General features: G+C 41.5%; 7 protein-coding genes across 18 annotated transcripts; 5 read left to right on the plus strand and 2 right to left on the minus strand.

Moving 5' to 3' along the window:
• Positions 1–23,486: 23,486 nt before the first annotated feature.
• On the plus strand, positions 23,487–24,293 carry cmlc1 (cardiac myosin light chain-1). Its single transcript, XM_055920569.1, has one exon. It carries the CDS (start codon positions 23,563–23,565, stop codon positions 24,157–24,159), a length of 597 nt encoding a protein of 198 aa, XP_055776544.1. The 5' UTR covers positions 23,487–23,562; the 3' UTR covers positions 24,160–24,293.
• A 19,722-nt stretch (positions 24,294–44,015) lies between these two features.
• Positions 44,016–104,007, plus strand: qsox2 (quiescin Q6 sulfhydryl oxidase 2). Its single transcript, XM_055920563.1, has 12 exons — positions 44,016–44,518; positions 63,840–63,940; positions 64,027–64,075; positions 89,209–89,314; positions 89,538–89,628; positions 89,784–89,929; positions 90,234–90,383; positions 90,695–90,824; positions 90,937–91,059; positions 99,019–99,169; positions 99,388–99,576; positions 99,818–104,007. Exons 1-12 carry the CDS (start codon positions 44,245–44,247, stop codon positions 100,321–100,323), a joined length of 2,016 nt encoding a protein of 671 aa, XP_055776538.1. The 5' UTR covers positions 44,016–44,244; the 3' UTR covers positions 100,324–104,007.
• A 6,885-nt stretch (positions 104,008–110,892) lies between these two features.
• Positions 110,893–126,211, plus strand: LOC129853981 (nucleus accumbens-associated protein 2). 2 transcript variants are annotated; one of them, XM_055920565.1, is made up of 6 exons: positions 110,893–111,017; positions 111,386–111,936; positions 112,347–112,520; positions 115,700–115,805; positions 115,996–116,093; positions 116,220–126,211. In XM_055920565.1, the coding sequence occupies exons 2-6, from the start codon at positions 111,432–111,434 to the stop codon at positions 116,783–116,785; spliced, it is 1,449 nt and encodes a 482-aa protein (XP_055776540.1). In that variant the 5' UTR covers positions 110,893–111,017; positions 111,386–111,431; the 3' UTR covers positions 116,786–126,211. The 2 variants fall into 2 exon arrangements, with proteins under 2 accessions (XP_055776540.1, XP_055776539.1); XM_055920564.1 differs by having other exon boundaries at positions 110,894–111,017; positions 111,386–112,227.
• LOC129853983 (uncharacterized) lies at positions 121,909–187,536 on the minus strand. 2 transcript variants are annotated; one of them, XM_055920568.1, is made up of 3 exons: positions 187,156–187,536; positions 145,846–146,055; positions 121,909–126,916 (listed from the first exon to the last, which is right to left on the minus strand). In XM_055920568.1, exons 1-3 carry the CDS (start codon positions 187,469–187,471, stop codon positions 126,735–126,737), a joined length of 708 nt encoding a protein of 235 aa, XP_055776543.1. In that variant the 5' UTR covers positions 187,472–187,536; the 3' UTR covers positions 121,909–126,734. The 2 variants fall into 2 exon arrangements, 1 of the variants encoding a protein (XP_055776543.1); XR_008759211.1 differs by lacking the exon at positions 145,846–146,055.
• Positions 187,537–187,680: 144 nt separating this feature from the next.
• LOC129853985 (endothelial differentiation-related factor 1 homolog) lies at positions 187,681–191,730 on the plus strand. 2 transcript variants are annotated; one of them, XM_055920571.1, is made up of 6 exons: positions 187,681–187,769; positions 188,566–188,657; positions 189,114–189,165; positions 190,138–190,298; positions 190,469–190,562; positions 190,781–191,730. In XM_055920571.1, the coding sequence occupies exons 2-6, from the start codon at positions 188,580–188,582 to the stop codon at positions 190,840–190,842; spliced, it is 447 nt and encodes a 148-aa protein (XP_055776546.1). In that variant the 5' UTR covers positions 187,681–187,769; positions 188,566–188,579; the 3' UTR covers positions 190,843–191,730. The 2 variants fall into 2 exon arrangements, with proteins under 2 accessions (XP_055776546.1, XP_055776545.1); XM_055920570.1 differs by lacking the exon at positions 187,681–187,769 and adding an exon at positions 188,152–188,446.
• Positions 191,731–191,833: 103 nt separating this feature from the next.
• On the plus strand, positions 191,834–194,165 carry LOC129853986 (putative uncharacterized protein BRD3OS). The gene has a single exon (XM_055920572.1). The coding sequence runs from the start codon at positions 193,475–193,477 to the stop codon at positions 193,733–193,735; it is 261 nt and encodes an 86-aa protein (XP_055776547.1). The 5' UTR covers positions 191,834–193,474; the 3' UTR covers positions 193,736–194,165.
• A 5,472-nt stretch (positions 194,166–199,637) lies between these two features.
• Positions 199,638–239,441, minus strand: LOC129853978 (bromodomain-containing protein 3-like). 9 transcript variants are annotated; one of them, XM_055920556.1, is made up of 13 exons: positions 239,288–239,440; positions 236,640–236,966; positions 233,211–233,348; positions 232,723–232,870; positions 232,424–232,614; positions 226,608–226,979; positions 226,219–226,347; positions 225,939–226,136; positions 225,491–225,559; positions 221,705–221,916; positions 221,121–221,410; positions 220,532–220,614; positions 199,638–200,578 (listed from the first exon to the last, which is right to left on the minus strand). In XM_055920556.1, the coding sequence occupies exons 2-13, from the start codon at positions 236,829–236,831 to the stop codon at positions 200,537–200,539; spliced, it is 2,064 nt and encodes a 687-aa protein (XP_055776531.1). In that variant the 5' UTR covers positions 236,832–236,966; positions 239,288–239,440; the 3' UTR covers positions 199,638–200,536. The 9 variants fall into 9 exon arrangements, with proteins under 9 accessions (XP_055776531.1, XP_055776530.1, XP_055776528.1 ...); XM_055920555.1 differs by having other exon boundaries at positions 239,239–239,440; XM_055920553.1 differs by having other exon boundaries at positions 239,231–239,440.
• Positions 239,442–260,805: the final 21,364 nt, after the last annotated feature.

Below are 260,805 nucleotides of genomic sequence, written 5' to 3' on the forward strand. Positions count from 1 at the left end.
CCTCCAATATGTCCCATAAACATCACAAATGGTCCTTTTGTTCGATTAATTCCGTCCATATATATCCAAATTGTCCATTTATTTGGTGCCGTTGTACCAGAAAAAAACAGCGTCCAATTTGCACAGTCACGACAAAATATCTAAAAAAACTTTGCCAAAACATTTCAAAGTACATTTTTAATACAACTTAAGGTATTTGTAAACGTTAATAATCGATCAAATTGAAGACGGGTCAATCTGTTTTCAATATAGGAGATAAACAAACTCACGGTACTTTTCAAGTCTTGTGCAACAATCAAACAAAAACACCAGACGTCACTCTACTTCCTGGTGTTTTTCCTTCTCATTCTTCAAATGAAAAACCTTAACCTTTTTCCATACACTGGCGACATCCAGTGGAAGCAGTAGGAACTGCGAGTAAAGTGATCAGAATTCTGGCCTGCCTATAATAACTCATTGAACACACAGTGACTTTAAAAAAAAGTTAGTCCTCAGGGTTTTGAGTGCTACATAAGTTCTGTTATACTTACAGATATGATTCAAACAGTTTTAGAAACTTCAGAGTGTTTTCTATCCATATCTACCAATAATATGCATATCTTATATTCTGGGGATGAGTAGAACGAAGTTGAAATTGGGCACGCTATTTTTCCATAAGTGAAAACTCCGCACCCTATCCTAAAGAGCTTGTCCTGCGTTACATATAATCAATGCGCTGCTTGTTAATTTATCGTCGAATCACAGCCTACTTCAACTTTGCCAAACAGGTGATGATTTAACCAAAGCGCATTCACAAAAAAAGCACATTCGTCGCACAAATGTACCTAACCATAAACATCAGTGCCTTTCTTAAAATCAATACACAGAAGTATATATTTTTTAAACCTGCATATTTAGTTAAAAGAAATGCATTGTAGCAGGCAATATTAACTAGGGAAATTGTGTCACTTCTCTTGCGTTTACTGCAAGCAGAGTCAGGGTATATGCAACAGTTTGGGCCGCCTGGCTCGTTGAGAACTAATTTGCCAGAATTTTACATAATTATGACATAACATTGCAGGTTATGCAATGTAACAGCAATATTTAGACTTAGGATTGCCACCCGTTCGACAAAGTACGGAATTGTTCCTTATTTCACTTAAAGAATAAACGTTTTGATTTCTAAATGATAGTTTCCGTATTTGACCATATGACCAAAGGCTCGTATTTCTGTGTGTTTATTATAATTAAGTCTATGATTTGATATTTGATAGAGCAGTCTGACTGAGCGGTGGTAGGCAGCAGCAGGCTCGTAAGCATTCATTCAAACAGCGCTTTACTGCGTTTGCGAGCAGCTCTTAGCAATGCTTGAAGCACAGCGCTGTTTATGACTTCAAGCCTATCAACTCCCGAGATTAGGCTGGCAATACTAAAGTGCCTATAAGAACACCCAATAGTCAAAAGGTATATGAAATACAAATGGTATAGAGACAAATAGGCAACGTGTCATAATTCTTATAATAACTACAACCTAAAACTTCTTAACTGTAAATATTGAAAAACTGTGAATATTGAACCACCAGCTTTCATATGCTCTCATGTTCTGAGCAAGGAACTTAAACGTTAGCTTTTTTACATAGCACATATTGCACTTTTGCTTTCTTCTCCAACACTGGATTATTTAAACCAAACCAAATTGGATATGTCCAACATGTCCAACCAAATTGGACATGTTTCATTATTTATTTGAGACTAAATAGATGTTATTTATGCCTAGCTAAATTAATTGTTTACCTAGCTAGCTAGTTACATGTCTTAAGCTAAAAAGTGTACAACACCCATTGAATATGGCTGGTGTCAGGAAATGTCGACAAAAGCGTATTGAAATTGTTGCCAGCAGAGCTGGTTAGGCTGTTTTCATGTAATCCAAAGGTAAACAAATCATTGGCCAAAGCGTCAAGTGTGCGTTCTGAACGCTCCGTGAGCTAAACCGAGATGGGTGGGGCTAAAGCTTAATAAGACGGTGTGAACGATGCTGAATGGGTGTAGACAAAGAGCTTTTAACTAGATACCAAAACATTCAAAGGCCATTTTCTCAAAAGTGAGTTGACAAGTTGATCAACTTTCAAAGCAGAATTACTTTCCCATTGTTCCTCAAAAATGCAGTGTATGATATACCATTTTGTAGCTCGGAGTCTCTACTTTTATCCAATGTAAATAACATGTAAAATGTAGCTATATAAGACCAAATCCAGGTGGTGAGTCACTTAAAAAAAAAAAAAAAAAGTAAATTATTTTTTTACTTATTGTGTACATAATGTTGCTGCTACTGTCTTATGACCGAAAATAACATCTGGACATCAGAAAATTGATTACTCGCCGCGGACTGGAATAAACTTTTTCCTTTAACGAGTCCGACGAGAAGGATATCCTGCTTTCACTGGAATAGGCCCAAATCCACACCTTTCGCGTGAAGAAAAGATGCCGGAAAAGGGGACGCAGATCAGGGATACTTCTGAGAATCTGGAGACGAGTGTGTAAACTCCCAATGCCTTCAATTCCTCTTGCTAACGTGCAATCATTGGAAAATAAAATTGATGACCTACTATTAAGATTATCCTACCAACGGGACAGTAAAAACGAACATCTTATGTTTCATTGAGACTTGGCTGAACGAAGATAAGGACAATAGAGCTAGCAGGATTCTCCATCCACCGGCAGAACAGAGACGCTACCTCTGGTAAGACGAGGGGTGGGGGTGTGTGTCTTTGTCAATAACAGCTGGTGTGCGATGTCTATTATTAAAGAATTCTCGAGGTATTGCTCGACTGAGGTAGAGTACCTTATGATAAGCTGCAGACCACATTATCTACCAAGAGAGTGCTCATCTGTATTATTCGTAGCCGTCTATTTACCACCACGAAGCTGGCACTAAGATCGCTCTCAACCAACTCTATAAGGCCATAAGCAAAGAAGAAAATGCTCACCCAGGGGCTCCGGTCATAGTGCCCGGGGACTTTAATGCAGGCAAACTTAAATCAATTTTACCAAATTTTTACCAGCATGTCACATGTGCAAAAAAATAAAAGAAATCCTAGACCACCTTTACTCCACACGCAGAGACGTATACAAAGTAGTGGTCGACCGATTATGATTTTAACGCCGATACCGATTATTGGAGGACCAAAAAAGCCAAAAAAATCATGATTAAATCGGCCGATTTAAAAAAAAAAAAAGAGAAAAAAAAGAAAAATGTATTTGTAATGATGACAATTACAACAATACTGAATGAACACTTATTTTAACTTAATATAATACATCAATAAAATCAATTTAGCCTCAAATAAAAAATGAAACGTGTTGAATTTGGTTTAAATAATGCAAAAACAAAGTGTTGGAGACGTAAAAGTGCAATATGTTTCATGTAAGAAAGCTAACGTTGCTCAGAACATGAGAACATATGAAAGCTGGTGGTTCCTTTTAACATGAGTCTTCAATATTCCCAGGTAAGAGGTTTTAGGTTGTAGTTATTATAGGACTATTTCTCTCTATACTATTTGTAGTTCATATACCTTTGACTACTGGATGTTCTTATAGGCACTTTAGTATTGCCAGTAACAGTATAGCTTCCGTCCCTCTCCTCGCCGCTACCTTGGCTCGAACCAGGAACACATCGACAACAGCCACCCTCGAAGCAGCGTTGCCCATGCAGAGCAAGGGGAACAACTACTCCAAGTCTCAGAGCGAGTGACGTTTGAAATGCTATTAGTGCATCAATTATATGCAACGCAGGACACGCTAGATAAACTAGTAATATCATCAACCATGTGGAGTTATAACTAGTGACTATGATTGATTGATTGTTTTTTATAAGATAAGTTTAATGCTAGCTAGCAACTTACCTTGGCTTCTTACTGCATTCGAATAATGGTGTCGGTATTGAAAAATCATAATCGGTCGACCTCTAGTACTACACCGGCTCTGCCGCTCGTCAGATGTGACAGGGCTTGCAAAGCATTACAGGCTACAAAGGGAATCAAAGCCGAGAGCTGCCCAGTGACGCGAGCCTACCGGACGAGTTAAACTACTTCTATGCTCACGTCGAGGCAAATAACACTGAAACATGCATGAGAGCACCAGCTGTACCGGAAGACTGATCACGCTCTCCGCAGCCGATGTAAGTAAGATCTTTAGACTGGTCAATATTCACAAGGCCGCAGGGCCGGACCGTTTACCAGGACGTGCACTGCGAGCATGCGCTGACCAACTAGCAAGTGTCTTCAGTGACATTTTCAACCTCTCAGAGTCTGTAATACCAACATGTTTTAAGCAGACCACCATATTGCCTGTGCCCAAGAACACTAAGGTAACCTGCCAAAATGACTACCGACCCGTGGCACTCATGTCTGTAGCCATGAAGTGCTTTGAAAGGCTGGTCATGGCTCACATCAACACCATCATCCCAGAAACTCTAGGCCCCCATCCAATTTGCATACCGCCCTACAAGATCCACAGATGATGCAATTTCTATTGCACTCCACACTGCCCTTTCCCACCTAGACAAAAGGAACACCTATGTTCACCTACACCTATGCGGAAATGGAGGAAAACTCGCCTCCCTGCGGACCTGGCATCCTTTCACTCCCTCCTCTCTACATTCTCCTCTTCTGTCTCTGCTGCTAAAGCCAATTTCTACCACTCTAAATTCCAAGCATCTGCCTCTAACCCTAGGAAGCTCTTTGCCACCTTCTCCTCCCTCCTGAATCCTCCTCCCCCTCCTCCCCCCTCCTCCCTCTCTGCTGATGACTTCGTCAACCATTTTGAAAAGAAGGTCGACAACATCCGATCCTCGTTTGCTAAGTCAAACGACACCGCTGGTTCTGCTCACACTGCCCTACCCTGTGCTTTGACCTTTCTCCCCTCTCTCTCCAGATGAAATCTCGCGTCTTGTGACGGCCGGCCGCCCAACAACCTGCCCGCTTGACCCTATCCCCTCCTCTCTTCTCCAGACCATTTCCGGAGACCTTCTCCCTTACCTCATCTCGCTCATCAACTCATCCTTGACCGCTGGCTACGTCCCTTCCGTCTTCAAGAGAGCGAGAGTTGCACCCCTTCTGAAAAAACCTACACTCGATCCCTCCGATGTCAACAACTACAGACCAGTATCCCTTCTTTCTTTTCTCTCCAAAACTCTTGAACGTGCCGTCCTTGGCCAGCTCTCCTGCTATCTCTCTCAGAATGACCTTCTTGATCCAAATCAGTCAGGTTTCAAGACTAGTCATTCAACTGAGACTGCTCTTCTCTGTGTCACGGAGGCGCTCCGCACTGCTAAAGCTAACTCTCTCTCCTCTGCTCTCATCCTTCTAGACCTATCGGCTGCCTTTGATACTGTGAACCATCAGATCCTCCTCTCCACCCTCTCCGAGCTGGGCATCTCCGGCGCGGCCCACGCTTGGATTGCGTCCTACCTGACAGGTCGCTCCTACCAGGTGGCGTGGCGAGAATCTGTCTCCGCACCACGTGCTCTCACCACTGGTGTCCCCCAGGGCTCTGTTCTAGGCCCTCTCCTATTCTCGCTATACACCAAGTCACTTGGCTCTGTCATATCCTCACATGGTCTCTCCTATCATTGCTATGCAGACGACACACAATTAATCTTCTCCTTTCCCCCCTCTGATAACCAGGTGGTGAATCGCATCTCTGCATGTCTGGCAGACATATCAGTGTGGATGACGGATCACCACCTCAAGCTGAACCTCGGCAAGACGGAGCTGCTCTTCCTCCCGGGGAAGGACTGCCCGTTCCATGATCTCGCCATCACGGTTGACAACTCCATTGTGTCCTCCTCCCAGAGTGCTAAGAACCTTGGCGTGATCCTGGACAACACCCTGTCGTTCTCAACTAACATCAAGGCGGTGACCCGTTCCTGTAGGTTCATGCTCTACAACATTCGCAGAGTACGACCCTGCCTCACGCAGGAAGCGGCGCAGGTCCTAATCCAGGCACTTGTCATCTCCCGTCTGGATTACTGCAACTCGCTGTTGGCTGGGCTCCCTGCCTGTGCCATTAAACCCCTACAACTCATTCAGAACGCCGCAGCCCGTCTGGTGTTCAACTTTCCCAAGTTCTCTCACGTCACCCCGCTCCTCCGCTCTCTCCACTGGCTTCCAGTTGAAGCTCGCATCCGCTACAAGACCATGGTGCTTGCCTACGGAGCTGTGAGGGGAACGGCACCTCCGTACCTTCAGGCTCTGATCAGGCCCCACACCCAAACAAGGGCACTGCGTTCATCCACCTCTGGCCTGCTCGCCTCCCTACCTCTGAGGAAGTACAGTTCCCGCTCAGCCCAGTCAAAACTGTTCGCTGCTCTGGCACCCCAATGGTGGAACAAACTTCCTCACGACGCCAGGTCAGCGGAGTCAATCACCACCTTCCGGAGACACCTGAAACCCCACCTCTTTAAGGAATACCTAGGATAGGATAAAGTAATCCTTCTAACCCCCCCCCCCCCCCCCTTAAAAGAGTTAGATACACTATTGTAAAGTGGTTGTTCCACTGGATATCATAAGGTGAATGCACCAATTTGTAAGTCGCTCTGGATAAGAGCGTCTGCTAAATGACTTAAATGTAAAATGTAAATGTATGTTAGAATGCTATTCATTGACTACAGCTCAACATTCCAACACCATAGTGCCCTCAAAGCTCATCAATAAGATAAGGACCCTGGGACTAATCACCTCCCTCTGCAACTGGATTCTGGACTTCCTGACGGGCCGGTCCCCAGGTGGTAAGGGTAGGTAACAACCCATCTGCCATGGTGACCCTCAACACAGGGGCCCGTCAGGGGTGCATGCTCAGCTCCCTCCTGTACACCCTGTTCACTCATGACTGCACGGCAAGCACGACTCCAACACTATCATTAAGATGGCCGATGACAGTGGTAGGTCTGATTTGAGACAACAATGAGACAGCCTATAGGGAGCCTAAACTTGGCCGCGTGATGCCAGGACAACAACCTCTCAATGTGAGCAAGACAAAGTAGCTGATCGTGGACTACAGGAAAAAGAGGGCCGAGCATGCCCCCATACTCATCGACGAGGCTGCAGTGGAGCTGGTTGAGAGCTTCAAGTTCCTTGGTGTCCACATCACCAACTAACATGGTCCAAGCACACCACAACAGTTGTGAAGTGGGCACGACAAAACCTATTCCCCTTCAGGAGACTGAAAAGATTTGGCATGGGTCCTCAGATCCTCAAAAGGTTCTACAGCTGCACCATCGAGGGCATCCTGACTGGTTGAAGCACTGCCTGGTATTTATTTTTCTTTATCTGTTATTTTACCAGGTAAGTTGACTGAGAACACTTTCTCATTTACAGCAACAACCTGGGGAATAGTTACGGGGGAGGAGGGGGATGAATGAGCCAATTGTAAACTGGGGATTATTAGGTGACCGTGATGGTTTGCGGGCCAGATTGGGAATTTAGCCAGGACACCGGGGTTGACACCCCTACGGTAAGTGCCATGGGATCTTTAATGACCTCAGAGAGTCAGGACACCCGTTTAACTTCCCATCCGAAAGACGGCACCCTACACAGGGCAGTGTCCCCAATCACAGCCCTGGGGCATTGGGATATTTTTAAGACCAGAGGAAAGAGTGCCTCCTACTGGCCCTCCAACACCAATTCCAGCAGCATCTGGTCTCCCATCCAGGGACTGACCAGGACCAACCCTGCAGTGGTATGCAGGGTGGTATGCTGCTGGCATGGCAACTGCTCGGCCTCTGACGGCAAGGCATTACAGAAGGTAGTGCGTATGGCCCAATACATCACTGGGGTCAAGCTTCCTGCCATCAGGACCCCTATACCAGGCGGTGTCAAAGGAAGGCCCTAAAAATTGGCAGACTCCAGCCACCCTAATAATAGACTGTTCTCTCTGCTACCGCACGACAAGCGGTACCAGAGCGCCAAGTCTAGGTCCAAGAGGCTTCTAAACAGCTTCTACTCCCAAGCCACAACACACCTGAACATCTGTTCTCATCTATGCTGTCGTGACGTTGTATTAGTTAATGTGGCGATTGTTGCTCATCGAATGATTACAAGTTTCTAATTACGTGATTAACTGAATCAAGCAATTATTAACTCATTAACCTGGGGCACCATGGGAAAACTAGTTTTTATTGAGTTTCTATTTCCCAAATTAACTCAAAGAATATCAGAATATCGATTTTACCACAGCCGCTAATTAACCAGTTGCCTCTAACAGTCTCGTTCTGAACGTCGTATAGCCCGGGATTCTGCACGGACCCGGGTCTCACTAATGAATTCGCACCACACCAATCTTAGTTGAATGTTTATTTACTAAAAAGCTAAAATTATTATAAAAGATACACATACACAAAAACACATTCTAGGCTATTGATTAGAACTTAGTATAACGGGCCAACACACTAGGGCGCGTGTTACCCAAAATGGGGATTTAAAAGAGAGAGAAAGAGAGAGAGTACACAAGAGGAATATACATTTGGGTGAAATTGTCAGCTATGCTCATTCTAACCCTAGCCTTGCCCCAAACTGCCGCTGTTATGAGTCAGAATATAATGATGTAATTACTTGTGGAAGGTCTCCGTGGATTTTCCCGCGTGGACCGTTCAAGCTGCTCAATGACGCACTTCTCCTGCGCACCTCTAGGTGTCCTCACGATGTCCGTGTCCTTTGGCTTACTGGCCTGTTCACTTGTCCTTGCTCTGGAAGGGGTCTTCGGAGGACAGATAGCTCTGTAGCTCAGAGCTCACAGCGTAAAGATGAAAGAGTGTAGATACCACGATTCGATGGGGAGTGGAGGCTAGGTGGTTCGGCTTGAATTCACCCGCTTAGACACCGCTACTAATCCGTTGCTTGGGTAGAAAAATATTTCTTTGTCTTCAAACTTGTTGCGTTTTGGGTTCGTTGACCTTTTAGACCTTTGGCTGCAGCTCGGATCACTTAGTCTCCTCTGTTAATTCTGCACTCACAGGTTTTATACCCTCGGGTCAGAAGTGGGCGTAACCGCCTTCAGGGCAATTCTCTGGGCGTACCAAGTTTAAGGGGCAAGGTATAGATTTTACTGGAATCCAATTGTAGACAGCTAACTTCACATTTCATCTTTACCGAAACATTCTCTTTGATTTGGACATTTTCCACACAACGCACAATGTATAAACATCAAGCATATACGAAGAAAACTCTTAACGTTACAATGTTTTCATAATACCGTCATCTATTAACCTTTAATAACAAAACAAAAATGACATACATTTTCATATTCCATCTATCGTCATGACCACCATTGTAGTTGACGGAAACCATTGTTCCAAAGTCCCTTTATTGCATGTTTACAGTTCTGAGGCTGGTTCTCCATAGTGAGAGGGAAGGGACAAAGGAATGTTGTCCGTGGTCTCAGAATTACCATGGGTGTGAGGGGTCATAAAACCCCCACATCTTCAGACCCCTAGATCTCTCCTCCTCTGTTGGGGTTGAGAGATAATCTGTAGGGTTGTGGTCTCCTGTAACCTGACCTGATCAGGACAGTCATGACAATGCATAGTCACTTTAATAACTTTACCTACATACTACCTCAGCTAACCGGTGCCCCCACACATTGACTCTGTACCGGCACCCTCCTGTGTGTGTATATACAGTGGGGCAAAAAGTATTTAGTCAGCCACCAAAAGTTCTCCCACTTAAAAAGATGAGAGACGCCTGTAAATTTCATCATAGGTACACTATGATAGACAAAATGAGGGGGAAAAAATCCAGAAAATCACATTGTAGGATTTTTTATGAATTTATTTGCAAATTATAGTGGAAAATAAGTATTTGGTCACCTACAAACAAGCAAGATTTCTGGCTCTCACAGGCCTGTAACTTCTTCTTTAAGAGGTTCCTCTGTCCTCCACTCGTTACCTGTATTAATGGCACCTGTTTGAACTTGTTATCAGTATAAAAGACACCTGTCCACAACCTCACACTCCAAACTCCACTATGGCCAAGAACAAAGAGCTGTCAAAGGACACCAGAAACAAAATTGTAGACCTGCATCAGGCTGGGAAGACTGAATCTGCAATAGGTAAGCAGCTTGGTAAGAAGAAATCAACTGTGGGAGCAATTATTAGGAAATGGAAGACATACAAGACCACTGATAATCTCCCTCGATCTGGGGCTCCACGCAAGATCTCACCCCGTGGGGTCAAAATTATCACAAGAACGGTGAGCAAAAATCCCAGAACCACACGGGGGGACCTAGTGAATGACCTGCAGAGAGCTGGGACCAAAGTAACAAAGCCTACCATCAGTAACACACTACGCCGCCAGGGACTCAAATCCTGCAGTGCCAGACGTGTCCCACTGCTTAAGCCAGTACATGTCCAGGCCCATCTGAAGTTTGCTAGAGAGCATTTGGATGATCCAGAAGAAGATTGGGAGAATGTCATATGGTCAGATGAAACCAAAATAGAACTTTTTGGTAAAAACTCAACTCGTCGTGTTTGGAGGACAAAGAATGCTGAGTTGCATCCAAAGAACACCATACCTACTGTGAAGCAGCTTTGGGGCTGTTTTTCTGCAAAGGGATCAGGATGACTGATCTGTGTAAAGGAAAGAATGAATGGGGCCATGTATCGTGAGATTTTGAGTGAAAACCTCCTTCCATCAGCAAGGGCATTGAAGATGAAACGTGGCTGGGTCTTTCAGCATGACAAGGATCCCAAACACACCGCCCGGGCAACGAAGGAGTGGCTTCGTAAGAAGCATTTCAAGGTCCTGGAGTGGCCTAGCCAGTCTCCAGATCTCAACCCCATAGAAAATCTTTGGAGGGAGTTGAAAGTCCGTGTTGCCCAGCAACAGCCCCAAAACATCACTGCTCTAGAGGAGATCTGCATGGAGGAATGGGCCAAAATACCAGCAACAGTGTGTGAAAACCTTGTGAAGACTTACAGAAAACGTTTGACCTCTGTCATTGCCAACAAAGGGTATATAACAAAGTATTAAGAAACTTTTGTTATTGACCATATACTTATTTTCCACCATAATTTGCAAATAAATTCATAAAAAATCCTACAATGTGATTTTCTGGATTTTTTTTCTCATTTTGTCTGTCATAGTTGAAGGCCTCTCATCTTTTTAAGTGGGAGAACTTGCACAATTGGTGGCTGACTAAATACTTTTTTGCCCCACTTTTTTTTTTACTGCTGCTTTAATTACTTGTTACTTTTCTCTTATTCTTATCCGTATTTTTTTAACTGCACTGTCTTTTAGGGCCTCGTAAGTAAGCATTTCACTAGGTCTACACCAGTTGTATTCGGTGCATGTGACTAATAAAATTTGATAGAGGGAGGCAGGATGGACAGCTGATCGTCTTCGCAGTGGCAGACCACGTGTAACAACACCTGCACAGGATTGGTACAGCTGAACATCACACCTGTAGGACAGGTACAGGATGGCAACAACAACTGCTCGAGTTACACCAGGAACGCACAATCCCTCCATCAGTGCTCAGACTCCGCAATAGGCTGAGAGAGGCTGGACTGAGGGCTTGTAGGTCTGTTGTAAGGCAGGTCCTCACCAGACATCACCGGCAAACAACGTCATCTACGGGCACAAACCCACCGTCGCTGGACCAGACAGGAATGGCAAAAAGTGCTCTTCACTGACAAGTTGCGGTTTTGTCTCACCAGGGGTAATGGTCGGATTCGCGTTTATCGTCGACGGAATGAGCATTACACCGAGGCCTGTACTCTTGAGCGGGATCGATTTGGAGGTGAAGGGTCCGCCATGGTCTGGGGCGGTGTGTCACAGCGTCATCGGACTGAGCTTGTTGTCATTGCAGGCAATCTCAACGCTGTGCGTTACAGGGAAGACATCCTCCTCCCTCATGTGGTACACTTCCTGCAGGCTCATCCTGACATGACCCTCCAGCATGACAATGCCACCAGCCATACGCTTGTTCTGTGTGTAATTTCCTGCAAGACAGGAATGTCAGTGTTCTGCCATGGCCAGCGAAGAGCCCGGATCTCAATCCCATTGAGCACGTCTGGGATCTGCTGGACCGGAGGGTGAGGGCTAGGGCCATTCCCCCCAGAAATGTCCGGGAACTTGCAGGTGCTTTGGTGGAAGAGAGAGGTAACATTTCACAGCAAGAACTGGCAAATCTGGTGCAGTCCATGAGGAGGAGATGCACTGCAGTACTTAATGCAGCTGGTGGCCACACTGTTACTTTTGCCCTCCCCTTTGTTCAGGGACACATTATTCCATTTCTGTCAGTCACATGTCTGTGAAACCTGTTCAGTTTGTGTCTCAGTTGCTGAATATTATGTTCAAACAAATATTTACACGTTAAGTTGCTGAAAATAAACTCAGTAGACAGTGAGAGGACGTTTATTTTTTTGCTGAGTTTATTAGGCCTAACCTATTGAAATCTGACGGGATCCTCCTCTTTTTAATAGAGGCCATCACTTGGTTTTCTACCGAATTTGCATAGCCTATAGAAATGTTGCGCAACATGAGCTCATGGGCTCTCATGAAGTGTTTGATTAGATTTTAGATTACATTTGCATTGATGAGTGATTAGAGGGACAATAGAGTGCTGAATACCAGGCAATTAGCAAGTTTGGTAGGCTACTAATGACCATCAGCAGCATCAGAGCTTGGAGAAGCGTAATTCCTGTGACTAAATGGTCATTTTGAATTTGATTGCCTTCATGACCGCCGGTGTAGCTGTAATACGGTCACCGTAACAGCCCTATTTCCAATTCCTCCCAAATGTGTTTGATGGGGTTCAGGTCAGGGCTCTGTGCAGGCCAGTCAAGTTCTTCCACACCGATCTCTACAAACCATTTCTGTATGAACCTCGCTTTGTGCACGGGGGCATTTCCATGCTGAAACAAGAAAGGGCCTTCTCCAAACTGTTGCCACAAAGTTGGAAGCACAGAATCATCTTGAATGTAATTGTATGCTGTAGTGTTAAGATTTCCCATTCACTGGAACTAAGGGGCCTATTCTGGACCATAAAAAACAGCCCCAGACCATTATTCCTCCTCCACCAAACTTTACAGTTGTCTCTATGCATTGGGGCATGTAGCGTTCTCCTGGCATCCGCCAAACCCAGATTCGTCCGTCGGACTGCCAGATGGTGAAGCGTGATTAATCACTCCAGAGAACACGTTTCCACTGCTCCAGAGTCCAATGGAGGAGAGCTTTACACCACTCCAGCTGACACTTGGCATTGCACATGGTGATCTTAGGCTTTTGTGCGGCTGCTCAGCCATGGAAACCCATTTTGGGTTCCAGAGTGGTGCAGCTGTCTAAGTGCTAGAGCATCTCAGTGCTAGAGGCATCACTACAGACCCTGGTTTGATCCCGGGCTGTATCACAACCGGCCGTGATCAGGAGACCCATAGGGCCCAGTGTCATCCGGGTTAGAGGGAGGATTTGGCCAGGGTAGGCAGTCATTGTAAAATAAGAATCGGTTATTAACTGACTTGCCTAGTTAAATAAAGGTAAAAAAATAAATAACGCTCCTGACGAACAGTTCTTGTGCTGACATTGCTTCCTGAGGCCGTTTGGAATTGGTAGTGAGTGTTGCAACCCAGGACAGATGATTTCGCACTTGGTTATCCCGTTCTGTGAGCTTGTGTGGCCTTCCACTTCGGAGCTGAGCTGTTGTTGCTCCTTGACGTTTCCACTTCACAATAACAGCACTTACAGTTGACCGGGGCAGCTCTAACAAACAAACGTTTAAAGATGTAATTAAACAAAGCAAACAGTGACCAACAGATGAGGCAGGACTTGGAAATCCTAAAGGGGAAAAAAAGGGAACATTCAGGCTAATGTCAGCCAACCAATGATGGGTTACAGCAGCCTTTTTTATAGTTTATAGCTTGGCTAATGCACAGATCTGTGATACAGGTCGGATAAACATTCTTTCCTATGCAATATTCAAAACACAAACAATCAAGATGGATTTAGGGCCTGCCTAATAACACATGTAATAACACATGTAAACCGTGAGCCTTTGGTCTGTATGGGTCGATCAGTAACATAGTCAGTAATGTCCAAGCACAACAGCACTACTTGTGTGCCAAACAGGTATTTTCCATGAACAGCCCTGCATGGTTATTACCTGTATCGTAGGTTTAGTATGAATGGGTCTGACATGGGTTAAACTTCAAATATGCTGGGTAAAACCATAGTTTTTAGTGTCAAGGGGTATAAGTATTTGCATGGGGCGAGGCTCCCAGCACCCTTTCTGATCAATTCATTGTTGCAGCACTTCTGAAATATGAACGGAAGCTAACTTTCAAAAGGTTCTACCTACAAGCTAGCACTTTGCAGTGTCAATATTACAGACTCGTCACATAAACAATATCAAAGAGCCAACAGAGGCTGGTGCTTTGGTCGGGTCAGATATTTAATTTTCTCCCCAAAGATTTTTATTGTTGTTTCTACTGGAACCATGAATGATGAATCAAGCAATACTTACCATCTATGGCAGGTATATAATAATCTACAGCAACCACAGTTGGTTCCTGTACCTCTTGCTTAGGGGTAATGGGATCATCCTCTGCTGATGAGGCCATCTTCTTGCTTTATAAGTCCTTTTAGTGACATTCTATGGATGAACAAAGTACACATTTTCAGAGTAAAGCAAAATACTGTTGAAAAGTGTCATGCACTCCAAAAGGAATTCATTATAAAATGTGGGACATACAAACAGTTTTCAGACCTACTAAGGGTCTAGTGAGCTCTCACATAAAAAGTAAATTTTTATTCATTCTAACTATGGTTATTACAAGTGCAACACTGCATAATACTTCTAAGGTCAATTATATTAATACAGCAGGTATTACTGTAGGAATGCATACATAAGTACAGATATATTATCAAATAGGAACTATTACTGTATGTCTACATTGTATATTGTTGTATTCAGAAATTGCTGTGGAAATTGATATATCACTTAACTAACTAACAGTGCATCGTTGTTAACTTCTAATGAGCTAGCTAGAGCATACAACTACCTAACAAGCTAAAGCAGCCAACTTACTGTCTAGCTAACAGTAACTACCAGCAAATGGTTTGGCTGAGCTAACCTTAGCTAGCACCACACAGTAGACTAGCCTAGCTAGTAACATTAACCTTAGTTTGCTTTTTAACTAAAGTTGCTAGCTAGCTAACTAGGCTAATGTACAGGCTAGTTACTTTACATGTATGATGGACATCTAAATTCGATCTGGACTATTTCAATGGGCTTCTATCCGGGTATACATAGCCAAGCTAAACATGGTAAATGGCTACACATGACCAAGCTATAGCCAGGCTCCTAGCTAATGCTATTATAATGTAAATAGCTAGTTACCTACTGTAATTAGCTAGCAATCAAATAGTTAGCTTACAGTTGGGTAACTAATAAACTGGCTAGCCTAACAACCACTGTCAGCAAACTGGTTTGTGCTGCTATGGCGACGATTAACAAGCTTTTTGTTCAGTTACATTGTTAGCTAGATAATATACCAACTTAATATTCGCAAAACACAACAAGCTAGATAGAGCTAAATTCCAGATGTGTCACTTAGTTAACGTTAGCTAGCTAACGTTGGTTACATAGCTATGTTGCTAAAGGCAGGCTGGGACCGAGAAAAATATGGTCCCAACAAAATCCTCCGATTATCAAGACAAATTAAATTCAACATTTTAACTACATGTATCTTACTATTTATTTACCTTGGTTGTCCTTGGTAATCGTTGACCGTCACTGCGGAGTTATCATCGATGTCGTTTAACAACATGTGAACAAGTTAACTATAAACATTTTTGGCTGAGTAACAGTTGCTACAATTTCCTGCACGTGGGTATTTCACGACAATTTCTACAATTTCCAGATGAATACATAAAGTGCGTACTCAAATCATATACTGTTTTTACCTACCCCAAGGATTTTTTATTGAACATGGCTCATGTGCTAAGTGATATTGTGTAACGGCTTTCTTCGGTGGAAGAAGGAGAGGACCAAAGCGCAGCGTGGTTAGTGTTCATCTTATTTTAATAAATCCAAAAAACAGAACACTACAAATACAAAAACAACAAACGTGAAAACCAAAACAGTTCTATCTGGTGCAGACACACAAAGACTGAAGACAACCACCCACAAAACACAATAGAACACAGGCTACCTAAATATGGTTCCCAATCAGAGACAATGACTAACACCTGCCTCTGATTGAGAACCATATCAGGCCAAACGAGAAACCCCACATAGAAACAGAAAACATAGATCATACCCACCCAACTCACGCCCTGACCACACTAAAACAAAGAAAATACAAAAAGAACTATGGTCAGAATGTGACATATTGTCTGCAAAAAAAACTAAAAAGAATGTTACAAACACCTCCAGAGGAAAGGCCTGCTCAAGAAATCAGTGAGGTGTCCTATCTGTGGCCACAAGCAGAAACTGATCCTGCATAATGGTACAACTGGCATAGAGAACTTTGGAAAAGTTTGAAATGGGGAGTACTGTAAGAAATGTACAGTGAATCAAACTTTCATCTTGAGATGCTATGTAGTCGGAGCTGCTCTTCCTCCCGGGGAAGGACTGCCCGTTCCATGATCTCGCCATCACGGTTGACAACTCCATTGTGTCCTCCTCCCAGAGCGCTAAGAACCTTGGTGTGATCCTAGACAAAACCCTGTCGTTCTCAACTAACATCAAGGCGGTGGCCCGTTCCTGTAGGTCCATGCTCTACAACATCCGCAGAGTACGACCCTGCCTCACACAGGAAGCGGCGCAGGTCCTAATCCAGGCACTTGTCATCTCCCGTCTGGATTACTGCAACTCGCTGTTGGCTGGGCTCCCTGCCTGTGCCATTAAACCCCTACAACTCATCCAGAACGCCGCAGCCCGTCTGGTGTTCAACCTTCCCAAGTTCTCTCACGTCACCCCGCTCCTCCGCTCTCTCCACTGGCTTCCAGTTGAAGCTCGCATCCGCTACAAGACCATGGTGCTTGCCTACGGAGCTGTGAGGGGAACGGCACCTCAGTACCTTCAGGCTCTGATCAGGCCCTACACCCAAACAAGGGCACTGCGTTCATCCACCTCTGGCCTGCTCGCCTCCCTACCACTGAGGAAGTACAGTTCCCGCTCAGCCCAGTCAAAACTGTTCGCTGCTCTGGCACCCCAATGGTGGAACAAACTCCCTCACGACGCCAGGACAGCGGAGTCAATCACCACCTTCCGGAGACACCTGTAACCCTACCTCTTTAAGGAATACCTAGGATAGGATAAAGTAATCCTTCTGCCCCCCCCCCTTAAAAGATGTAGATGCACTATTGTAAAGTGGCTGTTCCACTGGATATCTTAAGGTGAATGCACCAATTTGTAAGTCGCTCTGGATAAGAGCGTCTGCTAAATTACTTAAATGTAAATGTAAATGTAGTCATTAGCTCGTGTCATAGGTTCTAGGCCTGTACACAGCCAGGCCAGGCTGACATTGACCAGTGGAGACTGGTGGGAGGAGCTATAGGAGGGGCTCATTGTAATGGCTGGAATGGAATTAACCACAAACATGTGGTTTCTATATGTTTGATATCGTTCCATTAATTCCATTCAAGACATTACAATGAGCCCATCCTCCTATTGCTCACCCCACCAGCCTCCTCTGACATTGGCCCATATATTATTTCACCAGCAGGAACACATTTAAAATAAAAAAAGTTGCTATGAACATGCATTGAAGACAATCTAAGCTTTCCAGTGGCCAGTGTCCTTCATAATTGTGTATGTCCTGCTCGGGAAATTTGATTACCAGTCTTTCTGCAAGGGCTCACGCTCCTCTGTGTCCAGACTGCATTCCAACTCTGGACACTGAACTGCAAGGGAAGAGCGATTGAAGAGCTTAGGAGATGCACACCCTACCTTTGGTCTGCAGCTTACCACTCAAGATATTTCATCTGGAAAGCTTTTGTTCTCTGTCTGTCTGGAAAGCTTTTGTTCTCCTATTTACAACAATGTGGATGTATTTCTACCTCTACTGAAAAGGTAATTGATAATCATAGTGAATTACTATGATTATCAATTAACTTTTCAGTAACAATAGAACGTAGTAGAATTACTTAGTCTACGTTCCATTTCAATTATCCCTTAGTGTTGGTCTCTTAGTGTACCGCCCCAATAGATCCACAGATGCAATCGCTATTGCACTGCACGCTGCCCTATCCCATCTGGACAAGAGGAATACCAATGTAAGAATGCTATAGCTCAGTCTTCAACACCATAGTACCCTCCAAGTTCATCATTAAACTCGGCGCCCTGGGTCTGAACCCCGCCCTGTGCAACTGGGTCCTGGACTTCCTGACGAGCCGCCCCCAGGTGGTGAAGGTAGGAAACAAACCTCCACACAGGGGCCCCACAAGGGTGCGTGCTCAGCCCCATCCTGTACACCCATGACTGCGTGGGCAAGCACTCCTCCAACTCAATCATCAAATTTGCCGACAACACAACAGTAGTAGACCTGATTACTAACAATGACGAGACAGTCTACAGGGAGGTGGTGAGGGGACTGGTGGAGTGGTTCTAGGAAAATAACCTCTCCCTCAACATCAACAGAACGAAGGAGCTGATCATGGACTTCAGGACACAGAGAGAGCACACCCCTATTCACATCGTTGGGACCGCAGTGGAGAAGGTGAAAAGCTTCAAGTTCCTCAGAGTACACATCACTGACAATCTGAAATGGTCCACCCACACAGACAGTGTGGTGAAGTCGGTGCAACAGCGCCTCTTCACCCTCAGGAGGCTGAAGAAATTTGGCTTGGCCCCTAAGACCCTCAAACTTTTACAGAAGTACAATTGAGAACAATATGTCTGGCTGTATCACCACCTGGTACAGAAACTGCACTGCCCGCAACCTCAGGGCTCTCCAGATGGTGGTGCGGTCTGCCCAACACATCACCGGGGGCACAATGCCTGCCCTCCAGGACACCTTTAGCCCCTGATGTCACAGGAAGGCAAACAATATTATCAAGGACAACAACCACCCAAGCCATGGCCTATTCACCCCACTATCATCCAGAAGGCGAGGTCAGTACAGGTACCTCAAAACTGGGCCGGAGAGTCTGAAAAACAGCTTATATCTCAAGGCCATCAAACTGTTACATAGCCATCACTAGCCAGCTACCACCCATTTGCTTAACCCAGCACCTTAGAGGCTTCTGCCCTATGTACATAGACATGGAATCACTGGTCACTTTATTAATAATGTTTATTTACTGATTAACTCATTTCATATGAATATACTGTATTCTACTGTATTTAGTCAATGCCACACAGACATTGCTCGTCCTAATATTTATATATTTCTTAATTCCATTATTTAACTAATTTCATATGAATATACTGTATTCTACTGTATTTAGTCAATGCCACACAGACATTGCTCATCCTAATATTTATATATTTCTTAATTCCATTATTTTACTTTTAGATTGGTGTATATTGTTGTGAATAGTTAAATACTACTGCACTTTTGGAGCTAGGAACAGAAGCATAAACATTGCTAAATATGTGTATGTGAACAATAACATTTGAAATGGAAAAAAAATAGAAGTCTTACCCATTTCGTGTACAGAATTATTTGATAAACACATCTCAGTGATGTTGTTTCCTAGGATCATGTTTCGGGTCTTTCAACATTATACAATTTCAGCAATCAGCTTGTGTCATAAGTGATATTATGCTAGTTCCCATGGATTTACTGATCCCCCTGCCATTTAAAAGCGTGACTAACCACTGGCCAATTCCATTTCACAAAATAACGATATGCACTTGTTCCTATCTTTCAGTACAATCGTGGAAGGATGGGGCCAATGTGGATAAGACAGGGATGGGTGTTTGGGATGATGGAGGTCAAACATAACTGACGGCGCGCCGTGATTCAAATGGTGGAAACCGTTTATCCCCATCATCAGACGACATGTGCAAAGAGGTTCCGAAGAGGTTCCACCATTCTGAGTGACTGCTGGGGAGCGTATGCCAGGTCTCTGAATAGGCTAGGTTACAATCACCAGACAGTCAACCACATAAACAACTTTGTGGATCCTCACAGAGGACGTCACACACACAACACATTAAAAGAGCGTGGCAGACAATAAAGGGACAGGTCTGGAGGCTTAGGGGCAAACAGACAAAAAAAAGTTTAAAGAAGCATCTCCATTTTATTGAGTGGATGTACTGGTTGTGTAAAGAAAATAAGGAGTACTCTCTCAATGCTTCAAAGACATGCAATTAGTTGTGGAAAATCTCTTCAAGATTAGTAGCGTTTGTCACAAAGTAAGTGGGATAATGTCACCAAAATCACCCTAGAATGAGAGTTCTTTCGAACAGAACAGTACCTGTGTGTTTGTTTCTCCATCCTGGTCCACCCAGGCCGCAGGCAAGGTTAAGGATAGCAGGGTTCGGTACACGAATTGGGTTCTCGGTAGGTCCAGGTCCAAATGCCAACAGGTAAGTCCAAACAGTCCAGCTCATACACTGTAAATCCAGCCGATATATCAATGTTTTAAATTATGTTTTCAATATAGACAAGAAAAATACAGAAATTTGTGTTTAATTAGTTTAAGCAGACTGTTTGTCTGTTGTTTGGACTTAGATGAAGATCGGATAAGATTTTATGACCAATTTATGTAGAAATCCACATAATTCCAAATGGTTCACATACTTTTTCTTGCCACTGTAACTGAAGCTATAGCCCTCAACCACCAATGCAGTTTTAAAAATAAATAACAAATAATTAAGGAGCAACAATAAAATAACAGTAGCGAGGCTATATACAGGGGTTTCTGGTACAGAGTAAACGTGCGAGGCACCAGTTAGTCGAGGTAATTGAGGTAATATGTACAGGTAGGTAGAGGTAAAGTGACTATGCATGGATAATAAACAGAGAGTAGCAGCAGCGTAAAAATGGGGGGTGGGGTGGGGACAATGTAAATAGTCCGGGAAGCCATTTGATTAACTGTTCAAGAGAATTATGACTTGAGGATGGATGCTGTTAAGAAGACTTTTTGACCTAGACTTGGTGCTCCGGTACTGCTTGCCATGCGGAAGCAGGGTGAACAGTCTATGAATAGGGTGGCTAGAGTCCTTGGCAATTCTTTGGGCCTTCCTCTGACACTGTCTGGTATAGAGATCCTGGATGGCAGGAAGCTTGGCCCCAGTTATGTACTGGGCTGTACGCACTACCCTCTGTAGTGCCTTGCGGTTGGAGGCCGAGCAGTTGCCATACCAGGCGGTGATGCAACCAGTCATGATGCTCTCGAGGGTGCAGCTGTACAACTTTGAGGATCTGAGGACCCATGCCAAATCCTTTCAGTCTTCTGAGGGGGAATAGGCGTTGACGTGCCCTCTTCACGACTGTCTTGGTGTGTTTGGACCATGATAATTTGTTGGAGTTTTTGCATTTCTATGTTGGCCTGGTATGGTTCCCAATCAGAGGCAGCTGTCTATTGTTGTCTCTGATTGGGGATCATATTTAGGCAGCCTTTTCCCACCTGTTGTTTGTGGGATCTTGTTTTTGTGTAATGCCTGTGAGCACTGCATTTGCTTCACTCTTTATTGTTTTTGAGTTTCATCTAATAAACATGTGGAACTCTACGCACGCTGCGCCTTGGTCCATTTATTCCAACGATCGTGACAATTTTAGCAACCAGGAAATAGCAGAACGATTTCTGCATTTTGCACCTTTATTAAGTAACCATACCAAATGTAACATATATTTTGAGTGTCCCGGATCTACATTTACTATGTTACATCTAGTCTATGAGACCAGGCTGCCTACACACAGCAACGCAGTGCAGCAGAAACACTGATATTTTGGCGCCATCCTGTCACGCAATCAAACCTTTTTGCAACTTTTATGTACAGACAAAAAACTAAAACTGAGGGGGCATAAGTTTGAACTGAGATGTCTAAGCCCCCTTCGTGGCCCCGAGCCCATGACATCACAGGGGACACAGGACTGTGTGATGTGTGGACATACAGTTCCGGCACATATAGTACAGAGAGAGTTGACAACCAATTTGGTCCAGATGTGATCGTGATGCTGATTTCCACACCATATTATTCACAAGGTCATAATGATAAAAGATATAGAAGGGGGCCCCCAGGGGCCATATACTGTGATACACATCTTTCTTTCCATACCTGTTATTAGGGAGACTCACATTTGATTGAGATGGGCTTTCAAGTGTTTAGAAAAGGGAATTGATCGAGGCTGACAATATGGGGATCGTCTGGAATGTGGATGGTTCCTATCAGTCCTTTACAAGCTGAGCTCATATCACTGAAATACCAGCTCCATCAAAAGAGATGTATGCCAGAACACCCAGTAGGCCTCTCTCTCTCGCTTTCTCTCTCTCTCTTGCTCTCTCTCTCTCTCTTGCTCTCTCTCTCTTGCTCTCTCTCTCTCTCTTGCTCTCTCTCTCTCTCTCAACAGCTCAAAGCCACTCTTGCCCCTGGGATATCGCCTGCCTCATTCCTGCCCTATCTTCTCACTTCTCAGCCTGAAACCAATTGAGTTTTGGTGGACAAGTGCTTATGCACAAGATATATTTTCTTTTTTTGTGTTCACAGTAAGCAAATGATACATTATGAAGCCATCATAAGCCCTTCATAAGGCCTGAAGCATTTACAAGCAGATGTTGAACTATATAAAAGGGTAATTTAAGGCTTATGCCACATATGACAAAGCAAAAGACGTGAGGCATTAGCTTCTAAATAATTTGTGAAGCATTATTGGTGGCCTTAAAAGAGCTTATAGGGGCTTTATTAAGCGTTATTGGATATACCTTGTTTAAAGTGTGACCCTTAATTTTTATGTGTAATTAGTGTAAATTAATGTTAACCTTGGGAAAAAAATTGCACTAGCAGGTTTGAAGGACCATGAAGGAAATACTTTTAGTATGAAATGTTTTATGAAAATGTTTATGAGATTACATTTAAATGCACTGTACCTTTGAAAATGAAGTCAATGTTGAGTGAGCAGTTGGAAATTAAGGTAGAGCCAACCTCCAAAATCTTAATTGAACCCCAATGTGTAGGATTGTCGAAGGCTTGACAGGCTCTCCAACCTAATGTGTGTGTGTGTGTGTGTGTGTGTGTGTGTGTGTGTGTGTGTGTGTGTGTGTGTGTGTGTGTGTGTGTGTGTGTGTGTGTGTGTGTGTGTGTGTGTGTGTGTGTGTGTGTGTGTGTGTGTGTGTGTGTGTGTATATCAGTGGGTTGGATAAAAAGCAGAAGAAAATTTTCCGTCTCGTGTGGACTAATAAATCTCTCTATCTTGACAGCTGCTGGAAAAGTTCCATTGTGAAGTGAACAGTAAGTGGTTCTATTTAAAGTTTATTCCTTTTATAGGCGTCAGTGTACTGGTTTAGATAACCCTTATCTCATATGCACTAAGAACAGTATAAAAGCTCTAGAGGCTTGCACAGTGTGCCCTGTATCACTCGCTCGCTCTCTTCTCACATCCGCACACATTGACGTGGCAGTAGGTATACTGGCAACATGGCCCCGAAAAAAGTGGAACCCAAGAAAGTAGAGCCTAAGAAACCAGAGCCCAAAGCAGAGGCCAAGGCAGAGCCAGCAAAGGCCCCTGAACCTGAGCCTCCCAAGGAGCCTGAGGTGGACCTCAAGAGTATCGTTCTAGATTTCACGCTGGACCAGATTGAGGAGTTCAAGGAGGCGTTCACCTTGTTCGATGAAACACCGACGGGCGAGATGAAGATCAGGTACGCCCAGTGCGGAGACCTAATGCGGGCCTTGGGTCATAACCCCACCAACACTGATGTGCTGAAGCTGCTGGGCAAGCCCAAGGCTGAGGAGATGAACTCCAAGCTGGTGGACTTTGAGACTTTCCTGCCCATGCTGCAGCATATCTCCCGAACCAAGGAGACAGGGACCTTTGAGGACTTTGTGGAGGGTCTGAGAGTCTTCGACAAAGAGGGCAATGGCACGGTGATGGGGGCCGAGCTCAGGCACGTTTTGGCTACCCTTGGGGAGAAGCTGATGGAGAGCGAAGTGGACCAACTCATGATCGGACAAGAGGACTCAAGTGGCCACATCAATTATACCGAATTTGTCAAACACATCCTCTCTACATGAGCTGCTCTTTCTTGAGTCACATTACAAATTCTACTTTAACATTGCCTGGCTCAAAGGACTGAATGGAACATATATTGCTCTTTCTGTCTGTATGCTGAACAATGTTGATTACTAAATAAATGCCCATCATTCTAGGTGTGTTCAGTCATTTTATGAGAAATACTGTTTAAAAAGCAACAGCAGCAGTAGATACAAGCCTCCAAAGTTGGCTATATTTGGTGATATACGGTCATTGCTGAGAAATACTGTCAGAATGTATCTCCGGTAAAGACAAGCTGTTGAAACCCATTTAGTGTCTGATTCAAAACAAAATAAGACACAAAACTGACATTGTATAAATACAGTACATGACATCAATTAGTAAGTGTGAGAGTTGGGTTTGTGAATAAATCACAGGCTTCCTACAGGGACAGATCACACACCAGCTGCTTTCCAGAGCTCCAGACTGATTGACACCCCACATGTCACAACAAGGTCTAGGATTTGCTATATTTTTGAAGAGGTCACAATAGATCATAGGCCAGGATTCAATCTGAGGCATGTTGTAGGGCGCTGTCGACAATGTGCCTTCTGAAGCCAAGGTCCCCAAGTTCGCTGAGATTGCATTCATGACCTTTTCATGTCAAGCGCTGTACAGCGCGTGTCAGATTGAAATTCATTGAATCCCAGGCACAGTTTCTGAATATACAGTGCCTTCAGAAAGTATTCACACCCCTTGACTTTTTCCACATGTTCTTGATTTAGAGCCTGAATATAACATTTATCACGTTTAGATTTTTTTTTGTCACGGTCCTAAACACAAAACCCCATAATGTCAAAGTGGAATTGTGTTTTTTTTAATTTCTTGAGTCAAGAAGAATACAACCCCTTTGTTATGGCAAGCCTAAATAAGTTCAGGAGTAAAGTTTGCTTAAAATATCCCATAATAAGTTGCATGGACTCTGTGTGCAATAATAGTGTTTATTAACTGACATCTCTGTACCCCACACATACAGTTATCTGTAAGGTCCCTCAGTCGAGCAATACATTTCAACCACAGATTCAACCACAAAGACCAGGGAGGTTTAACAATGCCTCGCAAAGAAGGGCACCTATTGTTAGAAGGAAGCCTGTACAGAATAAAAATATTCCTAAACATGCATTCTTGCAATAGTGCACTAATGTAAAATTCCAAAAATGTGGTAACGAAATTAACTTTATGTCCTGAATACAATATATACCACTCTTTATATTTTCAAGCATATTTTCAAGCGTGGTGGTGTTAAAGGTATGCTTCTCATCGGCAAGGGCTAAGGAGTTATTTTAGTATAAATTAAACAAAATAGAGCTAAGCACAACCAAAATCCTAGAGGAAAACCTGGTTCAGTCTGCTTTCCAACAGACACTTGGAGACACATTCTCCTTTCAGCAAGACAATAACCTAAAACACAAGGCCAAATATACACTGGAGTTGCTTGTGACATTGAATGTTCCTGAGTGGCCTAGTTATGGTTTTGACTTAAATCGGCTTGAAAATCGACGACAAAGCTTGAAAATGGTTTTCTAGCAATGATCAACAACCAACTTGACAGAGTTTGATGAATTTAAAAAATATTGTACAATCCAGGTGTGCAAATCTCTTAGAGACTTACCCATAAAGACTCACAGCTGTAATTGCTGCCAAAGGCGATTCCAATATGTTTTGACTCAGGGGTGTGAATACTTACAGTACCAGTCAAAAGTTTGGACACAACAACCCATTCCAGGGTTTTTCTTTATTTTTACTATTCTCTACATTGTAGAATAATAGTGAAGACATCAAAACTATGAAATAACACATACGGAATCATGTAGTAACCAAATAACTGTTAAACAAATCAAAATGTATTTAACATTTTAGATTCTTCAGAGTAGTCACCCTTTGCCTTGATAACAGCTTTGCATACTCTTGGCATTCTCTCAACCAGCTTAACAAGGAATGATTTTCCAACAGTCTTGAAGGAGTTCCCACATATGCTGAGCACTTGTTGGCTGCTTTTCCTTCACTCTGCGGTCCAACTCATCCCAAATCATCTCAATTGGGTTGAGGTCGGGAGATTGTGGAGGTTGATCAATACAAGTTGTTGATTTAATTCCTGTGCTGTTTGTAATTACCCTGGTAGGTTGACTGACAACCTGATCCAGGTTGCAGGCACTGGTTACAGTTAGATTTTTTTTCTGATGAAGCACTCCTTTACTCTCCTTGGTCAAATAGACCTTACACTGCCTGGAGGTGTGTTTTGGGACATTGTCCTGTTTAAAAACAAATGATCGTCCCGCAAAGCGTATCGCTGCAGAATCAAATCAAATCCAATTTTATTGGTCACATACACATGGTTAGCATATGTTAATGCAAGTGTAGCGAAATGCTTGTTCTTCTAGTTTCGACCGTGCAGTAATATCTAACAAGTAATCTAACCATTTCACAACAACTACCTTTTACACACAAGTGTAAAGGAATGACTAAGAATATGTACATATACAGTGGGGCAAAAAAGTATTTAGTCAGCCACCAATTGTGCAAGTTCTCCCACTTAAAAAGATGAGAGAGGCCTGTAAGTTTCATCATAGGTACACTTCAACTATGACAGAAAAATGAGAGAAAAAAATCCAGAAAATCACATTGTAGGATTTTTTATGAATTTATTTGCAAATTATGGTGGAAAATAAGTATTTGGTCACCTACAAACAAGCAAGATTTCTGGCTCTCACAGACCTGTAACTTCTTTGAGAGGCTCCTCTGTCCTCCACTCGTTACCTGTATTAATGGCACCTGTTTGAACTTGTTATTTTGTCTGTCATAGTTGAAGTGTACCTATGATGAAAATTACAGGCCTCTCTCATCTTTTTAAGTGGGAGAACTTGCACAATTGGTGGCTGACTAAATACTTTTTTGCCCCACTGTAAATATAAATATATGGATGAGAAATGCTGTGGTAGCCATGCTGGATAAGAGTGCCTTGAATTCTAAATAAATCACTGACAGTGTCACCAGCAAAGCACCATCACACCATCACACCTCCTCCTCCATGCTTCTTGGAGAGAACCACACATGCAGAGATTATTCGTTGACCTACTCTGCGTCTCACAAAGACACGGCAGTTGGAACCAAAAATCTCAAATTTGGACTCATCAGACCAAAGGACAGATTTCCACCAGTCAAATGCCCATTGCTCGTGTTTCTTGGTCCAAACAAGTATTTTCTTATTATTGGTGTCCTTTAGTAGTGGTTTCTTTGCAGAAAATTCCACCATGAAGGCCTGATTCACACAGTCTCCTCTGAACAGTTGATGTTGAGATGTGTCTTACTTGAACTCCATGAAGCATTTATTTGGGCTGCAATCTGAGGTGCAGTTATCTCTAGTGAATGTATCCTCTGCAGCAGAGTCAACTCTGGGTCTTTCTATCCTGTGGCGGTGCTCATGAGAGCCAGTTTCATCATAGCGCTTGATGGTTTTTGCGACTGCACAAATTTTCCGTGACCTCCATGTCTTAGTGTAATGATGGACTGTCGTTTCTCTTTTCTTGAGCTGTTCTTGCCATTATACGGACTTGGTCTTTTACCAAATAGGGCTATCTTCTGTATACCACCACTACCTTGTCACAACACAACTGATTGGCTAAAAAGGATTAAGAAGGAAAGACATTTTAACAATGTACACCTGTTAATTGAAATGCATTCCAGGTGACTACCTCATGATGCTGGTTGAGAGAATGCCAAGAGTGTGCAAAGCTGTCATCAAGGCAAAGGGTGGCTTTGAAAAATCTCAAATATAAAATATATTTTGATTTGTTTAAAACTTTTTTGGTCACTACATGATTCCATATGTCTTATTTCATAGTTATTATTATTATACAATGTATAAAATAGTCAAAATAAAGAAAACCCCTGGAATGAGTAAGTGTGTCCAAACTTTTGACTGGTACTGTATGTATATTTGATATTTCTGCATTTAATTTTCGATACATTCTCATTATGGGGTATTGTGTGTAGATGGGTGAGGGGGAAAAATGATTTAATACATTTTGAATTCAGGCTGTAGCACACCAAAATGTGGAATATGTCAAGAGCTATAAATACTTTCTGAAGGCACTGCAGATCTGCTGCTTCTTTGGTGATAAATAACATTGTAAATAGCATGGACAAAAGGCAGCATTGTGCTGCCCTTTTCATAGAACTCTTGAAGGCTTTCGACACTGTTGACCATCCATTATTAACTCGTAGACAGTCTGATATTGGTCTGGTTCAAGCAGCCTAATAGATAGACAAAATTGTAAGTTACTTTTGATTCTCTAAAATGAGGGGACTGTGTACAAAAAGTGCTGTAATTTCCAGACAGTTCACCCGATATGGATGGAAATATCCTCAAATTAAAGCTGACAGTCTGCACCTTAACCTCATAGTCACACAAATAGTATCATACAAAGTGCTGGAGTACAGAGCAAAACAAAAAAAAGTGTCATTGTCCCAATACTTTTGGATCTTATTGTATATTTCCACACTATAAAGTTGGAATAATACTGTGAAATTGTGAAAATTATGATAATGCCCTCAGTGTAAGAGCTGTTTGAAAACTTTCTGCCTGTTTTGGTGGGATGGAGTTTTGGCCTTCCATAGTTACATCACCATGCGGTAAATTAGTAAATGGACAGATAAGAAAGAGAGTTTCAAACCTCTGCCAATAACAGCTAATTTTCAGTTTTCCATTCCCCACTCAGACCACTGACAGACAGTCCTAGCTAAATTCTTATTTGAGAAATTACCCTTTGCTAAGAAGCAATTTTTGTTTCTTTTGGCCATTTTAATTGAAAACAATCACAGTAAGGTTACCCTGAAATGATTTCATATTGAGATAAAAACAGCTGCATTGGACCTTTAAACATCCTCTGTATAATGTGCTTATTGTTTAATGATGTCTTCTAGGTGTCATGTTGTCTGCCAATTGCATGTCCATCTGTTTGTGAGAAATTACACTGGTCACTCAAAACACTTATAAAGTATTTATAAAGTATAAATAGCCCACACGTTAGATGAGGCCACGCAAAAATATTTAACTTGTAACGATTGTCGTCTGGAGAAGGAGAGGAGGACCAAGGTGCAGCGTGGTAAGTGGCCATATTTTTTTAAATAAAATACGAAAACACTTAACAACACTTGACTAACAACAAAAACGACAAAAGAACAGTCCTGAAAGGTGAAACAAAACACTAAACAGGAAACAACCAAAACCCACAACACACAATGGAAAACAGGCTATATAAATATGGTTCTCATTCAGAGTCAATGATAAACAGCTGCCTCTGATTGGGAACCACACCAGGCCAAACACATAGAAAAGAAACAACCTAGAAAAAAGAACATAGACTGCCCACCCCAACTCACGCCCTGACCAACCTAACACAAAGACATAAAAAAGAAACTAAGGTCAGAACGTGACATAACTAATGATTCATAAATGGTTTATAAGGACCTATATTAAAAATGTCATGAATTTATTTATGAATGATTATTAAATACTTGTTGTTTATACATTTGTGAATAACTAGGTTACTAACGTTTACAAATGTGGGAGTAATGATTCATAAATTATGACTACACTATTTACTAATCCATTATAAATGCTTTATTAGGTGGAGGATAGTGGTCACCATAAAACAGCAAGTGGGGTCACCATAAAACAGCATTTAATGCCCTAAGTGACATTCCTGGGGCTAAGGCCAATGGCTGTAATTCAGCTAAGCACTTTAAAGTGTTAGAGACTACTCCATGGTTCACACTGGCCTTGCAAGTTGACTAATGTGTTGACCAGGGAGGCAGCTGGTCAGCGAACAGAGATAACGATGAGCAGATTACTACAAACCTCTCAGAGGAAAGTGTTGGTTTTCATTATGCGTATGTCTGTCAATTGTTTGTCAATTAAACCTTTAAATTTAGAAGTCATTTGCCTTATCCTTGGGCTCAGCATGTTCCACTCTTTGAGCAAATCATTATTCCCGACACCAACTAATCAACTATGATTTCAATATTGAAATTGAAGTTGGTTATTATTTAGTCTTCTGTTATTAAAGCAAGCTATTGATTAGGCAAGCTAAGTTAGCGTCAGCTAGCAGCTAGCTTGGAACCTAACTAGCTAGTTAGCTAACGTTGGCTAATGTTTAACCACATATAAACGTTACCAATATCTCTGGTTTAGCCAAGAGTATTGTAGCTAGCTAACTAAGTTAATGAGGGGTTAGTAGAGGAGGAGGATTTGGAAAACCCGCATGACTGGGAGGGAGTTGCGGAGAAGGGAGAGGCAGGTGAGATTGAGAACAGACAGGGAAGGCCCTCAGTGGGGAAGAGGCCCTTGATTGAGATGGGGTGAGGGGGAGCCAAGAGAGCTCAAACTCTGAACTAAATAGTGAATATTGTACACCGCTAACTAATTACTAGAGACAGTCTTTTTGAAATACAGAATTGATTACTTTTACTCTGGCAGTTTTTGTGCAGTTACAATAAAAGAGAATGACCTCTAACCATCTCTCTCTCGCTCTCTCTCTCTCCATCCCTCTTTCCATGCAGGCCCACTTTCCTGGACACCTATAACACCCGATGTCACAGGAAGGCCAAAAAGATCATCAAGGACATCAACCACCGAGCCACGGCCTATCATCCAGAAGGCAAGGTCAGTACAGGTGCATCAAAGCTGGGACCCGAAAGACTGAAAAACAGCTTTTATCTCAAGGTCATCAGACTGTAAAATAGCCATCACTAGCCGACCTCCACCCAGTACCCTCTCCTGAACTTAGTCACTGTCACTAGCCAGCTACCTCCTGGTTACTCAACCCTTAGAGGCTGCAGCTCTATGTACATAGACATGGAATCACTGGTCACTTTAATAATGAAACACTGGTCAATTTAATAGTGTTTACATACAGATTTACTAATTTCATATGTACAGTATATACTGTAGTCTACTGTATTCTAGTCAATGCCACTCCGACATTACTCGTCCTAATATTTATATTTCTTAATTATTTTACTTTGAGATTTGTGTGTATTGTTGTGAACTACTGCACTGTTGGAGCTAGGAACACAAGCATTTTGTTACACGCACAATAAGATCTGCTAAATGTGTATGTGACCAATAACATTTGATTTGATTTAGTTTGATTTATGTGGTGGGGAAGTTGTTCTCTGCTTAGCTGACAGAGATAGGAGCTACAGGAGTCCACTCTGTTCCAAGTACCTGGCTCTTCTCTATGCACAGCACACTGGGGACTTCCTGCAGGTAACCATGACTTCTATCAATCACCCCTATAAATTAATCATTAGTGGTACTGAGAGTTCCTCTAATACAGCTTTGACTCTGCATGGAGGCATTGTAATTAGGACATTTGTCACGTAGAGAGGATAACGTTATTGACTTTTACCAACTGCTTTTTTATTGGTTAAAAAGATGGTTGTATACAGTGGATCGTTCTGTACTGAATGTGTACAAGTAGGTTAGGTAAGGAATGAGGTGAAAACCTTGAGGAGGATAGCTCTCCATGATGAGGGTTGGGCAAAATAATTACAGCAGGCTGTTCAATAGTGAGCCATACTGACTGACGAGTGGCATGGATTGGTACAGCTCAGCTCAGTACCACATAGAATGTTAAAACTTATTTTACTAAATTATTATCTATAGTTGCCTCTTTTGATACAGCAACAGTTTTAAAATGGGCTGCTACCGTGAATGCAATACTAAGATGTTGAAACTTTTGAACTTTTTATTTGTATTCTCTCTCACTGCAGTTGTTCTCAGGAGACTGGTCAGTGTGTGTGTAGAGAACATACACTGAGTGTACAAAACATTATGTAGACCTGCTCTTTCCATGACATAGACTGACCAGGTGAATCCAGGTGAAAGCTATGATACCTTATTAATATCACTTGTTAAATCCACTTCAATCAGTGTAGATGACGAGGAGGAGACAGGTTAAAGAAAGATTTTTAAGCCTTGAGACAATTGACACATGGATTGTGTATGTACAGTGCCTATTCAGACCCCTTATCACACACGATACTGACACTTACGTGTCACTGTTGCCTGTGTTGTGGACAAATGTCTTGGTCTTCATACTGTAGTTTGTTCAGCTTTCTTAGGTTCTATTATGGTACTGCGAGCACGGGAAAACAAACGCTCCTCAGTCCCTGTACTGGTTCACTGGGGCTTGGTCTCGTCGTTATTGCTTAAAGGTAACAGGCCTTGTGATCATTGATCTTTCTGTACGTTGAAAATAACTGGGTTGCACATCACCTCTATAGTGAAGCCTGTATCCACAGCATCGAGTTTAGCACATGACGCCAATGGCAAATCCTGATCCTGTGCATTCCCCTCTTCCTCATACTTCTTCTGGAAGTTTTCAAAGAGCTCCTTCCTATTGGACGGGAAAGGAGATCCTGTCAAGGAACTTACAGTGACTGATTTTGCTTTCGGAGAATTGAGAAAGATGGACGGATAAATTTTTTTCGGAGAGATGAGGTCACATTGAGTAAAGGAGAGAGAGTGTTTATTGCCATTCTTTTCAAAAGACCACAAAGAAATGGTTAATATGACCACAAAATCAACATTGTCCAATGGCCATCTCAGTCTCTGGACTTGAACCCCATTGAAAACTTGTGGTTTGAATGTAGAAGAGGGCAGTCCACAAGAGCAGACAAATTATATTGAGGATCTGGAAAGATTCTGTATGGAGGAATGGTCTATGATCCCTCCCAACATGTTCTCCAATGTCATAAACCACTTTAGAATGGCTCAGTGTTGTTATCCTCGCAAGTGGACAGTGATAGAGCAGCGAAAACAGGTGTGCCAATCATTTTTACCTCTATCTTTTTAGATCTGTTTTTATTACTTGTTAAACAAAATATATTTCTCTGAGCAATTGTTTAGTATAAAATAATATAATACCCCCCCCCCCAAAAAATAGCATACAATATAGCTCAGTATTTGTATTATTTATTTTATAGTCTTTTTTTAACATCTTTATCAAGGGTTGCAATAATTGATTCAGAAAGTGTCCAGACCCCTTCCCCTTTTCCACATTTTGTTACGTTACAGCCTTATTCTAATAGGAATGAAAAAAAAACATTTTCTTTACCAATCTACACACAATACCCCATAATGACAAAGTGAAAACAGTTTTTTTTTTTTTTTTAAATGTATTAAAAATAATAAACTGAAATATCTTATTTACAGAGGTGTAATGTACTTAACTAAAAATATTTAAAAGTACTACCTAAGTCGTTTTTTGGGTTATCTGTACTTTACTTTAATATTTATATTTTTGACTACTTTTACTTTTACTTCACTACATTCCTAAAGAAAATGATGTACCTTTTACTCCATACATTATCCCTGACACCCAAAAGCACTCGTTACACTTTGAATGCTTAGCAGGACAGGAAAATGTTCTAATTCACACACTTGTCAAGAGAACATCCCTGGTCATCCCTAGGGCCTCTGATCTGGTGGACTCACAAAACACTTGCCTCATTTGTAAATTATGTCTGAGTGTTGGAGCGTGCCCCTAGCTATCCATAATTTAAAAAACAAGAAAAATGATGCCTTACAGTTTGATTGTTATAAGGAATTTTACTTTTGACACTTAAGTATATTTTAGAAATTACATTTATTTTTGGTACTTAAGTAGATTTAAAACCAAATACTTTTGGACTTGTACTGAGCGACTTTCACTTTTACTTGAGTCATTTTCTATTAAGGTATCTTTACTTTTACTCAAGTATGACAAATGGGTACTTTTTTCCACCACTGCTTAGTTATTTACAAAATTATTCAGACCCTTTAATATGAGACTCCAAATTGAGCTCAGGTGTATCATCCATTGATCATCCTTTAGATGTTTCTAAAACTTGATTGTAGTCCACCTGTGGTAAATTAAATTGATTGGACATGATTTGGAAAGGAACACACCTGTCGATATAAGGTCTCACAGTTGACAGTGCATGTCAGAGCAAAAACCAAGCCATGAGGTCGAAGGAATTGTCTGGAGAGCTCTAAGACAGGATTGTGTCGAGGCACAGAGCTGTGGAAGGGTACAAAAACATTTCTGCAGCATTTAAGGTCCCCAAGAACGCAGTGGCCTCCATCATTCTTAACTGGAAGAAGTTTGAAACTATCAAGATTCTTCCTAGAGCTGGCCGTCCGGCCAAACTAAGAAATCGGGGGAGAAGGGCATTGGTCAGGAAGGAAACCAATAACCTGATGGTCAAACTGACAGAGATCCAGAGTTCCTCTGTGGAGATGGGAGAACCTTCCAGAAGGACAACCATCTCTGCAGCACTCCACCAATCAGGCCTTTATGGTAGAGTGGCTAAGCGGAAGAAACTCCTCAGTAAAACTCACATGACAGCCCACTTGGAGTTTGCCAAAAGGCACCTAAAGGACTCTCAGACCATGAGAAACAAGATTCTCTGGTCTGATGAAGCCAAGATAAAACTTTTTGGCATGAATGCCAAGCATTACTTCTGGAGGAAACCTGGCACCATCCATATGATGTTGTTTTTCAGCGAGATGTTTTTCAGCGGCAGGGGACTGGGAGACTGGTCGGGATCGAGGGAAAGATGAACGGAGCAAAGTACAGAGAGATCCTTGAGGAAAACCTGCTCCACAGCACTCAGGACATCAGACTGGGGTGAAGGTTCACCTTCCAACAGAAAAAAAAAAAAAAAAAATCAAATTTTATTAGTCACATACACATGGTTAGCAGATGTTAATGCGAGAGTAGCAAAATGCTTGTGCTTCTAGTTCCGACAATGCAGTAATAACAACAAGTAATCTAACCTAACAATTCCGCAACTACTACCTTATACACGCAAGTGTAAAGGGATAAAGAATATGTACATAGAGATATATGAATGAGTGATGGTACAGAACGGCATAGGCAATGGTGCAGTACATGGTATAGAGTACGGTATATACCTATGAGATGAGTACTGTAGGGTATGTAAACATAAAGTGGCATAGTTTAAAGTGGCTAGTGGTCCATGTATTACATAAGATGGCAAGATGCAGTAGATGATATAGAGTACAGTATATACATATACATAAGAGATGTGTAATGTAGGGTATGTAAACATTATATTAGGTGGCATTGTTTAAAGTGGCTGGTGGTACATTTTTACATAATTTCCATCAATTCCCATTTTTAAAGTGGCTGGAGTTGAGTCAACAACAACAACCCTAAGCACACAGCCAAGACAACACTAGAGTGGATTCGGGACAAGTCTCTGAATGTCCTTGAGTGGCCCAGCCAGAGCCTGGACTTGTGCCCAATCGAACGTCTTGGGAGAGAAAATAGCTGTGCAGCGACACTCCCCTTCCAACCTGACAGAGCTTGAGAGGATCTGCAGAGAAGAATGGGAGAAACTCCCCAAATACAGGTGTAGCTTGTAGCGTCATACCCAAGAAGACTCAAGACTGTAATCACTGGCAAAGGTGCTTCAACAAAGTACTGAGTAAAGGGTCTGAATAAATGTAAATACATTTTTTATTTTTAATACATTTGCAAAAAAAAAAAAAAAATGTTTTTGCTTGATGATTATGGGGTATTGTGTGTAGATTGATGATTTTTTTTATATCCATTTTAGAATGAGGCTGTAACGTAACAAAATTTGGTGTAGCTCTTGAAAAACAAATCAGGTCAAATAATTTTTTGTAAAGTCTAGGGTGGGTGGGATGTGGAGGGTTTAGTTATGTGTTATTCTAATAAAAGTTATATAGCCATAAGAACAAAAAACACTGTGTGTTCAAGTGAAAATGCTCAACAGTAAAATGCCCCTTGTAGAATGTTTGTTTAATGCTAATGCAAACTGAAAAAACAGCAAAAGACAGGTTAGAATTATTATTTTCATAATTACTATAATTTTTTATGTTTATACTATTACTATTGCAATGAATTACTAATATTCAAAGATGGTTTAAATATAATCAAGGATTTTAGGAAGCAACTTCTACCAGATGTGTCACGATCATCAACGGGACTGAGAGAGGACCAAGGCGCAGCGCGTGGAAAGTACATCTTCTTTTATTTTAAAGAAGGAAAAAACAAAACAACAAACAGAACAGACAACCGTGAAGCTATACAAACATCAGTGCTGACACAAAACACTACGACATAGACAATTCCCCACAAAAGCTAAAGCCTATGGTTGCCTTAAATATGGCTCCCAATCAGAGACAACAATAACCAGCTGTCTCTAATTGAGACCCAATTCAGGCAACCATAGACTTTCCTAGATACCTACACTCAACCATAGACACAGCTAGACTACTATACTAAACATAAACCCAACTACTCTAATAAACCCCCTAAACCTTACAACCATCCTAGACACTACAAAAAACACATACATTCCCCATGTCACACCCTGACCTAACTAAAATAATTACGAAAACAAAGAATACTAAGGCCAGGGCGTGACAATTTGCTTGTTTATATGCTATTCTTGTCCTGTTCCTGAGAATAGTGTTCAAATAAATTTCCACAGGGTGGCGACATTCTCTGGGAAAATTATAATAAGTCCCATAGAACAAGCAACAATAAAATGCCCCTTGTTGAATTGAATGTTTGTTTGACGCAAATGCAAACTGAAATAAAAACAAAAGACAGGTTAGAATGATTATTTTCCTAATTACTATCATTTTGATTATTGATACTATTACAATGAATTAATACCAATCAAATATGGTTTAAATATAAATCAAGGCTTTTAGGGAGCAAATACCAAGAGATTTGCTTGTTATGCTTTTGTTGTCTTGTTCTTGAGAATAGTGCACAAATAAATATCCACAGGGTGGCAACATTCTTTAAATAATGAGGGTTGAGTGCCATGAAGTGGCAGGCTTCGATACTTACATTGTTGATCAATAGAATTAGACAAAGTAAAGTCATAGGCTGTGGTCCAAACACTTAAAAGACACACCATCATCAACTTGCCCTCACCTTATGCCCTTGGGGGAATCCCTGTCACCATCATGGAGGGCGGTCCAAATGATTAGCCAACCAAGGAAGGTTTGCAACGTAAGCCCCTCAGCCTCGTTTTTAGTCGGTTTTGCGAGTGTACAATTACAGTATGTTAACTACGTCGCCTGAAACTCCCCATGATTCAATTTGGAACGATTGTACATCCACTAAGAAAAGTGTGCGAAAACTTAAAAACAACATCAATGGAGAAGTCAAAATACAGCTGTAAGTAAAAACGAATGCAAATAAGTTAGAAATTGAGCTACTAATGCACATGACGGCACAAATACAGTTGAAGTCGGAAGTTTACACACACTTACATGCTGACCAGACCGGACACGTCGCGTGCGTGAGCGTCGCAAAATAAATGTAGAAATCCATGTTATTCAATTATTGCACGCGCCAACGAGCGTCTGCGATGCCAAGGGCTAAAATAGAAGTCATTCCTATTTCTGACGCAGATCGCGCTGCAAGTCCTGCCTCTCCCATCTCCTCATTGGTTTATAGAAGCAGGTACCCACGTGCCATCTCCTCATTGGTTATACACACGTAGGTGATTGAAAGTTGTGGTACTACTATGAAAGTTTAGATGCGATCACCATATAAGTTCAAAGATGAAAAAGCCTGGAAGGAGGAGAGATGACTAGAAATGATTCGGTTGGCCGTTTTATGTGTGGATTAATTGTCGGAGTAGAGGTCCTTGTGCATTTCAGGTAAAATAACAACTCAATGTTTATATCCCAGGACAAATTAGCTAGCAACAGCAAGCTAGCTAAATAGGACAAATTAGCTAGCAAGTGCAAGCTAACTAGCTAAATTGCCATACATGTTTAATGCTTTTCGACCTATCCCCAAATTAATGTCATTGGTTCAGAGTTTGTTTTGATATTTTAACCTGCGTGTCGTGATCGTGTTTGGTGTAGGGGGACAAAATTAATTTATGCACGATGGCACACGATGGTGCACACGCGCAGCCGGTTTGGGTTCCTTGTTAGGTTGGAGTCATTAAAACTCGTTTCTTAACCACTCCACACATTTCTTGTTAACAAACTATAGTTTTGACAAGTCAGTTAGGACATCTACTTTGTGCATTAAACAAGTAAATTTTCTAACAATTGTTTACAGACAGATTATTTCACTTATAATTCACTGTATCACAATTCCAGTGGGTCAGAAGTTTACATACAGTAATTTGACTGTGCCTTTAACTTCTTATGGCTTGGGGGCAGTATTTCGACTTCTGGATGAGAAGAGTGCCCAAAGTAAACTGCCTGTTACTCAGGCCCAGAAACTAGGATATGCATATAATTGGTAGATTTGGATAGAAAACACTCTAAAGTTTGAAATAATAATAATGTCTGTGATTATAACATAACTAATATGGCAGGCGAAAACCTGAGGAAAATCCATCCAGGAAGTGGGATTTTTTTGATATGGGTAGTTTTCAATTGAATGCCTATAGAGTATCTAATGGGTTAGGACGCAGATTTCAGTTCCTATGGCTTCACTAGATGTCAACAGTCGTTAGACATTGTTTCAGGCTTGTGTTTTCAGAAGAATGAGACCTTTCTGTCAGTGGACTGTAGAATCATGCAGTGCTGGATTGCGCACGTGACCGAGTGCGCACCCTTCGTTGTTTTTCCTTTCTATTGAATACGCTATTGTCCGGTTTAAACATTATCGATTATTTAGACAATTGACAACCTGAGGATTAATTATAAACATCGTTTGACATGTTTCATTGAACTTTATCGGTATTATTAGGATGTATTCGTCTGCATGTTTTGACCGCCTTTGAGCCAGTGCATTACTGAACAAAACACGTCTACAAAACTGAGTTTTTGTTCAATAAAGAGGGACTTTATTGAACAAAACAAACATTTATTGTGTAGCTGGGACTCTTGTGACTTCAACCATATAAAGATTTTTCAAAGGTAAGTGATTAATTTTAGCGCTATTTCTGACATTTGTAATTCCGTTACTTGGTCGTAAAATTTGTATGCTTTTGTAAGCGGGGCGCTGTCCTCAGATAATCGCATGGGATGCTTTCACCGTAAAGCCTTTTTCAAATATGACAAAGTGGCTGGATTAACAAGAAGTTCATCTTTAAGCCGATGTATAACACTTGTATTTTTTATGAATGTTTATTATGACTATTTCTGTATTTTGAATTTGGCGCTTTGCAATTTCCCCGGATGTTGTCGAGTTGTCGAGTTGTCGAGAGGAATGCTTGCACCAGGCAATGCTCCAAATACTAATTGAGTTAAACAATTTAAAGGCAATGCTACCAAGTACTAACTGAGTGTATGTAAACTTCTGACCCACTGGGAATGTGATGAAAGAAATAAAAGCTGAAATAAACCATTCTCTCTACTATTATTCTGACATTTCACATTCTTAAAATAAAGTGGTGATCCTAAAACATGGAATTTTTACTAGGATTAAATGTCAGGACTTGTGAAAAAAATGAGTTTAAATGTATTTGGCTAAGGTGTATGTAAACTTCCGACAACTGCACATCCCGTAAAAAGTAAAAAAAAATTTGTTTGGTTATCTTTTAGAAATAAAACATTTTCCTTCTTCAAAAGTTCCAGCTAGGCAGGCTAATGTTAGTTAGCTAATTCATTTGCTATCTATCATACAGTAGGCGTATATTAATAAATATATATTTAATAAGTAGACATGCACTCATAATTAACTGTAGCGCATATAAAGCACCCATAAGCTACAGGTGGCTGAAAACACAATCATCGAGGGATGAACGAGTGATGAATTTCTGGCCACGGGTGGTCCATTTAAAACTAATTCCTTCCTCCCTTGCCCCTTGCTCTGCAAGTGTAAACTCATCAGACATAATTTTACGTCATCAGAAGTGTCCACCTAATTTGAGGGCTGAGGGGATTGGGTGTGTCTTTTAAGTATTTGGACTGCAACCAGAGTGTTCGCCAAGGCGTTGATCATGTGACCTTTAAGTGGAAACCGCATCCGAGAACTTGTTTTCACCGGACGACGCCCTTGTTCGGACTTTTGATCCCCCCCCCAAAAAATTGGGTAAAGTAGATCATACACAGATTATACATACTTTGTTATAACCCTCATGGACATGTGAATCCATCATGTAATTTCGCTTTAACAGAAACACATATATATGGTTTATTTTCCATTAAAAAAAAACGGAAATAGAGTCTGATAGGGGGCATCTATACGCTAAATTAATTTGAGGACAGGTCAAAACACATGAAACATTCATGGACATTTAGCTAGCTAGCTTGCTGTTGCTAGCTAATTTGTCCTGGGATATAAACATTGGGTTGTTATTTTACCTGAAATGCGCAAGGTCCTTTTTCTCAATCTTTGTAGAATTTTAACCAATTTTGAGTCACACAAAATAGTGTGTTCTCTACTCTGACAATTAATCCACAGATAAAAGGGGAAAACTAGATAGTTATCTCTCCTCCTTCAGTCTTCTTCTTCTTTTGTGGACTTTATATGGCGATTGGCAACCAACTTTAAGGTGCATTACCACAAATAGAACCAAGTTATATTTTAACGCCTGGCTATGCAAATGCTCGTGAGCAGTTTGGATGAAATTATTAAATAACATGCATATGTAAATTTATTTTGCAATACTCACGTATGCAACAAGGGGCGGTATGGTCAGCGTGTAACATCCTGACTACACCGAGCACGCACATGCGCACGTTGATTTTGTCCATCCACACTAGACACAATCAGGACACGGAGGTTGAAATATCAAAACGAACTCTGAACTAACTATATTAATTTGGGGACAGGTCGAAACACGTGAAACATTTATGGACATTTAGTTAGCTTGCTTGCTGTTGCCCTGGGATATAAACACTGGGTTGTTATTTTACATTAAATGCGCAAGGTGCATTTTTTCCTGGATTTTTGCAGAATTTTTACCATTTCTGAGTCACACAAAATGGTGTGTTCTCTACTCCGATAATTAATCCACAGATAAAAGTGTAAACTTAGTTAGTTTCTAGTAATCTCTTCTTCTGTGGACTTCATATGGCGGTTAGCAACCAATATTAAGGTGCATTACTACAACCGACTGGACTGTGGACATCAGTTCAACTTTCAATCACCCACGTGGGTATATGCTCTTAAAAACCAATGAGGAGATGGGAGAAGCGGGACTTGAAGCACATCATGCATCACAAATAGAACCAATTTCTACTCAAAATTACAACCAACTAATTGCAGCATTACCGCAAAAATAGAAGAGGAAAGTGGAAGGGGGAAAAAGTAAGGAATTTGTCTGTCGGCCCTGCATCAAAGACCACAATTGGTTAAAGATAAATAAAAAAGTATACTAGTTTCATTTAATTTAAGGACCAAAAAATGTACAGCCGTGCCATATAGATTGCAAAATAGTTGGGAAGAGATTTTTGACGTACCGATTCCATGGCACATGGTTTATGAACTGATTCCATGGCACATAGTTTATGAACTGATACGCAAAATGACAGCGGATTCGAAACGTTGAATTTTTCAATTTAAATGATTATACAGAATTCTTGCAACCAACAGAATGTTATTTATATGGGGGATACAACCTTCCCACCACTGCAGAGTTTACTGTGAAGAGGCAGAATCATTAGATCATTTGTTTTGGTACTGTCCATATGTAGCTTGTTTTTGGTCACAGGTCCAGGAACGGCTGAAGAATTGCAATATTTACCTGGAGCTAACCCTGCGGACAGCAGTACTGGGTGATCTGAAAGTCATATTCAGTCGCTCAATAATATAATAATACTTTTAGCAAAAATATTTATTTTCAATTTACAATCTGTAGGAACAATGAGAATAGAAAGGTTCAAAACTTTTGTGAAGCATCACAGCACAGTTGAAAAATGTATAGCAAATAGAAATCCAATATGGATGGTGTTAAGAGATAGATGGGAGGGATTGAATGGAGCTGAAGTTGGGACTAATAACAACAACATAACGAATGTAAAACATACATAATGTGCCCGTAAAACGTATATAGGTTAAGAACTTTTTGAAAGAGTACAGTTTGAAATATATGGCAAATAGAAATCAAACCGGATGGATATCTTACATATGTAACAGTATAACTTTAGTACGTCCCCTCGCCCCGACCTCGGGTGCAAACCAGGGACACTCTGCACACATCAACAACGGTCGCCCACGAAGCATCGTTACCCATCGCTCCACAAAGGCCGCGGCCCTTGCAGAGCAAGGGGAACCACTACTTCTAGGTTTCAGAGCAAGTGACGTAACCGACTGAAAGGCTGCTAGCTCGCACCACTGCTAACTAGCTAGCCATTTCACATCCGTTACACATATATGGGAGAGTTTGAGGGTAGATGAAGGACAAGATTTAAAAACAAACAAAATAAAGCTATTGTAAAATAGACTGTGTCCATAAAATGTATATAGTATGTATAAGATGGAAATACAGGTCTGTGTATGTATGTATATGTATATATATATATGCAAAAATATATATGGGGGATTGGAAGCGATGCAGTCAATTACATTGATCTACCTGCAATATTAAAGCTGATCTACCCCCCCCCCCCCCCCCCCCCCCAAAAAAAAGATGCACGTGAGCAGGTATGTGTACCAGGTGTGATTGAATAACAGGTATGTGTACATTTATTTTACAACGCTTGTGCGCAAATCGCAGGCGATGTGGTCAGCATGTTATGCCTCGATTACACCGACAATGTTTTTGCACTTTTGTACAACATAAGTACATTAATTTCCAATGGAACGCTGCACTTGCGTTGCAGAGGCAGTTGACGTGCGTTCTGTGTGGCGCATGTTGGATTTATCGAATATATTCTTTAAACTGTATGCACAGGCCGCTTGACAGAAATGGTAGCAGAAGGTGATTTATGAACTTTTGTTGCACACATATCAGGACGATGCTGCGTTTCATTGTTGGTGTGATCGAAGCGTTAGTGGAAGGTAGCGAGATAGTGTATCCAATATCAGACCAGAGAGACCGCTGAAGCACATTTATTGCACCGAAAATCTACAACTACGGCATTGACTTTTACATTTTTTTCCCCAAAACAACAACGAACAATTCAGTCGGATAAAAACTGAATCACTCTGAACACTCCCAAATCCCAATTTCGGCAGACAAATTTCAGTCTCGCTGAAGATTAGCCACAATCGCAATATTTTATCACATTTATAAATCATCCGGTTTGCGAGAGGAAGCCCACTGGCCGGTAGTGGGAGAAGCAGGAACGAGATGGATTTTGGCTGACATTCTGCACATTTTTACATCGATGAAACATTTGATCTCAATACAGTTTTCTGAGGGTGGGTATAATTTGTGGAACGTCCCAACAGGAATCTGTTCCAAAAACTTCGTAAAGTATAAGGTGGCCAACAAAAAACGCATACAAAGTAGCATGATCAATTCACCTAGCTAACTAGCTGCCGAATAGGTATCAACTCACCACGTAGCTTATTCTTAATGTTTGGCCATAGGGTACCAGAGTGAGGACAGACATTTTTTTGGCCTAAACGTGGTGAGTGAAAAACATAATGAAATGGCCCCACTCCCTACCCGGTATCTTATTCTGCCACTATACAACTTTGTATGCATGCGTTGTTTGTTTGCAAACTGGTTATTTACAATGTTTTTGGAACAGATTCCTGTTGGAACGTTCCCCAAATTATACCCACCCGTTTTCTATTCCCTACAATCTGATAAAAAAAAAAAATCGCGTTGTTTAGAATGAGTGCAAATGCGAATTGGGTTATTGCACACGCGCACTTCACAGAGGCGTTCCCTAACGGAAATATGCAGATATCTGCTAGAACGCGCCAATAGGATCTCGCTAGCTCGTGCTCACCTTGCTTGTTCTGCCCACTATGACTCATTCGTACCCATTGGAAATGACAGGCTGTGGTCTATCTTGGTTTAGTTGAACAAATCTTTGACTGAACCGAATCCGTTCGTCTCCACTCGACATACGTCATCAATTTTGGCACCAGGCGTGTCCGTCCATAGCCTCTCGCTTTCCATCTCCACATTGTCTTTACGATATGGCGACTATGTGTGTTGACCGCTGCCCTTCGCTCCGAAAAACAGTTTTTTTATTGTTCAAAACGAGCATTATTTTTGTGTTTCTATTTAATCCGTCTCTAACCACTCGGCTGTATTCTGACGAGGACCCCGTGGTTATACTGACAAGCGCGACTGTCAAGCAGACTTTGCTCAACTCTTCCACTGCTTGGCTGGTCCAGTTCTACTCATCGTGGTGTGGTCACTGCATCCAGTACTCTCCTACCTGGAAGGCACTAGCTGGCGATGTAAAAGGTGAGTCTTATGGATATTTAGCTAGCTAGCACGGTCAAATAAAATGTTTGCTAGCCTTTTATAAATTATCTTTCCCTGTTGTGTTTCTGCTATCTTCTTAGCAGATAGCTAACAACGTTAGCTGGCTAATATTATTAGCTGCCTGATAACTAGCTAGTTTAGTAGTTACCTTAATTGAGTTTGGATTAAAATGTGATACACTAGTTGGCTAACATTACAAATAACAATAACGGTAAACATAGTCATAATGTTATCTATTGCGTGCATGTTTTCTTAGTTAGCTATTTGGATCTCGATGTTTTTTCCCCTCATCTACAATTCTAGTCAACATATGGTACGGTTTAACACCGTGGTTAAAGTTGGTTTGAAATTAGATATTTGCCGAATATTCGGACCTTCAATCTTCAATAGGTCGAACGATTTGAGCTAACGTCACATACACCAGATGAGGCTCTTTTATGAAGGAAAAAAGCTGTAGAACATTGCACAGAGCGTTCAGAGTGCACACTGGACACTGGTCGAGGAGTAGGGTTGGTCTGAGCGTTCTGACCTCACAACGGCAGTCAAACACCCAAGCTAACTGGCTAATGTTGGCTAGCATGTTGGCTACTTCCAGACACAAATGAGAGAACTCACTCTGACCCTTTTACTCTCCCTAGCAGAGCTGATTAAGCTGTTTTCATGTTGTCCATATCGTTGGTGTCTGTAACTGTGCTGCTGGGACCAATTTAATTACGATTTTTTTGCAGATGTTTACTGACACCGGCCATATTCAACGGGTGTTGAGCTTTCATAAAATCAAAAGTTATTCTGCGTTCTGGCACACTCAGACGAGAGTGCTCTGAAATTGGTGTAGATATCCAGAGCGAATTTACGAACGTACCCTTCATTAACAATGTCAATTGAGAACGCACAACGACTGTACCACTTAGCTAAGCAAAGAATGACGTGAATAATCAAGTCAATAAACGTTGGGTAGTTAGTTGAATATCATATAATTAATATACTGGCAAGTTTGATGTATTAGTAGGCAACTAACATTAGGTAACTAGCTAACATACATGCACATACTGCTGTAATGATATGCGGTTCGTAAGGATAGCGTAACTAACAAATTGTCTGCCAACATAACGTGTAACTTATTTGAAAAGTAATTACTTCATTACATTGCTCATCATTTTCTTAACATGTGTCATAATTATTTAAAGCGATGAATTTGTCGGACTTAGGCTAAATATTTTCTGCCATTTACTTCAAATCTGATAACGTTTTGAAGCCATTCCCATTTTCTTTAGAATTGCATTATGGGCTCTAAAAGCACAGAAATAGTGTCCACTACTCGTATACTTCATATTTTGGTGTATTTAGTACAACATCTGCGAACTTTTGGCATACCATACTATGACCAATAAGCATACTGCATCCTCAATTTATTTATTACCACTGTCCCTGATGTAGACATTATGAACAATGTCCAAACATAAATAAAATATGATCTAAATCAGGGTAATCTAGTCAAGTCACTTTTAACAGGTGCACTGGATGCTGCAACAGAAAGGATCAGAGAGCTTGAACATCAAGTCCAGAAACTGAGAATAAGCAACTCCCCTCAGTTACAAGTCAACAGATTCTGTGCTTCTGATGAAGATTTTCGATTCTATACCCATTTCAAGTTGGAGATTGTCACTGGATCTAAGCTGGTCCAATGGACAGAGAATCGGACTGCTGACTGGAAACAACCCCCAGTCCTAACCGCAAGTTGCAAGTCATTGACAAGTTCTTCCTGTATTGCTGCCATTTAGCTTTAGGATTGAAGGTGAAGGTCTTGTCTGACATCTCTAGAATAAGTGTCCCTACTGTCAGCCGTCACATGGGCCAACTATCTTTTCCTAGTCCTGGGTTCATTGCCCATCTGGATGAACAGAGAGGATGCGATTGTGACGATGCCTGACAAGTTCCAACAGCACAGTCCAGACGTCAGAGTTATCATTGACTGCACAGAAATAAGATGTGAGAATTCAACATCCTTACTCTTCAATCTGAGATATTCTCCTTTTATAAGAGCACTAACACCTTCAAGGGGCTAATCGGGATTGCCCCATGTGGAGCAGTTACCTTTGTCTCTGAGCTCTACACCGAACCGGTGTATCAGAGGACAAAGGTAACTACTCTCTGACCGAGACATCAAAGGCTTTCAGGAATTGTGGAGTTACTGGAGCATGGAGATGGTATCATGGCTGACAAGGGATTCACCATCGAGAGGATGCTGGCTGATGTTGGGGCAAAGCTAATCATTCCCCCGTTGAAGAGAACAGCAATGAGGACACTGAAAGTATGCAGGCCATAGCTCGTCTGAGGATTCTGGTGGAGAGAGCCATCAGAAGAGTCAAGGACTACCACATCTGGGGAAACAACAGTTCCACTCACCTTTGCACGGACTGTAACCAACGGCTGCTTGATGACCAAATATCAAGGGTCACTTGATGTCGAAGGACATAGACTAGTATGATCAAATATTAGCCCTTCAAACCCACCTTCTACTGTCCTACACTGTTCCTGTTCAGCTCTGCCCGAATCCTTAAGATGAAAACAGTGACTGACTGTTGTGTAAAAATATTTTGTAAATTAGTTTTAGTAAATATGTTATTTCTTGTTGGTACACGTTTTTTTTATGACAGTCATTTTCAATCACCTTAACTTGTATGACCAATTTAAGTCAGTCATCCTATGGCATTCCCTGTGACAATCAGTTCTATTCTGGAATTTGTTTGGGGAGACTGCATTGTAGACCCCACCCAGTAAATAGAGCCGTTGACACTTCAAATCCCTTCAGTTGCACACTCTTCAAAATGGTCAAACATTGTTTAAAATAGAGCCAATGTTTTTAAAATAAACACGATAAAACAGTATCTTGTAGGCACACACAGAGCTCTATCAGTAATGCAGAGCAATGTTTTGAACATCTCAATGTTTTTTTTACACCAGTAAATTTTGTTTATCCACTTTTTTCTTCTTTTTTTTTCTTTTTTTTATACACAAGAACAAGGTGTCTAAACTCTCGGGCGCACACACAGTTCCAACATTAAGTGTAAAGCTGTCTGTTCTCGTCTTTGTTGCTATGTGCTGGGTGGCTAAAGATAAGTCACACCATCTAGCCTTGAAGACAACAGCAGCATTATTTACATAATTTACAATTACATCCCTTGAGGCCATTTTCAGATACTCATCCATGTACAGTACCAGTCAAACATTTGGACATACCTACTCATTCAAGGGTTTTTCTTTATTTGTACTAATTTCTACATTGTAGAATAATAATGAAGACATCAACACTATGAAATAACACATATGGAATCATGCAGTAACCCAAAAAGTGTTTAATTAAAATCTAAACAGTCTTGAAGGAGTAACCACATATATGCAGAGCACTTGTTGGCTGCTTTTCCTTCACTTTGTTGTCCAACTCATCCCAAACCATCTCAATTGGGTTGAGGTTGGGTGATTGTGGAGGCCAGATCATCTGATGCAGCACTGTCCATCAACTCTCCTTGGTCAAAAACCCTTACACAGCCTGGAGGTGTGTTTTGGGTCATTGTCCTGTTGAAAAACAAATGATAGTCCCACTAAGCGCAAACCAGATGGCATGGCTTATCACCGCAGAATGCTGTGGTAGCCATGCTGGTTAAGTGTGCCTTGAATTCTAAATAAATCACTAAAAGTGTCATCAGCAAAGCACCCCAACACCATCACACCACCTCCATGTTTCACAGCAGGAACCACACATGCGGAGATCATCCGTTCACCTACTCTGCGTCTCACAAAGACACAGCGGTTAGAACAAAAAATCTCAAATTTGGACTCATAAGACCAAAGGACAGATTTCCACCTGTCTAAGGTCCATTGCTCGTGTTTCTTGGCCCAAGCAAGTCTCTTCTTCTTCTTATTGGCCAAGCAAGTCTCTTCTTCTTCTTATTGGTGTCCTTTAGTAGTGGTTTCTTTGCAGCAATTCGACCATAGAAGCCTGATTCACATAGTCTCCTCTGAACAGTAGATGTTGATGTGTCTGTTACTTGAACTCTGAAGCATTTATTTGGGATACATTTTCGAGGCTGCTCACTCTCTAATGAACGCGTCCTCTGCAGCAGAGGTAACTCTGGGTCTTCCTTTCCTGTGGCGGTCCTCATAAGAGCCAGTTTCATCATAGCGCTTGATGGTTTTCAACGTTCTTGACCTTAATTTTTTAGTTTGAATATAATTAAATAAAAAGTAAAAAGTGCCCTTCTCTTATCTACATTGAAATAATTTAATTTCAGTAGTCCTCTAAGAAAAGAAAAAAATCAATTTCGCATAGCTCATTAGTACACCCTTGTGGTTCAATATATATGTATAAGTTGTAGGTAACTGGGATACAACAATGAATAATGTGGATCAAATATATACCATCAAAGGATACCATACAACTTACAACAATGAACACCTTGTGAAATGGCAATCATGCGAATGAAATACTGAATTCTGCTCTGTGGAATATAGAGGTGGTTGCTGTGTGGGTGTCACTTGTTCTCAACAGGCTCAGAAGGGGGACTTAAAGAGGGAGACTGCAAAGTCCAGGCAATGCTGCTCTCTTTGTTCTGAGTGTATGCAGTGCTAGTGTTTTTCGTTAATCTTTGTATCTCACATATGTGCTCAGTATGATAGAGCAAGATGACTTTCTTAGCAGATCATGGCAACAACAGTGGCTGTAGATGATGTAATGAAAAGTTGGAGGGTGGTTGGTAATGGAGGACATCAGGTGAATACATGTCTGGGTGTTGGCCAGAACCCTTAGCTCCTGGAGAACAGGAGCAGAGTTAAAGGGAACAGGGTAGGAGACAGACACTTAAACAAGCAAACACACAGGTTACACTTTACTGTGAAAAAAATTGATGGATTAGTGCAGTGTTATAAATGGGAGATATGTACTTAACTTCTTTGGGATAGGGGGCAGCATTTTCACTTTTGGATGAATAGCGTGCCCAGAGTGAACTGCCTCCTACTCAGTCCCAGAAGCTAATATATGCATATTAGTATTGGATAGAAAACACTCTGAAGTTTCTAAAACTGTTTGAATGATGTCTGTGAGTATAACAGAACTCATATGGCAAATCCAAACAGGAAGTGGGAATTCTGAGGTTTGTAGTTTATGAACTCGGCCTCTCGAATTCACAGTGGGATATGGGTTATGTTGCACTTCCTAAGGCTTCCACTAGATTTCAACCGTCTTAAGAACGTTGTTTCAGGCTTCTCATGTGAAGGGGGGCTGGATGAGAGCTGTTTGACTAAGGGGTCTGGCATCAGCCTCGTTCTCAGTCACGTGCATTTCACATGAGGTATCTCTCGTTCCATTGCTTTTCTACAGACAATGGAATTCTCCGGTTGGAACATTATTGAACGTTTATGATAAAAACATCCTAAAGATTGATTCTATACTTAGTTTGACAAGTTTCTTCGACCTGTAAAATAATCTTTTGAACTTTTCGTCTGACTGGACCTGAACGCCCTTTTGGATTTGTTTACCAAACGCCCTAACAAAAGAAGCTATTTTGACATAAATGGACTTAAATTATGGACATTATCGAACAAAACAAACATATATTGTGGAACTGCGATTCCTGGGAGTGCATTCTGATGAAGATCATCAAAGGTAAGTGAATATTTATAATGCTATTTATGACTAATGCTGACTGCGCAACATGGCGGATATTTCTTGGCTGGTTTGGGCTCTAGAGCACCGTTCTCAGATTAAGCTTTTTCCGTAAAGTTTTTTTAAAAATCTGACACCGTGGTTGCATTAAGGAGAAGTGTATCTAAAGTTCCATACATAACACTTTAATTTTCATCAACATTTATAATGAGTATTTCTGTGAATTCATGTGGCTCTCTGCAAAATCATAGCATGTTTTTGAACTACTGAACATAACACACCAATGTAAAATGAGATTTTTGGATATAAATATGCACTTTATCGAACAAAACCTACATGTATTGTGTAACATGAAGTCCTATGAGTGTCATCTGATGAAGATCATCAAAGGTTAGTGATTAATTTGATCTCTGTGCTTTTTGTGACTCCTCTCTTTGGCCGGGAAAAATGGCAGGGTTTTTCTGTGACTTGGTGGTGACCTAACATAATCGTTTGTGGAGCTTTCGCTGTAAAGCATTTTTGAAATCAGACACCGTGGCTGGCTGGATTAACGAGAATTTTATCTTTAAAATGGTGCCTAATACTTGTATGTTTGAGAAATTTGATTTATGAGATTTCTGTTAATTTGTATTTGGCGCCCTGCAATTTCATTGGCTGTTGGCGAGCGGTTCTGAACCCCAGTCCTAGACAGGTTTAAATACTTTGCCTTTTGGGCTTCACTGAAGTGTAGTGCTTCCAGTGGTCGACCGTCCAACTTATCCAACTGTAGAAGATCGTTGGCTTCCACCGAGATAACCCTAGGAAGAGAAAAAAAAATATCAGTGTTAGGGAAACTTAAACTAGCTTCAGGTTATTTTGTGTGCAAATGCAAGTAGTTATTGAGATTTTTTTATATTCACTTTAACAGATGGTGACCCCAGCTAGTAGCAAAAGAGCAGCGAGGTTTCCCAGGTCTCCCCTTCCCTTTGTCCTTCTTCCAAACAAAGTAATTCTCCTGGATGTCGTAGCACTTGGTCCCCTTCCTGATTCTGCTCCGGTAGCTCTCCTTCTGTTTCTCCTGCGCCTTGTCCATGTTCAGTCTCACCTTGATTGATGACAGGAATACATGCAATTTATATTTCATATTACAAATACATTTTTTACATATCTCTTGGAGGGCAAGAAAATAAATTAACAGCTGACTATCATTTTTACCTGGTCAAAAATCTCCACATCCTTCTCAGTCTGTGCCTGAAGGTAGTCCTCGAAGGTGTTCTGATCTTGTTCGACAACTTCCACATCAGGTGGAGTTTCAGTGATCTAAAAGTCCGTACAAAATAGCAATAGTCAAACAACACTAAGTCGATCACAAATTGATAAGACTACAGTATATGCAATAATTGTATATACAATTGCGTTGTTTGCCTCATTCAACAGCTGCGGCTCCCGCCCGTACTCGGCCTAGATGCTGCTGTTGTGTGCAAAACGAATTACCTTCAGGTTGTTCTCCCACCCTTCCTGGTACCTACCAATCAAGGAACTTGCCCATGGCAAGAGGGTCTGGGTTGGTCCTTTCACCAAACCTGGAGGGGGTAGGAAAGTGTTATCTATTGACAAAGTAAGATATTGAAATATGTCTGATTTATGTACAATGGAAAAACAAATGGTAAAAAATAAATAAAATAAACCTTTTGGTGACAGAATATAACCTATAACATCCGTACCTTGTTCCAGCGTTAGAGAGATTACTTTATTCTTACATGTATTGTGTCATACATTATGCAGATTTTCATATTTGTAAGGACACACACACATTCTTTGATATTGCACTCTGCTGTGGTCAAATATAGAAACCATTACAACATTTTAATTGGGACACTTACCGATCATGTTGAGGGTTAGAGGCACAGATATTTTGAGGCACAGATATGGGGAAGGGTACCAAAAAATGTCTGCATCATTGAAGGTCCCTAAGAACAGTTGCCTCCATCATTCTTAAATGGAAGACGTTTGAAACCACCAAGACTCTTCCCAGAGCTGGCCGCCCGGCCAAACAAAGTTCGTCACAAACATTTTTTACCACAGCCTCAAATATCGTAAACCCTGCCTGTTTGTACAATTTTGCCTTTTAAAGTCTGATTTTAAACTTAACCCTTAACCTTAACCACACGGTTATTAACATTATGCTTAACCCGACTAAACTTAAGTTAAGACCAAAAAGCACATTTTTACGATATACACAATTATGAAGTTGTGGTAACTAGTGGAAATCCTTAATTTGGCTTCAATGCGCTGATGAGTCTTTACATAGGAATTAATGGTATCACCAGATCGATGGCTTTTTCCATTCATATATACAGTCATTGGTTTCAATGCTTACATTTTCTTGGAAATGCTTTATCCTAGTTGTAGATGCAGGTTGGGCCTACCTTTTTTTCTAAATCTCGTTTGTCCTCTGTGACCACCTAGCCAGTTCTTTCATTTTCCAGTAGTTTCCTTTTATTCTCTCCAACAAGTAGCAGTTTAGCCATAGTATTATGCTCATCACATCAGGAAGTACGAACCGGTTTTGCACATTTTACTTATTTTAATCAGACGCACAAAAAAGACAATGTTTCGATCCAAGTTGGATCCTCGTCAGGTTTCGAGTTGTATTTTCGTCAGGACGAGATGTCTTCTTTGTGCGTCTGATTAAATCACCATACCAGAGTTGCAGACATATTACTTTTTTATTTAAAATGTTCATCTATCCTGCACCTGATAAATTGGATGTGCATATTTTTCATTTTTTCCTGTTATTCGCTCAGCACTAAGATGTATACAATAGACAAGATTGATAATGTTGGCCTAAATTCTCACTAAGAAGCATTCTGCCGAATTGCATGTTTTTTAGGGAGGCAGACTGAGTTCTTGAGAAGATGAGGAAGGATCATATCAGAGAGAGCTGTTTAATACATTATACCTCTCTTTGTTGGCACATGCTGTCGGCTGGCTAGCCCGTGAATGGCCGCCTACCAGCTGTTACTCTCTCAATGGGGGTCATTCAGGCTCATTGTTTTCTATTGACCCATGGGCTTGCATTTCTCCACATGAGCCGAGGCACATTAAGGATTGTAGGAAGATGGCGAATAGGAACAGCCCATGGACACCACTGACTCCAGGCACAGCCTTTTATTTCCATACAGTGGGGGGGGGGGGGGTGTAACCAACAGTTGTTTTGTATTGCCTTCAGGCACAATTTAAATAATCGATCTGTTGCTTTCTCCACCAACAATCTATTTTGCCTGTCCTTTAACTTTTTCCATTAGCGCCGGCCTGTCGGCTAATCAGCCGGTTACAGACTCAGTTTCAGCCAGGCTACTTTTTCCACTTCATCTTAACTAGGCTATTTTTCAATTTGCTAGTCCGTCGAGCCCTTTCCCACTAGAATGAACAATGTGCATATTACAGTGATCTATTGATAGTATAGGTGCCTGTCACTCACAAAGCAATTGATGACAGGGAAATTCAGTCTGCTGTCAGTCCCGCTTTCCGGTGTGCGCAATGGTTGGTTGCGGTCAAATTTCGTTACACAGAGGGAGAGTGCATGATGCTTTTGAATTTGCACGTCCCATGTAATGTAAGTGGTAACAATGAGTCAAAATCCACTTAGCCTAATTATTGTTTTCTGGAAGATGTATTTATTTTCTTTCGCGTGTTTCACATAGCCAACCACGTGGAGTTGTGGCGCATAGGCTATTTACTGTGCCTTGATTGACAACTGAACAGCAAGTGTTGGCTAGTTTATAAAAGGTGTTGAACTGATGGAATAAAGTCTATCTTCTACATCCTTTTGCCATTCTAAAATTATGCAACGTGGATATATGTCCATGGTATTGCATTGTTACCAATGGTTTCCTTTCCTAGGATGTCAGGGCTTGGCAGACAGTGACGCTAAATTGTGTGACGCTAAATTGTGTGTCAGTCAGTGTAGCCTACCATTTCAGATGGAACATGTTAGCCATCCTGATCAGCTTACCGGGTGTTTTTTATTTGCTTAAATAACTGAACACAACAGGTGCTTATTAGAGACAGGCTTCTATCTCCCTGACCACACATCACTGAGGTGAGAGCCTTTAATTTGCCTCACTAATTTGCATAGGCTACTGGTAGGCTTAGGCTTTTTGTCGATTTGCTGCAGATAAATTCTAAAAACATTTTCTGAAGATGGTGAATCATCATAGGTAGTGGAGAGCCTCATTCTGGTCCAAATATCAGAATTAGGGCCCTTACGGAATCCAGGCATTAAAACGGAATTCAACAATATAAAATGTTTTATTGATCTTAGTAGGGAATCAACTAACTGTATTGAAAATTTATTAATTTGCCCAAGTTTATCATAAGACGAACAGAATATATTATTGATTCGTATTTCCTGCAACTTTCTGAAGAGGCAACAACTATGCCCCTGTCTGTGTGGTGCACGTCTACCACTTTGTATAGCCGTTAGTGATGCTAATGTAAACAGTTTCATTTAATTTGTCATATCGCAATCATGTGGTTAATCAAAATTATATCAATTAAATAAAAATGATACAAACCTAAAAAGCTACTCATGTTGCCATAATCAACTATATAAAAATAACCTACATAAAGCCAACAAATAAAAACATTGGATCCAGCCCAAAGCTTGTGCTGGAGAACTTGCAACATTGTATGAAACATTCTGGGCTCTGCAGTTTCCTGCACCAGTGAGCTCGGGACAGACACAACTATAGGCTATTTGCGCAAGGGATAAGAAGCGGCAGTGCTTGACTTGGGCAGGAGCTCACCAGAGCTGAGTACCAGCACTTCAAATGTTCTTCTGCGCTCTAAACAAAAGACAATGACTAAATTGACAACTTGTAAATGGAATGAAATTAACCAAAACTTGTTTCTCACAAGTGTAGCATAGGTTGTGCACTTTGCTAAAAGTGTGTCCACTCCGACAATGAACGGGAAGGCTGGAATAATATTGATGCTGGTGCTTAAAGTTAGTGAGGGATATATGAGTCTCCAGCTTCAGTGATTTTTGCAATTCGTTCCAGTCATTGGCAGCAGAGAACTGGAAGGAAAGGTGACCAAAGGCGGAATTTCTTTTTAGGGGTGACCAGTGAAATATACCTGCTGAAGCGTGTGCTACGAGTGGGTGCTGCTATGGTGACCAGTGAGCTGAGGTAAGGCGGGGCATTACCTAGGAAAGACTTATAGATGACCTGGAGCCAGTGGGTTTGGCGACGAATATGAAGCGAGGGCCAGCCAACGAGAGCGTACAGGTCGCAGTGGTGGGTAGTATATGGGACTTTGGTGACAAAACGGATGGCACTGTGATAGACTGCATCCAATTTGCTGAGTAGAGTGTTGGAGGCTATTTTGTAAATGACATCGCCGAAGTCGAGGATCGGCGGGATAGTCAGTTTCACGAGAGCATGAGTGAAGGATGCTTTTTTGCGAAATAGGAAGCCAATTCTAGATTTATTTTTGGATTGGAGATGCTTAATGTTAGTCTGGAAGGGGTTTACAGTCTAACCAGACACCTAGGTATTTGTAGTTGTCCACATATTCTAAATTAGAACTGTCCAGAGTAGTCATGCTGGACGGGCGGGCAGGTGCGGGCAGTGATCGATTACAGAAGGTGAGTTGTATGGCATTGAAGCCCGTCTGGAGGTTAGTTAACAGTGTCCAAAGAAGGGCCAGAAGTATACAGAATGGTGTCGTCTGCGTAGAGGTGGTAACAAGTAACAAACATTGTAGATTAGGAATTACGGGTTAATGTGCTGGGACAGGCGCAAATTGATATACACTATTGATATACTGGGGAATTGATATACACTAACAATCAAACTCAAACAAACACAATGACGTTATGAAACAATGAATGTGCACAAATTGGCGGGAGAGAAGTGCATTGTGCATCTGGATGCATGGTCATTCTGACGTCTGTATTGGCCATGCAGCATTTACGGTGATATGGCCTCAGCAGAAGTCAGGGCAATTCATTTGCCTAGTTAAATGAAGGTTAAAAAATAAAACATTTGCATTTCACGGAGCAGTGCAGAGCTGTTGTCAGGAAGTGAGATTGTGTTCATACAGGATGTACCGCCTCCGCCTACCGTCAACCAATCATGTCAATGCGGAGCTATACAGAACCCTGCAGTACAGAGCTCAATTTTGCCTCTGCATGTCTCGAGGCTCTGCAATTGCGTAACTCTAATATTTATAATATGCATGTCAATCTCTCCTGGCTCAAAGCTATCTGTTTGAACTACTGCCTCAAAGTGGAAGAGAGATTGACTTCATCAATAGTTGTATTTCTGAGAGGCATTGACATGTTGAATACACTGAGCTGTCTGTTTGAACTACTGGCGCACAGCTCAGACACCGATGCATACCCGATGCATACCGATGCATCTACACAGTCCCCAAGTCCAGAACAGACTATGGGAGGCGCACAGTACTACATAGATCATGACTACATGGAACTCTATTCCACATCAAGTAACTGATGCAAGCAGTAAAATTTGATTTAAAAAACAATACAAATACACCTTATGGAAAAGCGGGGACTGTGAAGCAACACAAACAGGCACTTAAACACACACGATAACATACGCACTATACACACGTACACATGCTTTTTGTATTGTAGATATGTGGTGGAGTATGGGACTGAGGGCACACAGCGTGTTGTGAATGTATTGTGATGTTTTTAAATGGTGTAATCTGCCTTAATTTTGCTGGACCCCAGGAAGAGTAGCTGCTGCCTTGGCATGAAAATGTTCAAACGTTACCTAACCTAGCATCATTGCGAATGTTAGCGAGCTAGGTGGCTAGCAAGTACTGACTGCTATTTTCAACATTTAACATAGCTAGCTAGACACAAACAGAACAATGCATAAAATGATCTGCATAAAAAGGCAACCAAGCAAGGTCTATTGGCTAACCCTTTGGTCTTTTTGAACTAACTAACGTTAGCTAGCTAGCAAGCTAACGTTAACAACATTCACTGCCCAGAGACTGTTTCAACAAACAAAGCAAACACTTTTTACCTTAGATAATTCTTAACTTAACATAATAGCTAGTTAGTAGTGATGTTACGTTTGATACCGGAGCTCCGAGTCATGCATTAAAATCGTTAAGCATCTAACTTCTAAGTCGTGGGCCTTCTTCTTCATGTGTCATATTGCTATCTGTCGCAGGTCGAAGTGCGAATTGCACATTTTGGTCACCCCAAAAAAACAGAATAGGGAATGGGGAAAAACTTATTGAATTGCACCACCATCTAACCCACCACCCCATCCCACTACTTGGCCCTAAACGATCCTACACCTATTTTTACTATTTTCTACATTGTAGAATAATAGTGAAGACATCCTAACTATGAAATAATTCATGGAATTATTTAGTAACCAAAAAGTGTTAAACAAATCAAAATGTAATATAGATTCTTCAAATAGCCACCCTTTGCCTTGATGATAGCTTTGCATACTCTTAGCATTCTCTCAACCAGCTTCATGAGGTAGTCACCTGGAATGCATTTTAATTAACAGGTGTGCCTTAAAGTTATTTGTGGAAATTCTTTCCTTCTTAATGTGTTTGAGCCAATCAGTTGTGTTGTGACAAAGTCCATAAATACTTTAAGACAAGGTCAGTCAATCCATGAAAATGTCAAGAACTTTGAAAGTTTCTTCAAGTGCAGTCGCAAAAACCATCAAGCACTATGACAACTGTCTCTCATGAGGACCGCCACAGGAATGGGAGACCTTGAGTTACCTCTGCTGCAGAGGATAAGTTCTTTCGCGTTATATTCATCTCAGATTGCAGCCCAAATAAATATTTCAGAGTTCAAGTAACAGACGCATCTCAACATCAACTGTTCAGACCAGGCCTTCAAGGTCGAATTTCTGCAAGAGTACACCAATATGAGGAAGAGACTTGCTTGTGCCAGGAAACATAAGCAATGGATATTAGACTGGTGGAAATCTGTCCAAATTGAGATTTTTGGTTCCATCCTCTGTGTCTTTGTGAGACGTGGAGTAGGTGAAAGGATGATATCTGCATGTGTGGTTCCCACCGTGAAGCATGGAGGAGGTGGTGTTATGGTGTGGGCGTGCTTTGCTGGTGACACTGATTTATTTAGAATTCAAGGCACACTTAACCAGCATGGCTACCACAGCATTCTGCAGCGATACGCAATCCCATCTTTTTTTGCGTTTAGTCCCACTATCATTTGTTTTTCAGGACAATGACAGTGACCCAAAACACACCTCCAGGCTGTTTAAGGGCTATTTGACCAAGGAGAGTAATGGAGTGCTGCATCAGATGACCTGACCTCCACAATCACCCAACCTCAACCCAATTGAGATGGTTTGGGATGAGTTGGACCGCAGAATGAAGGAAAAGCAGCCAACAGGTGCTCAGCATATGTGGGAACTCCTTCAAGACTGTTGGAAAAGCATTCCTCATGAAGCTAGTTGAAAGAAAGCTTTGCACACTCTTGGCAATCATCAAGGCAAAGGGTGGCTACTTTGAAGAATCTCATATAAAATATATTTTGATTTGTTTAACACTTTGGTTATTACATAATTCCTTATGTTTCATAGTTTTGATGTCTTCCCTATTATTTTTACAATATAGTAAATATAAAGAAACACCCTGGATTGAGTAGGTGTGTCCAAATGTTTGACTGGTACTGTATTTACAAACAAATATATATGGGGAATTGGAAATGATGCAGACAATTACATTGATGGAAGCTACACTCTATATGCAATATTAAAGCTGATCTACTGCCTAAACATAAAAAAAAAAATCACCAACACCTACTCTAACAACAAAAATAAAACTATGTATTAAAGTAGTGGCAGACCCTTGGCTGTGACCCCACTCTGCAATGTGGGATATGCAAAAAAACACCTTTAAATACGGTAACTAACAAATGTCTAGAGCATAGCGTAACTGTCTTACCCTATCATAACTGTCTTACCCTACCCATAACCCTATCATAACCCAAAATATAAGGTTTCATTACTCTGTTGTTTTCAACAGGAACATAAACCATGCTTTAGGGCTGACCCCATTTAGTCGACTGGTCGATTGTTTGGTCAACCGAGATTCTTTTTTGTCGACCAGTGGCAAATAGATTTTTTCCCCATGGCACACGAGGCACCTGTCTTTGCGCCTGTCTCAGTGGAATAATCCATTAAGACCGCGGAGATGCCACGGTCTAAGAAAAGTGTGGCTCAGCAGTACAAGGCACGACTCTCCAGATTGTGCGCTCCCGCTAATATTCATTGTTTCAAAACTTCTTTGTGTGTGCATGGTTTGCTGTGTATCAATTCCCCCTATGTCACCAGCAGTAGCCTACATTTTACTGTTAATTCCCTTAATTTCTAATCTGCAATGTTTATTTGGTTACTGTAAGTTCTGTTAACGCATTCAAAATATTATTATTACAGTCGTTTACAATCATTTTCGGCGTGGACATATTGAAGAAATCACAACCTATGCTACACTTGTGAGAAACAAGTTATTTTTTTATTTATTTTTTTACTTCATTTTTTACTTCACACAGTTTTGTCAATTTATTCATCAACTTTAGTTTGAAGTGATCCTGTCAATGTTGAGTAAGGACACACACCTGATTACAAATATAGAAGTAGGGCTAGTCTACCTGGCCTGCGTAACAAATGTAGGCTTATAAATGTGCCCATTTGGGGGATGTCTGATTTTAGTATTTCTGATTGTCTTAACTCACCACCACTAAGGAGATGTGGAGCTTTTCAGTCATGTTTTATTCACCTCAAACACCAAGTAAATAAAGTCTTTTTAGAATCAAAAGCATTTGAAAAGTGGATAACCACTTGGCAGGAAATGAAGGGAGAAATGTAATGTTCTTATCCAGTGGAAACGTCATAAAATACCGAGTTACCTCTTATCCCTTGCACAAATAGCCTACAGCTGTGTCTGTTTAAAGCTTACTGGTGTGGATAACTCTTGAGGGCCCAGAATATTTTATACAATGTTGCAAGTTTGCTAGTGAGTTTCGGCTGACACAGTTGATACAATGTTTCAACTTTGTTGCAGACAGGCCATGCATATGTAATGCAATGTGATTTATATTTTCTACCTGCAGGCTGCAATGTTATTTGTTGGCTTTATGTAGGCTGTTTTTACATAGTTGGCAATAAAAGTTACTCTCGATTTATATAATTTTAATTGAGAGAAAATCATTGTCTGTGTTTAGAGATACAAAGACTATTATAAATAAATTAAATAAATCTGTTCCATAAAAATTTGCGTGTAAAAATCACAACTGGCACGCAGATCAGTAGAAATGGCAAGATAAATTGGCGCTCCAAATGGATAAGGTTGCCGACTGCTGGTGTAGCCTATTACCTTTAACTTCGGGAGAATAATGGCAGATTCTGCGAAGGCCAGCAGCAGGAGGAGGGTCGGGAACAGTGATATACACTGCTCAAAAAAATAAAGGGAACACTTAAACAACACAATGTAACTCCAAGTCAATCACACTTCTGTGAAATCAAACTGTCCACTTAGGAAGCAACACTGATTGACAATAAATTTCACATGCTGTTGTGCAAATGGAATAGACAAAAGGTGGAAATTATAGGCAATTAGCAAGACACCCCCCAAAACAGGAGTGATTCTGCAGGTGGTGACCACAGACCACTTCTCAGTTCCTATGCTTCCTGGCTGATGTTTTGGTCACTTTTGAATGCTGGCGGTGCTCTCACTCTAGTGGTAGCATGAGACGGAGTCTACAACCCACACAAGTGGCTCAGGTAGTGCAGTTCATCCAGGATGGCACATCAATGCGAACTGTGGCAAAAAGGTTTGCTGTGTCTGTCAGCGTAGTGTCCAGAGCATGGAGGCCTTACCAGGAGACAGGCCAGTACATCAGGAGACGTGGAGGAGGCCGTAGGAGGGCAACAACCCAGCAGCAGGACCGGTACCTCCGCCTTAGTGCAAGGAGGTGCACTGCCAGAGCCCTGCAAAATGACCTCCATCAGGCCACAAATGTGCATGTGTCTGTTCAAACGGTCAGAAACAGACTCCATGAGGGTGGTATGAGGGCCCGACGTCCACAGGTGGGGGTTGTGCTTACAGCCCAACACCGTGCAGGACGTTTGGCATTTGCCAGAGAATACCAAGATTGTCAACATGCCAAACGAAGTATAGAATCAATATTTAGGATGTTTTTAACATAAATCTTCAATAATGTTCCAACCGGAGAATTCCTTTGTCTTCAGAAAAGCAATGGAACAGAGCTTGCTCTCACGTGAACGAGTGTCATGAGCTCAAGGCATTCTGCCAGACCTCTGATTCATTCCCCTCTCATTCGGCCCCACTTCACAGTAGAAGCATCAAACAAGGTTCTAAAGGCTGTTGACATCTAGTGGAAGCCTTAGGAAGTGCAACATGACCACATATACACTGTGTATTCAATAGGCCAAGAGTTGACAACCTACAAACCACAGAGTTCCCACTTCCTGGTTGGATTTCTCTCAGGTTTTCTCCTGCCATATGGGTTATGTTATACTCAGACATCATTCAAACAGTTTTAAAAACTTCAGAGTGTTTTCTATCCAACTCTACTAATAATATGCATATATTAGCAACTGGGACTGAGTAGCAGGCAGTTTACTCTGGGCACGCTTTTCATAACATAACAAGTTAACACAGGTGTGAGTGTTGACGAGGACAAGGCTGGAGATCACTCTGTCATGCTGATTGAGTTCAAATAACAGACTGGAAGCTTCAAAAGGAGGGTGGTGCTTGGAATCATTGTTCTTCCTCTGTCAACCATGGTTACCTGCAAGGAAACATGTGCCGTCATCATTGCTTTGCACAAAAAGGGAGTCACAGGCAAGGATATTGATGCCAGTAAGATTGCACCTAAATCAACCATTTATCGGATCATCAAGAACTTCAAGGAGAGCAGTTCAATTGTTGTGAAGACGGCTTCAGTGCGCCCAAGAAAGTTCAGCAAGTGCCAGGACCGTCTCTTAAAGCTGATTCAGCTGCGGGATCAGGGCACCACCAGTACAGAGCTTGCTCAGGAATGGCAGCAGGCAAGTGTGAGTGCATCTGCACGCACAGTGAGGCGAAGACTTTTGGAGGATGACCTGGTGTCAAGAAGGGCAGCAAAGAAGCCACTTCTCTCCAGGAAAAACATCAGGGACAGACTGATATTCTGTAAAAGGTACAGGGATTGGATTGCTGAGGACTGAGGTAAAGTAATTTTCTCTGAATCCCCTTTCCGATTGTTTGGGGCATCCGGAAAAAAGCTTGTCCGGAGAAGAAGAGGGGGCCATCAGTCCTGTCATGCCAACAGTAAAGCATCCTGAGACCATTTGTGTGTTGGGTTGCTTCTCAGCCAAGGGATTGGGCTCACTCACAATTTCGCCTAAGAACACAGCCATGAATAAAGAATGGTACCAACACATCCTCCGAGAGCAACTTCTCCCAACCATCCAGGAACAGTTTAGTGACGAACAATGCCTTTTTCAGCATGATGGAGCACCTTGCCATAAGGCAAAAGGGATAACTAAATGACTCGGGGAACAAAACATTGATATTTTGGGTCCATGGCCAGGAAACTCCCCAGACCTCAATCCCATTGAGAACTTGTGGTCAATCCTCAAGAGGCAGGTGGACAAACAAAAAAACACATTCTGACAAACTCCAAGCATGCAAGAATGAGCTGCCATCAGTCAGGATGTGGCCCAGAAGTTAATTGACAGCATGCCAAGGCGGATTGCAGAGGTCTTGAAAAAGAATGGTCAACACTGCAAATATTGACTCTTTGCATCAACTTCATGTAATTGTCAATAAAAGCCTTTGACACTTATGAAATGCTTGTAATTATACTTCAGTATTCCATAGTAACATCTGACAAAAATATCTAAAGACACTGAAGCAGCTAACTTTGGAAATTAATATTTGTCATTCTCAAAACTTTTGGCCACAACTGTACTTTTTGCCTTTTAGTTTCTCTAAATTCATTAAAGGTTTAATTAGGATTTGTACCACTGCCTTAAGGCATCCGCATGCTTCCCAGACAACAGTTCGGATGAGTTTGTGCATATATTTGGATATTTTGTGACGTTTTTGTTAATTCTTTACTTTGAGTTTTCCCGGCTGTTCGGGCAAACATGTTTTTTTCCCCTAGAGGCAAACCGAATTTCGGATCCGAAGTCTACGCCCCTTCGTCGGTGATAGGTCAACTGTAGGGATTCTTCCATAAAGTCTGTTGTATTCCAATGAGAGACGACTCATTTTCATGTACATTTTTTTCATTGACAAATACTACACCAAACAGATTTTACATCTTAGATTTAAAATTGCACGACTCTGCAAAAACGTTAAAAAAAAAGATATTTCTTGAGTTACTTTAATTATGACTATTTTTGACGAAGTGTATACTGGACATGGCATCTCAAAATGGACAAACAGTACTATTGTCGCTATCTTCTCGTTTTTCAAGTGAGGTCTTTTAAGGGAGTATGCGTGCACACTCGTTAGGCTAAGCCACAGCCGAACTGAAGCTTGCTGATGCCTTTACTTTGCCTTTGTCCCTGTAACAACAACTGACATCAATTTTCTCTTTTTTTTTAGACTGGGAGCATGCCATACGGATTGGGGTCCTGGACTGTGCTCATGAGAATAACTTTGACATCTGCAAGGAGTTTGGCATTCACTTCTACCCCACCTTCAGAGTATGTGCCAGCCAAGATTTGAATCATGTAGGCTACTAATAAGCCACTTGTTTTACAGTTCTGCCGCTTGTTCTTTTCTCCCTCAGTACTTTAAAGCACGTGGCCCCACATTTGATGTTGGAAAAACATACAGAGGTAAGATTTTGGTACTTGTAGATGCATTTGGGGATTGTTTTTGGAACAAAATAAGTAGTTTTGATTTGTATGCACTTAAATGTTCACAATATAGTTTTTTTCTGACAAGGCTTTGCAGTTTGTAAATTTGGTTCCATACTGCCAAATGTAGACAGACCCGTACCACCACTGCATTCTAGAATAATATGTCCATCTCAAGACAGTTGTTTTCGTATTCGACATTCTCCTCAAGTTGTTTCCATAAAGACCTACTCTTCGGGCTGGGATTTATGCCCTAGGAGTTACCCTCTGCAAGTACCAGGCTGCTCAGGCTTACCTTCCGGGACTTACAATAAAGCTGTGACCGGTCGGAATACAACGGGACTACTGAATAAGTTCAGGCTTTCTAGGTCCGTATACTATAAATCTTCCCAAGATTTATGAATGAGTGGTAACAGGTGTAGGATCTGTGCCAACCTTGTTTTTGGTACCAGCTCTTGTTTCACTGATTCGCAATCTCTAGTTTGACTGTAAATTGCTTTGAATCCTGCTTGCAGCGCCAACTGTTTAGTTCTAAATAAACAGAGTAAAAAACTCACGGATGCTTAATAAAGCTCAAACCAACTTTATTCACCCACTGGGTGCACAAGACAAAGAACATATTCACATAAGTCCTGGTATTTAACCCTTTCTCCTATGCGGAGTCTCCTCCTACACATCTGAAAAGCCAATACATCTGTTGCTAGACAGAACCTGAGTGATATCTGTTCTTCCTCACTTCATCTGACCTGACCTCTTCCCAAATTCCTTACTCCTCCCCATAAGATCCCTGATGTCCAACAATAACATATTCTGACAGAATGTAAATGTTCAACATTCCCCTCTCTCCCTCAGTGACATGAATGAGAATATTTCATATTTTAAAGTTAATAAGTCAGAACCCATCAGCGCAAACCAGATGGGATGGTGTATCGCTGCAGAATGCTGTGGTAGTCATGCTGGTTAAGTGTACCTTGACTTCTAAATAAATCACAGACATTGTCACCAGCAAAGCACCATCACACCTCTACCATGCTTCACGGTGGGAACCACACATGCAGAGGTCATCCGTTCACCTACTCTGCATCTCATAAAGACATGGCGGTTGGAATCTAAAATTTGGGCTCATTAGACCAAATTACAGATTTCTACCGGTCTAATGTCCATTGCTTGTGTTTCTTGGCCCAAGCAAGTCTCTTATTCTTATTGGTGTCCTTTAGTAGTGGTTTCTTTGCAGCAATTCGACCATGAAGGCCTGCTTCACATAGTCTCCTCTGAACAATTGATGGTGTGTCTGTTACTTGAACTCTGAAGCATTTATGTCGCCTGCAATTTCTGAGGCTGGTAACTTTAATAAACGTATCCTCTACAGCAGAGTTAATTATGGCTGGGATCCCGTTAACGGGATCGATAATGACAACAGCCAGTGAAACTGCAGGGCGCCAAATTCAAAACAACAGAAATCTCATAATTAAAATTCCTCGGACATACAAGTATTTTACACCATTTTAAAGATAAACTTGTTAATCCCACCACAGTGTCCGATTTCAAAAGGCTTCACGACGAAAGCACAACATATCATTATGTTAGGTCAGCACCTATTCACAGAAAAACACAGCCGTTTTTCCAGCCAAAGAGAGGATTCACAAAAGCAGAAATGGAGAAAATGAATCACTAACCTTTGATATTCTTCATCAGATGACACTCATAGGACTTCATGTTACACAATACATGTATGTTTTGTTCGATAAAGTTCATATTTATATCCAAAAATCTTAGTTTACATTGACGTGTTATGTTCAGTAATGTTTTGCCTCTAAAACATCCTGTGATTTTGCAGAGAGCCACATCAATTTACAGAAATACTCATAATTAACATTGATAAAAGATACAAGTATTATACATGGAACTTTAGATAAACCTCTCCTTAATGCAACCGCTGTGTCCGATTTCAAAAAAACTTTACAGAAAAAGCACACAATGCAATAATCTGAGTACAGCACTCAGAGACCAAACAAGCCATAAAGATATCCGCCATGTTGTGGAGTCTACAGATGTTAGAATAGCCTTATAAATATTCACTTACCTTTGATCTTCATCAGAATGCACTCCCAGGAATCCCAGTTCCACAAATGTTTGATTTGTTCCATAAAGTCCATTTATGTCCAAATACCGCCTTTTTGTTCGCGCGTTCAGTACACAATCCAAACTCACGACGCGCGGGCAGGTCCAGGCAAAAGTTCAGACAAAATTCCATTACAGTTCGTAGAAACATGTCAAACGCAGTATAGAATCAGTCTTTAGGATCTGGACCCTTACAAATCAGCCGGGCTCGATGATCTGGACCCTTTCTAAAACTATCTGCTGAAATTGTTGCCACCCCTATTACTAGCCTTTTCAACCTCTCTTTCGTGTCGTCTGAGATTCCCAAAGATAGGAAAGCAGCTGCGGTCATCCCCCTCTTCAAAGGGGGGGACACTCTTGACCTAAACAGCTACAGACCTATATCTATCCTACCCTGCCTTACTAAGGTCTTCGAAAGCCAAGTCAACAAACAGATTACCGACCATTTCGAATCCCACCATGCAATCTGGTTTCAGAGCTGGTCATGGGTGCACCTCAGCCACGCTCAAGGTCATAAACGATATCTTAACCGCCATCGATAAGAAACAATACTGTGCAGCCGTATTCATTGACCTGGCCAAGGCGTTTGACTCTGTCAATCACCACATCCTCATCGGCAGACTCGACAGCCTTGGTTTCTCTAATGATTGCCTCGCCTGGTTCACCAACTACTTCTCTGATCGAGTTCAGTGTGTCAAATCGGAGGGTCTGTTGTCCGGGCCTCTGGCAGTCTCTATGGGGGTGCCACAGGGTTCAATTCTTGGACCGACTCTCTTCTCTGTATACATCAATGATGTCTCTCTTGCTGCTGGTGAGTCTCTGATGCACCTCTACGCAGACGACACTATTCTGTATACTTCTGGCCCTTCTTTTGACACTGTGTTAACAACCCTCCAGGCGAGCTTCAACTCTCCGTGGCCTCCAATTGCTCTTAAATACAAGTAAAGCTAAATGCATGCTCTTCAACCGATCGCTGCCTGCACCTGCCCGCCTGTCCAACATCACTACTCTGGACGGCTCTGACTTAGAATATGTGGACAACTACAAATACCTAGGTGTCTGGTTAGACTGTAAACTCTCCTTCCAGACTCACATCAAACATCTCCAATCCAAAGTTGGAACGCAGGTCTAACTCTCTCACGTGAACACGTGTGGTCAGCTCATGGCACTCGGCCAGACTCCTGACTCAAAGAGCCCTCATTCCCCCCTCCTTCACAGAAGCATCAAACATGGTTCTAAAGACTGACATCTAGTGGAAGCCTTAGGAAGTGCAATATGACAAATATCCCACTGTATATTTGATAGGGAATGAGTTAAAAAATGACAAACCTCAGATTTCCCAATATCTGGTTGGATTTTTTCACATTTTTTTGCCTGCCATACGAGTTCTGTTATACTCACAGACATCATTCAAACCGTTTTAGAAACGTCAGCGTTTTCTTTTCTTTAAATTTTAACCCCCTTTCTCCCCAATTTTCGTGGTATCCAATCGCTAGTAATTACTATCTTGTCTCATCGCTACAACTCCCGTACGGGCTCGGGAGAGACGAAGGTCGAAAGCCATGCGTCCTCCGAGGCACAACCCAACCAAGCCGCACTGCTTCTTAACACAGCGCGCCTCCAACCCGGAAGCCAGCCACACCAATGTGTCGGAGGAAACACCGTGCACCTGGCCCCCTTGGTTAGCGCGCACTGCGCCCAGCCCGCCACAGGAGTCGCTGGAGCGCGATGAGACAAGGAAATCCCTACCGGCCAAACCCTCCCTAACCCGGACGACGCTAGCCCAATTGTGCGTCGCCCCACGGACCTCCCGGTCGCGGCCGGCTGCGACAGAGCCTGGGGGCGAACCCAGAGACTCTGGTGGTGCAGTTAGCACTGCGATGCAGTGCCCTAGACCACTGTGCCACCCGGGAGGCCAACGTCAGCGTTTTCTATCCAAATCTACTAATAATATGCATATCTTAGTTTCTGGGCCTGAGTAGCAGGCAGTTTCCTCTGGGTACCTTATTCATCCAAGCTACTCAATACTGCCCCCAGCCATAAGAAGTTTACTCTGGGTCTTCCTTTTCCTGTGGCGGTCCTCATGTGAGCCAGTTTCATCATAGCGCTTGATGGTTTTTGCAACTGCACTTGAAGAAACTTTCAAAGTTCTTGAAATTTCCCGGATTGACTGATCTTCATGTCTTAAAGTAATGATGGGCTGTCATTTCTCTTTTCTTATTTGAGCTGTTTTTGCCATAATATAGACTTGGTATTTTACCAAATAGGGCTATCTTCTGTATACCACCCGTACCTTGTTACACCACAACTGATCGACTCAAAAGCATTATGAAGGAAATGCATCCACAAATTAGCTTTTTAAGAAGGCACACCTGTTAATTGAATTGCATTCCAGGTGACTACCTCATGAAACTGGTTGAGAGAATGCCAAGAGTGTGCAAAGCTGTCATCAAGGCAAAGGGTGGCTACTTTGAAGAATCTCAAATATAAAAAATATTTTGAATTGTTAAAGCCTTTTCCTACTTGATTCCTCATGTTTTATTTCAAGGGGTTGATGTCTTCACTGTTACTCTACATTGTAGAAAATAGTAAAAATAAAGAAAAACCCTTGAATGCGTAGGTGTGTCCAAACCTTTGACTGCTACTGTACATAAAGAAAAATATTCTCACTTGTGTGACTCTCATAAAGGTAGCGTGTCTTTCGCACAGTACTTCTCATTTCCCACTCTGGGATAATGTGATGGGCTTTCACTGTTAAAGTAACTCTGTAGCCCTGGAGGTCCATCCATCTGTAGTAAGTGCAACACGGGGTGCATTGGCCGATTTTAATTGTCAACATCAGCTTTAGCTTGCTTATATAAACAACCTGTTTGCTGAAATGGGTGCAAGAGGGCGACTTTTGTAACGTGGCTCAAGCACTTTCGCGAGGTGCTGAAATCCCTTTTTTTTTCTCCACCGAGAATTGGCGCATAAACTTTTATTTTTATTTCACCTTTATTTAGCTAGGTAGGCTAGTTGAGAACAAGTTCTCATTTGCAACTGCGACCTGGCCAAGATAAAGCATAACAATTTGACACATACAACAACACAGAGTTAAACATGGAATAAACAAGACATACAGTCAATAATATAGTAGAAAAAAAGAAAACGAAAGTCTATATACAGTGAGTGCAAATGAGGTAAAATAAGGGAGTTAAGGCAATTAATAGGCCATGGTGGCGAAGTATTTACAATATAGCAATTAAACACTGGAATGGTAGATGTGCAGAAGATGAATGTGCAAGTAGAGATACTGGGGTGAAAAGGAGCAAGACAAATAAATACAGTATGGGGATGAGGTAGATAGGCTATATACAGGTGCAGTAAGCTGCTCAAAGCTAGTGAGGGAGATGTGAGTCTCCAGCTTCAGTGATTTTTGCAGTAGAGAACTGGAAGCAAAGGCGGAATGGAGCGCGTGCTATGAGTGGGTGCTGCTATGGTGACCAATGAGCAGAGAAGGCTGGGCTTTACCTAGCAGAAACTTGTAGATAACCTGTAGCCAGTGGGTTTGGCGACGAGTATGAAGCGAGGGCCAACCAACGAGAGCGTACAGGTCGCAGTGGTGGGTAGTGTATTGGGCTTTGTTGACAAAACGGATGGCACTGTGATAGACTAGATCCAGTTTGCTGAGTAGAGTGTTGGTGGTTATTTTATAGATGACATCGGCGAAGTCGAGGATCGTTAGGATGGTCAGTTTTACGAGGGTATGTTTGGCAGCATGAGTGAAGGATGCTTTGTTGCGATATAGGAAGCCGATTCTAGATTTAATTTTGGATTGGAGATACTTAATGTGAGTCTGGAAGGAGAGTTTACAGTCTAACCAGATACCTAGGTATTTGTAGTTGTCCACGCATTCTAAGTCCGAGCCGTCCAGAGTAGTGATGCTGGTGGGATTCAAAATGGTCGGTAATCTGTTTGTTAACTTGGCTTTTGAAGACCTTAGAAAGACAGGGTAAGATAGATTTAGGTATGTAGCAGTTTGGGTCTAGTGTCACCCCCTTTGAAGATGGGGATAACCGCAGCAGCTTTCCAATCTTTGGGAATCTCAGACGATACGAAAGAGGTTGAACAGGCTAGTAATAGGGGTTGCAACAATTTCGGGCAGATCATTTTAGAAAGAGAGGGTCCAGATTGTCTAGCCCGGCTGATTTGTAGGGGTTCAGATTTTGCAGCTCTTTCAGAACATCAGCTATTTGGGTGAAGGAGAAATGGTGGGGGCTCTGGCGGGTTGCTGTGGAGGGTGCCGGGCAGTTGACCCGGGGTAGGGGTAGCCAGGTGGAAAGCATAGCCAGCCGTAGAGAAATGCTTATTGAAATTCTAAATTATCGCGGATTTATCGGTGGTGACAGTGTTTCCTAGCCTCAGAGCAGTGGGCAGCTGGGAGGAGGTGCTCTTATTCTCCATGGACTTTACAGTGTCCCAGAACTTTTTTGAGTTAGAGCTACAGGATGCAAAAAAAAGCTGGCCTTAGCTTTCCTAACTGCCTGTGTATATTTGTTCCTAACTTCCCTGAAAAGTTGCATATCACGGGGGCTATTCGATGCTAATGCAGAACGCCACAGGATGTTTTTGTGCTGGTCAAGGGCAGACAGGTCTGGAGTTATCTTCTACTTAAACACAATCCCGGATCCGGGAGCACCCCCATCAGTAAAAAAGCTGACTAGCATAGCCTAGCATAGCGTCACAAGTAAATACTAGCATCTAAATATCATTAAATCACAAGTCCAAGACACCAGATGAAAGATACACATCTTGTGAATCCAGCCATCATTTCTGATTTTTAAAATGTTTTACAGGGAAGACACAATATGTAAATCTATTAGCTAACCACGATAGCAAAAGACACCATTTTTCCACCATTTTATTTCCTGCATAGGTAGCTATCACAATTTCGACCAAATAAAGATATAAATAGCCACTAACCAAGAAACAACTTCATCAGATGACAGTCTGATAACATATTTATTGTATAGCATATGTTTTGTTAGAAAAATGTGCATATTTCAGGTATAAATCATAGTTTACCATTGCAGCCACCATCACAACTCTCACCAAAGCAACTAGAATAACTACAGAGACCAACGTGAATTACCTAAATACTCATCATAAAACATTTATGAAAAATACACAGCGTACAGCAAATGAAAGACAAAGATCTTATGAATCCAGACAATAATTCAGATTTTAAGTGTTTTATAGAGTTTGTTCGAAAATGTGCATATTTAGCGGCACAAATCGTGGTTATACAATGAGAATAGTAGCCAGGCTGCCAACAATGTCTGGAGAAATCTTGGGAGAGGCACCTAATCTTATCAGTAACTAATCTTAAACTTGACTAAAAAATACAGGGTGGACAGCAAATGAAAGATACATTAGTTCTTAATGCAATCGCTGTGTTACATTTTTAAAATTAACGTTACTACGACATACAGCGTGCGTTAAAGCGAGACCGCACCGAAATTAATGGCGGAATATGAGTTTTACATTTTTCAACAGAACAACGAATTAACATCATAAATACTTTTTACCTTTTGATGAGCTCCCATCAGAATCTTGGGCAAGTTGGCCTTTGTCCAAAAGAATCGTTGCTCGGTTGTAGATTGTCGCCTTCAACTTTGGAATTAGCAGTAAACATTAGCCATGTGGCCCAGACGTGCCCAACTCACCAGAACGCAGCACAAATAAATACCCGAAAATCGCAATATACTGATAAACTGATATAACTCGGTTCAAAATAACAACATTATGATGTCTTTAACACCTATATCGAATAAAATCAGAGCCGGATATATCTAAGGGCTATAACGGGAGCTTTCTAGAACGCCATCCTGAGGTCTGTCTTGCGTCATGGCGAACGAAGGAAAGAGGACCCCACGTTGCCAGCCCATTTATAAGGCCTCTGATCTGCCTAGCAACTCCATTCCAATTCTCACTATTTGCTGACATCCAGGGGAAGGCGTATGCAGTGCATCTCAACCAATAGAATACATGCAAATTAATAAACCGACCTCAGAACACAACACAGCGCGCCTCCAACCCGGAAGCCAGCCACACCAATGTGTCGGAGGAAACACCGTGTACCTGGCCCCTTTGGTTAGCGCACACTGCGCCCGGCCCGCCACAGGAGTCGCTGGAGCGCAATGAGACAAGGATATCCCTACCGGCCAAACCCTCCCTAACCCGGACGACTCTATGCCAATTGTGCGTCGCCCCACGAACCTCCCGGTCGCGGCCGGCTGCGACAGAGCCTGGGCGCAAACCCAGAGACTCTGGTGGCGCAGCTAGCACTGCGATGCAGTGCCCTAGACCACTGCCCCACCCGGGAGGCCACCTTTATTTAACTAGGCAGACCAGTTAAGAACAAATTATTATTTACAATGACGGCCTACCCCGGCCAAACCCTAACTGAGACGACGCTGGGCAAATTCTGCGCCACCCTATGGGACTCCCAATCATGGACGGTTGGGAATTGAACCAGGGTCTGTGGTGACGCCTCTAGCACTGAGATGCAGTGCCTTAGACCGCTGTGCCATCTGATGCTAACTGCCTACCAAACTTGCTAACTGACTGGTACTCAGCATTCCATTGTCCCTTTAATCACTCTGACATCAATGCAAAAATAATGAAAAATTGAATCAAACACTTCATGAGAGCCCATGAGCTCATGTTGCACAACATTTCTTTAGGCTATTCAATTGCGCAAGAAAACAGTGATGGCCTCTTAAAAATAGGATTATTGTGTCAGAAAATTACAAGTTTATGTTTATAATACTGTTTATACATCAAAGGGTCTCATCTGTGTCTGTTGTTCGAGTTGGGCCTGTGGGGTTTGAGCTGATAATTGATTGACTTGGTGATAACCTACAGCTGGCATTCCATAGACAGGATGTGGGGTGGTTGTAACTGGGATAGAGAGGAGTAGAACCAAGGCCTCAATGGTTCTTAGACATCCTGGCATCTGGTAAATTAGGCCAGGGTTGGGGGTTAAGATGACGCCAGGTGCAGATAAAGACAGGATGAGTCCAGTCTGCCCTTTGATCTGCATGACAAAGCATTTTAGTCATCCTATATAAGATGTATGTTTTTTAATTATTAGTTAGGCTCTCTGCCTAACAGTCAAGACTTTTGTGCTGACTGTTTCATTATTACAATAATTTATCAATATTAAAACATTTTAGTCATCCTATATAAGATTTATTAAAAAAATATTTAAAAAACACTTAGTGATCCCTTCACGTGCGGGATTGATTTGACAACACCCAGTAAAATAGCAGCGCGCCAAATTCAAAAACAGAAATACTCATAATAATAAATCATACAAGTGTTATACATCGGATTAAAGATGAACTTCTTGTTAATCCAGCCACAGTGTCAGATTTCAAAAAGGCTTTACGGCGAAAGCAAACCATGCTATTATCTGAGGACAGCACCCCATCAAACATACACATGAAAATCATAATTCAACCCGCCAGGCACGACACAAGTCAGAAATAACATGCACTGCTCAAAAAAATAAAGGGAACACTAACTCCAAGTCAGCTGGAGGTCATTTTGCAGGGCTCTGGCAGTGCACCTCCTTGCACAAAGGCGGAGGTACCGGTCCTGCTGCTGAGTTGTTGCCCTCCTACGGCCTCCTCCACGTCTCCTGATGTACTGGCCTGTCTCCTGGTAGCGCCTCCATGCTCTGGACACTACGCTGACAGACACAGCAAACCTTTTTGCCACAGCTCGCATTGATGTGCCATCATGGATGAACTGCACTACCTGAGTCACTTGTGTGGGTTGTAGACTCTGTCTCATGCTACCACTAGAGTGAGAGCACCGCCAGCATTCAAAAGTGACCAAAACGTCAGCCAGGAAGCATAGGAACTGAGAAGTGGTCTGTGGTCACCACCTGCAGAATCACTCCTTTTTTGGGGGTGTCTTGCTAATTGCCTATAATTTCCACCTTTTGTCTATTCCATTTGCACAACAGCATGTGAAATTTATTGTCAATCAGTGTTGCTTCCTAAGTGGACAGTTTGATTTCACAGAAGTGTGATTGACTTGGAGTTACATAGTGTTGTTTAAGTGTTCCCTTTATTTTTTTGAGCAGTGTATAATTCATGCCTTATCTTTGAAGATCTTCTTCTGTTGGCACTCCAGTATGTCCATTAAACATTCTGTTGTTATATCCCCAAAATGTCCATTTATTTGGAGCGTTTGATTCTGAAAATACACCGGTTACAACCTGCGCAACATGACTACAAAATATCTAATAAATTACCTGTAATCTTGATCCAAACATTTAAAACAACTTTCCTAATACAACTTTAGGTATTTTTTAACGTAAAGAATCGATAAAATTTAAGACGGAAAAACCTGTGTTCAATAGCGGATAAAAACAAAGTGGAACGAGCTTTCAGGTCGTGCGCCCCAACCACAACAGTACACTTCACTCTACCCTTGTTCTGAACTGCCCTACTTCATTTCTCAAAGGAAAAACATCAACCAATTTCTAAAGACTGTTGACATCCAGTGGAAGCGAACTGCAAGCAAGTGCCTTAGAAATCTAGATCCTCATAGAAAACCCATTGAAAAGAGTGACCTAAAAAAATTCATCCTGGATGGTTTGTCCTCGGGGTTTTGCCTGCCAAATAAGTTCTATTATACTCAGACATCATTTTAAGTGTTAGAAACTTTAGAGTGTTTTCTATCCAAATCTACCAATTATATGCATATCCTAGCTTCTGGGCCTGAGTAGCAGGCAGTTTACTTTGTGCGCACTTTTCATCCGGACGTGAAAATAGTGCCCCCTAGCCTTAAGAAGTTTAATTAAGAGAGTTGGGCTGACGGTTTCATTATTGCAATAATTTATCTATTTTAAATAAGTATGATTGTTTGAAGAAATGACCAAGTCTATCTCAGTACTGAATTTCCACAACATTTTTGGTGACGGGGATAGTATCTGCAACTTCACCTGTTGACCGCTCCTGAAGATCTGGGTAAACTGTGTATCAGTTTTGGATCAGAAGTTGGGATCTCAGGGTTAACCACGCTTATTATTGAGCAGCTGGACCCGCCTATGATCTGAGAGGTAGCGGGCACGGGTGAATACCAGATCTCGGGACATAGTACTGAGAGAGGTAGGCTTGGACAAAAAAAATCAATAAGTGATGAAATTATAAATAAAAAATACATGCCCTGTTTCTTAAAGAAGGCCACAGCTAAGGTGAATAACAGGACTGAGTTGAGTTGATAAGTGTTCTTAAGTGAGTTATCCTTGGGCATGATTGTTAATTAGCCAGTCGAGGGCAACCTAAACTCCAGTCCGTGGTACTGACTTGATCACAGTAGGACTGGTGAGGTTTGTGGGAACAAGGGACCAGAGCCTGGTGACACCCTGCGGGGGCACTAGTCCTGGCGAAGTTCTATTAGACGAGGGACCTGCGCCCGGTGACACCTGAAAGTACGCTGGCCCTGGCGAAGTCTAATTATAATTTGTTTTGTTAAATTAGGTAAACGGGTATGCCCTGGGTTACTATTGTTAGGTGTTATTGTGCGTGTTTTGTTATTCCTGATACTTAGAAAATACGAGGTAAGGTTGGATTTTTGCAGGGACCGTGTTGCATAATTACATAGGAGACATGGGTACTCTGTAGGTAGTTTTGCACATTCGGATAGACATAAAATAATCTATACCATAGTAATCGCAGTAGGTGGTATCCCAGTATGGATACAATACCCCATTGTGGGACTGCTAATTAGGCAATATTTTGATAATGGTATGGGTTTCACTGTTTATTTAGACAGGGTTTTGACGTCTTAAAACAGCGCTAACCAGTTTTCCTCTTGTCTGTCTCATTCCCATCTGTGTTTTTTGTTTGTGTTGTCTGTGAATGTGATATGAGTGTGTGAGGGAAGTATGTTTTCGGAACAGTACTGTGTGAATGAGAGTTTTGTGAGTCTAGAAATAAGTGTTAATCTTATGTTTGCATAATAAGATATGTAGCATTGTCTTGGGGTCCGTTCAACACTGCCTATCATAGAATATCCCGGAGTGGTATTATTAAGTGGTAGATGTTATTTCTGGAAGACTAGAGAACCGTTGAGTATTATTCCCATAGGGCTGCATCCGAGAAACTAACGTTTTTGGGTTCCGCTGGGAGTGTATGCATCAGGAGTTGTTGGAAACGCACATGGAGGGATTCCATGATGTGAGTACCTAAGATTTCCTACGTTATATATTGATTCTGTGAGACACGGGGGGGGGGGGGGGGGGAATGAATGAGAAATTGTATGTCTGTATAATCGATTACTGGAGATTTGATAAGTAATACCGGGAATATAATGAGATGCAATTTAAACAACCTATACGTAGACGTATGTAGGTTCAGAGTGGTCTTTTTATGGATCATTTGTTAGAGAGAACGTTAAAGCATTATGTGACTGTATACAGGATCTGGGAGAGTCTCAGAAAAAAGATTGGCATATATTAAAACCTCAAGGAGAGAGGAGCAGAAATAAACATAATAGAAGATGTACACTAAAGCAAAGTCATAAAGACACTAATAGAAGTGCATGAGCATTCTTCCAATTTGGCTCGAATATGAAAAAATCTAATCATGGATAAAATTCTGCAAAATTTCCCTGCTGACAGGGAAATTCAGGGATGCATTTGTGACTGGGCACAATATAACAGAAGAGTCATTAGCTCAATACACCAGCGTTTTCATCTTATATCTATCAGTGTAATCACACTAACTGTACTATTTGTGAAGTAATTTGGGTATGGATATTGTTAAATGGGGTACTTGGTAAATTCGCTCAGAATTTTGTTTGGATTTCAGAGCACTGGTTTGAATGTACCAGAGTGCAAAATAGCTGTTGAATTTACCAATGCTCAACGCCGGTTGAAAATGGCTGTTGTCAGTAGACGTTAGGGAAGTAACGTAATTATGTAATAACATGAAATTATTGCCAGCAGCACAGTTAGTCACCAACGTTTTGAATAACATTAAAAAAGCCTAACCAGCTCTGCAAGGTGAGTAGAATGGAGAGTGAAGATGTATTCTCTTTGTGTCAGGAAGTAGTGTTAGCTAGCCAACTTTAGCCAGTTAGCTTGGGTGTGAGGTATTTTGTGAGGTCAGATAGCTTCGATGAACCCTGCTCCTTAGCAGATTTTGGGATTGAATAATCCTTGTGAGAATCAAGGACAGTAGATATTAGATAACATAGTAAAGAGCACGATTTATGTTTACAAATAGTCAAACTTTGTTTCATGCCGCATTTAAACAATTGCTAAAGGGTGTAGATTTGAGGGTTTTGTGTTGATACAATATAAAGTGAATTTGTTATTGGTGTGAAAAGACGAAGAAACTCATACCAAACATCGCCACATTAGTAAACTATGTGGTAGAGCAGGGTCACAAGGATTATATGGTTAAGTACAACCGGCAAAACGAGAACATATTTGGGGCTTTCGAGAACATTGCGACTCAGGAAAACCCTAGTTTTAATCTCGTGAGACACTTTAGTTTTATTTTAAAGTATATTTATTGAATTGAAGAAAGGGAGGAAGAGAGAGTAATTAAAGTGGGCTCCCTGAGAACCGAAGTTATGTTTGTTTTGACTATAATTAAAGAAAATGTTCACCTGGTAACAATGTGAGACAGAAAGACAGAGGTAGAGTACAGTAGAGATTGTAGGGGGCTTTCTGAGTTTAAGGGAAGAGCTGACAAGGTAAAGATCTGTAATCCTGCCCCTGAACAAGGCAGTTAACCCACTGTTCCCCAGTAGGCCGTCATCGTAATTAAGAATTAGTTCTTAACCTCTACCGAGCACCTACCCCGGGTCCGGGAGCACCCCCCCCCACACACTGATTAGCATCGCAAGCATAGCGTCACAATTAAATAGTAGCATCTAAATATCATTAAATCACAAGTCCAAGACACCTAATGAAAGATACAGATCCTGTGAATAAAGCCACCATTTCAGATTTTTAAAATGTTTTACAGGGAAGACACTATGTAAATCTATTAGCTAAACACGTTAGCAAAAATCACCATTTTTCTTGTCTACCATTTTCTCTCAACACCAGTAGCTATCACCAATTCGGCTAAACTAAGATATTGATAGCCCCTAACCAAGAAAAAACCTCCTCAGATGACAGTCTGATAACATATTTATGGTATAGGATAGGTTTTGTTAGAAAAATGTGCATATTTCAGGTAGATGTCATAGGTTACAATTGCACCCACCGTCACAAATGGACTAGAATAACTACATAGAGCAATGTGTTTACCTACTTACTAATCATCAAACATTTCGTAAAAATACACAGCATACACTAATCGAAAGACACAGATCCTGTGAATACAGACAATATTTCATATTTTCTAAGTGTCTTAAAGCGAAAACACAATAAATCGTTATATTAGCATAGCACATAGCACATAGCAGCCCAGCATTGATTCTAGCCAAAGTGAGCGATAACGTAAACATCGCCAAAATCTATTAATTTTTTCACTAACCTTCTCAGAATTCTTCCGATGACACTCCTGTAACATCACATTACACAATCCATATAGAGTTTGATCGAAAATGTGGATATTTTGCGGCACAAATCGTGCTTACACAATGGAAATACTGTCCAACTACTCAAGCAATCTGTCCGGAAGCATCATGATAATACAACTATTTTTATCGAAAACTATTCATAAACTTGACAAAAAAAATACAGGTTGGACATGAAATGAAAGATGTATTAGTTATTAATGCAACCGCAGAGTTAGATTTTTAAAATTAACGTTACTAGACATACAGTGTGCGTTACAGCCAGACTAGTGACGCAATAACGGCGTCACTAATCACCATTATTGAGTTTACATTTTTCCACATAAAAACGGAATAACATCATAAATAGCTCTTACTTTTCGACGAGCTTCCATCAGAATCTTGCCATGGTGGTTCTTTGTCCAAAAGAATCGTTGCTTGGTTGTAAAACGTTGCATTCAACTTATGATATAGCAGCTAACTATAGCTAACAATTGCTAACATTAGCTAACGTGTCCAAATCCTCAATACGCAATACTGAGGAAATTCCGAAAAATAGCAATATACTCGCATAATCTGATATAACTCGGTTTCAAATAGCTTCGTTATGATGTTTCTAACACCTATATCAAATTAAATTACAGACTGATATATCTAAAGTTCATTACTGAGCGCTCAAATTGAATGCCCAGGTCTCTCTCTGCGTAAAGTTCAACGTCGAAAAGATGGCGTACCTCACTCCTTGGTCTTTTATAACCTCTGAGAGTTACGTAGGAACCCCATTCCACTTCTCATTGGTTACTGACACCCAGGGGAAGGCGGGTGCAGTTCGTGTCGTTCCATAGGATATACACACCCCTTTAAACTGAACTGAGATCAGAGCTTCGCTCTCAGACCTTCGCAAAACCTGTCATGGATTTCGCTGTAGAAAAAGTTCTGTTCCACTCAGAGACATAATTCAAACGGCTATAGAAACTAGATAGTGTTTTCTATCCAATAATAACAATAATATGCATATTGTACGATCAAGAATTGAGTAGGAAGCCGTTTCATCTGTAGAGACAATTATGCTAATTTGAAACAGCACCCCCTATAGTCGCAAGAAGTTAATTGACTTCCCTAGTTAAATAAAGGTTAACAGGAACAATTTAAGATGAAACTGCTATTACAAATGTTGTTGGACATTTGGTCTAGTAACGATACCAGGATTATTTTACATGGTTATGGAAAAGAGATACCAGTCATATAATACAATATGGGAGTGAATTCTTACTCTGTGGCGAGATACAAGGGTAGCGCATGCTAAATTAAGCGCACATAAACGTTGGGGTACATTAAAACAAACAATCATGTTTTGTTTGTAGTTAAAACCTTTGGGTTGCTGATTATGATATTAGTATAGTGAATGCTAAAGAAATTTACATTTCTCTTCCAGGAGAATGGGGGTAGTCATGTTCTCTCTCTTTGAAACGTTTCCTGAGGCTATGGTAGTTAGTATAAAGGTATCCGGATTAAGCCGTAAACTACCAAATTAAATGAGGCCATTTTTGTTTGTTTTTAACATATGGTTTGCAGGCACCCACACACTTGTTATTAATATTCTTTAGTGTTTTAAAATGGTATGTATGATTTATTGTGTGTTGTATTTCATTTGGTTTTAGTAGATTTTTCACAGGTTGGAGATGCGGTATTTTAAAGACACACACACACATGGAATTTTCGGAAGTTTCTATTTTCAGAGTTTTAATTGACCATGTGAATTATTTAGATGATAAATATACTGAATAAACTTACTGTAAACCTGGGATATGAAATGTTTTACTGTTTTCTTTAAAGATGAATTAGTCTAATATAGTAAGAGACACTTATTTGAAGGGTTTGAAATAGAGGTCGACCGATTAATCCGAATGGCCGATTTTAATTATGGCCGATTTTCAAGTTTTCATAACAATCTGAAATCGGTATTTTTGGACACTGATTTTGCCGATTAAAAAAAAAATGTATTTTTTACACCTTTATTCAACTAGGGAAGTCAGTTAAGAACACATTCTTATTTTCAATGATGGCCTAGGAACGGTGGGTTAACTGCCTTGTTCAGGGGCAGAACGACAGATTTTTACCTTGTCAGCTCAGGGATTCAATCTTGCAACCTTACGGTTAACTAGTCCAACGCTCTAACCACCTGCCTCACGAATGCAGTAAGAAGCCAAGATAAGTTGCTAGCTAGCATTAAACTTATCTTATAAAAAACAATCAATCAATCATATTCACTAGTTATAACTACACATGGTTGGTGATATTACTAGTTTATCTAGCGTGTCCTGCGTTGCATATATTTGATGCGGTGCGCATTCGCGAAAAAGGGCTGTCGTTGCTCCAAAGGGTACCTAACCATAAACATCAATGCCTTTCTTAAAATCAATACGCAGAAGTATATATTTTTAAACCTGCATATTTAGCTAAAAGAAATCCAGTCTAGCAGGCAATATTAACCAAGTGAAATTGTGTCACTTCTCTTGCGTTTTTTTGCATGCAGAGTCAGGGTATATGCAACAGTTTGGGCCGCCTGGCTCATTGCGAACTAATTTGCCAGAATTTTAGGTAATTATGACATTGAAGGTTGTGCAATGTAACAGCAATATTTAGACTTAGGGATGCCATCCGTTAGATAAAATACGGAACGGTTCCGTATTTCACTGAAAGAATAAACGTTTTGTTTTTGAAATGATAGTTTTCGGATTCGACCATATTAATGACCAAAGGCTTGTATTTCTGTGTGTTATTATGTTATAATTAAGTCTATGATTTGATAGAGCAGTCTGACTGAGCGATGGTAGGCACCAGCAGGCTCGTAAGCATTCATTCAAACAGCACTTTCGTGCTTCAAGCATTGCGCTGTTTATGACTTCAAGCCTATCAACTCACGATATTAGGCTGGTGTAACCGATGTGAAATGGCTAGCTAGTTAGCGGGGTGAGCGCTAATAGCGTTCCAAACCTCACTCGCTCTGAGACTTGGAGTAGTTCCCCTTGCTCTACATGGGTAACGCTGCTTCGAGGGTGACTGTTGTCGATGTGTTCCTGGTTCGAGCCCAGGTAGCGGCGAGGAGAGGGATGGAAACTTTACTGTTACACTGGCAATACTAAAGTGCCTATAAGAACATCCAATAGTCAAAGGTATATGAAATACAAATGGTATAGAGAGAAATAGTCCTATAATAACTACAACCTAAAACTTCTTACCTGGGAATATTGAAGACTCATGTTAAAAGGAACCACCAGCTTTCATATGTTCTCTTGTTCTGAGCAAGGAACTTAAACTTTGGCTTTCTTACATGGCACATATTGCACTTTTACTTTCTTCTCCAACACTTTGTTTTTGCATTATTTAAACCAAATTGAACATGTTTCATTATTTATTTGAGGCTAAATTGATTTTATTGATGCATTATATTAAGTTAAAATAAGTGTTCATTCAGTATTGTTGTAATTGTCATTATTCCAAATACATTTTTTTTTTTTTAAATCGTCCGATTAATCGGTATCGTCTTTTTTGGTCCTCCAATAATCGGTATCGGCGTTGAAAAATCATAATCGGTCGACCTCTAGTTTGAATGACCTCTGTCCTGACTTTCTAGTGTGGTTTGATGTCCCTCACTGGAATGCCGAGAGACATTGGATGATGATTTAGATGTCATATGTAATACTGTTTTGAAGGTAATTTTGTAATACTGATAATTATGGATACGTTTTATAACTCATAGGACCACGAAAAAAATAGTCCTGTCTCTAGTCTATTTTACTATGAAGTTAAGTTTTTGTTTGTTACTAATGGTAGTAATTCGAATTTGATTTGTAGTTTTGTTTTTACACATTAGTCACTGAATTATGTGTCAAAATGGGGGAATTACCAGTATTGAGGTTTTTGGATTGAAGTTTACACACCTTAATTAAGTGATATATATATATATATATATATATATATAGAAAAATATATATATATATATATATATATATATATAGAAATATATATATATATATATATAGAAATGTTTAGTGATGTATGAAGGAGTGTTTTGTTCCGTTTGTTTTGTTTCGATAAATCTCACCAGATTGGGTCTGCTGGATGATCGGGATAATTTCCTGAACCTATGACTCTGCGATTAGGTTGAAGCATTGTTTCAACAGAATGTGATGTTATTATAATTATTTTCACATGTGTTTTAGAGATTTGCATTAAGAATATTGGTAGTAGTAATAATTTGTCATACAGTAGATAATTTGTTTGGATTTCTTGAATGCTTGTCTGGATTTCCTGAATCGGAACTGAACTGTTGTTCTGGTCTGTCGTCTCCCTCAAGGTTATAATAAGCATAAGCAGGGACAATTTGACCAAACGGTGTGGACCTCAAAACTCCCTGTAACCGCCTGAAGAAATGGCGTGCACTATGGCCGGTGTCCTGCACCACTTCTATCGAGAGACCTGAGTCCGAACCAGCAACCTTGTACAGCATCTAGTTTAAATGATCAAATGCCTTCTCTCAGGAGTGCAACAGAAGTCCACGTGGAGTGAGCATGAAGAGAGATCCGTTCCAAAACTTCTCATATTGCTGTTATACTGGTTGGCAAATGGACAAGACATAATGAGTTGTGGTGGGGTTCTGGTGAGACATTGAAATTGGGTCATTGTTATGGGCCATCCACTTTGAACTGTGAAGCTGTCTGAAGAAAAATGAAGAAATGCCAGAAGACTGAGTGCCGGAGAAGGGAGTGGGTTGGTCAACTGTGCTCGTAATTGATTTGGACTGGTCTAAAATTGATATTTGGGGTATCAGGTTGATTATGGAGGTTCACACTGCTAAATTTATAATAATTTAGGCTAAGAATGCATTGGGATACTTATCTGTAATTATAACCCTAATGAGAGTTAATTGGGTTTTAATAATGATTTGGTAATTATTTCCCTGACCTATTCCTGACTACATCTCTGAAGAGGACTCCAATTCTGAGCATAAGGACCCAATCACCGCATTCTTATCGGCAGACTCAATTGCCTTGGTTTCTCAAATGACTGCCTCGCCTCGTTCACCAACTACTTCTCAGACAGAGTTCAGTGTGTCAAATCAGATGGCCTGTTGTCCGGACCTCTGGCAGTCTCTATGGGGGTGCAACAGGGTTCAATTCTCGGGCTGACGCTTTTCTCTATATATCAATGATGGCGCTCTTGCTGCTGGTGATTCTCTGATCCAACTCTACGCAGACGACCCCATTCTGTATACCTCTGGCCCTTCTTTGGACACTGTGCTAACAAACCTCCAAATGAGCTTCAACTCCATACACGCCCATACGCCCTTCCGTGGCCTCCAACTGCTTTTAAATACTAGTAAAACTAAGTGTATGCTCTTCAATCGATTGCTGCCTGCACCCTCCCGCACGACTAGCATCACAGCTCTGTACGGTTCTGACCTAGAATGTGGACAACTACAAATACCTAGGTGTCTGGTTAGATTGTTAACTCTCCTTCCAGACTCACATTAATCATCTCCAATCCAAAATTAAATCTAGAATCGGTTTCCTATTTCGCAACAAAGCCTCTTTCACTCATGCCGCCAAACATACCCTCGTAAAACGGACTATCCTATCGATCCTTGACTTCGGCAATGTAATTTAAAAAATAGCCACCAACACTCTACTCAGCAAACTGGATGTAGTCTATCACAGTGCCATCCGTTTTATCACCAAAGCCCCATATACTCGCCACCACTGTGACCTGTATGCTCTCTTTGGCTGGCCCTCACCACATATCTGTCGCCAAACCCTCTGGCTCCAGGTCATCTATAAGTCTTTGCTAGGTAAAGCCCCACCTTATCTCAGCTCACTGGTCACCATAGCAACACCCGTAGCATACTCTCCAGCAGGTATATTGTACTAGTCATCCCCAAAGCTAACACTTCCTTTGGCCGCCTTTCCTTCCAGTTCTCTGCTGCCGATGACTGTAACGAATTGCAAAATTCTCTGAAGCTGGAGTCTTCTCTCTCCCTCTAACTTTAAGCATCAGCTGTCAGAGAATCTTACCGATCACTGTACCTGTACACAGCCAATCTGTAAATAGCACTACCTCATCCCCATATTATTACTTACCGTCTTGCTCTTTTGCACCCCAGTATCTCTACTTGCACATCATCATCTGCACAGCTATCACTCTGGTGTTCGTGCTAAATTGTAATTATTTTCACCTCTATGGCCTATTTATTGCCTACCTCCTTACTCTTCTACATTTGCACACACTGTACATAGATTTCTTTTCTTTTGTTATTGACTGTACGTTTGTTTGTAACTCTGTTGTTTTTGTTGCACTGCTTTGCTTTATCTTGGCCAGGTTGCAGTTGTAAATGAGAACTTGTTCTCAACTCGCCTACCTGGTTAAATAAAGGTAAAATAAAAACTGGGTGGACATTTTCATCAAGCTGACCCCTATCTTTGTGCATAGTGCCAGCGTGATGATTCCCCTGTTTGCTGTAATGAAGCTTGTGTGAGATTTTATTTTTCATGTTTCATTTTCTGTTTCAGCTCGACTGTGTTTAGATAAGAAAGGTCTAAAACTCAGCAACCAAAGAAAGGTTGTTTATCCTGGATGAATTGTCAGGCACCAGAAATATGTACTTTGTTTGTTTAAATGTATGTTTACCAATAATCATGTAATGCTTGTACCCTTTGATTTTTCTAGAAGGAGCTTAGCTTCTTGAGAGGAGAATGTGACAAAAAATGTCAAGATTATGTTATTACTGTTTATGCATCAAATAATGGTTGATGAGTACTCATCTGTTTCTGTGGTTCGAGATGGGCTAGTGGGGCTCGAGCTGACAATTGATTGACTTGGTGATTAAAAACCTACAGCTGGCATTCCATAGACAGGATGTGGGGTGGTTGTAACTAGAATAGAGAGGAGTAGAACAAAGGCCTCAATGGTTCTTAGACATCCTGGCATCTGGGAAATTAGGCCAGGGTTGGGGGTTAAGATAATGCCAGGTTCAGATAAAGACAGGAGAAGTCCAGGGTGGCCTATGATGCCCCTTGATCTGCATGACAAAGCATTTTAGTCATCCTATATTTGATGTATGTTTTTTTCATTATTAGTTAGGCTCTCTGCCTAACAGTCAAGACTTTTGGGCTGACGGTTTCATTATTACAATAATTTATTAATATTAAATAATTATGATTGTTTGAAGAAATTAAGTCTTTATCAGTACTGAATTTCTGCGACAGGATCCAATCAGCTTTCTATTGGCTAGGCCTACTATATTCATTTCACGACTTTCCTAATGTTAAGCACATTGCTTGTCTTTACAACAGGAGTATAGCTCACCTGGCTGGCATGAAAATTACCACAGAAAAAGTGTTCTCCCTTCTCTATTTAAGTGCATAGATGACATGTATTTTTTCCCCTGCCCCTGTTTTGAGACAGGTGCATGATAATGGTCCATTCTAAATCAAAACAAATTTCCCACATATGGTATTTAGTTTATGTAAAGACCAGATTAAATCAAGAGTAGTCTGATGGGTGACAATATTAGCTTATCACTTGTGATTTATGTTTTGTCACTTGTGAATGATGCCCAGCTTAAGGCAAGAAACAATGACTTTTTTCGAATCATAGTTGCACACCTCCTGTAGGTCTATAGGCGTATATGTTTTGATGAGGTTTGTATCACAACTAAAGTGGCCAAATAACTTCTTAAAATTAAGCACATTAATCCGCTTTACGATGGGTGTAGAGCATAACTGGCATATAATAAAAAGATTAAATGCATAATCGCTTTTGCGTTCACTTTTGATAATGGTATTTCAAATCAAAGTTCATTTGTCACGTGCGCTGAATACAACAGGTGAAGACCTTACAGTGAAATGCTTACTTACAGGCTCTAACCAATAGTGCAAAAAAGGTATTTGGTGAACAATAGGTTGGTAAAGAAATAAAACAGTAAAAAGACAGGCTTTATACAGTAGCGAGGCTATATAAGTGCAAATAGTCTGGGTAGCCATTTGATTACCTGTTCAGGAGTCTTATGGCTTGTGGAACATTCACGCGTATAGCCTACTGCCGTGTGCTCATTGCTGCGCTTATAATGTGAAGAAATAGCCTAATAGTTTATCAACATTTTAAGCTAAATGTTTTGATCTGTTGCTTGTGGTTGTATTAATTTAAGATCTTTCGCATCCCAAAACGGTCCCAGACTGTTTGGTGTATTTATTTCTAGCCCAGAATAGAATAGGTCAACTTTTGTACTATGGTGGATAATATATTGAGATAGGCTGGAGCTTTTGCTGTTCGTTAGGCCAACTCATCTTGTTGGCTGACGAAAAGTGAATGTGGACAGTTCTTCCAGTATCTTCAATATGCAATCGGAATTGGATAAGGAAGCGTGCAGTTGCGTCCCCAATGTGTCTGTCTTCACTTGTAGCCTTTGAGAAATACCCGATCACGTGAGGGAGAGGCATGTGAGTGAGAGGTGCTTCAGAGCGCGCAGCACTCAGGGAGGGCACAACGGCCACTGGTCGCGAAAGGCGTGGATTTTTTTAGGGTGCATTATGGCAGCACAAATGGGATGCTGCGGGGAAATTCAAGCCATTATCAAGTGCTTGTCAAATTGGTAATGACAAGTGTGTACAGCTGCGCAGAAGACAAAGCAGAGCTCATACCTTTTTCAAGCAATTTGAAATCGTAAAGTGCCTTTCCCAAACTGTTGCCACAAAGTTGGAAGCACAGAATCACCTAGAATGTCATTGTATGCTGTAACGTTAAGATTTCCCTTCACTGGAACTAACGGGCCTATCCCGACCATGAAAAACAGCCCCAGACCATTATTCCTCCTCCACCAAACTTTACAGTTGGCACTATGTATTCGGGCAGGTAGCGTTCTCTTGGCATCCGCCAACCCAGATTCGACAGGTTCGACTGCAAGATGGGAAAACATGATTCATCACTCTAGAGAGTGCGTTTCCACTGCTCCAGAGTCCAATGGCAGTGAGCTTTACACCACTCCAGCCGACGCTTGGCATTGCGCATGGTGATCTTATGCTTGTGTGCGGCTGCTCGGCCATGGAAACCCATTTCATGAACCTCCTGGCGAACCGTTCATGCGCTACCACTTTGCGGTCTGGGACAGCTCTAGCTGGACAGAAATTTTACGAACTGACTTTTTGGAAAGGTGGCATCCTATGATGGTGCCATGTTGAAAGTCACTGAGCTCTTCAGTAAGATCATTCTACTGCCAATGTTTTTCCTATGGAGATTGCATGGCTTTGTGCTCGATTGTATACACCTGTCAGCAACGGGTGTGGCTGAAATACCCAGATCTACAAATTCGATAGGTTGTCCACATACTTATGGCCATGTAGAGTGTATATATACATTTGAACAGTTATTACGGTGACAGCGGTCATATGGCTGGCCAATTACCGTCATCCACAAAATTCCATGACCTTCACAGCCCTACCTACTGTGTTCTCTCCTGTATAAAGGACCAGAGTGTGTGCAGATGTCAACCTCTCATCTAGAGCTGGGACATTCATTCTTGCGGCTGAAATCCCGTTAACGGGATCGATTTGACAACAGCCAGTGAAAGTGCAGGGCGCCAAATTCATCCGAACGTGAAAATAGCGCCCCCAGCCATAAAAATTAAACTGAAAATTACTGATGTTGTCTTCCTCCTTACTGAAGCATTTTGCCTGCGTTGCGAATTTTCGTTATTTTGCTACACAAAGTTTCTGTAGATTGTTGTAAAACAATGCATCTCAACAGTAATGTCTGTTATGTTGATTCCTGCTATGAAAGTAACTGGCTGTCCCCGTTTCACTAGCAGCTGCTGTTTGAGCATGCCACTATCACTCCCTCTCCCCACTGTGCGCACAAAGTAGGGAGAGATGCATTCTGAGAAGCACAAGCATATGGCCGTTGCTCAAAATGCAATTGTGGAAAAATTGTTTTCAAAGCAACTATGGCTGTTAAAGTCACAAATTTCTGTGAATGTCATTTATTTCTCATATCTAAAGACCTGGCACCACACCCTCAGGGTAATTGTTTTCCCTTAATTATATCACAATCAACCTTTATCAGTTGAAGGTAGACATAAATCGAAAAAAAAAATTTTGTATAAAATTGTCAGAAATGGGAGGCTATATATCAATAATTATGCGCCTATTTTATATAGTGCAAATACATTTTTCTGGACCCTGGATGAGGTCAGTCTAAATATTTTGGTTTCATTTTAAGACACTCCAGGAGGACTGGACTTATCCAGAGCAGATTGTGGATAAATATATTTATGGGTCAATTTATCAGGTCAATTTATTGGTCAGTTTATCGAGATATGGGTTTTTATCAATATCGCCAAGCTCTATTCTCATCTCTCTCCCCAGGTGCAGATAGGGAGCTACAGACAGTGCGACAGCTGATGGTCAACTTCCTCCAGAACCACACAAGACAGGACAGGCCTGTCAGCTGCCCTCCACTTGAGCCTTACAGGTTTGTCCAGTGGCACACCTTGGGCTTCAAGACACAGTCTTGGGACCAGAACAATTAGCCTATGCCATGGTTTGATAAATAACCTCTGTCACTTTTACACTGCCATATGTCTGCTAATACGGGTCACTGTTGGGTTGATTTTTGAATCGCTCAATGAGAAGTGAGTGGCACACAATACAGGTGATTATCATATTAAATCGACTGTCGCATTTCCTCTTTTCAGCTCTGCAGATATATTGCCTTTGATTGGTCAGAAATCCAACCAATACACAGCTGTCATTGTTGAGAACGAGGACTCCTATGTTGGCAGAGAGGTATGAGGATTTCAAATTAAACTGAACTGTACCTTTCATGGCATTCTTATACTATCAGACTTCAAAACAACGAAGTAATTTAACTTAAATGCTGCGTTATAGGGTTAATATGTGGGGGTTTAAATGTATATAAAGTAATGTCAACTGTTCTATAGGTTATCTTGGACCTGATGATGTATCAGGGGCTAACAGTGAAGAGGGCATTGAGTTCAGAAAAGAGCCTCACAGAGAAGCTTGGCATCAACTCTTTCCCCTCAGCATACCTTCTCCACCCTAATGGAACACATGCCATTCTGCATGTGTAAGTTGGCAACCTCTACTATATTTACTTCTCCAGGAGTTCTGGTTCAGATGTTGGAGACTCAACAAATGTGTTTTGGTAGTTGGCATGGCATGCCCTTTTAATGGGTTGTATGTGAACAGAATATAGCATTGTTGTTATTATTTTATTTTTTATATATATATATTTTTTTTTACAAACATGTAATTATTATTTAAAAATAATATTTCATCCCAATTATCAGTGAAATGTTTGACTTCTTTATGTAGTCTGTTTTATAAATTCAGGCATTTTAAATGTTGCTCTGATATTTCTGTATCACCAGGCAGAAAAGACTGCGCTTCTTCTTCTCCTCGTTCCTCAAGCTTCTCCTAGGGGTCCACAGAAAGCTGAGCACCTCTGGAGCACCCCAGGAGCCCCTACTGGAGGGGCCACGTGGTCCCGGGACAGCTGAGGCCTTGAAGGACTTTGAGAAGTGAGTCTGATGCTAACACAGTATCTTATGAATGAAGATGATACCAGTGGATATGTGTGGGAGCTCAGTTGCGTTCTTTGTGTGTAACCATGTCTGACCCGAGGCCCCATCATTGATTTTAAAAGTTTTGTCATTTTAGCAGATGCTCTTATCCAGAGCAACTTACAGGTGCAAGTAAGGTTAAGTGCCTTGCTCAAGGGCAAATCAACAGATTTTTCACCTAGTCTGCTCGGGGATTCAAACCAGCGACTTTTCGGTTACTGGGCCATGCTCTTAACCGCTAAGCTACCTGTCTCCCTGATTTTCTCCAGGTCCAAGGTGTACATGGCGGACCTTGAGTCAGGGTTGCACTACCTGCTGAGAGTAGAGCTGGCTACCCACCAAACCCTGGAGGGAGAAGAGCTAAAGACCTTCAAAGACTTTGTGACAGTGGTTGCTAAGGTATAAGTGCTCTAAGGCTGAAGTGGGTCCGCACAAACAAGTAAACATTATTTACCCTCTTGTTTCTATTAGAGAAGTAACATTTATCTTTTCTTTGATTCTTGAATCCCAGCTCTTCCCCGGTCGCCAGTCTGTGGTAAAACTCTTAGAGACTCTTCTGGAATGGCTGGTCAGTCTTCCCCTGGAGAAAATCCCCTTTGATGCCATCCTCGACTTGGTCAACAACAAGATGCGGGTAAGGGAGGTATTTGTGTGTTATTTCATTATCAAGTGCTCAAATAGATCAAATAAAATAGCTGTTTGGCATAGTTTAAAGGGCCATTCAGGAATAATTGGTAAAGTGGGGGAGGCTCTCCCTTTTTGCAGAAGGGGTGTAGGGGTGCATTTCTAATGGAAACAATCCATTTCCACTAGCATTGGTACTTAACCAAAAATGCTAGCCAGATTATTCTTAACATTGCTAAGTAACCAGTAATCAAATTTAGAAACAGTTTAGCGGAAACAACCACAGCCTAAGGAAGTCAAATTAGTTAAACTATCCTTTTAAAACTTCTACCACTTCTCTCTCCCGGATCCGGGATCCTCCTCATCAAAAAAGCTGACTAGCATAGCCTAGCCTAACGGGACAGGGATATAATATAATTTTCATGAAATCACAAGTCCAACACAGCAAATGAAAGATAAACATCTTGTGAATCCAGCCATCATTTCCGATTTTTTTTACAGCGAAAACACTATGTATTTCTATTAGCTAACCACAATAGCCAAACACACAACCGCATATTTTCACCATGTTTCCACCGCATAGGTAGCTTTCACAAAACCGACAAAATAGAGATAAAATTAGTCACTAACCAAGAAACAACTTCATCAGATGACAGTCTTATAACATGTTATACAATACATTTATGTTTTGTTCGAAAATGTGCATATTTGAGGTATAAATCATAGTTTTACATTGCAGCCACCATCAAAAATAGCACCAAAGCAGCCAGAATAATTAGAGAGCAACGTGAAATACATAAATACTCATCATAAAACATATATGAAAAATACATGGTGTACAGCAAATGAAAGATAAACATCTTGTGAATCCAGCCAATATTTCCGATTCTATATTGTGTTTTACAGCGAAAACATAATATAGAATTATATTAGCTTACCACAATAGCCAAACACACAAACGCATTTATTCACCGCAAAGGTAGCTTTTGCAAAAACCAGCAAAAGATATAAAATTAATCACTAAACTTGAACAAATTCATCAGATGACAGTCTTATAACATCATGTTATATAATACAATTATTTTTTTGTTCGAAAATGTGCATATTTATAGCTACAAATCCTGGTTATTCATTGTGAATACATAGCATCGATTCACCAGAATCTCCGGAGGTATTTTGGACACTCACCTAATCTGACCACTCATCATAAACTTTACATAAAAAACTTTACATAAAAATACTTGTTGTATGGCAAATGAAAGATTAGGTTCTTAATGCAACCGCTGTGTTAGATTTTTAAAAATAACTTTACCATAACATACAGCTTGCGTTATTGTGAGACAGCGCTCACCAAAACGGCGGAGAATAGGAGTCAACATTTTACACAGAAATACGAAATAACATCATAAATGTTTTCTTACTTTTGCTGAGCTTACATCAGAATGTTGTACAAGGAGTCCTTGGTCCAGAATAAATCGTTGTTTGGTTTTAGAATGTCCATTTCTTCTGTCGAATTCGCGCCACAATGCTAGCCAAGGTTGCTAACATTCCCATCCTCTCTTGACGCAAAGAACGGAAAACTCAAAGTCCCAATAAACGTTGAATAAACTGATAAAACTCGGTTGAAAAAACCTACTTTATGATGTTATTATCATATGTATCAAATAAAATCAGAGCCGGAGATATTCGCCGTGTAAACCGAACGCTTTTCAGAAGACAATGTCGAGCTCCGCCGCGCGCCTTCGAAGACAAAGTAAATTCCGGACCTGTCACTCCAAAAGCTCTCATTCGGCCTCAGATCAAGCTAGACACCCCATTCCACCTTCCACTGCCTGTTGACATCTAGTGGAAGGCGTATGAAGTGCATGCATATCGATAAATAAAAGCCAGTTGAATAGGCAGGCCCTGAAACAGAGCCTCGTTTTCAGATTTTTCACTTCCTCTTTGGAAGTTTGCTGCAAAATTAGTTCTGTTTTACTCACAGATATAATTCAAACAGTTTTAGAAACTTCTGAGTGTTTTCTATCCAATAGTAATAATAATATGCATATTGTATGATCTAGAAAAGAGTACGAGGCCGTTTCATTTGGGCACGATTTTTTCCAAAGTGAAAACAGCGCCCCCCCCTATTGACAAGAAGTAAACAACCGATGTAACAAACGGTTCACAACACTTTAAGTTAGTCCTTTGATTTTTGGTTCTTGTTCGGTTTTAGTTTAGAAAGGAAACAAGTTTTTATTTTATTTAACTAGGCAAGTCAGTTAAGAACAAATTCTTATTTACAATGACTGCCTACCCCGGCCAAACCCTAACCCGGACGACGCTGGGCCAAATGTGTGCCGCCGTATGGAACTCACAATCACGGCCGGTTGTGATAGCTTGGAATCGAACCAGGGTCTGTAGTGCCGCCTCTAGAACTGAGATGCAGTGCCTTAGACCGCTGCGCCACTCGGGAGCCCAAAACGACCACAAAAATGAGTTAACGTTTTACTCCATCGTTTGTAAACAAAGTGTTTCTGTATAGCAGTGGTAGACATTAAGAAAAATTTGCGCTGGCCACTCGTGCCATTGAAATTGGTGGCCGAGATTAAATTCTTACTAGCCAAAAATAAAGGCATTTCGAAATACTTATATTCTGTCAACTCATACCCAAATCATGCTGTTGACTCGTCATTTACCACTGCTATACAGAAACACCACTACATATCTACAATATAAAATGTTTAATACCACAATGCAACAATATCACAATGTATGCATGTGTCTGTACCTTTGTGTGTCTCTTGACAGTCCCTGTTGTTCCATAAGGTGTATTATTACCTTTTTTTAATGTATTTTTTATCTGATTTTACTGCTTGCAGCAGTTACCTGGCTCTATGTAGTACTGTGCGACTTACATAGTCTTTTCTGCTCTTGGAGACTGTGGAGAGACCTCTGGTGGCATGTCTCGTGGGGTATGCATGGGTGTCCGTATGTGCAAGTATTTTAAACAGACAGCTCGGTACAATTCAGCTTGTCAACACCCCTTACGAAAACAATTAGTGATGAAGTCAATCTCTCCTCCACTTTGAGCCAGCAGAGATTGACATGCATGTCATTAATGTTAGCTCTCTGTACTTTTAAGGGCCAGACATGCTGCCCTATTCTGAGCCAACTGCAAAAAAAAGTAATTATTGGTGGTTAAGGCAGAGCAGCGCTTTAGTATGGACAGACTTCTCTTATGGACAGACTTCTTAGCTAAAGTTGTATCAATATGTTTTGACCATGACAGTTTAAAATCCAGGGTCAATTTCCACATTCATCAGGAGACGTAGTTGAGGTTTAGGGTTTAGTGAATGATTTGTCCATAATACATTACTTTTAGTTTTGGAAATATTTAGGACTAACTTATTCCTTGCTACCCATTCTGAAACTAACTGCAGCTCTTTAACTTCTTATGGCTGCGATCCCGTTAACAGGATCGATATGACTACAGCCAGTGGAAGTGCAGGGCGCCAAATTCAAACAGAAATCTCATAATTAAAATTCCTCAAACATACAAGTATTTTATACCATTTCGATTTCAAAAAGGCTTTACAGCGAAAGCACCACAAACGATTATGTTAGGTCACCGCCAAATCACAGAAAAACACAGCCATTTTTCCAGCCAAAGACAGGAGTCACAAAAAGCAGAAATAGAGATCAAATTAATCACTAACCTTTGATCTTCATCAGATGACACTCATAGGACTTCATGTTACACAATACATGTATGTTTTGTTCGGTAAAGTTCATATTTATATAAAAAATTCTCAATATACATTACGTTATATTCAGTAGTTCCAAAAACATCCGGTGATTTTGCAGAGCCACATCAATTTACAGAAATACTCATTATAAATGTTGATGAAAATACAGATAAACTTCTCCTTAATGCAACCGCTGTGTCAGATTTAAAAAAAGCAAACCATGCAATAATCTGAGTACGGCGCTCAGAGACCCATCAAGCCAAAAAGATACCCGCCATATTGTGCAGTCAACAGAAGTCAGAAATAACATAAATATTCACTTACCTTTGATCTTCATCAGAATGCACTCCCAGGAATCCCAGTTCCACAGTAAATGTTTGATTTGTTCAATAATGTCCATCATTTATGTCCAAATAGCTACTTTTGTTAGCGCGTTTGGTAAACAAATCAAAACTCACGAAGCGTGTTCACTAGTTGCAGACGAAATGTAAAAAAGTTCCGTTACCATCCGTAGAAACATGTCAAACGAAGTATAGAATCGATCTTAGGATGTTTTTAAATCTTCAATAATGTTCCAACCGGAGAATTCCTTTGTCTTCAGAAAAAGCCAATGGAACGGGAGCTACCTCTCATCTGAATGCGCGTGACCTGCTCCTGGCACTCTGCCAGAACTCTGACTCAATCCCCTCTCATTCACCCCTCTTTACAGTAGAAGCCTCAATCTAGAGGAAGCCTTAGGAAGTGCAACATGACCAATATCCCACTATCTTCATTAGGGTCTGAGTTGAAAATCCACCAACCTCAGATTTCCCACTTGCTGGTTGGATTTTTTTCTCAGGTTTTTGCCTGCCATATGAGTTCTGTTATACTCACAGACATCATTCAAACAGTATTAGAAACTCCAGAGTGTTTTCTAATATACTAATAATATGCATATATTAGCAACTGGGACCGAGGAGCAGGCAGTTTATTCTGGGCACCTCTGGTTACATTATTCATCCAAGCTACTCAATACTGCCCCCAGCCATAAGACGTTAAAGTATCCAAAACTTTATTTTCTCAAAAACACATTTTCATTAAATGTTTGTTTTTGCCAACAAATGGCCGCGACATCCGACAGGTTCTTGTAGGCCGCCACGAAATTAGTAGGGGTGTAACCGTTCACTAAATCAATGGTTTGGTATGTACTTCTGTTCTTAGGCCACTGTTCTGTGGGGGGTTTCAGTCCAAAAGGAGGGACAACTTTTCAAATTAGCAATGGGAACATGTACATGTCAAATCCCATAGAGAATGATAACTAAATGCTAACGAGCGCATTGCGAAAATATTGTACAGTTTCACGTAAAGTATACAAGTAACTCAAATGCTACTTGCAGTTTGTTGCACACACTAAACAAATATTAACCAGCAAGGTTCTTGATCCAGGAGGGGATTCTCTGCTGTTATCAAGCAAGGCTTGATTACGTAAGGAGCTAACCACTAAGCTAGATAGCTAACTAGCTACTAAATTAGCAAACCAAATGCACAACTGGAGAGCATTTGGCACATCTTAGACAGTAAACTTATTAGTTAGAAGATATCTAGCTGGCAAACATTTAGTTGTGAATTCCATACTGTAATAAGATCACCTGGTGCATGCTGCACAACAGTGAGTGACTCACAAGGCTCCTATCTCTTGTTGTTGTGTGCTTGTAAACAGACACAACGTAACTGGGGACTACCGTAAGCTTCATAATAATGTGACAGGTGAAATGAAGAAAACAATGTTCTTTATCTCCTAACGTATTGTACAAGTTGACTGCAGGTATTTACAAATATTCAAATTTATGAAAATATTTCAAATAGTTTCAACGTTATTGAAACAGTACATTCGGAAAGTATTCAGACCCCTTGACTTTTCCCACATTTGGTTACGTTACAGCCTTATTCTAATCTACACACTATGTTTTTGCAAATTTATTTAAAAAAAACATTTACATTAGTATTCAGAACCTTTACACAGTACTTTGTTGAAGCACATTTGACAGCGATTACAGCTTCGAGTCTTCTTGGATATGACGCTACAAGATTGGCATTGCTGTATTTGGGGAGTTTCTTCCATTCTTCTCTGTAGATCCTCTCAAGCTCTGTCTGGTTGGATGGGGAGCATCACTGCACAGCTATTTTCAGGTCTCTCCAGAGATGTTCGATCGGGTTCAGGTCCGGGCTCTGGCTGGGAAACTCAAGGACATTCAGAGACGTGTCCCGAAGCCACTCCTGCATTGTCTTGGATGTGTGCTTTGGGTCATTGTCCTGTTGGAAGGTGAACCATCACCCCAGTCAGAGGTCCTTAGCATTCTGGAGAAGGTTTTCATCAATGATCTTTCTGTACTTTGCGCCATTCATCTTTCCCTCGATCCTGACTAGTCTCCTAGTGCCTGCCTCTGAAAAACATCCCCACAGCATGATGCTGCCACCACCATACTTCACTGTAGGGATTGTGACAGGTTTCCTCCAGACGTGACGCTTTCATCAGACCAGAGAATCTTGTTTCTCGTGTTCTGAGAGTCCTTCAGGTGCCTTTTGGCAAACTCCAAGCGGGCTGATCTGTGCCTCGACGCAATCCTGTCTCAGAGCTTTCCGGACAATTCCTTCCACCTCATGGCTTGATTTTTGCTCTGACATGCACTGTCAACTGTGGGACCTTATATAGACAGGTGTGTGCCTTTCCAAATCATGTCCAATCAATTGAATTTACCACAAGTGGACTCCACATCTCAAGGATGATCAATGGAAAGAGGATGCACCTGAGCTCAAATCCGAGTCTTGTAGCAAAGGGTCTGAATACTTACGTAAATAATTTGTTTTCTTTTTTTTATACATTTGCAACAATTTCTGAGACCTGTTTTCGCTTTGTCATAATTGGGTATTGGTTGTAGATTATGAAAACCTTTCATTTAATCAATTTTATAATAAGGCTGTAATGTAACAAAATGTGGCAACCGGAAATGGGTCTGAATACTTGCCGAATGCACTGTACGGTATACAGCCCAAGCCTATAGGCTACTGTATCAGGCCTTAAAGTAGAGCTGGGACGATCAACAGAAATTTGCTAACGGACATTACATTGCCTCGATCTTACTGAAGCATTTTGCTTATGTCACTAATTGTCTGTGATTTTGCTCGTTTCCTGTAGATTTATTCTAAAAACATAATTTGGTGAACAGTAATAGCCTATATAATGTTGATTCCTGCTATGAAAGGAGCTTGAGAGGATCTGCAGAGAAGAATGGGAAAAACTCCCCAAATACAGGTGTGCTAAGCTTGTAGCGTCATACCCAAGAAGACTCAAGACTGTATTCACTGCCAAAGGTGCTTCAGCAAAGTACTGTGTAAAGAGTCTGAATAGTTATGTAAATGTCATATTTCATCAAAAAATTATTTAAACATGTCTTAGCTTTGTCATTATTGGGTATTGTGTGTAGATTGATAAGTATTTAATCGATTTTAGAATAAGGCTGTAACGTAACAAAATGTGGAAGAAGTCAAGGGGTCTGAATACTTTCCCGAATGCACTGTATATCACCCAACTAGTTCAATGTTAACTTTTTTCCTCACTGCCCTGACCCAAGATCTGCTGGCCTAATTTCAATTTCCACTGGAATAGTTTAAGTGCATTGGCGTCATGTCGGGCTCATAAATTGACGGGCGCTCTCTTTTTCTTCAACTGTTTTTTACCATGATTGCATTTAGAAATGTTTGCAATGACTGGGTTTATCAGAATGCAAGTTTCTCCATGTGGGACTAGCAACTTGAAAGCGCCTCCGGAGGATTACCAGTGGAATAGTTTAGCCTACCTCTCTGGGGATGTCTGATTTTGCTGTTCTGTAACATCACTCATCTTGCTGGCTGAGAAAAATGTATTGTGGACAGCTGTAGTACATGCGCCTTGGCAGAATTTTTTTCCCCCATGTTCCTAATTGGCACATTGTTCAAAAGTAATTTAGTTCACCTCATGCATAGCACATCCAGTGAACCGATGGCCCATAGTAGACGGTCCTGTTCAAATACACATGTCATTACAGCCTTAATAATACAGTATGTGGTAAATGGAAAAACCTTGGTCCACATTTCGCGAACTGCATTACCAAAACTGGCAGCTTGTGACAGACCAGTTTGGTTCAGTCCAGTGAACCATAACACCCCTGATCTACTCTGGCTTAGTAGTGAGTTTTTCTGACTCTCTCCCTGACCACCTTTAGATTTCAGGGATGTTCCTGAGTGACCAGCTGCAATGGGTGGGTTGCCAGGGAAGCAGAGTTGGACTGAGGGGCTACCCCTGTTCACTGTGGACCCTGTTCCATGTGCTGACCGTCCAGGCGGCCAGCCGGCCCGACGCATTGGCCAACACCGGTACGTACGCATGCATATACATGCAGCAAAATACTGGTGTAATTAAGAAACATCCATGTCATAGCAATACTGCACACCTTCGAAAATAGATGACAACATCACGGTTGGTACCATCATGAATATCTCAACTGTGGGATGATTATGAAATGTGTGCCTTGTCAAGAAATTGACTGTGCTTCTCTCTCGTTCCCCTGACCACCTCCCTTCTGTCCCACCAGGCCTGGAGGAGAATCCCAAGGCAGTGCTGCAGACAATGCGCAAGTACATTGTGAACTTCTTCGGCTGCCAGGAGTGTGGGAAGCACTTTGAGGAGATGGCCGTGGCGTCTCTGCCCCAGGTGAAGTCTGTTGACCAGGCGGTACTGTGGCTCTGGAGGAAACACAACCAGGTCAATGGACGCCTCGCAGGTGGGGAACCTACCTCTATATCGGCATCGTTTGAGATCTCAAACCTAACCTGGAGAATATACTGTCATTAGAAGTATATAATCCATATAGTAGATATATACTGTGGTATAGGTTAGTAAGCAACGTGTGTTAGAATTGAGTAGGCCGGTCAAAATGACTGGTCTCGACTTAGGAGATATGGGCCGACAATAACTTGACCTGGTGTTATACCTGTGTTATTGACCCTGTGTCCTCTCTGTAGGAACAATGAGTGAAGACCCTCACTTCCCCAAGACCCAGTGGCCCAGCCCGGACCTCTGCCCCACCTGCCACGAGGAGCAGGATGGCATCCACGTGTGGAACGAAGACAAGGTGCTCATGTTCCTCAAGCAGCACTACGGGGCCGCCAATATCTCCCCCAAACACATGTACAGCAGTCAGCATGATCCAAACCAGGGGGCCCTCGGATCTCCTGACAATAAGCCCATTAAAGCCACACAGGAAAAGACAGTGGCCCCTGAGAGCTCCCTACTCCACGCCAACCATGCCAAGCAGAGTGACGTGGATGGAGCAGGGCAGGCGGGCACAGGGGCCCACAGGGAGACCAGGCCGGGGGTGAGCTTCCTGGGTCTGGGCTTCTCCAGTGTGGACATGAGTCTGTGTGTTGTGCTCTACGCTTTCTCCTGTGTCTTTCTCATGGTCATGTTCTTCTTTTTCCGAGTCCGCTCCAAAAGGTGGAAGATCCGCTACAATCGTCCATATGTATAGCAGTCTACTGGTCCAGGTCTGCACATTTGACTGAGCAAAGAGTTTTGTTTTTTTGGAATTGAGTTTTCCTTTTTAAATGTAGATTAGAAGGTTGCATTTTTTATTTATTTGTTTATGTTTTGTATAATATTTACTGTGAAGAAACAGTCTCCAGATCAAGTATTTTACAATAGTGACTGATTGAAAAAGTTTTAGTCCCCATAACAGAACCCCATAACATTGTCATGGGGGAAGGACTTGACTGTACACAATTCATTCCCAAAACAATGTCTCTTAGCTATGATGGTAAGGAATTGTAAATAGTGTAAAACCATGACAGAGTCCAATTAATCAAGTGTTTTTTATATCTTTCTATCTAATTCAACGGTATTGGTCATGTTTTAATGGACTAAGATGAACCTCTGGAATATTTGTATTGACTACTACTAAAATCTTACTGTGTGAATTTATGATTTCAACCTCAATGTATTATTTTCCAGACCTATCAAGGAGATCACTTATTACAACCTATTAATGTTGTCCCGTAACCATGAGAAAGAGAGGAGCAAGTACAGCCTTATTTTACCTAAGTGCTTGTTGTCTAAATACTTGGTGTGCATTTGAAGTCCTCTGTATTCTCCCAGACCCTAGGTGGCCTTAACGTGATTTCATCATTCATTCTAGTCAAGATAGTATGTGGTATAATACACTATACACTACCGTTAAAAAGTTTGGGGTCACTTAAAAATGTCCTTGTTTTTAAAAGAAAATACACTTTTTTTTGTCCGTTTAAAATAACATCAAATTGATCGGAAATAGTGTCGACATTGTTAATATTGTAAATGACTATTGTAGCTGGAAACTGCTTTTTACATTTTTTTATTATGGAATATCTACATAGGCATACAGAGGCCCATTATCAGCAACCATCACTCCTGTGTTCCAATGGCACGTTGTATTAGCTAATCCAAGTTTATAATTTTAAAGGGCTAATTGATCATTAGAAAACCCTTTTGTGATTATGTTAGCACAGCTGAAAACTGTTGTGCTGATTTTAAAGAAGTAATAAAACTGGCCTTCTTTAGATTTGTTGAGTATCTGGAGCATCAGCATTTGTGGGTTCGATTACAGGCTCAAAATGTCCAGAAACAAAGTACTTTCTTCTGAAACTCATCAGTCTATTCTTGTTCTGAGAAATTAAGGTTATTCCATGCGAGAAATTGCCAAGAAACTGAAGATCTCGTACAACGCTGTGTACTACTCCCATCACAGAACAGTGCAAACTGTCTCTAACTAGAATAGAAAGAGTGGGAGGCCACGGTGCACAACTGAGCAAGAGGACAAGTAAGTTAGTGTCTAGTTTGAGAAACAGACGCCTCACAAGTCCTCAACTGGCAGCTTCATTAAATAGTACCCGTAAAACACCAGTTTCAACAGTGAAGATGCTGACCTTCTAGGCAGCCGTTTCCAGCTACAATTCTCATTTACAATATTTCGGATCAATTGTATGTTATTTTAATGGACAAAAAATGAGCTTTTCTTTAAAAAAGTATATTTCTAAGTGACCCCAAACTTTTTAACAGTAGTGTATGTACAAAAGTATGTGGACATCCCTTAAAAGGTGTGCATTCGGCTATTTCATCCACACTTGTTTCTGACAGGTGTATAAAATCGAGCACACAGCCATATAATCGCCATTGGCAGTGGAATGGCCTTACTGAAGAGCTGTGACTTTCAACGTTGCACTGTCATAGGATGCCACCTTTCCAACAAATCAGTTCATCTGCTAGAGCTGCCAAGGTCAACTGTAAGTGCTGTTATTCTGAAGTGGAAACGTCTAGGAGAAACAACGGCTCAGCCGCAAAGTGGTAGGGCACACAAGCACACAGAACAGGACCGCCGAGTGATGTAGTGCGTAAAAATTGTCTGTCCTCGGTTGCAACACTCACTACCGAGTTCAGAACTGCCTCTGTAAGCAACGTCAGCACAAGAACTGTTCGTCGGATGCTTCATGAAATGGGTTTCCATGGCCAAGCAGCCTAAGATCACTATGCGCAATGCCAAGCATCGGCTGGAGTGGTGTAAATCTTGCAACCATTGGACTCTGGTGCAGTGGAAACGCTTTCTCTGGAGTGATGAACCGTCTGTTGGCTGAATCTGGGTTTGGCGGGTGCCAGGAGAATGCTACCTCCCCCAATGCATAGTGCCAACTGTAAAGTTTGGTGGGGGAGGCATAATGGCTTGGGGCTGTTCTTCATGGTTCGGTCTAGGCCCCTTCGTTCCAATGAAGGGAAATCTTCATGCTATAGCGTTCAATGACATTCTAGATGTTTATGTGCTTCCAACTTTGTGGCAACAGTTTGGGGAAGGCCCTTTCCTGTTTCAGAATGATAATGCCCCTGTGCACAAAGCAAGGTCCATACATAAATGGTTTGTCGAGATAGGTGTGGAAGAAATTAAATGGCTTGCAAAGAGCCCTGACCTCAACCCCATCGAACACCTTTGGAATGAATTGGAATGCTGAATGCGAGCCAGGACTAATCGCCCAACATCAGGGCCCGACCTCACTAGTGCTCTTGTGGCTGCATGGAACCAAGTCTCTGCAGCAATGTTCTAACATCTAGTGGAAATCCTTCCCAGAAGAGTGGAGACTGTTATAGCAGCAAAGGAGGGACCAACTCCATATTAATGCCCATGATTTTAGAATGAGATGTTCAACGAGCCTACTTTTGGTCATGTAATGTACTACAAATAGGGCTGTAGCCAGTTATCTTCAGAATGTATAGGTCATAGTGCATTACACGAACAAAACTGACACCCAATATTACTCAAATGTCCTTGTGTTAATAAAAGTTGATCTAATGATTCATCTGCCCATGCATTATTGTTCATTTTCTTTGAAAAGCTTATTTCTCTACTTAAAATTGATTTATTTGATGCGTAAAATGACAAACATTGGATAGAAACTTGTCCGATGGTGACATGATTGAGTAAATAGCATTGAGTCACAAAATTGCTAATCTGTATTCTGGTTTTATGAAATGTTGTATGTTTCTATATCTGAAATTGGGCACGTTTTTCAGCTAACTGCAATGTTACTGTAATTTGAGAATGGAAGCACTTACTGTAGCTCTGAACCAAGTTAGACTTAGTGCTTCTGAAAATAGAATGGTCTACAATATTGTGAATAGAACCTTTGTTTTGTTCCAGTTGCTGTTCCTTGTTAATTTAATTTTTTGCCAAAAGTAACTGTATTGGAACTTTGAATTCACAATAGATTGGTGGTATCCCCCGATACTTGAACATTTTAAATGTAGATTGACTTCCCTGATCAATTCTGTGAAATAAATAATGTTATGCCACATAAACAGACAAAGCTTACTTGAAGACTTGCAACTCAATTAATTGTACAATTTGCTATAAAATTTAGCTTGGTCAGATTGTCGCCAGGATCTGATCTAACTGGAAAATATAACATTTCAATTATGTAAATAAGTGTTAATTTGTTTGTTACTTCTAGTGTGTGTTCTTGCTGCTGGAAATCATTGATTTTTATTTTTACTCTACTGCATTTAATTTATATTTCTTACTATTTCATTTATTTTTGGTCTTCGTGCATTCTTATTTTTTCATTTATTTTCAAGAGTTGATAATGGATCATTTGAAATTGTACTTTGTTTGAATAATAAAAAATCTGGCATTATAGTAACTCTGAAACGCTAGTGATACTGGCCCAACCACTGTTAAGTATAATTTAACACGGTAAATATTCACATATTCAGGACCAACCCAGATTGAGAGTGGTTAGTGCTATCAGGGATCCGTGGGACGTCCCTACCGTAACTACTACCCTTACCTAACCTTAACCCTTACATTAACTGTTGACATTTTTTACGGCAATGGTGTGACGTCAGTGTGGGGACGTCCCAGGATCCCGTTTAGACTTGAGAAGAGGTTGCTGTCCAGCAAGCAGCAAGCATTTAGGCCTACCTGCAAACAACCACAACGCTGGTGGAGTGTTCCAGAAAGCCAGCTAACTTTGATATGCAGTCAAATTAACTCTTGATTTTCTGATTTAAGCTAAACTTGAATATGTATTGTTGTTTGACGAGTCAATTATACCATGCCAATTTCAAGTATATTTCTCGAAAATAAGTTATTGAAGATAATTTGGTACAAATCACTGGCTGTCTCATTGAGCCTGGAACAGCCCCAAGTAGATAGCGATTGTGTTCATCTTTACCTTATGCCCTATTCGAGTTTAAAATATTTATAGTTATGATTTTCTTTGAGTGTGTACATTTGTGTAAAAACAAATTTCATTTTGAGTAAATTGCTTTTTACTTGTGTACAATACAGTAATATTAGAAGATTGGAGCATGACAGTTGCCTGACTGTAATATTGCCTCACATTCACCCTACAGAATGTCGGATGCGATTGTCTGTCTTTTTAAAATACGTTGAAGTCAATGGAGCGTGAGTGCAGTTCAATCTATCGTCAACGTGAGATAGGCCGTGATTAGTTACTGTACAAGGAAATGCTGAAAAATAGAACGAGGTGGCGGCAAAAAAACGTAATATTTTAATGCTCAGGATCTTTAATATTGTAGCAACCTTGATAGGAACATTACAATCTGTCACAGGTTACAATTGCCTCACCGTCTCCTGGTTATTTTTTGTTTACCTTTGTTAATACTTTACAATAAGGTTCAATTTGTAAAGGGTGTTATAATTCCATTAACAGTTAATAATTTGTAAATGCATTATGAACCATTAATAAACGGTTATATCGCATTGGTCAAAATAGTGCAATAACTGGTAAGTGTTTGCCTGCCTTGTCATCTGTCCCTATCCAAATGGCCTTTGCTACCTGGAACTTGCCTGCCATGGAAGTCGTTTCTATCTACCTCTCCTCAATCCTGTAATGAAGTAGACGGAGAACAGCGGCATGCTGCTAAGCGGACAAGCTTGACCCCGAGAGATTCGGAGCAGATTGATTTAAGGAATAGTTTCGCTGCACTGGTGCCAGATCTACCTGTGCCTTCATCGCTGGGATTGCATGCGTCTGCAGTGCTGACTCCAACTACACTGACTACGGCAGCGGCTTCATAGTCGAGTTTGGCTACTCTCGCGCACTGCCTGCTATGGGAGGTCTGGACCTATCGCCGGGAGCAGCGAGCTTACGCTATCCTGCTTGTCGTGGGCCGGTGAAAGGTTCAACTAATTGTGTAAGGGGTAGGAATAGGAGGACTTCTCCATTCCTTTCCCTGGCCGTTGTATTGGGCAACTCAATGGTGAGAAATGTCTCAGATCCTGAAGCAAAAATGTTGTGCTATCCAGGAGCATGAGTACAGAACAATTAGCCTATCAGAAGCTTCTAAAGCCATGACATATTTTCGGTGCGGCTTTTTATATTATCGATCATAGTCTGCCAATGGAAAAACGTAGATGTTATGGCTTTACAGTTACATTTAAGTCATTTAGCAGACGCTCTTATCCAGAGCGACTTACATTTTTAATCTTTTTTTAAAAAATTTTTTTTTTATTTAACTAGGCAAGTCAGTTAAGAACAAACTCTTATTTTCAATGACGACCTAGGAACAGTGGGTTAACTGCCTTGTTCAGGGGCAGAACGACAGATTTGTACCTTGTCAGCTCGGGGATTTGAACTTGCAACCTTTTGGTTACTAGCCCAACGCTCTAACCACTAGGCTACCCCTGCCGCTTTACACCCCATCCTATATTGTGGATAAAGGGTTACCTGTCTAATAGAACACAGCCTCTTCAACATAATCCATGTATAATCACGAATTCCCCAGGGCAGCTGTCTAGGCACACATACTTTAAAACATCTTTACTAATGACATGCCCCTGGCCTTGAGTAAAGCCAGTGTGGCTATGCATGCGGATGACTCAACACTATACACGTCACCACAGTGAGTGAAATGACTGCAACACTCAACAAACTGCAGTAGCAGTTAGTTTCAGAATGGGTGGCAAGGAATAAGTTAGTCCTAAATATTTCCAAAACTTAAAGCATTGTTGTTGGGACAAATCATTCACTAAACCATAAACCTCAATTAAATATTGTACTAAATAATGTGGAAATTGAGCAAGTTTAGGTGAATAAACTACTTGGATTAACCCTGGATTGTTAACTGTCATGGTCAAAACATGTTGATACAACAGTAGCTAAAATGGGATAAATCTGTCCATAATAAAGCGCACTCTGCCTTTTTAACAACACTATCAACAAGGCAGGTCCTACAGGCTCTAGTTTTGTCGCACCTGGACTACTGTTCAGTCGTGTGGTCAGGTGCCACAAGGAGGGACCTCGGAAAATTACAATTTGCTCAGAACAGGGCAGCATGGCTGGCCATTAAATGTACACAGAGAGGTAACATTAATGATATGCATATAAATCTCTCATTGCTCAAAGTGGAGGAGATACTAAATCATTACTTGTTTTTCTAAGAAGTGTTGACATTCTGAATGCACCGAGGTGTCAGTTTAAACTACTAGCATATGGACACCGATGCATACCCGACAAGAAATGCCACCAAAGGTCTCTTCACAATCCCCAGGCACAGACATACACAAGATAAGACACAAACTCTACACACACGTGCACATGGATGTTGTATTATAAATTTGTGGTGGTGACCTGAGGGAACACACTGAATGTGTTGGTTAAGGTGTTATGAAATGTAATGTCATGTAGTACTTAAACTGTATGTAACTGTCTTATGTTGCTGCACCCCAGGAAGAGTACTTGCTGCCTTGGAAGCTAATGGGGATCAATAATAAATACAAATACAGAAACAATATTTACCTCCCGTTATTAACCATTTATAAATGCACTTACAAATGCTTATAAGTTGAACCCTTCCGTAGCATCATGCAACCTTATTTTCAGTAGCTGAATAGTTAATGTCTCCCTTTTTAGGTGTGATGCATTGTTGCTCTAACCCAGGAACCGAAGAGGTTGGTTTTCATGCTGTGTCTTGACCGACCTTTGAAACCCTGATGCCCTGGCCAAATTTACATCAAGGACATTACTCAATCAACATCACATCTCTGTGATAATCCAAGTATGGTGAATGTGCTGGTGTGAAATGGTAATTGTAATACCTTCGGTTGGGGAAACAATGGAGGTATCCTTTCACAACGTTGAATGTTTTAGTCTTCATACCCACCAGTCATTGACTGAACATGTTTAATAAAGTGTTGAATCTTCTCACATGTATGTAGTGATGAGTACCAAATACTGCCTATGAGTACTGTATGTCTAAGCTCTGAGTGTACCTTATTTTAAAGTGACAGACCTACAAACATAAAGAAGTTACCAAAATGTATATACACTACCGGTCAAAAATGTTAGAACACATACTCATTCCAGGGTTATTCTTTATTTGAACTATTTTCTACATTGTAGAATAACAGTGAAGACATCAAAACTGTGAAATAACACATGGAATCATGTAGTAAACAAAAAAGTGTTAAACAAATCAAAATAGATTTTATATTTCAGATTCTTTAAAGTAGCTACCCTTTGCCTTGATGAAAGCTTTGCACTCTTGGCGTTCTCTGAACCAGCTTCACCTGGAATGCTTTTCCAACAGTCTTGAATGAGTTCCCACATATGCTGAGCACTTGTTGGCTGCTTTTCCTTCACTCTGCTGTCCGACTCATCCCAAACCACCTATCTGATGCAACACTCCATCACTCTCCTTCTTGGTAAAATAGCCCTTACACAGCCTGAAGGTGTGTTGGGTCATTATCCTGTTGAAAAACAAATGATAGTCCCACTAAGCCCAAACCAGATAGCATGGCTTATCACCGCAGAATGCTGTGGTAGCCATGCTGGTTAAGTGTGCCTTGAATTCTAAATAAATCACTAAAAGTGTCATCAGCAAAGCACCCCAACACCATCACACCACCTCCATGTTTCACAGCAGGAACCACACATGCGGAGATCATCCGTTCACCTACTCTGCGTCTCACAAAGACACGGCGGTTAGAACAAAAAATCTCAAATTTGGACAAATGATAGTCCCACTAAGCCCAAACCAGATGGGATGGTGTATCGCTGAAGAATGCTGTGGTAGCCATGCTGGTTAAGTGTGCCTTGAATTCTAAATAAATCACAGACAGTGTCACCAGCAAAGCACCCCCACACCATAACACCTCCTCCATGCTTTATGGTCAGAAATACACATGCAGAGATCATCCGTTCGCCCACACAGCGTCTCACAAAGACATGGCGGTTGGAATCAAAATCTCCAATTTGGACTCCAGACCAAAGGACACATTTCCACCTGCAATTTCTGAGTCTGGTAACTCTAATGAACTTATCCTCTGCAGCAGAGTTAACTCTGGGTCTTCCAATCCTGTGGCGGTCCTCGTGTGAGCCAGTTTCATCATAGTGCTTGATGGTTTTTGTGACTGCACTTGAAGAAACTTTCAAAATTCTTGAAATTTTCCAGATTGACTGACCTTCATGTCTTAAAAGTAATGATGGACTGTCGTTTCTCTTTGCTTATTTGAGCTGTTCTTGCCATAATATGGACTTCGTCTTTTACCAAATACGGCTATCTTCTGTATACCACCCCATACCTTGTCACAACACAACTGATTGGCTCAAACGCATAAAGAAGGAACAGACATTCCACAAATTAACTTTTAAGAAGGCACACCTGTTAATTGAAATGCATTTCAGTGAAATATCTATTTGTGGTTAATATTTCCTAGCTAGTGCTAGCAAACGTTAGCTAGCTGAGCAGCATGCTAAATTATACAGCAGAACTTCTGTATTCAAAAGTGAAACAAATTACATAGAGAATTTCTCCTGTGTGAAAATGGGTATCTAGTGCACGTTTCTTTTGCGCAATCTCTTCTCTCTGGTTTTAGCATAATTCTCATAACCTCGTCCATCATGATTCTTCACGACGCACTGTCACATGATGTCAGTGTCATCAACATTCTGGGCACGTTCCAGGTCTTCTTTATTTCAAGCGTGTTTCACAATTTTTACAGAAACCCGCAAACCACACCAATAATATGACTTGAGATCTTGAGATAAAGAGTTCATTCCTGGAATAAATAAATGTACCAATGTATCATCAGGGTTTCAGACGTAAGACACATCATGGGAGTTGACCATTGGTCTGAAACCAACCATTTCTGTTCCTGGAACAGAGCAACAATGCATCACACCCAAAGTGAGAAAATAACTATTGTTTAACTGTGCAACCATTGGAAAAAAGTTTGCATGATACAGTACATAAGCATTCAATATTATACGCATTTGTAAGTGCATTTATAAATGTTTAATAGTTGGAGGTAAATAGTGGCTCACTATTTGGCAAGCACTGACTGGCTGTTTTTACCAATTTGTTATAACCCATTTATTATTAATGGCTGATAAAGCATTTACAAATGATTAATTAACAGTAAATAACATAATTACAAACCCTTTACCCTTTACAAATGGAACCTTATTGTAAAGTGTTACCCTTTCTTGTTTATGTGCAATCAAGATTGTTATTAGCTCATTGTGAAGCTATGGGGTTCTCCCGTTGTGACCACTGTTAGAAATCTGGCGCTGACACGCAATAGCACTTTACAATTGCCCCACCATGTTTAAAACTATGATGTCGGTGTTGTATCCATAGCTCCAAATGAATCTAAAAGCGGTTACATTTCCTTAGCTCTATTAATTTACAGTGGCAGGGGCAGGCTGTTGAAATTACAGATTGTGCCTTTTAATATATCAAAATCCTTTTACCTCTCTAGCCTATGTTTGGAGGGGTGTCAATTCATTAGAAAAATACATATTATTGTTAATCAGTCCACTACTAACATCACATCTGCAGATAATCATTAGATTATCACTGCAGTACAAATCCTACATTAATGCTGGCTAGATAATCAGAAGCTGAGATTCAAAATCAAGTTTTCATGCCCTTCCTCATTCTTTAATTGCAAGAATATCCTTTTCAAAATAGTCTTTAGACAATAATCCTAGCAGTATCGGATAATACCCACTTATCCTCCATAACCTATGAGTTATCCTTGCCATATTATAAGAAATAACAGGCACATCCAGCTCTTTCTTTAATCACAGACGAGTAGTCATTTGTGTGCAGTGCCCTGTGTGTCTGGCTCCTAGTTGGCACATAGACGCAGTATGCACACTATGTACTCAGCATGCCAAGTTGGGACAGGCACTGCATTGCAGCGCTGTGCATTTGCCCAAGTCTTGGCACACAGGCTGTCTGATCACACAGTGTAGATCATCTACTGTAAAGAACATAAGTCGACAGTATTATACCATAGTGTGCGTGACAACCCGTATGCCGGAGCTCTTTATCTGTCTTCTGTATTTTAGACGGTCTCAGTAACAATCAATCTTCCGTCTTATTAATCTCTGAAACAGATGAGGTATGTAATACATGTCTCCATTTCCCAGCTCTATAGTACACAGTCACCCTCTGCAGGGCAGTTATCCGCATTAGCTCTCTCTATGTCCTTAAATGACTCCTCCTCTCCGTCTCACACCCTCCCTTCCTCTGTCTGTGTCTATAGCCTACCCCCCTTTCCCTGTGACACATACGCTAGACGTTGCATTGATTGTGCATAGAGAACCTCACCCTCTTCTACCACCTCAGTCTCGAATGGAGAAGGAGAGAATTGGAGTGCTTCTGTTCTTTCTGGTGGGCAACCTTATCTTTTATCTGAATGTATGTTTGACTTGTTTAGAGAGGACTGTGCAGTACAGGTTAGAGACTGTTTGTAATAGGAGGATGAGCGTTGGCTGACTTTCTGTGCAGGTAACAGTTAGTACAGTCTATTGAATACCTGAAAGCATATGCAGAGCAATTCCAAACTTGTATCTCATTCCTCTGTATTAACAATCATGAATATAAGTTCTGGAAAATAAATGTTAGCTTACTGACATGTTTTGTTGGAAATAGTTGCAAAGATACTGTGAACTCTTACTCTTATTAATATGCATGTTGTATTGTCTGAATCTGGATAACTTTTTTCTCCATCTCCTCTTTCTATCTGTCTTTGTCGGTAGATGCCCTTTCAGCCGGTCCTGTCTCCAGTGAAGACCTGCTCTCATCATGTCCCAGCTCCTGCATGTGGAGATCCCCAACTTTGGCAGCTCTGTGCTGGAGAGTCTGAACGAGCAGCGCCTGCAGGGCCAGTACTGTGATGTGGCCGTCATGGTCAATGGCCAGTCCTTTAAGGCCCACCGCGCCGTGCTGGCCGCCAGCAGCCTCTACTTCAGAGACCTGTTCAGCGGCAGCTCTCAGGGCATGTTTGAACTACCCTCCTCGGTCACCCCGTCCTGCTTCCAGCAGATCCTTTCCTTCTGCTACACGGGCAGGCTGACCATGGCTGCCAGCGAACAGCTCGTGCTCATGTACACGGCCGGCTACCTCCAGATCCAGAACATTGTGGAGCGCAGGATGAATCTCATGCTAAAGGCCAACTCTCCACACTGCGATTCCCAGACTGCCACCACCGAGGATCTGGGCTTCGAACCGTCAAGCCCCAACTACAGCCATCCGGCCCTGTTGCCAGGCGACACACTAATGGCCACTTGTAGGATTAAGCAGGAAAGATGTGAGTCCCCAATGAGTGAGGAGCACACAGCAAAGGGCCTCAAGGGCTACGCCACGAGGAGCAGTGCTCAATGTTACATGAGGGCAGGAGGGAGTGGTATTGTACCCGGAGTACAGTCGTACCCTATGGCCTCTGGGGAGCGCTCTAGCCCAGGGGCCTCCAGCCTCCCAGCCACTGACAGCCCCAGTTCCCACCCCAACGAGGAGGAGTTTGAAGAGGAGTTCTACGGCAGCAGCAATACAAACGGGGTTTATGGGCAGAATTATGGGCACCCAACCAACTCCTACAGCAGTAAATGATCCATCCTCTGTGTTACTTTTTAGATGCACCAGTAGTTCTCATTTGAACACAACTTCAGCTTTACAATACACTGTCTGGTATTGAAATTCTGCCTCCACTTGTTCCCCCAGTGCAGGATAAGTTGGACGTGTTGTCCCTACCTCTGGCCACTGAGAGGCGCTGTGTGCTGATCGGCAGGGACACGATGGCGCTGCCACCCAGTCTCATCAGCCAGATTGGCTACCGCTGCCACCCCACCCTGTACACAGAAGGGGATCCCGGGGAGAAGGTGGAGCTGGTGGGAGGTAAGACATAAGCAGTGACACCTGATATAGGCCACTCTATAATATGTATGTCTATGGTGCATAATATGTATGTCTATGGTGCATACACTGCTGGCTTGCTTCTGAAGCTAAGCAGGGTTGGTCCTGGTCAGTCCCTGGATGGGAGACCAGATGCTGCTGGAAGTGGTGTTGGAGGGCCAGTAGGAGGCACTCTTTCCTCTGGTCTAAAAAATATCCCAATGCCCCAGGGCAGTGATTGGGGACACTGCCCTGTGTAGGGTGCCGTCTTTCGGATGGGACGTTAAACGGGTGTCCTGACTCTCTGAGGTCATTAAAGATCCCATGGCACTTATCGTAAGAGTAGGGGTGTTAACCCCGGTGTCCTGGCTAAATTCCCAATCTGGCCCTCAAACCATCATGGTCACCTAATAATCCCCAGTTTACAATTGGCTCATTCATCCCCCTCCTCTCCCCTGTAACTATTCCCCAGGTCGTTGCTGCAAATGAGAACGTGTTCTCAGTCAACTTACCTGGTAAAATAACGGTAAAATAAATAAATAAATAAATAAAATCTCAGCTCGCCTCAAGCACTGACTCAATTAACACTAGAACCGCTGGGCTTTTCAGCCTTTAAGTACCCGCTAGAGAACATTGCTGGGCATCCCCTTTAGTGTCCGCATCAAATGAATATCAACCTGCAAGGTGTGCAAACATAGGTGTGCATAGGTATGCAAACATAAGCACCAACTCTTGAAAATATATTGTAAAGGACAAATTGCATAAAGAAATACTCATAGAAATATATCCATGTAAAAATATAACAATAGTTATTTGTTTAGATAGTGTGAAGGATATGTTTTGTATAATCCTACAAAGTCCTACTGAAAAACGAATAGCCTATTTTAATTTATTTTATAATAAAACATTAGTGTAATATATTTGATACATTCTATTTCTAGATTTGATTAGTAATAGAGTTATAATAAGTATTACAGTCCAGTTACAGCCTCTTTTGACAAAGTAGAAACAAAAAATCCAGCTGTGCAGGTGAAATTATTTGCCGTATTCCTAAACAAAAGCACCAGTGCATGAATAATTGTAAAGGATGAATTGCGTGAAGAAATATTTGTGGAAGTATATATATGACTAGATATAAAAACAACAGTTTTTTGTTTGGATAGAGTCAAGGATATGTTTTGTATAATTCTACAAAGTCCTAGTGAAAAATGTAGGCATATTTTCATTTCCCTTACAATAAAAACATTAGTGCAATATATTTGAACAACTTTATTTGTAGATTAGATTAGTAATAGTTAAAGTAAGTTTTACAGTCCAGTTACAGCTTCTCTGACAAAGTAGAAAACAAAAATATATAATAATATAACCAGTCAGGTGCTCAGGTGAAGTGATTTGATGTATTCCTAAATAGAACCACCAGTGCATGAACAATTGTAAAGGATGAATTACAAAGAAATATTTGTGGAAATATATCAATGACAAGATATATAAAAAAACATAATTTGACATTGTCCTCTTTTTCCCGAGTGGGAGCTATGGTGCGTAGGGAAGAGGGAGAGCAGGACGCGCTGCTGCCTTGGCGGCTGTAGCTGCTTTCTTGGCGTTCATGTGGTTCTCACGAAGCTCACATGCCAGATCCATGATGAAGTCTCTACTGACTATCTTGTCAAGGCATTGCTTGTACAACACGTGCGCATTGATAGCAGCCACGTCGATCGCGTTGTAGGACACTGCAACAGGCCAGCGGCAAGTACCTCCTTTTACAGAGTACAGTCTTGCCATCTGGACGAGTGCATCCACACCAAGCTATTGCATAAAACCAAATAGAATAGAAAAGGTTTGAATTTTGTATAATAAAACTAATAGTAATATCAATAATATTAACGTAATACAATATAATGAAAGGAGAAAATATTTGTTGCATGGCAGATGGAAAGGCAGAGCTACATACCTTTGTGCGATTGTAGTCTGTCACTGTCTCCGATTTCTTCTTCTGGTAACTGCTGATGGCAACAGTGGGATGCATGGTGCTGAGGATTGCAAACACTCTTATTTATTTTACATCTGTACACTGTGAGTGTTGCTTTTCCACTCTCCATCACTGATGTGGAGTAAAGCTCCGCTGGTATGTTGTTTTGTGCAGAGGGCGGAAGCTCCAGTCTCTGTTTGTTCACTGTTCCGAGCAGGCTAGTTTTCTTTGCCAGACTCCTGTCTCACTGTGGCAGGTTGGATCACCGTCTCAGTTGGCCCTGTTCTAGTTTTGCTGCGGCGAGGCTCAGGCATCAGAGGCAGAGTCTCGAATCAGAGGAATAATCTTCATCAGAAACGTTGATTTCAAGCTCAATATCCGATCCTCCATCCGATTCCAGCTCATCTAAATTCTACAGCATATGCAATGCTGTCAGTGTGTCCATTCGTTTGGTTCGGCTTGCCATTGTGAACTACACACATTGTATGTTGTTCTCGGTTTCTGATTTGACTCTTTGAGGGGAGATTATACAATTTCCAGGCTTTCATAATAAAATAATTAGACCTCCCACAATTCTTTATCGTCATTACACTATTGTTCTAAATTCAAACCCCTTCTCCCTCGTCATTCAGATCATTAAAATTCAATCACCCTCTTCACCTTCCTCCTCATCATTCAGTTCATTCAAATTCAGTTGTGAAGTGACATGCACAATTATCAGTTTCTATCTGGTTTCTATCACCCATTCATCCATTGACAACACTCATTCAGTGAGGAGAGAGATGCATTAGAGCCTCTGTACCAACACCCTTCGGCACATTTCTCTTGGCCGCTTAAGTTAGAAAAAAATATGAAAAAACAACAACAGGTATACAGCCTCTAAATACCTTTCTGTTTGTGATTTAAAAATTCTGACAACTGAGCAATGTAAAACATAAATATTTAGGAAAAGTCAGGGAAGGAGCAGGATGTTGCTATTCTTTGGGGGGGGGCAGATATTTTTTATTTACAAAATCAAACGTCAGTGGCCATTGGTTGTTGTAGTGTTAAAGACCTAGGCCCTCACATGCAGACAGTATATTTTCTTCTTTACAACTGTATCATACAATACAGAGACGTTATCATGGACATAAAGATCATTAGGGAGGCCCACCATTTTATTGTTTTCATCATGGATGTGAACGTGAGTAGCATTGCTCTGTCCTTTCCCCAGGTTCTGGTGTATATATGACTCGTGGCCAGTTGATGAACTGTCATTTGTGTGCTGGCATTAAGCACAAAGTGCTGCTGCGTCGGCTGCTCGCCACCTTCTTTGACAGGTTAGACTGTTAAATTCTACAGTGCATTTGTAACTATATTGCCGTAGCCAGATTCTGGACCTAGGCAGTAGGCTACTAGCTCTTTATAAACCATATTTAGTCATTTTAGACAGAGAAAATGAGAGAGGGGGTAGCGAAAATGATAGAAGGGAAAGCCCTATGGATACTGATTATGCTATTGTGTACATAGAAACACACTGGCCAATAGCTGTGGAACTGGAATTCGCTCCTCCACCAATGATCCCAGTCGAAAACCGTTGGACAACCGAGTCCTAAACACTGTCAAACGTAGGTGCCCTTCTGTTTTCTCAGGTGTTAAACTCCATACTGTATTAATTTGGCTCAACACTATATGTAAAGTTGACAATATGCATTTCTTTCTATGTTGTCTTGTCTCTTTCCTCTCTTTTGCAGTCTACTGTCAGAACTTTGCACCTAATTTCAAAGAGAGTGAGATGAACGTGATTGCAGCCGACATGTGCACAAACGCACGGCGTGTGCGAAAGCGCTGGCTGCCCAAGATCCAGTCCATGCTCCCGGAGACCAAGGAGAGCAGCAGAAGCTCCTGCAAGGGGCAGTCCAGGGCCTGTGCGTCATCCCAGACAAGTGTGCTGTCGTCGGCCTTGCCCTTTGAAATGGACTTCAGACACCTGACGTCGTCCTACCTGACCCTAGAACAGCAGCTCTACGCCGAGAGCCGCAAAGAGACTCTCCTACCTCACCTGCAGTTTGTGGGATCCACCAGGTCAGAGGAGGGGGCTGCAGCAGCAGAGCTGGCTGAGTCCGAGACAGAGCATGGGCCTGAGCGAGGAGAACGAGGAGCCCAGGCAGGCCAAGGAACTGAACGCCTCTCTGAGTGCTTGGAGAGAGCAGCTGAGGTCCCCTCCCTCAGCACACAGGGTAAGGCTGGGGCCGGGGGCTCCCCCTCCTCCAAACACACAGGACAGCAGGAGGACAAGTTGCTAGGAGATGACCAGTGAGCTCCTAACATCCCTCTTCTCAACCAATCTATATATATCTATGTATGTGTATTTAAGCTTTGGCTACTCTACTGCATGTAACATCGCAGAAATTGCAGTTCAGACATGCACTTAAAAGAAATCTGATGAAAAATGAAATGCAGTATAATAATTCCCTGAAGAAGAAGAGAAGAATGCTACTACTGTGGCACCTGATGGACTCGCTGATAGATAAGGTGGGTGAACAGACATGGGGTGAATGAGGAAAACCGTTGAGTTTTTAGTTGTCGTCTGTAGTTTGTACTCTTGTAAAGCCTACAAGACCAGAGGTCTAGGGTTGGCTTTTATGTGCATTTACCCTCTACTACACCACTGGTCATAATGTACGGCTCACTACTTCTACCAAAAGTTCGGTACCACTTTATTTTACAGTACAGAAATTACCTGGTATTTTACATAGAAATTGCATTGTAAAATGGTAAATAAATTCTAATAACCTATAACCTACATTTGTTTATTTCAGGCTCAATGCAAGTAGCACCACTCAGCACCATTTGGTACCAAGTAGTTAACAATAGTTTAAAGGTCTTTGAAGTAAGTAGCAGAAAGTACCCATTAATACCTCACAATTTCCTAGAAAATACCAAGTCATTTCTGTTCCTTAAAATAATGTGCTACCAACGCTTCTTCATTGATTTCTGTTTTCTAATTGTTCTGCTTCCACCTAATTACCTCTGATGTGACATTATGTTAATCTATATAATCAACTGTTGGCACTGAATAAGACAAACATTACCAATAACAACATGGGGAGGCCACACAATATTGCTTCTATATTCCTTTATTTTAATCAGCTTCAAACTGTCGGTCCACTGAGATGCATTGAAGGTATAGCCCCAGTGAGATTGATCTGTTCTTTACCTTATATCCAGTACTGTTTTGATATTACTGATTGGAATATGTTGAAAGATTCATCCACCCAGGACTCATCCATCAACATTGAGGAATATACACCATCAATCACAGGCTTCATTAGGAAATGTGTTGATATTGTTCCCACAATAGCAATCCGGACATGCCCCAACTAAAAACCCTGGATCAACAGAGATATCCGTACCATGCTCAGAGCCCATACTGCAGCATTCAATGTCAGCAGAACGGACCCTGATGACTCGGTGGGGCGCGATGCGTACAAGCAAGCAGTTACGAGCTCCTCAAATCCATTAGTGACGCAAAAAGACATTACAGACTCAAACTTTAATTGATGTTTGACAACTTAGACTCGCGACACGTGGCAAGGACTACAGACTATCACGGACTACAAAGGCAAATCTAGCTGTGTGATGCCCACCGAAGCCTCCCTCCCAGATGAGCTTAACACATTCTATGGTCGCTTCGAGGCAAACAATACCGAGCAATCCAGGAAGACACTCGCTGCTCCGGACAACCAAGTGCTTTCACTCTGAGGCTGACGTGAAGAAAACTCTCAAAAGAGTGAAAACTCACAAAATCGCCAGACCAGTTGGCATCCCTGGCCGCATTCTCAGAGTGTGTGCTGACCAGCTGGTGAGCGTCTTCTCAGACATCTTCAACCTGTCTCTGGCTGTAGTCCTCACCTGCTTCGAGGAGACTACCATTGTCCCAGTGCCCAATAAAAACAAGGTGACATTCCCAAATGACTACCGACCAGTCTCACTCACCCCAGTCATCATGAAGTGCCTCGAGAGGCTGGTCATGGCCCACATCAAGGCCATCATGCCAGGCACACTGGACCCACGCCAATTTGCCTACCGCTCCAACAGATCCACGGAAGATCCCATTTCCATCGCTATTCACACAGCCCTAACACATCTGGACAAGAAGAACACCTATGTGAGAATCCTGTTCATTGACTACAGTTCAGCATTCAAAACTATTGTTCCCTCCAAGCTTGACACCAAGCTCAGAGCACTGGGTCTGGACAGCACCATCTGCAACTGGGTCCTGGATTTCCTGGCGGGCAGACCACAGGCACAACACCTCTTCTATACTAACTCTTAACACAGGGGACCCTCAGGGGTATCTCCTCAGCCATCTGCTGTACTTCCTATTCACCCATGACTGCGTGGCTTTGCATGACACCAACTCCATCAAGTTTGCTCACGACACCACAATTGTAGGCCTGGTAACCAACAATGACGAGTCAGTCTATAGGGAGGTTGTGAAGTGAACCGGCATTGTGGTGCCAGGACAACAGCAGCTAGAATTTTTCCGTCCACAATTCAACTGTGGGAGCATGGCGGCTCTCAACACCAGGCAACAAAAGAGCTGGCCACTACTATACGAGAGATTGTTTGTGAGGAGATTACCTCTGCCCTCGTCTTACAATTAAAACTGATAATTTAATCATTGGCTGTGCTCACTGCTAAAGTGGATACCTATTCTAAAATGGAAAGCCTGGAGAAGACAAGCAATGCGACAGAGGTGTGACTCCATGACCTGGAAACAGCGCAAGCTAAGTTGGAAGGGATAATCAAATTCCTGTAAATTCAATGTGCAGGTCACAGGACTTGAAACTGGTGTGGAAGCGGGCAACTCAACTTCCTTCATGAGCAATCTTTTCTATGAACTGTTCGGGCAGGAGGTCCTATGTCGCCGATTAACAGTGAGCACTGCAACGGTCAACTCCAACTGCTCTCACTGTATGATTGTACGGATCCACAGCTTTGAAGTCAAGCGGCGAATTGTTCACCTTGTAGTGTAATCTGGGGGTTTGACTATGCAGGGAAGAGGATCAGCATCTACCCAGACCTGAGTGCCAAAATGCTAAAACACAGGGAAACCTACAACAAGGTGAGATACCAGCTACGCAAGCTAAACCTGATATTCGGCTTCATCCACTCGACAAAACTCATCTTGACCTCCAGAACACCACACACATGTTTTCCACTGCCAAGGAAGCTCAAGACTTCTTCAAGAAGCACATCAAACCCAACACACAACGGGACAAGCCAACAGAAGGAACCTCATGACTGGCACATTTTTTAAGGTATGCTATCCATGCACAATCACACGGCCTAGCCTATGGCTGTGATGCTGCCCTCAGCATAAGACAATGATGACACCCCCTAATGTTTGAGTACAAGGAACAATAATAATATTATTGCTGAGCATTAAACTTGTTATAAGTATATTGCCTATGGTCCTGGACATTTACACAGTAATGGCACCACACCAATTAATGGACAATGGACAATATATGGAGGTTTACACATACTGGAACTGCTTTCTTGTGGCTACAGTGTATTGAATCCATTTGGGCAGAATATGGCAAATAACAGTATATATACAAAAGTATGTGGACACCACTTCAAATTAGTGGATTCAGCTATTTCAACCATACCCGTTGCTGACAGGTGTATAAAATCTCCATAGACAAATCTCCATCGACAAACATTGGCAGTGGAATGGCCTTACTGAAGAGCTCAGTGACTTTCAACGTGGCACTGTCATAGGATGCCACCTTTCCAACAAGTCAGTTTGTCAAATTTCTGCCCTGCTAGAGCTGTTCCGGTCAACTGTAAGTGCTGTTATTGTGAAGTGGAAACTTCTAGGAGCGTCAACGGCTCAGCCGCAAAGTGGTAGGCCACACAAGCTTACAGAACGAGACCGCACACAACCGTAAGATCACCATACGCATGCCAAGCTTCGGCCGGGGTGGTGTAAAACTCGCTGCCATTGGACTATGGAGCAGTGGAAACGCGTTCTCTGGAGTGATGAATCACGCGTCACCATCTGGCAGTCCGCCGGACAAATCTGGGTTTGGCGGGAGCCAGGAGAACACTACCAGCCCGAATGCATAGTGCCAACTATAAAGTTTAGTGGATAAGGAATAATGGTCTGGGGCTGTTTTCATGGTTTGGGTTAGGCCCCTTAGTTCCAGTGAAAGGAAATTTTAACACTATAGCTTACAATGACATGCGAGATGGTTCTGTACTTCCGACTTTGTGACAAAAGTTTGGGGAAGGCCCTTTCCGGTTTCAGCATGACAATGCCCTTGTGCACAAAGCAAAGTCCATTAAGAAATGGTTTGTTGAGATCGGTGTGGAAGATCTTGACTGGCTTGCAAAGAGCCCTGACCTCAACCCCATCGAACACCTTTGGGATGAATTTGAACACCGACTGCGAGCCAGGCCTAATCGCATAACATCAGTGCCCGACCTCACTAATGATCTTGTAGCTGAATGGAAGCAAGTCCCCGCAGCAATGTTCCAACATCCAACATCCATATTAATACCCATGATTTTGGAATGAGATGTTCGACGAACAGGTGTCCACATACTTTAGGTCAAGTAGTTTAAGTTAGTAGCTATTCCCCTACTATTTCATGTTTAATTTTGTATAGATGTTTTGCTACTGCCAAGGAGAGATGGCCAGTCCAATATTGGCTACTACTACACAATAGATTTTTTGGTTTTGCTTGTTTTCCTTCTTGTTGATTCCTTTTCCCCTCTATTTAGGCACTAAATGTATCTCCCAGGGAGGACTTTCCCTACAGACAATGATTAATTATTATATACAGTAACATCTAGAGTATAGACTTCACTTTTTTGCACATACCCTCTTATTTGTTTTGTACATAGTACAGAGCACTTAAAGGAGGGCAAATGTATGTTTAAAGTCATTCAAAGCATATTGATAATAATTTATGCATATAATGGATTAAGATCTATTGCTCCTCCTATTGTTGACTGTTTCGGCATTAGACTTGCATATCTGTCCTCTTTTTGTTTTCATTTTCTTTATTTTTTCTTCCTTCCCCACCCTTTCTCATCAAGTCTGCTAACTTAACTGTAAAGGTCTAAATTCGTTGCTTATTTGATGTTTTACTTAACAATAATAAGTTGCTTAAGAGATTCATGTGTAATGTGTAAGGCTGCCAATCGCAATTACGCTGCAACCCTGTAAGTATAGTGCAGGGCGGGGGGAACAGGAGAATGAGGGCTGGGAGCTACATAGGAAGGGGGGGGCTGAGGAAGCGGGGGCAGGGAAGTGGGAACGGTTTATAGAGACCTAGTGGGTCGTGCTTTTTACTTTACATCCATGATCTTATCAACACTAAGGATAACAATTACATTTTAGAAAAACAATGGCAACACTAGCTATTGTCTTATGGAATCTGAAAGGCTTTAATAATCCTATCAAACATTCCAGCTGTCTTGATATTCAAGCAAGAAACCATATTGATATAGCAATGCTCCAAGATACACACTTGCTCCAAAAGGACACACATAGAATAGAGAACCATTTTGTACAAACTGGCTGCTTTTTAAAAAGCCCCAAACAAAACTAAGGGTGTTATCATAATGATGCATAAGAATCTCAAAATCACAGTATCCCTGGTGAAGGCGAAGACCAAGAAGGCAGAATCACTTTCCTTAAATGTATCCGTAATGGAAAGAAAATTGCCTTTATCAATGTGTATGCTCCAAATTCATATGATACCACTTTTTTTTTAAATTCTTTGACCAGCATATTGTTAGAATTGACTGAATTCCAACTGGTTATTCGCACAGACATGAATGTCTTTTTGGACATGCAGGACAAATCTAATGAGACCAACATACTCTCCAACATACAGTGCATTCGGAAAGTATTCAGACCCCTTGACTTTTCCACATTTTGTTACGTTACAGCCTTGTTCTGAAATTAATTAAAAAAATGTTTCCCTCATCAATCTGCACACAATACCCCATAATGACAAAGCAAAAGCAGGTTCAGACATTTTTGCAAATGGATAAAAAAAACTGAAATATTAAATTTACATAAATATTCAGACCCTTTACTCAGTACTTTGTTGAAGCACTCTTGGCAGCGATTACAGCCTCGAGTCTTCTTTGGTATGATGCTACAAGCTTGGCACACCTGTACTTGGGGAGTTTCTCCCATTCTTCTCTGCAAATCCTCTCAAGCTCTGTCAGGTTGGATGGGTACCGTCGCTGCACAGCTATTTTCAGGTCTCTCCAGAGATGTTCGATCAGGTTCAAGTCTGGGCTCTGGCTGGGACACTCGAGGACATTCAGAAACTTGTCCCAATGCCACTGCTGCATTGTCTTGGCTGTGTGATTAGGGTCATTGTCCTGTTGGAGGGTGAACCTTCACCCTATTTTGAGGTCCCGAGAGCTCTGGAGCATGCTTTCATCAAGGATTTCTTTGTACTTTGCTCTGTTTATCTTTCCTTCCATCCTGACTAGTCTCCCTTTCCCTGCCACTGAAAAACATCCCCACAGCATGATGCTGCCACCACCATGCTTCACCGTAGGGATGGTGCCAGGTTTCCTCCAGACGTGACGCTTGGCATTCAGGCTAAAGAGTTCAATCTTGGTTTCATCAGACCAGAGAATCTTGTTTCTCATGGTCTGAGAGTCCTTTAAGGGCCTTTTGGTAAACTCCAAGCGGGATGTTATGTGCCTTTTACAGAGGAGTGGCTTCCGTCTGGCCACCCTACCATAAAGGCCTGATTGCTGGAGTGCTGCAGAGATCGTTGTCCTTCTGGAAGTTTCTCTCATCTCCAAGGAGGAATTCTGGATCTCTGTCAAAGTGACCATCGGGTTCTTGGACATTCCCTGACCAAGGCCCTTCTCCATCGATTGCTCAGTTTGGCCGGGCAGCCAGCTCTAGGAAGATTCTTGGTGGTTCCAAACTTCTTCCATTTAATTGATTGATGGAGATTGATGGAGGCCACTGTGTTTTTGGGGACCTTCAATGCTGCAGGCATTTTTTCGTACTCTTCCCCAGATCTGTGCCTCGACACAATCCTTTTTCGGCGCTCTACGAACAATTCCTTCAACCTCATGGCTTGGTTTTTGCTTTGACATGCACTGTGGGACCTTATATAGACAAGTGTGTGTCTTTCCAAATCATGCCCAATCAATTAATTTCACCACAGGTGGACTCCAATCAAGTTGTTGAAACATCTCAAGGATGATCAATGGAAACAAGATGCACCTGAGCTCAGTTTCGAGTCTCATAGCAAAGGGTCTGAATACTTATGTAAACAAGGTCTTTTTGTTTTTATTTGTAATAAATTAGCAAGCATTTCTAAAAAAAAAACTGTTTTTTCGCTTTGTTATTATTGTGTATTGTGTGTAGATTGATGATGATTTTTTAAATGTAATCTATTTTAGAATAAGGCTAAAACGTAACAAAATGCAGTAAATGTCAAGGGGTCTGAATACTTCCCGAATGCGCTGTACATGGAGACTGTTTTGTGACAAAAATAAGGTGTTAAATACGTACAATTTTTTTTTAAATGTTTCCTGACCTTTCTTATATCTCTCAGATATAGGACAGACACTTCAGAACAAACTTCGTTCAGATTTTTTTTTGGGGGGGGGGGTGAATCTGTTATTCAATGCATTTGTATGGGCTAATAATAGTAAGGCCAAATAAAATTGTTAATCAAACTGGGTCGTGTTTTGGAGGACACATGACTCTCGACCTTCGCCTCTCCCGAGTTTGTAGGGGAGTTGCAGCGATGAGACACGACTAACTATCAATGGGCTTTCATGAAATTTGGGAGAAAAGGGGTAAAGCATTTCTTTTTTTTTACATTGGTCATCAATTTATTTTTTATATATATATTTTTATACATCAAGGGGTCTTAAAATTATAATAATTAAAATGAATATGAAATAACAAAACGAACCTTGGTATGACCTTCTTAAAACAATTCCATATACAGTAGCTTAGTAGAACCCCCCCATTGAGCCCCTGGCCCAGGCAATTCGACATTCAAAAGAAGTTACACCAATATGCCTCAATTCTACGGATCAAATCATCTCATTATACGCTGAAGATGTAGTTCAATCCCTCCCAAATGCTTTGAAGATCATAGACAAATTCCACTCCAGCTCAAGTTATAAAATAAATCTAACCAAATCTGCCCTACTCCCCCTCAAGAATCTGACAAGAGTACCCCAGCTCTACTTATAGAATCCCAATCGTTTCCCATTTTAAATATTTAGGATTAGATATATTTCCTTCTTTAGACAAAACCATTGTCAAAACCTTCAACAGAATGCTCAGTGAAGATGCGGGAGGAGGTGTGCTTGGTAGGGTGGGAAGGGGTGGGAAAAATGGTTTCTGGGTGGGGAGGGAGGATGCAGGCGTGTGGATATGGACTGAGGGGGTGGGGGAATGGGTTGGTGAGGGGGAACCTTTTTTGTTAATTTTCCTCGCGTAAAAGGTTACAAAACTGTTGATACACGTACTGTTCTTTATCTTACAAAACTGTTGATACTGTTCTTTATGTATGTATGCGTTTCTCTGATAGTTTTTTCTTCTTCTTTCGAGTGGCATCCCACAGGTAAAAAAAAATACGAAAGGCAAATATGATAACTGAATATATCTGAATTGATTTGACTTTGAATGTTATACCGGTACCTGTAACCCCCCTCTGAAAAAATTACAAACAAAATAAAAAACGTGTTAAAAAAAAGGAAGCAGAGGACGGACACATGCCCTGATCCACATATATGGGATTGCAGTCAAAAGAGTCAGCAGTTTTAAGTTCCTGGTGTCCACATCACTGAGGACTTGACATGGACCAACAGCACCATTACTCTTGTCAACAGGGCGCAACAGCGTCTCTAACTCCTAAGACGGCTGACGATATTCCGCATGCCAACCCAGCTCCTCTCCAAATACTTCCGCTGCACCATCGAGTGTCCTGAATGGTTGCATCACTGCCTGGTAAGGGAATTCCTCCATCCACTACAGTAAGACCCTCCAGCGTGGTGAAGACGGCCCAGTACATCACTGGGACCGTGCTCCTGCCCATCCAGGACATCTACTTGAAACGGTGCCTGAAGAAGCACCGCAGCATCATCAAGGACACCACACACCACAGTGAAGAGCTGTTCACTCCCTTATCGTCTGGCAGATGGTATCGGAGCATGAGGTCTTATACCAACAGACTCAGAGACAGTTTCTATCTACAAGGCATCAGACTGCTGAACACTTGAACTGGACTGACCACCTGCACTGACTCTCTGCACCTTAGCAAACATGCACTCGCTCACATACACAGCCACACAGATACTGTATACGCCGCGCACACACAAACACAAACACACACATATTCATGCTACGCACACACACATCCAACTGCTGCTACTAGGCTCTTATTATTGCTAAATACTGCACAATTTAAACACTTGCCCACCAAACCCCCCTTCCCCAAACATGTGTAAATATTGGACTATAAATTGTGCCTTCCTGTACTATATTTAAGCTAAAATATTTCTTCTATTCTACTGAGCCATTTACTTTATGTTCGATATTCTTATCTTTTATAATTTCTTATTGCTGTTGCATTGTCGAGAAGGAACCTGCAAGGAAGCATTTCGTTAGACGGTGTATATCATGTTTATCCTGTACATACAACTAATAAAACTTTAAACTAGATGCTTAAGGCTCTCCATCCCTACATCAATAACATAGTTTCTCACACTCATGTTCCAAGACAAGGTTGAGCGCAGCAAACAGATGCAATAAACAGAAACATTGGTCAAAATCCTCTATGTTTTGATGTCATGTGAAAGGCTGCAGAGCTACCAATAGAGGATGGTTTAGCTGGGAGAAATTGGTGCATATATTGTATGTTAGGTTTGTTATATTGGTTGACTTTGTTCACAATTACTGTTACTTGGTTGACAATTAATGTTAGTCTTTAAACCCACTCTTCCACAATCAATACATCCAGACGGGTTTGTAAGTACACAAAGATTGGTCTGGCTATTGGAATATTTTCAAAACCTAATGGCTGGCTGTTTATGAGTGAAGGCACACATGGTATTTTAATTACACTTTTGCTATAAGGTATTAATTGAGTATTGTTTGTAGAAATACATGTCAATACTTATACTACCCAAAACATACTACTACACATACAGTACCTTGGATAACTTGGACATTGGAGGGTGAATGTTCATGTGTCATTGTTGTTTTGTAATGGTCTTTTGTGAGGTCCTCCTGGTCCATGAGGTTCTCCAGGAGGAGGACGTGTCCCTAAATGTGAAGAGGAGGTTCCGAAAATTCCAGACAGTGTGGAACTGGTTGCTCTGTTTGAGGTGGTTGTTCTCCAGGCGAAAGAGATTCCAAATACACCGTCTGGAGGAAGAAGAACGAAGAAAAAGGCTTCTGACAAAAAGTTGTGGCAAACCTTTGGCCAATTTGCCCAAAAATTTTGCAAATTCGTTTTGTGGCAAACTGTTGCAGTAAATATGCGGCAACTTGTAAACTTCTGGCAAACAATTCTATGAAACTTGTGGCGAACATTATGTGACGAACAGTATGAATATGCAAATCAAATTAAATTAAAGTTTTTGTTACAATGTGTTAAACAAATCAAATGTATCTACATAAACCAAATCACATAACTTTAAATTAATTTACACTACCGGTGAAAAGTTTTAGCACACCTCCTCATTCAAGGGTTTTTCTTTATTTTTTACTATTTTCTGCAGTGTAGAATAATAGTGAAGACATCAAAACTATGAAATAACACATTGAATCATGTAGTAACCAAAAAAGTGTTAAACAAATCAAAATATATGTTATATTTGAGATTCTTCAAATAGCCACCCTTTGACTTGATGACACTCTTTGAATTCTCTCAACCAGCTTCATGAGGTAGTCACTTGAAATGAATTTAAATTAACAGGTGTGCCTTCTTAAAAGTTAATTTGTGGAATTTCTTTCCTTCTTTATGCATTTGAGCCAATCAGTTATGCTGTGACAAGGTAAGGGTGGTATACAGAAGATAGCCCTATTTGGTAAAAGACCAAGTCCATTTTATAGCAAGAACAGCTCAAATAAGCAAATAGAAACGACAGTCCATCATTACTTTAAGACATGAAGATCAGTCAATATGGAACATTTCAAGAACTTTTTCGCAAAAAACATCAAGTGCTATGAAGAAACTGGCTCTCATCTGGACCGCCACAGGAATGGAAGTCCCAGAGTTACCTCTGCTGCAGAGGATAAGTTCATTAGAGTTACCAGCCTCAGAAATTGCAGCCCAAATAAATGCTTCAAAGAGTTCAAGTAACATATACATCTCTCTATCAACTGTTCAGAGGAGACTATGTGAATTGCTGCAAAGAAACCACTACTAAAGGACACCAATAAGAAGAAGAGACTTGCTTGGGCGAGCAATGGACAGTAGACCGGTGGAAATTTGTCCTTTGGTTTGGAGTCCAAATTGGAGATTTTTGGTTTAGAATTCAAGGCACACTTAACCATCATGGCTACCAGAGCATTCTGCAGCGATTCGCCATCCCATCTGGTTTGGGCTTAGTGGGACTATCATTTGTCTTCATCAGGACAATGACCCAACACACCTCCAGGCTGTGTAAGGGCTATTTTACCAAGAAGGGAAGTGATGGAGTGCTGCATCAGATGACCTGGCCTCCACAATCCCCCGACATCAACCAAATTGAGATGGTTTGGGACGAGTCGGGCCGCAGAGTGAAGGAAAAGCAGCCAACAAGTGCTCAGCATATATGGGAACTCCTTCAAGACTGTTGGAAAAGCATTCCAGTTGAAGCTGGTTGAGAGAATGCCAAGAGTTTGCAAATCTGTCATCAAGGAAAAGGGTGGCTATTTGAAGAATCTCAAATATAAAATACATTTAGATTTTTTTAACACTTTTTTGGTTTCTAACTGATTCCATGTGTGTTATTTCATAGTTTTGATGTTATTCTACAAAGTAGAAAAGAGTAAAATAAAGACAAATCCTTGAATGAGTAGGTGTTCTAAAACTTTTGACCGGTTGTGTACTTCACATAGAGAAGAAAATTAAACATACCAAATGTAGTAACTAAACAACATATATTCAATGTCTTTAAACAACAATGAACAGTGCCAACAATGCCACAGTGCTGGGAGCTAACCAGCCATGTTCAATGTTAGCTAGCTAACATTAGGCTCTAACTAGAACAGCACACAGCTCTGGGAAACAAATAATAATGTCAGCTAGGGAGCCAGCCAGCTAACGTTAGCTAGCTAACTAACAGTACACTTTAGCTTGAAATGAAACCACTTTCTGTCAAAATTAGAAAACGTGTAATATCTGAAAATGTACTGTAGCTAGCTAACGCTAGACTATCTTACCTGTATACATCCTCGTGCTAGCTAACGCTAGACTATCTTACCTGTATACATCATCGACACGTATGCCTGTCAGGAATGCCATACCACAGTTGCCCTTAGTTTGAAGATGTAATCCAGAGACAGGTGTTTTCTCCATTTCTTTAGCTATCGCTTTAATACTTGATCCTCCAGAAAGTGGAGAGCAACACTTATGCAACTCCACTACACAATACATTTTTCAAAAAACGCGTTCGACAGGATTACCAACACAGACTGACGAGCTTCTATGGCAGACCAATCCGAACTCCTCTCTCGGCATGTCCAGCCCACTCATTATCTCAGCCAATCATGGCTAGTGGGGAAGGTTGCTGACTTTTTCTGTGGCTTAACAAACAAGGCTCATAATGTAACAATTGTATTCATATTTACAGATGGCATACAAGTTTGTTATTAAGGCACATGAAAGTTCACATACTCGAGAAGGCATTTCTTCCTAAAAACATATTTTTATGTTCAAATGGCTCTCCTGTGAAGTTGTTACTTGTGACATATGCCTAGTTTCCTGAATCGGGTCACATATTATATCAGGTTTGGCTGGTAACTCCTTAAGAAACTGTTTGAACTCTTGCCCATTAGCCATCAAACTTCTGGCATTCCATTGAAGGATTAACACCATAATGCAAATTAACCAATACATGATTCCTGGCTGGACTGATTCTCAATCTTATTGAGGTCATCCTGTACATTTCCCCATGTCAGTCCTGTGATCCTAAGATACCTCACTGCCTGCTGCACTATGATCTTTATCTTCTTAGTCCTTGATTGAAATGTTTCTGTGCAATTGATTGCTGCTGTCACAAATATAATAACCTTCCTCAAGTCTCCTACCAATCTTGTGTTCTCCACCATTCTGCTCCCTCCATCATGCCCTGCATCTCAATCTGCCCTGGAATTCCTGCTCTTCTAGGTGCCCTGATTGTTTCTGCGTGAACTACCTTCACTGCTTCTGTCTTCAAGATGTTACACTCACTCCTTACCTGTTGCACTTCCACCTGCCTTTTCATCTCTGAACAACCCCCATGCGTTACACTATGGGCGCCCCCACAGTTACAGCACTTTAACTGGACCCGATCTCCACATTCCCCATATGCATGTTCTCCCCCACACTTTGCACATCTCCTTTTGCCTTTACACACTGCCGCTACATGTCCAAACCTTTGACAGTTATAGCAACGCAACGGCTTCGGAACATATGCTTGCACATAGTAACTCATATACCCAATCCTAACTTTTTCTGGCAATACCAGACCCTCAAAGCTTAGTAGCACTCACAAGCTATCCACCTTCTTCCCAACTCGTGTCATCGGGAGCCTCTTTGCCTCAATAAGAGAGCCTCACTTCAAGTGGTCCTTTATTTCCTTAATGTTAACAATTTCTGGAACTCCTGTAATAACTCTCTTCACCTACTTCCATCCAGTTTCATCCGACATGCTACTATCAAACACACGTTTACATACCTGCTTTAGTTTGACCGCCTTCTCATACTGTTTAACATTGAAACCCACCACCACCAAACTTCCATTACAAAGAACTTTAGCAGACACAACCTTTCCTACTTTACTCTCCAACTCCCTAGCCAACACGATCAGACTCACCGCCGTGACTCCACCTTAATCCTTAAATTTCACCAACACCTTGAACTCCACTTCTCTCAGTACAACACTGCGACCCGAACCTCCCTCGTCACTACTCTCCCCTGACAAGACCTGCAAAGGCTCCTCAGGCTTCCTCTTCTTCTTAACCTTTACTCTTACAATACCTCCACATTTTTCCACTCCACCACTTCACTCCATCCCATCCACCTCAACTCCTAACCCCCCTACCTTTCTATCCATCTCTGCTCCAGTCACAGCCCAGTGTTGCTCAACCACCTCCACCCAATTCTCATGTGTGGACAAGATCAGTCAAATGCTAGCGCATTACGACCGTCGTTGCTCCTAAACCATGTGCTGGTCACCAGCCTGCGTCTAGTCAGCAACAATACAAAAGTACTTCAGGTTCTTCTTCAATCCGCATGAACAGCGTCTCCTCAGCAACACTAAAAAGGTACTTCAAAATGAAAGTCCCCCACGTAATAGTAGAAAAGTGTCAATAACCATTCATGAGATATGAAAAATAATTGTCTAAATATTAATAATGATTCATATTAGTTCATATTTATGTGATATTTGCATTAAATGTGGGTTTTAAAACATGTTCCAAGGTCAAATAAATGCCCCCAATGTGGAGGTATACATATTGGCTTAGAGCAATAAATATTCTGCGTGCAGCAGTAATAGTATTGTAGGGAATACTCAGTAAGTTCTGTAGAATGTATATATGGTGTCATTTCATGGGGCTCTCAATAATACGGAGTGTTGCTGGCCTTTTACTCTACCCATTCCATTGGCGGCCAAATCCCAGCAAGGCAACTACACTCAAAAGCCTAAGTTTCTTAGATTTTTTTTCCAGACCTCAAAGGCATCCCTTGATGTGGTTTAAGCATTGATGTGAACACAGACCATTTTTAAAAATGTTTGCATAAATTGACGTACCCAAATCGAACTGCCAGTAGCTCAGGACCTGAAGCAAGGATATGCATATTCTTGATACCATTTGAAAGGAAACACTTTGAAGTTTGTGGAAATGTGAAATTAATGTAGGAGAATATAATAGATTAGATCTGTTAACTTCTCTAGGGTAGGGGGCAGCATTTTCACGTTTGGATGAAAAGCATACCCAAATTCAACTGCCAGTTACTCATCCCCAGGAGATAAGATATGCATATTATTAGCATATTAGATTTGGAAAGAAAACACTCTGAAGTTTCTAAACCTGTTTGAATCATGTCTGTGAGTATAACAGAACTTATTTAGCAGGCAAAACCAAGAGGACAAACCATTCAGACTTTTTTGTTTGAGGTCACTGTCTTTTCAATGCCTTTTCATTGGGAAACCAGATTTCTAAGCAAATTGCTTGCAGTTCCTACCGCTTCCACTAGATGTCAACAGTCATGAGAAATAGGTTGAGGTTATTCCTTTGTGTAATGAAGAAATACAGCCATCTTGAAGTCAAGGCACTCCAGGTGTCCTGTACATACGCTTCAATCAAACAGAAGGCATGCAACATTTCGTTTTAGTCCTGTATTGAACACAGATCATCCCGTCTTCATTTTTAGAGATTATTAACGTTAAAAAATACCTAAAGTTATATTACAAAAGTAGTTTGACATTTTTTGGCAAAGTTTACAGGTAACCTTTGATATATTTTGTCGCCATGTTTGAGCAAGTTGGAACCGGTGTTTTTCTGGATCAGACGCTCCAAATAAATTGACATTTTGGAAGTATATCGACGGAATTAATCAAACAAAAGGACCATTTGTGATGTTTATGGGACATATTGGAGTGCCAACAACAGAAGCTCGTCAAAGGTAAGGCATGAATTATATTTTTATTTCTACGTTTTGTGTCGCGCCTACTGGGTTGAAATGTTTTCTCTCTTTTGTTTACTATAAGTGCTATGCTCAGATAATAGCATCGTATGCTTTCGCCGAAAAGCCTATTTGAAATCTGACATGTTGGCTGGATTCACAACGAGTGTATCTTTAATTTGGTATCTTATATGTGTGATTTAATGATCGTTTTTTTAAATTTGGCGCTCTACATTTTCCCTGGCTATTGGCCAAGTGGGACGCAAGCGTCCCACATAACCCAGAGAGGTTAACCTGTTGAGGATGGGGGCGCTGTTGTCACTATTTATGCTACTCGTGTAATTTTTGAAACGGCTTCCCACAAAATTCTTGATCGTACAATATGCATATTATTATTATTATTGGATAGAAAACAGTCTATAGTTTCTATAGGAGTTGAAATTTTGTCTCTAAGTGGAACAGAACCCATTCTACAGCAATTTCCCTGACATGGAGTCAGATTTCAGAAATGTTGGCCCCTGATCTGGAGTCAGTTAAAAGGCCGCAGTTATTGCTATGAGTATACGGACACTGCTTACGTCTTCCCCTGGATGCCTTTACGTGATGACGATTTGAATGGGGTCGATTGCGCGTTCACAGGCACTACAAATTAAAAAACCCTGTAGCTAGGAACTCTTTTCTTGCTGCGTAATGCGCCTGGAGGACATCGACCCGCACTTGTTCCAAGCATTAGTGGAGGGAGTAATATTACTCTGGTCATGTTTCTACTCGTTATGGGAGTTAAAAACATCATAAGGTAGTTAATTTAAAGCGTTTTATAGCAATTTATATCCGTTTAGTGCGATTTTGGGACATTTATTTCTGAAACGCTGTGAATTGCTGGGCACGCTTCCAGTTCATCCCGAACGCAGTTGGCATTTCCACATGGCAAGAGGACAGCTTTCCACCAAAAGACGATTAGAACCAAGAAAGGATCCTTTGCCCAAGATACTGATGGAAGAACAGCTCAAAGTAGGACATTGTTATTATGATAAATCGTGTTTCTGTCGAAAAATGTTAGTGGCTTAGGACGCCATGTTTTTTGACGTAGCTTCGCTTGGCGCAAACTGTATTGAAAAGTAAGGATAATTTAAAAAATGTAATTCCGCGATTGTATTAAGAATTAAATTGTCTATCAATCCCTGTCCACCCTATATTTTTTAGTCACGTTTATGAGTATTTATGTATAAGAGTAGATCACTGTCTAATATGGCGCACGGACATTTTCTCACCAGCTGGGCTACATTTCACATTGTCTAACCATGATTTTGGTGGCTAAATATAAACATTTTCGATCAAACTCTATATGGATTGTGTAATATGATGTTACAGGAGTGTCATCTGAAGAATTCTGAGAAGGTTAGTGAAAAAATTAATATATTTTGGCGATGTTGACGTTATCGCTCACTTTGGCTAGAATCAATGCTGGGCTGCTATGTGCTATGTGCTATGCTAATATAACGATTTATTGTGTTTTCGCTGTAAGACACTTAGAAAATCTGAAATATTGTCTGTATTCACAGGATCTGTGTCTTTCGATTAGTGTATGCTGTGTATTTTTACGAAATGTTTGATGATTAGTAAGTAGGTAAACACGTTGCTCTATGTAGTTTTTCTAGTCCATTTGTGACGGTGGGTGCAATTGTAACCTATGCCATCTACCTGAAATATGCACTTTTTTCTAACAAAACCTATCCCATACCATAAATATGTTATCAGACTGTCATCTGATGAGTTTTTTTCTTGGTTAGGTGCTATAAATATCTTAGTTTAGCCGAATTGGTGATAGCTACTGGTGTTGGTGGACAAATAAAAGATGGTGGATTATGCTAATGTGTTTTTAGGTAATAGATGTACATCTTTACATATTGTGTCTTCCCTGTAAAACATTTAAAAAATCGGACATGTTGGCTGGATTCACAAGATCTGTGTCTTTCATTAGCTGTATTGGACTTTAATGTGTGAAAGTTAAATATTTAAAAAAAATATTTTTTTTGAATTTCGCGGCACTGGTTTTTCAGTGGGGGTGGGGGGGGAGTGCCGCTAGCGGCACCCTCATCCTAGACAGGTTAACAGGAGGCCTGGGGGAAAAAATATAGAGAGAGACGTTGAAAAAAGAGAGAGGAGACACGTTAGCGGTGTTGGTGAAGAAAAACTAGAGAAGAAAGACATACCTAGTAGTTTTGAAGGGAAATCCTGATTTTATTTTTATAAGAGAACATTATTATTTTGTTAAGAAATACCTATTGTAGACTGAAGCTGTCTTCGCATTGTGGAGACATTCGACACCCTCAAGGTTAGCCTAGCATCGTGTGAGGGCTGGAGAGAATTGCTTGAGGATGATCGATGAGTTCAGGTTTCCATGCGATGTCTGTTGCTGCTACGGAGTACTGGTGTAAGGTACTGGGTGTCGGAGTGTGAAGTCAGGCGCAGGAAAACAGAGAGTTCGATAGAATGTTCTTTTAATGCAACACGATGAACCTCGGCCACCCCACTCAACACTGGGTGCTCAAAATAAACTGCCCCAGACACGGGGAACGAAAACAGTCCAGCACTAAATATACGAACATACACAAACACGTCTGTCTGTAACAAACCACCAGGCTTACAATAAACAATCCCGCACAAAGAAACGGGCGGGCTAGCTGACTAATAAAGCCCAACTAATTACAGACACAAAACAGGTGTAACCAATAAACACATAAGGAGGGGGAGAAAAGAATCAGTGGCAGCTAATAGGCCGGTGACGACGACCGCCGAGCGCCACCCGAACGGGAAGGGGAGCCTGCCTCGGTCGGAGTCGTGACAACTGGCTGCATTGATAGCTGTGTTTGCTGTGGATTTTGTGAGGACACCTGCACAGAACTGCTATATGTTACGTAGGAAATATCTACGAGTAGTGAGTAACCACCAATGTGTGGTACTTTGAGACTTTCTGTATTTTCCGTAATTTTTTTGAGCTCCAACGCGCACCAATGGTTTACGCAAGCTTGCAAGTAATTTGGACATGGGTTGTGCACGACTCATGGGTTTATTATTTGTATTTATTTTGATGTGGTACAGATCTTGAACCTTATGTCTGTTGCATTGGTGGAATCATTTATTATTTCAGTTTAATTTAATGCATGGGGAAAGTATATCTTTATAATAATTACAAAATCTATAATCATTTTATCTGAATTCAATACCCTAGTTTGTCATCTCCCTAGCGAGTTTACAATAGGGATTCTTATTGGAGATGTACTTCTCACCTAATATCCCATGCTGTTCAGATATTCTAAGTAAGGGAATACCCCCCTGAAATAGACAAAAATGAATGGGAACTTATTGGCACCGTACGAAACATATACACGATGTACAACACCACTCAAATGGACGTCGTTTCATTCAAAACTTATTGCAAATGCCATATGGCAAATGCCAAGTGTCACACAGCAAAAATCCAATAGATAGCGAGCTCACTCCACGGTAAATTTTCATATTGCAAATGCACATCTAGTCAAGACCCAAGGGTCAAATTTGGAAAATTTGAAAAAAAAATTCTAAAACTTATCACCCCCTTAAAGTGCTTTCTGGACCGTTTTTCGAAATTCTTTCGATTTCTTTTGTTGTCAATTATGCATGTATAAGAACTGTATGAACATACTTTTGTCATATTTTATTGTAATATTTTCTTTACTTGTTCATAAGGCATATGTTTTGTCCATTTGCAATATTGATTTCATAGGAAGTCAAAAGTCGAATTCAAAAGTCAGTGAACCATTGCCAAATGCCATAAGAAATGTCCAAATGCAATATGAAAGTATTGATAGTGCCAAATCAGGGTGTTATGTCCATTTTCCATGTATGATCATAGGAAGTCGGTTTCCAAACCCAAAAGTCAGTGAACAATGTCCAAATGGGATGTTTTGTCCATTTGCAATATGATTTCATAGGAAGTCAAAAGTCGAATTCAAAGTCAGTGAACCATTGCCAAATGCCATAAGAAATGTCCAAATGCAATATGAAAGTATTGATAGTGCCAAATCAGGGTGTTATGTCCATTTGCCGAGGAGGTTAAAAACAGACCCTCCATCCTCTGCTAGTTTGCTACCGATGGCCTGGCTAGCTGTCTGAATCGTCGTTACCCCCCCAACCTCACTACTCACTGGACCCTTATGATCACTCGACTAAGCATGCCTCTCCTTAACACCCCAGCCATCCTACAATCTAAGCTTCATGCTCTCAATCTCACACAAATTTTTAATGAACCTACCAGGTACCACCCCAAAGCCGTAAACACGGGCACCCTCATAGATATCATCTTAACCAACTTGCCCTCTAAATACATCTCTGCTGTTTTCAACCAAGATCTCAGCGATCACTGCCTCATTGCCTGCAATCGTAATGGGTCAGCGGTCAAACGACCTCCACTCATCACTGTCAAATGCTCCCTGAAACACTTCAGCGAACAGGCCTTTCTAATCGACCTGGCCGGTGTATCCTGGAAGGATATTGATCTCATCCCGTTAGTAGAAGATGCCTGGTTATTCTTTTTAAATGCCTTCCTCACCATCTTAAATAAGCATGCCCCATTCAAGAAATTTAGAACCAGGAACAGATATAGCCTTTGGTTCTCTCCAGACCCGACTGCCCTTAACCAACACAAAAACATCCTATGGCGCTCTGCATTAGCATCGAACAGCCCCCGTGATATGCAACTTTTCAGGGAAGCTAGAAACCAATATAAACAGGCAGTTAGAATAGCCAAGGCTAGCTTTTTCAAGCAGAAATTTGCTTCCTGCAACGCAAACTCAAAAAGGTTCTGGGACACTGTAAAGTCCATGGAGAATAAGAACACCTCCTCCCAGCTGCCCACTGCACTGAAGAAAGGAAACACTGTCACCATCGATAAATCCACTATATTTGAGAATTTCAATAAGCATTTTTCTACGGCTGGCCATGCTTTCCACCTGGCTACCCCTACCCTGGTCAACAGCACTGCACCCCCCACAGCAACTCGCCCAAGCCTTCCCCATTTCTCCTTCTCCAAAATCTGGACCCCTACAAATCAGCCGGGCTAGACAATCTGGACTCGTTCTTTCTAAAATGATCTGCTGAAATTGTTGCAACCCCTATTACTAGCCTGTTCAACCTCTCTTTTGTGTCGTCTGAGATTCCCAAACATTGGAAAGCAGCTGCGGTCCTCCCCCTCTTCAAAGGGGGGGACACTCTTGACCCAACCTGCTACAGACCTATATCTATCCTACCCTGCCTTACTAAGGTCTTCGAAGCCAAGTCAACAAACAGATTACTGACCATTTCGAATCCCACCATACCTTCTCCGCTATGCAATCTGGTTTCAGAGCTGGTCATGGGTGCACCTCAGCCACGCTCAAGGTCCTAAACGATATCTTAACCGCCATCGATAAGAAACAATACTGTGCAGCCGTATTCATTGACCTGGCCAAGGCTTCGACTCTGTCAATCACCACATCCTCATCGGAAGAATCGATAGCCTTGGTTTCTCAAAGGATTGCCTCGCCTGGTTCACCAACTACTTCTCTGATAGAGTTCAGTGTGTCAAATCGGAGGGCCTGTTGTCCGGGCCTCTGGCAGTCTCTATGGGGGTGCCACAGGGTTCAATTCTTGGACCGACTCTCTTCTCTGTATACATCAATGATGTATCGCTCTTGCTGCTGATGAGTCTCTGATCCACCTCTACGCAGACGACACCATTCTGTATACTTCTGGCCCTTCTTTGGACACTGTGTTAACCTGTCTAGGATCAGCGTGCCGCTAGCGGCACTCCCCCCCCCCCCCCACTGAAAAACCAGTGCCGCGAAATTCAAAAAAAATATTTTTTTAAAATATTTAACTTTCACACATTAAAGTCCAATACAGCTAATGAAAGACACAGATCTTATGAATCCAGTCAACATTTCCGATTTTTAAAATGTTTTACAGGGAAGACACAATATGTAAAGATGTACATCTATTACCTAAAAACACATTAGCATATTCCACCATCTTTTATTTGTCCACCAACACCAGTAGCCATCACCAATTCGGCTAAACTAAGATATTTATAGCCCCTAACCAACAAAAAAACTCATTAGATGACAGTCTGATAACATATTTATGGTATGGGATAGGTTTTGTTAGAAAAAAGTGCATATTTCAGGTAGATGGCATAGTTTACAATTGCACCCACCATCACAAATGGACTAGAATAATTACAATGAGCAACGTGTTTACCTAACTACTAATCATCAAACATTTCGTAAAAATACACAGCATACACGAATCGAAAGACACAGATCCTGTGAATACAGACAATATTTCAGATTTTCTAAGTGTCTTACAGCGAAAACACAATAAATCGTTATATTAGCTTAGCACATAGCAATTAGCAGCCCAGCATTGATTCTAGCCAAAGTGAGCGATAAAAGTCAACATCGCCAAAAGATATTAATTTTTTCACTAACCTTCTCAGAATTCTTCCGATGACACTCCTGTAACATCACATTACAACATGCATATACAGTTTGATCGAAAATGTTTATATTTAGCCACCAAAATCATGGTTAGACAATGTGAAATGTAGACAAGCTGGTAAAGAAAACGTCCTTGCGCCACTTAGACAGTGATCTACTCTTATACATAAATACTCATAAACGTGACTAAAAAATATAGGGTGGACAGGGATTGATAGACAATTTAATTCTTAATACAATTGCGTTATTACATTTTTTAATTTATCCTTACTTTTCAATACAGTTTGCGCCAAGCGAAGCTACGTCAAAAAACATGGCGTCCTAAGCCACTAAAATGTTTCGACAGAAACACGATTTATCATAATAAAAATGTCCTACCTTGAGCTGTTCTTCCATCAGTATCTTGGGCAAAGGATCCTTTCTTGGGAGAAATCGTCTTTTGGTGGAAAGCTGTCCTCTTGCCATGTGGAAATGTCAACTACGTTCGGGATGAACTGAAAAGCGTGACCAACTTTTCACATCGTTGCAAAAATAAATGTCCCAAAATCGCACTAAACGGATATAAATTGCTATAAAACGCTTTAAATTAACTACTTTGTGATGTTTGTAACTCCTATAACGAGTGAAAAGATGACCGGAGAAATATAACAGGCTAAACTAATGCTTGGAACAGGAGAGGGTCGGTGTCTTCCACGCGCGTTACGCAGCAAGAAAAGACTTGCTAGCTAAAGGTTTTTTTCATTTGTAGGGCCTGTGAACGAGCAATCGAGCCCGTTGGAATCGTCATCACGTAAAGGCATCCAGGGGAAGACGTAAGAAGTGTCCGTATAGTCATAGCAACGACAGTGCCCGTTTAAATGACTTCAGAAAAGTGGCCAACGTTTCTCAAATCTGACTCCATGTCAGGGAAATTGCTGTAGAATGGGCTCTGTTCCACTTAGAGACAAAATTTCAACTCCTATAGAAACTATAGACTGTTTTCTATCCAATAATAATAATAATATGCATATTGTACGATCAAGGATTTTGTGGGAAGCCGTTTAAAAAATTAGCCACATTAGCATAAATAGTCTAAACAGCGCCCCCATCCCCAACAGGTTAACGGATTCGTCTGAACACGCCGCAACTGGATCTGTAACTTTTTTGGGAAAAAACTAAATGAATTGATCATCACCAATTGTACATTGTACGATTTCTCTTAACCTTTCTAGGGTATGTGGGACCGTAATGTCTCACCTCGTCAACAGCCAGTGAAACAACAGAAATCCCATAATTAAAATTCCTCAAACATACAAGTATTTTACACCATTTTAAAGATACACTTGTTGTTAATCCAGCTACAGTGTCCGATTTCAAAAAGGCTTTACGACGAAAGCACACCAAACGATTATGTTAGGTCAGAGCCAAGTCACAGAAAAACACAGCCATTTTTCCAGTCAAAGAGAGGAGTCACAAAAAGCAGAAATAGAGATAAAATGTACCACTAACCTTTGATGATTGTCATCAGATGACACTCATAGGACTTCATGTTACACAATACATGTATGTTTTGTTCTGTAAAGTTCATATTTATATCCTAAAATCTGATTTTACTTTGGCGCGTTATGTTCAGTAGTTCCAAAACATCCAGTGATTTTGCAGAGAGCCACATCAATTTATAGAAATACTCATTATAAATGTTGATCAAAATACATGTGTTATGCATGGAACTTTAGATAAACTTCTCCTTAATGCAACCGTTGTGTCAGATTTAAAAAAACTTAATGGAAAAAGCACACCATGCAATAATCTGAGTACAGCGCTCAGAGACCAACACAAACCAAACAGATATCCGCCATGTTGTGGAGTCAACAGATGTCAGAATAGCATTATAAATATTCACTTACCTTTGTAGATCTTCATCAGAATGCACTCCCAGGAATCCCAGTTCCACAATAAATGTTTGTTTTGTTCTATGAAGTCCATCATTTATTTCCAAATACCTCCTTTTTGTTAGCGCGTTTAGCCCAGTAATCAAAATTTATGACGCTAGGTGTAGACGAAAAGTCAAAAAGTTCCGTTACAGTCTGTAGAAACATGTCAAACGATGTATAGAATCAATTTTTAGGATGTTTTTAACATACATCTTCAATAATGTTCCAACCGGAGAATTCCTTTGTCTTCAGAAATGCAATGGAACGCAAGCTAACTCTCTCACATGAACGCGCATGGTCAGCTCGTGGCACTCTGGGAGAGACCTTACTCAATCCCCTCTCATTCGCCCCCACTTCACAGTAGAAGCATCAAACAAGGTTATAAAGACTGTTAACATCTATTGGAAGCCGTAGGACATGCAATATGACATCATTTCCACTGTATTTTGGATAAGCAAAGAGTTGAAAAACTACAAACCTCAGATTTCCTACTTCCTGGTTAGATTTTTTCTCAGGTTTTTGCCTGCCATTTGAGTTTTGTTATACTCACAGACATCATTCAAACAGTTTTATAAACTTCAGAGTGTTTCTATCCAAATCCACTAATAGAATGCATATCCTAGCATCTGGGCCTGAGTAGCAGGCAGTTTACTCTGGGCATGCTTTTCATCTGGACGTGAAAATACTGCCCCCTACCCAAGAGAGGTTAAATTACGATATATAAATGGCAGGTTCTTTTTTTCCTGACACAGCAGGTTAATTTACTTTGACGTGAAGTAGTTAAATTAGCGCTCTATTTTCGTTTTTGACCTTTAATCCCAAAGAGACCTCGCATTTGGAAATCTCACTTCCGGATAGGAAATGGGCTGCAGAAAGAGTTCTGGTTCACTTAGAGAAATAATTCAAACGGTTTAAGAAACTAGAGAGTGTTTTCTATCCAACAGAAATGATAATATGCATATTATACGAGCAAGAATTGAGTAGGAGGCCATTTGAAATGGCCACCTATTTTCAGGTTACTCAGTGCTGCCCCTTGCAGCCATAAGAAGTTAAGAACTAATGGATCTATCATTTCCTATACAACATGTATTTTTTAGTTATGTTTATGAATAGTTATTTGGTCAGAATATGTGTGTCAGAAAAAGTGTCAGAAAAAATCCGGACGTAGTGGGGAAAAGTAGCTAAGTTAGCACACGGTGTAACCATTGATTTCAGCTCTAAATATGCACATTTTCGAACAAACTCTATATGCATTGTGTAATATGATGTTACAGGACTGTCATCTGAAGAATTCTGAGAAGGTTAGTGAAACAATTAATATATTTTGGTGGTTTATACGTTATCGCTATTTTTGCCTTGAATCAATGCTGTTGTTATGTTTGCTAATGTGCTAAGCTAATTAAACGCTATATTGTGTTTTCGCTGTAAAACACTTGATAAATCGGAAATATTGTCTGGAATCACAAGATGCCTGTCTTTCAATTGCTGTACACTATGTATTTTTCAGAAATGTTTTATGATGAGTATTTAGTTATTTGGCGTTGGTGTCTGTAATTTTTCTGTCTGCTTTCGGTGCAATTTCTGACTGTAGCTGCAATGTAAACTATGATTTATACCTGAAATATGCACATTTTTCTAACAAAACATATGCTATACAATAAATATGTTATCAGACTGTCATCTGATGAAGTTGTTTCTTGGTTAGTGGCTATTTATATCTTTATTTGGCCGAATTTGTGATAGCTACTGATGGAGTAAAAAACTGATGGAGTAAAAAAAGTGGTGTCTTTTGCTAACGTGGTTAACTAATAGATTTACATATTGTGTCTTCCCTGTAAAACATTTTAAAAATCGGACATATTGGCTTGATTCACAAGATGTGTACCTTTCATCTGGTGTCTTGGACTTGTTAATGTGTGAAAGTTAATATTTAAAAAAAATATATTTTGAATTTCGCGCCCTGCACTTTGAGCTGGCTGTTGTCATAAGTGTACCGACGTCGGGCTGCAGCCATAAGAAGTTAACCTGTTTGGGCTGCAGGGGCAGTATTGAGTAGCCAGATAAAAGGTGCCCATTTCAAACGGCCTCGTACTCAATTCTTGCTCGTACAATATGCATATTATTATTACTACTGGATAGAAAACACTCTCTAGTTTCTAAAACCGTTTGAATTATATCTGTGAGTAAAACAGAACTCATTTGGCACAAACTTCATGACCAGGAAGTGGAAAGTCTGAAATCGAGGCTCTGTTCTACTTCCTGCCTATAAATGGGCATGATACGTATTAGTATACATGCACTTCATAGACCTTCCCCTGGATGTCAAGAGGCGGTGAGAGAAGAAATTGAGTGTTTATCTTGGTCTGAAGTGGAATACAAGCTCTTTGTATGACATGTCACCCATTTCCTGTTTTCTGGAGAGCGCGAGGAGGCACCTGGATTTGCCTTCTGTTTGGCTGCCGTTATGGACGACTAATATCTCCGGCTTTGATTTTATTTGATACATGTGACCATATCATCGTAACGTATGTTTTTTCAATATAGTTTAATCAGATTATTGAAATTTTTTCGGGAGTTTTGCCGTGTTCCGTTCTCTAACTTTGTTGACTTTGGAGTGATCCGTCCCACTTGGCAAGTGCCCATGCTAAATGAAGAGGGATATTTGCCGTTCCAGATCAAAACAACGACTGTTCTGGACAAAGGACACCTTATCCAACATTCTGACGGAAGATCACCAAAAGTAAGAAACATTTTATGATGCTATTTCTAATATCTGTCGTGCATGTTGACTGGTCGTGGGCGCCCAAGTGTTTCTGGCTATTGTGGCTATGCTAATATCACGCTACATTTTGTTTGCGCTGTAAAACATTTAATAAATCGGAAATATTGTCTAGAATCACAAGATGCCTGTCTTCTAATTGCTGTACACTATGTATTTTTCAGAAATGTTTTATGATGAGTAATTAGGTATTTGACGTTGGTGTCTGTAAATATTATGGCTGCTTTCGGTGCAATTTCTGATTGTAGCTGAAATGTAAACTATGATTTATACCTGAAATATGCAAATTTTCCCGAAAAAAACAAATGCTATACAATAAATATGTTATCAGACTGTCATCTGATGAGGTTGTTTCTTGGTTAGTGGCTATTTTTATCTTTATTTGGCCGAATTTGTGGTAGCTGCTGATGGAGTCATAAACTGATGGAGTAAGAATATTGGTGTCTTTTGCTAATGTGGTTAGCTAATAGATTTACATATTGTGTCTTCCCTGTAAAACATTTTAAAAATCGGACATGTTGGCTTGATTCACAAGATGTGCACCTTTCATCTGGTGTCTTGGACTTGTTAATGTGTGAAAGTTAAATATTTAAAAAAAAATATCTTTTGAATTTCGCGCCCTACACTTTGAGCTGGCTGTTGTCATAAGTGTACCGGCGTCGGGCTGCAGCCATAAGAAGTTAAAACTTCTTCAGGCTGCAGGGTGAATATTGAAAAAACTGGAAAATATGCGCACATTTTCAAACGGCCTCTTAAGAAATTTTTGATATTCCAATATGCATATATTTACTATTATTGGATAGAAAACAGTCTATAGTTTCTAAAAACGTTTGAATTATTGCTCTAAGTTGAACAGAACTATTTTTACAGCCCATTTCCCATCCAGAATTGAGATTTCCAAAATGCGATGTCTCTCTTTAAGACCTTGTCTATAAAAGGTCATGACACTTAGGACCGTAGAAACACGTCATACGCCTTCATCTGGGTGTAATGCGGAAGTGAGAGTTGAAAGGAGTCGAATATCTCTTCCAGAGACTGAATAGTACACCTTCTTGTGAGACCTGCGCAGTTAAAAAAAAATTCCGGGCGGGAGGCAGAATCTGGACTCGGCTCCTGGAAGACGCTCGATAAAGGTGAATATGATCTCTGACTACGATATTATTTGATACATGTCACAAAATCATCCTAAAGTATGTTTTTTCAATATACTTTAATTATATTATTGCAATTTATTCTGGACTTTAGACGTGATGCTTTGGAAGAATTTTTTGAAGAAGGAGAAGTTAGCGCCGCACGGCCATTGGGCTTGCTAACCAAAGAGGGAAATATTTCGTTCTGGAACCCAACTAAAGACTCTACTGGACAATGGACCCCGTTACAACATTCTGATGGAATATCAACAAAGATAAGGACCCAATTTGGGATGCTTTTTCATATATCTGTCGAACTGTGCTATGCTAACTGTGCTAACTGTGCTATGCTAGCGCTTGACTAGAATCAATGCTGCCGTATGCTAGCTTATGTTGTTAGCTAATATAACGATATATTGTGTTTTCGCTGTAAAACACTTCAAAAATCGGAAATATTGGCTCTATTCACACGATATTTGTCTTTCATTAGCTATCCACCATATGTTTTTCTGAAATGTTTTATGAGGTGTAATTAGTAGTTGACGTTGGTGTCTGTATTTTCTCTGGCTACTCCCGTGTGATTTCAGACTGTAGCTATGCTGTAGCAATGATGGGAGCAGTAATATAAAACTGATTTATAGCTAAAATATGCACATTTTATGAACAAAACATAGATTTATTGTGTAACATGTTATAGGACTGTCATCTGAGGTAGTTTTTTCTAGGTTCTTTAGGTTGGTTCTAGGTTAGTTCGGTTGGTTTGTGCATGCTACTTGAATCATAATTCATACATCATAATCATAATCATACGTGTCTGTCCACTTTTGTATTTGGTGGTGAGCTAACATAAATATATGTGGTGTTTTCTCTGTAAAACATTTTAAAAAATCGGACATGTTGGCTGGATTCACAAGATGTTTATCTTTCAAATGCTGTATTGGACTTGTTAATGTGTGAAAGTTAAATATTTAAAAAAAATAGATTTTGAATTTCGCGCCCTGCAGCTGTTGTCATTTCGTTCCGACGTCGGGCTTGCAGCCCAAACAGGTTAAATACTAACAAGGGAATAACCTACAGGTGCAAACAATAATTAGAGCAAGAAAAAGGAAGGCTCCTAGGAACGGCTCCTGACGTTCCTACCAGCCTTCTCAGGGTGGAGGGTCCTGAACTGACGAAGGAGGTCAGGGTCCAGTATGTCCTTGGCAGGAACCCAGGAGCGCTCCTCGGGACCGTAGCCTTCCCAGTCCACCAGATACTGCCAGGACCGCTGCACCTGGCGGGAATCCAGTATCCGGTGGACGGTATAAGCCGACTGGCCACCGATGACACAGGGCGGAGGGGGAGGTCTGCCTGCCGGGATAAGGGGAGAAAAAACAACAGGTTTTAATAAAGAAATGTGAAATGTTGGATTGATCTTAAGGGATCTGAAAAGTAACGGGATTGACTCTCCTGGCAATCTTAAAGGGACCGATGAACCTCTGGGACAGCTTGCGAGACTCCACCCGTAATGGCAAGTTCTTAGTTGAGAGCCATACTCTCAGTTGGTACTGCTGAGAGGAACGCAGAAGATTAAGACGTGCCTTCTTCCACGTAAGCCGACAGCGTCTGATGAACCTCGAGGCTGAAGGCACTCTGACTTCTGCCTCCTGGTCCGGGAACAATAGAGGCGCATAGCCAAACTGACACTCATGCGGGGATATACCAGTGGAGGAGGAGCACAAGGTGTTGTGCGCTTACTCGGCCCAAACAATGAAGGATGACCATGTGGACGGGTTGTTGGAAACCATGCATCTGAGGGTGGCTTCCAGCTCCTGATTCATCCTCTCAGTTTGGCCATTGGACTCCGGATGGTACCCTGAAGATAAACTGGCCGTGGCCCCTATGAGTTGGCAGAAGGCCTTCCAAAACCTTGAGGCGAACTGGGGACCTCTGTCGGAAACCATATCTTGCGGAATCCCAAAGACTCGGAACACATGGTTAACCTGTCTAGGATCAGCGTGGCGCTAGCGGCACACCCCCCCCCCCCCACTGAAAAACCAGTGCCGCGAAATTCAAAAAAAATATTTTTTTTAAATATTTAACTTTCACACATTAAAGTCCAATACAGCTAATGAAAGACACAGATCTTGTGAATCCAGTCAACATTTCCGATTTTTAAAATGTTTTACAGGGAAGACACAATATGTAAAGATGTACATCTATTACCTAAAAACACATTAGCATAATCCACCATCTTTTATTTGTCCACCAACACCAGTAGCCATCACCAATTCGGCTAAACTAAGATATTTATAGCCCCTAACCAACAAAAAAACTCATTAGATGACAGTCTGATAACATATTTATGGTATGGGATAGGTTTTGTTAGAAAAAAGTGCATATTTCAGGTAGATGGCATAGTTTACAATTGCACCCACCATCACAAATGGACTAGAATAATTACAATGAGCAACGTGTTTACCTAACTACTAATCATCAAACATTTCGTAAAAATACACAGCATACACGAATCGAAAGACACAGATCCTGTGAATACAGACAATATTTCAGATTTTCTAAGTGTCTTACAGCGAAAACACAATAAATCGTTATATTAGCATAGCACATAGCAATTAGCAGCCCAGCATTGATTCTAGCCAAAGTGAGCGATAAAAGTCAACATCGCCAAAAGATATTAATTTTTTCACTAACCTTCTCAGAATTCTTCCGATGACACTCCTGTAACATCACATTACAACATGCATATACAGTTTGATCGAAAATGTTTATATTTAGCCACCAAAATCATGGTTAGACAATGTGAAATGTAGACAAGCTGGTAAAGAAAAAGTCCTTGCGCCACTTAGACAGTGATCTACTCTTATACATAAATACTCATAAACGTGACTAAAAAATATAGGGTGGACAGGGATTGATAGACAATTTAATTCTTAATACAATTGCGGAATTACATTTTTTAATTTATCCTTACTTTTCAATACAGTTTGCGCCAAGCGAAGCTACGTCAAAAAACATGGCGTCCTAAGCCACTAAAATGTTTCGACAGAAACACGATTTATCATAATAAAAATGTCCTACCTTGAGCTGTTCTTCCATCAGTATCTTGGGCAAAGGATCCTTTCTTGGGAGAAATCGTCTTTTGGTGGAAAGCTGTCCTCTTGCCATGTGGAAATGTCAACTGCGTTCGGGATGAACTGAAAAGCGTGCCCAACTTTTCACATCGTTGCAAAAATAAATGTCCCAAAATCGCACTAAACGGATATAAATTGCTATAAAACGCTTTAAATTAACTACCTTATGATGTTTTTAACTCCTATAACGAGTGAAAAGATGACCGGAGAAATATAACAGGCTAAACTAACGCTTGGAACAGGTGCGCGCCGGTGTCCTCTAGGCTCATGACGCAGCTCCCAAAGAATGACTAGCTTCAGGGTTTTTTCATTTGTAGGGCCTGTGAACGCGCAATCGACCTCGTTGGAATCGTCATCACGTAAAGGCATCCAGGGGAAGACGTAAGAAGTGTCCGTATAGTCATAGCAACGACAGTGCCCTTTTAACTGACTTCAGAAGATTGGCCAACATTTCTCAAATCTGACTCCATGTCAGGGAAATTGCTGTAGAATGGGCTCTGTTCCACTTAGAGACAAAATTTCAACTCCTATAGAAACTATAGACTGTTTTCTATCCAATAATAATAATAATATGCATATTGTACGATCAAGGATTTTGTGGGAAGCCGTTTAAAAAATTAGCCAAATTAGCATAAATAGTCTAAACAGGGCCCCCATCCCCAACAGGTTAATCACCAACTCAGCTGTTTCCTTGGCAGAAGGTAATTTGGTCAAGGGAACAAACCTGGCCGCCTTAGAAAACCTGTCGATGATGACTAGGATCGTAGTATTACCATGGGACGGAGGAAGGCCAGTAATAAAGTCCAACGAGATATGGGACCAGGGTCGGTGGGGAATAGATAGAGGGTGAAGGAGTCCTTGAGGGCGGAGGTGAGAAGATTTGCCCTGGCAGCACACGGAACAGGCCTTGACGAAAGTGGCAACGTCTTCTTTTATGGTGGGCCACCAGAACTTACGCTGGATGAACTCCAAGGTGCGACCTACGCCCGGGTGACAGGTGAGGCGAGAGGAGTGCCCCCACAGAAGGACTTGGGACCTTGCTGCCTTGGGAACAAACAACCGATTAGCAGGACCTCCTCCAGGGCCCGGTTCGATGGCTTGAGCTTGTTTCACGGAATCCTCCACTTGCCACGAGATCGGAGCCACGATCTTAGCGGCCGGAAGGACAGTCATGTTCTCGAATGGCAGGAGAGTAGATTCGTGACAAGGCGTCCGGTTTGAGATTCTTCGACCCGGGTCTATAGGTGAGGATAAACTGAAATCGGCTGAAGAAAAGAGACCATCGAGCTTGTCTGGAGTTCAACTGCTTCGCCTGCTGGATATACTCCAGATTTTTGTGGTCCGTAAGCACTTGAAACGGTTGAGAAGCCCCCTCGAGCCAGTGTCTCCATTCCTTCAATGCCATCTTAACCGCTAGGAGTTCACGATCCCCCACATCGTAATTCCTCTCGGCCGGGGTAAGCCGGTGAGAGAAGAAGGCGCAAGGATGAAGCTTCTTGTCTTCACCCCTCTGAGACAGGACAGCTCCAACCCCAACCTCTGATGCGTCTACCTCCACCACAAAAGGTTCATCCGCCGTTGGTAGTGACAGGATGGGAGCAGAGAGGATGCGCTGCTTGAGTCCTTGGAAGGCCGTCTCAGCTTCTCTTCCCCACAGAAACCTTGTGTTGCCACCCTTGGTTACAGCTGAGAGAGGGGCTGCCACCGAGCTGAAGTTCTTGATGAACTTGCGGTAAAAGTTGGTGAAGCCCAGGAAACGCTGAACTTCCTTAACGGACTTGGGGGTGGGCCAATCCGCTACCGCCCCTGCCTTCTTGGGGTCCATCTGGACTCGACCGGGTTCCACTATAAATCCCAGGAATTGTACTCGAGAGGAATGGAATTCACACTTTTCCGGCTTAACGTACAAATGGCTGTCTAGGAGGCGTTTGAGCACTTGTCTGACATGCTTAGTGTGTTCTTGAAGGGAGCTCGAAAAGATGAGGATGTCATCCAAGTAAACAAACACGAAGATGTTAAGCATATCCCTAAGCACATCGTTTATGAGCGCTTGGAACACAGCCGGGGCGTTGGTCAGGCCGAAGGGCATCACCGAGTATTCGTAGTGACCAGTAGGCGTATTGAAAGCGGTCTTCCACTCGTCCCCGAGTTTGATCCGCACAAGATGGTATGCGTTCCGCAGGTCAAGCTTAGTGAAGACAACTGCTTCCTGGAGCAGCTCAAAGGCTGTGGCCATAAGGGGTAGCGGTTACGGACGGTTATGGCATTGAGTCCCCGGTAGTCAATGCAAGGTCGTAATCCACCGTCTTTCTTGGCCACAAAGAAAAACCCTGCTCCCGCCGGCGAGGTAGATGGACGCATGAGGCCTGCTGCCAGAGCGTCCTTGTTGTAGGTATCCATAGCAGCTCGTTCGGGAGGAGAAAGGGAAAAGATCCGACCCCTGGGAGGGCAGGTCCCCGGAAACAGGTCGATGGTGCAATCGTAAGGTCTATGGGGTGGTAGTTTGGTGGCCCTCTGTTTGCTAAATACCAGTTTGAGGTCATGGTAACACTCGGGAACTCGGGACAGGTCGATGGATTCTAGAGACTCGGAAGGGGAACTCTGGGAACTCGGGAAGATACAAGTGGCTTGGCACGTAGGACCCCACTGCTTGATAGTGCCCACAGACCAGTCGATGTGAGGGTTATGGCTGTGAAGCCAGGGATAACCAAGGACGAGAGGGAACTCGGAACAGGAGATCAGATGAAAGTTCATCACTTCCTGGTGTTGGGAAACTGAAAGTCGCAGGGGGGTAGTGGCACGAGTGACAAGTCCAGATCCCAAAGGGCTTCTATCCAACGTAGTAACCCTTATGGGGTCACTTAGAGGTTCAGAAGGAACGCCATTCTCCTTCGCCCAGACCCCATCCATGAATTTACCTGCGGCTCCAGAGTCTACCAAAGCTTGAAGAGAAAACTCGTGGTCGTCCCAGGAAAGGGTAACTGGAATGAGCAGGCGGGAGTTGGATGGATGGGAGGAGGTTATGTTTCCCATTACAGTCCTCCCAGGCCTGCACGGGAGAGTGCGTTTTCCTGGAGCCCGGGACACGTGGAGCGGAAATGGCCCGGTTTGCCGCAATATAGACAGCATCGCTCCCTCATCCGGCGGTCTCTCTCAGCCTGGGAGATGCGTCCAACCTGCATGGGTTCTGGTGGAGCCAGCGAGGATAAAGGTGGAGACTCGGAGCTGGAACCGATAGGAGCTAGGGTGAGCGGTCTACGGTTGAGTTCTCTCTCTCTCAGACGCTGGTCTATGCGTGAAGCCAACTTGATAAGGGACTCGAGGTTGTCCGGTGGTTCCCGAGTGGCCAGTTCATCTTGGATGGTGTCAGAAAGACACTTCAAAAAACACACTGTGAGCGCCTCGTCGTTCCAGCCACTTGCTGCTGCCACAGTGCGGAACTGGATGGCATAGTCCGTCACGCTGCGCCGACCTTGGCGGAGAGTCAGGAGCTGTTTGGCTGAGTCAGGGCCGTTGGTAGGACCTTGAAACACTCGCTTGAATTCTTCAGCAAAGGTAGAGTAGCTGGCACAGCAGGGACTTTGGGCATCCCACACAGCAGTAGCCCAGGCTAGGGCTTTTTCCGACAGCAGGGTGATGATATATGCTATCTTGGACCGGTCGGTGGGAAACGACGATGGTTGCAGCTCAAAGGAGAGAGAACATTGGGTGAAAAACCCCTTACAAACACTCGGATCCCCTGAGAACCGTTGGGGAGGCGGCAGACGAGGTTCAGCCAGGGGGTTAACTGCCAGGGGCACTTGAATCGGATGAACTGGAGCAGAAGCGGTTGCCGGGGAAAGTCGATCCGAAATCTGCTTTATGGAAGTCAGCATCTCTGACAGAAGTTGAGAATGTCTAGCCATTAAGGCCTCTTGCTGAACCAGAGCAGCTTCGTGGCGTTGGACAGTCCCCTCGTGGTGGGACAGCATGGAAAAAAAATCCTGGGTACTGGCTGCCTCTGGGTTCATTATAAGGGCTCAGTGTTCCTGTCAGGACCCGGTGCAAGAAACAGTCACTAATAATCGTCAGAACCCAGAAGATGAGGCAGACACAGCAGTACTAGAGATGGTGGTTTAATAAAAGAACAAAATCTTCAGGCAAAGAAACTAAATCCACAATGTCCAAAAATAAAGCCAAAAGGCACAAAATGGAAATCCTCCAAAATACAAAAGAAACTCCACAAAGTGGTAAAAAACAGCAGGGAAAAACAAACCTCAAAAGACTACTCAAATAATACACAAGAACTAAACCAGAGAACCTCTGGAAAATCCAACAAGAGAAATATCTGAATAAAACAAGGCTTGGGCTGGGTGTTAACTTACAAACACTGAGCAAGGAACTGAGGAACACACAGGGTTTAAATACTAACAAGGGAATAACCTACAGGTGCAAACAATAATTAGAGCAAGAAAAACAAAAGGTACAAAAAAGGTGCAATGGGGACATCTAGTGACCAAAACCCGAACAGTCTTGGCCAAAACCTGACAATTGTGGTAAGCTAATATAATGCTATATTGTGTTTTCGCTGTAAAACACTTAATAAATCGGAAATATTGGCTGGAATCACAAGATGCCTGTCTTTCATTTGCTGTACACTATGTATTTTTCAGAAATGTTTTATGATGAGTAATTAGGTATTTGACGTTGGTGTCTGTAATTATTCTGGCTGCTTTCGGTGCAATTTCTGATTGTAGCTGCAATGTAAACTATGATTTATACCTGAAATATGCACATTTTTCGAACAAAACATAGATTTATTGAATAACATGTTATAAGACTGTCATCTGATGAAGTTGTTTGTTGGTTAGTTTGGTTGGTTCTTGGTTAGTTAGGTTGGCTTTGTGCATGCTACCTGTGCTGTGAAAAATGTCTATCCTTTTTTGTATTTGGTGGTGAGCTAACATAAATATACGTGCTGTTTTCGCCGTAAAACATTTTAAAAATCGGACATGTTGGCTGGATTCACAAGATGTGTACCTTTCATTTGCTGTATTGAACTTGTTAATGTGTGAAAGTTAAATATTAAAAAAATATATATTTTGAATTTCGCGCCCTGCACTTGAGCTGGCTGTTGTCATATTGTGGGCGGCCTCGGGCTTGCAGCCATAAGACGATCATGACACTGTCATGATGATTGATGGGTAGTGACCTCTTTGAACTGTGGAATGTGTTTGAACATTTGAAAGAGTATGGCTCCTGTTCTAGTGAACATAGCTGTTGTATATGAAACAGTAATGCCCGGGGTATTGGTCAGCCGGAGTATAAGTAAGAGCTGTGAACACTACGAACTACCTCGAGAGATAAATCCCAGAACACTTAAGAAGAAATTAAACATGTTTCCTAGACAAATTGTAGGTGTATTGTGTTCCTCGTGTCAAGAACACAATGACAAAACCATCGAAGACATTCTTTGTGATGCCCCTGATTGTTTTAATGGAGTGCTGGATATGAATGATGGCCATATGGGTTACATTTTACAACTGGACGATTCAATTTGGAAGATGTTCACAAACAGCAGGAACAGCACCCCTTTTCAAACAAAAGCAGGGAGTTTTTCTCCTGCACTGCGGATGAGAGAATGGCTTAAGATACGGCTTGCTCTATGCCAGATCGAACAGGCCCTGAGTGGGACATCCCTGCCTGGGTACACACTGGAAGAGGAAGTCTGCAGGCCAGATGATTTGAAAGCCATAAGAATCTCTTCAGTTGCGTATAGTCCATACTCCAAAGTGACAATTTTAGGTTGTGCCGAATTCGATAGTTCAAATGCAACCAAATCAGTTAGTTCGTATGTATTTTCAAAAGCCCGCATGGAGGTCAACTATTTTGTGCCTGTCTTTAGCTTTAGGTGGGGTGATTATCATACATTCCTTGACATGATGAAACAAGTGGAAAATCTTTTCCAACATCGTGAACAATTATGTCGTTGGGCGCTTCTGTCCTTAAGACAGAACCTGGGCCTAAAGGCAAGAGGGTTGATCTATCCAGGGAAAGAAAACATACGGAATCTGGATGGAGCGGGATATCGTGCAGGGAAAAGACATTGTCTGAACCAGACGGATCTTGAAGATGGGGATTTAGAGACTGATGGATGTGTTTTTTAAATTTTATTTATTTAACCTTTATTTAACCAGGTAGGCAAATTGAGAACACGTTCTCATTTACAATTGCGACCTGGCCAAGATAAAGCAAAGCAGTTCGACACATACAACAACACATAGTTACACATGGAGTAAAACAAACATATAGTCAATAATACAGTGAAAAAAAAAACAAGTCTATATACAATGTGAGCAAGTGAGGTGAGATAAGGGAGGTGAAGGCAAACAAATATATGTATAAATAAATAAAAATATAAAAGGCCATGGAGGCGAAGTGAGTACAACACAGCAAGTCAAATAGAAACTAAAAAACACTGGAATGGTTGGTTTGCAGTGGAAGAAAGTGCAAAGTAGAGACAGAAATAATGGGGTGCAAAGGAGCAAAATAAATTTATAAATAAATACAGTAGGTAAAGAGGTAGTTGTTTGGGCTAAATTGTAGATGGGTTATGTACACGTGCAGTAATCTATGAGCTGCTCTGACAGCTGGTGCTTAAAGCTAGTGAGGGAGATAGGTGTTTCCAGTTTCAGAGATTTTTGTAGTTCGTTCCAGTCATTGGCAGCAGAGAACTGGAAGGAGAGGCGTCCAAAGGAAGAATTGGTTTTGGGGGTGACTAGAGAGATATACCTGCTGGAGCGCGTGCTACAGGTAGGTGCTGCTATGGTGACCAGCGAGCTGAGATAAGGGGGGACTTTACCTAGCAGGGTCTTGTAGATGACCTGGAACCAGTGGGTTTGGCGACGAGTATGAAGCGAGGGCCAGCCAACGAGAGTGTACAGGTCGCAGTGGTGGGTAGTATATGGGGCTTTGGTAACAAAACGGATGGCACTGTGATAGACTGCATCCAATTTATTGAGTAGGGTTTTGGAGGCTATTTTGTAAATGACATCACCGAAGTCGAGGATTGGTAGGATGGTCAGTTTTACAAGGGTATGTTTGGCAGCATGAGTAAAGGATGCTTTGTTGCGGAATAGGAAGCCAATTCTAGATTTGACTTTGGATTGGAGATGTTTGATGTGAGTCTGGAAGAAGAGTTTACAGTCTAACCAGACACCTAGGTATTTGTAGTTGTCCACATATTCTAAGTCAGAGCCGTCCAAAGTAGTGATGTTGGACAGGCGGGCAGGAGCAGGCAGCGATCGGTTGAAGAGCATGCATTTGGTTTTACTTGTATTTAAGAGCAGTTGGAGGCCACGGAAGGAGAGTTGTATGGCATTGAAGCTCGCCTGGAGGGTTGTTAACACAGTGTCAAAAGAAGGGCCAGAAGTATACAGAATAGTGTTGTCTGCGTAGAGGTGGATCAGAGAATCACCAGCAGCAAGAGCGACATCATTGATGTAAACAGAGAAGAGACTGCCAGAGGCCCGGACAACAGACCCTCCGATTTGACACACTGAACTCGATCAGAGAAGTAGTTGGTGAACCAGGCGAGGCAATCATTAGAGAAACCAAGGCTGTCGAGTCTGCCAATGAGGATGTGGTGATTGACAGAGTCAAAGGCCTTGGCCAGGTCAATGAATACGGCTGCACAGTATTGTTTCCTATCGATGGCGGTTACGATATCGTTTATGACCTTGAGCGTGGCTGAGGTGCACCCATGACCAGCTCTGAAACCAGATTGCATAGCGGAGAAGGTGTGGTGGGATTCGAAATGGTCGGTAATCTGTTTGTTGACTTGGCTTTCGAAGACCTTAGAAAGGAAGGGTAGGATAGATATAGGTCTGTAGCAGTTAGGGTCAAGGGTGTCCCCCCCTTTGAAGAGGGGGATAACCGCAGCTGCTTTCCAATCTTTGGGGATCTCAGACGACACGAAAGAGAGGTTGAAGAGGCTAGTAATAGGGGTGGCAACAATTTCAGCAGATAGTTTTAGAAAGAAAGGGTCCAGATTATCTAGCCCGGCTGATTCGTAAGGGTCCAGATTTTGCAGCTCATTTAGAACATCAGCTGACTGTATTTGGGAGAAAGAGAAATGGGGAAGGCTTGGGCGAGTAGCAGAGGGGAGGGCAGTGCTGTTGTCCGGGGTAGGGGCAGCCAGGTGGAAAGCATGGCCAGCCGTAGAAAAATGCTTATTGAAATTCTCAATTATAGTGGATTTGTCGGTGGTGACAGTGTTTCCTATCTTCAGAGTGGTTGGAAGCTGGGAGGAGGTGTTCTTATTCTCCATGGACTTTACGGTGTCCCAGAACTTTTTTGAATTTGTGTTGCAGGAAGCAAATTTCTGCTTGAAAAAGCTAGCCTTGGCTGTTCTAACTGCCTGTGTATATTGGTTTCTGGCTTCCCTGAAAAGTTGCATATCACGGGGGCTGTTCGATGCTAATGCAGAAGGCCATAGGATGTTTTTCTGTTGGTTAAGGGCAGTCAGGTCAGGAGAGAACCAAGGGCTATATCTGTTCCTGGTTCTAAATTTCTTGAATGGGGCATGCTTATTCAAGATGGTGAGGAAGGCATTTAAAAAAAATGACCAGGCATCCTCTACTGACGGGATGAGATCAATATCCTTCCAGGATACCCCGGCCAGGTCGATTAGAAAGGCCTGCTCGCTGAAGTGTTTCAGGGAGCGTTTGACAGTGATGAGTGGAGGTCGTTTGACCGCTGACCCATTACGGATGCAGGCAATGAGGCAGTGATCGCTGAGATCTTGGTTGAAAAACGCAGAGGTGTATTTGGAGGGCAAGTTTGTTAGGATGATATCTATGAGAGTACCCGTGTTTACGGAATTGGGGTGGTACCTGGTAGGTTCATTGATAATTTGTGTGAGATTGAGGGCATCAAGCTTAGATTGTAGGGTGGCTGGGGTGTTGAGCATGTTCAAATTTAGGTCGCCTAGCAGCACGAGCTCTGAAGATAGATGGGGGGCAATCAGTTCACATATAGTGTCCAGAGCACAGCTGGGGGCAGAGGGTGGTCTATAGCAGGCGGCAACGGTGAGAGACTTGTTTTTAGAGAGGTGGATTTTTAAAAGTAGAAGTTCAAATTGTTTGGGAACAGACCTGGATAGTATAACAGAACTCTGCAGGCAGTCTTTGCAGTAGATTGCAACACCGCCCCCTTTGGCCGTTCTATCTTGTCTGAAAATCTTGTAATTGGGGATGAAAATGTCTGAATTTTTGGTGGTCTTTCTAAGCCAGGATTCAGACACGGCTAAAACATCCGGGTTGGCAGAGTGTGCTAAAGCAGTGAACAAAACAAACTTAGGGAGGAGGCTTCTAATGTTAACATGCATGAGGCCAAGGCTATTACGGTTACAGAAGTCATCAAAAGAGAGCGCCTGGGGAATAGGAGTGGAGCCAGGTACTGCAGGGCCTGGATTCACCTCTACATCACCAGAGGAACAGAGGAGGAGTAGGATAAGGGTACGGCTAAAAGCTATGAGAATTGGTCGCCTAGAGCTACTAGAGCAGAGAGTAAAAGGAGGTTTCTGGGGGCGATAAAATAGTTTAAAGGAATAATGTACAGACAAAGGTATGGTAGGATGTGAATACAGTGGAGGTAAACCTAGGTATTGAGTGATGATGAGAGAGATATTGTCTCTAGAAACATCATTGAAACCAGGTGATGTCATCGCATATGTGGGTGGTGGAACTGAGAGGTTGGATATGGTATAGAGAGCAGGGCTAGAATCTCTACAGTGAAATAAGCCAATAAACACTAACCAGAACAGCAATGGACAAGGCATATTTACATTAAGGAGAGGCATGCTAATCGAGTGATCAATAAGGGTCCAGTGAGTAGAGGTTGGTTGGGGTCGTGGCGATACAGACAGCTGGCCGGGTATATGGCTAACGGTAGCAGCATAGGATGGAGGTCTGTTTGTAGATACCTTGTGCGTTTCCGTCGGTAGGTTAGTGGGGTTCCGTGTAGTGGGGTTCCGTGTGGTAGAGGGGATCAATCCAAATTGGCAAAATAGATATAGTGACCCAAGGAAAAAAATAAAAAAAATAAATAATAATAATAATAATAGTTGTCCAATATACTTGTTCAAATAGCAGCCGATAAGACAGCTAACGATTAGCGGGCCTCAGATGAGCGTTCAGGTAACGTCGGGACGGAGGTGCCAGTTGGATAAATCCCTCGGGCAGATAACGTCGGCAGTCAGTCGCGGCAGTCAGTCGTGAAGGCCCGGTGGGGTTCCGTATCTGCAGCAGCAACAAAAGAAACGGGTCCGGATGGTGATGGAACTCCTCAGCTGGCTAGCTCCAGAGTGATTTGAGTTTGCTCCGGGGTCGACGTAAGCCAATAGTCACACGGTTTGCAGCTAGCTAGCTGCGAAATCAAGGTGCAAGTGTCCAGAGCCTGCGGCTGGAATCCGGGGAAACTGAGAGAAAAAGAGTCCCGGAATGCTCCGGTCCGAGTCGCGTTGCACAAAAGTGCCGGTAGATTATCGAGCTAAAGGAATAGCTGATGACCACTAAACGTGGGCAGCTGAAACACCAACGCTAGCCAGCAAACCGGCTAATTTCGGGGCAGCTACAGATTAGCTTCTGGCTAGCTATCGGAGAAGCTTCTGGTTAGCTTTCAGGCTAGCTTCTGAATTAGCCCCTGGCTGGCTTCCACGATGGATTTTCAGATTGAGGTAAAATAATACTTTTTGTAATTGGTGAAGCGGGTTGCAGGAAAGCTTTTGCAGGAAAGCTTTTGTAGTTTGTAGTGTTGGTTGAACATAGAGCCTCCCCCCTGGCCTTTTTCTGTAAGAAAAGAATAGTGTGTGTCTGCATTTTTGTTTTGAAACAATGTTTTTTTCGGGGTGTGTGTGTGTGTGTGTGTCTCTGCAATTGTTTTTGAAACAACGTGTTTTTCTAAACATTGTTTTAAACACTAGGGGGTCATTTGCACATAAGAATCTCCATACAACAGGTGTTATTTCCCAAGGATGGGGGTTACACCTAAAGCCTATGGCTGCCTTAAATATGGCTCCCAATCAGAGACAACAATAAACAGCTGTCTCTGATTGAGAACCAAACCAGGCAACCATAGACTTTCCTAAACACCTACACTGAACACAACCCCATACATACTACAAAAACCCCTAAACAATACACACACCTAAACTAGACAAAACACACAAACATCCCCCATGTCACACCCTGACCTAACTAAACTAATAAAGAAAATCAATATAACAAAGGCCAGGGTGTGACACTGAGGAACAAACTAAGGCCTGTTTTTCTTTACGCATTCCTACGCCCTCAAGCTATTTTCAACGTAAATCCAAAAAATAAAATGCGTAATAATCTTTATACATTAAGCATTAAACAAAGTGTGTACACTATTTCAAAAAGCTAATCTTGTGTTTACAGCTGACAGCACCCCTACAAGAATACCCGAGGCATTATGGACTCTACCAGTGACTGACTACCGGGGTGATGAAACCGAGGATATTCTACCGTTCTATACGGCCGGCTTTGCCAAAACTCAAAATAACACAAGAATCGTAGATTTAATTAACACACAGCTACACATCCCCAGGAAACTCCAGCCAATCGCTATATAATCTAGCACCTAAGGCGTATCCCAATTCTTCACGACTCCACAGAACTGTGACTCAATTACACCGCACAGAATCACCACGGTCAGAGAAGGCTGACTGGTCTGAAAAAGATTGGATTTAAGAGCATGCTCTCTATAGATACGGTATGACCAGTTTTTTTATTAGTTATACATTTTTTTGATAGAATATGTTAAAACAATGTCAAATAATGTTTTTTTTCAGACTCCATGTCACGGCCGTCGTAAGAAGACCAAAGTGCAGCGTGGTGAGCGTACATATCCTTTATTTTGGAATGACGCCAACAAAACAACAAACGAAAGACACAACCGTGAAGCTTACAGGGCTAAGTGCCACAAACAAAGTCAACTATCCACACTGAAAGGAGGGAAAAGGGATACCTAAGTATGGTTCCCAATCAGAGACAACGATAGACAGCTGTCCCTGATTGAGAACCATACCCGGCCAAAACATAGAAATAAAGAAACATAGAAAACAAAAACATGGAATGCCCACCCCAAATCACACCCTGACCAAACCAAATAGACACATAAAAAGGCTCTCTAAGGTCAGGGCGTGACACTCCAACGATACCTATACGAACCTTGCAGAATCTACACAGCCAGAGGACATTGGGATAGAAACCACTTTATCAAGGATTCCTCAGAAGAACAAGCATCAAACAACCAGAGGTAATTTAACTTAAACCCCCAAGGCCTAACAGTGAAAACTGTGTTAATATTTTTATATATTTGAAATGTACAGTTTAAAAATGCATTTTCTCTTTTAGTACTATTACTGGTTATTTTTATATAATATACATTTTATTTTTAATACACTATTTTGTATAGATTTTTCTTTTGGACTCCTCCCAGGCGTATACAGACACAGAAGGCCCAATATGTCGAGAGGAAGAGGCCGAGGAGGAAGAGGGCGCCAATGACATACAGATTAAAACATCTAAATCTGATGATAACTTCAACGCTGTAAATGTCAATGATGAGGAAGACGATGTGTTGATGTATGAAGCGGCCAAACAGCTTGATACAGTCAATTCTGCGGTAGAAACAATATTCATTGAAGATAGTCTCAATGAGGACACTGATCCTGAAATAGAACGCCAAGATAGGTTTCTCACAGTCTTTTACAGGGCTCTAAAAGCCAGAGAGGTTCAGCTACACACACGTATGGTTGCTTTACTAAGGCGTCAATACAGTCAAGATCTATCCTTCCGTCTTAGAACAATGCCCCGCTTGATAAGCAACAATCCGATTAAAAAAACGCCCAAACAAGCGATAAAAACTGTATGTAACACGGATACTTCTAGAATACCAACAGAACTAATATCCTTAATTAACCAAATGAATGAGACAGGGCCAACCTCCCCACAGCAAACCTCCCCATCAATAACTCAGACACATGAACACCCATTATCGCAGGTCCCCCCTGAACTCATTTCCTTAATTAACCAAATTAATGAGACAGTGGCGAAGCAGATCTTGAACAATGTATAGCCCTGCTGGAACGCCTTGTTCAATCTAATTTAGCCATGATAGCTGATAGGACCCCAGAACTTGTTGTACAAATAGTTCCCCAACCCCTAGGCGGAGGGGATCAGAGAAGGAAACTTGATAGTCTCATGCAATCAGAAATCATAAACAATAAGAAGGCATATCTCATAAACGTTAACAATCTTGGTAATCAGTTATGCTTTGCAATAGGCCTATCACATTTACTCAACCCTGGATGCACTGATCTAGAGGCTTTACAAAAGGCTAGGGAGCTCCAAAATGCCGTCGGTCTGGGTATACAGGAGGCTGTGGCTTTCTCTGACATAGTCAAATTAGAAAATTTTCTGAACATTAAGATTGTGGTTTTGTACCATAGTAGAGCTAATTCAGCTCTCTTGAAATTCTAGAACAACCCACAACCTCATCCTCAGATTCTGTACTTGTATGTGCAAAACACCCATTACTATGCTATTACCAACATCAGAGCTTTTTTAGGAGCACCATATGTTTGTCCAGCATGTCATACAGGCTAAACCCGAAAGGGGGGTCACTCTTGTCGTTATAACTGTTCAGTATGTCAGGATGAAAAATGTCCGATGCAACCCTTAAACCTAACACCCTGTGCGGATTGTCAACGTACATGTCGTTCTGCCTACTGCTATGAAAAACACAAAATTGAAACATGGCACCCCAAGGCATGTAAATCTGTAAGCAGTTGTGACATTAACAAGAAATGTCCAAAATGCCATTGCAATTACAACCTTAAAATAGTCAACCCTGAACCTCACGTGTGTGGTATCATACGTTGCCCAATCTGTAAAGGGCCTTTGAAAAGCAGAGACACTGAAGTGGTTCAATAAGTGCCACACGAGGGCTATAGTCAGCCCTTGGCTGAAGATGAACATTCAGAGAAATATGTGTTTTATGACTTTGAGACTAATCAGCTATCGGGGTTTATTTGCCTATTTTTGTATCCATCATGACTTTCAAGGGTGAAAAGTGGTCGGCAAAGGGCCCCAATTGTGCACTACTCTTTCTAAAACACTTCAGAAAACCCCAGTACAAAAACTTCACATTTGTAGCTCACAATTCTAGAGCCTATGATTCCTATCTTCTTTTGAACCTCTTGATACAACAAGGCGTTGCACCCAGGGTCATAACGCAAGGTAGTAAGATCTTGTGTTTTGTAGATCCCGCCTTCAACCAGAGATACATTGACAGTTTAAGTTTCTTACGCATGAGATTGGCTCAAATGCCCGAGGCCTTGGGTTTTGAAAACTCTGTGAAAGGTTGGTTTCCTCATTTCTTCACATCTGAGGAGAATCTACATTATATTGGATCTTATCCCAGCCCCGAAATGTACGGGTGTGATCAAATGTCTCCCAAAGAGCGAGAGAGATTCATGACATGGTATGAGACAGTACGTCATAATACCTTTGATTTCCATAAAGAGATGGAGTCATACTGTGACAATGATGTGGTTATACTGCGTGACAAATGCCTCAGATTCAGAGAAGAGGTAATCAAAGATGCCGGCATTGACCCCTGGAGTTGTACAACTGTTGCATCGGCATGCATGAAAACCTATCGCACACACTTTTTACCCCCAGCATCTATAGCTATTCCATCGCCTGACAACTACCGCCGACAATTCAAGTCATACTCTAGCGGGTCCATTCAATGGTTGGAGTACTTATCCCAGGATAAAAGGATAAAAACATTTTTATTCAACATGCTTTGAATAGAGGGGAGAATAATATTGGCACGTATCACGTAGATGGATACACAAGAGATTGATGGTGTTGAGACAGTGTTTGAGTACAACGGTTGTTTCTTCCATGGTTGTAAATCTTGCTTTTTGCCCCAGGCCATGTGTGTCTTAACCCGAAAGACATTTGGGGATATGTACCAGGAGTTCCAAGACAAATTGGAATCTTTACAGGCTGCTTATGGGTTGAAAGTGAATGTGATGTGGGAGCACAAGTGGACAGAACTCAAAAAGTCTGATCCTCATGTTCGAGCTTTCCTTTGACATCCCCGAACCCCTGGAACCCCGACAGGCCTTGTATGGAGGCCGTACCAATGCTTTGACATTACGGTATGTAGCGCAACCCGATGAGACAATTGGATATGTAGATTTTACATCCCTTTATCCTCATGTAATGAGTTCCTCTTGTTATCCTATGGATCATCCTGAAATTATTCACCCTGACTTTGACTTACCACAAAACTATTTTGGTCTGATAAAAGCAACTGTTTACCCTCCCCGGGGTTTGTTTCTTTCAGTGTTGCCTTACAAGGGACCTCAAGGAAAACTTTTCTTTCCCCTTTGTCGCATCTGCAGTGAAAACAACAACCAGGAAAAGCCTTGTAATCATTTAGATCAAGAAAGAGCCCTGACAGGTGCATGGGTCACCGTTGAATTCTCTAAGGCTCTAGAGAAGGGGTATCGTGTGGCCAAAATCTTTGAAGTGTGGAACTTTTCCAGGTAATCAGACACTCTTTTTATTAAAGAGTACATCAAGACCTTCTTGAGATGCAAGCAAATGGCTTCAGGGTATCCTGCATCGGTCACAGATCAAGAGAGCAAAGACAAATACATTCAGGACTATCATGACAAAGAAGGTATACGTCAACAAAACCAAAAGAATAGAGGTCAACAAAACCAAAAGAAATCTGTCGAAATTGTATTTTAAACTCGCTTTGGGGTAAGCTATCCCAGAGAAGCAATATGCTAACAACGTTGATCATAAAAGATCCTGAAGAATTTATGGAATTGTTTTTTTCAGACCAATACGAAATTTCACATTTTTCATTCTTGAGTCAAGACATTGCCCTGGTGCAATGGAGACATAACAAGAAGTGGGTTCTACCCCCGGGTAATGTAAACGTGTTTCTTGCAGCATTTACCACGGCCTATGGTCGACTTGAACAGTACACACTCATGGAACAGCTGCAGAGGCGGGTTCTTTATCATGACACAGACTCTGTGGTCTATATAAGCAAACCGGGTGATTGGAACCCCCCTCTTAGCAACTATCTGGGTGGTTTAACAAGTGAACTCGAAGATGGTGACCATATCATAGAGTGGTCATCCTGTGGTCCCAAAAGCTATGCTTTAAGGACTAAACACAATCACGTGGTGTTGAAAGCCAAAGGCGTGACTCAAAACTATGAAAATTCCCCGTGTGTAAACTTGGAATCAATCACACGCTTAGTCGAGGGGTTCATAAACGACCGGAATAGTGAATTGGAAATTTTGAACTCCTACAAAAAGATTGTTAGGGATAAAAGGGGTTCCATCTACGTAATGCCCCACTTACTAAAAGATTCCGGGTAGTCTATGACAAGAGATTGCTTTTACCTGACGGGACCACCTTGCCCTTTGGTTACTCACTTATGTTACAGGCCCCGTGTGTCTTAATTTCTCTAGGGTAGGGGGCAGCATTCGGAATTTTGGATGAAAAGCATGCCCAAATTAAACTGCCTGCTACTCGGGCCCAGAAGATCTGATATGCATATAAGATTTGGATATAAGATTCTGGAAGATTTGGATAGAAAACACTCTAAAGTTTCCAAAACTGTTAAAATAGTGTCTGTGGGTATAACAGAACGGATTTGGCAGGCGAAAACACGAGAATAATCCATTCAGGAAGTAGTTTTTTGGGGGGCTTTGTAGTTTTCTATTCAATGCCATTATAGTATCCATTGACTTAGGACTCAAATTGCAGTTCCTTTGCCATCCACTAGATGTCAACAGTCTTTAGAAATGGTTTCAGGCTTGTATTCTGAAAAATGAGGGAGTAAGAGCAGTCTGAATGAGTGTCACAGAGCTTTTTCATGCGCACGACTGAGAGAGTGCCTTTCTTGTTTACCTTTTATATTGACGACGTTATTGTCCGGTTGAAATATTATTGATTATTTAGGCTAAAAACAACCTGAGGATTGAATATAAACATAATTTGACATGTTTCTATAAACTTTACGGATACAATTTAGATTTTTTGTCTGCCTGTTTTGACTGCGTTTGAGCCTGTGGATTACTGAAGAAAACGCGCAAACAAAACGGAGGTTTTTGGGTATATAAAGAGACTTTATCGAACAAAAGGAACATTTATTGAGTAAATGAATGTCTGCTGAGTGCAACCATATGAAGATCATCAAAGGTAAGGGATTCATTTTATCTCTATTTCTGACTTGTGTAACTCTTCTACTTGGCTGGTTACTGTTTGTAATGATTTGTCTGCTGGGCTATGTTCTCAAATAATCGTAAGGTATGCTTTCGCCGTAAAGCATTTTTAAAATCTGACACCGTGGTTGGATTCACAAGAAGTTCATCTTTAAACCTATGTAAAATATGATTTGTTTTCAGAATTTTTATAATCAGTATTTCTGTATTTGAATTTGGCGCCCTGCAATTTCACTGGCTGTTGAAGAGGTGGGACGCTACCGTCTCACGTACCCTAAAGAAGTTAACCCTTAAGATATAATGGCTGCTGTAGAAGGTTTTGATCCCAAGTTGCAACTACCCTTTTCGGCCTTAAACGCAGGCCCATCCAATAGCGGCAAAACTTGTTTTGTAAAAAGTATTTTAGAGAATTCTGAACATGTATTATCTCAGAAACCTGACAATACTGTGTGGTGTTATTCATGTTATCAACCTTTGTATGATGAGTTGTTGAAGAAAATAAAAATCAAGTTTGTTGAAGGAATACCCGCATCCCTGTCTGATTATGAACTTTTACCTCCTCATATAAACAATCTGCTGGTTTTGGACGATTTGCTATTTGCCGGTAGCGAACATCCTGAAATTGCACAAGCTTTTACTCAATATACTCATCATCAAAACCTGTCAGTGCTTGACTTGGTACAAAATGTGTTTCACCAAGGTAAAAATAGTCGTACAATTAGTTTGAACGCCAAATACATGGTTTTGTTCAAAAACCCTAGAGACAAACTACAAATAAACACTCTAGCTCAGCAGATATGCCCTGGAAGGAAATCCTACTTCATGGAAAGCTATGAGGATGCTACCAAAGCACCATTTTCTAATTTAATCGTGGATTTAAAATCAAATACTCCAGAACACCTGAGGCTTAGAACAGGATTGTTTCCGTGGGAGTGGTCGACGGTTTACATTCCTAAAAAGTAACCAATATGTCTCTGCGTTTAAAAAGAAACCTAACGCTCTTGAGATCCCTAGTTGGGGCTGCCCCTACAGAACGGAAGACCATCTTGGCTCATTGTTCTTCAGATCTCATATTATGACTATGTGAGATTGCTTTGAATGTCCTCAAAGGATGCATTCCACTCACCCTGACACAATTAAAACAATTAACCTTTCTAGCTCAGGGGTTCCGCTAGCGGAACACCCACAACATTCCACTGAAAAGGCAGCGCGCGAAATTCAAAAATATTTTTTTAGAAATATTTAACATTCACACATTAACAAGTCCAATACAGCAAATGAAAGATAAACATCTTGTTAATCTACCCATGGTGTCCGATTTAAAAAATGATTTACAGTGAAAGCACAACATATGATTATGTTAGGTCAGAGCCAAGTCACAAACACACACAGCCATTTTTTCAGCCAACAATAGGAGTTAGAAAAAGCAGAAATATAGTTAAAATTAATCACTAACCTTTGATTATCTTCATCAGATGACAGTCATAGGACATCATGTTATACATGTATTGTGTGTTTTGTTCGATAATGTGCATTTATATATTAAAACAAATCTCAGTTTACATTGGCACGTTACGTGCAGTAATGTTTTGATTCCAAAACATCCGGTGATTTTGCAGAAATACTCATAATAAACATTGATAAAAGATACAAGTGTTATTCACAGAATTAAAGATAAACTTATCCTCTATGCAACCGCTGTGTCAGAATTAAAAAAAAACTTTATGGAAAAAGAATAATCTGAGAACGGCGCTCAGAGCACAATCCAGCCAAAGAAATAGCCTCTTTTTTGGCGTCAACAGAAGCTCCAAAAACACTATAAATATTCACTTACCTTCGAATAACTTCATCAGAAGGCACTCCCAGGATTCCCAGTTCAACAATAAATGACTGATTTGTTCCATAAAGTCCATCATTTAGCCACTTGTTGTTAGCATGTTCAGCCCAGTAATCCATTTTCATGACACACGAGCAATCCCTCCAGACAAAAACTCAAAAAGTTCCGTTACAGGTCGTAGAAACAAGTCAAATGATGTATGCAATCCATATTTAGGATGTTTTTAACATTAATCATGAATAAGGATCCAACCGGAGAATTTCATTGTCTGAAGAAAGAGCATTGGAACGAGAGCCCTCTCTCTCGTGAGCGTGCACAATGAGACCGAGAATTTCTCCAGACCACTCAGTAAAATCTCCTATGAGCCCCTCCTTTATAGTAGAATCATATAACCAGAATCTAAAGACGCTGACATCTAGTGGAAGCCCTAGGAAGTGTTTGCTCATCCATAACTAAAAGGGATATTTTTTGGCACTGTTTTGAAAATCGAGTTCTCACGTCCTGTTTGGATTTCTTCTCAGGTTTTTGTCTGCCATATGAGTTATGTTATACTAACAGACATAATTCAAACAGTTTTAGAAACTTCCGACTATTTTCTATACAATAGTAATAATAATATGCATGTATTAACTTCTGGGACAGAGTAGGAGGAAATTCAGTTTGGGCACGCAATTCGTCCAAAGTGAAAATGCTGCCCCCTGTCCCGAAGAGGTTTTAAAGAGACAAAAGACCGTGATCAAACTCTTTGCCAATAAAAGGGCCAGTCTTCAAAAGAAAAGACATACCATACAATAGTCGGGGGGTTTTCTTTTACCTTTACTAAGTATAGCCGTGCCTTATTGCTGCCAGACCTGGGGGTTGAACACAGAGTGTGATGGCAAATATAATGTACTTAGTGCCTCAACAGGAGTTGGACAGACTTAACTTCTTATGGCTGGGTGGCAGTATTGAGTAGCTTGGATGAAAAGGTGCCCAGAGTAAACTGCCTGCTACTGCGGCTCGGAGGCTAAGATATGTATATTATTAGTAGATTTGGATAGAAAACACTGAAGTTTCTAAAACTGTTTGAATGATGTCTGTGAGTATAACAGAACTCATATGGCAGGCGAAAACCTGAGAAAAATTCAACCAGGAAGTGGGAAATCTGAGGTTTGTAGTTTTTCAACTCATTGCCTATCCAATATACAGTGTCTATGGGGTCATGTTGCACTTCCTAAGGCTTCCACTAGATGTCAACAGTCTTTAGAACCTTGTTTCAGGCTTTTACTGTGAAGGGGGAGCGAATAAGAGCTGTTTCAATCATGTGTCTGGCAGAAGGCCATGAGCTGGTCATGCGCGGCTGTGAGAGCGACCTGCGCTCCATTGCATTTCTAAAGACAAAGGAATTGTCCGGTTGAAACATTATTGAAGATTTATGATAAAAACATCCTAAAGATTGATGTTATACATCGTTTGACATGTTTCTATGAACTGTAATATAACTTTTTGGACTTTTCATCTGGACTTAGTGCTCGCGCCTTGTGCATTTGGATTACTGGACTAAACGCGCAAACTTAAAGGAGGTATTTGGACATAATTCAGTTTATCATAGTGCCATCCGTTTTGTTACTAAAACACCTTATACCACCCACCACTACGACCTGTATGCTCTAGTCGGCTGGCCCTCGCTACATATTCGTCGCCAGACCCACTGGCGCTCCAGGTCATCTATAAGTCCATGCTAGGTAAAGCTCCGCCTTATCTCAGTTCACTGGTCACGATAACAACACCCACCCGTAGCACGCGCTCCAGCAGGTATATCTCACTGATCATCCCAAAAGCCAACACCTCATTTGGCCGCCTTTCCTTCCAGTTCTCTGCTGCCTGTGACTTGAACGAATTGCAAAAATCGCTGAAGTTGGAGACTTTTATTTCCCTCACCAACTTTAAACATTTGCTATCTGAGCAGCTAACCGATCGCTGCAGCTGTACATAGTCCATCTGTAAACAGCCCACCCAATTTACCTACCTCATCCCCTTACTGTTTTTATTTATTTACTTTTCTGCTCTTTTGCACACCAGTATCTCTACTTGCACATAATCATCTGATGATTTATCACTCCAGTGTTAATCTGCTAAATTGTAATTATTCGCTCCTATGGCCTATTTATTGCCTACCTCCTCATGCCTTTTGCACACAATGTTGGTTGTTGCTCAGAGGGTGCGTATTGGTATGTCCTGTGTTGGTTGTTGCTCAGAGGATGCTTATTGGTATGTCCTGTTTTGGTTGTTGCTCAGACAGTTTTTGTGAAGTATTTTGTAGCTGGTCCTGCTGAGGTATGTTTTTGTCACAAGGACTGTGTTTTGATTATTGCAATTGTTCACGTTACATTAGTATTCTGTTTTTTGTTCCCAGGGGGGAAGGGGAAGGCACCTTGGGAGTGCTTAGGCAAAAGGCCTGCGGGCATACATATACCCGTAGTATGTACTGTCTATGCACACTGGGTAAGACCTGGGCGGACCATCCCCTGTGTTTTGGTTAGTGCACCAGGTGGTGCTAGTAAGGTAGGAGAGGGGGCTCTTTAACTTTAACTTTCTTTGCTTTGGTTCCGTCCAGTACACATTTCTTTCTGTTGTACTCATATTTCTGACCAGGAGTTCTCTTCTCGATGACTGTCAATGAATATGGGCTTCAAAATATTAATTAATACAGTATTTTAGATCTCTTCTGAAAACATGCAGTCCAACAAATGAATTCTTTTGTAAGAGCAAAATGCAATATTTATTCTTACAGAAAATAAACCAATGGTGGGGGCAAGGTAGGGATGAAGGGTACTTATGGATGGCAGGATATTTTTGTTACTGTGGTGGTACAGCTGAATTCCAAGTTTTATCTCCACAGAGAACCTCCGCCCTCTTTCTCTGCACACTGCCCTGTAGTTTGAAGAAGTTCTTTAGATGTGGAGTTAGCGACTCCATGGCCTCCAACATTATCTTTAGTTCTACAAATTATAAAGAGGATAGATGCATGATGATGAAATCACTATATAATTAATCCTAATGTCTATTAGAAGTCAACGTGTTATTCCAATCTATAAGACGTTGACATACTTGGTTTTGATGGCGTTCCATCTTGTGGTAGGCCTTGTTTGTGTGACTTTGACAGCTTATTTTGCAGGAACGGTATTCTCTGAAAAAAAGTAACATCTGTATGAAATTTGTAATAAGGTGATAAAAACATTTATTCCAATGTGTGTGCAATCACTCACTGTGGGTGTATTGTTATTATACTATAGACCTCTTTCAATTGGATGATGGCCTCCTCCTGCATGACACCTGTGCTACATGCTGCTTCCTCTGACACCTGAGCTTCCTGAATGCTCGTGAGGATGCCTCCTTCTGCCACCGCTGTCACCTGAGCCTCCTCCTGTATGCTTATGAGGATGCCTCCTGTCACCTGACAAACCTGCATCTCCTCCTGCAGACCAGCTGAACTACATTTTTAAAATTTAACCTTAGCTGACTTGTCGATTTAAATGAAAAACAAATTCTTATTTACAATGACGACCGACCAGAAGGCAAAATGCTTCCTACGGGGATGGGGGCTGGGATAATAAATAATTTATATTTATATAGAACAAAACACACATCATGACAGGACAACAGCATGGCAGCAACATATGAAAACACAACATGACAACAGCATGGTAATGACACAACATGGTACAAACATTATTGGGCACAGAGAACAGCACAAAGGGCAAGAAGATAGACAACAATACATCACGCGAAGCAGCCACAACTGTCAGTAAGTGTCCATGATTGAGTTTGAATGAAGACTTTTTTTTTTCTTTTCACTTTTTTTTTCAGCAAACTAAAAAGAGGAATGACCCAGGGATGTGTGCTTTGGGGACCTTTAACAGAATGTGACTGGCAGAACGGGTGTTGTATGTGGAGGATGAGGGCTGCAGTAGATATCGCAGATAGGGGGGAATGAGGCCTAAGAGGGTTTTATAAATAAGCATCAACCAGTGGATCTTGCGACGGGTATACAGAAATGAGCAGTTAACAGAGTAGTACAGTGATGTGTTCTATAAGGAGCATTGGTGGTAAATCTGATGGACGAATGGTAAAGAACATCTAGCTGCTCGAGAGCACCCTTACCTGCCAATCTATAAATTACGTCTCCGTAATCTAACATGGGTAGGATGGTCATTTGAATAAGGGTTAGTTTGACAGCTGTGGTGAAAGAGGAGCGATTACGATAGAGGAAACCAAGTCTAGATTTAACCTTAGCCTAAAGCTTTGATATGTGCTGAGAGAAGGACAGTGTACCGTCTAGCCATGCTCCCAAGTACTTGTATGAGGTGACTACCTCAAGCTCTAAACCCTCAGAGGTAGTAATCACACCGGTGGGGAGAGGGGCATTGTTCTTACCAAACCACATGACATTTGTTTTGGAAGGTCTTCAGAACAAGGTTAAGGGCAGATAAAGCTCAGGGGAGGGGCCAGCTGAGTATGAGACTGTATCATCTACATATAAACGGATGAGAGAGCTTCCTACTGCTTGAGCTATGTTGTTGATGTAAATTGAGAAAAGTGTGGGGACTAGGATCGAGCCTTGGGGTACTCCCTTGGTGACAGGCAGTGGCTGAGACAGCAGATGTTTTGACTTTATACACTGCACTCTTTGAAAGAGGTAGTTAGCAATCCAGGCCAAAGACCCCTCAGAGACACCAATACTACTTGGCCGGCCCACAAGAATGGAATGGTCTACCGTATCAAAAGCTTTGGCCAAGTCAATAAAAATAGCAGCACAACATTGCTTAGAATCAGGGGCAATGGTGACATCATTTAAGGCCTTTAAGGTTGCAGTGACACATCCATAACCTGAACGGAAATCAGATTGCGTACCTGAGAGAATACTATAGACACCAAGAAAGCCAGTCAGTTGATTATTGACAAGTTTTTCCAGGGCAAAATAGAAATTGGCCTATATTGGCCTATAACTTCTTATGGCTGCAGTAGCTGGCTATTGAGTAGCCAGATAATATGTGCCCATTTCAAACGGCGTCGTACTCAATTCTTGCTCGTACAATATGCATATTATTATTACAATTGGATAGAAAACACTCTCTAGTTTCAAAACCGTTTGAATTATTTCTCTGAGTGAAACGGAAATCCTTCTGCAGCACTTTTCCTGACCAGGAAGTGAAATGTCAGAAATCTATGCTCTGTTCAACTGCATGCCTATACATGGGCGTGTTACGTAGGAGTCTACAAACACTTCCTACGCCTTCCCCTGGTTGTCAAGATGCGGTGAGAGAAGAAATTTCGTGTCTATCTTGGTCAGAGGTGGAATAAAAGGTCTTTGTTTGACGTGACCGTCCATTTCCTGTTTCTGGAGCGCATGAAAGAGGACACGGATATGGCTTCTGTTTAGCTGTCGTTATGAAAGACGAACATCTCCGTCTTAGATTTGATTTGATACATGTCACCATATCATCGTAACGTATGTTTTTTCAATATAGTTTAATCAGATTATTGAAACTTTTTCGGGTGTTTCGGGAGTTTTGCCGTGTTCCGTTTTCTAACTTTGTTGACGTTGGAGTAATCCGTGTCACTTGGCAAGTGCCCATGCTAAATAAAGAGGGATATTTGCCGTTCCAGATCAAAACAACGACTGTTCTGGACAAAGGACACCTTATCCAACATTCTGACGGAAGACCACCAAAAGTAAGAAACATTTTATGATGCTATTTCTAATATCTGTCGTGCATGTTGACTTGTCGTGGGCGCCCAAGTGTTTCTGGCTATTGTGGCTATGCTAATATCACGCTACATTTTGTTTGCGCTGTAAAACATTTAATAAATCAGAAATATTGTCTAGAATCACAAGATGCCTGTCTTCTAATTGCTGTACACTATGTATTTTTCAGAAATGTTTTATGATGAGTAATTAGGTATTTGACGTTGGTGTCTGTAAATATTATGGCTGCTTCGGTGCAATTTCTGATTGTAGCTGAAATGTAAACTATGAATTATACCTGAAATATGCAAATTTTTCGAAAAAAACATATGCTATACAATAAATATGTTATCAGACTGTCATCTGATGAGGTTGTTTCTTGGTTAGTGGCTATTTTTATCTTTATTTGGCCGAATTTGTGATAGCTACTGATGGAGTCATAAACTGATGGAGTAAGAATATTGGTGTCTTTTGCTAATGTGGTTAGCTAATAGATTTACATATTGTGTCTTCCCTGTAAAACATTTTAAAAATCGGACATGTTGGCTTGATTCACAAGATGTGCACCTTTCATCTGGTGTCTTGGACTATTTAAAAAAAAAAATTCTTTTGAATTTCACGCCCTGCACTTGAGCTGGATGTTGTCATAAGTGTACCGGTGTCGGGCTGCAGCCATAAGAAGATAACAGTTAGGATCAGTTTGATCTCCCCCTTTATATAAAGGACATACTGCCTTCCAAGCAATGGGAACCTCCCCAGAGAGGAGAGACAGGTTAAAAAGGTCAGAGATGGGGCAGCATCATTAAAGAAGAAAGGGTCTAAACTATCTGACCCAGATGTTTTTTGGGGTCAAGTTTAATGAGCTCCTTTAACACCTCGGACTCAGTGACTGCCTTCAGGGAGAAACTTTGTAGCGGGGGAAAAATAGGAAGGAGCATCGGGGATAGTCGCATTAGAAGTGGTGGGAGATTAGGAAATGTTGGACAGGCAAGGAGGCATGGCTGAGTCAAATAGGAATCCTGACTTAATGAAGTGGTGATTAAAGAGCTCAGCCATGTTACTTGTCAGTAACAACCACATCATCAACATTGAGGGACATGGGCAGCTGTGAGGAGGAGGGTTTAATCTCCAGGTCTTGAACCGTTTTCCAGAACTTCTTGGGGTTAGACCCACAGAGAGAGAACTGCTCCTTACAGTAACTAACTTTGGCCTTCCGGATAGCCTGAGTGAACTTATTTCTAATTTGCCTGAGTATGCATGTGCCGAGTGATTTGCCAAATGGAATTCATGAGGTGGAGTAATAATCTGAGCCAAATCAGTCGAACCAGAGGCTAAATCTGTTTTTAATTCAAATTTTCTTTATGGGCGTGTATTTGTTAACGATACCATGAATATTTCAAAAACGAAGGTCCAAGCATCTTCGACAGAGGGGATCAAGCTGATTCTATACCAATTTATAGAGGCCAGGTCATGAAGGAAGGCTTGATCATTAAAGTGTTTTATCAGGCGTCTATGACAAATCAGGACGGGTCGTTTCACTGAGCAGTCGTTACGAACACAGGCTGTGAAAGAGTGATCACTAAGGTCATTACAGAAAACACCAAACTGATACCTATCAGAATTATTTATAAGGATAACATCAAGGAGAGTAGCCTTTTCTGGGTGTTTGAAGTCATATCTTGTGGGATTGGTAATATTCTGAGAAAGATTTAAGGAGTCCCATTGCTTTTGGACTTGGTCAGGTGGTTTAAGCATGTCCCAGTTTAGGTCACCTAGCATGACAAATTCAGACTTAGTGTGAGGGGCCAGGAGAGAGCTTAGGGCATTTAGGGTACAGGCCAGTGCTGATGGTAGCCGATAACACCCAGCAACAGTAAACAAAGAGTTATTTGAATGTTTAATGCGTAAAACCAGCAAATCAAATTGTTTGGGGACAGACTTGGTGGAGACAACCGAGCACTGAAGGTGTTCCTTGGTAAAGATTGTCACTCCACCACCTTTGGAAGATCTGTCTTGCCGAAAAAGGTTCAAAACATTCTTTCTTAACCACGTCTCAGTAATGACCAACACATCTGGATTGGAGCTGTGAAGCCACACTTTCAATTGATCAATTTTAGGTAATAAGCTTCTAGTGTTAATGTGCAGAAAACCCAGGCTTTTACGAGAGCAGAAATCAGTGAAGCAGATATCAGAGCACAAATCAAAATTGGGGCTAGCAACAGTAGGTGGGCCAGGATGATGTTATCCTTACTGCTGATTATATCTGGAAATGTGCATGTACACCCTGGCCCATCTAATGTTGCTAGCCCCAAGAGAGCTAATATTAATAATATGCATGACAGTCTCTCAAAGTGGAGGAGAGCTTGACTTCATCACTGCTTGTATTTGCAAGAGGTATTGGCATGTTGAATGATGAGCTGTCTGTTTGAACTACTGGTTTGGAATTTGCTCCCAGGGATGAACCAGACTTGTGGAGGTCTACAATTTTTCTGAGGTCTTGGCTGATTTCTTTTGATTTTCCCATGATGTCAAGCAAAGAGGCACTGAGTTTGAAGGTAGGCCTTGAAATACATCAACAGGTACACCTTCAATTGACTAAAATTATGTCAATTAGCCTATCAGAAGCTTCTAAAGCCATGAAATCATGTTCTGGAATTGTCCAAGCTGTTTAAAGGCTCAGTCAATTTAGTGTATGTAAACTTCTGACCCACTGGAATTGTGATACAGTGAATTATAAGTGAAATAATCTGTCTATAAACAATTGTTGGAAAAATTACTTGTGTCATGCACAAAGTAGATGTCCTAACCGACTTGCCAAAACTATAGTTTGTTAACAAGAAATTTGTGGAGTGGTTGTAAAACGAGTTTTATTGACTCCAACCTAAGTGTATGTAAACTTTTGACTTCAACTGTATGTGTTAGTGGTGGAGTAGGGGCCTGAGGGCACACAGTTTGTGAATGTATTGTAATGTTTTTAAAATTGTATAAACTGCCTTAATTTTCCTGGACCCCAGGAAGAGTAGTTGCTGCCTTGGCAGCAGTTAATGGGGATCCGTAATAAGTACTACAGTCCCTGGTTCGAATCCAGGCTGTATCACATCCGGCTGTAATTAGAAGTCCCATAGGGTGGTGCACAATTGGCCCAGCGTCATCCGGGTTTGGCCGGGTTAGGCCATCATTGTAAATAAGAATTTGTTCTTAACTGACTTGCCTAGTTAAATAAAGATAAAAATAACTAAAACAATTATAATAATACAATCAGGGCACAGCAGAGGAGAGGGAGAACTCTGCAGTGTTGATTTATAACATTTGAATGTGCATTAGATGACAACAAGATCATATTGTACAGGTAACATGAATACAAAGCCGGCGAGAGGTGAGTAGAATAGAATGGGAGGCCAAGAGTCCGTGTAACCAAGAGAGTAAGTGTCCCGAGTGTGGGAACACACACAGACTGTCCCACGGTTGGGTAAACAAGCAAGTTAATTGTCAACAAAGCACACAGGAATCATGAGGCAAATGGCATAAAGCACAAGAGAAAAATATATCAACTTGGGGCTAGCCATTGTTAGTTCAGAGTCACTTGCCCCAACAGTGCACATGTGATGGAGGCGAGCGAACGCTCGGGAGCGAGGGGGGAGTGTGACGGGGGTACCTGAACCAGACAGGGGGAGACAGGCCAGGGCAGACGGTGAACAGATCGCCAGGTGGGATCAAAGCTGCAATGGGAGCAGGCAACAGGAGTAGGTGTCACACCCACTTGGGATAAGCTTTTTTCGGGAGGCAGATTCCTTGTAGAACGTCCCAGCTAGCTAGCTAACATAGCTAGTAAGTCTCTATCCATCTTTTCCACCTGGAAAAGGAGGTCGTTAGCTAGCTATATCTTTTCAGTGTCGAGGAGGATATCTTTCAGTTTTGTGTTGGATGATATTTTCAGGTTACGCTGTGTTTCTTCTGCAGTTTTTGGCTTGTTAGAAGTTTTTTATTGATCATCCGTGGTAGCAATAGTCCATTCAGGTAATTTTGTCCAAAATCAAAGTGGTAGGTATGAAATTGTAATTTGGATTGAAGGTTTTGATGTTGAGGTTAGTGTCATGTATAAATCCTTGCAAAAAAATGCAGGTTTATCTGCTGCTTCCTCTGCTGGAGCTTGGTCCACGCTCTCTTTCACTCTCCTATTCTCTCTCTATTTCTCACCTAAATCTCCAACATCTGCTTCCCTGTCCTCTCCTTCAAAAATAGACAATTCAAAACTTTAAACCTGTTGTATTGATATAAAACAATAACAATGCATCTTTAATTGCTAATCTACAACCTTTATAGTTGGCTTACTTATTTTTCTACTACATCTGTTACAGATCCAGAGGGTGGATTCCTGCAATATATTCTGGTAGGTATTGCCTCGGAGGACAGTGTCTTCCATGAATCCTGTTGAAAGAGTTTCAACAGAAAAGTTTCAGATATGACTGAAATTCATTTTTATTGACAAAGATAGTAGCTCTACATAATCAGAATAAAACACTCTTCACAGTGCTCCTTGCACACAGCATAACCCCCTTTCATCAGGTCATCGAAGGACTTCTGCAGACTGATGTCCCTACGTCTGATGTTTGACAGCCATATCTTCCTCCTGAGCAATTGAAAAGTGTGTAAGGTTTAATATCACATTTATTAAATTCACAGCAGAGGTGTGTCTGAACACACACTGACTGAGATCCTTATTTTAATGTGTTAAATTAAGTGATTTGTGTGTAGCAAGCACATTTATATGTGAAGCTTGTCTTACTTCAATGTTCTACCTTCTATTAGTATTCATTAGTTGAATATTTCAGAGGCATGTTGTTGATGCATGCTATGTTGCTCATTGGTAGTGTTTGGTAGGACTGGTTGACGTAATCTTTCTCTTTCTAAAACTTGTATAATTACGGTCTTTATGTTTTCCATTTTATGGAAATATGACTGGCTAATGTGTTCTCTTTCTCTCGTACGACTAGAGCAGCGTATATCCTTTCCAGGAGCAGAAGAAGCCTCTGAAGTTTCTTGTGTTAGGTTCTAAATATCAGAGTAAGAACTCGACGGACACTATGAAAGCTTAAACCAAGTTTATTCATCCCAAAGGATCGAACAGCTAAACAAAAAATACATATTCACACAAGCACTGATATTTAACCCTTTCTCCTATGCTGAGTCTCCTCCTACACATCTGAACAGCCAATGCATCTCTGTTGCTAGACAGAACCTTAGTGATATCTGTTCTTCCTCACTTCATCTGACCTGACCTCTGTCCCAACGCGCTCACTCTTCTCCAACTCACAGCGGTCATGGTGACTGGTACCAGACTGCGTCACTTCTCCTCCCATAGGATCCCCGATGGCTAAAAATAACATATCCTGACTTAATGTAAACATTATACATTCCCCTCTCTCCCTCAATGACATGAATAAGTACATTTTATGATTTCATAAGTCAAGAAATCAGAACCATCACTGGGAATCACCAGTTGTTTTTAAACCTCTTCTCTGGGACCCCCAGTCATTGTGTGTATATAGGCCAGTACCAGTGTTTTTTGTTTAATTAAAGTTCATGGTTTATGGTTGTGTTCTAGATCCTTGTTCTTCTATTCTTCTACACAATACACTGAAGTTTAAGAAGTCCTTTAGATGTTTGTGAGCCTAAGGACACCTCCTTTTTACATTTACATTTTAGTAATTTTAGCAGACGCTCTTATCCGCTCCTTCTGCCACCTCTGTCACCTGAACCTGCTGCAGACCACCTGAACTACATTTGGCATCATCTGCTGGAGTTGGGTCTATGCTCATGGTCTCCTGCGCTCTCCTGCTCTCTTTCTCACCTCTACTCTAGTTTCTGCTGGATGTTGGTATATGCTTAAGGTCTCCTGTTTATAGTTCATTTAGTAGTGTAGTTATTGTTATAACATCTGTGGTAGTATATATTGTAGTTTGTAGATAATAGTTTATGGTTATGTCCTCTATCCCTGTTATTCACCCTGATTTTATAAAATAGTACTCCACAGTTAATTTAACCTCTCTGGGATATGTGGGACACAAGCGTCACACATGTCCAACATCCAGTGAAAATGCAGAGCACCAAATTCAAATAAATTACTATAAAAAATTAAACTTTTATGAAATCATACATGCAATACGTGTCAGATTTCAAAAAGGCTTTACGACGAAAGCACACCAAACAATTATGTTAGGTCAGTACATAGTCACAGAAAAACACAGCCATTTTTCCAGCCAAAGAGAGGAGTCACAAAAAGCAGAAATAGAGATAGAATTAATCACTAACCTTTGATGATCTTCAGATGACACTCATAGGACTTCATGTTACACAATACATGTATGTCTTGTTCGATAAAGTTCATATTTATATCCAAAAATCTCAGTTTACATTGGCGCGTTACGTTCAGCAATGTTTTCCTTCCAAAACATCCGGTGATTTTGCAGAGAACCACATCAATTTACAGAAATACTCATCATAAACGTTGATGAAAATATAAGTGTTATGCATGGAACTTTAGAAAAACTTATCCTTAATGCAACCGCTGTGTCAGATTTCAAAAAAGCTTTACCGAAAAAGCACACCATGCAATAATCTGAGTACAGCGCTCAGACAACAAAACAAGCAATACAGATATCCGCCATGTTGTGGAGTCAACAAAGTCAGAAATAGCATTATAAATATTCACTTACCTTTGATGAGCTTCATCACAATGCACTCCCAGGAATCCCAGTTCCACAATAAATGTTTGATTTGTTCGATAAAGTCCATCATTTATGTCCAAATACCTCCTTTTTGTTCAGTACATAATCCAAACTCACGACGCGCGGGCAGGTCCAGGCGAAAGTTCAGACAAAACGTCATATTACAGTTCGTAGAAACATGTCAAACGAAGTATAGAATCAATCTTTAGGTTGTTTTTATCATAAATCTTCAATAATGTTCCAACCGGAGAATTCCTTTGTCTGTAGAAATGCAATGGAACACAGGTCGCTCTCACGTGAGCGCGCATGACCAGCTCATGGCACTCTGCCAGACTCCTGACTCAAAGAGCCCTCATTCCCCCCTCCTTCACAGTAGAAGCATCAAACAAGGTTCTAAAGACTGTTGACATTTAGTGGAAGCCTTAGGAAGTGCAATATGACCCCATTGACACTGTATATTCGATAGGCAATGACCTGAAAAACTACAAACCTCAGATTTCCCACTTCCTGGTTGGATTTTTTCTCGGGTTTTTGCCTGCCATATGAGTTCTGTTATACTCCCAGACATCCTTCAAACAGTTTTAGAAACGTCAGAGTGTTTTCTATCCAAATCTACTAATAATATGCATATATTAGCAACTGGGCCTGAGTAGCAGGTAGTTTACTCTGGGCAGCTTATTCATCCAAGCTACTCAATACTGCCCCCCAGTCCCAAAGAAGTTAAAGAGCAGCAATGTAGTTTTTCTCTCTATATGTATAAGAGGAGTATGACGTAGACCACAGAAGTCAGCAGAAAGGCAGCCATACTTGCTACTCTTTTGACCCAGTACCCAAATGAGGACCTTACAGTCTTTACTGATCGTGTCCTGCCATAGTTAGTTGTGTACAGTGCGTTCGGAAAGTTTCCAGACCCCTTGACTTGTTCCACATTTTGTTGCGTTACAGCCTTATTCTAAAATCGATTAAATCGTTTTTCCCCCCTAATCAATTTACACAATTTATACCCCATAATTACAAATCAAAAACAGGTTTTTATACATTTTTGCTCATTATAAAAAATAAAAAACTGAAATATTACATTTACATAGGAATTCAGACCCTTCAATCAGTACTTTGTTGAAGTACCTTCGGCAGTGATTACAGCCTTGAGTCTTCTTGGGTATGACGCTACAAGCTTTGTACACCAGTATTCTTCTCTGCAGATCCTCTCAAGCTAGGTCAGGATGAATTGGGAGCGTCGCTGCACAGCTATTTTCAGGTCTCTCCCGAGATATTCGATTGGGTTGAAGTCCGGGCTCTGGCTGGGCCACTCAAGGACATTCAGAGACTTGTCCCGAGGCCAATCCTGCGTTGTCTTGGCTGGGTGCTTAGGCTCGTTGTCCTGTAGCAAGGTGAACCTTCGCCCCAGTCTGAGGTCCTGAGCTCCGGTTTTTATCCAGGACCTTTCTGTACTTTTCTCCATTCATCTTTCCCTCAATCCTGACTAGTCTCCCAGTCCCTGCCGCTGAAAACATCCCCATAGCATGATGCCGTAGGGATGGTGCCAGGTTTCCTCCAGACTTGACGCTTGGCAATTAGGCAATTAGGCCAAAGAGTTCAATCTTGATTTCATCAGACCAGAGAATCTTGTTTCTCATGGTCTGAGAATCCTTTAGGTGCCTTTTGGCAAACTCCAAGCAGACTGTTGTCTTTTACTGAGAAGTGGCTTCCGTCTGGCCACTCTACCATAAAGTCCTGATTGGTGGTATGCTGCAGAGACGGTTGTCCTTCTGGAAGGTGTCTCCTATCTCCACAGAGGAACTCTGGAGCTCTGTCAGAGTGACCATCGGGTTCTTGGTCACCTCCCTAACCAAGGCCCTTCGCCCCCGATTGCTCAGTTTGTCCGGGCGGCCAGGTCAAGGAAGAGTCTTGGTGGTTCCAAACTTCTTCCATTTAAGAATGATGGAGGCCACTGTGTTCTTGGGGACCTTCAATGCTGCAGACATTTTTTGGTACCCTTCCCTAGATCTTTGCCTCGACACAATCCTGTCTCTGAGCTCTACGGATAATTATTTCAAACTCATGACTTGGTTTTTGCTCTGACATGCACTGTCAACTGTGGGACCTTACATAGACAGGTGTGTGCCTTTCCAAATCATGTCCAATCAATTGAATTTACCACCAGTGGACTCCAATCAAGTTGTAGAAACATCACATGGATGATCAATGGAAAAAGGATGTACCTGAGCTCAATTTGTAGTCTCATAGCAATACTTCTGTAAATAAGGCATTTCTGTTTATTATTTTTAAGAAATTTGCAAAAAAGTATGAACCTGTTTTCACTTTGCCATTATGGGGTATTGTGTGTGATTTTGTATTTAATAAATTTTATAATAACATGCAGACCAGACCGCACACACACGTGCGTCCGTGTGCACAATAGCATGCATGTTGATATTTAAAATAAAATAAAATGTTATTTGGCACATGCGCCGAATACAACAGGTGTAGACCTTACAGTGAAATGCTTACTTATAAGTTACACAACAATGACGTTTTAATAAAACACCCCAATTGTATTAATTTTTTCTAGTAGAGATAAGAATAACAAATAATTAAAGAGTAGCAGTAAATAACAATATCGGGGCTATATACAGGGGGTACCGGTAGAGTCGAAGTGCGGGGGCACCGGTGTCAAGGTAATTGAGGTAATATGTACATGTAGGTATAGTTATTAAAGTGACTATGAATAGATAATAATAGCGAGTAGCAGCAGCGCAGAAGCAAATAGTCTGGGTAGCCATTTGATTAGCTGTTCAGGAGACTTATGGCTTAGGGGTAGAAGCTGTTTAGAAGCCTCTTGGACATAGACTTGGCACTCCGGTGGCACTCCGGTACCGCTCCGGTACCCTTATTTTACCAGGTAAATTAACTAAGAACACATTCTCATTTACAGCAATGACCTGAGGAATAAACTCAGCAAAAAAAGAAACGTCCTCTCACTGTCAACTGCGTTTATTTTCAGCAAACTTAACATGTGTAAATATTTGTATGAACATAACAAGATTCAACAACTGAAACATAAACTGAACAAGTTCCACAGACATGTGACTAACAGAAATGGAAGAATGTGTCCCAGAACAAAGGGGGGTCAAAATCAAAAGTAACAGTCAGTATCTGTTGTGGCCACCAGGTGCATTAAGTACTGCAGTGCATCTCCTCCTCATGGAAGGCACCAGATGTGCCAGTTCTTGCTGTGAGATGTTACCCCACTCTTCCACCAAGACACCTGCCAGTTCCCGGACATTTCTGGGGGGAGTGGCCCTAGCCCTCAGCCTCCGATCCAACAGGTCCTAGACGTGCTCAATGGGATTGAGATCCGGGCTCTTCGCTGATCATGGCAGAACACTGACATTCCTGTCTTGCAGGAAATCATGCACAGAACGAGCAGTATGGATGGTGGCATTGTCATGCTGGAGGGTCATGTCAGGATGCAGGAAGGGTACCACATGGGGGAGGAGGATGTTTTCCCTGTAACGCACAGCATTGGGATTGCCTGCAATGACAACAAGCTCAGTCCGATGATGCTGTGACACACCGCACCAGACCATGACGGACCCTCCACCTCCAAATCGTTCCCACTCCAGAGTACAGGCCTCGGTGTAACGCTCAATCCTTCGACGATAAACGCGAATCTGACCATCACCCCTGGTGAGACAAAACCGCGATTCGTCAGTGAAGAGCACTTTTTGCCAGTCCAGTGACGGTGGGTTTGTGCCCATAGGCAACGTTGTTGCCGGTGATGTCTGGTGAGAACCTGCTTTACAACAGACCTACAAGCCCTCAGTCCAGCCTCTCTCAGCCTATTGTGGACAGTCTGAGCACTGATGGAGGGTTTGTGCGTTCCTGATGTAACTCAGGCAGTTGTGGGACAGGTACAGGTTGGCAACAACAAGTGTGATGTTTGGATGTACCGATTCTGTGCAGGTGTTGTTACACGTGATCTGCCACTGCGAGGACAATCAGCTGTCCGTCATGTCTCCCTGTAGCGCTGTCTTCGGCGTCTCACAGTACGGACATTGCAATTTATTGCCCTGGCCACATCTGCAGTCCTCATGCCTCCTTGCAGCATGCCTAAGGCACATTCACACAGATGAGCAGGGACCATGGGCATCTTTATTTTGGTGTTTTTCAGAGTTAGTAGAAATGCCTCTTTAGTGTCCTAAGTTTTCATAACTGTGACCTTAATTGCCTACCGTCTGTAAGCTGTTAGTTGTCTTAACGACCGTTCCACAGGTGCATGTTCATTGATTGTTTATGGTTCACTGAACAAGCATGGGAAAGTGTTAAAACCCTTTACAATGAAGATCCGTGAAGTTAATTGGATTTTTACGAATTATCTTTGAAAGACAGGGTCCTGAAAAAGAGACCTTTCTTTTTTTGCTGAGTTTAGTTACAAGGGAGAGGAGGGGGATGAATAAGCCAATTGTAAACTGGAGATGATTAGGTGACCGTGATGGTATGAGGGCCAGATTGGTAATTTAGCCAGGACACCAGGGTTAATAAATATTAATTTGTGGACAGGTAAAAAAAGCATTAAACATATATGGCATTTTAGCTAGCTAGCTTGCTGTTGCTAGATCATTTGTCCTGGGATATAATCATTGGGTTATTTGACCTGAAATCCACAAGTTCCTTTACTCAGACAATTAATCCACAGGTAAAAGGGTAAACTGAGTTTGTTTCTAGTAATCTCTCCTCCTTCAGGCTTCTTCTTCTTCTATGGACTTTATATGGTGGTTGGCAACCAACTTTAAGGTGAGTTACCACCACCAACTGGACTGGAGCGTGGACTTCAGTTCATCTTTCAATCACCGATGTGGTATATGCTCCTAAAAACCAAAGAGGAGATGGGAGAGGAGCCAAGTTCTATTTTAGCGCTAAGCTACAAAGATTCTCGCTGACGCGAGTAGTGTGGGTGCAATGATTGAATAACCTGTATGTGTACATTAATTTTGCAACGCTCGCGCACGCGACGCAGGTGGTGTGGCCAGCGCGTAAGGCTGTAACTTAACAAAATGTAGAAAAAGGGAAGGGGTCTGAATACTTTCCGAATGCAATGTATATGGACTCTATCCCTGTAGTCTTCTGACTTCTGGGGGTCTACATCACACTCCTTATCTTCAATCAAAACTAACACATTCCTCTCTGTGAGATACCACCATAACAACCATTGCCTGATTAGAACAGATTCTAGAACGAAGATCCACACTTTAGCTTATCCTATGAAACATTTTCAGTTGCTGCCTTCTTGAACCTCCTGATTGCTCTTTTGAAGCGATGCTCTAATTCTACACATGGTGTATGTCTTTCTTTTTTGCATCATGTTCCTATTGAGAGGGGATGCATGCTCAACGTGTTCTTCCAGGTTGTGATCAAATGCTCTTTATTTTCATGGTTTCTATATGTTCTATATTTTTCACAACATTAACTGGCCTTTCATAAATGTCTGTTAAATGTACAACCTTTTGAGTTTTGTCTATTTTCTGAAGATGCATATAATTATAGTGTTTTATGGTATTCTGAACTAATCTGATCATAGGGCAACAGAACTGAAGTTGTTGCCTATACAATGTCTTACAGACATCAACCATAACTTAAGAGGTACTTAATGGTGTTCTACAGCTGGATAGATTGCTTTGCAATGACCCAGTGTCACAAATTATGGCTCCTATTGATTGTGCAGCATACCCTGGGATACCCTTGGATGTAATATAGCTGGGCACATTAGTCAACTAACGTTAGCTAGCCATTCTGCCTCATCATCATTATACTCAGCTATTGTTTCATTACTGGTAGCATGTTTTATCTATCTGTGATCACCAGTGATCATTGCTTAAGTGATTGATTAGATGGGTAGTCATGGATACAGCACACTATTGATTTCAGCGAAAGACATGTGCCTCACCATGCAATAATTAATCCAAATGCATCTTCTCTTTATTTATTATATACCTTTCAACGTCTGTTGGAAATTGGAAAACTGATTTTCCTCCCTTTCTCTGGACAGTATTGCAGCAGATTGCTGCACATAGCCTCATCTTTCTATCTCGTAATAATTGCAGTAGTTATTGGGATATTTGACAAACACATGAGATTCCAGCTCAACAATTTCATAATCAAGCGAGAAATTAGGTTTGCGTAATGATTTGTTTTTTAAAATGTTGCTTCCCCTCCCCCTAAACAAAATCATAGAGAACATTTTACATTTATTGATGACGTATGTGTCTTATCGTGAATTTTTATTTTATTTTCCGAGACTGAGGACTAGTAGTGGAAAAACGTACAAAGACATCGATTTCTAGCTGTTTAAGCCAAGTACGTTTTTTGTTGTTGTTATTTGTGAGTTGAATTAGCTAGCTATCACCAAGAAGAGAACAAGTACCATTTGTGCGCTACTGAATATGCATGACATTTTTAATTAGGAAAACGCCCAGTACGTAGTGCACTCGTCCTAAACAAAGTAATCTCTATAAACAATTAGGTAAGTCTACCAACCTTAGTGCACTCTGTTTGATACAGATTTTAGTTTTGGAAACAGAAAACTGTATGTAGATCAAATGTTTAATTGATTAGAAAATTAGCAGAATGTCGGCCAAAATCCATCTTGTTCCAGTTTCTCCCACTGTGGCCAATGGGCTTCCTCACATCACCATATTTGGTAGTGAGTGGAAACGCCAACCGGATGCTTCACATTTATACATCCGGTGAAATCGGTATCCTTGTTCTATCTGTGAGATTATGGGTGTGTTCGTAAATTCACTCGGAAGTGCCAGAAGGCGTTTGTAAATTCAGAGTGTAGTCAGATTGTCCAAATCAAATCAAATCAAATGTTTTTGGTCACATACACATAGTTAACAGATGTTATTGCTAGTGTAGCGAAATGCTTATGCTTCTAGATCCGACAGTGCAGCAGTATCTAACAGGTAATATCTAACAATTCCACAACAAAACCTAATATCTAACAAATTCCACAACAAAACCTAATACACACAATCTAGTAAAGGAATGGGATAAGAATATATAAAATATATGGATGAGCAGTGACAGAGCGGCTAAGATGCCATAGATAGTATAGAATGGATAGTGTAGGATACAGTATATACAGTATCACAAAAGTGAGTACACCCCTCACATTTTTGTAAATATTTGAGTATATCTTTTCATGTGACAACACTGAAGAAATTACATTTTGCTACAATGTAAAGTAGTGAGTGTACAGCTTGTATAACAGTGTAAATGTAGGACATTTTCACAAAATGTTGGACATTTTCACTTAGGGGTGTACTCACTTTTGTTGCCAGCGGTTTAGACATTAATGGCTGTGTGTTGAGTTATTTTGAGGGGACAGCAAATTACACTTATTTCTTCAGTGTTGTCACATGAAAAGATATACTCAAATATTTACAAAAATGTGAGGGGTGTACTCACTTTTGTGATATACTGTACATATGAGATAAGTAATGCGAGATATGTAAACATTCTTAAAGTGGCATTATTAAAGTGACTAGTGTTCCATTTATTAAAGTGGCATATCAAGTCTGTAGGTAGGCAGCCACCTCTCTGGGCTAGTTAAGGCTGTTTAACAAATCTGATGGCCTTGAGAAAGAAGCTGTTTTTCAATCTCTCTGTCACAGCTTTGATGCACCTGTACTGACCTCGCCTTCTGGATGGAAGCGGGATGAACAGGCAGTGGCTCGGTTGGTGGTTATTGTCCTTGATGATCTTTTTGCTTCCTGTGGAATCGGGTGTTGTAGGTGTCCTGGAGGGCAGGTAGTTTGCTCCCGGGGATGCGTTGTGCAGACCGCACCACCCTCTGGAGAGCCCTGCGGTTGTGGGCGGTACAGTTACCGAACCAGGCAGTGATACAGCATGACAGGATGCTCTCGATTGTGCACCTGTAAAAGTTAGTGAGGGTTTTCGGTGACAAGGCGCTGCTCCTTCTTCTCCAACCTGTCTGTGTGCGTAGACCATTTCAGTTTGTCTGTGATATGTACACCGAGATGGCGTTTCCTACATTCACCACCTGGGGGCGGCCTGTCATGAAGTCCAGGACCCAGTTGCGCAGGGCGGGGTCGAGACCCAGGGACTCAAGCTTTATGATGAGTTTGAAGGGTACTATGGTGTTGAATGCTGAGCTGTAGTCAATGAACAGCACTCTTACATAGGTAGTCCATTTGTAAATTCTCTGGGAGTGTTCAGTGCGCACACTGGACCTCACAATGGCAGTCAAGTACCCACGCTAACTGGGTAAAGTTAGCTAGCCACTTCTGTAAGTAAATGAGCGAACACCCCACTCTGACCATTTTTCTCGCCCTAGCAGAGCTGGTTAGGCTGTTTTAATGTTATCTAGACTAGAGCGTTGGTAACTAACTGTGCTGCTGAAATTAAATTAATTACTTCGAGATATTAGCTGATGTACGAAGGGCTATATAAAATAAACTTGATTGATTGAATTACGTTTTTTTGCCGACGTTTACTGACACTGGTCATATTCAACAGGTGTTTCACGTTCGTAAATCCACCAGTGCAGTCTGGCACACTCAGACAACAGCGCTCTGATATCGAATAGATAGCCAGAGTGAATTTCTGAACGTTGAAAACAACGTTCGGCCATCTTGGAGGCTATCTCTAGGTCATATGCCGCGTTCAAAACAACAGGGAGCTCGGTCCGACGTCTGAGCGTTCAAACTATTGGGAACTCGGGGGAAAAAAACTAAATCCGACTGGGAAAAATCGATTTGAACGGCCATCCAACACGGAATTCCTACTCGGGAACTCTGGCCTCTTTCTAGAGCTCCGACCTGAAAATCACTGACTTCTTGATTTGACATCGTATTTTTCCGAGTTCCTAGTTGTTTAGAATGCGGCATTAGTATTGTTCAATGCGTAAAGGACGGTATGTGACGTCATGATAGAACTCCTGTGAACGGCGGGGTCGACTATTCGGTAGAGTACGGTACTTTCATAGTTACCACGTTATATTAGCGAGCGCTAAAATTATCGTATAGCTTACTGCCTTTACATTTGTATCTAAACCAACCTGTTTATACGTTGTTTCCATCAAGGTAAACTCAAAAACATGGCAGAAAGTGACTGGGATACCGTGACCATACTGAGGAAGAAGGGACCAACTGTCGCACAGTCGAAGTCGAAACAGGTAGTTAACGTTAGTTAGGTAGAGGCAGGCTTGTCTAATGCGTTTGCGAACGTTAGCTGATTACTAGCGTAGTCTGGCTAGCCAGCGTCTGAACACGCATGTCAGTGAACTGGGACCTAGCTGGCTTGGCTATATTTTGCCTTAAACTATTAGCATTTATTTTCCTAGTCTTACTAGCTGTCTACCCTGCTAGCTTATTTGCATTCGAACTAGTAATCAGTTGGCCATAAATGGTTCCAAATGTACCTAGCTAGCTAGTAACGTTAGCTAACTAACGTTACTATACTGTAGCAAGTTATGTTAACCAAATATGGTGGTGGTGGTATTATTATTGACTTTCCCTTTAAACGGTGTGTGTCTTGTAATGTGGCTAACGTTTAACAAGTTAAAATGTATGAACTTTCTACACAGTCAGGATACATTGACACAACAATGTGATACGTTATTGTCGTTTAGGCTGTTGCAGCAGCTCAAAGACGTGGAGAAGAACTTGATACCACTAAGAAATGTAAGAACTCCCATACATTTTCTGCTGTCCTTGTATTATCTTTTGGTTTGGTAGGATGTTGTGCCATGTCTGTGGTTATTATTCAATGTTGAGATAAGATGGATAGCTTGCTACACACCATCTCAATAATGTCATCAAGCTCTTGCGTTTTTACTACATTTTTGTTCTTTCCTGCCAACTAGATTTTCATTATCTCCAATGATGGAATCATGGCAGTATAGAGCAAATGTTTGAATTGTGTACTAAAGGGGAGTAAACTTATTCATATTTAAGCACAAACGCACACATTTGTCTGCGACATAAGTCTAGAAATCAAGTTATTTAAATCTGCCAATACAGGTTGCTAGAGCCTTTTTGTATATTTATATAGTGCCATTTTGTATGATATGTAACTAAAGGGGCCACCCATTGTCTTTCGACAACTAGGCTACATCAGAGCAGACTGCTGTAAATCTCTGACATAAGATGATGCCAATCTTGATTCTTGGGATCCACAGGGTGTACTTTTTCCAGCCTAGTTGTAACATACAGTAGTTGATTAAACTCAAGTGCTTTATGATTAGTTGAGTCAGGTGTTTCTACTGGGCTGAAACAAAAGCCTGCAGACCATGTGGGTCCCTAGGATCAGGAATGAAGAACAGAGGGTGGTCCTTTTTGTTTCAGTCTTGTATCTTAGAATTTATGTAAGATCGTGCAGCATTGGCCGATAGTCCCAATAATTAGATCTTGTTGTTGAATTTATGTTAGCTTATTACCCAGAGTTTCCCAATCTTGGTCCTCTGGACCCTAATGGGGGCACATTTTGGTTTTTGCCTTAACACTACACAGATGATTCAAATGATCAAAGCTGTGTGATTAGTTGATTATTTAAATCATCTGTGTAGTGCTAGGGGAAAAAACAAAATGTACACCCCTTGGTCTCGAGCACTGAGTTTGAGAAACCCTGTTATTACCTTTCTCTCCCTCTCTCAGGGGCTGCAGGACAAAACAAACAGCACGTGATCACCAAGAATACAGCAAAGCTTGACAGAGAGACTGAAGAGCTTCAACACCAAAGAGTGTCTCTGGAGGTGGGCAAGGTCATCCAACAAGGCCGGCAAAATCAGGGCCTGACGCAGAAAGACCTGGCCACTGTAAGTACACTCTCCCAAATGTGGATGAAGAGTTTAAAATATAGGAACTCAGTTCATTTTCACTGATGGTTGTTTATTGAAGTGTATTTACCTTGGCTTAGCAGGGCTTGGATCAAATAAATGTTCTATACCAGTCATGGATATGTTGTTGGTGTTATTTTAATTTTTAGAAAATCAATGAAAAACCACAGATAATTGGAGACTACGAATCTGGAAAGGCTATCCCCAATAACCAAGTCATGGGAAAGATTGAAAGAGCAATTGGTGAGTTTTATTTACAGGTCTTTTTTCTGTCATAGCTTCATATCACCCTTCTTGCAACATAGGCCTGTTTGACACCATTATTGGGTTATTTTTGTACTAACTAGTCTGATTACAATCATATTTGATTATATCAGTATCACTAATGGAACAATTAAGCCCAGGTGTTTAGAGATGGTGTCAACAAAAATCTGAGCGTTTTTCATCCATGTTATCCATAGGACTGAAGTTGCGCGGGAAGGACATTGGGAAACCCTTGGAGGCAGTCCCAAAGAAAAAGTGAAGGCAATGCCTTGAAGCAACTTAGCCTACTGTACTACCACCACAGCTGACAGCCTTGTCAATTCTCTGGAGAGCTAGCACATCTTAACCAGTTTATTTAATTAACTTGGGCTGCTACTTTCTTTTACTGCCCTGATTCCAGTAATGAATGTCAAGCCTGTGGGACCTGATTTAAACAATATTGCATTACTAGATACAAATTTGTGGTTTTGTTTTGCATCTGGCTTTCAGCAAACCACAAGAAGAGAATTGATTTTACTGAATGGTTTTAATGTCTACAAAACTATATTCTATACTCCCTAAGGTCTGTCTCCTCTCCATGCACGTTCTGTGGTCATTCCCTTTCAACTAGACATGGATAAGTTTGGCATTTTGGCTAAAATGTTTTATTGTAGTGTATGGTTTTCAAACATTTATGCAAGAATGCTGCTTTCATGGGCTGGTCTCCTGAAAAAGTGATTTATTAAATCTCAAGGGCCTAAAGTTAAACTAAATAATGAAATATGGTATATGGTATATGGAACCATTGTGTCTTAATCAATCATTCTACTTAGATAGATTTTTGGACACAATGTTGCCATAAGCAGTACCAAAGACTTTAGCTGTATGTCCACCAGATGCACATTTGTTTTTCCATATGTTGTTTTTGCCGGATGTGTAGCCTGCATTTTCCGTACTAGATGCACATGTGCTTCGCAAGGCTGCAGAACGGTTTGCAGCATGGAGAAGATCATTTTCGCCCTGATTGACCAAAGCAAATGATTATAACAGATTAAAATTATTCTCCTATTGACCTACTGGTTACATAGGCTGGGTGAGATACTAACAGACTGGTGTGCATTACAACAATTCACCATTACTGAACAAAAATAAACATAACATGAAACAATTTAAGATTTGATTAGTTACACTTCATATGAGGAAATCTGTCAATTGAAGTAAATTCATTAAGCTCTAATCTATACATTTCACATGACTGGAACTACAACATCGACAGCATCTTTTGGTCACAAATACCTTTAATATAAAAGTGGTGTGGATCAGAAAACTAGTCAGGATCTGGTGTGACCACCATTTGCCTCATGCAGCACAACACATCTTTGCATACTGTTGATTGTGGCCTGTGGAATGTTATCCCACTCTTCAATGGCTGTGTGGAGTTGCAGGAATTGGAACACACTGTCGTACACGTCAATCCAGAGCATCCCAAACAAGCTCAATGAGTGACATTTCTGGAGAGTATGCAGGCCATGGAAGAACTGGGACATTTTCAGCTTTCAGAAGTTGTGTACAGATCTTTGCGCCATGCATTATGATGCTGAAACATGAGGTGATGGGGGATGAATGGCACGACAATGGGCCTCAGGATCTCATCACGTTGTCTCTGCATTCAATTGCCATCGATAAAATGCAATTGTGTTTGCGCCTGCTCATACCATAACCCCACAGCCACCATGGGGCATTCTGTTCACATTGACAACAGCAAACCGCTCTCACACAACGCCTTACAACGTGGTCTGCGGGTGTGAGGCCGGTTGGACGTACTGTCAAACTCTAAAACAACGTTGGAGGTGGCTTATGGTAGAGCTTAACATTACATTCTCTGGCAACAGGTCGGGTGGACATTCCTGCAGTCGGCATGCTAATTGCACATTCCATCAACTTCCGCCATCTAACAGGGATGTAAAACAATTTGTACACAACATTTGAGAGAAATACTATTGTGTGTATTGGAATGTTTCCAAGATATTTTATTTCAGCTCATGAAACATGGGACCAACACTTCAAATGTGTTTATATTTTTGTTCAGTATAGTTTTCTTGTCTTCTGTCTCTAGCAACATCAATACATTTAACTGGTTCTAATATAGAGTACGGATTTCAAGTCACTAGCTTGCCCTGCATGATGGCATGCTAAATTACACAAGTCCTTCAACCGGTGTCTTCTTGTCTATAACTACAATAGTCATCATTTTGGCCTCTATGGTGACTCTTCCCCATAGGGAACTTTTTATGAACTTCTGTTTGTACCACCGCACGGTAATACAAAGTACGAGTTGAAAATATTGAACTCGTGGTATGTACACCAGCCTAGTGCTGGATCCCAAATTTAGCGTTGCGGACTGCTCCATTGACAACGAATGACTTCCGCCGGAACGCAGTTTGACGCTTCTGGTGGAACTTAAGCGTTGACTTAACTCTGGCAGCAGCGAAAAATACATCTCGGCTCAGCCATGTCTGCTGAATTTGTGCTGTAAAACCTGCGCCAATATTGCAAATCACTACGGAAACGCATTGAACAAACCCAGTTGATAGACGTATATGTATTTTTTTTAAGGAAGCTGGATCGCTAACAATGACTGTTACGTTAGCAACAAGCTAGCTAACGTTATCTATATCCACAAGTACGCGTAGTCGTCAACGTTTCACACGGTTGGGTGTCACAACAGTATTGTTGGTGACGGTGCCATTTATTAGCTACTGCCAACCAGAAAATGTAGTTAGCTAGCCGCTTAATCTGTCGCGCAACCAGAACCGTTTTCTTCGAGATCTACCGACAACGCTACCCCAGCTCTGCCCATCCAGGCAGTCAGTGGTAACAAAACAAGAGATTGGAGCGATGACGGCAACATCATGTCTGAGAGATATCCTTTAGTCGAGAAAGCCCTCTCGGAGAGCTATGCTCGGTTTAGGTTCAAGGACACGTCACTGCTAATTTGGCAACAGCAGCAAATGGAGCTGGAACAGGGACCACCGAGTAACTACCTCAGTCGGAGTCAAAGTACGTGGTACAGTCAGTATGGAAACCAGGCAGTCGTGGTACGGGACAAACGAACTGTCACAGTGGATCCAACTGCTGACACTGGAAATTCCAGAATATGTTTGATTATGTGACAGTTATAGTGACACATACATATATTCATATGCCCTAAACTTCAATATTTGTAAACTGTTTGTGCAAAAATATATGGTGCAGACTGAAGTTGAGTATTTGTGTCCTGAAAGACGTCTGCCAGCAACATGTCATGACCATTCACTGGGCAAATATGTGCTGGTCAAAGCAAAGTAAGCCTGTGTATGTACATTGGGGTATGGAAGTGTTAGCTACGGCTTACATTGGGGCGGCAGGTATCCTAGTGGTTAGGGCGTTGGACTTGTAACCGAAAGGTTGCAAGATCGAATCCCCGAGCTGACAAGGTAAAAATGTCGTTCTGCCCCTGAACAAGGCAGTTAACTCACTGTTCCTAGGCCGTCATTGAAAATTAGAATTTGTTCTTAACTGATTTGCCTAGTTAAAGGTAAAAAATAAATGATCATTTTTGTATTTCAATGCAGTATTGTCAATTTATGCGCTTGTCTCTCAAAAACACTTGTAACAAGACAATTGTTGCAACAGCAAGTGGAGGTTGATTATGTGTATTGTCCTGTAAAATAGAAGTCTGCACTTTCAATTCAATTTCTGTCTGTTACATACCACAAACCTTTAACATAGCTAATGCCCCTGCCAGCTTTAACAGCTGTGATGTGGATAGTATACAAAGACTCCAGTAGCTGTATGTTTTGTAGTTTATTAATTAAAACAAAGGAACTCAGAAAATAAGGGCTCCCATGTAAATAATTACATCAAATATTCACTTTGTTTGCCCTGTATCCCCATGTAATTTCACCCTTAAAACAACATGAATCTTACATTTCTCAAAGACATGTCTACAGAAGTTACTATACATTGCTTACAAAATATGTAAGTTGCAGCAGGAGGGTATGCAAAAACATTTGTTTTGAAATAAAAATTACCTATGACCAAGAACTAAAAGGAACAAGTCAGTGAAGATGGTGAAAACACTTTAGAAAGTATTCACACCCCTAGACTTTTGCCACATAGGGGTATTCAAATTAATATAATTTAATGTCAACGATCTACATGTCAAAGTGGATTTTTTTGTAAAAAATCTGTTTAAAAAATAATACAACTCTTGATTAGGTAAATATTCAACCCCCTGAGTAAATACATGTTATACTGATCAAAAATAAACCCAACATATATCTAAACCTGTTTTCGTTTCATCATGGGGTATTGTGTGTGGATTAGAAAAAAAAGTATATTTAATCAATTTTAGAATATGGCTAACGTAACAAAATGTGGAAAAGGTCAAGGGATTTGAATACTTTCCGAAGGCATGGTATAGGGTCAGTTCCAATACCATATTGCTCTGGCTCCAACGGGACTCTGGAAACTGCAATATTCTTTGCTTTTCTGAAACATGGCTCTCAGACAAGATACCCCCCATGGCTATCCATCTTGATGGAGTCTCCATTTACCGCACGGACAGGACAGTGGAGTCAAGGAAATAGAGGGGGGAGGGGTTTGCCTCTACATCAACTGGTGTGCTAACTCCAGTGCGGTGGAAGTGCCGACCCACTATGCACCTGTCTTGGAATACCTGATGGTCAAATGCCAACCCTTCTACCTCCCGAGGGAGTTTTCAGCTGTTATTGTGACTGTTGTATACATTCCACCCCTGGACAAGAAAAATAAGCTGGCACTTAACGAACTGTACAAGGCTATAAACAAGCAAGAAAACCTACATCGAGGCTGCTTTTCTGGTTGCCGGCGATTTTAATTCCCAGTCACTAAGACGCGTGATGCCCAACTTCCATCAACACGTCTCCAACGCCACAAGGGGCGATAAAGTCCTAGATCACTGTTATTCTTTCAGCAAGCCAGCATACAAGCCCCTCCCTCGTCCGCCATTTGGTAAATGACTCCGTAGTCCTGCTTCCTGTTTACAAGCAGAAACTCAAACAGGAAGTACCTGTGACTCGCTCTATTGAGAAATGGTCACCAGAATCAGATGCTACAGGACTCCTTTGCCACCACTGATTGGAATATGTTTAGAGACTCCGCCGATAACATTGAAGAGTTAACACACCTCTGTCATTGGCTTTTTTGAAAATGCATCGGCGACGTTCCCACTGTGAGGGTTCGCTGCTTCCCCAAGCAAAAGCCCTGGATTAATACAGAGATTGGCACTAAATGACAGGGCTACCGCACACGGCGCTAACGTAGACAACCCTGTCTATGGCTGAGGACAGGAATAAGTACAAGAAGTCCCGCTATGACCTCGGCAGAGTCATCAAACAAGCAAATGGACAATATAGGAATACGGTGGAATCATATTACATAGGCCAGAAACCGTCTCAGAGATTAGGGTGAGGGACAAATACCAAACAACTCAATGACGGAGAGAGGGGATAAGAGAAGTTAATAGGAGGGGAGGCCACAGATGAATCCCTGTTTCAACTGTACCGGGCAGAAAGTGTGTATTGCGGCGTGTGGGCAAGCGGTTTGCTGATGTCACCGTTCTTCCATGGCCTACAATGTCACCCATTGAGCATGTTTGGGATGCTCTGGATAGACGTGTTCGACAGCGTGTTCCAGTTCCTGCCAATATCCATTAACTTCGCACAGCCATTGAAGAGGAGTGGGACAGCATTCCACAGGCCACAATCAGCAGCCTGATCAACTCTATGCGAAGGACGTGTCGTGCTGCATGAGGCAAATTATGGTCACACCAGATACTGACTTATTTTCTGATCCTAAAAATAAAAAGTATCTGTGACCAACAGATGCATATCTGTATTCCCAGTCATGCAAAATCCATAGATTAGGGCATAATGAATTTATTTCAATAGACTGATGTCTTTATAGGAACTAACTAGGTAAAATCTTTGAAATTGTTGCATGTTGCATTTTTATATTTTTGTTCAGTGTAGAATCACCTTTGGCAGTGATTACAGCTGAGTCTAATAGCTTTGGACACCTGGATTGTACAATATCTGCTCATATTTTTTAAAATCCTTCAAGCTCTGTCAAGTTAGTTGTTGATTATTATTATTATTATTTTTTTTGGGGGGGGGGGGGGGGGTGGATCAGCTTAATATTGCGGAAAGAATGTTGCTTCCAATGTAATTGTCTGCATCATTTCCAATCCCCCATATTTTTGGGCATGTGGCAAGAAGTGGCTCAGGTAGTGCAGCTCATCCAGGATGGCACATCAATGCAAGCTGTGGCAAGAAGGTTTGCTGTGTCTGTCAGCGTAGTGTCCAGAGCATAGAGGCGCTACCAGGAGACAGGCCAGTACATCAGGAGACGTGGAGGAGGAGCGGTCCTGCTGCTGGGTTATTGCCCTCCTCCACGTCTCCTGATGTACTGGCCTGTCTCCTGGTAGCGCCTCTATGCTCTGGACACTACGCTGACAGACACAGCAAACCTTCTTGCCGCAGCTCGCATTGATGTGCCATCCTGGATGAGCTGCACTACCTGAGCCACTTGTGAGGGTTGTAGACTCCGTCTCATGCTACCACTAGAGTGAAAGCACCGCCAGCATTCAAAAGTGACCAAAACATCAGCCAGGAAGCATAGGAACTGAGAAGTGGTCTGTGGTCACCACCTGCAGAATCACTCCTTTATTGGGGGTGTCTTGCTAATTGCCTATAATTTCCACCTTTTGTCTATTCCATTTGCACAACAGCATGTGACATTTATTGTCAATCAGTGTTGCTTCCTAAGTGGACAGTTTGATTTCACAGAAGTGTGATTGACTTGGAATTACATTGTGTTGTTTAAGTGTTCCCTTTATTTCTTTGAGCAGTGTACTTGTCTCAACTCGTATTACATCACTCAGGCACACCAAGCTGTTTTTAAATGTTTTAATGTACGAGGTTGTCTGAATCAGTCTTAATGAGAATTTAGCTGATAAAAGTAAAACATATCACCACTACTAGCAACTAATTTAATGATCTCAGATTCATGAACTGCCATTGTAAATGATCTCTAATCGATCGAAAATACATTTACCACCTCACATACATAATTGTAAAAACCCAGTCATAACAGGTGTATTTGTAAAAGGGTAAACAAGCAGTTTGAATACATTATTCTGAATTTGGACTACATTGTTTATCAAGACACTTAACAAAAATATAAACGCAACATGTGAAGTGTTGGTCCCATGTTTCATGAGCTGAAATAAAAGATCCCCAAATTTTTACATATGCACAAAAAGCTTACTTCTCTCAAATGTGTTTACATCCTTGTTAGTGGGTATTTTTCATTTGCCAAGATAATCCATCCACCTGACAGATGTGGAATATTAAGAAGCTGATTAAACAGCATGATCATTACACAGGTGCACCTTGTGCGGGGGACAATAAAACGTCAGTCTAAAATGTGCAGATATCTCAAGTTGATGGAGCGTGCAATTGGCCTGCTGACTGCAGGAATGTCCACCAGAGCTGTTACCAGAGAATTTAATGTTAATTTCTGTACCAACATCGTTTTAGAGAACTTGGCAGTACGTTCAACCGGCCTTACAACCTTAGACCACGAGGAACCACGCCAGCCCAGGATCTCCACATCAGGCTTCTTCACCTGTGGGATCCTCCAGCCCGCCTGATGAAAATGTGGGTTTGCACAACCGAAGAATTTAGTCAGAAACTGTATAAGGGAAGCTCATCTACGTGCTCGACGTCCTCACCAGGGTCTTGACCTGACTGCAGTTCGGCATCGTATCCGACTTCAGCGGGCAAATGTTCACCTTAGATGGCCATTGGCATGCTGCTGTTCATCCGCCGCCATCACCTCATGTTTCATCTTGATAATGCACGGCCCCATTTTGCAAGGATCTGTACACAATTCCTTCAAAGCTGAACATGTCCCAATTCTGCCATGGCCTGCAAAATCACCAGACATGTCACCCATTGAGCATGTTTGGGTTGCTCTGAATCGACGTGTACGACAGTGTATTCCAGTTCCCGCCAATATCCAGCAACTTTACACAGCCATTGAAGAGTAATGGGACAACATTCAACAGGCCACAATTAGCAGCCTAATTAACTATGCGAAGGAGATGTTTTGCGCTGCACAAGGTAAATGGTGAACTGACTGGTGTTCTGATCCACGCCCCTACCTTTAAGGTATCTGTGACCAACAGATGCATATTGGTATTCTCATTCATTTGAAATCCATAGATTAGGCTTATATGAACTTTAACTCAGTAAAATCGTTGAAATTGTTGCATGTTGTTTATATTTTTGTTTAGTGTAGCTTTTTTTTACAGAGGTCTTTGCAATGCTCAAATGTTAACAAAATAATTTTCTGTCTTGAGTAAACCAATTGAGTTTTTATACATTTGGTGTTTAGTCGATTACCCAGATGAGACGGAGAGCCCATTGCTCTCCACTCTTAAAAGAAACAGGCTATACTGTAAGTGTTAATTCACCTACATTTGGAATATAACCATCATGTTCAATGGAAAGACTAGCCCATACACAGACAAAGGAAATAGTTATTTCATTCAATGATGAAAGTTGTCAGATATGGCACATGCCAAATATACAAACAGGCCAGGAAACAAATCACAAGAGTATGTGATGTGTGTTAAAACATCTTAGGAGGGGAGCATTTAACATTAAACACTGGCTGCATAGAGATACATGTAAAGGACAGTGACAGTAGAAGTGTCAAGAACTATCGAATAAAATTGAGAAAAACATAGAACTCCAAACTCAGTCATAACTGCTTGATAAAAGAAATCACCTGACAAAATCATCAGGTGAACTCTTTATAAGAAGTAGATGTTAAAGGTATGAGTACATCTAGTAATACATTACTTTGGGAAGTATCAAACCAAACAAGTTAACTTGTATATGCTCCACATTCTTGATGCTAAATATCAAAGCAAAACACTGCTAAGAAAATAAGACACAAAAAATGATAATTAGACAATCAGCAAAAGGTGTTCGAATAGCAACTTTACTTTGCCACAAATGTGTATATAAAATATCCTCAGGAAATACAGATAGGGCCATGATTAAGTCAATGTTCTATTCAACTGCAGTCTAGTGTTAACCCACAACTATATTTCAACAGACCCTTGAGACATAACAGATTTAAATACTGATTGGAGCATGGAAGATTGATAACAAAAATAAATTCTTTGCGATAGATGACTAGTAACCATTTGTTTTACACTGTCAATGGAAATGAGATTTATGATCATAAAAATAACAATTATCTTAATTTCTTCAATATAGCTGTATACATAAAGTAAAAGAAAATGGAATGGAATGTTGTGAAGTGGCAAAGGTCAAACTACAGGCAACAGCCATCCCAGGAAGAGAAAGACTGTATTTGTCCCTTGAGACAATGTTGTCCAAACCAAAATCAATCTTAGTGTTTTTAAAGATTTCCTACTGGTATAACAGTCTTTCAAAGTTGATTCAGCTACGAGCACCCATGTAAAGCAGAAATCTTTTTTCTCTTCAATTAAAATAACTAACATGTGGTTCTGGTGATACCAGGCATTTCCCTTTGAGGGCCAGCAAAAACAAACCCTGACTATGTTCAGTCAGCTATATCTTCTTACATGTTTCCTACTTTGTCTCTAAAGGCATTTCTAAATACAAAACATGATCAATATCTTCAGTCATCGAAAGTCTTCATTATCTTATAAAAGTAATCCAGGGGAAGAAAAAAAGAGAGTACTCTACTAGCTAAAAAGGAGGGTAAATTACCTAAGGTGAGAGGGGGACTCAGGGTATGGGGGTCTTTCTCTGATCAATCGGAGTCACTGCTTTCTGAGCTGGAGCCACTGGAGCTGCTGCTGCCAGAGTCAGAGGAACTGCTGCTGCCGCTCAGCCGAGAGGCGCCCCCTGCTGGCGCCGAGCCTGCCTTCTCTGCAGAGAAGAAGGAAGGAGGTGAGGGTTAATACTGAGGCACACAGTCAAACACAGACAAATCAACTAGAGAAAACAGACAACCATCCTTTTCACAGAGAGCGTCAATGGACAATATATTATACACAGCCCAAAGCGGCATAATTAGTAATAGGCCACATTCAGTCAATACTACTTAAATTGAAGATGCAGTTATGGTGACATTGTTCAATGACAAACACTTTTGAGGTGCATGGTTAGAGGAGAAATAGAGGTAGCCACCCAAGCAGTCAGAGAGTTTCCTACAGAAATGTCCGAATCTGTTCTATTTCCCTCCATGGCTAAAGCCTAACGCAGAAACACCGAAAACGTGTCCCATTTAGGGCTGTCCCCAACATCAACAAAAATCTTGGTGACCAAGAGTCATTGTTCTTTCGACCAATCGAATGGTCAACATTTTAAAATGTGTATTTTTCCATATATTGACACATCAGACTCTGTCTTTCCACCCTCAGCCTCTGACGGATTGTCTCCACCTTCCACCACCATGAACCAAATACTTTGACTGTTCACAGCCATAAAGGTTTGTGAAAACAGTTATCACTCATAATAACATATTATTTGTTGAACAACAATTACAGTCCATCCATTCCAGCTGACCCCATTCCTCACTTGAACCCTATGTAAAGTGATGCTCTACAATACGTCTTCTTATTTGTCTCCCTACCAGCAGACTCCGTCTCTCCACCCTCAGCCTCTCTGATGGACTGTCTCCACCTTCCACCACCGTACGCCAAATACTCAAAATGTGAATCTGAAGGCTGGCACCCTGAGCTGGTGTGGCTGTACAGTAAAAGGAGTCGACCTCAAATATGAAAACTGTTCAAGGGTGTGTAGACTCACTAGACACTGTATACCCATTGATTCTTGAAGAAAATAAGTTATAAATACTTGTTGAGCTTAGTTGAACTGTTCTTCCCCATCAGAACCAAACATAGGCCTGTTTAACTTCTTTGGGATAGGGGGCGCTATTTTCACTTTGGGATAAAATCGTGCCCAATTTAAACGGCCTCGTACTCTATTCTAGATCGTACAATATGCATATTATTATTACTATTGGATAGAAAACACTCTCTAGTTTCTAAAACCGTTTGAATTATATCTGTGAGTAAAACAGAACTCATTTTGCAGCAAACTTCCTGTCAGGAAGTGAAAAATCTGAAATCGAGGCTCTGTTCCAGGGCCTTCCTATTCATTTGCTTGAAATCTATGGATATACATGCACTTCATACACCTTCCACTAGATGTCAACAGGCAGTGAGAGGTGAAATGGGGTGTATAGCTTGATCTGAGGTCAAACGAGAGCTCTTGGAATGACATGACCCCAAATTTCCTTTGTTCAGCAAGGCGCGGGAAGGAACCCTGGATTGCGTTCTGAAAAGCTTTCGTTATAGACGGCTAATATCTCCGGCTCTGATTTTATTTGATAAATGTGATAATATCATCGTAAAGTATGTTTTTTCAATATAGTTTTATCAGATTATTGAAATTTTTTCGGGAGTTTTGGCCTTTTCCGTTCTCTGCGTTTGGTGATGATGGACAGCAAACAAACAACTTCATCAGATGACAGTCTTATAACATGTTATTCAATAAATCTATGTTTTGTTCGAAAAATGTGCATATTTCAGGTATAAATCATAGTTTACATTGCAGCTACAATCAAAAATTGCACCGAAAGCAGCCAGAATAATTACAGACACCAACGTCAAATACCTAAATACTCATCATAAAACATTTCTGAAAAATACATAGTGTACAGCAAATGAAAGACAAGCATCTTGTGAATCCAGCCAATATTTCCGATTTATTAAGTGTTTAACAGCGAAAACACAATATAGCGTTATATTAGCTTAGCTTAGCACAATAGAAACACTTGGGCGCCGGCGACTACGACAGATATATGAAAAAACATCATAAATTGGGTCTTACTTTTGCTGATCTTTCATCAGAATGTTGAACAAGGTGTCCTTTGTCCAGATGAGTCGTTGTTTGGCTTCAGAATGGCAACTTTCTCTCTCCATTTAGCAAGCGCGCTAGCCGGGTTGCACGGATCTCTCCATGTAAACAAACGGAAGAGAACGGAACACGGCAAAACTCCCGAAGAAATTTCAATAATCTGATGAAACTATATTGAAAAAACATACGTTACGATGATATGGTGACATGTATCAAATAAAATCAAAGCCGGAAATAATATTCGCCTATAACGTCAGCAAAACAAAAGGCAACCCCACTGTCCAAATTGCGTTCTTCAGAGTACCGGAAATTGGGTACACGTCATTCCAAGAGGACTTATTCCATCCAAGGTCGAGATAATCACCTCATTTCTTCTCTCACAGCCTTCTTGACACCCAGAGGAAGGTGTTTGACGTGCATGTATACTAATAGCTCTTGTGCCCATTTATAGGCAGGAAGAGGAAGAGAGCCTCGGTTTCAGACTTTGAACTTCCGGGTCAGGAAAAGTGCTGCAGAATGAGTTCTGTTTCACTCAGAGAAATAATTCAAACGGTTTTAGAAACTAGAGAGTGTTTTCTATCCAATAGTAATAATAATATGCATATTGTACGAGCAAGAATTGAGTACGACGCCGTTTGAAATGGACACATTTTATCAGGCTACTCAATACTGCCCCTTGCAGCCATAACAGGTTAAGGGACAGTCATGTTGAGTGTGTTTCATTTGGTGATCTCATGAGGTACAGGAAACACACATAACGGTATCTCTTAAAGTGTACATTTCCCAGCTGTCAGGTTTACATCTAAATATTGTAAAAAGTATGTGATTAAACATGAAACTATTAGTGAAAAGATGTAATGTGATATTAACCTTCTAAATGAGAGTATGGATTTTCATATAAAGATTAACTAGTCAGTGGCCACACCCCCGTGAGCCCAGACATCACATTAGGCGTCATGGACCGCCCTTTTCCACTGTTACGTATAAAACCCACTCGTGACCCAATTCACGATAGACTAAGCAAACCCCAGCGTGAGCTGAGGTTGCAAATGGTTGAATTTCTGAGACCAAAACATGCCGGGTGATGCTGGTGTGTGAAGTGGTTGAAACTACAACTCTACCAAAGGACAAGACTATTCCACGTGGAGCATTGGCTACGGCTGGAAATTGTTAAACTCTGAGACTATCGATCCCTACACAATAAGAGCAAATCTTAGACACAAATTACTAGTCTGCAGCTAGAAATTACGTAAACCGAGGACGAGAATACAGACAACCGCGGAAACATCTATTCTACCATTTCTGAATGGTACTCTGAAGTATACATTCTAACCACAAAATACTTTGATATTCAGGGAAATGCAACCAGAGAGACTCTGATGAACTCTCCAGCAGACGGAACGGATTCCAACAGAGAAGACAACAATGACATATGGGTGGGGACATATACACATATACGGTGGGGACATATACACTGCTCAAAAAAATAAAGGGAACACTTAAACAACACAATGTAACTCCAAGTCAATCACACTTCTGTGAAATAAAACTGTCCACTTAGGAAGCAACACTGATTGACAATAAATTTAACATGCTGTTGTGCAAATGGAATAGACAAAAGGTGGAAATTAAAGGCAATTAGCAAGACACCCTCAATAAAGGAGTGATTCTGCAGGTGGTGACCACAACCCACATCTCAGTTCCTATGCTTCCTGGCTGATGTTTTGGTCACTTTTGAATGCTGGCTGTGCTCTCACTCTAGTGGTAGCATGAGACGGAGTCTACAACCCACACAAGTGGCTCAGGTAGTGCAGCTCATCCAGGATGGCACATCAATGCGAGCTGTGGCAAGAAGGTTTGCTGTGTCTGTCAGCGTAGTGTCCAGAGCATGGAGGCGCTACCAGGAGACAGGCCAGTACATCAGGAGACGTGGAGGAGGCCGTAGGAGGGCAACAACCCAGCAGCAGGACCGCTACCTCCGCCTTTGTGCAAGGAGGAACACTGCCAGAGCCCTGCAAAATGACCTCCAGCAGGCCACAAATGTGCATGTGTCTGCTCAAACGGTCAGAAACAGACTCCATGAGGGTGGTATGAGGGTCCGACGTCCACAGTTGGGGGCTGTGCTTACAGCCCAACACCGTGCAGGACGTTTGGCATTTGCCAGAGAACACCAAGATTGGCAAATTCGCCACTGGCGCCCTGTGCTCTTCACAGATGAAAGCAGGTTCACACTGAGCACATGAGCACATGTGACAGACGTGACAGAGTCTGGAGACGCCGTGGAGAACGTTCTGCTGCCTGCAACATCCTCCAGCATGACCGGTTTGGCAGTGAGTCAGTCATGGTGTGGGGTGGCATTTCTCTGTGGGGCCGCACAGCCCTCCATGTGCTCGCCAGAGGTAGCCTGACTGCCATTAGGTACCGAGATGAGATCCTCAGAGCCCTTGTGAGACCATATGCTGACACATGAACATTTGTGGCCTGCTGGAGGTCATTTTGCAGGGCTCTGGCAGTGCTCCTCCTGCTCAAAGGCGGAGGTAGCGGTCCTGCTGCTGGGTTGTTGCCCTCCTACGGCCTCCTCCACGTCTCCTGATGTACTGGCCTGTCTCCTGGTAGCGCCTCCATGCTCTGGACACTACGCTGACAGACACAGCAAACCTTCTTGCCACAGCTCGCATTGATGTGCCATCCTGGATGAGCTGCACTACCTGAGCCACTTGTGTGGGTTGTAGACTCCGTCTCATGCTACCACTAGAGTGAGAGCACAGCCAGCATTCAAAAGTGACCAAAACATCAGCCAGGAAGCATAGGAACTGAGATGTGGTCTGTGGTCACCACCTGCAGAATCACTCCTTTATTGAGGGTGTCTTGCTAATTGCCTTTAATTTCCACCTTTTGTCTATTCCATTTGCACAACAGCATGTGAAATTTATTGTCAATCAGTGTTGCTTCCTAAGTGGACAGTTTGATTTCACAGAAGTGTGATTGACTTGGAGTTACATTGTGTTGTTTAAGTGTTCCCTTTATTTTTTTGAGCAGTGTATATACTTGCATTTCAATGTATATAATTATAGACTGTGTGTAATGTATCCATTTGTCTTTCCCGCTCTCTCTCAGTCCCACCCCTTTCCCTTTGTCCACCAAGCCGTCATATCGGCTTAGCCCACTAGGGACTCTTTCCTATCATTGTTAGTAACCAATATCTACTGTTTGTTTATGTATTTCTGTGATTATTTAATTAGTTAGTAAATAAATAATTGAGCCAATTGGTGTATGGATGATTCATAGTAGAGGCTGAGTTTATGCAGATAACCAACCATTTACGACGTTCAGATGAGACTGATTAACTTCTCTAGGGTAGGGGGCAGCATTCGGAATTTTGGATGAAAAGCATGCCCAAATTAAACTGCCTGCTACTCGGGCCCAGAAGATATGATATGCATATAACTGGTAGATTTGGATAGGAAACACTCTAAAGTTTCCAAAACTGTTAAAATAGTGTCTGTGAGTATAACAGAACTGATTTGGCAGGCGAAAACCTGAGAAAAATCCATTCAGGAAGTAGTTTATTTTTTGGTTTTGTAGTTTTCTATTCAATGCCATTACAGTATCCATTGACTTAGGACTCAAATTGCAGTTCCTATGCCTTCCACTAGATGTCAGCAGTCTTTAAAAATTGTCTCAGGCTTGTATTCTGAAAAATTAGGAAGTAAGAGCAGTCTGAATGAGTGGACTCTAAAGTGTCACAGAGCTTTTTCATGCGCACGACCGAGAGAGTGCCTTTCTTGTTTACCTTTTATATTGATGACGTTATCGTCCGGTTGAAATATTATCGATAAAAACAACCTGAGGATTGAATATAAACATCGTTTGACATGTTTCTATGAACTTTACGGATACAATTTGGATTTTTTGTCTGCCTGTTTTGACTGCGTTTGAGCCTGTGGATTACTGAAGAAAACGCGCGAACAAAACAGAGGTTTTTGGATATAAAGAGACTTTATCGAACAAAAGGAACATTTATTGAGTAAATGAATGTCTGCTGAGTGCAACCATATGAAGATCATCAAGTCTACTTGACTGGTTACTGTTTGTAATGATTTGTCTGCTGGGCTATGTTCTCAAATAATCGTAAGGTATGCTTTCGCCGTAAAGCAATTTTTAAATCTGACACCGTGGTTGGATTCACAAGAAGTTCATCTTTAAACCTATGTAAGATTTTGTTTTGTTTTCTGAATTTTTATAATGAGTATTTCTGTATTTGAATTTGGCGCCCTGCAGTTTCACTGGCTGTTGAAGAGGTGGGACGCTACCGTCTCACGTACCCTAGAAAAGTTAAGGTAATAATAATACTTCATTAATAGAAGACTAATTGATCAGATATAAAAATATATAAAGAGTTATTCGGAAAATTCTAACTTTGTAATCTGAACATTTTCCATGATTAGTTTAATCATGTAATAATAATTACAGATAATTGATTTCATAAAATAAGTCTTCACATTTAATGACAAGCCAGAGACACGACAAAACTATAATCTTGATATAATGGATGGCCAGTCCTTGCATCCATAGCTCCTATATGTTTATGACCAATGCTATCTGGGATCCTTGGGACGTCCCTACCCCAAATCATAACCCTTACCCTAACCTTACATATAACCAAACCCCATACCTAACCTTAACCATTTTAACATGTCAACTTCAATGTCAACTGACCAATAAACAATGTGGGAATGTTCTGACACATAAATGCATATCAAATCAGACACAGATATTTGTATTGTAACCAAACTTGGTACACATGTTCCAAACCCTGTCAAGACTCAACATATGCATGCACATTCAGATTGACCACACAGTGGTGCTACAACAGGCATATATTTATATCTCTTGATCTGTTTTGAAATTGAAAACCTTTGTGGTTATTATGTTGATGTGCTTCCTATTCCTTTTGAGGTCTGGAATCCTAGGATTTTTGTGTGGTGTCAAAATTACTACTTTTGCTATTTTTTTCTGTTATTCAAAGGTGCTGTCATAAGGTGGCTGCAGCTTGCACCAGACAGAGACTGAGGCAGAAAGGAGAGGGCGGATAGACCCAGAGAGACATAGATACACACATCCATACAATTGAAGTCGGAAGTTCACATACACTTAGGTTGGAGTCATTAAAACTCATTTTTCAACCACTCCGCAAATGTATTGTTAACAAACTATAGTATTGGCAAGTCGGTTAGGACATCTACTTTGTGCATGACTCAAGTAATTTTTCTAACAATTGTTTACAGAGATTATTTCACTTAAAATTCACTGATTCAGAATTCCAGTGGGTCAGAAGTTAACATACACTAAGTTGACAGTGCCTTTTAACAGCTTGAAAAATTCCAGAAAATGATGTCATTGCTTTAGAAGCACCTGATAGGCTAATTGACATAATTTGAGTCAATTGGAGGTGTACCTGTGGATATATTTCAAGGCCTACCTTCAAATTCAGTGCCTCTTTGCTTGACATCATGGGAAAATGAAAAGAAGACGTCAGAAAAAAATGTGTAGACTTCCACAAGTCTGGTTCATCCTTGGGAGCATTTTCCAAACACCTGAAGGTACCACGTTCATCTGTACAAACAATAGTACATAATTATAAACACCATGGGACCACGCAGCCATTATACCGTTCAGGAAGGAGACGCGTTCTGTCTCCTAGAGTTGAACGTACTTTGGTGTGAAAAGTACAAATCAATCCCAGAAAAACAGCAAAGGCCCTTGTGAAGATGCTGGAGGAAACAGGTACAAAAGTATTCATATCCACAGTAAAATGAATCCTATGTCGACATAAACTAAAAGGAAGAAGAAGAAGCCACTGCGCCAAAACCGCCATAAAAAAGCCAGACTACAGTTTGCAACTTTACATGGGGACAAATATCGTACTTTTTGGAGAAATGTCCTCTGGTCTGATGAAACAAAAATAGAACTGTTTGGCCATAATGAACATCGTTATGTTTGGAGGAAAAAGGGGGAGGCTTGCAAGCCGAAGAACACCATTTCAACCGTGAAACACGGGGATGGCAGCATCATGTTGTGGAGGTGCTTTGCTGCAGGAGGGACTTATGCACTTCACAAAATAGATGGCTTCATGAGGACGGAAAATTATGTGGATATATTGAAGCAACATCTCAAGACATCAGTCAGGAAGTTAAAGCTTGGTCGCAAATGGGTCTTCCAAATGGACAATGACCCCAAGCATACTTCCAAAGTTGGACAACAAAGATATTGGCCACTCAAGATATTGGAGTGGCCATCACAAAGCCTTGACCTCAATCCTATCGAAAATTTGTGGGCGGAACTGAAAAACCATGTGCGAGCAAGGAGGCCTATAAACCGGACTCAGTTACACCAGCTCTGTCAAGAGAAATGGGCCAAAATTCACCCAACTTAATTGTGGGAAGCTTGTGGAAGGCTACCTGAAACGTTTGACCCAATTAAAGGCAATGCTACCAAATACTAATTGAGTGTATGTAAACTTCTGACCCACTGGGAATGTGATGAAAGAAATAAAAGCTGAAATAAATCATTCTCTCTACTATTATTCTGACATTTCACATTCTTAACATAAAAGTGGTGATCCTAACTGACCTAAGACAGGGAATTTTTACTAGGATTAAATGTCAGGAATTGTGAAAAACTGAGTTTAAATGTATATGGCTAAGGTGTATGTAAACTTCCGACTTCAACTGTACGTGTAAGGGATAAACACTGATGCTTTGTACATTATCTGGAAATAATGGATGACTTGGTACTGCCCGTTTTTATTAGTTCCAGAAATTGTACAGAGCAGAGGCGTTTATCCCACTTATACCACGGTTGCCAAAGAAAACAAGCACACATTTACTGGTAAAAATTACATGTAAATTCATACTATTTCATCCTTCCACTGGTTGTTAGGTTGCTAGAGAAGCGGACTTGTTGTTCATTCTATTTGTTTGATTGCTATGCAGGCTGGCAATGTTCTTATCCCTTGCTTGCTAGCTAGTCAATTATGGCTAACACAGTCATGTCAAATCTGCAGATAAAATAACAACAAAGTAGCTGCATTTGCGTTTGTTTAAGCTGTTTTCTAGTGACATTTATTTGGGTACATCCATGCTACTGTACATACGTGTAGTGCCCGTTGAGGGATGGCACGCTGTCACGCCCTGGCCTTAGTATTCTTTGTTTTCTTTATTATTTTAGTTAGGTCAGGGTGTGACATGGGGAATGTTTGTGTTTTGTCGGTTTTGGGTGGTTATATGGTAAAGGGGGTGTTGGGTGTAGTGTATGGGTTTGTGTTGAGTGAGTGTGTCTAGCTGTGTCTATGGTTGAGTGTAGGAAAGTCTATGGTTGCCTGAATTGGGTCTCAATTAGAGACAGCTGGTTATTGTTGTCTCTGATTGGGAGCCATATTTAAGGTAACCATAGGCTTTAGCTGTTTGTGGGGAATTGTCTATGTCGAAGTGTTTAGTGTCAGCACTTCTGTTTGTATAGCTTCATGGTCGTCTGTTTTGTTGTTTTTTTGTAGTTTGTATAGTGTTTGTTTCGTTTTCGTCTTCTTTCTCAAATAAAGAGGATGTACTTTCCACGCGCTGCGCCTTGGTCCTCATTCTCTCCTAAAGACGATCGTGACACACGCACACAAAGTCAATTTCATCTATTTAAATAAAAGTTTTAAAATGAGAAAATGTCATGTATTTTTTTATGTTTATGTTGTTCATATTTCAGTTGATAACTGCAATATAACTACCTACATTTAATATAATATTACTAACTACATTTAACATAAATAAGTTTTAGTGGGGGAAGGGTGGGGTAGAATCGAGTGGATTGGGACATTGCTAGGCCGATTCTGTCCCAAAAATAGCAGCTTTGGCTCAGTTAAAGGCTCCCGAGTGGCGCATCAGTCTAAGGCACTGCATCTCAGTGCTAAAGGCGTCACTACAGACCCTCATTTGATTCCAGGCTGTATCACAACCGGCCGTGATTGGGAGTCCCATAGGGCGGGACACAATTGGCCTTACGTCGTCTGGCTTAGGGTTTGGGCTGGGTAGGCCATCATTGTAAATAAGAATTTGTTCTTAACTGACTTGCCTAGTTAAATAAAGATTAAATAAAAAATTAAAACAAAGTTCAGGCTACCAGATCTGGGCCGAATGACTCGGGCCTAGTCTATACTGTCATTCATTTCGGACTCGGGCCAGATACGACTGCAAGCAGTTTTCGATTTGGAATGCTGTTATCAGGCCAGATGTGAGCCAGACATTTGTGCTACCTGGGACAGTGCAATTGCACTTGAGATGCGTTTTAAGGCTATGGATGAGAAAGTTATCATTTCCAAACGTTTACGTCAGTTGTATGCGGCTTTGCGATCTATTAACAGCAAGGGTTGCATTAAATAGGTTAAATATTTTTTACTAATGCATTTGACAATTTTCAGTTCATACGCACAAAAGCATTCACTGTGAAAGTTGATAGGCTACAATTAGGCCATTCATGTATACCTTATGCGCAATTTATTGAATCACTGTTTTCTTGCGCAAACCGTGAGCAACACCTGTCAAACTCAGACATGTCTCAAAACACAGGGATTTCGATTCGCACAGGACTAGTATTATCAGAGGACCTTGGAGTAGGTTATTCTGGATGGAATTGATGCTCTCCTGCAATGTTAAAAATTACTGACATAGTAGATTCGGACGGGACTAGAATTACAGATGTGGTGTTTTGTGTTCGTGCACATACACTACCATTCAAAAGTTTGAGGTCACTTGGAAATGTCCTTGTTTTTGAAAGAAAAGCGCAATTTTTGTCCATAAAAATAACATCAAATTGATCAGAAATATATAAGTATACATTGTTAATGTTGTAAATGACTATTGTAGCTGGAAATGGCGGATTTTGTTATGGAATATCTACATAGTCGTACAGAGGCCCATTATCAGCAACCATCACTCCTGTGTTCCAATGGCACGTTCTGTTAGCTAATCTAAGTTTCTCATTTTAAAAGGCTAATTGAACATTAGAAAAACATTTTGCAACGATGTTAGCACAGCTGTAAACTGTTGTTGCTGATTAAATAAGCAATAAAACTGGCCTTCTTTAGACTAGTTGAGTATTTGGAGCATCAGTATTTGTGGGTTCGATTACAGGCTCAAAATGGCCAGAAACAAAAATCTTTCTTCTGAAACTCGTCAGTCTATTCTTGTTCTGAGAAATGAAGGATATTCCATGCGAGAAATTGAACAGAAGATCTCGTACACCGGTGTGCACTACTCTCTTCACAGAACAGCACAAACTGATTCTAACAAGAATAGAAAGAGGAGTGGGAGGCCTACCACTGTTGTGCCATTGGAATACATGATGATGGTGTTGGAGTCGTGCCTGGCCATCAGTCATGAGTGAACAGGGAGTACAGGAGGGGACTGAGCATGCAACCCTGAGGATCAGCGTGGCAGATATGTTGTTACCTACCTTTACCACCTGGGGGTGGCCCGTCAGGAAGTCCAGGATCCAGTTGCAGAGGGAGGTGGCCAAAAGTTTTGAGAATGACAAAAATATACAATTTTCACAAAGTCTGCTGCCTCAGTTTGTATGATGGCAATTTGCATATACTCCAGAATGTTATGAAGAGTGATCAGATGAATTGCAATTAATTGCAAAAACTGAATCCCAAAAAATCATTTCCACTGCATTTCAGCCCTGCCACAAAAGGATCAGCTCAGTGATCAGTGATTAACAAGGGGCACCTGTTAAGTGATTCTCTCGTTAACACATGTGTAAGTGTTGACGAGGCTGGAGATCACTCTGTCATGCTGATTGAGTTCGAACAACAAACTGGAAGCTTCAAAAGGAGGGTGGTGCTTGGAATCATTGTTCTTCCTCTGTCAACCATGTTACCTGCAAGGAAACACGTGCCGTCATCATTGCTTGCACAAAAAAGGGATTCACAGGCAAGGATATTGCTGCCAGTAAGATTGCACCTAAATCAACCATTTATTGGATCATCAATAACTTCAAGGAGAGCGGTTCAATTGTTGTGAAGAAGGCTTTGCGCGCCCAAGAAAATCCAGCAAGCGCCAGGACCGTCTCTTAAAGTTGATTCAGCTGCGGGATCAGGGCACCACCAGTACAGAGCTTGCTCAGGAATGGCAGTAGGCAGGTGTGAGTGCATCTGCACGCACAGTGAGGCGAAGACTTTTGGAGGATGGCCTGGTGTCAAGAAGGGCAGCAAAGAAGCAGCTTCTCTTCAGGAAAAACATCAGGGACAGACTGATATTCTGCAAAAGGTACAGGGATTGGACTGCTGAGGACTGGGGTAAAGTCATTTTCTCTGATGAATCCCCTTTCTGATTGTTTGGGGCATCCGGAAAAAAGCTTCTCCGGAGAAGACAAGGTGAGCGCTACCATCAGTCCTGTGTCATGCCAACAGTAAAGCATCCTGAGACCATTTGTGTGTGGGGTTGCTTCTCAGCCAAGGGAGTGGGCTCACTCACAATTTTGTCAAAGAACACAGCCATGAATAAAGAATGGTACCAACACATCCTCCGAGAACAACTTCTCCCAACCATCCAGGAACAGTTTGGTGACGAACAATGCCCTTTCCAGCATGATGGAGCACTTTGCCATAAGGCAAAGTGATAACTAAGTGTCTCGGGGAACAAAACATTGATATTTTGGGTCCATGGCCAGGAAACTCCCCAGACCTTAATCCCATTGAGAACTTGGGGTCCATCCTCAAGAGGCAGGTGGACAAACAAAAAAACACAAATTCTGACAAAATCCAAGCATTGATTATGCAAGAATGGGCTGCCATCAGTCAGGATGTGGCCCAGAAGTTAATTGACAGCATGCTAAGGCGGATTGCAGAGGTCTTGAAAAAGAAGGGTCAACACTGCAAATATTGACTCTTTGCATCAACTTCATGGAATTGTCAATAAAAGCCTTTGACACTTATGAAATGCTTGTAATTATACTTCAGTATTCCATAGTAACATCTGACAAAAATATCTAAAGACACTGAGGCAGCAATTAATATTTGTGTCATTCTCAAAGCTTTTGGCTTCGACTGTATATTTTAGATTTCAGATTCTTCAAAGTAGCCACCCTTTGCCTTGATGACAATTTTGCACACTCCTGGCATTCTCTCAACCAGCTTCATAAGGTAGTCACATGGAATGCATTTCAAATAACAGGTGCCCCTTGTTAAACGTTCATTTGTGGAATTTCTTTCTTTCTTAATGCGTTTGAGCCAATTAGTTGTGTTGTGACAATGTATGGGGTGGTATACAGAAGATAGCCCTATTTGGTAAAAGACGAAGTCCATATTATGGCAAGAACAGCTCAAATAAGCAAAGAGAAATGACAGTCCATTACTTTATAACATGAAGGTCATTCAATCCGGAACATTTCAAGAACTTTGAAGGTTTCTTCAAGCGCAGTCGCAAAAACCATCAAGCGCAATGATGACACTGGCTCTCGTGAGGACCACCACAGGAAAGATAGACCTAGAGCTACCTCTGCTGCAAAGGATAAGTTCATTAGAGTTAACTGCACCTCAGAAATTGCAGCCCAAATAAATGCTTCACAGAGTAACAGACACATCTCAACATCAACTGTTCAGAGGAGACTGCGTGAATCAGGCATTCATGGATGAAATGCTGCAAAGAAACCACTACTAAAGGTCACCAATAAGAAGAAGAGACTTGCTTGAGCCAAGAAACACGAGAAATGGACATTGGACCGGTGGAAATTTGTCATTTGGTCTGATGAGTCCAAATTTGAGATTGTTGGTTCTAAACGGCGTGTCTTTGTGAGACGCAGATGATCATTAAACTGAAGATCACCAGTCTCAACGTCAACAGTGAAGAGGCGACTCCGGGATGCTGGTCTTCTAGGCAGAATCAAAGAAAAGATTAAGATGGGAAAAATAACACAGACACTGGACAGAGGAATTCTGCCTAGAAGGCCAGCATCCCAGAGTCGCCTCTCCACTGTTGACGTTGAGACTGGTGTTTTGCGGGTACTATTTAATGAAGCTGCCAGTTGAGAACTTGTGAGGTGTCTGTTTCTCAAACTAGACACTCTAATATACTTGTCCTCTTGCTCAGTTGTGCACCGGGGCCTCCCACTCCTCTTTCTATTATGGTTAGAGACAGTTTGCGCTGTTCTGTGAAGGGAGTAGTACACTGCATTGTACGAGATCTTCAGTTTCTTGGCAATTTCTCACATGGAATAGCCTTAATTTCTCAGAACAAGAATAGACTGACAAGTTTCAGAAGAAAGGTCTTTGTTTCTGGCTATTTTGAGCATGTAATCGAACCCACAAATGCTGATGCTCCAGAATCTCAACTAGTCTAAAGAAGGCCAGTTTTATTGCTTATTTAATCAGCAACAACAGTTTTAAGCTGTGCTAACCTAATTGCAAAAGGGTTTTCTAACGATCAATTAGCCTTTTAAAATGATAAACTTGAATTAGCTAACACAACGTGCCATTGGAACACAGGAGTGATGGTTGCTGATAATGGGCCTCTGTACGCCTGTGTAGATATTCCATAAAAATATCTGCCGTTTCCAGCTTCAATAGTCATTTACAACATTAACAATGTCTACACTATATTTCTGATCAATTTGATGTTATTTTAAATGGACAAAAAAATTTGCTTTTCTTTCAAAACAAGGACATTTCTAAGTGATCCCAAACTTTTGAACGGTAGTGTAATTACATTACTGATCTCCCCCAGTAAAACAAATCCCGTCCGAATAGGGCAAAATAGAGCCTGACCTATAGCATATCAGAATCACATCAATCAATTGGTTATAACAAACGGAACACCATAACACGTGACAGAAAAATGGATGCAGAGGATGTGACAAACTCGAAACGGGGGAATGTTTACTGTTTGCTCAGGACGTAAAGGGAAAGTCATGTGTAGAATAATTTTGACTAGTTGTGAAAAATACTGGAGATCAAGAAAAAGAAGGTAAGGAGCAAGCGCTGCGTGCATATTATGTGTGCCAAACAGGTGCTGTTAGATTACAATATCATTTCTGACCGTTTGGAACAATGTAAACACTAAATAAATTATAAGCGTACCAGAGAGTCTGTTGGTACCTTTATTACAGCAAAAACTAAAAACAGTCACATTCATTCGTGAATGCAATTTGCAAAATGGAACTGTTTATTTACTGTTTAACTTCTCTAGGGTAGGTGAGACGCTAACGTCCCACCAGGCCAACATCCGGTGAAACTGCAGAGAGCTAACATTTTAAATACACCATTCGTTGTATTAAACATTCTTGTAAATACATGTATCTTACATCATTTAACAGATGAACGTCTTATTAATCCAGCCGCTGTGTCAGATTTCAAAAAGGTTTACTGCAAAAGCAAACGTGATTTTCTGAGGACGGCGCCCCACACACACAAGTATTACTAGCATTTTCCAACCAAGCATTAGCGTCACGAAAGTCAGAAATAACAATAAAATAAATCGCTTACCATTGAAGATCTTCCTCTGGTGGCAATGCCAAGTGTCCTTACTACACAGTGAATTTTCGTTTTGTTTGATAAAATCCATTTTTATAGCCTAACACGAAACATTTGTAAACCGGTTGCGTCGTTATTTCCGTCTCATTCAACTTTGGACGAAGCTTTTGTGGTAATTACACACACTAAACAACCGTTTATCCAGTCATGGTTGGTTTCATTGCAATCCTCTGGTTGTTACTAACACAACCATACATGATGGCTCTTTTCCCGGGACGTATTGACCGAAACAAAACGATTTGAAGACACCAATCAATGACCTCATTGCGCACCAATGGTAGGACCGGTCTATCGTTGATTGACTGTATTTTGGCCCAATGACCACTGATCATCTTGAAATTTAGCTCAGCCAATGAGCTGAGGTAAACGGCAATATGTAATGGTTATACGTTTGAAGACCAGCCTTTGTCGTAAACTCTGGCGTAAAAGAGGTTCATTCACCATTGCAAATCCTACTTGACGGAGCCCCGAGTGTTACGCATAGCAGTAACATATTTAATAGCATTTTCAACAAGTTTATATATTTAAATTATGGCGAATAAATCAGGAAAAGCTAAAACAAAGTCTAGATATACAGATTTAATCCAAATTATAGAGGAAATTGATAGAGACAGCCCCCCATCTCACAGCTAGCCTTCAGGGAGCTGCTCATTCAGGAGCTTGCTAGCTACAGCAAGTCCTCTGCAGCACCTTCTGCTCAGTCAACCAGTGGTGTTCACCTGCCCAGATTCATCTCTGCAGGCATGAATGTGCCTCAGGGCAAAGAGGTCACAGTGGGGAGGAGACGTTGTGCCCTTTGTCACAGGAAATGCCCCATCACCTGCACCACCTGTTCAGTAAGCCTCTGCTTTACAGCAGAAAGAGGGCCATGGCACCAGCAGCACAATATTGTGTAAAGGACTGAGGGTCTTCACAATATTTATCTATTTATTTCTTTATAAAATATACAATATTGTAAATAGAAAATGTGTAAATAGTTACCCTTGTTATTTGTTTGTTTATTATTATTTTTTTCATATATATATTTATTTTTGGGGGGTGTGTTAGAATAGCATTTATGTATTTTGTATGTAGTTCTTTCCTTGAAAATGTATCACTGTACCAATTCGGCCACTTGGGTACATTTGGGTGCATTTGTGTGGGACACCTGGGTGACTTCATGCTCAATGTCATGTAGCTAGCTCATTTTTGAAGTTATCTGTCTAAAACTTTGCTCAGCTATTGTTGCCATCTTATGTTCTTCATTCAAATCATCCACAGCATCCTATCTGTATGTTTGGCTGTTCTTGGTCATTTGAAAGACGATGCAGCAACAATAAAAAACAGAAAAACGTATGTTTATTTCCTTGTATTTTCTTCTACCAGATCTATTGTGTTATATTCTCCTACATTCAATTCACATTTCCACAAAATTCAGAGTGTTTCCTTTCAAATGATACCAAGAATATGCATATCCTTGCTTCTGGGTCTGAGCTACAGGCAGTTAGATTAGGGTATCTCTTTAGGCGGAAATTGAGAAGAAGGGGGGGTACCCCAAAAAAGTTAAGCTAATTATTCAAGCCTCACTTTATTTTATCTTAAAACTAAAATGCTTGATTGCATTTCAAATTATGAATGACTCGTATGTGTAATAACATGAACAAATTAATTATTGATTGATACAGTAGCCTATATAAGTATTGAAATATAGGCCTAAGTAAGGTACAGTATTAAGACTAAACAGGAAGCGCTCTTTGGCTGCTATACTAAGCTTACTAATGATAATGACATTACTTATGATCATAATAGTAATGATAACAATAAGGAGATCAAGAAAAAGCAGCGATATTATTATTATAAATATAATTTTTCTGACAATTTGGAAGACTAAATAAATTATAAATAATACCAGAGGCTGTTCTAACAAAATAAAGTGTAAGGACTTTATTACAGCAAAGATTAAAAACAGCCTAATTGTTTACTTGACATGTCATTGCGGGAGGCTTTTGCTCGCGAAAACAGTAGGCTATTAAACAAACACTCAAACAGGCAACAGAAGCAGGATCTTATTCCTGTAGATATATTGATGATTTATAAAGCCAGACAAATGTAACAGGCTACTGATTATAGACCTAATTAAATTGGAGTTTCCTTTCCTCACTTGCATTGTTCTCAACACCAATATGCTTGTTAAATGTGCTTATATGCACATAGCAAAATGGTCTAGGAAAAGGCGCCAATTCAACAGCACACTGATGTGTTTCTGAACTGCGGACAGCAGCCACTATCCAGTGCAGGAGGAAGCGCATTTTATATCGAATACGGTTATTTTTATTAGTGTTGCACCATTGTTCTTATGTAATATAACCATATACAATTTCAGTAGCACGTCTTAGACTGATGGACTGTGTCATCCCCACGGCCTCCTCAATGAATCAGTTCACTCCGACAGTTGTTGCGAACACAATGAAATAAAAAATAAAAAAGGTTTTTGCTACTGCTCGAATTAAGAAATCTCGGTCGGTCAACAGCCTATCGACCAAACAATCGACGAGTCGACTAACTGGGGTCAGCCCTAGTCCCATTCCATGTTTGTATTATTTCTATTGATTGTCTATCACTATGTGCCATCAGGGTGATTGCCCACGAAACTCGAACAAAAGAGGACCGTGATTCTTTTGATTTTCACTGATTTTATCCATAAAAGGATCCTTTGGAAGAAGGTGTGATTACATTATTTGACATTTGTATCTTAAAGCACAATTGAGAAATAATTAATTGAAGCTTTGGCCTTACATTTTGGCCTTACTCAGGCCTACTTTAGAAACCAGAATATTTCATCTGTCATATGAAGCTTTACCACTTGCTCTGTAATATGAGTAGTATTTAGATTTATTTATTTTAAGGATTTTCTTGCATTCATTTATGAATAAAGATACATTTAAACATGAATATTGAAAAACATTTTCCAATATGTTGTTGATCATAATATAAATCTACAGCAGGGGTTCTTAAACATTTCTAGCTCGAGACCCAAATGAGAAATGAATGGTCACCTCCTGTGACCCAAATCGTCCTCCAAACGACCCAAATGAATTATAGATGCGATTATAGATGTATTCTCATAACTTGCGATCCACCTCGTACATGCCCAGGGTCCACTTTGGGTCCTAACCAATAGTTTAAGAAAGAAAACCTGATCTACAGGCATATATATATCAAAGTTCCAGAGTGGGATCTCACCTAGTTTTAGAGTTATGATAAAAAATTGTAGCATTATGATCCAATTCCCTTGTAGCACATACAGATGAAACATTATGGAGTCTTAAAGGAGGCCTGGGTCAAAATGTCACAAATGTTCCAACTTCAATTAAAGGAATAATCCACCCAAAACCACAAATTCGTAAGATTTATAGTGTTAAATAACACTAACATGTGGGAACAAGGTTATAACAAGGTTCATAGCAGCATGTGAAAATCTGTTGCAGCACAAGTCGACTACAAAACCCATAATTCAAAGCTATCAATTTAGTAAACTATAATCTCATCATGTTCAACTTGCAGTTCATCTCAGTCTGCCTCAATGTGCAGACGTTGCTAGCTATGACAACGGCCCTTTCCTACAAACACACAGGGAGCATTGTGTGATAGAGTTGAATAAGTTGGTACACTGTTTAGATTGAGCACATCTAACTGAAATATATACTTTGTCATGACGATATAAACGGATGATTTGGTGATCTGGAGTGCAAGTAATTGTTTTAAAAGCGTTATGAAATGTTATATTGTGTTTTTCTCCCATCTCCAGTGATGAGTACCGTATATGTATGACGCGTTCCTACATGATTTCCTGATTTCACAGACAGTCCACTTAAAAGTTAAAACATGGTGAAGTTAGTTATTTTACCCACTCATAAAGCATTCAAAAAATTGACAGGAGTTTAAAGAGTTTATTTCTGGGGGTGGATTATCCCTTTAATTATTTCTCAGTTACACTTTCAGACACAAATGTCAAATATCTGTCAACAATCCTTCTTTCAAAGGACCCTTCTATGGATGCGATTTCACAAAAATCCCCCAAATCATGGTCCTGTCCTAGTTCGGTGAGGAATCACTCATCATAATGCTACTGGACAGTGACGACTCAAGTAGGTCTATGCCACTTCCTGACATGAGGACCTCCATGCCTAGACAGTCGCTAGGTCGGGGGGGTAACTGATCCTTGAAACATCTCCTAATTCTACAAAGCAACAACAAAACTGCCATCAAGGCCTCAAGTTTTCACAGGCCTAGTTTTCACTTGCCCATCTCTTGCCTAAACTATTCTAGACCATTTGGCAGGCTGTTGCACAGTGTGAGCTCTGAAACACAGGCGGTTTCTTGTGGTTCAGTTGTTCACTCACATCCCGTAGTCTCTTTTCTAACTGTTTCTTCTTTTGCTGAACCAGTTCTTCCTTAGAATTGGCACTGTTTTCCTCAATGCCCCCTGCGAGAGACACACAGTGCCATGCAATAAGTTCCCACATGCTGTACCTTGCTGATGTGGCAACAAGCTGCACATCTTGGCCTCTCTAACATCTAGTTTTTTTCTGTGTTTTGGTGGTGGTAATGAGTCCACTTAAAATTCTATTGGACCAAAACAATAGTTCCAGTTCAAGTCAGTTTTGCTCTCTTGAATTAGGATATATTTCTGTTGTCGCATTCAACACAGAAGTACTGTACGTGAATTGCCAAACTGCTCTGCATACGAGACAATTTTATCTGAACTGAAGGCCAATTTTCAATGAACCACTAAAACCAGACATGCAAAGGGTGGGAGGGTAAGTAACCTCAGTTCAAAAGGGGGGGGGGGAACAAATGCAAGGGAGCTTTAAAGCATTTAGGCAACAGACAGAGAAAGGAGAGGTTTATCCCTGATGAAGCCGTAACCATTAGTGACTGGAGAAGGGCATCTGTGAAAACACCAAGAAAGAGGAATAGTTCACAACTTACGTAAAAGTTTCCGCTGCTTTTTCTGCAAACAGGACTTGACGTATCGTTCGAGCTCACGAAGGGTTGAGGGTTTGAGTGTCTCAAAGTCTATCTCTATCTCGTCTGGATTGGAGTCACGCAACGATGGCTCCCGGGACTGGATGATGTGGACCACCCTGCCCAACTTCTCACCCGGAAGACGGTTGATGTCAAGGCTGAGCTGGCGCTTCTCGTCGTACGACATGGGAAGGGACGGCTCCTCTTCTGACTCATTGTTCGCCACCACCCCCTTGGACCCTTTCTTCGGTTGCCTGAAATTGTTTTGGTCAGATATTTGTTAGGCCTACAGCTTTTGCCTCTCTGAGGATGTTCAGCTTAGCACTGAGAGAAGTTCAAAGAAAATATGATTTGTGACAGACTGACATGTCTGGATCAGGCTACATGGGGATACGAGTTAAAGTGTAACACTGTTGCAACAAGAGGCATAGTAACAATGATTCATCCAAAAGCAAAGGTTACTGGCAGTTTTAAGCAAATTACTTGTGATGCTCAGGACAGTGTGATGAATTACGAAACACAGATATGAAAAGACTGGGCAGTAGTACCTGGTAGCCACCACCATGCTGTTTGGTTTCCGGACTGGAGCCTTCTTCTGATTAGCTGGCTTGGCTTGGGGTGCCGACTTGGGTTTCTTCTTGTCATCAGCCTTCCCCTTGTCCTTCTCTTTCTTCTTATCTTTTTCCCTTTTCTCCCTTTTCTTTGGTTTACTTACTGGGGCCTGTGACAGAACAGCCAGCTGTTCGTGAACGGCCTTCAGCTGAGGAGAAAAGCAAAGTCAAGAGTCACCCATGAGTCCAGATGTTGGTGTATGTAGGGTGAAGCTTATGCAGGGACAAGATACTTGGAGTGATGGCAAAATACAGGCATCGATGGTTAGCTTAATGTGTGATGTTGGCACGTGTAACTTGTTGCACGCCACAATTATGACAGTGATATTAGTTATTTATTAGCCATGGGAGGGAGGGACATTTTCTTTTCCCTTTGAAGGAGTCTCATTTTATCGCCAATTCATGCATTTGCTTGATTGACTTGGCTTTTGTGGCATCTTAAATCATCCTCAAGTTATCTTATTCATGTATTGTTATGTGCATTAATTAATGGAGTATTCAGTACTCGTGTTTCTGCATATCTTCTCAAATGAAAGCTGAAAATGTTAAGAGGAAACAATCAAGTGTGTGATGTGTATAATGTACATTGATTTATCGCAGAAAAACAGTAGGATACTGGCATGCAAATGAGGTGTCTCAATAAATAATTTCCCATTGGCCTGGGAAAAAAGCGGTAGGAAAAACACACCGGGGCCACCCAGCCTGTACTGCAGCTATCGAACACTTTAAAACAAGAAGCACATGCTGACTCCCCATGTGACCCATTGACTGATTGCTTTTTGAAGAAACAAATATGTAATATAGAACAAAAAAACAAACAATATAATAACTTAATTAAACACCCTAATAACACTGACATTTCCTTGTCTTCAGCACGAAAACATTGGTCTTTTTTATTCCACTTGAAAAAAGGAGGAAATATTTTAAGTGAAGCTACAATGCGGAAAAAGCATTTGAAATCATTGCCAGAATCATAAAAAAATACTGCTAACACTATCACCATTCGCCACCAGCCAACACTGTCACAAAGTTTTATTAGTCGTATTTACAGAATACACATGGTTTACATCGTCCAACGAAATGCTTACCACCATGAAAACTAACATTTCCTTTAAAAAACACTAAAATAATGCAACAATGGAGGGAAAAAGTAACTATCAACTTATAAAAAAACTTAGAAAGGACTATCTAGGCCTACATGACAAAGAGCAAGCTGACTACTGAGGGAAAGACCATCTGCTGGGGATGGATAATAGTATTCGAATACTTTAACACGGAAAATTGTATTGAAATATCCATGTGACATTGTAACATACTACAAAGATATACCATTACATTTCAAATTATTAATTTAATAAAACAAACTTTTCAATGTAGTTTTTATGACATGAGCCCCATAAAAAGACTGGAGGCCGACCGGTAGCATTCACGTGTGTAGCTTGTTTTTTATGTTGGCCAATCAGTGGCAAAAAGGCTCAATGTAATTAAAAGTTAGAGATATGAGAAGGAGTAGGCTACAACGAGAAACCAACAGGTACGCTGTTTAATCTTAATGGGGTTGGGTAGAAAGCGCAGCATGTACAGTGCATTCAGAATACATTCAGACACCTTCCCCTTTTCCACATTTTGCTACGTTACAGCTTTATTCAGAAATTGTTTAAATATATATTTTTTACATCTATCTACACACAATACCCCATAACAACAAAGCAAAAACAGTTTTTTTGTATTTCAGCAAATTTCTAAAACTTAAAAAAACTAAATATTTACATACGTATTCAGACCCTTTGCAATGAGACTCAATAGAGCTCAGGTGCATTCTGTTTCCATTGATCATCCTTGAGATGTTTCTACAACTTGATTCGAGTCCACCAACTGTCTATATAAGGTCCCACAAGCCTTGAGGTCGAAGGAATTGTCTGTAGAGCTCCGAGACAGGATTGTGTCGAGGCGCAGATCTGGGGAAGGGTACCAAAAAAATTCTGCAGCATTGAAGGTCCCCAAAAACACAGTGGCTTCCCTCATTCTTAAATGGAAGAAGTTTGAAACCACCAAACTGAACAATCGGGGGAGAAGGGCCTTGTTCGGGGAGGTGACTAAGAACCTGATGGTCACTCTGACAGAGCTCCAGAGTTCCTCTGTGGAGATGGAAGAACCTTCCAGAAGGATAACCATCTCTGCAGCACTCCACCAATCAGGCCTTTATGGTAGAGCGGCCAGACGGAAGCCACTCTTTAGTAAAAGGCAGAGTTTGCCAAAAGGCACGTAAAGGACTGTCAGACCATGAGAAAGAAGATTCTCTGGTCTGATGAAACCAAGATTGATATTTTTGGCCTGAATGCCAAGTGTCATGTCTAGAGGAAATCGGGCACCAACCCCTATGGTGAAGCATGGCGGTGGCAACATCATGCTGTGGGGATGTTTTTCAGCGGCAGGGACTGGGAGAATAGTCAGGATCGAGGGAAAGATGAAAGGAGCAAAGTACAGAGAGATCCTTGATGAAAGCCTGCTCTAGAGCGCTAAGGATCTCAGACTGGGGTGAAGGTTCACCTTCCAACAGGACAACGACCATAAGCACACAGCCAAGACAACGCAGGAGTGGCTTCGGGACAAGTCTCTGAATATCCTTGAGTGGCCCAGCCAGAGCCTGGACTTGAACCTGATCGAACATCTCTGGAGACCTGAAAATAGCTGTGCAGTGACGCTCCCCATCCAACCTGACAGAGTTTAAGAGGATCTGCAGAGAAGAATGGGAGTAACTCCCCAAATACAGGTGTGCCAAGCTTGTAGCGTCATACCCAAGAAGACTCAAGGCTGTAATCACTGCCAAAGGTGCTTCAACAAAGTACTGAGTAAAGGGTCTGAATATTTACATAAATGTGATTTCAGTTTTTACTTGCAAAAATGTCTAAAAACAAGGTTTTTGCTTTTCATTATGGGGTTGTGTGTGGAGATTGATGATAAAAAAAAAAAAATCATCAATTTTAGAATAAGGCTGTAACGTAACAAAATGTGGAAAAAGTCATGCGGTCTGAATACTTTCCGAATGCACTGCAGCCTCAATTAGCCTAGCTAGCTGTAGCTGAATAGCTCAGGTAGCTAGCTAGCTTGTCTGGGCTAATCCAGTCAAGAAAGGCACTGTTATATCATAGGAGGCGCTATAGGAGGACAGGCTCATTGTAATGGCTGGAATGGAGTCAAATATGTTTCCATGTGTTTGATGCATTTGGTACCATTGCATTTATTCTATTCCAGCCATTACAATGAGCCCATCATCCTATATCGCCCCCCACCAGCCTCCTCTGTGTTTTATGGGATGTTAAATAACATTGGGGCTGCTACAAGTTAGCTAGTCTTGGCTGTAGCCGAGTCGCCTTGGCTAAAGTTACTTCGTCTCTCTCTCCCCTCCGTCTGCTCGGCTTGCTCCCATCTCACACACAATGGCCCCTCCGCAGCTGCAGCAATAGCGTGCCAATGCCTCTCCCTCACGCAGCAGTGCTCAGATTAAAACGATTTTTTTTTCTTTTTTTAAACACATGTATTTCGAATATTCGGATATCCAACATTTGATTTCAAACCCCCATCCCTACCATCTACCAAGCACACTTACAATCCGTTTCAGAGTGCTGGTCCCCACCTGTAACCCTCTACCGCTCTTTCAACAAGGTGCAATACAAAAATATAAATAGTTTTGTGGGGACGGGGAAGTAAGAGATAAATCACCTGAAAACGTTTGGCACACCCGTTTTTTTCCCCCGCCCTGTTACCATTGGGGTGCTCCACAGTGATTTGCTGGTAAGAAAGCCAAAGGGGAAATCAGTGGACAAAGATAGAAAACTCCAAAGATCATGTTAACATCCTAGCAGCACAACAAACTATTTCATCATCAGAGCTAAATACTGTCACCATTGGTATGAATGAAATGTAAAACATTGCTCTAAATGTGAGCTCTACAGTTACAGTATGCAAGCCATGATACCAAGATATTCTAACAGTTTGTGGCGGTAGAGGGTTAACTATGTCACTTTTACTATGAATCTCTGAACATCATGTAGTGGCTTTGATTTTTAAGTGGTAGTGGTCTAACTCTGAAGTGGGGGGACGAAGGGGGCATCTCCCTGTTCATCCATCCATGGGTTTTGGATCTTGGTCCTTGGTTGTGAGAACCCACCTGTTCCGAACCCACCTGTTCCTGTAGTTCGGCGAGCCGCGTGGCCCGCTCCTCCTCTGAGTCCGAGCTCTCCGAGCTGGAGGTGTTGCCGCTGCTCTCACTGCTCTCTGTACTCTTGCTTACCACCGGCATGGTGGAGGGCTGGGTGGCGTCAATGGGCTCGTCCGGCATCTTGGCAAATCGCATCTCAAACACATCCTGAGAAACAAGAAGACAAGGGGCAGTTCAACCGACAGTGCTCTAATGTGGTGATTTAAAAATCTGATAAACTTTATCCTACCTGTAGCTTCCTGGCCATGGCTACAACCTCGTGGTCGGGGGGGTTGTACTTGTAGCAATTTGAGAACATTAACCGGACGTCCGTCGCAAAGCTTTGGGCATCTTGGTAATCTTGACTGTCAATTTTTTTCTGTGGATACAGCGCAAACAGTCAGAGTCTTATTACTGAGAAAGCTATCTCTTCAAAACTCAAAAGCAAATCTACTAGTAAAACAAATGTAATCATCCTCCCCTTAGATGTTACGGTGTCGACTGTCGTTCAGGGACAGTTTTAACCACAAAATAAATAAACAGGGTCAAATTATTTTCTTCCACCAAGTAAACAGCCAGGCTTTGGAGGGCAATTTAGAAGAGTTAGGAGTGGGTCGAGGGAGTGAATAGGGGACCTACTTTGACAGTGCTGAGGTCCATGGGGTGCTTGATGATCTCATGGTAGTCATGCAGTTCTAGCGCCTCCGCATCTACAGGCTTATAGAAAGGCCAAGCGTAGGCTGCGTGCTTCTTGGAGAGCATCTCCTTCAGGATGAAGTCGCAGTGCTTGAGCTGCTCGCCGAGCTTGCCTTTCTTGCCACCGAGCAGTGGCACCTCTCCGTCCTCGGTGCCCTTCTTGGGGGGCTTGACGGGTCGCACCGTGCTCTCCCGCCTGGATGAGACTTTCCCCTGTTGGGATTCCAGGAGCTGGGTAGGGGAGTCACTTCTACTGGCCGAGATTGCTGAGGTTGTGGGAGTTGTTGTGTCTGCTTTCCGCTTCACCCCCTTTTTCTGTGAAAATGACGATGGCCAAACAAAAAAACATCAGTGGCTTGCTTCTCTTTATCAAGACATGGCATATTCAACATTTTATCTGATTTCTAATAGATTACATCCTAAGACAACATTTTGAGGAGCAGAATTGTAAAATACATTCCCCACACGAAATCTCATTAGACTGTAGAAATAAATAAAAAGACCCGAGAGAGGGGTCTTTCTGGACTTAACATACATTTTTTATATAATTTTAAAAAATTACATACACACATAAATACATACAGACATACATACAGTTGAAGTCGGACATTTACATACACCTTTGCCAAGTACATTTAAACTCAGTTTTCACAATTCCTGACATATAATCCTAGTAAAAATTCCCTGTCTTAGGTCAGTTAGGATCACCACTATTTTAAGAATGTGAAATGTCAGAATAATGGTAGAGAGAATTATTTATTTCAGCTTGTATTTCTATCATTACATTCCCAGTGGGTCAGAAGTTTGCATACACTCAATTAGTATTTGGTAGCATTGCCTTTAATTGGGTCAAACGTTTCAGGTAGCCTTCCACAAGCTTCCCACAATAAGTTGGGTGAATTTTGGCCCATTCCTCCTGACAGAGCTGGTGTAACTGAGTCAGGTTTGTAGGCCTCCTTGCTCACACATCATTTTTCAGTTCTGGCCAAAAAATGTCTATAGGCTTGAGGTCAGGGGTTTGATGTTGTCCTTAAGCCATTTTGCCACAACTTTGGAAGTATGCTTGGGGTCCTTGTCCATTTAGAAGACCCATTTGCGACCAAGCTTTAACTTCCCGACTAATGTCTTGAGGTGTTGCTTCAATATATCCACGTAATTTTCCCTACTCGTGATGGAATCTATTTTGTGAAGTGCACCAGTCCCTCCTGCAGCAAAGCACCCCCACAACATGATGCTGCCACCCCCGTGCTTCACGGATGGGATGGTGTTCTTTGGCTTGCAAGCCTCACCTTTTCCCTCCAAACATAGCTATGGTCATTATGGCCAAATAGATTTATTTTTGTTTCATCAGACTAGAGGACATTTCTCCGAAAAGTATGATCTTTGTCCCCATGTGCAGTTGCAAAACGTAGTCAGATTTTTTAGAAATGGCTTTTTCCTTGCTGAGCGGCCTTTCAGGATATGTCAATATAGGACTTGTTTTACTGTGGATATAGATACTTTTGTACCTGTTTCCTCCAGCATCTTCACAGCGTCCTTTGCTGTTGTTCTGGGATTGATTTGCACTTTTAGCACCAAAGTACGTTCATCTCTAGGAGACAGAACACGTCTCCTTCCTGAGCAGTATGACGGCTGCGTGGTCCCATGGTGTTTATAATTGCCTACTATTGTTTGTACAGATGAACGTGGTACCTTCAGGCGTTTGGAAAATGCTCCCAAGGATGAACCAGACTTGTGGAAGTCTACAAAAAAAATATTCTGCGGTCTTGGCTGATTTCTTTTGATTTTCCCATGATGTCAAACAAAGAGGCACTGAGTTTGAAGGTAGGCCTTGAAATACATCCACAGGTACACCTTCAATTGACTCAAATGATGTCAATTAGCCTATCAAGAGCTTCTAAAGCCATGACATCATTTTCGAGAATTTTCCAAGCTGTTTAAAGGCACAGTCAACTTAGTGTATGTAAACGTCTGACCCACTGGAATTGTAATACAGTGAATTATAAGTGAAATAATCTGTCTGTAAACAATTGTTGGAAAAATTACTTGTGTCATGCACAAAGTAGATGTCCTAACTGACTTACCAAAACTATAGTTTGTAAATATTATATATATATATATATATATATATATATATATATATATATATATATAATAATATATATATATATATATATATATTCTCTCTTGAGTAGGGGGCAGTATTTTCACATCAGGATGAAAAGCGTGCCCAAAGTAAACGGCCTGAGTCAGGCCCAGAAGCTAGGATATGCATATAATAGTAGATTTGGATAGAAAACACTCTAAAGTTTCTAAAACGGTTAAAATAATGTCTGTGAGTATAACAGAACTGATATGGCAGGCGAAACCCCGAGGACAAACCACCCCCCCCCCCCAAAAAAAATCAGCCTACCACTATTTTCAATGGCTGTCACTTTTATTATAAGGCGAAGTCTTCCCAGATTGCATTTCCTAGGGCTTCCACTAGATGTCAACAGTCTTTAGAAAGAGTTTCAGCCTGTTTTTTTTTTTTTAATTAGCCAGAAATTGTAGTTTTTCTAGGTGGCTCCCATTTTGTCTTGTTTCCAAGCGCGTGAATGAGAGCGCGTTCTTTGGTATTTTTCTCCGGTAAAGACAATAACGATTCTCCGTCTTAAATTTGATCGTTTATTTATATGTTAGGGTACCTAAGGTTTGACTATAAACGTTGTTTGACTTGTTTGGAAAAGTTTATTAGTAACGTTTGGGATTCATTTTGTATGCATTTTGATGGAAGGAAACTGGGTGGATTATTGACTGAAGCACGCTAGCTAAACTGAGTTTTTATGGATATAAAGAAGGACATTATTGAACAAAAGGACCATTTGTGATGTAACTGGGACAGTTTGGAGTGCCAACAGAAGAAGATCAAAGGTAAGGCATTTTTATATCGCTATTTCTGACTTTCGTGTCGCACTTACCTGGTTGAAATATGTTTTTCATGGTTTTGTATGCGGGGCGCTGTCTTCAGATAATCGCATGGTGTGCTTTCGCCGTAAAGCTTTTTTGAAATCTGACACAGCGGCTGGATTAACAAGAAGTTAAGCTTTATTTTGATATATTACACTTGTGATTTTATGAAAGATAAATATTGATAATTCTGTAGTTTGAATTTCGCGCTCTGCAATTCCACCGGATGTTGGCCAGGTGGGACGCTATCGTCACCTGCCCATAAGACGTTTTAACAAGAAATTTGTGGAGTGGTTGAAAAACGAGTTTTAATGACTCCAACCAAGTGTATGTAAACTTCCGACCGTACATACATAGATAAAAACAATAAACAAATTAACATTTACAGTGGCTTACGAAAGTATTCACCCCCTTGGCATTTTTCCTATTTTGTTGCCTTACAACCTCGAATTAAAATAGATTTTTGGGGGGTTTGTATCATTTGATTTACACAACATGCGTACCACTTTGAAGATGCAAAATATGTTTTATTGTGAAACAAACAAGAAATAAAAAACAAAAAAACTTTAAACTTGAGCATTCATAACTATTCACCCCCCCAAAGTCAATACTTTGTAGAGCCACCTTTTGCAGCAATTACAGCTGCAAGTCTCTTGGGGTATGTCTCTAAAAGCTTGGCACATCTAGCCATTGGGATTTTTTCCCATTCTTTAAGGCAAAACTGCTCCAGCTTCTTCAAGTTGGATGGGTTCCGCTGGTGTACAGCAATCTTTAAGTCATACCACAGATTCTCAATTGGATTGACGTCTGGGCTTTGAATAGGCCATTCCAAGACATTTAAATGTTTCCCCTTATACCACTCAAGTGTTGCTTTAGCAGTATGCTTACAGTCATTGTCCTGCTGGAAGGTGAACCTCTTTCCCAGCCTCAAATCTCTGGAAGACTGAAACAGGTTTCCCTCAAGAATTTCCCTGTATTTAGCCCCATCCATCATTCCTTCAATTCTGACCAGTTTCAAAGTTGCTGCCACCACCATGCTTCACTGTGGGGATGAGGTTCTTGGGGCGATGAGCGGTATTGGGTTTGTGCCAGACAGTGTTTTCCTTGATGGCCAAAAAGCTAAATCTGACCAGAGTACCTTCTTCCATATGTTTGGGGAGTCTCCCACTTGCTCCATGGGATGTTCAAAGTTGTGGATATTTTTTTAGAACCCAACCCTGATCTGTACTTCTCCACAACTTTGTCCCTGACCTGTTTGGAGACCTCATTGGTCTTCATGGTGCCGCTTGCTTGGTGGTGCCCCTTGCTTAGTGGTGTTGCCGACTCTGGGGCCTTTCAGAACAGGTGTATATATACTGAGATCATGTGAAATCATGTGACACTTAGATTGTACACAGGTGGACTTTATTGAACTAATTGTGACTTTTGAAGGTAATTGGTTGCACCAGATCTTATTTAGGGGCTTCATAGCAAAGGGGGTGAATACATATGCATGCACCACTTTAACTTCTCTAGGGTAGGGGGAAGCATTCAGAATTTTGGATGAAAAGCATGCCCAAATTAAACTGCCTGCTACTCGGGCCCAGAAGATATGATATGCATATAACTGGTAGATTTGGATAGAAAACACTCTAAAGTTTCCAAAACTGTTAAAATAGTGTCTGTGAGTATAACATCACTGATTTGGCAGGCGAAAACCTGAGAAAAATCCAGTCAGGAAGTAGTTTATTTTTTGGTTTTGTAGTTTTCTAATCAATGCCATTACAGTATCTATTGACTTAGGACTCAAATTGCAGTTCCCATGCCTTCCACTAGATGTCAACAGTCTTTAGCAATGGTTTCAGGCTTGTATTCTGAAAAATGAGGAAGTAAGAGCAGTCTGAATGAGTGGACCCTAAAGTGTCACAGAGCTTTTTCATGCGCGCGACCCAGAGAGTACCTTTCTTGTTTACCTTTTATATTGACAACGTTATTGTCCGGTTGAAATATTATCGATTATTTAGGCTAAAAACAACCTGAGGATTGAATATAAACATCGTTTGACATGTTTCTATGAACTTTACAGATACAATTTAGATTTTTTTGTCTGCCTGTTTCGACTGTGTTTGAGCCTGTGGATTACTGAAGAAAACGTGTGAACAAAACGGAGGTTTTTGGGTATATAAAGAGACTTTATCGAACAAAAGGAACATTTATTGTGTAAATGAATGTCTGCTGAGTGCAACCATATGAAGATCATCAAAGGTAAGGGATTAATTTTATCTCTATTTCTGATTTGTGTAACTCTTCTACTTGGCTGGTTACTGTTTGTAATGATTTGTCTGCTGGGCTATGTTCTTAAATAATCGTAAGGTATGCTTTCGCCGTAAAGCATTTTTTATTTTTTTATCTGACACCGTGGTTGGATTCACAAGAAGTTAATCTTTGAACCTATGTAAAATATGTTTTGTTTTCTGAATTTTTATAATGAGTATTTCTGTATTTGAATATGGCGCCCTGCAGTTTCACTGGCTGTTGAAGAGGTGGGACGCTACCGTCTCAAGTACCCTAGAGAAGTTAAAGTAATTTTTTTCATTTCACTTCACCAATTTGGACTATTTTGTGTATGTCCATTACATGAAATACAAATGAAAATACATTTCAATTACAGGTTGTAATGCAACAAAATAGGAAAAACGCCAAGGGGGATAAATACTTTTGCAAGGCACTGTATATGCATTTTCACAAACACTAATGACATCACACTTGCTCAGGCCCACATATCCACACCCAACGTTGTTTCCAATACCTGAAAGACTTTCTGGACTTACTTTGATGACTGGCTGTGCTGTGGGAACCACAGCCATTATGGAGGCAGCGGGAGACACAGCTTGGACAGGGATAACAGAGATGATGGTTGGCACTGGCGTGGCTGCTATGACAGGAGTCTGACACACAGGTGGAGGGGAGCTGGGATAAGTGGATGGGGGTGAATCTGTTGGCTCAGCCTCTGCTTGGCTGCCTGAAAGAAAGACGCAGGAAGCAAACTTTTGTAAATGATAGACATTTCCCCTCAAACAACTTTTCCTCAGCACACGAGTTCCTCCCAACTGCGAAAGGATGGAGTTACCTGCACTAATAGGCCCTCCTGGTTTGTGGGCAGCTTTAACTTTGGGGGCCGGTGGTAGCAGCTCCACCTCCTCCTGAGGCATTTGAGCCACTTTCTGTAAGAAGATTTTCTCCAGAGCTTGGGCCATCAGCACAATGTCATCTGTAGGCTGTGGGAATACAAGAGGGCATGAGTTATGGGTCAAGATGAAGGCATAGGTCTGATCAAAATGATCACAGTTACAGTATCAATAATACCTAGAAAGGTGATGGGGCGCCTCTAGCCAGAGTAGAGAAAGTGTAAATACATTCAAATCACAATCCTCATCTTGATGAGTCAAAATAAAGTTCACAAGTTAAAATCAATGTCACTGGAAAACTATCTGTGTGTGTAAATGTCAGTGTATGTGATCCTGTGAAAAGACGGCAAAAGGAAGTATGCTCTTTGAACTACTTGTTATTGCTGTTTTTTGTATTTAGATTTGGAATTAATGGTAAAGGAGAATTTACCTTGTTGTAGATGTAACAGTTGGTAAACATTGTGTTGAAGTCCTGCATGCACTCGCTGGCGCTCCAATAGTAGTTATTCTCTAGCCTCTTCTTTATTGTTCCCATGTCCATTGGGCTCTTGATAACTTTATGATAGTCCTATATGACAGCATCAATTGGAAAGAACCATTCAATATGAGGGAGCAATAATATAAATGTCCAGGAAATAAACAACATGTTTTAAGATGATGAATGTTGAACAATGAGGGGTTCATCCTTTCACACATCGTAATGTTACTACTACTTAGGAACCACACAAAAATGTACATACATCCACACAGAGTATTTACATTCAAATATAAGAGCCTACTTCTACCCAGAGCCAAATGTAGCGTTAAAGCTAGAATCCTTAGCTATTATATCCATTTCTGGACTTATACATGAATGACATATACACATTGATTCTTTGAGAATATAACTTATACATGCCTCATAAGCTTAGTTAAACTGTAATACCCTATTAGAACCCAAAAAATAAGCTTGTTTTACTCCAATGTTTGTAAAAGTAAAATCTAAACAAACACTATATAGCCTCAAAACATGGTTTAAGGTCCAATGCAGACGTTTTTATATTAAAATCAAATCATTTCTGGGTAACAACTAAGTACCTTACTGTGATTGTTTTCAATGAAAATGGTCAAAAAGAAACAAAAATAGCTTCTTAGCAAAGTGGCATTTCTCAAGAAGTTTGCTCGGACTGTCTGGGAGTGGTCTGAGTGGGGAGGGGAGAACTGAAAATGAGCTGTCATTGGCGGAGAGGTTTGGAACTCTCTTTCTTATGGGTCTGGCACCAGGCAGGCCAAGACTTTATCCCACCAAAACAGGCTGAAATTTCAGCGGTCTATTCAAACAGTCCTTTCAGTACAAGGGAATTATCATAATTTTCACAGCATTTTTACAGATTCTAGCATTCAGTCTGTTGGTCAACCGAGATTGTTTTAGTCGAGCAGTAACAAATAATATAAACTCAGCAACAAAAGAAACAGCCTTTTTCAGGACCCTGTCTTTCAAATATAATTCGTAAAAATCCAAAGAACTTCACAGAGCTTCATTGTAAAGGGTTTAAACACCATTTCCCATGCTTGTTCAATGAACCATAAACAATTAATGCACCTGTGGAACAGTCGTTAAGATACTAACAGCTTACAGACGGTAGGGAATTAAGGTCAGTTATGAAAAATTAGGACACTAAAGAGGTCTTTCTACTGACTCTGAAAAACACCAAAAGAAAGATGCCCAGGGTCCCTGCTCATCTGTGTCAACGTGCCTTAGGCATGCTGCGAGGAGGCATGAGGACTGCAGATGTGGCCAGGGCAATACATTGCAATGTCCGTACTGTGAGACGGCTAAGACAGCGCTACAGTTAGACAGGACAGACAGCTGATCGTTCTCGCAGTGGCAGACCACGTGTAACAACACCTGCACAGGATCGGTACATCCGAACATCACACCTGCGGGACAGGTAACAACAACTGCCCGAGTTACACCAGGAATGCACAATCCCTCCATCAGTGCTCAGACTGTCCACAATAGGCTGAGAGAGGCTGGACTGAGGGCTTGTAGGCCTGTTGTAAGGCAGGTCCTCACCGGCAAAACGTTGCCTATAGGCACAAACCCACCTTTGCTGGACCAGACAGGAATGGCAAAAAGTGCTCTTCACTGACGAGTCGCGGTTTTGTATCACCAGGGGTGAAGGTCGGATTCGCGTTTATCGCAGAAGGAATGAGGGTTACACCGAGGTCTGTACTCTGGAGCGATTTGGAGGTGGAGAGTCTGTCGTGGTCTGGGACGGTGTGTCACAGCATCATCGGACTGAGCTTGTTGTCATTGCAGGCAATCTCAATGCTGTGCGTTACAGGGAAGACATCCTCCTCCCTCATGTGGTACCCTTCCTGCAGGCTCATCCTGACATGACAATACCATCAGACATACTGCTCATTCTGTGCATGATTTCCTGCAAGACAGGAACGTCAGTGTTCTGCCATGGCCAGCGAAGAGCCCAGATCTCAATCCCATTGCGCACATCTGGAACCTGTTGGATCGGAGGGTGAGGGCTAGGGCCATTCCCCCCAGAAATGTCCGGGAACTTGCAGGTGCCTTGGTGGAAGAGTGGGGTAACATCTCACAGGAAGAACTGGCAAATCTGGTGCAGTCCATGAGGAGGAGATGGACTGCAGTACTTAATGCAGCTGGTGGCCACACCAGATACTGACTGTTACTTTTGATTTTGACCCCCCCTTTGTTCAGGGACACATTATTCCATTTCTGTTAGTCACGTCTGTGGAACTTGTTCAGTTTATGTCTCAGTTGTTGAATCTTGTTTTGTTCATACAAATATTTACACATGTTAAGTTTGCTGAAAATAAACGCAGTTGACAGTGAGAGGACGTTTCTTTTTTAGCTGAGTTTAGATATTCCATTAAAAAATCTGCTGTTTCCAGCTACAATAGTCATTTACAACATTAACAATGTCTACACTGTATTTCTGATCAATTTGATGTTATTTTAATGCCACGCAGCCAAGTCAATCAAGGTGTGGATGGAGGACCACCAGATCAAGACCCTGTCATGGCCAGCCCAATCTCCAGACCTGAATCCCATTGAAAACCTCTGGAATGTGATCAAGAGGAAGATGGATGGTTACAAGCCATCAAACAAAGCCGAGCTGCTTGAATTTCTGCTCCAGAAGTGGCATAAAGTCACCCAACATCAATGTGAGACTACTGGAGAGCATGCCAAGACGCATGAAAGCTGTGTTTGAAAATCAGGGTTATTCCACCAAATATTGATTTCTGAACTCTTCCTAAGTTAAAACATTAGTATTGTGTTTAAAAATTAATATGAACTTATTTCTTTGCATTATTCAAGGTCTGACAACACTGCATCTTTTTTGTTATTTTGACCAGTTGTCATTTTCTGAAAATAAATGCTCTAAATGACAATATTTTTTATTTGGAATTTGGGAGAAATGTTGTCAGTAATTTATAGAAAAAAACTAAAATGTTAATTTTACCCAAACACCTGGCAACATTAGATGAGTAATGGCAGAATCTACGAAAGCCAGCAGGAGAGGGAGGAGAATACTAGGGTCAGGTTACGTTTTTTTTTATTCTGGTTTTCTAGATCTATGGCGCACTCTTGCGGCATTTGTCTTATTTTATCAAACCGTAAGCTTAAAGCATCAGACAAGCTCAATGCATATATTTGATGTTATATGGAAAAATACACTTTAAAAATGTTGACCAGTCGATTGGTCGAAAGAACAGACAACTTTCGGTGGACCAAGATTTTTTTTTTTGGGTACAGCCCTACTAGCTTAAAGGATCTGCTTCTACCTATTACTAACTACCAATAACAAAAAGAAAACTACAGAGTGTGGACTCGACTTACAGCAAGACATAATTTGATGGTATCCACAGGCGTATAAAAGGGCCACGCAAACTGATGTTTCCATAGAGTCTTCACCACAACATTCTGCATGTACTGTAGTTGGTTAGTTTTCCTGCCAGGCTTGTTGGGGTTGAAGAACTCTGGTGGCGGTGGATTAACAAGCGTCGGGACGGCCGCAGGAACAGCCGACATACTGGCAACAGGAGAACACTTCTTCCCAGTTCTGCAAAACGTCTGAGTGTTTTCAACGGATACTTTGCTCCTCTTTCAGCTCCTTATTCCTCCAGCAGTACACACATCCCATCTCATGACCTGAGTGTCCGTGCCCTGCAAAACAAAATAAACAAATATTGGAATTAGAAAATGAAGGGAGCTGCAGTTCAGAAAATATGAGACACTCAGAGTTCAACATAGCATCCTCGCAGACAGTAAAGTTTACTTGAGTCAATGAGGCTAACATTTTATGACAAAGACTTTGAGCTCTCAGTGGTGGCTAAATAATAAACAAAAAATGTAATTAATAAAAAATGTGAGTACACATTACATCTAGCCTAAGTAATATAGCCTGCACAGACACCTGATCACAGAATGTGTAAAATGGGCAAAGAATTTAGCATTTAACTGGGCAACAGCTAGCTAGATTGTTAAACCAGATAATTTCCCGCCCAAAATTGGTATCCATTACTGGGAGTTACAGGTTAGGTACTGTTTGTTTGCTAAACAATGGGTGGGTCTAATCGTGAATGCTGCTTGGTTTAAAAACGCATTCCAGCCGGAGTCTATTCCACAAATTACCACCTGCTAAATCTATGACGTAAAAATGCCTATTTACTCTGTTCCATTTGACTGCGTAATCCACTGTCTCATCAGCTGATATAAACTTGATCTCCACATTTAAATTAGACTAACATTTAGTTTTTTAACAGTGGAGATTTGTATAAACCTTACTGTCTGTCTCTGCAAAATTGTTTCAATATTCAAATTCTATCTCCAACTGTCCCATAACAATGAACGTGTAGTTTTTTAACAGTGGAGATTTGTATAAACCTTACTGTCTGTCTCTGCAAAATTGTTTCAATATTCAAATTCTATCTCCAACTGTCCCATAACAATGAACGTGTAGGGGTCGGGAGGAGAGGCAGGCAGCGTTTCTCATCCTGTCGAAATCACGAATCAGCTGCCATAATTTTTATGGATATATAAAGAAATGTCAATTGAAAAAAGGTATAACGAAACTTAGTGCATCTAGTTTGCAGTCTTTCAGACAATACCCGTGCCAATATATCCTCCAAACACCGGCTTCTCGGGCATTATCACTTACTGTAAGTGTAGCAGAGAATTTTCGACGGACCTTAACAATACTTTCTTCATTCTCAATTCGCCCAAAATGTATCTTCTAAAATGTCCGTGTCCAGTTGCAGGTGGAGCGTTTGAATTAAGAAAATGCTCCATTATTAAAATAAATGTTTTGCTCCATGAAGTCATCCAACAATGTGTACGCTGCCATCTTGTCTATTTCAAATATTCTCCCATTAATCGAGACAGATGGGTGTCCACCCCAAAGTGCTGCATGTCATGACAGCCCTGTCTCCATCAATGAGAGAACACTTGAAAGAGACAAGATGGCAGTGTATACACATTGTTGGATTACTTCATGGAGCAAAAATATATTTTATTTTAATAACGGAGCATTTTCAAAATTCAAACGGACCCCCTGAAACTAATTTTATGGGACTCCCGTTTCCACAAATCGAGAACGAAGATTGTATAGCCAATACCAGTTTAGCATAAAGTTATCTTGCAGCTTCTGTACAGGCAAACCTGTAATTACATGATATGGTGTTACAATCTGTAGCTACACCAAACAGTACCAAACCTGTAATTACATTATATGGTGTTAAAATCTGTAGCTACACCAAACAGTACCAAACCTGTAACTCCCAGTAATGGATACCAACAATATTTGGTTAAATCACATCTGTAGCTAGGCAACATCAATGATGCAGAGATAAAACATTCCCAAAAGCCCCCCCCCCCCATATGTTACGTCCAAGATCTGACACGCTTAGCAATTAAAATGCATATTGCTAAATGTACACAACTACTTATCCACCCTTTATCTCACAAAATAGTAGCTATTTTACATGTAGCGATTGTGTGCATGTTTACGTATCATCACATCTATTCCTTTAAAAAGATGGCGGGCAGGGCAACGCAATGCTAGCTTGCTAACTAGCCTCTCAATCGGCAAAATCCTAAATGTGCACGCCACGCAAAGAGCTAGCTAGCAACGTACATATTCCACTAGTTCGCGTGAAGTAGCTACACCTAAAATGTTAAGTAGTGTATTATAGAAGTGTTGAACATGATATAATTAGATAGCTAGCTTCCCATTTAAACTTCGCATATGATAAATGTAGCGTTAGCTACTAGCCTAACAAATCCTAGCTGCTTTGTAGCTATGCATTGTTTCAAGGCGCCGAGCGGGCCGGCCGAATCAGAAAACAACCTAGATTGAGTGTATTTGAGAAACACTTAGATATGTATCCTGTCCTTTAAATTACACAAACCAGAACAAAATAACATTTTACTTTATTACTTTCTCCTCAAATGGCTCCAGTGGTGGTTCGCTCGCAGTTTTCAGGTACCTTTTATTTCAGCGAAGTAGCTAGCATATTAGATGAGTTATCAGCATAGAGCTAGATAGAGGACAAATTTTTTCTTTATCTGTGCATTATAGCGTCTGTGGTAGCGCCATTAGACTATCTCCAATGTGAAGAGGTCAATTTTCTTCTTCACGATTGGCTGATCACGTATGAGGACCCGGTTGGACATGACTACAACAGGGTCACCAGGAGGGATCAGCCAATAAAATTGAAGTCCCACCCGGTTGACCACATTAAAATGGTGGAAGCGCTCATTGGCGCTAATAAAGTATTTTGGCCATTAGATGCTGCTATCATTCTTTATGGTCATCAGCTGTCTGCAATATACATGCGCAATTTCGAGCAGCATCATGGTCCTTGTTGTGTTTTGATGGTTAAAGCATTTAGAATTGGAGGTATGTCCCTAAATTACCTACTACGTATCCCAAGATGCACCTCCTTATTGCACAAGCCATGTTTTGGCCAAACATGTCGTCATGAAGGGAAACGTATTGTTCGAAGCTATCAATTGGCTTTGATACAACATTATTAAATATAGAATCAGATATTACCTACAATAATACATCACTTATAGGAACAATGGATTTAAAGGTAAATGTGTCCGATAGAATGCTGTAATTGCACAACTCCCTGCATTCCCAGCTAACAAGTCTAGGGAGAGAACGTGTTTCTAATGTTACCTGTAATGTTCCCCTAATAGTGTCCCGTTTTTCATTAGTAAAGGGAATATTTTCATCTACACTGAACAAAAAAATAAACTCAACATGTAAAGTGTTGGTCCCATGTTTCATGAGCTTAAATAAGCAATCCCAGACATTTTCCATATGCACAAAAAGCTTATTTCTCTAAAATGTTTTGCACACATTTGTGTCCTGTTAGTGAGCATTTTTCTTTTGCCAAGATAATCCATCCACCTGACAGGTGTGGCATATAAAGAAGCTGATTAAACAGCATGATCATTACACAGGTGCACCTTGTGCTGGGGACAATAAAAGGCTACTCTAAAATATGCAGTTTTGTCACACAACAGAATGCCACAGATGTCTCAAGTTTTGAGGGAGCGTGCAAATGGCTTGCTGACTGCAGGAATATCTACAAGAGCTGTTACAAGATAATGTTATGTTTATTTCTCTACCATAAACTGCATCCAATGTCGCAGCCCATGTGTAACCACGCAAGTCCAGGACATCCACATCCGGCTTCTTCATCTGCGGGATCATTTGAGGCCAATCACTCGGACAGCTGATGAAACTGTGGGTTTGCACAACTGAAGAATTTCTGCAGAAACTGTCTCAGGGAAACTTGTCGTCCTCACCAGGGACTTGACCCGACTGCAGTTTGGCATCGTAACCAACTTCAGTGGGTAAATGTTCATCTTTGATGGCCACTGGCACTCTGGAGAAGTGTGCTCTTCACTGATTAATCCCGGTTTCAACTGTACCGGGCAGAAGGCAGATAGTGTGTATGGCGTCATGTGGATGAGCGGTTTGCTGATGTCAATGTTGTGAACAGAGAGCCCCATGGGGGTGGGGTTATGGTATCGGCAGGGATAAGCTTCAAACAACGAGCAAAATTGCATTTTATCGATTGCAATTTGAATGGACAGAGATACCGTGACGAGATCCTGATGCCCATTGTCATGCCATTCATCCGCCGCCATCACCTGATACTTCAGCATGATAATGCATGGCCCCATGACGCAAGGATCCATGCACAATTACTGGAAGCTGAAAATGTTCCAATTCTTCCATGAAATGTGTGTAGAATATTAATATCTTATGTTCTGAGAACATGGCAACCATGTTTTGTGTATGTTTGGTGGGATGTTGATGGAATGTTGTCCTAACCCACAGAAAACTGGACACGTGGATGTTCTTGCAACGTGCCCATGAAATGTGTCTAGAACAACATCTTAACCTGTTGAGGACAGAGGGCGCTGTTTTCACTTTGGGGGAAAATCGTGCCCAATTTAAACGGCCTCGTACTCAATTCTTGCTCGTACAATATGCATATTATTATTACTATTGGATAGAAAACACTCTCTAGTTTCTAAAACCGTTTGAATTATATCTGTGAGTAAAACAGAACTCTATGAAAAGCCAACTGAGATTTATTCCTGATTATTATTTGACCATGCTTGTCATTTATGAACATTTTGAAAATCTTGGCTCTCTCTAATTTTCTCCTTCTCTCTTTCTTTCTCTCGGAGGACCTGAGCCCTGGGACCATACGTCGGGACTGCCGGGCGTGGTGGCTCCTTGCTGTCCCCAGTCCGCCTGGCCTTGCTGCTGTTCCGGTTTCAGCTGTTCTGCCTGCGGTTATGGAACCGCCACCTGTCCCAGACCTGTTGTTTTTCAACTCTTAATGATCGGCTATGAAAAGCCAACTGAAAATTATTCATGATTATTATTTGACCATGCTTGTCACTTATGAACATTTTTGAACATCTTGGCATAGTTCTGTTATAATCTCCACCCGGCACAGCCAGAAGAGGACTGGCCACCCCTCATAGCCTGGTTCCTCTCTAGGTTTCTTCCTAGGTTTTGGCCTTTCTAGGGAGTTTTTCCTAGCCACCGTGCTTCTACACCTGCATTACTAGCTGTTTGGGGTTTTAGGCTGGGTTTCTGTACAGCACTTCGAGATATTAGCTGATGTACGAAGGGCTATATAAAATAAACTTGATTGATTGATTGATTGAACTCCTTTTGCAGCAAACTTCCTGACAGGAAGTGGAAAATCTGAAATCGATGCACTGTTCTAGGGCCTGCCTATTAAAGTCCTTGATATTTATTAGTTTAGATGCACTTCATACGTCTTCCACTAGATGTCGACAAGCAGTGAGAGAAGAAATTGAGTGTGTAACTTGATCTGGGGTCGAATAATAGCTCTTGGCATGACGTGTCACCAGTTTTCTGTTTTCTGGAGAGTGCGATAAGGGACCTGGATTTGCCTTCTGATAAGCTGTCGTTATGGACGACTAATATCTCCGGCTTTGATTTCATTTGATACATGTGACAATATCATCGTAAAGTATGTTTTTTCAATATAGTTTAATCAGATTATTGAATTTTTTTAGGGAGTTTTGCCGTGTTTCGTTCTCTGAGTTTGTTGACATGGAGAGATTCGCACCACTTGGCTAGTATGCTTGCTAATTCAAGAGGGAAAATGGACGTTCTAAATCCAATCAAAGATTGTTCCCGACAAAGGACCCCTTGTCCAACATTCTGATGGAAGATCAGCAAAAGTAAGAAACATTTTATGATGCTATTTCATATATCTGTCGTACATGTGAACTAGTCGCCGACGCCCAACTTTGGGGTACTCTAGCTATACCGAAGCTGGATGTCGTAATGAAGTTATTTTTTAGAATTCTAACACTGCGATTTCATTAAGAACTAATGGATCTATCATTTCCTATACAACATGTATTTTTTAGTTATGTTTATGAATAGCTATTTGGTCAGAATATGTGTGTCAGAAAAAGTGTCAGAAAAATATCGTTGCTGTTTAGACGTTGTGGAAAAAGTAGCTACGATAGCAACATGTATAACCACTGATTTCAGCTCTAAATATGCACATTTTCGAACAAAACATAAGTGTATGTATAACCTGATGTTATAGGACTGTCATCTGATGAAGAATATCAAGGTTAGTCAAAAATTATATATCTTTTACTGGTTTGTTACGATCGCTAACTTTTACTGCTGGGAAATGGCTTGTCTTTCTGGCTATTGTGGTAAGCTAATATAACGCTATATTGTGTTTTCGCTGTAAAACACTTAATAAATCGGAAATATTTGCTTGAATCACAAGATGCCTGTCTTTCATTTGCTGTACACTATGTATTTTTCAGAAATGTTTTATGATGAGTAATTAGGTATTTGACGTTGGTGTCTGTAATTATTCTGGCTGCTTTCGGTGCAATTTCTGATTGTAGCTGCAATGTAAACTATGATTTATACCTGAAATATGCACATTTTTCGAACAAAACATAGATTTATTGTATAACATGTTATACGACTGTCATCTGATGAAGTTGTTTGTTGGTTAGTTTGGTTGGTTGGTTCTTGGTTAGTTAGGTTGGCTTTGTGCATGCTACCTGTGCTGTGAATAATGTCTGTCCTTTTTTGTATTTGGTGGTGAGCTAACATAAATATACGTGCTGTTTTCGCTGTAAAACATTTAAAAAATCGGACATGTTGGCTGGATTCACAAGATGTGTACCTTTCATATGCTGTATTGGACTTGTTAATGTGTGAAAGTTAAATATAAAAAATAAAAATAAACTTTTGAATTTCACGCCCTGCACTTGAGCTGGCTGTTGTCGTAAGTGTACCGACACCAGGCTGCAGCCATAAGAAGTTAATGCTTTACTGGGAAGCTTATCAAAGGTAGACTTGATAGTACAGGGTGAGCTGCAGAAAGTGGTCTTCCTACTAGGGCATACCTCCTCAGTGCTAACAGTGTAACTCTGGTTCATAGGCTCATGTCTTATCATCTGACAAACATCGCTGTAGCTCGGCAGATGTGGAAGGCCACCATTGGCGGAAGCGGTGGATTGAGATGCAGACCTTGCAAAATAATAATAAGATATCTCTAGTGTAAGGGAGTGAATGTTATTTATAATAAGGGTTACATGAAGAAAATCTGACCTCTCTGAAAAGAAAATGAATGGCCCTCTTTTCAGGAAAATATATATTTACCCAAACCCTTCTTGAATGCTTAAAAACAAAAATACCCTCCCCTATTCCCAAAATAAGAATTAAAACAAAGTGGATAGTAGAGTACGGAAGTTATGAATGTAACTATGGTTCTACAAATAACTGGAAGACCGTCAGTACGGTTGAAAGTATGGATTATATCCCTTGCGCTCCACGCAGTTCGAGTAATAATAACAATAAAGTCACGCTGGTGACGTTACAGCATGGGAGGACATGCCCCCGAAGGTTCATATAAAACCGTACGTCAGACCACGCACTGTCTCAGAGATTCTTCTCGCCCAAAAGATTCAGAGTGAAAGGAAAGTACTGATGGTCTTCCAGGTATTCATAGAACCATAGTTACATTCGTAACTTTCGTTCTACTTCATACCTTTCAGACCGTCAGTACGGTTGAAAGTATGGATGAATCATACCAACAAGGTCACGAGGAATAACACTACTAACCTCTGATTAATGCACCAGTGCCACTGGAAGAATGGCAGAGCCCATGGTGTGGCAAGATGCGACATCGACCTTGTATAATCTTGAGAACGTGCAGGGCGATGACTAACTAGCAGCTGCACATATTTCATTCAGGGGGACACCTCTCAGCGCAGCCCAGGATGTGGTGACACTTCTGGTCAAGTGACATATCACACCTTCTGGACACAGGAGATTTGCTCGCTCGTCTGCCTTCCATCGTAGGCAGACCGGGCTCATAGAGAGCGTGTGGAGCTCACTCCCATGTTTCGCTTTTTGTATATATTTTAATTATTTTTTTCTCTTTTCGATTTTTAATTCGATTATACCTTCCGGTAACCTGCCTCACCCAATGTGATACGGAATCGCTATTATTTTTAACTTTGGAACACATTCAAGAACCTCCAGTAGCTAACCAGCTAATCAGCTACAAGCTATTTAGTCATTTTTAGCCGCTGCTAGCAGCCTTTACCTTCTGCATAGACACCAGCCCTGTTCTTAGCCTGGATATTACTCGCCAATCTACCAGCATCGGACTGTCTCTCCACAACAACGTCGGATTCCTGCCGTAATCCCTGAGCCACTACTTCTGATCCTCACAGCTAGCTTGCAGCTAGCCAGCTCACAGCACCCAGTACCGAAGCTATCCCTGAGGCCCACCCCCGGCCTACTCAGCTGTTTACCCGAACCCCACTCATACACGACTAGAGCCCAATACTCCACCGGATCCTTGTTGTTAACTCTGGACCTTGGCACCGGATCACCACTGCTACCGATTGGCTATAGTGGCTAACGCCACTGCCACAAAGCTAGCACCAGTTAGCAAACAAAATTCTACAATACCTCTTTCGCCATCTGGCTTGGATTCTCTGTCGACACGGCGCCCCGCCGCACCACCACGTCTGGTCTGCCGATGAATACTCCATCCGCTGTACCCTCAACCGGCCTCCGTCTGAGCAGACCACCCCCGGGCTACTAACTTTAAAAGCCGCGTGCTAGCGTGGTGACGGCTTCCCTGTTCCATCCACTGCTCCCCCCTGGACACTATGATCACTTGGGTACATAGCTGATGCCTGCTGGACTGTCCATTAATCACGGTACTCCATCCTGTTTATTTGTGTTTATCCGTCGGCCCCAGCCGCGAACTCAGGCTCTGTGTGTAGTTAATCCGACCCTCTCTGCCTAGTCATCACCATTTTACCTGCTGTTGTTGTGTTAGCTGACTAGCTGCTGTTGTCTCACCTGTTGTTTTAGCTAGCTCTCCCAATCAAGACCTGCGATTACTTTATGCCTTACTATATGTCTCTCTCAAATATCAATATGCCTTGTATACTGTTGTTCGGGTTAGTTATCATTGTTTCAGTTTACAATGGAGTCTCCCGGGTGGCGCAGTGGTCTAGGGCACTGCATCGCAGTGCTAGCTGCACCACCAGAGTCTCTGGGTTCACGCCCAGGCTCTGTCGCAGCCGGCCACAACCGGGAGGTCCGTGGGGCGACGCACAATTGGCATAGCGTCGTCCGGGTTAGGGGTTAGGGAGGGATTGGCCGGTAGGGATATCCTTGTCTCAGTATGTAAAAAATGTCATAAAATGTATGCACTCTACTGTAAGTCGCTCTGGATAAGAGCGTCTGCTAAATTACTAAAATGTAAATGTAAATGTGAGCCCGTAGTTCCACTCCTAATACCTCTGATACCTCCTTTGTCCCACCTCCCACACATGCGGTGACCTCACCCATTATAACCAGCATGTCCAGAGATACAACCTCTCTTATCATCACTCAGTGCCTGGGCTTATCTCCGCTGTACCCGCACCCTGTCTGCACATTATGCCCTGAATATATTCTACCACGCCCATAAATCTGCTCCTTTTATTCCTTGTCCCCAACGCTCTAGGCGACCAGTTTTGATAGCCTTTAGCCGCACCCTCATCCTACTACTCCTCTGTTCCTCGGGTGATGTGGAGGTAAACCCAGGCCCTGCATGTCCCCAGGCACCCTCATTTGTTGACTTCTGTGATCGAAAAAGCCTTCATGCATGTCAACATCCGAAGCCTCCTCCCTAAGATTGTTTTACTCACTGCTTTAGCACACTCTGCCAACCCTGATGTCCTTGCCGTGTCTGAATCCTGGCTTAGGAAGGCCACCAAAAATTCTGAGATTTCCATACCCAACTATAACACTTTCCGTCAAGATAGAACTGCCAAAGGGGGAGGAGTTGCAATCTACTGCAGAGATAGCCTGCAAAGTTCTGTCATACTTTCCAGGTCTATGCCCAAACAGTTCGAACTTCTAATTTTAAAAATGAATCTCTCCAGAAATAAGTATCTCACTGTTGCCACCTGCTACCGACCCCCCTCAGCTCCCAGCTGTGCCCTGGACACCATCTGTGAAATGATCGCCCCCCATCTAGCTTCAGAGTTTGATCTGTTAGGTGACCTAAACTGGGATATGCTTAACACCCCGGCAGTCCTACAATCTAAGCTAGATGCCCTCAATCTCACACAAATCATCAAGAAACCCACCAGGTACAACCCTAAATCCGTAAACATGGGCACCCTAAACGACATTATCCTGACCAACTTGCCCTCCAAAAACACCTCTGCTGTCTTCAATCAGGATCTCAGCGATCACTGCCTCATTGCCTGTATCCGCTACGGGTCCGTGGTCAAACGACCACCCCTCATCACTGTCAAACGCTCCCTAAAACACTTCTGCGAGCAGGCCTTTCTAATCGACCTGGCCCGGGTATCCTGGAAGGATATTGACCTCATCCCGTCAGTTGAGGATGCCTGGTCATTCTTTAAAAGTAACTTCCTCACCATCTTAGATAAGCATGCCCCGTTCAAAAAATGCAGAACTAAGAACAGATATAGCCCTTGGTTCACTCCAGACCTGACTGCCCTCGACCAGCACAAAAACATCCTGTGGCGAACTGCAATAGCATCGAATAGTCCCCGCGATATGCAACTGTTCAGGGAAGTCAGGAACCAATACACGCAGTCAGTCAGGAAAGCAAAGGCCAGCTTTTTCAAGCAGAAATTTGCATCCTGTAGCTCTAACTCCAAAAAGTTCTGGGACACTGTAAAGTCCATGGAGAACAAGAGCACCTCCTCCCAGCTGCCCACTGCACTGAGGCTAGGTAACACGGTCACCACCGATAAATCCGTGATAATCGAAGACTTCAACAAGCATTTCTCAACGGCTGGCCATGCCTTCCTCCTGGCTACTCCAACCTTGGCCAACAGCTCCGCCACCCCCCCCCCGCTGCTACTCGCCCAAGCCTCCCCGGCTTCTCCTTTACCCAAATCCAGATAGCAGATGTTCTGAAAGAGCTGCAAAACCTGGACCCATACAAATCAGCTGGGCTTGACAATCTGGACCCTCTATTTCTGAAACTGTCCACCGCCATTGTCGCACCCCCTATTACCAGCCTGTTCAACCTCTCCTCCGTATCATCTGAGATCCCCAAGGATTGGAAAGCTGCCGCGGTCATCCCCCTCTTCAAAGGGGGAGACACCCTGGACCCAAACTGTTACAGACCTATATCCATCCTGCCCTGCCTAGCTAAGGTCTTCGAAAGCCAAGTCAACAAACAGATCACTGACCATCTCGAATCCCAACGTACCTTCTCCGTTGTGCAATCCGGTTTCCGAGCCGGTCACGGGTGCACCTCAGCCACGCTCAAGGTACTAAACGATATCATAACCGCCATCGATAAAAGACAGTACTGTGCAGCCGTCTTCATCGACCTGGCCAAGGCTTTCGACTCTGTCAATCACCATATTCTTATCGGCAGACTCAGTAGCCTCGGTTTTTCTAATGACTGCCTTGCCTGGTTCACCAACTACTTTGCAGACAGAGTTCAGTGTGTCAAACCGGAGGGCATGTTGTCCGGTCCTCTGGCAGTCTCTATGGGGGTACCACAGGCTTCAATTCTCGGGCCGACTCTTTTCTCTGTATATATCAATGATGTTGCTCTTGCTGCGGGCGATTCCCTGATCCACCTCTACGCAGACGACACCATTCTGTATACTTCTGGCCCTTCCTTGGACACTGTGCTATCTAACCTCCAAACGAGCTTCAATGCCATACAACACTCCTTCCGTGGCCTCCAACTGCTCTTAAACGCTAGTAAAACCAAATGCATTCTTTTCAACTGTTCGCTGCCTGCACCCGCACGCCCGACTAGCATCACCACCCTGGACGGTTCCGACCTAGAATATGTGGACAACTACAAATACCTAGGTGTCTGGTTAGACTGTAAACTCTCCTTCCAAACTCATATCAAACATCTCCAATCCAAAATCAAATCTAGAGTCGGCTTTCTATTTCGCAACAAAGACTCCTTCACTCACGCCTTCAAACTTACCCTAGTAAAACTGACTATCCTACCGATCCTCGACTTCGGCGATGTCATCTACAAAATAGCTTCCAGTACTCTACTCAGCAAACTGGATGCAGTTTATCACAGTGCCATCCGTTTTGTTACTAAAGCACCTTATACCACCCACCACTGCGACCTGTATGCTCTAGTCGGCTGGCCCTCGCTACATGTTCGTCGTCAGACCCACTGGCTCCAGGTAATCTACAAGGCTATGCTAGGTAAAGCACCGCCTTATCTCAGTTCACTGGTCACGATGGCAACACCCACCCGTAGCACGCGCTCCAGCAGGTGTATCTCACTGATCATCCCTAAAGCCAAAACCTCATTTGGCCGCCTTTCCTTCCAGTTCTCTGCTGCCTGTGACTGCAACGAATTGCAAAAATCTCTGAAGTTGGAGACTTTTATCTCCCCCAACAACTTTAAACATCTGCTATCTGAGCAGCTAACCGATCGCTGCAGCTGTACATAGTCCATCGGTATATAGCCCACCCAATTTACCTACCTCATCCCCATACTGTTTTTATTTATTTACTTTTCTGCTCTTTTGCACACCAGTATCTCTACTTGCACATGATCATCTGATAATGTATCACCCCAGTGTTAATCTGCTAAATTGTAATTATTCGCTCCTATGGCCTATTTATTGCCTACCTCCTCATGCCTTTTGCACACATTGTATATAGATTCTCTTTTTTTCTTTTTTTTCCTACTATGTTATTGACTTGTTTATTGCTTACTTCATGTGTAACTCTGTGTTGTTGTCTGTTCACACTGCTATGCTTTATCTTGGCCAGGTCGCAGTTGCAAATGAGAACTTGTTCTCAACTAGCCTACCTGGTTAAATAAAGGTGAAATAAAAAAAATTAAAATAATGTGAAACGTCGGTCGTTACTACTTCCCGCCTTGCCGGAATTGATCTGAGAGGGACACCTGTAGTCAGATAGGCTCTCTTCCTCAACAGCTGCAGAGTAGAGTAGCACGCCCTTGTCACCTGTATTTTGATGTTTCTGACCCGCTTGAGTTCCAAGCGGAGGTCGTTGAACCACATTTGTAGTAGCCTTAACTTCAATGGGATATGTGGGACGCTAACGTCCCACTTGGCCAAAAGCCAGTAAAAATGTAGAGCGCCATATTCAAATAAATTACTATAAAAATCTAACTTTTATTAAATCACACATGAAAGATACCAAATTAAAGCTACACTGGTTGTGAATCCAGCCAACATGTCAGAATTCAAATAGGCTTTTCGGCGACAGCAAACGATGCTATTATCTGAGGATAGCACCATAGTAAACAAAGAGAGAGAAGCATATTTCAACCCTGCAGGCGCGACACAAAACGCAGAAATAAGAATATAATTCATGCCTTACCTTTGACGAGTTTGTTGTTGGCACTCCAATATGTCCCATAAACATCACAAATGGTCCTTTTGTTCGATTAATTCTGTCGATATATATCCAAAATGTCCATTTATTTGGCGCGTTTGATCCAGAAAAACACGGGTTCCAACTTGTGAAACGTGACTACAAAAAATCTTAAAAGTTACCTGTAAACTTTGCCAAAACATTTCAAACTACATTTGTAATACAACTTTAGGTATTTTTAAAGTAAATAATCGATAAAATTGAAGACGGGATGATCTGTGTTCAATACAGGATTAAAACAAACTGTAGCTAGCTTTCTGGTCACACGCCTCTAACAAACAGTACACAACAAGTGACCCTCGTTCAAAATGTCCGCACTTCTTCATTACACAAAGGAAAAAACCTCAACCAATTTCTAAAGACTGTTGAGATCCAGTGGAAGCGGTAGGAACTGCAAGAAAGTCAATTAGAAATCTGGATTCCTAATGAAAATACATTGAAAAGAGAGTGACCTCAAAAAAAAAAAAATCTGAATGGTTTGTCCTCGGGGTTTCGACCTGCTAAAAAAGTTCTGTTATACTCACAGACATGATTCAAACAGTTTTAGAAACTTCTGAGTGTTTTCTATCCACATCTACTAACAATATCATATCCTTTGCATATCCTATCTTCTGGGGATGAATAGCTGGCAGTTGAATTTGGGTATGCTTTTCATCCAAACGTGAAAATGCTGCCCCCTATCCTAGAGAAGTTAAAGAAAGCAGGCCTAACGGTGTCACCGCGGAGGCTGCTGCGAACATGCCCATCAGTTGTTGGAACGTTCATACCTTCCCCAATGCATTTAACTGGAATTGTTGCAGAAGAAGAAGAATGCTGTCCACGCACTGAGGTGTTATACGTGCCCTCATAGTGCGGGAGTTTAGAGCCTTGCCAATAAAGGGGACCTTTTGGCTTGGTGTGAATGCCTAGGTTGAGTAAAAGCCATCTTGCTGTTCTGATGCTTTTACTCTTGTGATCGCGCCCTTCTCCAGGAGAGATGTAATCTCCTGATTGAGGGTGCAAGCTTTCAGGGGTTCTGTAACTGAAGTCCTTCTGATCATTGAGAAGGGTGGGGGCCAGCGTCAGAACTGTAGCCTGTACCCTTGTGAGAGGGTCGTCACCACCCATGGGTCTGAGTTCTCAGTAGGTCAGGTGCTGCTGGGTAAATCAGCCAACCCCCACCATTCAGTTTCTGCCCCCACACTTGTTTGTGTGGTTGGGGGGGGGGGGAAGGGCACTGACCACAACCATGGCTTCTTGGGGGTTCGGGGGGTGCCTCCATTGCTGTCTAGGGCTGGCAAGCACCTGTGTTAGGCCGGTTGTAGGACCAAGGGCATGTGTAGGGCTGGAATGAGTGAGAGCAGCGAGGTTCAAGCGTGTTAGGCCTCCCTTTGCCACGACTCTGTGATGCCTGGTTTCTGGGCTGTGGATTCCACAGCGGTGTAGCCTGACTCAGCTTTCTACGTTCGATGGCCCGCTCGTCCGTGGGGCCGAAGAGCAGTCCGGGGACCACTGGGAGCTTTCTTGGCATCCGTCTGGAATCATCTGACATTGTGACTTGAGCGAGCCAGACCTGGCGACGACTCACAACAAGCACATCAGTCTTCCTAGTTCTCTGGTCATGAACGCAAACGCTTGAAGAGATGCATCATTCAGGTTGCAGAGGTCCAGGTCTGCGTGCTCTGGCTGGAGCATCCTGTTCTGTGCTAGCATGAGCACTGAGAAGGAGTTCCCAATGCGAGCCATGCGGGCCGCTGTGTCATAGGCCCATGACAGTAGCTCATCTGTGGCCCTGCACTGAAGTCTGGGGCAGCGGGCATCATCCTTCAGTGCTTCATCTGGAGAGAGCATTAGCTCTGCAATGTATTCATCTACCTTAGGCATATGATTCAGCCCTTGTTGTTCTGCGTCGCACATGTCAGATAGCATCGGAATGACTCCTCTAACCCATCTTTAGCGTTGAGACTGAATGGGTCCACAGCACTGGTTGGCACCTCCTTCATCATGTGGGCCCTGACCTCAATCCTATAGAACATTTGTGGGCACAACTGAAAAGCGTGTGCGAGCAAGGAGGCCTACAAATCTGACTCAGTTACACCAGCTTTGTCAGGAATGTGCCAAAATTCAACCAACTTATTGTGGGAAGCTTGTGGAAGGCTACCCAAAACGTTTGACCCAAGTTAACCAATTTAAAGGCAATGCTACCAAATACTAATTGAGTGTATGTAAACTTCTGACCCACTGGGAATGTGATGAAAGAAATAAAAGCTGAAATAAATCATTCGCTCTACTATTATTCTGATATTTCACATTCTTAAAATAAAGTGGTAATCCTAACTGATCTAAAACAGGGAATTTTTACTAGGATTAAATGTCAGGATTTGTGATAAACTGAGTTTAAATGTATTTGGCTAAGGTGTATGTAAACTTCCAACTTCAGCTGTATATATATATTTTTTCAGAATATTAAACGTGTGTTCGCTTGTTTTGTACTGTTCTGTAGTTTCGACCCAATGATTCTTCTGATAAACAAAGAACTTTGCGTCCAGCAGGCTCAGGCATTGATCAATTCTGGCGAGACATTCAATGACGTCATCTTCACAGACGAATCAACCGTGGCCCTTGAGTAATTTGCTCAAAATTGCTACAGAGCAAAAGGAAGAAGATCAAGCAAGTCGAGTCCCAAACATCCTCTCAAACTCCATGTGTGGGGGGCAAATTCTCGCCAGGCACCAGGCCCATATTTGATTTTTGATGGTAAGTGTGGCTATTTACAAAGCAAAAGGTACATAAAATATTGTAGCCTACACCTCACGGACTGCTATGTGTTCCACAATAATTCACTGTTCAGGTATCATGGCTCAAGATTTCTTTGATTTCTCTGTACCTAATGTTGGCTGTTAACCTTTTCTCAATAGGGGGTGCTGTTGGGACTTTGTAATAATTCTGTTCCCAAATTAAACTGCCTCGTACTCAATTCTTGCTCGTACAATATGCATATTATTATTACTATTGGATAGAAAACACTCTCTAGTTTCTAAAACCGTTTGAATTATTTCTCTGAGTGAAACAGAACTCATTCTGCAGCACATTTCCTGTCAGGAAGTGAGATTTCTGAAATCGAGGTCCCTGTTCTGAGGTCAGTTTATAAGTCCCCATGTAAGCCATGGGGCTACATGCACTGCATACGCCTTCCTCTAGATGTCAGTAAGCGGTGAGCATTTGAATGGAGTGGATTGCGCAATCTGGGCCACTATAAAGGATCATGGAACGGAAGTACCGTTCTTTTCAACGGGGCATCTGGCGCAAGGGGGACATCACAATGGCGTCCTGCAAAAGCTTTCGTTTTAGCAGTTCTATATCTCCGGTCATGTTTTTATTCGTTATAGGTGTTAAAGACATCATAAGGTGTTAAAGACATCATAAACATTATTGAAGATTTATGTTAAAAACATTCTACGTTTGACATGTTTCTACGAACTGTAATGGAATTTGTTGACTTTTCGTCTGGCCTGCGCGTCATCAATTTGGATTTTGGAAGTAAACGCGCGAACAAAAAGGAGGTATTTGGACAAATTATGGACGTTATTGAACAAAAAAAAACATTTATTGTGGAACTGGGATTCCTGGGAGTGCAGTCTGATGAAGATCATCAAAGGTCAGTGAATATTTATAATGCTATTTATGACTTCTGTTGACTCCACAACATGGCGTATATCTGTATGGCTTGTTTAGGTCTCTGAGCTCTGTACTCAGGTTATAGCATGGTGTGCTTTTTCCGTAAAGTCTTTTGAAATCTGACACAGCGGTTGCATTAAGGAGAAGTTTATCTAAAGTTCCATGTATAATACTTGTATCTTTTATCAATGTTTATTATGAGTATTTCTGTAAATTGATGTGGCTCTCTGCAAAATCACCGGATGTTTTGAAGGCAAAACATTACTGAACATAACGCGCCAATGTAAACTAAGGTTTTTGAATATAAATATGAACTTTATCGTACAAAACATACATGTATTGTGTAACATGAAGTCCTATAAGTGTCGTCTGATGAAGATCGTCAAAGGTTAGTGATTCATTTTATCTCTATTTCTGCTTTTTGTGACTCCTCTCTTTGGCTGGAAAAATGGCTGTGTTTTTCTGTGGCTAGGTACTGACCCAACATAATCGCATGGTATGCTTTCGTCGTAATGCCTTTTTGAAATTGGACACTGTGGTTGGATTTACAACAAGTTTATCTTTAAAATGGTGTAAAATACTTGTATGTTTGAGGAATTTTAATTATGAGATTTCTGTTGTTTGAATTTGGCGCCCTGCACCTTCACTGGCTGTTGTCAAGTCGATCCCGTTGACGGGATCTCAGCCATAAGAAGTTTTTAATGTAACAACCATCTCTCATGGTGTTGTTTTTTTCCGGTATTGGAAACAGTTTATTCCGTCTTAAATTGTATCAATTATTTACATATTAGGATACCTGAGGTTGGATTACAAATGTTGTTTGAAATGTTTGGACCAAGTTTACTTTTTACATGCCTTTGTAGGCATGTTAGGCGAATTGGTACAGGTGTATTTCTGAATCAAACGTGCCAAATAAACAGACATTTTGGGGATATAAAGAAGGACTTTATCGAACAAAACGACCATTGCAATAAAATGCAATAAAATGCAAATTAATTCCTTAAAAATCATACAATGTGATTTTCTTGATTTTTGTTTTAGATTCCGTCTCTCACAGTTGAAGTGTACCTATGATAAAAATGACAGACCTCTACATGCTTTGTAAGTAGGGAAACCTGCAAAATCGGCAGTGTATCAAATACTTGTTCTCCCCACTGTAGGTCCGTTATGGTGCAAACAATGTATTGTTTAATGTTGTGTAGTGGCTTTGCTGGAATGCATACATGTTTGGGGGGGGGGGTTTGCCCCACCAAGATTTACATGCTAAAATCGATCTATTTGACTCAGAGTTATTACATTTGGCACACACGTTCATGCAAGCTATTATGTTTTAGCTAGACTCTTGGAAAATGTTGCGTCTGAAGACGTCCATCTATATATGCTATATACCTAATTTGGTCCAGAGGTTCTGGACAAAATGGTGTTTAAAATTGTCAACATCATTACAAATGGTCCAAAATACATCAAAGGCATATTGAATGATCTGTTTGATGTTGAGTTCTGATATTTGGCAAGCATCGCAAGGAATACAGAAGTAGTTCATCCTAGGGTGGTGTGTCCAATTAGTCCTAATGGTGGCACATTGCTTGAACCCCTGCATTGCTGCTTGCAGCTTTAATGATTGTTATAACTATACCTATTCTGCCATTATTGTGAGAAAAAAAAAACGAATTCTCGTGAGATAATAAGACCTAGGGGGATGCACATTTATGATGGTAAAGGGCCATGAGAACACCCTCTCATGCAATGCCATGCCAATTGGCCACATGGTGGCGCTATAGCATTGAAAATTTAAAATGATCCAAGAAGCTGCAGTCCAAGACCTCCACTGAAGTCATCATTGTGCACATCTGCAGTCATCATCTGCTGTCTACAGGTAATGTATTCCACCTCCTCCTTTTCCCACACTCCCTGTCCCTCCTCCTGTCATGAAAAGCTATGCAAATTGTTTTCGAAAGGGTTGTCTTTCTGTTTTGCATACCTTATCTATTGTATTAAAATCACCTCTTTATCGCAATATTCACAAACTAATAGCCTAATTCTTGCTGCTTCAAGTTCAGGTGCCTACCTCCTGTCTTTTGCCAGGCATGTGAGAACAGGTGCACCTATCCTATGTGTGTTCTCAGTTAAATAGCCTGCAGGCTGCATGGGACAGTTGTCTTTCGAAGAAATGTATGTCGTACATGTGCTATTTTTAAGTCGACTGGAAATAATTATTAATAACACATTTATTTTACTCTGTCTGCCAATCGTCCCGCTCCTAAAAATGTAGCTCAAAACGTAGCTCACTCAAGTCAAGTGCAAGTATTCTATTTTGCTGTTTCAAACTACATCTAGCCTATTGGCTGACATAGCTCAATATTACAGATAGCCTAAGATAAATGGGCCATGTGAGAATCTCAGGTATTTTTTTATTTTTTTTTGCATATTTTGATTTTGCCTATATGGCACAAAATTGCTTGGCCCGGGCTGCCAAGCAAGCTGCCTTACATATGTCTAAAATAACATTTGCAGGGGGTTCAGGACCAGTACTTGCGGGAGCGGGTGGGAGTCGGACAAGAAGTCAGGGAGAGCAGGCAGTGCGGTATGAAAAGCTGAGGAAGTGGGATGAAGAAATTAGGCCTGCCCTAACCATACAGACTGACACAAAGCAGAGTGGCCTGTCTGTAACGGCTTTCTTCCTCCTCTTCCTCCGAAGAGGAGGAGCAGGGATTTGACCAAAACGCAGCGTTGTTATATGACATGATTTATTTAAAACAAGACGAAAAAAAACGAAACGAAAACACTTGAATAAGTAACAAAATAACAAAACGGAGTAGACAGACCTGGACATGGAACTTACATAAATACACAAAGAACTCACGAACAGGAACAGACTACATAAACCGAGACAGTCCCGTGTGGCGCGACAAACACTGACACAGGAGACAACCACCCACAAACAAACAATATGAAAACACCTACCTTAATATGACTCTCAATCAGAGGAAATAAAAACCACCTGCCTCTAATTGAGAGCCATATCAGGTCACCCTTAAACAAACATAGAAGCACATAACATAGACTACCCACCCAAACTCACACCCTGACCTTCAAACACATACAAAATAACAGAAAACCGGTCAGGAACGTGACACCGACTACCGGAAACCTCTCAAAAATATGCCTCAGAACCTATAGACATACACAGAGAAGAGCAAGCAGGGCCATGACAGGTAGGAGCAGGACGATTTGCAGGCATAGACAAATGCATTATCAATATTCAGTCAATGTTGGAGCCTCAACTATAGCTTATCATAGAAAGTTACTTTCCTTGACAAGACAACTGTGTCATGCTATTGCGCCCATAAAGCCTAGAGGCTATTTTATTGAGACCATACAGAGGCACATTTATCTCACATGTCCAGAGTGACTTAAAATCAGTGCATTTACCTAAAACAACAAGGTATCATGTAAAACAATGACATATCACCATCATTACAAGTAAAGTGTTTGCAATGAAAAGCATCATCACAGCCAAGTCTGTACAGGACAGGAAGAATCAAATTACAGATGCTGTAATCTAATTACTAAATGACATATTGGGTTGTTACATAGGCTACATGTTCTGGTGAGATCTGTGTCACGTGCCAATCCCATTTCCTGTTGAGCTGTCCCACTTCAGTGGAGCAAATTCCATGTCTGAACAGATTGATACACAGTTTAAGTTATTGATTCCAGTTGGCAAGCCATGCAGTAGGTAACAACTTACTATTACATTACTACATCTACTAGTCTGCTATATCATGCTACTTTTTTTATTTTTGATATCTCTCTCTCTCCTGCGCTCTCTCGAAGTGGCGGCAGAGATCAGGATTAACCTGACTGAGGAGCATTCTCAGTCCACCTTCAACATCCTGTCTCACAGGAAGGACCAGCCGTCCATGTATGAACAGCTCCGGGACATCTTCATCGGCAACATCTAGCCTGTTGAGGCTGGGGGCGCTGTTGTCACTATTTATGCTAATCGTGTAATTTTTGAAACGGCTTCCCACAAAATTCTTGATCGTACAATATGCATATTATTATTATTATTGGATAGAAAACAGTCTATAGTTTCTATAGGAGTTGAAATTTTGTCTCTAAGTGGAACAGAACCCATTCTACAGCAATTTCCCTGACGTGGAGTCAGATTTCAGAAATGTTGGCCCCTGATCTGGAGTCAGTTAAAAGTCAGTTAAGAGTCAGTTATTGCTATGAGTATACGGACACTGCTTACGTCTTCCCCTGGATGCCTTTACGTGATGACGATTTGAATGGGGTCGATTGCGCGTTCACAGGCACTATAAATTAAAAAACCCTGTAGCTAGTAAGTCTTTTGGAGCTGCGTTATGCGCGTGGAGGACACCGACCCGCACCTGTTCCAAGCATTAGTGTTGGGAGTAATCTTTCTCCGGTCATGTTAAGACTCGTTATAGGAGTTAAAAACATCATAAGGTAGTTAATTTAAAGCGTTTTATAGCAATTTATATCCGTTTAGTGCGATTTTGGGACATTTATTTCTGAAACGCTGTGAATCGCTGGGCACGCTTCCAGTTCATGCTGAACGCAGTTGGCATTTCCACATGGCAAGAGGACAGCTTTCCACCAAAAGACGATTAGACCCAAGAAAGGATCCTTTGCCCAAGATACTGATGGAAGAACAGCTCAAAGTAGGACATTTTTATTATGATAAATCGTGTTTCTGTCGAAAAATGTTAGTGGCTTAGGACGCCATGTTTTTTGACGTAGCTTCGCTTGGCGCAAACTGTATTGAAAAGTAAGGATAATTTAAAAAATGTAATTCCGCGATTGTATTAAGAATTAAATTGTCTATCAATCGATGTCCACCCTATATTTTTTAGTCACGTTTATGAGTATTTATGTATAAGAGTAGATCACTGTCTAATATGGCGCACGGACATTTTCTCACCAGCTGGGCTACATATCACATTGTCTAACCATGATTTTGGTGGCTAAATATGCACATTTTCGAACAAACTGTATATGTATGTTGTAATGTGATGTTACAGGGGTGTCATCTGAAGAATTCTGAGAAGGTTAGTGAAAAAATTAATATATTTTGGCGATGTTGACGTTATCGCTCACTTTGGCTAGAATCAATGCTGGGCTGCTATGTGCTATGTGCTATGCTAATATAACGATTTATTGTGTTTTCGCTGTAAGACACTTAGAAAATCTGAAATATTGTCTGTATTCACAGGATCTGTGTCTTTCGATTAGTGTATGCTGTGTATTTTTACGAAATGTTTGATGATTAGTAAGTAGGTAAACACGTTGCTCTATGTAGTTATTCTAGTCCATTTGTGACGGTGGGTGCAATTGTAACCTATGCCATCTACCTGAAATATGCACATTTTTCTAACAAAACCTATCCCATACCATAAATATGTTATCAGACTGTCATCTGATGAGTTTTTTTCTTGGTTAGGGGCTATAAATATCTTAGTTTAGCCGAATTGGTGATAGCTACTGGTGTTGGTGGACAAATAAAAGATGGTGGATTATGCTAATGTGTTTTTAGGTAATAGATTTACATCTTTACATATTGTGTCTTCCCTGTAAAACATTTTAAAAATCGGACATGTTGGCTGGATTCACAAGATCTGTGTCTTTCATTAGCTGTATTGGACTTTAATGTGTGAAAGTTAAATATTTAAAAAAAAATTTTTTTTTGAATTTCGCGCTCTGCCTTTTCAGTGGAATGTGGGGGGGGTGTGCCGCTAGCGGCACCCTCAGCCTCAACAGGCTAGAGGTACCCACATAGGTGTAGGGTGAAGTTGGCCCTAGATGTGGATCTTGGGTCAGTTTTGCATCTTCCCAACTAATCGTTAAAGTTAGGATTGCGGTTAGGACTCCCACATACACCTGGGAGGCCCCCTCCAATTGATTACTTATAGCATTAAACAACCTTACTCCCTTTCTATCTATCTCAGGTGTCAAAGTAGAGGCTTTCCTGGCCAGCCTGTCCTACCGTCTCTATATCTCCCAGGAAAATAACAAGTAAGACACATTTCTGTGTTCTTTTTTAACATGATGATGATGATGTTGAAGATTACTGGGGATATGATGACGAGATCCCTTATTGCCCATTTTACTGATGATAGCACTGCTACCCATGATTGACCAATTCATTGTCTCTCTCCCCCTTTTACTTTTACATTTATTTTTATTATTTATTCTTTAACTAGGCAAGTCAGTTAAGAACAATTATTTTTTACAATGACGGCCTATACCGGCCAAACCCGGACGACGCTGGGCCAATTGTGCGCCGCCCTATGGCACTCCCAATCATGGGCGGTTGTGATACAGCCTGGATTCGAACCAGGGTGTCTGTAGTGACACCTCCAGCACTAAGAGCCCTCAGGAACCCTGTTACTAATGATAACCTTGCCCATGAATGATTGACTCACACTCTGACCAATCCGGTGTTTCTCTCTCTCCCTTTTACTAATGATAACACTACCTATTATTTGACAGCCACTCTGACCAATCCGTTGTCTCTCTCTCTCTCCCAGAGAGGCCACCTGATCCTGGACCACACAATCAGGGCGCTGGGTCACATCGGGCTGGCTCTGAGGGACACTCACCGAGTTATGGAGCCCATCCTGCAGCAGAAGTTCTGCCAGCCGCCCTCTCAATGTTCTCATCATAGACCAACAGGGCTGCATGGTCATCACAGGCAATGTGAGTTGTCCATGCACGCACGCAAACAAATTTTCCCCTCAGTGAATTCACTCCCTTCTCTCTCAGTAAACTCACTTCCCCCTCTCTTCCTCTCTTTCTCTCCGTGGCCCTGTGTGGCTCAGTTGGCAG

The sequence above is a fragment of the Salvelinus fontinalis genome, chromosome 4, assembly GCF_029448725.1.
Source record: "Salvelinus fontinalis isolate EN_2023a chromosome 4, ASM2944872v1, whole genome shotgun sequence".
Lineage (NCBI taxonomy): Eukaryota > Metazoa > Chordata > Actinopteri > Salmoniformes > Salmonidae > Salvelinus > Salvelinus fontinalis.

Bases quoted from the DNA above. Each gene is read 5' to 3' on its own strand.
- qsox2 (XM_055920563.1), top strand. From the start codon at position 44,245: ATGGCGACTATGTGTGTTGACCGCTGCCCTTCGCTCCGAAAAACAGTT. The intron at 64,076-89,208 runs GTAAGATTTTGG...CTCTCTCCCCAG, and splicing joins TGTTGGAAAAACATACAGAG to GTGCAGATAGGGAGCTACAG. The intron at 89,629-89,783 runs GTATGAGGATTT...ACTGTTCTATAG, and splicing joins ACTCCTATGTTGGCAGAGAG to GTTATCTTGGACCTGATGAT.
- LOC129853985 (XM_055920571.1), top strand. From the start codon at position 188,580: ATGGCAGAAAGTGACTGGGATACCGTGACCATACTGAGGAAGAAGGGA. The intron at 190,299-190,468 runs GTAAGTACACTC...TTTAATTTTTAG, and splicing joins CGCAGAAAGACCTGGCCACT to AAAATCAATGAAAAACCACA. The intron at 190,563-190,780 runs GTGAGTTTTATT...TGTTATCCATAG, and splicing joins AAAGATTGAAAGAGCAATTG to GACTGAAGTTGCGCGGGAAG.
- LOC129853983 (XM_055920568.1), bottom strand. From the start codon at position 187,471: ATGGTCTACGCACACAGACAGGTTGGAGAAGAAGGAGCAGCGCCTTGT. The intron at 146,056-187,155 runs GTCAGTACAGGT...TTATCCCGGCAG, and splicing joins GCTTCCATCCAGAAGGCGAG to GCAGACCTCCCCCTCCGCCC. The intron at 126,917-145,845 runs GTAGGAACGTCA...TTCTTCCTCCAG, and splicing joins CCTCCACCCTGAGAAGGCTG to ACGGTGTATTTGGAATCTCT.
- cmlc1 (XM_055920569.1), top strand. From the start codon at position 23,563: ATGGCCCCGAAAAAAGTGGAACCCAAGAAAGTAGAGCCTAAGAAACCA.
- LOC129853986 (XM_055920572.1), top strand. From the start codon at position 193,475: ATGTCTGAGAGATATCCTTTAGTCGAGAAAGCCCTCTCGGAGAGCTAT.
- LOC129853981 (XM_055920564.1), top strand. From the start codon at position 111,432: ATGTCCCAGCTCCTGCATGTGGAGATCCCCAACTTTGGCAGCTCTGTG. The intron at 112,521-115,699 runs GTAAGACATAAG...TCCTTTCCCCAG, and splicing joins GAAGGTGGAGCTGGTGGGAG to GTTCTGGTGTATATATGACT. The intron at 115,806-115,995 runs GTTAGACTGTTA...TTGTGTACATAG, and splicing joins CTCGCCACCTTCTTTGACAG to AAACACACTGGCCAATAGCT.
- LOC129853978 (XM_055920556.1), bottom strand. From the start codon at position 236,831: ATGTCGGCTGTTCCTGCGGCCGTCCCGACGCTTGTTAATCCACCGCCA. The intron at 226,137-226,218 runs GTAGGATAAAGT...CTTGTTTCTCAG, and splicing joins CCATGGCCAGGAAGCTACAG to GATGTGTTTGAGATGCGATT. The intron at 221,411-221,704 runs GTACTACTGCCC...AAACAATTTCAG, and splicing joins AGCATGGTGGTGGCTACCAG to GCAACCGAAGAAAGGGTCCA.